General features: G+C 45.9%; 4 protein-coding genes and 2 long non-coding RNA genes across 14 annotated transcripts; 3 read left to right on the forward strand and 3 right to left on the reverse strand.

Moving 5' to 3' along the window:
- Positions 1-19,015: 19,015 nt before the first annotated feature.
- LOC109453154 (uncharacterized) lies at positions 19,016-31,529 on the reverse strand. Of its 2 annotated transcripts, XR_012490112.2 has the most exons (4): positions 22,970-31,529; positions 22,286-22,490; positions 20,504-20,669; positions 19,016-20,337 (listed from the first exon to the last, which is right to left on the reverse strand). It is a non-coding gene; the product is annotated as an uncharacterized LOC109453154 (long non-coding RNA). The 2 variants fall into 2 exon arrangements; XR_016022021.1 differs by having other exon boundaries at positions 22,286-31,529.
- A 448-nt stretch (positions 31,530-31,977) lies between these two features.
- Positions 31,978-91,009, forward strand: ZCCHC14 (zinc finger CCHC-type containing 14). 2 transcript variants are annotated; one of them, XM_019742659.3, is made up of 13 exons: positions 31,978-33,082; positions 57,069-57,192; positions 67,086-67,159; positions 76,571-76,642; positions 79,686-79,795; positions 80,671-80,765; positions 80,845-80,899; positions 81,954-82,233; positions 83,694-83,785; positions 84,140-84,267; positions 85,232-85,372; positions 85,455-86,921; positions 88,136-91,009. In XM_019742659.3, exons 1-13 carry the CDS (start codon positions 32,516-32,518, stop codon positions 88,189-88,191), a joined length of 3,261 nt encoding a protein of 1,086 aa, XP_019598218.1. In that variant the 5' UTR covers positions 31,978-32,515; the 3' UTR covers positions 88,192-91,009. The 2 variants fall into 2 exon arrangements, with proteins under 2 accessions (XP_019598218.1, XP_019598219.1); XM_019742660.3 differs by lacking the exon at positions 76,571-76,642.
- A 2,608-nt stretch (positions 91,010-93,617) lies between these two features.
- MAP1LC3B (microtubule associated protein 1 light chain 3 beta) lies at positions 93,618-103,731 on the reverse strand. The gene is made up of 4 exons (XM_019742661.3): positions 103,503-103,731; positions 98,997-99,052; positions 96,023-96,129; positions 93,618-95,405 (listed from the first exon to the last, which is right to left on the reverse strand). The coding sequence occupies exons 1-4, from the start codon at positions 103,540-103,542 to the stop codon at positions 95,231-95,233; spliced, it is 378 nt and encodes a 125-aa protein (XP_019598220.1). The 5' UTR covers positions 103,543-103,731; the 3' UTR covers positions 93,618-95,230.
- A 4,124-nt stretch (positions 103,732-107,855) lies between these two features.
- LOC148757580 (uncharacterized) lies at positions 107,856-111,325 on the reverse strand. Its single transcript, XR_016022020.1, has 2 exons — positions 110,611-111,325; positions 107,856-110,528 (listed from the first exon to the last, which is right to left on the reverse strand). It is a non-coding gene; the product is annotated as an uncharacterized LOC148757580 (long non-coding RNA).
- Positions 111,326-111,370: 45 nt separating this feature from the next.
- On the forward strand, positions 111,371-145,965 carry FBXO31 (F-box protein 31). 5 transcript variants are annotated; one of them, XM_074314471.2, is made up of 11 exons: positions 111,649-111,783; positions 125,090-125,176; positions 125,331-125,402; positions 129,019-129,202; positions 132,777-132,853; positions 134,958-135,125; positions 135,757-135,831; positions 140,261-140,370; positions 141,087-141,240; positions 142,407-142,798; positions 144,333-145,965. In XM_074314471.2, exons 4-11 carry the CDS (start codon positions 129,091-129,093, stop codon positions 144,553-144,555), a joined length of 1,311 nt encoding a protein of 436 aa, XP_074170572.1. In that variant the 5' UTR covers positions 111,649-111,783; positions 125,090-125,176; positions 125,331-125,402; positions 129,019-129,090; the 3' UTR covers positions 144,556-145,965. The 5 variants fall into 5 exon arrangements, with proteins under 5 accessions (XP_074170570.1, XP_074170571.1, XP_074170572.1 ...); XM_074314472.2 differs by having other exon boundaries at positions 129,019-129,105; XM_074314469.2 differs by lacking the exon at positions 125,090-125,176 and having other exon boundaries at positions 111,371-111,783; positions 129,019-129,105.
- A 141-nt stretch (positions 145,966-146,106) lies between these two features.
- Positions 146,107-169,754, forward strand: C8H16orf95 (chromosome 8 C16orf95 homolog). Of its 3 annotated transcripts, XM_074314475.2 has the most exons (7): positions 154,977-155,573; positions 155,690-156,050; positions 157,529-157,669; positions 163,535-163,681; positions 164,498-164,534; positions 167,361-167,562; positions 169,527-169,754. In XM_074314475.2, the coding sequence occupies exons 2-7, from the start codon at positions 155,970-155,972 to the stop codon at positions 169,537-169,539; spliced, it is 621 nt and encodes a 206-aa protein (XP_074170576.2). In that variant the 5' UTR covers positions 154,977-155,573; positions 155,690-155,969; the 3' UTR covers positions 169,540-169,754. The 3 variants fall into 3 exon arrangements, with proteins under 3 accessions (XP_088656330.1, XP_074170576.2, XP_074170575.2); XM_088800204.1 differs by lacking the exons at positions 154,977-155,573; positions 155,690-156,050 and adding an exon at positions 146,107-154,886; XM_074314474.2 differs by having other exon boundaries at positions 154,977-156,050.
- Positions 169,755-249,978: the final 80,224 nt, after the last annotated feature.

Consider the following 249,978-nt stretch of genomic DNA (forward strand, 5'->3'; position numbering starts at 1 on the left):
ACCTGACACCAGTGGGGAAGGTCAAAAGGCAACTTTGCTGGAAATTGAATGCAGAAACATCCCTCTTCAAACAAACGTGTTGGCCTGGGTCTGACTTGAATCTCAAACTTTCAAAGTGGTGTTGCATCTCCAGGAAAGATGGGGTCGCTGTGGGGGTGCCTGGTGGTTTGGATGTTGGCATGGTGACTTCAAACTTGTAAGAACTCCAAGTTCATCAGCTATAGTTTCACTCAGATGGGTGGGAATGACCTTGACCTGTGTGGTCTGAGGCATGTGAGTGGGTCTCAGGGTGTTTTCCCACAATTGACGAGTACTTTCTCACACGCTAACAACATGTTTTGAAAATGCAGATATTACCCTCCTCCGCCAGAGAGGCTGACTCAGAAACTCTAGGATGAGCTCAGGAAGCTACATTTTAAGAGTGCCATGAGTGCCCAAACCCCCAGGCTAGGACAGCCGGACTCGTGCACCCCAAGACATACAAGATGATACCTTGAAAGTGCAGAAAGAAACGTAGAATTTCGACTTCAATTCATTGCATCCTTTTCAAGTTTCTCTTTTATGTTTGATAATGTGCGTAAAATGATAGCAACAGAGTATGGATGTATGCTTTATAAATGGTACTAGTAATAACTGGCCCTTCCACTGCCTCCCCTGCACAGCCCTGCGCCAAGCCTTTTACAGCGATTCATTCACTTACTCCTCACAACTCTATGTTATTATCCCCTGCTATGAGCTGAATTGTGCCCCCCCACCCAAATCCATGGGTTGAAGCTCTCCCTAATCCTCAATATGGCTGAATTTGCAGTAATGAAATAATAAAGAAGAAATGAGGTCCTATAGGACGAGTGCTCTGACAGAGGAGATACAAGAGAGCTTGCTCTGTCTCTCTCCATCTTATGAGACACAACAAGAAGGAAGCAATCTGCAAGCCAGAAAGAGAGTCTTTCTCAGACACCGAATTAGCTAGAACATTGATCTTAGACTTGTGGCCTCCAGAATTGTGAGACGATTAATGTCTGTTGTTCAAACCACCCAGTCTGTGTCAGTTTGTTGTGGCAGCCATAGGGAACTAATACCCCCGTCATGCACGTGAAGAAATGGAGGTGTGGAGAGGTTAAGGAGTCTGGCCAGGGCAGGACAGCCAGGAGGTAGGGGCTGGGACTTGAATCCAGGTAATTTGGCTGCGGAGCCCAGGCTTTTAATTACATGTATGAGGATTTTTATTATTTTTTTTTTTTACTCATATTGGAATGTTTGAAAAAGTCTGGAAACTACGAGGTTAGAAGAAAAGAGCATGAGAGTCTGTGGCAGACAGAATAACAGCCCCCAGTGATGTCACCATCCTATTCCCTGGGACTTGTGAATATTTACCAAATTTTACTTCACTTGGCAAAAGACACTTTGCAGACATGATTAAGTTAAGGGTGTTGAGATGAGATTATCCTCGATTATTCAAGTGAGCCCTACCCATAGTCCTAAGTGTCCTTATAAGAGGAAGCCAGGAAGTCGGAGAGGAGAGAAGATGCTATGGCCCGGGGTTGGAGGTTGGAGGAAGGGGCCACACACCAAGGAATGTAGCATCTTTAAAAGCTGGAAAAAGCAAGAAAATGAATTCACCTCTAGTACCTCCAGAAGGAAAGCATTCCTGCAGACCATTTTGGACTTCTGAGCTCCAGAACTTGAAGATAATACATTTCTGTTGTTCTAAGTCACTAAGTTTACGGTAATTTGTGACGGCAGCCGTAGAAAACTACACAGAGGAAAAAACTGAGGATTTGAGGGGAGAGGCTTATCAAGGGGAGGATATGGTTGGGGAGAAAGTGATTCTCAGTTTTGAGCTGAAATAAGCTGCCTGTATACGTGCTCCCTTGCAATGTGACTGCAGATTGGGCCAACATACTTCGGGGGAAGTGATGTTGTGTGACTTGTGACCTCAGTCTCAAGAAGAGACATTGAAGTTCCCACTCTCACCTTCTCAGAACGCTGTGAAGATGCCCAATCTGTCAACGGAGAATGAGGCCACATGGAGCAGAGAAGAGGCAGGGATGCTGGGCCAACCACCAGCGCCAGCCACCAGGTATGTGAGAGAGGCCGTCTTGGACCACACAGCCCAGTGAACCACTAGATGACTACAGCCATGTGGGTGATCCCACATGAGACAATGGAAGTACTGTCAGCTGAGCCCCACCCAAACTGCCCTGCTCTTAGATGGTGGTAGAACCAGGTCCCCCCCCTTCAGGAGTGGAGGTGGGGGGATACCCCACAGGTTATCCTCTACCTCTTCTCCCTGTTATCATCCTTGCCTCCTATCAGTTTCAATAACAACATGAGTAAATACTCATTCAGCCTGTTAATCCTCACGACAACGTTCTGAATAGTCATATTATCCCCATTTTACAGATAAAGAAACTGAGGCCCAGATAGAGGTTAATGGACCAAGATCACTCAGCAGGTGAGTGGAGGGAGTGGATTTGAACCCAGATTTATCTGACACCAGAGCCACTGTCATGTGACTTTTGCTAGCCTGCTCCCTTCTTTCACTCAAGATGAGTTTATTGAGTCTTTTACTCCCAATGCTTGGATGGATCAGCTTGGAAAGATGAGCAAAAGTGGTCCCTTTGTAAATAGCTATTCAAATAATGAATCACCAACCATGATGATTCCTGGATTGTGTGTTTGTGTCAGTGATGAATTTGGGGTGAATGTGAGAGTGGTCATTTGTTCTGAGTATAAATTAGGATTGTGTTCAGCTGTAACCAAAACCCTACTCCTGTGGCTTATCCAACTAAGTGTTTACTTTTTCACATCATAAGTCTAAAGACAAAGTACAGGGTTGATGCAGCAACTGCATGATATCACCTTCATGTGTGGCTTTCCCCCTGATGTGGGGTCCAGCTCACCCGCGGCCCAATCCCTGTGACTAAAAAGATGGAGGTTCTGGTTGGCCCAGTCTGGGTCCTGGGCTCCTCTGGGTTTGCTAACAAGCAAAGGGGGAGCTTGTGAGGAGAGGAAAGGTGGGGCAGACTGGATTGCCCAAAATGGCTGCAACAATATCTTTCATTCCACAGGTTCTCTTTACAGTGGGATTTTACCACTCTTCCCAAAAGAAGTGGGCCTAGGTTTCCTGCCCTTGAATGGGAGTGGGCTTATGACAGTGGTCAAAGTGAATCTATGTGACAACTGATGCTAGGTCACAAAAGGTGATGTACCGTCCACCTGGTTCTCTTAAGATGATCACTCTTGGAAGCCAGCCACCATGGAGACATCACATGTAGGTATGTGAGCTGAGGTCTCACCAGACCTAAGAGTAAGAGAATCTTCAGCTGAGTCCAGCTCCCAGCCACTGAGTCATGTTCAGGCTTCGAGCTGCCCCAGCTGAACCCATATAGAGCAGAGATGAGCTGTGTCTGCCAAACCCTGATCAAGTCATAGATTTGTCACCATAATACATGGTTATTTTTCTTTTAGCCACTAAGTTTGTGGTAGTTTGTTAGGCAGCAACAGATAACTCGAACCAGAGGTGATCAGTATAGGAGACAAGATAGGCACTACTCAATCAGATCCTTTCTTCTGGGGAGGTGAGAGGCGAGACAGGTGAAAGAGACCTGAGGAAAGAAAGGTACGGAGCTACCCGACTTGCTAGCATCAGAGCAGGGTCATCGGATCTGGGTGTATCTGTTTCTTGCAAAGATGAAAGACTCTAACCCATCCATTTGGTTGCATGCTAGTTGGGTTAGAAGAGACCCAGAGACAGTATTGCTGGAACCAAAAGAGAAGGAAGCAAGAGATTCACGAGGCTAACGCCGGATCAGCCTTGCTCCCCACCCTTCCATACCTCCTCTCCAACCAGGTGGAACAGCAGTTATGTCTGGGCTCAGACCCACCCACATTTTTGCACCAGCCTTAGCCTTGGGCAGAACCCCTTCCGGGGACAAGTGGCTCTGTGGTGGGTACTGTTCTTGCTAACAGCACCCTGTGTCTCTTGTCTAAGTGATGGCCCTGCTGCTTTGTTTGTCCCCCTGGCTCTTCGATTTGAGCTTTTAATTACTGGACATTACCTTGCTAAACCCTTTTATCATATCTAATTTTTTTTTCTGTAGATTCAAGTTTTTAACGTCACATCATCTGAGAGCAATAATAATTTTGTTTCTTCTTTTCCAAACCTGACATCTTTTATTAGTTGTCTTGTCTTTCTAGTCTGGTAGCTTCTCCAGTACAATGTGGAACAGAAACAAAGATAGAGTTATCCTTGTCTTGTTTCTGATTTTAAAGACACTCCTTCGAATGTGCACCATTAAGAATCATGTTTACTATAGCATTTGGTAGTTGTGCTTTATTGTATTAAGAAAGTTTAATTTTGTTCTTAATTTGTTCAGAGTTTTTATGATAAAAGGATGTTGAGTTTTAGCATGGCTCTTTCTGGACTGTGGATGAGCACATGTTTTTTCTCCTTAAATCTGATAATGTGATGAATGACACATACATTCTCCAATGTTAAGTCACTCTTGTATCCTGGTGTGCATTTGTCATGATGTTACTTTTTCATATCTCAAAGATTGGGTTTGTTACTGTTGTGTGTAAGATTTTTGTGTCTGTTTTCATTTTGACCTATAATTTTCGGTTCTTCCACTTTTCTTGTTAGATTTGGTATCAAGGTGATACCAGCTTCATAGAATGAATTTGCAAATGTTCCTTCCCTTTGTACTCCTTGGGAGAGTTTGTTTAAGACTAGAATGACAGATTTTACATGTTAAATAGAATTCATCTGTAAAACTCACAAAACCTGTTGTTTTCTTTGTGAAAAATTTTAAATTACTATTCAATTTCATTACTGGTTATAGGGCTATTCAGACTTTCTGTTTCTTCTTGAGTCAGTCTCGGTCAATTATGTTTTTTTTCTAAGATTTTTTCCATTTCCCTGAGTTGGAAGAACCCCTGTCTGGACATCCCTAGGATCTATTTCTGCCTTCTAAATCTTAAGCTGATCTCTCTGAATTTACCCTCTAATCTCTTTGGAACCCCAGTCCCGCGTTGCTTCTCTCTGTCTGTGTTGGCATTTATATCAGAGTGATTTGGACTGCAAGTACGTTTGATTGAAAATGGCTCAGACAACTAAGTATTTTTACTAATACAAGTGAGAAGTCCGAGGCAGACAGTTCCATGGCTGGTTCAGGGGCACAGTGATGCCACTGAGGACCCACACTCTTTCTGCTCCCCCATCCTCAGCATACTGGTCTGCTTTTTAGGTCTCTCTCCACATGGTAGTATGATACTACCATAGTATGGAGCTACTGTGGCTCCAGGCATCCTGTGTGTCGGCATCTCATGCGTCACTTTTGATTGTGGAGGAAAGCTTTCCCCAAAACGAACCCCTCCCCCACCCAGCAGACTTCCCCCCAGGTCTTGCTGGCTATAGTGGGACTCCTAGGGAGATTGGGACAGTGAGGATGTGGAGCTTTCATCCTCTATAAGTGGCTATGTGCCCCTGCAGCCAGGAGTGGGAAGGGCCGGTGGGCAGAAAAACACCTCTGCTCCAGCACCTTCAGGCTTAACACCGCCCGCCCCTTTTCCCATTTGACCCTCTCCTGATCTCTCTGGCCGGTTGCTGCCTAGACCAGCTTGACAGAAAGAACTAAAACTTGTATGCGCTGATTAATGTTTAACAACTGGCTCTCAGGATGGGGGAAGCCCTCATTAAAAGGTTTGTTGATTTTCAGTGTCAATATTCCCACTGTGGTTGATTTCAAGCTACCAATTCGATATCACTGAATACAGAGCTGGGAAGAGATGCACACAGCTGGGCCTCACGAGCTGGCACAAGCCAGCTCCAGGGCACCCCTCACTAAAACCCAACTAGAGTCTATGAATTTGAGCTGGGCGGAAGAAGGATGCCCTCCCCTGGTCAGAGGGTAATAATTAAGGCATTAAAGGGCTGACTTGAGACAAATAAGAAGCCATTTGGAATACCTACTATGCGCTAGTCTTGATACCTACTATGTGCATGTCTTGATTCCTTATCACTGTCCATTTTCTCAATGAGGAAACTGAGATTCAGAGAAGTTAAGGCATATAGTGACTGACATAGAGTCAGATCCAAACCCAGGCCTGTCTCATTCATGTCCTTTCACCCAAACAAAGGACCAGATTCAGAATAGATTTGGCTAGCTCTCAATCAAAACTACAATGTGCCCTAAAAGTGGAGCATTATTTATAAGAGCCAAAAAAGTGGGGGGGGGGGGGGGGGAGAACACATATCCATCAACTGATGAATGGACGGACATGATTTATCCAAACAATGGAACGTTATTCAGCCATAAAAAGCAAATCCTGACACACGCTACAATGTGGATGGACCTCAAAAACATTATGCTGATTGAAAGTAGTCAGTCACAAAGGACCAGGTGTTGTATGTTTCCAATTACAGTAAATATCCAGAATGGACAAATCTACAGAGACAGAAAACAGATCAGTTGTTGCCAGGAACTGAAGGGATGAGGGACCACTAAGGGACATGGGGCTTCTTTCTGGAGTGATGAAAACATTCTGGAATTAGATGCTGATGAAGGTTGCTCAACTATGTGAATATCTTAAAAACCACTGAACTGTAAAACAAAAACATGTGAAGGATTTCTTGAAAAGGGATTTTGTTTTGCCCCTCTGTCCCCCAGGCTGTGGCCTTCTATAACTTCTCAGATTCAAAATCTTTCTCATGCCATCTCTGTATTTTGACACGTTCAGTGCTTAACTAGAATGTTTTATTGAAAGGAAAAAAAAAATACAATAAGAATAAATAGAGCTCCCAGGAGTCTTTGGTAACAAATTTTGATGTGCCTGAGTGAGTTCGTACCACATGGCATTCCTTTCTATTAATTATTTTCCCCGGTTTATCTTCCCCTCATCTCTTCTCTAATTTATTACGTTTTAACACAGCTAGCGTAACCGTTTGGGCACCACCTTTCCCACCTGCACGGGACAGAATGTTCAAGGCACGTGGTGTCAGGGATGTTACACAGAACTGGCAGATGTGCCAGGGACCGTAAAAAAGCAAAAAGGAGGAGGTGAAAAGCAGAGTCAACCCAGGCCAGACAGGAAACAGACTTCAGTGAGGGGGGCTTTGCATTGAATAGCGCCCCCCAAATATTCACGTCCACCCAAAACCTTAATGTGACCTTACTCGGAAGCAGGGTCTTCGCAGGTATACAGTTAGGTTAGGAAGAGGTCACATGGGGGTAACGCAGCCCTAAAGTGGGCCCTCTTCTTGTAAAAAGAGGACAGGACCCAGGGAGAGACAGAGGAGAAGACCAGGTGACAACTGAGGCAGAGGTTGGAGTCACGTGCCCATAAGCTGAGGAACGCCAGTGACTGCCAGGAGCCCCCAGGAGCTGGAAGAGGAGGGAAGGACCCTCTCCTGGAGCCTCCGGAAGGAGCCTGGCCCTGCCCACACCTTGATTTCAGACTTCTGGCTTCTAGGACTGGGAGAGAATCGATTTCTGATGTTTTAAGCCCCGTAATTGGTGGTCGGTTGTTATGGCAGGTACAGGACACTCATCCAGAGCTTATGATGGAAAACCAACAAGGTGAGTGTTATGGGCTAAATGTTTCCCCCTAAAATTCATATATCCACACTCTCCCCCTAATGTGACGGTGTCAGCAGGTGGCGTCTTTGGGAGGTGATTAGGATTTGATGAGGCCTAAGGTGGAGCCGTCATGCATGGAATCAGTGCCCTTGTGCGAGTCAGGAAGGAGTTTGCTGCTTTGCTCTGCTTTCTACCATGTGAGGACACAATTAGTCAGCAGTCCACAACCCAGAAGCGGGTCCTCACCAGAGGTGCAACTGTGTGCACCCTGATCTTGGACTTCCAGCCTCTAGAACTGTGAGAAATACATTTCTGCTGCTTATAAGCCTCCTCGTTTCTGGTATTTTGTTATAGCAGCCCTGATTTATGGATGGGGTCAGTACATGAGCTGATCCCCAGCCCTTCCCGCCTAACCCCCATCCCTTTCATCTAGCCATCAACTGCCAAATCGATTTTTAAAACCCGAGTGGTGTGTGGTTAGGAGGAAGTACCTGCCTGCCTCTTGCCTTGCTGACAGATAGGTGGTTTATAAACTCACTGAGACTTGGATATTATTTCAGCTCCAGCTGAATGAACCACTTCCTTCTCCCCACCGAGGACACTTGGTGATAGCATAATGGCTGGCATTTATCGAGTTCTTACTCCAATCCTGGAACTATTCAAGTGAATATATAGGAATATGAACATTCTATATTCTATCGATAATTCTATTAATAAATAGAATAGTTACATTTTATATTTTATTCTCAAGACAATTGTATTTCATTGAATATTAGATCCATTATTGTAAGATACACCATTATGTTGTATGTTATTAAGAACAACAACAACAAAAACCCTGTCAATTCAACTTGGATGCATTAACACATCCTAATTTTAGAGCTGTTACCATGTGAATCTTAGAATCAATGAAATATGATTGATTTTATGGATAAGAAAATTGAGGCTAAGGTCACACAACTATTAAATAGTACAGGCAAGATTAAACCCCTTGGAAATTCTACCCTTGGGCCTGAGCTCTTAATCAGTATACACACGGCCTCTTTCGTTAGGGAATACATGCTAGCAGAAGCTGGCACAGCCATCTTATATCTTAAGATGGAAACCAGCTATCGGGGTTAGCAGAACAACAAGATAAACGTAAGAGCTCCTAGAGTTGCCATGTTGGCCTGCGTTGCTTAGTCTTGGGCAATTGCGAGAGAAAAAAAATAAACTTCTATCTTGTTTAAGCCACTGTTGCTTTGGCCTTTGTTATTGCAGCCAAGATATATTCCTAATACACACCATTATGTGCCCTGGAGGCTCAGTCCCTTCCCCCAAGAGGTGCAAGCTCATTAAATGAGAATGCGTATGAAACACTCAAAGCAATGCTAAGCACAGAGCTGGCCCTAGATAAATCAGTTCCTCACACAAACCTGGGTAACCTAGGCATTAGTTATTCGTATATCTTGGTGTTCTCCTGCTTTCTCCAAATCTTACTCACGTATGGTAGAAGAAACAGCATGGATCTTATTTTGCTGGGTTCCTTTTCCCAACTCCCCATCACTTATGCCTTAACAAATAAGACATTTTCTTGATAGGCAGAGCAATTCACAAGTACGTTGTGGACCTGCTTTTATATCATAGAATGGTTCCCCCGTCATCTAATAGATACATCCCCCTTTCCTTGCTGAACCAAGTCTGGCCATGCTCTGGCAAACTCCCCGTGGTCCTGGCTAGATTGACTGTCTTTTTCCCCACTCTTCACCAGGCCAGAGCGTGGCTCATGACCCAGCCTAACCAGCCAGAGTTCTCCACTCTCTGGCCACAAAGACTGGTTTAGAAGTGGGAGTCTCGCCTAAGCTGAATCAATCTGCATCTTTACTAAGAATCAATATGTGGACGTTGGGAGAGTGAAGATCTATCTCCTCGACTAAGATTTTGAGCTATAGGGATCATGAAATCTATTGCAGTTGCTATGGCTGCCTAATAAATTACCCCAAAACCTAGTGACAGAAAGCAACCATCTACTATTCTTACAGATTCTGTGGTTCAAGACAAGCCACAGTGTGGATGACTTTTCTGCTCTACAATGTCTGGGGCATCAGCTGGGAGACTCAGAAGCTAGAGGCTGCAATTATCTGAAGGCTCAGTCTTGCATGTGCTGGCTGGAGCTGGGCCTCAGTTCCTCTCTACATGGGCCTCTCCCTGTGGTCTTTCTGCCGAGGCTAGCTTGGGCTTCCTTACTGCATGATTGTTGGTTTCCAAAGGCTAGTGTTCTGAAAGAGAGCAAGCCAAGAGGAAGTTATGTGCCTTTTAAGACCCTTGGAGGTTACCTCATGTCACTTCCACCATTTCCTATTGGTTGAAACAGTTACAACAGGCATTCAAGGTGAAGAAAAGAGAACAGAAGCCCTCCCTCATGATGGAACTATGTCAACCTTACATTTTAGAAGAGCATGTGGAATGGGTCATAGGTTGATGTGGCCAACTTTGAAATATACAACCTGCCACAGAAGCCTAGAGCTACCACCATCCTTAGGCACATGGATGAAGAAAGATATCTACAAAATGAGGCCCACACACAGAGAATTGCAGAGCGAAGAGGAAAGATGTCATTTGAGCCCCTGGATCCAGTTGTACCTGAAGCTGCACTCACCTATAGATTTTTCTTTTTCAGTTAGTGAGCCAATAAATGTTATTTTAAATTTAGAGATTTGGGCTACATGTCTGTCATTTGCAGCAAAAAGAGTTCGGAACAATACATGGACCACAAGCTCACCAAGATGTTTGGCTAAGCCAGGACTCTAGCTGGTGCTTTGAAATGACACGTTTCCCTCTGCTCTTGGCTAACCAGAATCCATAAGCCAGCATCCTCAATGTGAATTTGTCACTCTGTTTAGAAGGCAAGAATTGATGACAGTTTTCCGTTTGGCTTGCTTTTAAGCAGCCAAAATGTTCCCTTCTGCCACGAGTGCAATATAAGGTAGCATCTGGGGAGTGCTATCAAAATGACCCAGATCAAGGTGACAGGCAACACAAGGGACAGCTACCCTTATTGTGTGCCGAAGATTGGTGTTTCCACACCTTACCCCTAATGTGTATAGCAACCTTGTATTTCCACGTTACAAAGGAAGAACCTGAGGCAGAGAGAAGCTATGCAACTTGCACAAGCTCCACAACCAGGAAATTGTGAAGCCAGACATGTAGTTCTCTGATAGCAAAACCGAAATTCTTTCATGCCAAGCTAGAGGGGCTGAGAGGAGCACAAGGGAAGGGCTTTCCCTGGGCAATGTGTGAGGAGGGAGGGACGGGTGAGTTGTCTGGTATGGCCACAGCAAGGTGGGGAGGGATTTGTCATGAGAGCAGACGCCCGGGACGTGGGCTTGCTGGTGGTCAGACAGGCAAAGCCTGGCACTCTGACAATGCCATGCCTAGGTGGCCTCTGTGGAAGTGGAGGCCCAGCTGCTTGGAGCATGGTTTCGGTTGCTGGTTAGTGGCTGCACACTGGCTCCTGCTTGCCAGCGTCTCTGGCACTTGGCTGGGTAGACAGAGATGAGTCACACCTCAGTCCTGTCTGAGCTCCCTTCGTCTGCCTGGGGCCCAGGCTGAACCAATCCAATGTAAGCAATGCATGGCCCGAGGGCTCAGGATCTGGGAGGGGAAAGGGCCTCACATGAGATGCTGGACCACTTGCTTGGAGGACCCTAGTGGCTTTGGATTTCTTTGAGGGCCAGGGCTGGTCCCACTGCATCACCTCATACGTCTGAGATCCAGGGCTGGCTGTGGCTCCAATGAGCCCCCTGAGACTGGGCAAGTCCTTTCCCCCTCTGATTTTCAGTTGTTTGGTATATATAGTGGAGCAGATTGATCCCAGCAGCATGTGCCTTTCCCCTCCTTCCAACCCGTCACCCCCGCCCCTCCCACCCCTCCCTGCTTGTTCATCTACCTCTCAGCTCCTAGCAGCACTGTGATGCCCCTGTCTGTCTCGTTATCTGTTATCCTTTCTTTCTTTTCTGCAGACTAGCCCATCTCCTTCCGGTAGTCCCCTTCCTTCAGATGCAACATGGTCAGCAAGAGTCAATTTCTGTTGCTTGCAACCCGCAACCCTAAGCTGAAAGAGTAACTGGGCTGGGTACCACAGCCTGCCGCTTGTGCCCACCTCACACAGCTGCCGATGCTCCAAAGGGGACCTGTGTCCTCACCTCACAGAGCCTGCCATACAAAGAGCTTTTTGCGCTTCCCATGGTGGCCTAGAGCCCACCCAATCTCCAGAGCCAGGCGGGGGCGGGGGGGATCCATTTGGCAGGGGGGGCTTGGGGGTAAGTATGGCTGAGAAGCACCCTTAATAGTCTGGATGGGAGCTTTCCAGAAGCGGGGTGTGGCCTCATGCGTCAGAGCTGCTGGAGAAGGCAAGACAGGATGTGATTAATGTCGGCTGTGGGTGTGACAGCCCACCAGCCTGAGCCTCCATTGTTACAGCAGCACAAATGCGGAGCCCCCCTGCCTCCACCCCTGCTTGTTGCCCACCCAGCCCTGCTCTGTGTTAAATCCCCTCTCCTCCCTTCAAATACAAGTCCACAGTGCCAGGCACTTAAAAATAGCATCCTATCCGAATCCTAGGCATGAGACGGAACTCCAGAAAAGGAGAAAGCTCTCTTGCCTCAAAGCACATGGGCTCTCACATGGTCTGTGCTCGGCGCTGACAAGGGGCTGCTCTCCAGAGCCTTCTGTTCTGCATGGGGAAGGCAAAGCTCATGTGATACAATTCAACAGGGCTGGGCATCATCTTTACCCATCCGGGGCCACTCTGCATTGTGGCCAGGGGCGGGGGCTGACCTAAAGCACAGTATCCCCCCTTCCTTGACAATGAGGGGCACTGGCATGAGATCAGAGGGAGGAAGGAGAGGACGGCTGAGGTACTTATCACCTACCTTCCTCCCTACAAGGTCAGCACTGGCTGGCTGTGACCTTGACCTCTCCACCCAGTCTCCATCCTTCTGGGTCAGTGAACCACCTGATTGTACTTCCTGCCATATATTTTCTTTTGCAGCATTGTTGATAATAGTGAAAAACCGGTAGTAGCTAAAATGTCCAAAAATAGAGGTCGATGAAATTAATGATAAAGAAGGCACCTAAGAAAACTATGTGCTTTTTAAGAAGCATCTTTCAGTATGAGATGCCACGTTTCTTACAGTCTGAGACACCGTTGTTCATTACATGCATCACCCATTTCATAACCCCGTTTTCAGGGGAAAAGAGAGAGAAGAAACAGCTGGCACGTTTCTTTTGACATTGATTCTAAAACACGTCCTTATTTCAGAAACATCAAAGTGTGGGAAAATATGCAAGACGGTAAAATGTAATGATTTGGAAAAAATGTTCTCAATATATTTTTAAGTTTAAAAAATGTGAGTTAAGAAACATCCTGCCTGGTTAAGAAAAACTACCATGTGTATACATATGTAAGCTGTACTCATTGAACAAAGAGTTGAGTCTATGAAATATACATGCACAGAAAAAACGACTCAAAGGAAACCTAACAGGAGGCTAGCAGTATGTATCTCCAGGACATGGGGTTAGGAGAGCTTTTATTATAGTTTTCATCTTTGAATTTTTCTGGATTTTCTGATTTTATAATCCGATGACTTAAATAACAATAGCTACCACTTAGGATCTTTCCACGTGTCGGCACTGAACTGTGCTGAATGCTTTAGAACAATGATTTCATTCAGGTTTCACAACCACCGTTTATAGTACATGGCACAAATGCTTCTTATTGCCATTATGCAGATTGGAAAACTGAGGCTCAGACATACTGAGTCAGTTCCCCAAGGCCACACAGCTATTAAGAGGTAGTGCTGGGATTCAAATCCTGGTCAATCTGACTCCAGAACAGAGGCCCTTAACTGTCATGTTATAGACTCGAACGGCACCCAGTGCTGCTTCTTTATGCAAGAGTCACATCTAAGAGCAATGCCACCTCTTGAAGACCCCAGTCTCTTTGGTTCTGAGCCATCAACATGTTTTGTGACATAAAATGACCACGATTGGGCTGAGAAAGCCGATACTACTAGCCCGGTTGACTCGGCCTCTCTTGGAGGCAATGTCAGCTGAGGCAGGACAAAGAAAATGGATATTCCCGCAGCGCCAGTATGCTTTGGCAAGACCCCTGCACCCCCTTTTGTGGTTTCTTCTTGTTCTGCTGAAAGGAGCTCTGCAGCTTGCTCAAGAGATAAACATTCCTAACATCATTTCTTCTCAGCTGGGCAGAAAAGGGAGCAGCTGGGAGCCCTCCAAGAGGGAGGGGGAGGGGAGCATGTTCATTTTCTGGAACTCAGCTGGGAATCTTTCCTCTAGGAGACCCCAAGAAACCATTCCAAGCAAACAAAAGGGCTGCTGGGGAAACTGGTGACTGGGAGTGCAGAGAGGCCGCTGCAGCCCTGTGAAGAAGGATGGGGTCAGCAAATGTTGCATCACCCATACTGGGCATCACTACCAGTGACCGAGCTCCTCAAGGTACCAGGCTCTTTGTGTCCATTGCAACAACCGGGGGAGAGGAGGCGGATTGTCCCATGGTCCAGATGAGGAAAGCTGAGGCTCAGAGAGGTGAAGTGATGACCTATGGCCAGAACCCCACCTGAGCTCAGAATGATGCTTTCCCAACTGTTTCAACTGGCCTCAGGTCTCAGACACCTTCAAAAACACGGTGAAAGTTATGAGACTCTTTGTTTAAAAAAAAAATGGGCACAGACATTTACATGCAAATGATGTGTATAAATTCAGGCAGCATCAGTCAAGCTCTCCTTGAAGCCTTTGATAAGAATCCCCATCAACTGTCCAAACACATTCACCTCTATCCTCCATCTCTGCATCCAGGTTGTCTCCAGGTGAAGGGGAGGGAGGGATGTTGGTCTCCACTTCCTATGCCAGCCTTGAAGGAGAGAATGACCCAGCCCTGTATTTTCTCTGTAGAGTATTATACACTTATGGCCAGAAATCTATGTATGGTTGGGGGAGCCAGCACAGTCCCCCAACATTTCTGGCTATTTATTGGAAGCTCTAGTCTCACCTCTACCCAATTCTCACACTGCTGAAAAGTGGGCATGACATGGACATGTGAAGGAACTCCTCTGTCCAGTTCTAATAAATCTGTAAAAAACTAAAACTGTACCAAACACCTTTGCTATGCAACAGCTTCTTTGCACCACCAAAAAACGTCTAGAGCTTCATGATTTGTTTACAGTCATCTCCTTACACAGTTCGCGAGTGCATAAAACGTAAAGCTAAAATGTTTTATACATTGTTGTTTGATTTGGTGGTTTTGTTTTGACAGCTCGTAGACATGAATTCTTTAGGGCAGTAGTCCTCCCAAGAATTTTTTATCGTGAATCCCATCAGGCAAAAACTTTCCAGCATGCACCCGCAATATATGTGCATTTTAAAATGTATGTAATTATACACTTGCATCACTGTTCTCATATTTTATGCACAATCATAAAACCCATATCAAAGTGGAAAATTTTAAATGCTAAGTAAAAGATTAAACAATGTTTTTTAATGTCTTGCTAATTGTGACGACTTCCATTATTACTAACCAACATCTCAAGGCAGAAAGATGCCTTTGGGATGAGGATTTTTGTGAACAATCACAGTTTTTAAATATGTGTTTCAAACAGACTTCTTAATAATTTGGAATTTTTGGCTGTCTTCCTTTGAGGTCTGATTAGATGATTGTCTTTGTTTTCACCTTGGTATGGGTCTGATAAAAGAGCTTGGGCCAGGAATAAGACAGTTAACTGCCTCTGCAATTTTCTTGTTCTTTATTTGTGCTTGATTTATTTTAGTATAGTATTTTCTTCAATCCACAGTTTCTTTGCAGGAATCTTGTTATGGCACACGTCTAATTTTGTTAGGACTCGATGAGATAGGTATATAACCCACAAATCCACTTTCCTAAGCCAAAACTTCACAACTCTATGTCTCTATCCTAAGAGCTAACAAACTTGTCGATGGGACTTTGTTGTGAAATTCTCCCTCTTTCCACAGGAGACATGTTGGCAGACGGGTGAGGGGTGACCACTTGCAGCCTGACCACGCCCAAGGGGCCACAGCTACTTCCCCTCTGTGTTATCTCAGGTTCCTTTTCGCATTTCAGTCCTACAGCATCTGTTCAACCAAAGCTCAGTTCAGTAGTCACTCTCTTACCTGCAGGGAATATGTTCCAAGACCCCCAGTCGATGCCTGAAACCATGGATAGTACTGGACCCTATATATAATATGTTTTTCCCTATACATACGTATCTTTTCACCTAAAGGAAGCACTTTACTCAGTCATGGGAAGATACAATGAGAATATGCCACCTACATGTCAGGAAGAAGATCCTCACCAGACACTGAACCTACAAACACCTTGATCTTGGGACTCCCCAGCTTCTGGAACCACGAGAAATGTCTGTTGTTTAAGCTACCCAGTCTGTTATGTTTGTCATAGCAGCCCAAACTGATTGAGGTAGCCCTGTGAGTTTTAGAAGAGTACACCAATGTGGAAGATAGAAAATATTAGGGCATGCACGTGATTTTTGTTTCTAGCTTTCATCTGTCTCCAAAATTTAATAGAAGAGAAAAATATTAAGTAGGCCATTGGTGATACATTGGCCACCATCCTTAGCGTCTGTTGATATTTTGGTCTTGCCTTAGCATAAACCTGCTTTTGGGCTTTTGATGTTGCCAGTGAAGTCTGGGATCAGCAAGGTCGTCTCCCTCCCTTTGTTCGTGGAAGCTTGTTTAACTACGCAGCCGTCGTGGGTAAAAATTCTAAAGAAGAACACTGTAGTGTCCCAAATAATCTGTTCAACCAAAGTTGCATCTGAAGTCCTTAAACCTTTGACCCATACCATCTGGGCATGTGCCCACATGAAAAAACCAAAATAAAAACCTCAGTTCCATTGCTATTTCTTGCCCTAAGCTCTTTGTCTTAGTGAATACTTTGTATATGGCAGAATTATATCTGTTCCTAGCAAATGCTTATTGATTCAAGTTTCTTTTGAGATGAGTCTATCCTCCACAAAACTGGTGCCAAATGTTCTTGCTTAATTCCTTCAGGTGAGAACATGGGAGGTACATAGAATTTTTTAAAATGTACTGCTTGTGTAGGTGTGCTTCTTCTACTAGTACCGGTTTTTCTCATTTATTTATGCATAAAGGCAATTCTTACAAATCAATGATTAAGCACATAAAATTCTAATACTGCTGATAATAATAATAATAATAATAATAATAATAATAATAATAATAAAGGAAGCATTTTATGGCTTCTCTTTGGGTTATCCAAATTGCCAGCATCACTACTCTTGTGCTTCGCGGCCATTATTAAGTAAAATAAGGGTTACCTGAACACAAGCACTGCAGTACCGTAACAGTGGATCTGATAACCTAGACAGCTACTAAGTGACTAACGGGTAACGGGTGGGAAGCATCTGCAGCATGAAGATGCTGGACAAAGGGATGATTCACGTCCCAGGCAAGCTGGAGCAAGACCACGCAAGATTTCATCACACTACTCAGAGAGGTGTGCCATTTAAAACTTCGACTTCCGGTCAAGATGGCAAAGTACATAAATGCTGTGCTTGCCTCCTTCCATGATCACATCAAAATTACAACTACATTATAGAATAACCACCCTTGAGAACCACCTAAATACTACCACGTTTCCCCAAAAATAAGACCTAGCCGGACCATCAGCTCTAATGCATCTTTTGGAGCAAAAATTAATATCAGACCCAGTCTTATTTTAATATAATATAAGACCCAGTCTTTAATATAATATAATATAATATAATATAATATAATATAATATAATACTGGGTCTTATATTAATTTTTGCTCCAAAAGATGCAAATCAATAATTACTTTAAATGTAAATAGATTAAATGCTCTAATCAAAAGACATAGCGTGGCTGAATGGAGAAGAAAACAAGACCATACATAGGCTACCTACAAGAGATACACTTAGGATTGAAAGACACACACAGATTGAAAGTAAAGGGATGGAAGCAGATATTACATGCAAATGTAAATAAAGAAAAAGCTGGGGTTACAGCACTTATATCAGACAAAATAGATTTTAAAACAAACGCTATACCAAGAGACAAAGAAGGACATTTCATATACAATACCAAGATATGGAAGCAACCTAAGTGGCCACTGATAGATGGTTGGATAAAGAAGATGTGGTATATATATATAAAGGAATATTACTCAGCCATAAAAAGGAATGAAATCTTACCTACCATTTGCAACAACATGGATAGACCTAAAAGGTATTACACTAAGTGAAATAAGTCAGACAGAGAAAGACAAATATCATATGATTTCACTTACAGCAGGGGAAAAGTAAAAATAAAAAACAAAAACACATAAAGGAAGTACTGACACATGCTACAACATGGATGAACCTTGAAAACATTATGCTAAGTTAAGAAATCAGTGACAAATGACCACATAACGTACAATTCCATCTATATGAAATGTCCAGAATAGGCAAATCCAACGAGATGGAAATAGATAAGTGGTTGCCTAGGGTTGGGTTGTTGGGGAGAAATGCCTAGTAATGGTAGTGGGTACAAGGCTTCTTTTTGGGGTGATGGAGATGTTCTAAAATTGATTGCAGTGATGGTTGTAAAACTCTTAATTCACTAAAAACTATTGAATTGTACACTTTAAATGGGTAAACTGTATGGTATGTGAATTATACCTCAATAAAGCTGTTGTGAAAATTTGTATTTAAAAACGACAGTCATTAATTTTCATGCATCTGCAGGTACGTGGAGGGTCACCTGACCTAGGCGGGTTCAATAGGGCAGCTCTGAACTCACACATCTGGGGTCCCGCTGGAAGCTGGCTGATCCAGGCTGGGCTCAGCTGGGATGGTTCTATTCCACATCTTGCGTTCTCCTCTCAGAACCAGTGGGCATGCTTCTCTCAGGGTAATGGCAGGGGTACAAGAGAGCAAGCCCAATCACCAAGCCTTTGGACAATCCTGGCCACGTTCGTCCCTCATCTCCTTTGCAGCACAGGTGACACTGATATAATGTTAGCAAATGAGATTTAAGTAGAAATCTACCAGAGGGTTTCTCAGCAAGTGTTTGTTTTTCCTCCTAAAAGGAACACTTACAGGTTTCATCCTTTCTTTCCTTTTTCCTGCATGGAATGCAAGATGTGATGCCTAGCGCTGTGGCAGCCACATTGCTACCATAACGAAAGTCCAAAAGAATCACAGATGTTTTCCTTGACATCACTGAGCATCATTCCTGGAGCAGCACCAGCAACTGCTCATCTCTGGATGTCTTATCATAGGAGAAAAACAGACCCCTGTATGTTTAATGACATTGTTCGGTGTAGCCAAAGATATTTCTCGCCAAAACCCCACAGCAACTAAACAGGAAAGTCTAGTGTCAAATGACGAAGTGAAAACAATTTAATAACAAGTTTGATGTCTTTGATTCAAGGGAAAGCGATCCGTAGATTGGAGGAGTACCATGCCTTACAAGCAGTGGGGTACTCTTCCCGAAGGATTTTGCACAAGAGCAAGTTTTATAGAATGTTAGAAGAGGCAACGCAGAAACGGCATGATTGGCTGAGATGTCGGGGATTTCCTTACTTTCTAAGATAAGCTTGCTGAAGCTGAGTTGAGTTGGAGGATTATGATTCGTGTCTATTAGGTGTCCTTGACAGTTGTTTCCCGTAAGTACAGGCTGGTTTAGGTTTAGATTTGTGACATGGGCTGGGCCACTGGGGCGGGTGGCCTCCATTTTGTGGGGCCCGACATACGAATTCTCATTCTCCTTAGTACACGTGCTCAGTGGACTGTTAGACTCAATGAGAAAGTCATACAGGGCATTTCAATCCAAGTTTCATCAATCATTCACTCGACAAATCTGTGTTGGTTACCTTACATGTACTAGTCACTGTGAACAAACAGACCTGATCCCTCCCTGCCCTCTGAGAGCTGCTCGTTAGCAGGTTACATGGCTAAAGTCATATCTAATGACAGAAGCATGGGTGAATAGTGAATAGAACATGTTACTGCAAAATATTGTCACCTATGCAATACAGAAAAATTTGGTCAAACATCGTTGATCAAAAACCTGAAGATGGGTGCATCCAATCAATTTTCTGCACCAGCTGTCAGCTCCCAGCACGGATGGGTTGACAAGTGGATTGGCTGGCCTGACAGTCCCTTTACCTCTGTGAACTACCGTTTCCTCATCTGCTAATTAAGAAGTTAACCCACCAAACGGCTAAATTCTCTTCCAGCGCCAGTCTTTCCCATTCTGGAATTAACGCTTTGTTACAAGGAAATATTAACAATATTTTGGAAGAAATTCCACTTCACACGCACGTGGGTAGAACCACAATTATACATAACAAACAATAACGGACAGAAAAGATTTCCCACCAATTGGAGCGATTGGCACAGTACCATCATCTTTACAAAAGAAAATGTTTGTTTGGGAGATGCATTGCAGAAACTTTGCTGACAGAGTGAACACTGAGCGAACATTTGATAAGTGCCCATTGGGTATGACGCCTCCAGCGACAAAAAAAGTATCAAACCTGGTCCTGCTCTCAAAGAGCTTAGAATTTAATTAAGCCATAGGTATATGTGTAGCAACAGGATTCGCTTCCGCGGGGACACGCCGGCATGGCCTTATTGTATTTCACAGCCAGGGATGGTCTGATGGTTTCATACAGATGTCCTCGTGGAATGCTAGCCCTGCGTGAAAGAAAAGAAGTCTCGGTGCCAAGAATGAAATGTGTGAAAGAATCACATGTGTGGTACATGGACCAGTGGGTTAAAACAATGTTAGCCACAGAAACCGCTCTTCACACAAAATTTCAAGCTGAAGACAAATACATACTATATATAAAAGCATACTCACCTACATCTATATTAGAGCTGCTCTGGTTAAAATGGGAGGGCAAAGGCCTTCTACCTGGTCAGGACATCCCCGGTGTGATAGGGTCACACAGTGGAGAGGACATGGGCCTGTCCTTGCTGGCTGTCTACCCAGGACAAGTGGTCTCTCTGAGCCTCAGTCTCTTCATCTGTAAAAGGGGAAACAAATGAGATTTTGATGCAAAGTACCCACCCTCCAGGAGGTCTCAACAGGTGCTGTTAGCTGCATGACACCAGGGTCACCTGTGCCATGTTGAAGAAACTCTACAGTGACCGTCCTCACTCACGACTTGTAATCCTGACCCAGACTCTGTCTTCAACCATTCTAGAAGGTCCAGGGCAGCAGGATTTGGGATCCGGAAACCTTTGCTCTAGTCTGAGCTCTGCCAGTTTCTGCTCTCTTTCCCTGAGGCCTGATTGCCTCCTTTGACAGGTGAGGATAATGAGCTGTTGATTTTAAAGCATGTCACAAGGGTTAAATGAAGCATGAAAGTGCTTTGTCCCCTGGTGTTTCTGCCCTTCCTGCTTTTGGTGCCAGAACTTAGCATGGACTTGGAAGGATGTATGCTGCACTGCCAAGCCTTGAGACTAAGCTCTGTCATTTGCTAGCTGTCCGTTCTTTGGCAACTTACTGCTCCGTGCCCCATGCACAGAACCCACTGGACAAATGACAACGGCGGGATGATCTATTGCTATTATTGTTCGCTAACGCTGGAATGGCTTGAGCCAAGCTCAGGACGGGGGTGCCGGTTGGGGGGGTGGAGGGGTGTCTGTGATATAAACACACACATGCACTAAGGAAAGGCGTACCGTACCCATTTGGCGTCAAGAGCTTGTTTAAAGTCCAGGGGAGATGGGACAGTTCTCGCCCTGACCTCGACTGTTCACATAGTACTGAGCCTTTCTTGTGTGGGACCCCGACCTACATCAGAACATGGGGATAAGGATGCTCCTAGAAATCATGACAGCCACTACTTCCTGAGCATCTGCTGAGCACTTGCCAGGCATTATCGCTTCTAACTCTCCAGCCGTCTTGTGAAGTAGATATCTTTATCTCCATTTTGCAGAGAAGCGGAGGCACAGAGAGAAGGGGGTGAATTGAAAATTGGGGGTGAGAGAGTCGGGATTAGGATCTGCTCACTCTGACTTCCGAGCGCCTGCCCTCCATGTCTGTGGTCCACCAGAGAGAAGATGGGCTCGGGAAGGCTCCGGTGGGCAGATCGTGGTGTTGGCTTAGAAAGCATTTGGCAGCAGGTACCGGCGAGTCCAATTAACTTGAACAAATCGGGGTTTATTTTTCTCATGCAATAAGCTTGGTTGAGCAGATGGATGTTGCTAGGCACTGGGTGAGTCTGGGGGAGTCTCTGTGCTTGTCATTGCAAGGTAAAAGGACGGCAGCCGGGGATCCCTAACACCGTGGCCACACTGTTCAAAGAGGCATTGATGGGGAGGGTGAAGAGGTGTGCCTGACATATTTCCCCTTCTATTAGAGAAGCAGAAGCTTTCAGAAAACCCTGCGCAGACTTACTTGGGTCTTACTGGCCAAAACTGGATCACATGGACAGTCTCGGATGCAAGAGAAGTGGGCATGTAAAACTTTTGTTTCCCAACATTTGTAATCCGAGACAACAAGAGAGAACAGGCTGGGAATGGGTTTCAGGTAGTTCACTGAGCAGCTGGCCCCAGAGACTGGATCAGCGCCCTGGGGCTGCAATATCACAGTACCACCAACTGGGGGGTTAAAACAATAGAAATTGATTCTCACAGTTCTGGAGGCTTAAAGCCTGAAGACAAGGTGTTGGCAGGACTGCCTCCCTCTGAAGGCTCCAGGGGAGGATCCTTCCTGCCTCTTCCAGCTCCTGGTGGCCCCGGGTGTCACTTGGCTTGTGGCTGCCTCACTCCAGTCTCTGTCTCCATCTTCACGTGACCTCCATCTCCCTGTGTCATCTCTTCTTAGAAGGACACCAGTCCTATTGGATTAGAAACCATCCTTATGACATCATCTCAATCGTATTACATCCGCAAAGACCCTATTTCCCAATAAATCCACATTCACAGTTTCCGGGAGTTAGGATTTCAACACATCTTTTGGGGGGACACAATGCAACCCACAAGAGACAGCATCAACCCTCTGTCTTCTTCCAGAGGGAAGTTAAAGGGCTCTGCCTGCCCACTTTAGAGGGGTGAAGGTGTCTTCCTCCAAGATCAGACACCTTCCCCCCACCCCATTCACTCCTGTGGCCTTGGGTCACCCTTGCCTGAGCGGGGGCTTTCCCATCCACTTTCTTCCTCAAACCCCCCTCCTCGATGTGAGAGCCCCAAAGCCTGCCAGAGATAAAATGGTTTTCAAACCCTACGCTGCCTTGCTCAGTACCAACCCTTCCTCCCACCTGAAACCTGGCCCTCACCATTCACATGCTCTCTCAATTCTCAGGGCTCCCAGGGTTACCTTTCCAGGTAGAGGCTCAGCTCCTCGCTGGCCCAGCATCGGTAGTGGTGAGCCATCCCCAGGTGATGTTTATATGCAGACAGAGCTGTGAGTCCCTTCTCTGGTCCTCAGTTTTGTGATGGGATGAAGAAATTGCTTGGGAGCCCTGCCCTGGGTTACACAGCTGAACAACCATATCGGGGAGTGGTGTGCCATAAGCGTCACGTCTCTGAGGACCATAATCCCAACTGCTAACATTTATGGAGCACCTGCTACAAGCCAGTTTTCCACACCTACCATCTCTGACTCTATGAGGTAGGAGCTACTGGGAAGTGGAAAGGATTAGGTTGATGCAAAAGTAATTGTGGTTTTCGCCATTATTTTTAACCTTTAGACTGCACTTGCTTTTGCACCAACCTAATAACTTGCCCAAGGCTAAGTGTACCCAGAGCTGTGATGTGTAAAATCCTTTGCTGCTTACTTCTTCTTGGGGTGTGGAGGGAATACAATTTTCTGGGACCTTACCCCAAAGGAGGAATTGTGTTAAAAAGACTTTACCAAGATTCCTTCTAGCCCTTGGAACCTGCAAAACACCAGGATAAGGTGTGGTTAGAACCACCTGGTTCCCTGGTCTGAATAACTGGAAGCCACTGAGGACACCCCACCCCCAGTTCATTTTGGCATCTTTCTGTCTTGCACAGGGATCTCATAGCTCAAAAGGATGACCCCATGAATGGAGGTGCAACAAGAGGAAGAAATGGAATTGCCCAATCCCAAATCCCCGTTTCTCCCCATCATTTTTATCGTCCCCACCCCTAGAACTTCACCAAGAACAGAGGTGTGTTCATTTCTACTGCTATATAACAAGTTAGTACAAACTTTGCGGCCTAAAAAACACCTGTTTATCATCTGACAATCTATAGGCCAGAAATCGGAACAGGCTCAACTGGGTTTTCTGCTCAGGTCTCACAGGTGAAAATGAAGGTGTCGCGTGCGTCTTTGGGAGAATCTGCTTCCAAGCTCATTCAGGTGGTGGCAGAATCCACTTCCTTGAGGCTGTAGGTCTAAGGTCCCATCTATGCTGGCTGTAGGCTGCGGGCACCCTTTGTTCCTGGAAGCCACTCACATTCTTTCCCACATGGCCCTGTCTGTCTTCAAAGCAGCAATGGTGTGTCATGTTCTTCTGACCCTTCTAACATCTCTAAGTCCCCTTCTACCACCAGCCAGAGAAAACTCTTTTAAAATTTTCACCTGATTGCGTCAGCCCACCCAGACAATCTCCACGTCTTAAGGTCACCTGACCTTGGACTTCATATCTGCAAAATTTCATCACGGCAACACCTAGATTAGTGTTTGGATAACCAGAGGCCGGGAATCCTAGGAGACCATCTTTAGAGTTCTGCCTACCCTGGGACGTCTTACAGAAAATTAGTTGCAAAGAGAGCCTCTATTCTGGATCTTTGAGTAGTGAAAGCATCATCTTCCTCCTTCCTGATATGAAATGAGCCCTCTTTTGGCACAGAAGAATTTGTAGGAATTCACCCTTTACACTGAAGGGAAAAACATAACAGAGTCCTGGCTTCCAACAGGAAACCCAAGTATTCATACTGAACAAACCTATTTTCTGTAAGGGTGTGGGATAAGCCGTCCATTAGTTTGGACTTAGAAGAGTTGTCCACGGATTTCTTCTTTCTTTTTTTCTGAACATTTTAAAGTGACAAGCTGTCAGTGCTTTTCAAAACCAATTCTGGGTGAAGTTTAGTGAGTTTTCCAGTATAGTAGACTCTTCGTCACTAGGCAAAGACAATTCCAACAGCAACATAAGATATCTATGGAGGGTCCCCTAGCTCTCAGCATGCAGACCACAGGGGCTCCAGACAGTTCTGCTTTTCTCTCACTGTACTGCGGTGAATAGAGTCCCTCCCAAATTCATGTCCACCTAGAACCTGTGAATATGACCTTATTTGGAAACAGGGTCTCTGCAGATGTAATCAAGATAAATGACTGCATAGTGAATTAGGGTGGGCCTAAATGCAATGACTGGTGTCCGTATGAGAAGAGGGAAGTTTGGACACAGACACAGAGAGAATGACACATGAAGACGGAGACAGAGATGGAAGTGATGCAGCTACGAGATGAAGGAAAGCCAAGGATTGCTGGCAATCACAGGAAGCTGGGAGAGAGGGCTGGAACAGACTCTCCATCACAGCCTCCAGGAGGAACCAACTCTGCTGACACCTTGGTTTCAAACTTCTGGCCACCAGAACCGTGAGACAATAAATTTCTGTTATTTTAAGCCACCACGTTTGTGATAATTTGTTTATTACAGCCCTAGGAAACTAATATGCACACTATGTGGGTGTGTTTTTTAAATTTAATCTCTGGTTGACCACAGGCCTCACCACTCCCTATTTTATTGTACCATCTAGCTTCACTCATTTACTCTCTGCCTGGCTCTTTAAAGCATTTTAATTCGCAACCCCTGGTTTAATTAATACACTTACTAAAACTGGGTTTCAAAAGCAAATACCTAATCTTCTACATAAGAGTGAACTCCAAATGGATCAGAAATCTAAATGTGAAAAAAATGAAACCATATGCATACTACAAGAAAGCATGGGTGAATTTATTTATAACTTGGGTGTAGGGAAAGGTTTCTAACCACAACTCAAAATCCAGATGCAATGAAAGAAGAGATCAATAAATTTAACTACATACAAACAAGAGTAACGCTTTTCAAATTAAAAAGAAAAAAAAAAAACTCCACCAAAAATGAAGTCAAAGGCAACTGACAAACTGGGAGAGAATATTTTCAACACAAATTACAGATAGAGTACTAATATTCCCATATGTAAAGAACTCTTAAAAATTGACAGAAACAAAGACTCAAACCCTGATAGAGAAATGGGCAAAGAACACGAACAGGCAATTCACGTTTTAAAAGACACAAGAATGGCATCCACAGCGGATTCTCCAACCCTGCCAGATTCTCTGAGTTCCCTGTTATGATTTAATAAATGTTTCTGCTCAAACTAGACACAGTAGATTCTGCTGTTTATAATTTATCAGCACAGGCTATCTCCAGATATCAATCCACCTCCAGATAGCAATCCACCTTGAAGCATACATCCCAAAATGATTGACACCAGACTCTGGAGACAGTTTTAAGGGAGGAATTCACGGATGTATTTTCAAGCAATTATAGTTTTATTACTGATGCCTCATGGGGTGAAGGAGAGTGAAGGATTGGGTGAGCTCTGGTATGTTTGTTTAAAAAGACACCTTCCATATTTTAAGAGTTATACTTTGTCACCCAAATAATATGCTACCTGCCTTTGGAATGTGTTTTTAATCCACGTTGAATCTGGGTGTGTCTTGAGACTTCAAACCAAGCCATGAAGACTTGGTTGGGATGGAATTGGGAAGCAATCTAGTTCCTCATCTTTACCCCTTCTCAATCCTTCTCAGAAACCCATGCAGAATTCTACAGGAGGTGGATCTAGTTACAGCCTGGTGCAAAGTCCAGGGTAAGCAGAACTGCCTTTTTGAAACTCCATTAGCAGAGCCCAGAAACAACCTGAATACCCACAATTGGGGATTAATTGAAAATCATGAGACATCCAAACAAGATTCTGGGCTGCCTTTGAAAACCGTGATTTATGAGAGAGTCCATGACATGGACAGACATCTGGGATATGTTAAGTGGAAAAAAATGGATCAGAAAATGTGGAGTACCACCCTATTTTTTGTGGGGTATACCTCACATAGGTATGTATGAACACAAGAGTGTCTAGAAAGATGTATTTTAAAATGTTAACATTGGTTATGACTGAGAAGTGACATTATTTGTGACTTTTACATTGCTTTTTAGTGAGATGTAATCTCTTTATAAGGAGCATGTATTACTTCATAACCAGACAAAACAACACAGTGATACATATACGTATATTTATTTGCTTAAAATACTTCAGAAAGAAAATGTTATGCCAGGGTGGAGGGGGAGAAGTAGATGAAATAGGAACGGCAAAATGTCACTCTTTTGAAGCTGAGCAATACGGATGTGAGGAATTACTACACTATTGCTTGACTTTGGGTGTTTTTGAAAACTTCCATAGTAAAAATGTAAACAAACAAACAAACAAAACAGAAACCCCGAAACAGCAACGAATTAATCGTTGGCTTTCAGAGTATTTCATTACTGTGGTGCAAGCCACATAGAAATGTGAAAAACAAACAAATGTACAACAGAAATAAAGGCTGCAGAATTTCACAATGAGAATCCACGAGCCATTAGCTGTGGGACCTCTTTAAGCCTCGGTTTCCCCATCTGTCACTAGGGAGGATCCTTGCTGGCTGGTAGGCATGTAATTGGATTACATTAACTCTATTATTGTGGTTGCTATTGGTCGATCCAGGGAAGTATGCTAGAAGTCTGAAAGCAAGACGTCCGCCTCCAACAGCAGTTTTCAAACTAGGGTGTGCGGATCACTGCGGAGCTGGCAAACGCAGACTCCAAGACCCACCCCCACTTCCCCAGAGTCTGACACTGTATCTGGGGGTCAGGCCTAGGAACCTGCATCTTAAATAAGAGCCCCGGGGATTCCCACTGGGGAAACACCAAATCTAGCCCCAGGCCAAAGACCCTGGGAAGCAGGTCTGCCTGGAGGAAAGTATGCATCTGTGCAGAAAGAGGACTGGGCACCAGGACACCTGCTCGTTTAAGACTCCAGGCAGACTTTGTCAGCGTTCATGGCTAGGAAAATTGGGCATGTGACAGATGCCTTTGGAGACCCCAGTTTGCAGAAATAGTGAATCAGTGACGTCACCATTGTGCTCTCCTCCCCGAAGTACAGAGTCTGGACAACTGACTTAGGTCAGAATTTGATTCCAACACATGCGGACTGCACGGCCCCGGGACTGCGCCTGACCATTGAGCATCTGTGAAATGGGAACTATGACGGCCGTATTAGGACCAGTCAGTCACACAGGGTTAGGGTGATCGCAGGAGGTTATCAGGAGTTGAAGCACTGAGCAAGGATCCCGTCTGTAAGCTTAGGGACCCACGTCTTAAGGCCTCCACATGAGAAGCTTGGGGTCCCTTTGCTTTCTTAGTCATAGGAAACCAGGGCCTAGACAAAGGAAAACTAAAACTAAAACTCAGTAAGTCCATCCCATGTGAGACCACACACAAGCTGATGACATAACCGCAGGGAAAAATTAAGTGGCAGATCCAGGCAGGGAGCCTGTGTATACACCTCCAGCCCCAACTGTTTTAAGGAACCCTCTTAATCGGCATCTCAATCTACCTTCTGTTTTCATTTGTTTCCCTTATCACAACCTGGCCTCCAGGTTCCTCCTCTCTGCCTGATTCTTTTTTTTTTTTTTTTTTTTTTATCTCTCTGCCTAATTCTGATGAGAAGGGAAGCAGGGCTACATGGCCTGGGGGGAGCTGCACTTGGAGTCCGGGTGGCTAATCTGTCAGCCCGGTCACTGCCTGCTGCTGCAGTGTAATCCGTATCACTAATTCAGACACTAGAAGCAATCCCGGGCACCTCGTATCTCCATTGCAAAATCGTTTGTTTGGAGAATTGGTGATGAACTCTGGTCTCTCTCTTTCTCAAAAATAATATTAATTTGTGCTTGATTCCAGCACTATGGAAAATGCAGACAGACATATTGTTCCATCCTAGGCTCTGAACTCCCTGAGGGCTCCTTGTAGAGAGATTATATCTCACTAAAAAGCAATGTTAACAGTCACAAAGAATCCCACTTCTCAGTCTTAACCAATGTTAACATTTTAAAACATCTTTCTAGACACTCTTGTATTCATATACATTTATGGTTATGCACACATAGAAATGTGAAAAACCTAGTTTTACGAAAATGGTATACTCCACAAAAATAGGACTGTACTCCACCTTTTGTGATCCATTTTTCCCACTGCTCCGTCAGCCCCTGGCTCCAATTAGGCACAAGGCAAATATGGCCTGAAGGACTTAGTGACCTGCTGACCCACTCAGCATCGTGTGGGACTCTCTCTTTATCTGAAGACACAGCCCCACCTCTCTTGTACCTGTAGTGTCATTTTCTCATGGGGAAGAATGCCCCACCCTCTGACTTATCCTACGCCCCCACCTCAGTGTCTTCCCATAGACCCCCAGCCCCTCCACTATGTCAAAGCAGAGGCGGAAGAATGTTGAACCCAGGGGTCACCTTTTGCAGAGAAAGTGAGAAGCTCCAAATAGCTCGGAGATGGAGTTTGTTTTAGGGAAGGAGCCCTGGCTGGGAAGGAGAGCAGGTACAACCTCAGGGCCAGGCCCGAGAGACTATGCTCAGAGGGCCTGGCGGGTCGGTGTCCACCGTCTCCCCTGGGGGACCCTTGGCTGCTTCCCAGGGAAGGGAATAGTATGCAGAAGGGACAGTTCCCGCGGACAGACAGCCGTCCACTTTGGCGTGGGGAGTTCAAGCCACCAGTTCTTTAAAGATGGGGGCTTGGATCTCATTCTCCTTAGAGGCCCCCCAAACCCATACTGAGGTCTGATCCTACAGGGTAGGCATTTAACATCCATTGAATTGCATTAAGTTGAGCTAGACTGAAGTTGAGGGGGACATGATACAGTATGAACGTCCTGGAGCTGCCATAATCATAAGCACAAACTTGGTGGCTTAGCACAGCAGAAATTAATCCTCACACAGTTCTGGAGGCCAGAAGTCCAGTCAAGATGTGGCCAGGGCCGTGCTCCCTCTGGAGGCTCTAGGGCAGGATCCTTCTTGCCTCGTCTAGCTTCTGGTGGCTCCAAGCACCTCTGGCTCCAATCTCTGCCTCCATCTTCACAAGCCTTTTTCTTTGAGTCTCTGCTTGTTCTTTTCTGTCTCTTCTAAGGACACTCTCATTGGATTTAGGGTTTAACGTCATCCATGTTCTCATCTTGATTCTTACCTGAATTATATCTGCAAAGACGATATTTCCAAATAAGGTCTGAGGTTCTGGGTGGACATGACCTTTTGAGAGACACTATTCAACCAGTACAGACGTTAAACAGCAAATAGCACAGCAAAGAAGTTGCAAAAAGGCGGTTGGGAGCTGGGGAACCTTGATCCAGTGAATTCTGTGGCTCAGTTATCCCGGCTATTGAGGGCTCACATTAGCATCTCTGAGCTCCCCTGCCAGCTGGGAGGTGGGGTTCCTGACTCCCTTTTACAGATGAGGAAACTGAGACTCAAAGTGGTTGAGTGAACAGCCAAGGTCCTCCCAGACAGAAAGACCTGGGACTGAGATCCAGGTTGGCTTGGCACCAGAGCTTAGCGGTTTCACCACCAGGTTGGGCTGTATTTGAGGAACCCCCAACGCTGATAAGATCCCAAGATCTTTCCACTCTGAGGAACTTCATTTATCAATAGAAGGCAAAGGTTTTAACTGTATTGATTTTTATGTTCCTTCGGAAAGTGACTACTTCCCTGGAATCACTTGAAAAACTGAGGTCAAAGAGAAAAAAGATTAATTCAATTATTTGTAGATATTACTTTGGACTGGGGAAAATAAGGCAGGAAGACCCAGCTGGATCCAGCCTCACCCCTGCTACCTAAGGGGGTTTAATACCCTTGGGAAACTACCCTGGATTCCTGCTCCTTCCTATACTGGCCTAGAACACCAGGTGGCTCCGGGAAATTTTGTCCAAGGTGTGGGAAGCATCTTTTCTTTTTCCCCCAACTATGGCTCTGCAATGTCTGTTCAACTTGGAAGTGCCAAGGCTGAAAGAAGGATGTCTTGTTAGGAAGTTTCTAGTACTTTGGACCATGTCTTAAAGAAATTCATTTATTCAATTATGTACTTCCCGGAACCAAGTTGTAAGCTCCCTAGGCAGTAAGGACACCACTCTGCTCATGGCTGTCCCCCAGAGCTTAGATCTTGGCACACGCCAGGCCTCCACAGAGTTGCTGAACGAATGAACTAAACAGACACACCCTAGTAGATTACAGGATGTCAAAAGCAGGGCTCTAGGGATAGGGAAGGGGAGGAATAAATTTCTTGCTCCAGGGTCTCAGTTTCCTTATCTGTAGACGGTGGGACCACTGCCTGCAGTTGTATGATTTAAAGGTAGTTGGGTGCCCCAGCTTCTCTCCCACCTTTCTGCAGCCTGTAATCCAGGGCCAACGCAAATGCCAAGGGAAGGGGCGTTTCACCTGCTCCCTGACCCCTGGCCGGTGTATATGCATCCTCTTGGTTCTTGAGCTGTGGTAGTAACCCGCTGAAAAGAGGCTTACTTAAGGGAGAAAGCTTGTTCCCATCACGTCCTCAACGCAGGCCAACCGTCTCAGAAACGCGGGCGCCCGCCCTCTGTGAGCTCACAATCTGCTCACAAGCCCCCGGAGCGGTTATTATTACCCTTATTTTCCGGAGAGGCGCCCAGGGCTCAGAGAGGCTAAGCCACTTGCTCAAGGTCACACCGCTTAGTAGTCAGAGCAGGGATGGGGACTAGGGTCTCCGGAGCCCCACTCCAGCGGCCTTTCTAAGTCACCTCCTATCTCCCTACTGTGATGCTCAGAAATAAAACTGGAAGATCGGACGACTGCCTTTTACCTAAACAATGCTCCATGCAAATCTGTGGGAACAAAAGCAACCAGAAATCCATTCCGGGTTTTCCGCCCCTCCGGCCCTGCTGGCCAATCGACTCCGCGGGCCGCGGAGGGGCGGGAGGGGGCTGTTCCAACGTGATCGACAGCCCGGGTGAGGCGTGGTCGCGGCGGGGGCGAATCGCGATTGGGGACCCGGAACAATCACGGGCCAAGAAGGGGCAGCCCGAGCCAATCAGCAGGGGGGGCGGGCACGGCCGGTCCGACTGTCGCGAGAGGCGGCCACCCCGCCCACTTGAGCCTCGTCCCGGTGCCCGTCAGCAGCGGACGCGGCGGCGCTCGCCAGGATCCGTCCGCGGAGCAGGGAGCCTAGGCGCGAGGCCGCGCGAGTGCCGGCGCAGATCCCTCCGCCGCCCGCCCTCGCGCCGCGCCCCGCTTGTCTCTTCACCGCTGTTCCTGAGGCGTCCGCCCGCGGCCTCCATCCTAGTAACGGCCGGCCGGCCCAGGCGCGGCGGCGGCATGGCCCGGGCGGCTCCGTCGGGGGGCGGCCCGCAGTGACAGACCCTGCGGCGCGGGGGGAGATGGGGGCGGCCGCCTCCCGGGCGACGACGACGACGACGAGGAGCAGCCGCCGCCGCCGCCGCGCACCGGCCGCCGCTGGGGACGGGCGCGGGCCAAGAGCCCGCCCGTGAGCGGGGGGCCCGAGGCCGCTCGCCGCCCCCGGCCGCCCCGGCCGCCCCGGGCCCCCCCGGCGCCCCGCGCGCGCCCGCCTGCCGGCCCCTGGCGGGGGTCTCGCCCGCTCCGCGCGCCCCCGGCCCCGGCCCGGCCCGCGGCGCCCGCCTGCCCTCGCCTGGCCCCGGCCCGCGCGCCCCCGGCCCCGGCGCGCCCCGGCCCCGGTCCGCCGCGCCCTCCGCCCGCGCCCGCCGCGCCCCGCGCCCCCGGCCCCGGGCGGCGGCCCCCGGCCCCGGGCGGCGGCGCGGCGCGGGCGGCAGCATGGTGGAGAAGCGCTGCCCGCTGCAGAGGGACAGCGTGTACCGCTGGTTCTCGGAGCTGCCGTCGCCGCAGCGCGTGGAGTTCCTTTGCGGCCTGCTGGACCTGTGCATCCCACTCGAGCTGCGCTTCCTCGGCTCGTGCCTCGAGGACCTGGCACGCAAGGACTACCACTCGCTGCGCGATTCCGAGATCAAGGCCAACAACCCGGCGGACCTGGGCAGCCTCACCAACCTGACGGACGAGGTGGTGCGCAGCAAGCTGCTTGTGTCGCTGGCGCTGCTGGGCTCCGAGCAGCGCGAGGCGGCGGGCGTGCTGTACCGCACGCTCACGCACATCGACTCCATCATCCACAACTACGGGCTGCAGCTCAACGAGGGCCGCACGGGCGATGAGTTCCTGCTGCTCTTCACCATGGCCTCCAACCACCCGGCCTTCAGCTTCCACCAGAAGCAGGTGCTGCGCCAGGAGCTCACGCAGATCCAGAGTAGCCTGAGCAGCGGCGGCAGCGGAGGCAGCGGGGGCCACGGGGGCAAGAGCGTGCTGCCCACCTGCCCAGCCTGCCACAAGGTGCGTGCCGGTGTATGAGGCGGGCCTGACGCCCCCATCCGTACCCCAAGCCTCCAACCCGTTTCCCCAAACGCCACCGACACCCAAGCCTTCACCCCGGACCTCAAAACCCCACTTGCTCCCCAGGCTTTCACGTAGGGTCCCAAGTCTCCACCCGCACATTAAGCCTTTACTCCAAACCCCCACCCGAACCCCAAACTCCTACCTGTACCCCAAGCTTCCACCTCACAACCCCAACCTCTAACCCCAAGCTTCCACTCCGCACTTGACTCCGTGTCCCAAGTCTCCATCCTGTACCCCCAACCCCCACTCACCCCAAACCCCTGCCCCCACTTCAACTCGCAAATCCCTCGCCCTTGGGGACAGTCGCACTCGCCGCCTCGCGGATGAGGGCCGCGCTTGTGGCGCCCCTACACGGATGAGTCGCTCCTACATGGCCAGAGGTCGCGGTCTTTTTACCTTGTCGGGAAGCCGCATAAGGCTTTTGTCCCCTTAATAGGGTTCTTATGCGACAGATGACAGTTACACATTGTGTCGCCTTGATTTCTCCATATCTGGTGTTTATTACCAGAAAAGGAAGCCGTTATGAGGTGGAGATGAGAAGGCGCTAGAACCTTTGCAGACATTCGAGGGTGTAGTGGGGCGCCCCAGGCCTGGGTGTCTATTTCCCCCGAGTGGGCGGTGTCGCCGCTGGAGAGGTTGGGGGGGGGGCGCGGCGTGTGCACGTGTGTGCGTTCATGTGTGCGCGCGCTTGTATTCGTGTGCTTGTGAGTGTACGTGTATGCGGTGTGTGCACGTACTGGTGAATGCTTATGCATATATGGGAGTATGTGTGTCTCTGTGTATTTTTGAATGCATATGCATGTCTGTGTTTATGAGCCAGGCTGCTGTAACAGACAAAAACAGGATTGGAGCGTTCAATGAATGTGAAACAGTTATTTCTCAAGGTCCGCCTTCCTTTGTGCAAACAAATCCCAGGCAGAGTTGGAGCCGGTCTCCTAAGGAATGCTAGGTTAAGTTAAAGATCTCTGGTCTCCAAATTAAACAGGAAGGGCATCGTGGTCATCCACTTAGAAATGTGAACTTTTGTCTAAATGTTTCAAAACTATGTTAACAAAGTGTTTGGGGCTCAAACTTATTTTTAACGGCCCCCTGGGACCCAATGCCAAAATAAATTGTGCTAGGAGAAAAAAGATTTTTCTTTGACCAAGTGTGTTGTATTTAGATTACACGCTGACTTTCTTTGGGAAGCAAGAGATTTGCAGTCAGGACCAGTAGTTCTAAATATCTTTGACAGTATCTAACATCTTTTACGTTAAAAGTGTGATACTCTCTGGTTTGCTGCTGGTGGTTTTAAGCTGTCTTTCAACCCTGGCTTGTGGCTTTTCTTCTTTAATGTCTTCCTTTAAGAAGTGGTTGTGGTCCCTGCATTGGTTTTAAACTGTGTCCTATCTTTTTTGGTGACATTGACCTCAGAGACTGTGGTTTTCTTTTTAAGTGTGTGTTCAAATCCCACCCATGTTGTGCATTGGGCCGCAAAATGTTATTCCAGTCACAACAAAGGAAAAGTAGGGTCCTAGCTCAGAAATGTGGTTGTCTGTAGGGAGCTCAGTGAGCTTTGGGGGGTCAGTGGGACTTCAGTGCCCCAAGGTCAGTTTCATGTGCTGTTAGTGTTCAGATTAAATGTCACACACTGATAATGTCCAGGGCTGTGACTCGAGTCATGTTCAGCTCTTGAAAGGGGTTCTTTTGTGTGTGGAGATGCATCACTTCATAAAAGCAGAAGATGGTGATCATTATTTCGGTTGGGCAGCAAGCTAAAAGCTGGAACAAAAATATCACTTATAAGAGAGCTTTTCTGTCAAGGCAAAAATCCCTTTGCCGAGATCAAGGGGCTCATCGCCCCAGAGCGCCCAACGTGGGCACCAAATTGACCAGCTGTATGACCTTGGCCAGAGTCCTCCCTCCTCTTGGTGTTTCTCTATTGGAGTAGAGGGCAAGTTACCTGCTTCATGGACTTGGCCTCATGGATTTGTTCGGAGGGTCACATGAGGTCACATATGAAGTGCCCAGCAGATGTGCAGTGAGGGCTTCCTTCTCCGTGGTGTCCTCTCGGGCTTTTTATAGAGGAATGCTAACCAAGTGAGGCACATTGTTAGAGAGTGGAATGCTTATATCTCGAGTGTTTGTGTTTTTGAAATTGATATTGGAGCTGACAATCTTTTTGTTGTTGTTTGTCTTTGGGAAACTGGAGAATTCTGCCTGACCCTTAATAATGAGGTTATAATGAGTAACCTTGGGGCTACTGGCTATATTTTAAAACAACCACGGTATATCTAGTTTTTCCGTACATCCCCTGTGTTTCTGTTAAACTAGTTTCAGTTCCATTCATTTAACTTTTTGTTCCTTTGCTGCTTTAAAATTAAGGCCTGACATTGATAAACCCTTCTGTGGCCTGGTAGTAGGCAAGTCAGATGAAACCTAACGTTTAAGCATTTTGCCACCTTAGTTTCTCCGAATCTAACATTTAGTGTAATCCTGAGAACGCAGCCCAATTAAAACTCTGAACGCAGCCCAATTAAAACTCTGTTTGCATTTCTTTGGTAAGCTGTTGTATTTTCTTTTAAACTCTGAGCCTATACACTTTGTGTTTATCTTTTAGAGATAAAGATGTTGACTGCTTCATTCTTTATCCTATTTAAAGTGACACTTCTTTTAACTGTATTTTCTGATATAGGTGTTATTTGCATTTGCTTTGTTATTTTAAAATTCTTATTGCTCTGAGGACTTGCAGAAGAAGTTTGAGAGTGTGAGGAATGTAAAATAGATATGTTTACTTTCAGAAAGGAAAGTATTCATAGTGGTAAAGTTGGTGGTCCGATGCTGTAGCTTTCTTCTGCTCCGTAGCTGACAATCTGTAGGTGTGCGGTTCCTTAGGCGTGATGGGAAATAGTGATAAGGGTTGGTTTGGACTTACACTACCTCTATCTTTCCATTTTATTTAAATATAAAGCCATAGTTTTGGGGGGGAAAGTTTATCATTTGCAGTCTTTATGCAAGTGATAATGTGCTATGGTGTATGCTTAGTTTTTAAAAGTAACAGCTGCATTGAGCTTTAACCCTTATATGGCAAAATGTACCCCTTTAAAGTGTGCAGTTAACTGGTGTTCAGTGTATATACAGAATTGTGCCCTCCCACCCTTGTGTATCAGAATCCTCCCAGTAGGGATCACAGTGGAACTACTTCATGAGGTTGATGTTTTTTTTCCTTAAGGGGGTGCTGAAACCGAATTTAAAGTACTCAGTGCAGGTGGTGGTCTTCCTTTGGGTGTGTGTTCTGTGGTACAGTTCTGGAACTGTCTATATGGTTTCCACCATGAGTGCTCCAGGGAAAGCGTGGTAGACAGTTTGGGTATATACACAGATGCAGTGAGTAAAACCTGCTAATAATCTTTTGCTGAAGGCAAGTAATAGCTTGCTTTATGTCATTGCTTTTTGTAAGCTGTTGGGAATCCTGGCAGTGCAAAGGTGAAACATTGTCCTGTGGTTATCATCTGAGGTGTAATGGACTCCTTCTGGTTTCTCCTTTAACCCTAAATTCTTTGCTTAGCTGAAGACAGTCTAGGTCCCACAAGAGGGGACTTTGTCTGGAGCAGCTGTTGTTATTGCTAAGGGTTAAAGGAATGGCTTGAACCTAAAGGCAGGATCCTGGCTCCACCTTTAACACTTGTTCTTCTGGGCAGCTGAGGACGGCCCAGCCCATGAACCAAAAAATCCCTGAAGTCTCTAAGTCTAGCTGTCCTTGCTTGCGTTACTTGTTTATCACATTACAGAGAAAATATCCTAAAACATTGGATGGGGGCAGCTTTTATAGGTGGAAAAGACTGTCCTCTTCTTATAGTGAAGTACATGACAGAGGAATTGAGACATCCTGGGATGCACTTTTAATTGCTTTCTTGGTGGTGGTTTAGTCATTGAAAGTGAACACCTCGTCATATCTTCTGGAGCTGCAGGGGTGCTGCTGTTCTCCTGTCCAGCGGCTTGGGTTATGTGGCACTTTAATTACTGTCCATTTTCCTCACGTTCAGTGAAGGCTGTTTACTTTCACCAGAGCTAGTTCATATTTGCTTTATTCAGCCCAACAACATTTGCGTTTCCGTGTATATTGTGTTCTGGAGTATAGCTATAGAAACTAGAAGATTTATGTTACGTTAGGGTATAATGTGTAATGTGGTAGTATTTATTTTCTTAGGCTTCATTTTACCCATCTTCTCCTCAGTCTTGTATGCTTCATTTACCTTCCTTTTGGATTGAGGACATTTTGGATTAAGCTATATATTTTCCCAACAGATGAACATATGAGTTACGACTTCAAAGGCAAGACAGTGGAAGGCACTGGTGCTGGTGCGTTTGTTGTTAAATTGGCGACTGCTCACCTCCTTAGAGACTTAGTTAATCAAAAGAAAACTTTTTATGTCTAGGAAAAATAGTTTCTACTTAAGTTTTCTTTTTCTTTTGCTTTTTTTCTTTGTTGTTGTTGTTTTTGCCTTGGATGGATTAGATTTAGAAAAAGATCGTTTGGATATTTCTGTCTTTTTGAGAAGTCCCCAGTCAGGACACTTGTTATCTTCCTTAGTTGAAGTAAGAACTGTTGCCGTAGACTCACTAATTAGTTTACAGATTATTGAAGGGTTTCTGATTTTTTACTTTAGGCTTTATATATACAGTTTAGAAATTGTTTTAACAGGTGTAATTTTTCTCCAGTCTCTGTGATGTTTGTGTGTGGAGAGACTTAACACATTATAGAAACATTTCCTATCAAAAGTGAAAAGCAGTAATCAAGAACTAGTAAAAACGGTTAAATCCTAAGCAGTTTTTTTGTTGTTCTTGCTGTTCTGGGTTGAGGCCTGAAGTTATTTGGAGTAAAGAGAAGACAAAGGCAAGACCGAATATCTTTCAAATAATTGATATTCTAACAGCTATTTATAATATGTGATGAGGGCATACTAAAGCATGACTGGACTTAAAATGAGTCCACAAAGGACTTAAAGAGAACTGTGACAGTGTCACTAAAGCAGAGAGGAGCACTTTGGGTATTTTCAGTAATAGAGTTGGCTGTCGGGTGTTTGAGATTTTAGGTGATGTTTTGTAGGTTCATAGAAAAATCATTAGCTCTTGAAATATCTTATCTGTACCTGTTCCATCCTTAGTTTCTCCAGTCTTGTTTCGGAGGCAGAAGTTTCCTTTCTGTAGAAGACTTGTCCCTCTGTCTGTGTTTTGGTCACATCTCTCTGTTTCCTCAGAGACATTGTTAGGTTAGGTGGCTGAACTTGGCCGGTTCCTGCCCTCCCACCTCCCCCACACCAATCTTTGCCCTCCACTATTTTTCCTCTGGGCGCATAGATACATTCATGGTGCTCTTATTTGTCTTTTAAATAACAAAATCCGTCCTTTAATGCTGTCTCCCTCTCTTAACCACTCTTCTCTTCGTCCCTGCATTCCCAAGTCCCCTCCCCTCCCCAACCAACCAACAGAAAAACCTTGCTATCCCTTCTTTCTAGGGATAGTCCATTTTTAACAGTTCGGTGTGTGTCCTTCTGACATTTTAGTGCATGTATAAACATTTATACTCTTTTAAAACATTCTATTACATATTTAAATACAAACAGGACATTCCATATATGCTGTTCTACACACACACACACACACCCCCGCCCAGTAATGGAGACTGCAGCCAGGCTCCTCGGAATTGATGACACTGCCCCACCTCCGCCCTCCGCCCCCTTCAGGAGATCCCTCAGCCTCCTGAACCTGGCTTCTGCCCCCAACATCTTCCACTAAAAAAAAAATTTATTAAAGGGAACTCAATCTCTTAAATTAAAAAAAAATTTAATAGACTATATAATCAGTGGTAAAGAATCGAAAAAATGCAAAAGGATATTTGATAAAGTCACTCCCATTCCCCACACAATCAGAGAAAAGGACACAGGACATTTTAAGGTGTGGGCAACATTCTATTCTTTACCTGGCTTTTGATATCTTTTATTCCACATTTAAAACAAAAAATCCCCACAAAGTTTCTTAACCTTTCCGCCTCCAGTTCTGTTCCTCTCTGTTGCTTGTAGAAACTTCCGGAGAGACTCTGTATTTACAAATAGGTAACTGGTGTCTTACTCCCCACAAGGTCTGTCCTTTCTCTTGGCAGTCTTTCCGGATGAGCTTTCCCTGTCAGCCTGTAGAGCTTCTTCACTCCAGCTTATGGCTGCCCTGTCCGAATGTGTTATTTAATCAGTCCCATTCGATGGACATTTTGTCCTATCTTACCTTACAAACAAGTGAGTGTCATTGACATGTATGTGTCATCTACATATGACAAACAGCACGCAGTGCCTTTCACAGTTCCACGGAGTATCTGTAGGCTAGAAACCTGGAAGTGGGATTGGTGGGGGGTCAAATGCTCTGTACTTCTGTAATTATTTTAGATAGTCCTGAGGTCCGTCTTTTGGGATTCCCGCAGCAAAGTGCGTGCCTGTTTGTATACCGCAACTAGTGTGGGGAGTTGGTTAGCCCTCCAGCCCATCGTTGCCATGAGGTTAGATGAGAAACACATCTCAGCATGTGTCATTTTATTTTGCAGGCCTCTTCTGAGTGAGGTTGAACATCTTTTCAAGTGAACCATTTTATTTATTCTTGGCAAACTCTCCATATCCTTTGCCCATGTCTGTTGAGTTGTTGATCTTTATTATTTTTTAGGAGCTCTTTAAGTTTCAAGGGAATTGTCCTTTTGTCTTTCGGAGAAGTTGCAAATACTTGTTTTCCAGTTGTTGTTTCTTTCCCTTGCCTTTTGACTTTGCCACGCAGTTTATAAAATTAAATTTTTTAAAAACAATTTTTCAATTACAGTTGACATTCGATATTATTTTATATTAGTTTCAGGTGTACAACGTAGTGGTTAGACATTTATATAACCCATGCAGTTTTTTTTTTTTTAGCCATGTTTTTCAGCTTTGTGTAGCTTCTGGATTTTGAGTCATAATTAGAAATGCATTATGCATTGTACATATTATTACACATACGCGTTATACGTTATATAGACATTCCCTGTTGTTTCTTCTGGTACTGGTGTGGTTTCTCATTTTACATTTAGCAGATCCATCTGGAATTTATTTGGTGTAAGGTACAAAGCTAGTTTTATATTTTCCAGATGACAACCCAATTGTCCCCGTGCCATTTGTTGAATAATCCATCTTTTCCCTCCCAGATTTGAAATGGTGTCTTTTATTATTTGCTGCATTTCCTGTATGTATTTAGGTTTACTTCTAGACTATATTTAGTTTCATTGATGTTTTTATCTGGATGACTTATCCATCGGTGCCATTGGATACTTTTCAGTCCTTGCCTTTTTTTAAATCTCTCGTTTGTTTTGTGGGCTCCCCACACAGTGGAATCCCACAGTGGAAGCATAGAGGGTGTTTTTAAAAACAAACAAACAAACAAACATATATTATGACTGCTGAGGTGCCTCCCACACATGCTGGCTTCAAGGAGTCGGGGCATGGCCGGGGCAGGCCTCTGAGAGTCTCGTTGCCTCCATAAGTTCTCTGGCAGCACTGATTTTCCTCTTGGTTCTCTGTATCCTGGTTTTCAGTTTCTCTTCTGCTTTCCTGCCCTTTTGATGATGGTATTCCTCAGACTCCTCTCCTTTCCCTTCTCTTTTTGTTTTCTAATTCATGACATTTTTAGCTTTGATTTTCCACTCTCTCTGATGAATCCAAATCCGTATGCCCAGCTTGACTGCGCTCCAGCGTGGAGGTCCAGGTAGCTCACTCTGCCCCAAAGCAAGTTACTCTCTTCCCATCCTGGACCGCTCCTCTGCCCTTGTCTCCGGTGCCCCAGCCGGAAGCCCACGCCTTTCAGATAGTCTTCCTACCTTCTCATCTCTCCAGCCAGCTTGTTTTCAGGTCCTAACCATCCTTATAGATTTGTTCTCCAGCAACACGGCCACAGCCCAGGTCACTGTTCCCCGTCTGGCTGTCTGTCTCTCTCTTCCTCTCCTTCAACCTTTCCCCACCACACTTGGTGTGATGGTCACATATATGGCACACTTCTGTGTTGGCGGACTTAGATTTGGGGCAGTTTGCCAGGGCGCCAGGGAATAGATGAAATTAGTCTTCAGGGAACAAGCACAGCCCTAGCCTCCTGCGACTCCACTCCTCCCCTGACTCAAGAATGCGTGCTGGAATGCAAGTGAGGTGATGATCTTCTTTTAGAGTCAAGCTGATGTCATTGTTTAGAGTCAACAAGAGACAACTTTATAGCTGCTCTATTTTGTTTTTAATTAAATTATTCAGAAACTTTCGTACCTCAACTCTTTTTGTAGAAATCAGTGTGCCCAACTTCTGACCTTGACCTGGGTCTAGCCTACTATAACAGCTACTCTCTCTGGCCCCACACTTAGCCTCCAGCAACGGTTCCCGTGGTGTCGCTGGAATGATGTTGGTAAGATGCCTATAGGATTCTTACTCCCTGGCATACAGTTCTTAGCATGGTATGCTGCGGTGTTTGTGATCTATCCATAGCCTGTCTGGACTCACTCTGTCTGTACTTGCAGTTCCTCATATTCTCTGTGTTTTCTCTTTCCCTGGAGCCTTTGCAGATGCCTTTTTCTAAGGAGGGACACCTGGTACCTGGGGCAGCCCAGCCCCCACTTCTTGCCTCACACATACCAGGACTTCTGTTGCCTCCTTCTGTCCTAGACCTTAGCATACTGTATTCTACTAGGTTTCTTTAATTTTCCATCACCAGACTGATTTACTAGAGGACAGAGATTGTCTTTCTCTTTTAATCCCAGAGCCCAGTGGCCCCTGCCACCCAATAGGGCTGTGTCCTGAGCATCTGTGAACACCTAGTGGGAGGGGGGAAGTGTTGGATGTTTCTGAAAGGCCACCCTAGTGAGAACATTTTCTTCTCTTAGCGCTTTGCTTTTCTGTGGCCTTATTACTGATACCTGTTACCAACTCAGACACTTCCTTAATTGCCTTTATCTAATGGCTCCATATTTCTCTTGTGCATTACATAGCTGTAGATGCTAGTGAATTTTAACCTCTGTATTCTACTTCTTATTTTTTAAAAGTTGGCATGCAAAAGCTTTCATTGGGAGAAATTCTCCGAATATGATAGTTTGGGTTTATATTACCCTATGACAAAACCAAGTTTTACGGATAAGTACACCGAGAGCTGGGAAGGTGTGAGTAGTCTTCTGAGGCTCGGTAGGAGCTGCGCATGGGGATGAGTTTATCTCCTCGGAGTAAGGAGTAAGTAAGGAGTAATACCTGTAGTTCTAAAAGTAGTACTGTTTCGATTATTTTCCTTTAATACTTACGAAATTGTAAATCATGGTAAACCTAGATATTTTAGTTTGCTATAGAATGGCAATAAATTGAATGACTGTTAATCATCCCAATTAAAGTTTAGTTTGTATTTCTTTTACACTTCAAACAGTGACATCAGATTAATTATAAGAAGGGAGCATTGTAGAGTTATTTCCTAATTATGTGAGACTTACATAAAAGCTTCACTAGATTTACTAGAAAGAAATATCCTCAGGTTTCTTACTGATTCACAGTGAATCTAATTAAAACGTGTATGTGGGAACTATTTGTAGAAATGTTATAGTCTTGACTAAAAAAATAGCTTTGAAAAAAGAAGAGAACTAATTTGTGGGGGAAGAGAAACTATCCCCTTCTCCCATCTCTTTTGGGCATTTTAATAAGATGTAAAAGCTTGGGAATAATGCTAACAACCTAGCTATAATAAAGTTAATAAAATTGATGAGATACTTTGCACATACTGAGGATTGGAGTTGTGTGGGAAGCACTGTGTGACGTGTGTGCTCTACTTGGACAGTTAAATACTGGAATACTATTCTGAACTTACGCTTTACCTGTGGGAGATGGATTCTTCTTCTGACTCCAGCTTCCTAGTAAAGTGTTTTCTTGTACGGATACTGTGGCAAAGTGTGGTATTTCTGAGAACATTCATTTGTGAGGGATTTTTTTATTTTTATTTTAAAGACTAGGTATGAACCTCATGAACCGGTATACTGTTACTATTTATATTGGGGGGGCTAATTTACCAATCAAAATAATTTTTTTATTTCAGCGTTATTAATAAAGAGACAAAGTAAAAAACAGATAGTCAAAAGAGGGAAGGATGCCAGTGACAACATTTCAGATATTTACTATGTGCAAGGCACTGTTCTAAGTGCTTCCAGTGTATTTATTTAATCCTCATAACAACTCAGTGAGTTAGGTTCTATTTTTGTCCCCATTTTAACAGTGACAAAACAGAGATAGAAAGGTTAAGTATAAGTAATTTGCCAAAGGTGACATTTGTAAGTGGCTATTTTTATTATGTGAAGCCAAAATTATGTTAAAAATTTTTTTTCCTACATCATCAAGAGTGAGAGGAAAAACCTGAAGACGGTGAAATGAGAAGAAAAAGGGAGGCCTAAATTCTGTGTAACTGGTAGAAGTAGGAAGTATGACGTCATTCATAGCTTTTGTTTGAACGGCCAGTGCCCAGCCTCCACTAGGCCTCCTGCCGATTTTCTTGTTTGGAATCTACTGTCTCTATAATTCACCTCCCCACCCATTCTCGTCCACCCCCCAAATTCATTTTGATTCATTCAGTAACCTTCAGTTGATTATCTTCAGTACTAAGCTCAGTATATACATACATATTTTTAATTTGAAGGTAAAACTTAGATTTTATGAAATGCACATATTTTAAGTGTATTACTTGAGTTTTGATAAATGCAGAAACTGTGTAACGAAACCCCTGTCAAGATACAGAACATTACTATTACCCCAGAAATAGCCTCATGCCATTTTTTGGTCAGTTCCCACCTTCACCACCTCCAAACCCCCCTCCAGCACCCCACCCCTGCTTTTTTTCTTTTCTTTTTTTTCCTATTCTAGTTTTTCTCCACCATTGATGAATTTTGCATATTCTAGAGCTTCATTTAAGTGGCATCATAGCATTCCATCTTAGCTATTGGCTTGCCTTGTTGCATTATTTTTAGTTGTCTAGGGATTACAGTATAGATTCTTAATTTTTCAGTCTATCTCGATGGAGTTAATACTGTACTGCTTCACCTAAAATGTAAAAATCTTGCAATTGTATTGGAACTGTTTACCTTGTCTGTCCTTCATGCTATGGTTACCATGTGTGTCACTTCTGCATATGCTATACACCCCATGATATATCATTTTTTGTTTGAATGCGTTTTTTAAAATTAAGAAGAAAATATAGTCTTTTACATTTACCCACATATTTACCATTTCTGATATTATACTTTTCATTCCTTACCGAAGACCCAGTTTGTTAGTATACACCTTCAGTCTGGAAAACTTTTCTTCAGCATTTTTTTGGAATGTGGGTCTGCTGGCAAGAAATTCTCTTAAGTTTTCTTTTATCCAAAAATGTTTTGCTTTGCTTGTATTGTTAAAGGGTCTTTTCACTGGATGTAGGAGTCTTTGTTGACAGGTTTTTTTTCTTGTGGTGTTTAAAGAAGTTGAGATAATATCTTCTGGCCATCATTCATTTTGCTGTTCTGCTGTATCCAACATGCTGTTTTTCTCTGGCTGGTTTGAAGATTGTCTCTGTGTTTTCATATTGGAGCAGCTTGACTATAATGTGTCCCAAGTGTTGTTTCCTTGAATTTATCTTGTTTGGTGTTCTCTGAACGGATTTTTAAATTTATGTCTTCTATCAAATTTGGGAAAATTTCAGCCATAATTTCTCCGTACTTTTTCCTGTCTCAGTATCTCTTTCTGAGACTCTAGCTGCAGGTATGTTAAACCTTTTGATATTACTCTACAGGCCCCAAAAGCATTGTTCATTTTTTTTTCAAATCTTTCTCTGTTTTTCAGATTGGACACTTTCTGTTGATCTGTCTTGAAATTGACTGTCTTCTGTTAATTCCATACTGCTGTTAAGCTCATCCAGTGGATTTTTTAGCTCAGAAAAAGCATTTTTTCATTGTAGAATTTCCATTTAAAAAAAATTTTATTAAGACCCCCCCCCTTTTTTTTTTTTAAAGCAGTTTTAGGTTTACAGAAAGATTGAACGTGAAAGTCACCCAGAGTCCACAGTTTACATTAGGCCTCACTCTTGGTGTTGTACACTCTAGCTTCGGACACATGTGTTAGGACATATATCCACCATTGTGGTATCGTACAGAGTATTTTCACTGTCTTTAAAATCCTCTGTGCTCTGCTTATTCATCCTGCCCCTAACCCCTGGCAACCACTGACCTTTTAATGTCTCCATAGTGTTGTCTTTCCCAGAATGTCACATAGTTGGAATCATACAGCGTGTAGCCTTTTACATTGGCTTCTTTCACTTCGTAATATGCATTTAAGCTTTCTCCATGTCTTGTCATGGCTTGACAGCTCATTTCTTTTTGTCACTGAATAATATTTCCATTGTCTGGATATGCACAGTTTATTATCCATTCACCTACTGAAGGACATCTTGGTTGCTTTCTGACTTTTCGTTTTTAAATCGTTTCCCTCCTGAGCTATCTTTCCGGTTTGTACGTCGTGAGCATATTTTCCTTTGCGTTCTTGAGGCTCCTAACAGCCACTTACTGCTACTTCCTCTGATTTCAGTATGTGACTCATCTTGTGCTTGGTCTCCTTTTTCTCTTTGTAGGGGTCATGTTTTTGTTTGTTTGCATGTCTAGTAATTATGGATTGCTTCTTGAATGATGTGAATGAGACATTGTAGAAACTCTGGAGTTTGTTCTTTCCTCCTGAAGAGTATTGATGTTGTTTTGTTTGTTTAGCGGGCAATTTGGCTGGACCAAACTCTGGAATTCTTTTCCCTGTGTATGCTCAGCAGCTGCAGTCTCTGTTCAGTTGTTTGGTCTTAGCGTGGCTTCTTGGAACCTGTCCCATGCATGCCCAGTCCAGGGCTCACCCGGAGAGGTGGATGCAGACTTGGGTGTTCCCCTTCGGAGGTGCTCCCCTTCCTGGGACATCCCCCTCACTTTCCAGCTGCTGTGGTCTCCCAGAGTTCTGATCTCTGGTTTTTCAAGTCAGTAAGACTGGGGTTCTGTCTGAGCTTCAGCTGTTCTTTTTCTGATGAGGATGGCCTGCAGGACATGAGACTTACCTGGGGCAAATCTCTTTTTCTAAGTGTAGACCTCCCTCGCGTTTCTGCCTGCTTTTTGGCTGTGTTCAGTTTATTGTTTTTTATTCTTTGTCCAGATTTTATGGTTACCTGCATGAAGATTGGTCTGACTATTCAGCCATTGTTGAAAATAGAAACACCTGCTTTTTATAATCCAAGTGTTATGGTGAATATGGGGCATGTGTTCTAGGAAGGAAGTGGAGCTGTGAAGGAGGGTTTTACACTATGACATTTTCCTTTATAAAGAACAAGTTTCCGGGCAGCCTGTTGGCTCGGTTGGTTAGAGCTCAGTGCTCATAACACCAAGGTCGCCGGTTTGATTCCCACATGGGCCAGTGAGCTACACCCTCCACAACTAGATTGAAAACAACGACTTGACTTGGGGCTGATGGGTCCTGGAGAAACACACTCTTCCCCAATATTCCCCAATTAAAAAAAAAAAATTTTTTTTAAAGAGTAAGGTCCTGTGCAGGGAGAAAAATGAGCTGCCTTGGAGCCTTGAAGAGGGTCGTTTGAAGAATGCAAGTGAGATGTGATTTAAATGTTCTGGCACTTAGTAGCTGCTAAATAACTGAAAGGAGAACCTGGTGTGTGGATGAACTTAGCAGGAGAAGTGTGAAAGGCAGGTTCGGCTCTTTTTTACTTGTAGTCAGTGGAATTCATTTGAGCAAATACCATTTACCTGTTGGATGCAGGGTCTGGTTAGATCTGCTGTAGGAGGTAAATCTTGAATTTCTTGACTGAAAATCTTTTCTGTTCATTCCAGTGGAGCCCTTTCTGGCCTGATCTTTCTGGGCATGGCCAGCTGTGAAAAAGACGTGGGCTCCGACTCAGAGCAACTGTGCCTCGTTCGTGATAACTGCCCAGTCAAGACTCATTCTATAGAAATAACACCCAAGGGCCTGTTTTACTGATACTTTCTAGACCTTTGATGCTTCCTGCTCATTTCTAGCTCATTTCAGTGCCTGATCTTACCCTCCTGGATGCCTGCGAGGTCTGTAACTGAACTTATATTGTGGATAGTATCCCATGGGGATCATGAAGCAACCATTTTAATGTGCTAACTGCTCTGAATGGTTCATCTCTGGCAGTTGAATATTATATGGGAAGCCAAAATGGTCATTATAACACAGTTTACTTATGATTAGACATTGATCCAGTTTCTCAAAGAAAAACCCAAATTTAAAAATACTTCTGGCCAAAATGTGCACAATAATAATATTGTAAATAATGTGTGCTTAATGTCAAAAGTCCAGGAGGAAGAAGTAACCTGCACGAATGCTGCACCTGCTGTCCTTTTGGATGTGATGTCCATGGGGTGAAATTGCCCCTGAAATTGTGTGTGGAGGAGTAACTGTGCCTCTGCAACTGAACTTATTTTCACCGTTAACCATTTTTGATATTATAATTTAAGTTTTTCTTGAAGGGGCAGGGACTGTCTTCCTGATTGTGTTGTTTTTATATTCAGACAGTGTTGCCTTCAGAGTTTAAGATTGGGTTGTTTGTTCCCACATGGCTGTGCCTTTTAAACTTCTGCTTTTCAAACTGCTTCTTCATGTTCTCTTGCTGTCACTTGTGGCTCCTTACTGCTGACATTCTCCAGCAACCATTGATTTCTTTAGGCTCCCCTTCCCCGTCCATTAAATTTGCTGCCTGTTATTTGCTGTTCTAGAATACCCCTAAGCCTGTTGAAATTGTGTTTACATAAAGCTCTGAAGGAGAGGTCAGGTAGTGTGGCTGTTCAGACAAAGTCTTTCTTGCCACCCCCACTCCTCAGTTGTGTCACTGACCTAGATAACTGTGGCTGTTTATTGAGCACCTGCTTATGTGACAGGCTCCGCAAGAGTCACTTTCCAGGGACTAGATACTTTGATCCTGTAACAACCCGAAGAAGTTGACTAAGTTGCTATTTTAACCCCATTGTATAGGTTTGCGTAGTTCAGGAAGTATTGTCTTTAGTCAGCCCAGGCCTCTTGCTTCGAATCCAGGCTGTTCTGCACTCAGTTTCCGGAGCAGTGATTCTGGATCCCTTCAGAGCTGTTTGTACCAGGGCATGCCCCCCCCCTTCACTCCCTGCTTCCAGGTTTTGGTTTAATTAGCCTGTTGTGGGGTGTCCTGGAATCTGAATTTCTAAAGGCTTCTCAGGTTTGCACAGTTAGGGCTGGGCACTCCAGGTAGAAGCTGCACGACTCTGCAAGCTGCTTGTGGAAGACCTTTGCTTTACAGTCACATTGCTGGAACTCATCTAGTTAAGCCCTGAGATTTGCGGAGATTTTTGAGTAGTAATCTTTTTTTCTCTTTTCTTTTTTTAATGAGTAGAGCTCTAGGGTAAGAAATATTAAAAGGAATGTTTTCATGTGGAAAACGGTTTTTGGTTAGCATTGGCTTTCAGTTGGCCTAAGTCAGCAAATAGCTTTCACTATTAAACTCTCTATTTTCTTGTTCTGGTTTTTAGAGACAAGTAATTACTATTTTAGTAAAATGCTTACAAATCAGTCTTCTTTTTTATTTTATGTATTTTTTTCCATTGACTTAAAAGTAGTTAACAGATGTTATTCTTTCTCGTGCCGATGAGACGGGTTGCTTGGAAAACAGATTGAACAATAAACGACCGTAGTCACTTTGGAGTTCAGTTTTGCACTTGAGGGTACCTGACCCTGCTGCCCCATTGGCACTCAGAAGCTTCAGCCAAGAAGGTCTTTCTGCCCAACTCTTCTTGTGCCTACAAGGCCCTTCCTGCAGGGCTTGGCTGGCTCCTTCTCCAGTTAGGCCTCAGCTCCACTATTGTTTCTGGACCCCCAGGAATCGTGCCCCTGCCCCACCCCGCACTTTCTTTGACACTGTCTTGTTTGTTCTCCCACGAGGCCGGCTGGCCGGCATCTCTCCCACCTTGTGGAGGCGGCTCAGCACCTCCGACAGCTCCACAGCACCCAGCCCCGCAAGGAGCTGGTGGACAGGCAGTCATCACCGGGCCGGTTCCGTTTCACAGCCGTTTCACGGGCTGCTCCTCCTGTCTGACATTTTTTTGTTTATATCTTGTAGGAAGGTACTTACATTTAGACTCAATTAAAAGTCTTTAACTTTTTTTTTTTTTTTTTTTTTTTTTGGCTTTTAATTCTAATAGTGACGTTCCTTGTAGAAAGTTGGAAAACAGAAAACAAATTTTTTTTAAATCGCTCAGAGATGATAAATACTGTTATGGTGCATCATCTTTCTTTTTTTCAATACCTGTTTGTGTATACACACAATTGACATATTGTAAATTCTACCTTGTTTCAAGACAGAGTCAGAAACGGAGAGCAGAGGGATAGTTATCAGAGGGGTGGGTGGGGTAGACGGGGTGAAAATGGTCAAGGGCAGTATAGTCAGTGATATTGTGGGAAGTTTGCACGGTGACAGATGGGTACTAGACTTAGTGTGGTGATCAGATTGTTAGGTATAAAAATGTCAAAACACTATGTTGTACACCTGAAACAACTGATATAATATTGTTTCAGGTGGAATACAACTGATATAATATTGTATAGCAATTACACTTAAATGTTTTAAAATAAATGACCCAGAAAATAAATTCTACCTTGTTTCATTGATGTAAGTGTGAGCATTCCCCATGCCTTATGTTTTCTGAAATTATTTTTCAAAGACTGCATAATATTTAATCATGTGGATATACATTTACTTAAAGATTAATCTTGCTGGATATTTATGTCGTTCATATTTAGTTTTTGCTCTTCTAAAGCAAAGATGAAGCTCCTTGCGCACAAACCTTTGTATCACCGACGGTATTCTTAGGGTAGAGTCCTCCCAACATGACCAGTGTGTCCAGAGGTACAGATGTCATGAATATTTATTGCATGTGCCCAGTTGCTGTCCACACAGTTGCACTGATTAGCATTTGCTAGTTGGGGGTGAGATCGATCTCCTTGTAACATTATGTCTAACCGTAGTTCAAATCAAATAATCTTACAGCTATTTCATGCTACTTTGAGAATAGGTGGTCGCTTGTCTTGGTGGGGTCCATTTTTAAGTGGAGTGTCTATTTAGGGGAGAAGGTAGCAATCCCCCCCCTCCCCGGTTGCAGGGAAGGGGACATGGAAACTGGTGGCTGTCTGGAGCTCGTCCCCAGGCATGTGTCCCCAGTGCATTTTTGTATGTGCGCCACAGCAGGGCAGTGACAGTTGAGTCAACACAGACCCTTCTCCCAGGGAGATTCAGCCTCACAGAAGAGACTCTCTGCCAGGACCTCATGAGTGTGTGTCCAGTCCAGGGGTTGTCGCAGAGCTTGTCTCCATTAGGGCACTTGAGCCTGTTTAATTGCCATCCCAATGAGACTGGGAGCACCATAGTAATAATAGCAGCTAACATGTTATTGGATACTTATGGTTTTTCCAGCTCACTAACCACTTTAAATGCATTTTATTTAATTCTCACAAAAACCCTATGAGGTAGGTACCATTATTCCCACTTTGCAGCCTGTGCGAGCTGAAGTCTTGGCCGCAGTTACGCAGCTGCAGGGGCTGTGCTGCCGCTGGAACCAGAGCTGTCGCCACTGCAACCCGGCTGTGCCCTCCTCCTGGGATTTAATCTACACCATCCTAAACCTCTGCAGCTATAGGACTGCTTCCTCCTGACCAGCTGACCTTGGGGAAGTTCTTGATGAGTGTCAGTCGTTCTTATTGTTAAAGTAGAGGTAACGATTCCTGCAAGGATTAAATACAGGGATTCATGTGTATAGAAGCATAATGGAACTGTGCATACGTGGTTATAATACTAGTAGTTTTCATTGTTTTATTTTCCATGGCTTCTTACAGACTGTTCGTATCTTAGACTTTCAGTGTGCACCTTGCTTTTTAAACTTCACGCATATCTGAACGGTCTTTTCATGTCAAAATCTAGCATTCTCACTCCATTTTGTGTACACCTGCCTAGTATTCCAAGCGTAGATGTGTCATTTTATTTAACGAGTTCCATATTAATGGCACTTAATTGTTTCCAGTCTCTTGCTGGTCCATATACCACTATAGTGGAAACCTTGTATAGGTGCTGTTCGGAATGTTTTGGGGTATATCTGAAGGTAGAGTTTGGAACTTTTAACTTCATGCCTGAGGGGAAGGCGTGCCATTATCTTTTTGTCGTAGTTCCGAGTGATCCTGACAGAGGGCCTCAGCACGGAGAACCATCGCCTAGCAAGTGGGCTGTCCTGCTGCCTGCGGCCTCCCCTTCAGTTGCTTATGACCAGTGATTCATTTAATTACAGCACAGCTAGGACATTGAAGCTCTGGTTTCTCAAGATATTAACCATTGCTTTACTGTTGTTGTTTTTTTAAAAATTCCTCTGCATCATTAGATGTGGAACATTTGAGAGCGTGCTGCGTGCCTTGCCCTCTTCTGGGCTTTACATACGTGAGGGCACGTATGTGAAGGGTAAGTTTTGGGGCCCATCTTTAAGAACTTAGTGAGTAGGGAAAATAAATCTGCTTGCACTTGCAGTTAGAGTTCAGCACTGCATTTGTTTTACAGGGATTACGTCGCGGGGATGACGTGATGAGGGAAGGCCTCCTACAGGCTTTCTCTGATTCGGGCTGGATTTTAGGAGGTTCTGGTTAGAAAGGAGGTTGCTCTTGTCTGAAAAGTCCTACGACTTACAGTAGAGAAAATGAATGAGGGCAGCGTTTCTCAATTTCGGGGCTGTCAAGGTTTTGGCCAGAGACTTCTTTGTCTTGAGGCCTGTCCAACTGACAACAATCAGATGTCTCCATATTGCAGTGGCTGAGGCATCTTAGGTCTCCTTTGTGCTCATCACTACTTCAGATTACGTGACACCCGCTTGCCAAGTGTGTCAAAGAAGCACGTTTGTCTTTGAAAACAGACTTGGATAACTTTTTAGTGCAATTGGCTTTATTTGCAACCCCTGTTTATTTTATGCATTTAATACATTTTTCCGGGCAGGGTCATTAGGCTTCATCAGACAGCTCCAAGTGTTGTGTTTTGTTCTTGTTTTCTTCACAAGGAAAGTCAAAACCCCTGATTTGGTGCACACTGCCATTTTCTGAGCCGTTTCAAATGCCTGTTAGTGGCATGAAGTGAGGCTTTTGGAAACCCAGGCCTCCATTTGGTTTATCTGTTGCAGTCAGCGTTTTGGGGTTCTTCTGCAGTCCAAGTACATGTTAGCATGTCCCATTCGGATGACTTTGAGGGGTCTTCAATGAAATAGATTTTTAATAATTAAAACTCTCTTCTAAAAACTGTGGTTCTGGTCCATGAATATTAAAAGGGATTTTTAAACACAAAGCTTTAAAGCAGCCAGTGTAGAGTTAGGTTTCTTTCATGGACTAAGGAAAACCGTTAAAGAAAAGTGTAAATATCTGAGGAAGGGAATCAGCAGGGGTCATGCTGTCCAACAGGTGTCCTCTAGGCTGATGCTCCATATGGTTTGTCATCTTTGCATCTTATCCTTGGGTGGGGTCTTTGAGTTGATCTGATTTAATTGTCTACATAGCTCTGGATTCCTTTTTACATCCCCCCTAAAAGAAGGTTGTTTGGCCTGTGAAGGTTCTGATCATGGAGAGCTCCTTTATCTTGACATACTCCTGCAACAGCGGCACCCCAAGGAGCTGGTTACAAATGCAGGGGCTCAGCCCTGCCCACCCCCAACCCCCTCAAGACCTTCTGAATCAGAACCATCATTTCAACAAGATCTGGAGGCATTTGGCACATTAAAGTGGAAGCAGAGGCCAAGTCTCTATTTACGCAGCTGTGACAAGGAGAGGGTTAACTCTGAGCCAGGCGTGCGCTGTGAGGCTAGGTGCTGGGACGTGAGCCCGTTGCTGTCTCCCTAGGTGTGTGGCAAAGTCAGACCACAATCACTTCCCTGGCAGAACCACAGAATGGAGTGTGTGCCTCGTGACTGGTAGCTCGCTTCAGAGTCAGATTTCATTCATGGCTAGAGCTTTGCAAGTTCTGTGTTAGATCTGGTGAAACACTGTGATGATTGCATAGTACATAATTTAGACTGCAGATATTTTACTTTGAAATAGAGGTGCTTTTTTTTGTTGTTAGGTCAATCCTGAATTTATTAAAATCCAGTCATACATTTTACACACTTATTAAGTACCTGTTTTGTGCCAGGCACTGTTTGAAGTGCAGAGGATACAGCAGTGAACAAAACAGACAAAAAGTCCTTGCTTCACTGAGCTTCAAGAAGTCCTTGCTAAGGGTCGGCCGGATGGCTCAGTTGGTTAGAGCGTGAGCTCTCAACAACAAGGTTGCTGGTTCAATTCCCACTATGGGATGGGGGACTGCGCCCCCTGCAATTAAGATTGAAAATGGTGACTGGACTTGCAGCTGAGCTGTGCTCTCCACAACTATGTTGAAAGACAATGTCTTGGAGCTGATGGGCCCTGGAGAGACACACTGTGTCCCAATATTCCCCAGTTAAAAAAAAAAAAAGTCCTTGCTAAGAAGGTGACATTGGTGATGGCAGTGAGGGGACCATTCCAGGCAGAAGGCGAAGCAGAACCCGGCTGCTGAGCCCACCCTGGGCGGCTGCACTAGACTGAGCAGAGGGGAGAAGCAGGAGATGTCAGACTACGATCCAGGCCCTGGTGGCTCATCCAAGAGGCTGGCTGTCAAGATGCAAGGGAGCATGCTGGGTGTTCATTTAGAAAGAAAGCAAGGAGCTTGCATGAAAAGGACGTGGACGTGAAGGGAACACGTCCCTCAAGGTGGAGTCGGGCTCTGTTGTCGGAGAGCATTTTCTCAGTGCCTTCCTCACGGTAGCAGAAGGCGACATTTGGAACTGATCAAGTCTCCATTCTCGTGCACACCGAGCTGGTGACTGGAGCTCCGCTGTGAGCGTGAGTCAGAGAGCATCTGAGTTGAACTGCGTAGGTCACATGGGCAAATTAACTTAACCAAAAATAACCCGAAAAACAGCATTTCTGGGAAATGCAAGTGAAGGCAGCTTTCAATGTAAACAAAGGAGCAAAGTAAAGATAAAGGCTTGGTTGGAAAAAGTGAACATTTGGAAAACTAAAAAGAAATCCTTTGGGGGAAAATACTGAGGAAAACAAATATTTCTATTGTAGCAGTTACAGTATGAAAGTTTTCTTTCATTTATTTATGTCGTGCAATGCATATGTTTCGATAGGGTAACGCAGAGATTCCTCCTTCCTCTTGGTAGCATGGCAACTAGACCTACACCCTTTAGCTTTTCCTGTTAATCGACGGAAGGAGCTTCCTGTACTCTCTGGGTTTCCTCTTGGTCTTTGCTGAGAATTCACAAGATGGTGGCTGCAGTCAAAAACCTGGACTTGGTGCCGTCGGCGATTCACCGCCTGGCTGCACTTAGTCACCTGGGGAGCTGAACGCACACAACAAAAAACCACAACCAGTGTCCCAGCCCCACTCTGGAAATTCTGATTGAATTGGGGCGTGTGGGACTTGGCGTTGGCATATGTTCCTCCAGTGCCTTGAGGGTTCCACGTGCAGCCACGGTTGAGAACCATCCTTTCAGTCCAGCTCTCAAGCTGTGTTCTCCTGGCCGTAGCACTAAACATTGTGACTGTAGTGCATTCTCCACTCAGCCTTCGCTCCCTCTCCCGTCCTCCCGCAGCCTGAGAGTGTAGAGGCTGGTTTTCTGTTTTTGGCTGTTTGGCATGTTTTAGGCTGAGCAAATGGTTGTGTGTGTGCGCGCTTGGGGCAGGAGAGGTTTGTTACTAGTCCAGACAACCCAGCTGCTTCTTAGGACCAGCACTTAGAATTACTTTCCAGGGTAGCTGTGAGAACATGGGGGTGCCTAAGAATCAGGCCAAATGGGATGGAAATTGCTGTGGTTTTGTGTATTATGTAGTTACAGATGTTAACCTCCTGAGTTGTTTCCCATGGTAATATTTACTTGGAACTGAAAATCTTGCTTTTTGAGTAATTACTTGTACTTATTAGTTCTATTATTTAATAGGAAAAGAAGTTCATTTCTGTAGTACTCTGACCATTTGGATAATGAAAGAAATTTTACCAAATCTAAGGGAAATAATCCAATTTAGTTCGATTATAAATATAAGTAACTAAAAATTTCAACTGTCTTGATAGCATCTTTGTAATGTTATCAAAAGATTTGACTTTTTGAAGGAGTACTGGATGGGCAGGGTTATTTCCTTGAGTTTTATTCACTTCCAGATTACCTAGACTTGTGATAAGTTCCTTTTCACGGACGGTGTCTCTTGGTACAGGACCTGTCAGTCCTGTGCTGTGTGTGCCCAGTGACACTTGTCCCCACAAAGCCGGGGAAGCCTTCCTGCTCCAGTGGCTTTGACAAAGGTGGGAGTAGAGAGAGCTTGTTGTGTGTAGGGCGTGCGGTCTGACTGGGTGCAGTTCTCTGAAGGACTGGGCGTTGCTGTCTGTTTAATGTGGCCCATGCTAGCAGGCGTGGCGGCGGCCTCCATCCTTTCCTCCTCTCTGCCTCTGCCTCAGTGCCCCCCGGGCCAGACCTTTATGCGGGCCATGGGGTCTGTGCTTGCAATGCACTTACAGGTTCTTTGGGTCAGCTCCCACCTACTTGCAGGTAATGAAGTAAACTAATGAGAATGAAGGCCAGAGAACTTAGAGGGACACATGTGCCTCAAGTAGAGCCTGTTTCAGAATCAGGACTGAAAGTCATGCTTCTTTTTCCCCAAATGGTTCCCCTTTATTGTTTGTGTAACAGTGGAAGCGCATGCCTCTTTTGATAAACTTTAAAATTTTAATTGTCTTCTACTGTTCTTTGAAATTTTGACAGACATTGAATTGTGACTTTGATAAGTTACAGCATTGGTCATTTTTTTTTTTTTCTTTTAAATCCTGCAAATCAAATGTATTTTGGCTGTAAAATTTTCAAATACAAAATTATTATTAAGGGGAAACAAATAAAAGTTATTGCATTCTCCCCACCCTACCCAAGAGTCTCCTCTCCACTCCTGAGGTCACTACAGTTGAGAGTTTGCCATGTCCTTCCCGGCCCGTTTCCATTAATTTATGCACAAACACATTGATTTTAAACCAAAGAAAAGGAGGCAGTGATAGAACGATACTCTATGACTTGTTTTTAATCTTCCTGTATGTAGAACAGCTTTCATGGTTGTTTTATGACTGTCATAGCCCATCTGTGGATGCACTGTCGTTTATTTAGTTGGGTCTTTATTTGTAGCTATTTAAGATGTTTTCAGCTTTTCACTATCACAGACGTGCTACAGCGAGCATTCCCCCCCCCCCACACACACACACATAAAAACATGTTTTTCACATGTTTACTTTGTATGATGAATTCCTAGAAATGGAATTGTAATACAGTTTCAGAATATGCTTTTATAAAATGTACCCCCTACTAAGTCCAGTTGTACTCCATGTTTCACTATTGATTTTAGAGCATTTCATGATTTATTCAAGGTCTGTAGAAGGACAGTGTTAAGTCCTGCTGTGTAATTAATTGTATAGGTACTGTCTCAGTTATAGATATATATATAATTCATGGCAACTTGGCTGACATAATTTTATCTAGACGAGTGAACCACAGACACGAGACAAATTCCCATATTTTCTTAAAGTTATCTGAGCTGTTTTTAAATTGCAGTGGTGAGTGATGGATTGGTGAACTTTTCGTGTTTCATAGGAAGTGCTTATTATTGCACGAGTCATGTTTTATAGAAAAAATTGAAACTATAGTAAACATAAATGACTTTTAAATAACAATGGAAATCATTCCACGTGAACCAAACGGAAGAAAATAACGACGATTATGTTTCTGTTCCTTCAGGTCACTCCGAGAACTGAGACCCCCGTCAGCAGTGTCAGTAATAGTTTGGAGAATGCACTACGTACATCAGCACATTCCACTGAGGAGTCGCTGCCCAAGAGGACTGTAGGAAAACACTCCAAAGGTGAGTCTGTCCCCGCAGCGTTGCAAGGAGGGAGACGCACTCGAGTGTAGAGGGGCGATTTTGCAATGATGTTTGGTTACATGCTTTCAGATCTTTCATAAACGCTAGTCATAGTAAGGTGTATTATTTTTCTAATTCTCTAATGCGTGAATGTATCTTGGCTGTAAAAAATCTCAACTGCTGTTTATTAAGGGGGAATAAATGAAAGTGGTTGTTATACCCTCCTCCCTGTCCCACGCTAAAATAAGCCCTGAATTCTAGATCTAGCAGCACTCTCCTGGAGAACATTGTGCAATAATGGGATGGTCTTCATCTGCACTAACTCGGTTGCCAGCGGCCACACGTGCCCTTGGAGCACTCGAAATGTGGCTCATATAACTAAGGCCCTGACAATTTATTTTTATTTCACTGCGATTGCAGTAGCTCAGTGTGGACTGTGCAGCTCTGAATGTGGCGGGGGCGTGTTGCAGACGAAGCTGCGCGCTCCTTGGTTCTCGTGTGCCTGACCTTGTGTAGCTCGCTGGACAGTCAGCTTGCTCTACAGTTGGGGGACTTTGTGGAGGTGTGGCAGACCTTCCAGCAGGAAAGTAAGGTGATGTGTAGGGCTAGGTGGGGTTGGCAGCAAACCCCACGTCTGCAGAGTCAGCAGGGGGCCAGGATGACCCCACCTCAGACGGTTCGTGAGACCCTGGAGTATTCGAGGCTGGTGGGTCCCTCACTCAGCTGGCCTGTGTTCCCCACCTTGTTTGTGTCTCATCTAGAACTGAGCCGCACTAAGGAGGGAGCCACTCCTGCTTGTTTTGTGTGTTTTCCCTTCTCTGTTGTCTCCGTCTCAGACACAGTGTTTCGTACCTCACAGATGCTTAATAAACACTTTGGTTTTAAAATAAAGCCCCATTCTGACGAAACCATAGAGAGTCAGCTATCCCTGACTTGGGTCAGATGCTGGATATATCTCTGTCCTGGTAATGGCTGCACGCATGTTTATGTATACGTCACCATGTTAGGGTGTTAAAGCAGCAAATCCTCATAGCAGCCCTGGGATGCAGTTAGCTTGTTTTATATAATCTGCTCCAGGGACTGTCATGCTGAGGACGCAGGGCCTCTCCTCCCGGGATGGGTGGCTGTCACTCAATCACAGGGACTTTCTCTCCCTAAAACGGCTCTTTTCCTTTTTCCTTCTCCATGTCACCCCGGGAGCAGTGCCTCTGATGGGGTGTTGCTCCCTTTGTGCCAAGACCATCCAACATGGAACCTGTGCCCTGTACTCCCCTAATCTGAAGGGCTGGCCTCTTCTTCACCAGTGCTTTTTCCTCGAGACAGTTATCCAGACCCCTTGCTCGTGTTTTCTTTTGTTTTTAATACAATTGCAGAACATGTGGCTATTGCCTCCGTCATTCTCTTGTCTGTGTGTGTTGGTGCCAGAGAGGCACCAGTGAGCCAGCGTCAGCATCACCTGTGCCAAACGTCATTAATTATCTACAGGATTCTCATCCAGTGGTCACAGGGAATAACAGTTTCTTCCGTCCAGAAATTGGCAAGCAAGTTAACTTGGTTTTATTAGTCACTTCTCGTAATTCTCTGTTGGGCCTCGGTGGTTAGTCCTCAGAAAGACTAAAGTCGCTCTTGAGTGTTATCACTATAAAGTTTTCTCACTGTCTTTTCTGTAGCCTACCTGTGTTTTGGAAATCTAAACTGATAAAATGTATTCATAAAGAGGTCAGACTTCTGCATTTCTTTTGTATAAAAGCTCAGGGAACAGCAGTGAGGACCGTCTGAACCCCTGACTGCTCTGGTCAGGCTGGGTTCCAAGACCAACCCCATAACCTTCCTGAGAGCTCTGGGTGCTCAGTTATACCTGTTTAATTCTAAGCATAATCCCATGAAGAGATAATTACCTCATCTTACAGACAGGAGAACTGAGTCACAGGTAAATAATTTATATCTAAGCTAAGCTGGGATGCCAGCCCGGAGCTAATGCTCTTAACCACTTGTGTTAGGCTGAAGAGTGTAGAAGAAGATCAAAGCGAAAGCATCGCCTTTTTTTTCTGTACTATTATGAAGATTTTCAAGTCTAGGAGTAGAGAGAACAGTACAGTGCTGCCCGCATCTGGCTTCAGCAACACATAATCGACCCACCGTGTATTCTTCGGGGCCCTGAGTTGCCCAGGCGTGTCGTGTAGGACCATCCTGCACCCTGGGAGAGCTCCGCATCTTCCCCAGCGCAACCACTCAGTGGTTATTGAAACTTCAGGAGGTGGTTATAATGTACATGGTGAGGTCGAAATTACTTTTAATAATACTCTAAGTGAAAGAAGTTCTGTAACTTAGTTCCCTGGACTTTGGGTAGTTATCTTTAAAAATTATCCTTTTGTGAGACAGTGAAAGAGTTGCATCGAAGTTAATTAAACTGCAGATCACCTACCAGAAGTTCTAAAACTTTTTGGTCTCAGGACCCCTTTGCATTTTTTCCCCCCCCTTTTTCCGCCTCCCCACCCCACACTCCGGTTCAAGCTGTTGTTTCTCAGTCTAGTTGTGTAGGACACAGCTCCCTGGCCCAGGCTGGTATTATGAGCCTTGCGCTCCCCTCATCTGAGGCAGTCGGTCGGCAGCTCTTGCCAGCTGTTGGCCACTCACCCTGGCTGCCGGCCGCTCACGCTGGCCACCGGCCGCTCATGGCAGCACACGGTCGCCCACGGGCAGCACACGGCAGCATGTGGGAATCGAACCAGCGACCTCCACTCGAGCCACTGGGCCTGTCCCCCCACTTTGCATTCTTAAAAATTGATTTCAAAGAGCTTTAGTTTATGTCGATTTTTATCTATAGATATTTACCATGTTGTAAATTAAAGCTTTTTTTTTAACCTAAATTAATGTTTTTTGTTGTGTGCCGCTAAGGTTTTTGTGTTTGTCATGTAGCATTATGATGACTAAAGATAATTAATTAAAAGACTGAACCCCCAAAGTCTTGTACTTTTGGTAAAACAAAACCCAACCCAAAGAATTAGAATATGAATTCTAGTAAGACAAGAATTAGAAAAAAATCTAAGTTCTAAACTACCAGTAGTATGTTGTTTTTCTTGGGTTGGATTGGGGATTCTAATGTAACGTGCATTTGGAATTGAGAAGGCTTGATAATTTAAACTATTGGCCCTTTATTCAACATTTTATTATGAAGAATTTCAAACGCATAGAATAGTTCAAAGAATTTTACAGTGAATACCTACCACCTAGATTCCACAATTCCATTTTACTTTACTTGCTTCTCCCTTATCTGCCCGTCTCTCCACCCATCAAGACATTGCATTTTTTAAGAGGGGAGGGGGCTCGAGAAGAGGGTAAGTGGGGTCTAATATATGGGGATGGAAAGAGAACTGACTTTGGGTGGTGAACACACAATGTGAGGTATAGACAATGTATTATAGAATTGTACACCTGAAATCTCTGTAACTTGACTAACAATTGTCACCCCAATAAACTTTAAAAAAACAAAACAAAACAAAAAAACAAAAACAAAAAAGACATTGCATTTTTTGATGTGTTTCACAGTAAGTTGTTAACCATTGGTGTAGTTCTCCAGACTTGCTGTATTTGTCACACGTGATCATATATGTGCCGCTCGCCCACAGCCCCACTCCAGGAAGAGGCGTGGCTTCTCCGTGGCACCTTAGCCTCTGCACCCTGACTTCATTCAGCACCCTCCTCTCTGGTCACGAATGACTCTTTGGGTGACAAGTCAGCTGGCTTTTCACCTATCATTTGTGATCACTCCACCCCAAACTCTGCCTTCCCTTGTTTTTTTTCTGTTTTTAAATTGTGGGACATCAGATAATATACACAAGCGTTGGTGTTCCACGGGCCTGCTGAGAACACGCTGGCCTGGTTTTCCTCCTGCCTTTCCGTCCACTTCTGTTTCCTTTGTGATTCCCTCTTTTTCTGCCCCTTAAATGTCAGTGCTCTCCAGGCTCCTTCCTGGTCCCCCACTTAACAACGTCTACGCGTTCTTCTTTGAGCCTGTGCTGAAGCCACTGTTGATCTGTTGATGACTTCAGATCTGTCTGACCTCAGAGTCCAGCTAGGACTCTTCTCCTGGACCCCAAATACCTGTGAACCTACTGGTCATTGAGTATTTATACCTAGATGGCTCACTGGTACCTCAGTCAGTTATACTTAGAATGCAACCGTTACTTTTGTTGCTGCCCCCAAAATGGGTTTCCAGTATCCGTGATTGATACCAGCATTTGGGCACTTGGAACAAAACCTGGAGGTCCATGACAGCTCCCTCTCCCTCTCAAGGGGTCTCAGCCCTCACAGTCCTGGTAGGTTTGGCCTTGGAGGGCCATCGTGTTTCTTCTTCCTATCACTGGGCCACCATCCTGGATCAAGACCTCCATCTTCTCTGCCGCCTGTGGGTTCTCTTCTGTGGCGCGTTTTCTGAGCGGGGACGTGTCCAGCACGTTGGATCATGGTTCCCCTGCTTAGGAAGCCTCTCGGCACCACCGATGATGGCAGCAGCTGGTGGCATGCAGCACTGACCACCACCAGGGGCTGCCCTGTAGTTTGCATGTGTTCACATAGCTGATGCCACAATCACATGAAGTGGGAACAATTATTCCTTTGGTTCCGGGATTAAATAACTGCCCAAGGTCACTGAGCTGTGGAAAGTGTCACATTTCAAACTGAGCCTGTCTGACTGCAAATCCCATGGGTTTACCTTGACTTATGGGGAAGCCCCAGTTTCCTTATATGCGCATTCATTGTGGGGTTGGTAGGCCGGCCAGTCTGTGCCCTTGCCTCCTTGTGACCTTTCCTCCTCTCTGCTTGGATCTCCTGTTACTCCTCTCTGAGTTCCTGGCTCCCACCCCAACTAAACTTAAACACTATGCGCTGTCATACCTGGGTCTGGATTACTGTGTCCCTCTGCCCAGATGGGCCCTGCCCTTTGAGGTCTAACTCAAGCGTTACTACTTTGAACTCTATAATTTTTATATCATTTAGGGCTGGTACTGTGCTAGGTCATACTAACGCGTGGGGAAAAAATGTCTCAATACGTAAATAAGTAAAATCCCTTAGGTCCCTAAATTCAAGTGTCTTATCACTAACCACTCACATGGAATATGTGTGTATTCATTTCCTGTTTTTGCTACTTTGGAAATAATGATTTATCAGCTTTGTGTTTTCTCGATCATGCACTGCTTTTGTTTCTATTTCTGGAGAACTCACAAATTAATGCAGGATAGCTAGATGATTTTTAAAAAATCAAAGAAAAATATAGCGTTTTTAAATATAACATGATATATGTCCTAAAAAAATGTTGAAAAGCAGGATCAGTTTAATCAGTGTAGTAGTGAATATTCACATTTTAACAGCAGCTGAAAGAAGCAATCCTTGTAAAAATTATCCCAATTAACACAAACAACTAAATGAAAGTGAGAAAGTAAGTTGGTATTTTAGGAACATTATTATTCAGCTGAGACTTTTAAGAATTCAGTTTTTTAATTTTTTTAATTTTTAAATGAAAACTAGATTTCAGTAGTAAGATTTTAAATTAGGAAGCATCTTTAAATGCTATCCTGGTTCAGTTTCTTTATTTCAAGTATGAAGACTTTGAGTTCTGTTGTGTAGAACTTAGGAGATGGAGGTGTTTGTGCTAGGAGATGATTTCTTTTCATCTTTTCTCTCAGCCATAAATAATATGCTCTTTACTATGATTTCTTTGAGCACAGTTTTGGTAATTTTTGAAGTTGTTTCTTGTTATTGAGCATAATAGAATTAAACTATTTAATAAAGATACATTGAAGTCAAGTAAAAGACATATTTGACAGAAAACTACCAACCATCCAATTTTTTTCCCAGAAGACTGCAGAAAGGGAAAACGTCTCAGAAGAGTAGCTCATTTTTGGAACATATTAAAGCCATAATCTATAGGTGCCTTACAATTACAGATGTGACAGCTGGATCTTGTAAATCATTTGAAGATGCTTGGCTGCAAAGATGGTCCTTAGGCTGTGGCAGTTTTAACCAGGAGCTCCCTGGACTGAAATGAATATGTTCCTGGTCCTGGCTTTGGCACCTGCTGGCTGTGGGGCTTCTGGGTCTGTCATCATCCTCAGTCATCTGTGACTTTTTGCCAGCCCCTACCCCCACGTAGTTGCCCTGTCCTGCTTCAGGCCTTTTGGACACTTGCTGGGGGTTTTATTACAACACATTTTGTACTTTCTCATCTAACAAATTTCCCTCCCCCTTGTTTCAGTTACATTAGTGTATTGGTTTTTAAATTAGGTATTGATTCAATTATAAAAATGGAAGTTTAATGCAATTATACATTTTATTGAAGGCTCTGTAATCTAACTTACAAGATTTGAGAATTTCTAGTGTGCATCTTGAATGAGAAAAGAAGAAAAGTTTGAACAAATGCAGTTTTAAAAGGAAAAAGCACATAGTCCTTTTCTTTCTCATCTCAACATGAGAGAACAGGCTGGGCTAGTAGCCTCGTGTCCCTTTGTCCCAGCTCCATCTGTCCTACACAGACGTGTCAATACACAGTCTAGACCCTAACCCCATTTATCCTCATTCCCCAGGTTTCTCGCAGATAGGAGCTCTCGTCTTTCCCAGTCCGCCTTTTAGAGCCCTGTTGCTGGCCAGGACTCGCTCATCGCTAGCCCAGCAGAAGTGTGTCCTTTGAGTCTTCCCAGTTGATGCAGATCCTGTCTTTGTGGCCACCTTTTACTCTGTTCTGTCCCTTCAGGTGGTAGATTGATATCTAGCCCCTCAAATGTACACACGTTTGCTTGCACTCTTCAGAAAGTAGAGAAACTTTCTGTATGACAGTTAGATGACACAGTCTGCAGGATTGATACAGGGAGGTAAGAGGGAAAGGAGAGGTCACTTTATCTGCCAGTAGACTTAAATGGATAGATACTTGTATGCATTTAGACATATACTTTAAAATTAGGAAACCACGTTACAGAAATTTGGGGGTGGGGGAACTACCCATAATTCCACCACCAAACACAATTCACATAATTGCTGTCATTTTTGATAATTTATTTTTAGTCTGTTTTTAATTGACATTCTAAACAACAATAAGCATGTTACAATTTATAATTTCAGTTGATACTACAGGCGTTTTTTTTTATGGTTTTGTTTTTATAAGCGTGGTCTTTAATACAGCTCCAAAGTTGAGAGCGTGCTTAAACATCTTTGAAGCCTAATTAAACAGCCCATGACCCTACCCCCCCCACAGTAGCCATTTCCACTACTGATGTCTGCTACAGAAAATCATTCCGCAGATGCCTTTCCATTCCAGCAGGCTCCCCCTCACCCGTCTTCAGAGCCCTGTACGACGACAGGATGACAGGTGTTGTTTTCAGGGAGGGCAGTGTGGAGAGAACTTCACTGTGAGGAAAACAGCAGAACTTTTAAACCATCTATTTGGTCTGGTGCTGACCTGGCTGTGAAAGCCGCTGCAGCAGCTGCCTGCACATGGGCTGGTGGCGCTGACGGATGGAGCTGACACAATGCACCATGTCCGTTGGTCTGACGATTCTGACGAGGCCTCACAAACATTTCAGCCCTGGAGTTCAAAATGCCTCTTTGACTTCAAAACAGCTGAATAATGTTCATCTGCTCTTCACATTTTCCTGTCCAGATATGAGTCATTTCCCGCTTTCAGTCCAGATGAAGTTTTTTCTTTTTCTTTTTTTCCCGTAAATCCTCGTATAATTCCGTCCTGGGACATGTAGGTACACATTGGTGTTCTGTGGTCAGGGAAAATGCTGACTGCATTTTTCTGTACTCATTGACTTTATATGTTCTATTGTTTAAAAAAGTAAAAGATTTGGATTAGAGTGTCATTGTGGGTAGACTTTTAAAACTACTGGTTGGGAAAACATCAAAGCTGTTTATTTGCTGACCATCTGCCTAAAGGAAGTCAGACAGGAACAGTGAGTAGTTTCACTCAGTGAAAATAGGGAGGTGTACAACCTCCAAATGTAGTGTTGTCTTTGTTTTGCCAGAAAGGAAACAAACATTCTTAGTTTTTTAGAGTAATTCCTTCCTGTAAGGTGCTATTTTTAAGCTTAAAATACTCTAAACCGAATGGATTCTAGTTATCTCCCAAGATGCATGTTGACCCTGATATATATAACTTGACAACATTAGGGAGGCTTACGGGAAAATAATTTAGGAGGTGAAGGGTGTTTTCCCCATCAGACCACATAACCTGTGTGTGTCCAAGAACATACCCGTCCAGCTTGTTCACTGCCGTATTCCCAGTCCCTACAATAAGGCCTGGTCCACAGCCGGGCTCCGCAAAGGTTTTTCTGCAAAGATCCAGATAGTAAATATTTTTGGCTTTGGGGGGCATACGGCAGCTCTGCTGTCTTGGGGTGGAAAACAGCCATTGGCGATATGTAAGCAAATAGTGTGGCTATGTGCCGATAAAATCATTCAAACCAAAGGGCGCAGAGCAGGCAGCCTGGAGTTTGCCAGGCCCTGCCTTAGAACAGCGCTGTCCCGTGGAACTGAGTGATGACTGAATGCTCTGTGTCTGTGCTGTACAGTATGGTAGCCACTGCCCACGTGTCGAGCACTTAGAATGTGGTCAGTGCAACTGAGAATTAGATTTTTAATTTCATTCCATCGTAATGAATACAAATTTCAGTGGTCCCATGTGGTTAGTGGCTGCAGTATTGGGTGATGGAAGCTTTGAACCACCCCCAAAGCGGGTTGTACAGAGCGACTTGTTTTCTCTGGGATGTTCATACATCTTAGGGGAGAAAAGATTTCTGTGGCCAAAAAGAAAACAAAAAAGGAGGAGGACTTGTTAATAAACAGAGTATTCGTGTGGGACTTCTCAGAGCCTTGAATATGCTAACGTACATGGACAGTTTCCAAGAAGGAATTTCTTGGATTTTTCCTCTAAACTTGATGACCATGAAGCTTTTTTGGGGGTGACACTGAACATCTTACAGAACTGGTGTTCCTTGGAGGAGACTTTTGGGAACACTGGTGTGGCAGACCGGGAGATGGGGGGGCTACTGGAATTGTAACATAATAGTTTTGATCAGTTATGTTGACTATTTCATATAGGACGGGGAGGTTGAAAGATCTATAGAAATCCTCATGGTACACTGCCAAATGACCTCCAGAAATAGTAAAAAGTAATGGAAGGTTGCGTAGTCTGATGTATCATTTTATTTTTGAGGAGCAAAAATGCACCCACGTTTGTGAAAAGGGTGGTATGAAGAAACGGATGACTTTAGGACGCTCTCGAATGGTGGTTTGTCTTTTTTGGTCATTGTCTGTCTGTGTGGCCATCTCGGTAATCCTCATCGTGTTCTTTGGTGGCAGCCTTGGGAATCTTCCCGTCTGTTCTGTGAGTGCTGCTTGCTGACCTCCAGCCTTGCCCTGTCAGAGAAGGAGACGGTGCTCTGTTGACGAGAAGATCCCGTGAGAGCCTCCGTGTCTGAGACAGTCACAATTGGAAATGTGGAGCGTTAGTTTTTCAGAAATTGGAACCGATCATAACTAACCTTCAGTTATAATTAGAATTCGTACTCTTCGTGCATTCAAATAAATTTATGTTCTCTTTTCAAGCCCTGTTCTCTTCCTTTTTCTAGGATCTGTACTTATTTGTTTACCTGCTTTTCCTGCTTTACTTTTAAATTCACCTTCCATTCCTGAGCATGACAGCTTTTTATCTTCCTCTTCAGTTTCTCATTCCAGGCAAACACACCACAGAAGAGACTGAGCAGCCCTGGGTGTTGAAAGCCTTCTTTTGAAAATTGCTAAAATATCAACTGCTAACTGCTAACTAAGTAATAATATGTACTTCAAGGTTATATTTCATTTTTTTAATTTCGTTTGTTGTTGTTTTTGTACTTTTACAGTGAGTGTTGAAAAGATAGACCTGAAGGGATTATCACATAAAAAAAATGAAAGAAATGTTGAATGTTCCTTTGAGGTAAGATGCTAAATTTTTGTTTCCCCTTTTCTCCTCTAAGGGATAGAAAGGAAACATTTACCATGAATAGATACATTTATTTATCTAAATAAAGATGGGCCTTTTTGCAAAGCACTGTTCCTTCTGTGGAAGATAGGAAGCTGGGACTGGGAACATGGGTGGGCCATATCCAGGACAGGGCTTGTTGGACTTCTGGCCTTTGGGGTGTTCACCCCCTAACCTCAGTGGCCTCCCCAAGGGAGAGGGGCCCAGGCTCTGGAATAGCCTGGAGTTAATAGTCCATTTCCATCCCTGTTAGCCGTGTGACCAAGGCCAACGCTGAACTTCTCTGTGCCCCACCAACTCCAGTCAGTCAGTAAAGGGGGAGGGGGCTAAGGGAGAATTAAATGAGGCAGTGCCTTCCAAACACAGGATCTGGAGTTAGGAAAGGCCTGCAAACTCAAGCTGTTCTTCTTCTGTACCCACTAGATGACAAAAGCTCCTTAGTCTGTATGGTGAACGTTCTCTAGACTGACATGCGCAGCTGCTGGTAGTTGGTCACCTAAGTTGGCTAACGTGGAGAACTGTGACAATTGAGGCACACGGTGTGTTAGGATGACAGACTCTCAATAACAGTGGCTTACCAGCACCGGCATATACAGGGAGGCAGCCTGGTGCTGGTGTGGCAGCTGTGCTCCCTGAAACCCTTATGGTCCAGGCTCCCTCCAGCTGCCTGCTTTGATGTCCCTACAAGGTGAACCTTAGCCTAATGGCCCCAGCGGGCAGCTAGGGCTCCTGTCCTCACATTGTCATTCCAAGTAGCAAGACACAGGATGAAACGGATGGGACAGGGTTTGTCTTTCTTTTAAGGAACATTCCTAAGAACAGCCACTAGACTCTTCTTCTGTTTTGTTGACCAGAACCTAGTGTTTTGGTCCCACTTAGCTGTGGGATTGGCTGAGAAGTGTATTCTGCATGGCCACGTCCCCAGGGTTCTGTTACTTGCCCAGCATGTTGTGTGAGGTTCTCTGACCACGTGCCTGAAAACTGATTGATAAGGAAAATCTGTGTCATGCATTATTGGGGAATGTTCTCAGGAATAAAAGCTTCTGGTTGGTATCTAGTATGTATACTATGTGCAGATTACTGGTTTTTCAAAGAGTATATATAGCTACATCAAAATACTTTTTCCACTGAAAGGATGAAATCTTCATTTGATTTGGGAGGTACAGCATCATGAGAATCAGTTGTTACGCGATAGATGTCTTTTCAAAATGTACAGGAAAGACTTGCATTAGGTTTTGGAGGTTGTTAAATTTGCCACTAGCAGCCAAGCCTCAGCAACCAGAGAATCTGGGAGCACACCGTCTTCCAGGCCTAGTTGGGGTCGGAGCCCAGCAAGTCCCTGGAATCCCGGGCGTGTTGCTCCCTCCCCTCCACTCTCTGCTTCTTGCTGGCAGGTGTCCCCTGCGGGACTGCCCATTTGGGAAACTGCTGACTGGGCAGCGTTTCTGAGGCAGTCGGCCCCATTCACCGCCCCCCGATCATCTGGGCTTTGATTCACCTTCACCCCCATCCTCAGTCCTGTTCCTTGTGGCCAGGAATTGGGTTTGTGCCGCATGAAATGAAGAAACTGTATACAGTACGACTGCCTACAGCCTCTTGCCAAAGACATGAGCTTTGGCAAACTAGACACTGGCCTCGCCTGCCTCTCCCCGGAGGAGGGACTCGTGCTCAGGAGGTGCAGGCAGCAGCCGGCTGGCAGCCACAGGGACCTGGTGCCCCGCGCCCTCTGCACAGCTCCAGGAGGAGCCGGGAGCCGAGGCCGCCCCGCCGGTCGCAGCTCGGGGGCTGCTGCACTAGTCTAGGGACTTTGCTTAGTGTGCACATGACGAGTGTCGCACGGGGTTAGATGTTCAGTTTAAGATGTTTCTAACCCCGAGGGATGAAACTGAAGTGTTTTAGTCCTTAAAGAGAAAGCTCTGGTTGTCTGCAAAGCTGGCTTTTCCTGATCTGATAACCGATAAAAGTATGCTCGTGTTTAGGAAGGTGGTCACTCTTCACTACCCAGCAACCAGCTGTTCTATAGGGACACCAGCTTGATGTGCCCTAAGGAATGTATCGTCCAAACTGCATTTGTTGGATGGTATTCAAAGCACAAAAGAAAGATAAAATCAACATTAAAAAAAATCATCTTATTTACAAAACACGTCGTTTATTTGTGCAGCTGTAACTGTGTGCTTGTGTGCTGGCGGTACACTCTTCTGCTCTGAAATAAGCGGCTACTTGCTTATTATTCACACGTAGGAAAAGAACCTCCTTATGGTGAGGGAGCTCCTGGCATTTTGCAGTCACTCTGGCTCCTGTGTTTCCTCGAAAATAAGACCTAGCCAGACAATCAGCTCTAATGCATCTTTTGGAGCAAAAATTAATATAAGACCCGGTTTTATTTTACTATAAGACCAGGTATAGTATAATATAATACAATACAATATAATATAATATAATATATAATATAAAATATACCAGGTCTTATATTAATTTTTGCTCCAAAAAGACACATTAGAGCTGATTGTCCAGCTAGGTCTTATTTTCAGGGAAGCAGGGTAGCTGTTACCAGATCCGACAGCTCTGCAAAGAGGGAGAACTGCTGGGCCGCAGGCCAAGACGATGACTTAACATATCTTTAAACTTAGGAACTTTCCATCATCTTAATGACCCACCCCCCCAAAAAAAAAGTCCCAATAGTTTTTTCCTGTTTTAGAAATCAACAAGTTGATTCTCAAATGTAGGTGGAAAGAACTACAGTGTAGTCAAAATGATTTGGAGAAGAAGAAAAGAGTTGGAAGACACTACCTGGTTTCAAGACTTGCAGTTAAACTACGGGAATCCTGACACCTTGGCGTTGCTGAAAGGGTAGAGGAGGCATCGATCAGAACAAAACAGAGCCGAGAGTTAGACTCACATATAAATGGTCCATTGATTTTGACAAAGGTTCAAAGGCAGTTCAATGAAGAAAGGATATTTTTCCAACAAATGCTTCTGGAACAGACATCCATACACAAAAGAAATGAACCTTGACCAATCTCACCTCTTACACAGAAATTAACTCAACATTGATGACAGACCTAAATGTAGAACCTAAAATTATAAAACTCCCAGAAGAAAGCATAGGATAAAACTTCATGGGCCCAGCCCGGTGGCTCAGGTGGTTAGAGCTCCATGCTCCTAACTCCGAAGGCTCCCGGTTCGATTCCCACATGGGCCAGTGGGCTCTCAACCACAAGGTTGCCAGTTCAATTCCTCGAGTCCCGCAAGGGATGGTGGGCTCCGCCCCCTGCAACTAAGATTGAACACGGCACCTTGAGCTGAGCTACCGCTGAGCTCCTGGATGGCTCAGTTGGTTGGAGTGCGTCCTCTCAATCACAAGGTTGCCGGTTCGACTCCCACAAGGGATGGTGGGCTGTGCCGCCTGCAACTAGAAAACGGCAACTGGACCTGGAGCTGAGCTGCGCCCTCCACAACTAAGACAGAAAGGACAACAACTTGACTTGGGGAAAAAAAACAAAAACAAAAAAAACTTCGTCACAAAGGCAAAGACTTTCTGGATGCAGTACCAAAAATGCCCATAAAAGACAAATAAATTAGACTTCATCAAAATTTAAAACTTGCTCTTTGAAAGGCACTGTTAAGAAAATAGACAAGCTGTACACCTGAAATTAATATAAAATAATATTGAATGTCAAATAAAGTGTAAAAAAATTTTTTAAAAATTAAAGACAAGGCAAAGACTAGGAGAAAATAGTGGCAAATTATATATCTGATAAAGGTTTATATTCAAAATACTGGGGTGCCAAAAAGATGTATATAAGTGGACCCTTTGGTCAACGTTGCCCAAGCAGTAGTTTGCCATAATCAGAAGTGTCTGGATGCTGATGGTAACCACTTTGAGCACCTCTTGTAATTGCAGACGTCAAATGTGACTTGTATTCATCTTTTGTCATCAGTATATATTGAGTATTACAATTTTAATACAATTTTCTTTTCTTAGAATGTGTATACACTTTTTTGGCACCCTCTGTATATATAATGAACTCAAACTCAATAATAAGATAACAGTCCAATAAAAATTGAATCAAAGATTTGAACAGATACTTTACCAAGGGAGACGTATGGGTGGCAAAGAGCACATGTGAACAGATGTTCAGCATCATTAGTCATTAGGAAAACACCAATTAAAACCACAGTGAGATAACACTAGATGCCTATTAGAATGGCTAAACTTGAAAAGACTGACCGTATCAAGTGTTGCGTTGCCAGGTATGTGGAGGCACTGGAACTCTCCTGCACTGGGAATGTAAAGTGGTGCAAGTACTGTGGAAAACAGTTTGGTAGTTTTTTAAAAAAGTTAAACATATCCCTAAAATATGACCCATCACATTCACTCCAAAGGAAATGAGAGCATATGTTCATACAAAGATTTCTACATGAATATTCATAACAGCTTTATTTGTAACACCCCAAATATCCGTCTGCAGGAGAATGGATAAACAGACTACATGGTATCATATCCATACAGTAGAACACCACTCAAAGTGAAAAGGAGGGAGCTATTGATACACTCAGCAATATGGATGAAACACAAATAATTATGCTGTGAGAAAGAAAGCAGACCTCCACACCAAAACATGAGTATGAGTCCGTTTACATAAAATCCTAGAAAAATGCAAACACAGAACGCAGATCAGTGGCTCCCTGGGGAGCGGCAGGAGGAAACTTCCAGGGGTGATGGGTATGTTCATTGTGTTGATTGGAGTGATGACACCATCATCGGTATATACATATGTTGAAACATCAAATTGTGCTCTTTAAATAGGTGTGTTTCGTTGTCAGTTACAACTGAATACAACTTTAAAAAAAAATTAACCTGCTAATTAAACTTCTCCTTTTGTCCACAGAACCCTAACTAATGAAGATTAAATACATTGTCCTTTAAATAGGTTGTCCTTTGTATATGGAAATAGGTATTATACTGTGACCAGAAAAATAAATCTTACTAGGAGTGTCTGCCATTCCTCCATGAGATGTGACAGTCTTTTGCTGACACTGTAAGAGGACTCACAGACACCCTTTTTCCTGAAAGCCTTCACTTATTCAGGGAGAAATCAATGACTCTCTGTGCCACCAATTTTCTCAGCCTTATTTATCTATAGTTTTAATTTTTATGTATCATTGTTTTCCAGGATACAAGTGAAAGTTTGCTCTTTTATATAGCAAGACATAACCGGATTAAGATGATTCCAAGACATACAAATGTACCACAGATAGGAGTTTTTGAGTTTCCTATTCTTTTCCATGGAGTTGGGGTTTTTTGCTGAAGTTGTAATTGCTAGTTACTAGTTACTGAGGAAACCAAATCAGTATACAGGAAGCAAGTGACAGAATCTTTTCAAATATAAAATTAGTGTGTGACTATGTACATGTGAAATGTGTCCAGATTTTACCAGCTTTTCCAAATTCACTGTTGAGAAACTGGAATAACTAAAACTTTTTTTTTTTTTAAATAAAAATTTTCTTATTACAGATGAAGGACAGGGAGAAAAAAAACAAAACATCAAAAGACAGACTACCCAAACCCTTGAAACACCTATTCGATTCTAGTTTTATTGACTTAAAAAGAACCATAGAACACTACTAATAAAAAACACCCCACTCTTTTTATGACATTCTTCCTTAAGAATCCAGACATTACATTTATTTTAGTGCTATGTCTTTAAAAGTTTTTTTTAAATCTTAAAACAGTCTTAACTGCTCTGAATATTTTATCACTATTAGCAAAGGATGAGTCTTGGCATCTTTTTTTTAAATGTAGTTTTTGTTTTCATCAGCTGTACATGTACAGAGTTTAGAGTCCAGTAATTCTGCATGCGTTGCCGGAAGTCATAGGGAGCTGCTTCTTTTGATATATGCCTCAGTGGTTGTATAATTAGTGTGACTATGTGAAGGTTGTTGGTACTGGGAGCCATATGGTGTATGCCTAGTACTTTTCCTTTCCAACATTTGGTTTTCCCTAGAGTTAAGTATCTCTTCTTGTTTGTTTGCTCAGGGACTAGTCCTTAGGAAAACAGCTTCACCCCTTAGGTTTTCCCTGGGTGTCTAAGGCTCCCCTCATTGAGTTCAGACGTGTCTGGGCTCCTTTCGTTTTGGTCTTTGGAGACGTGGCTCTGCTCTGACCTGGAGGTGAGGTCTTCAGCCCAGTACACAGCTCTCATCGTGGGGTCCCCTTTCATCATCACCCAGAAGTCCCTTCCTCCCTTTCCTGTTGTTGGGTCTTGGGTCGTCTTCAGTCTTAAGTTAGTCCAGGTTTTAGTGGTCACTTCTTAGGGTACTTGGGAGGTACCGTTTATGAGACCTTTCGTGTCCGGAAGTGTCTATCCGTCCACACTGACGTGGCCGAGAAGACAATTCTAGAGTGGACATCTTGTTCCTTAGGAATTTGAAAGCACTGCTCATTGACTGTCTTGCAGTATTGCTGCTGGGAAGCAGGAATCTGTTTGGTTTCTGAGCCTGTCCTGTGGCCTGTTTTTACACTCTGGCAGTTTTCAAGATTTTCTTAGTCCCAAGTGTTTGCACGTTTCTCAGAGATGTGCTTGTTGTAGGTCTGTGTTCATCACGTGCTGAGACCCAAGGGGCCCTTTTAATCTAAAATTTGGTGACCTTTTCTGGAATCATTCCTCTTGATTTCCTCTGCTCCATTTTTCTGTGTTTATTTGTTTGTTTTGGATGTCCCATTGTCTGCATGTTGGACCTCAAGACTGGTCCTTTGTTTTATTTTCTTCCTGTTTTCCTTCCCTTTGAATTTTTTTTTAATCTGCTTTATGGAAGATTACCTCATCCTCCATCTCATCAATTGAAGTTTTCACTTCTGCTATCCTATTTTTAATTTCAAGGAACACTTGTTCTGTGACAGTTCTTTTTCTATGGCATCCTGTCCTTGGCTATGCTTTCTTCTCTTACTTCACTGAGAATATTAATGACAGTGGTAGTTTTTTAAAACAGTTTTCTTCTCTGCACATGGCGTGTGCTTCCTCCAGGCTACGTTGTTCTGTGTGGCTGCGGTGCCTGTCTCCGTGGTTGGCCTGGGGTGCCTTAGGGGCCCGGCAGTAGGTCTGGTGACGCGGGGTCTCCTGCTTACCTTAGAGGTAAGGCGTGAGCGCTGGGCAGGGGCCCCTGGCTGGGCCAGTTCCTGTGCAGAGTGGAGAAAATGCTGCGCCACATGCTCCAGAGTGTGAGGCTGTGGAAAAACACGAATGTTGGGAACTGAGGTGAAAAGTGAGTCAGAGGAATAAGACTCTGAGTGTGAAGAAATCATAAGTGTGCGTGTATGTATTTTGTGCATATTCTGCTTTTTCTGCATGCTTTAGATATGTTAAAATCTGTCTCAATAGGGCCAAGTAGCTCTTTGAGTAAGTGATAGGAAAATACTGTGCCATAATTTGATTGGCAGTGTATTTTCTTGGTGGTACATAAAATAATGGGGTAGCTTACAATTGATGCTGCCTTGGATTAGACGGGACACGTGTCTGTCTAGCATTTGGCATGATGTGAGTCTGTTCTCTTATATCGGGAACAGACACCCTAGGATAGTTGTGTCTATTTAAAGTATGTAATTGTTGGGGACACAGATCGTCTTATTTCAACATGGATGGCCTGTCCGTGCTACCCTTAGTATTCAGTTGTGGGATTACATGTCTTACTGGGGTTAGGATGCGTTCATGCGATGTGAGTGTGGACGGAAAGAGAAAAGAGGCGAACTAGAAACAGATGGTTGTAGTGCAAGAGTTGTAAAGAAAAGAGAAGTTTTCCACAACAATCATAGATGTTACGGGTGTTTTATGTGGGTAGCAGCTTGCCCCCTACCCCCGAACTTCTTTTTAATTTTGTATGATTTGATTATTTCAGACAGAAAAACAGCTTGGGTGTTTTCATTTTAGTGTAGGTAGAGTTTAAATGACAAGGCACATTTCATTCAGAGAATGCCAGTGCTTGCCTTGCTGGTGAATTCCTGTAGGTGTTGGGAATTCAAAGATAAAGAAGTGGGTCCCTTTCCTCAGTTAGCTTGTCTTTTATGGGAGCTCGATGAAACATACACCTTAGTAATTTTTGTGTGGTGTGACAACTGGAATAGAAAGGGACTCGTGAATTTCAGCCGATGAGGGGAGATGACAGCCTGGCCAAGCCAAGGGAGACCATTAGCACACACGATTGGGGGAGAGGGGCAGAGGTGTTTTTCATATCTCCAAGCCCTGTTTGCTCTAAATCAGTGTTTAAAATACACACACACACACACATAATTTTAAAAAAATTATTATTTTTGGTAATAAAATAAATTTGGCCATTTAATTACCTGATTTGAAATCCTCCCATGGCCTCTTCTGGGTTTTAGGGTAAAGTTCCTGTTTCATGGTTTATCCTTGTTGTTCTGGCCCCTGCCTACCTCTCATTTTTTCCATCCCCTCTGTCTGTCTCGTTCCTTTAACAGACTTCTCACTTGCCCTTCCCAATTCAGCTCAGGCTTTTCTTCTGCAGAAAAGCCCTCTGATGTGCATAGATAGGTGCCGTCCCCACCTCCCCTCATTGTCCATTTAGCACCTTAGGTGGAAACATTGTGAAACACTGGGAGAAAACTGATGAAGGAGGCAGCTGTCTCCCACAGGGAGCTTACAGTCCATTTGGGGAGACTGACATTTATGAAGTGATGGAATAAAACTACCCACCGTCACATGTGCAGGCAGGGAAACCAGATGAAGGTACAGTCAGGTATTCGGCATGTCAGGCATTGTAGAACTTCTTCCAGAAAGCCCTCTGATGCTTTCTCCCCAAATTCTTCCTGCACCCTCAGTGGAATATTTTCTCCACTGTTCAGTACTGCTGCCATGGCCTGTTGTCATGGATTTACTCCTGTGGGGCCCCCAGTTGTGTCAGATTCCTGAGGGCAGGGACACACCAGGCAATTCCTGTGTGGATGCATGGCCTGATAATCTGGTAACTTCTCGATTCCACATCCGAAGTCATGTCCACTGACCTAAGAAGAGGAGGTCCACTTAAGGGTAATGTCCACCGCTATCACGAGCAGTCGTAATTGTCAGTGACTTGCTTGGACCTTGAGGAGCCAGCCTTCGACTCCATGCTTGAGTAATTTGGTGATATGTGAATAATTGCACAAAACACGAAGTTAAGCTTTAATGGACCTGAGTGAATGCTCTTTCTCTAACAAGTCAAGGGATGTGTAAATGCTCCATTTAGAAGGTGCACGATACACTAGGGCTCATCATGCTCACAGCACCTGTGCCAGCGAAGAATGCCTGGACAGGTGTGCTGTGAATTACAGATGTGGTGTCTGTTTTTAAGGGTTGTTTGTTTGTTTTTAAGGTCTTGTGGTCTGACTCTTCAGTAACATCAGTAACCAAATCTTCCTCTGAAGTGACTGAATTTATTTCAAAGGTAAGGTGATTAAAGGCTCTTACAAAAACGAGAGGGCTCCCGCTCCCCTGTGGTTGATAACACTGCAGAGCCATTGCAGTAGATGGCTTCCTGCAGCGAGCATCCTAAGTATAGCACCTGTGCACAGGAAGTCCAGGTGTGTGGCAAGAAGCACATGGTCTTCCACGCCACAGTCTGTACCCCTTTCTGGTTGTTGAGAAGGGGATAAGGCAGAAGATGCAACTTCACCAATGACCGAGGGGGTTTGTTTCCTCTTCAGCAGAGGTGGAGAGTGGCCCAGTGGTCAGAGACTTCACGTAGTCCCACCTTTATGTGTTTTACACATTGGCTTTTTCTGTTCGTTTTTAAACTGATTCAACAAATACCGTTTGAACAAAATGTTCCGCTACTGAATAAATGCCTCTTTATCTACATATACCTGTATACATGCATGCATACGTACATACATACCTACATGTATCTAAAGTGTCTCCATAGTGAGTCTGACATTTTCATTATAAAAATCAAGGATATAAGCCTGTAGGAGAAACTCCCATTGATGGATCCTATTTTATAAGCTTGGGCAGGAAGTTGTTTGATTCTGCTTATCCTTTCGGCCTGTCAGGCCAAAGGCTAGCGACCAGATATCACTAGAGGACAGCACAGTGCCATGCTCTGTCAGATTACTAATCCTCCCTGGAGTTCCCTTTTCCTCTGTAATACTATTTAGAACACTCAGTTTCCTCTCTGTGTCTTGCCTCATTTTGTAACCAAAAAAAAACACCAAATAGTTTCTCTGGACTCGCTGGTGCTGGTGGGAACTTTGACCTCGCATGGTCTTACGTCTGGGTGTTTATAGTGGCCAATATTCACCCGGCTTCAGGTTCTCTGGCATTCCTGGATATCTGGTTTACTGTCTTTTATTTTTGGAAAATTCTTGTTCGTTACCCCCTCAAATATTTCTTCTGCTCTGCTCGCTCTCACTTCTCCTGGGACTTCACTTACATGTACTTGGACCTTTGATATTCCACAGCTCTCGGGTGCTCATTTTGTTTTTCTTACTCTTTTCACTCTGTATTTCAGTTTGGATAATTTCTATTGCCCTGTCTTCCAGTTTACTGATGTTTCTCCTCAACTCTGCCCAGGCTGTTGATAAGTGTTGAATTTGCTGAATTCGTCATCTCTGGTACCACGGTTTTCTTGTGCTTTTTTTCCCCCCTAGCTTTTCCATTTGACATGTCTTTTAATAAAGTTTCCACCTCTCTGCTGAAATTTCCCATTTGTTCATGCATTTTTTAAAAATTAAATTCTTTAGTATGTTAAGTTGTGGTTATTTTAAAGTTCCTGTCTGATAGTTCCAGCATCTGGGTTAGTTTTGAGTCTGGTTCTGATGATTATCTTGATGATAGTTTATTCTCCCTTCTTCTTCTTCTTCTTCTTCTTCTTCTTCTTCTTCTTCTTCTTCTTCTTCTTCTTCTTCTTCTTCTTCTTCTTTTTCTTCCTCTTCCTCTTCCTCTTCCTCTTCCTCTTCCTCCTCCTCCTCCTCCTCCTCCTCCTCCTCCCCTTCCCCTTCCCCTTCCCCTTCCCCTTCCCCTTCCCCTTCCCCTTCCCCTTCCCCTTCCCCTTCCCCTTCCCCTTCCCCTTCCCCTTCCCCTTCTTCTTCTTCTTCTTCTTCTTCTTCTTCTTCTTCTTCTTCTTCTTCTTCTTCTTCTTCATTTTGGGTATGTCTTGCAATTTTTGATTATGAGACATCACGTTTAGAAAATATGGAGACTGAGGGAAACAGTATTATGCCTGGAAATGTGCATGCTGCTCTGTCAGACCATCAAGTTGATCTAGTCAGGAGTTGAACTGGGTTTGGGTTTTGTTGCTATGGTTACCTTCAGCGCACCACAGGCTTCATGTTCCTCTAGTAAAGAGCTGGTACTTTGAGCCCTGAGTGGAGCCTAGAGTGTAGGTTCTTCTCAGTGGTCTTGCTTCACTCTCAGCTTTCAGCAGTCCTGTGTGCCTGTGGCACAGAGGGGGTCTCCCTACCCTGTTGACCGCTCATACACACCCTGCCCCGGGAGATAGCTGTTACTTGTTGCCTGGTGATGGACTTAAGGTTGGAGTGGGGGCGATTTTCCATCCTCCTGCTCCAGCCTCACGCCCAGGTACAAGGCCGTTGGTGTGGGCCTTTCTCAGGATCCCTGCCCCTTCCTTTCCCAGCAGCAGCTGACCTCTGCTTTGTGCTGGTTCAGGATCCTCAACTCAAGGGCTTCTTGCTCATTCCGCGGGGCCATAGGGGTTTTGCTTGTACCTTCCCAAGAGACAGGGCATCTCTACCCATGGCCTAGTGACAGGAAGACTTCCTATCCCACCCGCAGAGGCAGGCAAGTATTGCTTCTGCCTCATCCCCAGAACAGTGGGGTCTTTGCTTGGGCTCTGGGAGCAAGAGCTATGTTGTCCCTCCTTCAACTGCTTACGGGCTTTTGTCTTAGATTGAGCAAAGTCTCCAGGGAAAGGCACAGGGTTTCCTCCCTGGCCCCCAGGGGCAGCCACCTGTGGAGGCTCTCTCCAGTCTCCTGCCTGTGGAAGAGAGCTTAGGAATGAGGGCACAGCCCCTTGTGTGTGGGGCTCTTGGCTGTCTGATACCTCGCCCCACTCAGCCTGTGGGAATGTGTCCATCTTGGCTCATCTCTTCTACCTGCTTGTGTGACAGCCACCTGCTCATGCCGTGTCATAGCTCAGACAGTTCACATGTCCTATCTCTTGGAGGGGCAGGTCCCTCTTGAAATTCAGTTCAGATGGTGGGCTTGCAACTCAGCTCTCTGGTGGGCTCAAGGAAAGGTACAGTTGTGTAGATTATCAAGCTTTTTCTTTATGTTATGGTGGGAGCGTGATGTTCTTTTATGGCTTTCTGCACCCAGAGTGGGTGTAGAACCCCAAAGTAGCCAATAGAACGGGACTTCGTAGCATACCTGCTGATGTCACCATTTAGGACCTGCCCAAGTTTTTTTTGAGGAGTTATGGTTTTGTAAAATGATTTTTGACATAACTGCTTATGCTTTTTCATTCCTTTCAGTTATCTCAGCTATATCCTGAAGAAAATTTGGAGAAATTCATTCCTTGCTTAGCTGGCCCAGATTCGTTTTATGTAGAGAGAAACCACATGGATCTGGAAGCGGACCTGAGGTAATGCCCTTCACCCACCCATGGGCCACCGGGAGCAGCCAGGCCAGTGGCACTGTGGTGACCCAGGGCCTTTGGCGGTGTGGGGCGGGGCCCGCAGTGTGGGTGTGGCTGACAGTGTGGGCGGGGCTGGCAGTGTGGGAGGGGCCAGAAATGAGCTGCTCTGTCATCCCAGGAGCTCTTGAGGGTGACTCGTTGCTCTCCAGGGATTGAGTCTCTTCTTTGCCTCTGGGGGTTTTAATAATCAGTTTTGGAGAATTTGAAGTCTCTTAATAACCTGTGTGTGATTTTGAGGCTATAAATAAAGGAATTTCAAAGTATATGCCACCATTTAATGTAATTTTGACAGTCTTAAGAAATAAAATCTGATTACTGTTTCTGCTCTATGAAACTGTTCCTGCGTAAAACTAGGGCCTATAAAAAGTGTCTTAGGCCAAGTGTCTCTGGACCCTGGATCCCGTCCGGGCACACTGGTTTTGTAAATGTGCGGGGAGTGGTAGGCCTGCTGCCTGGGCTCCAGGACTGGCACTGACATCTTGGCGCCCGAGACGTGGTTGCAGCACAGTGGCTGCTGGTTCCCGATGGCTGTGATGGCGCTGGCTGCACTCACGTTGTGGCTTACTGCCCGTCTGGTGGGCCTGAGAGACGTGATTCATATAACGCGAATCAGTGTAAATAAGGGAAGGGAGAGGAGGAAGCGGTATGAATCATGACGAGGTTTCAATTGAGTTAAAGCAGGAGGAATATAGGTCAAGGTACTTCTGTTTACTTTTTTCTCTAACATATGTTTCTCGTAATTGCAAATTAAAATTTCTCTCCCAATCGATTTTTGTAATGTCATTTTTATGCCAATAAAACCACTTTCTTTACTTTTTTAGGTATTTGGCTTCATTACCTTCTCACATATTGAAGAATGACCATGTTAAGAAGTTTTTCAGCACTTCATCTCCCACCCAACAGCTTCAAAGTCCAAGTGAGTTTATAAAATGTGATTAAATAAAAATAAAAATATTTTTATTGTCTGTAAATTTTATATGTATTTTAATTTACAGGTCCTGGCAACCCTTCCCTTTCTAAAGTCGGTACCATGATGGGCGTGTCTGGAAGGTAAGACTTCTGTCATGTAACCAGCAAGTTTCAAATCAGCATTGTACAGAGGCTACTTTTGTAAATGTGCAAATAATTGTTTCTAGAGTTAAGTCATTCTTGATCTTAGTCTTGAATAATGTTGGGAGAAGAAGTAGATAGAGATACTCCAAGATTCCTGGGAGGGTAGTGGGGGAGTGGTTCTCTGAGCCACTGGAATTGGAATTCCCCAGGGCCCCTATTGCACATGCCAGTGTCTGGGCCCTGCACATTCTAAGAAACCGGAATTTCTGAGAATCTCCATTTTTACAAGCTCACAGCGGGTGATAAGGCCCACAAAGTGCTAGAGTGCTGCTTGAGGGGTCTTCTATTCTCAGGAGACTCGACGGCAATTGTAGGGGTGCTCAGGTGATAAATAGGCTGACTGGCTCATTGACAGCTCACATTAAAATGGGCTAACGTCACAGAGAGCGTTGGGTGAAGTTCTAGGCAGGTAATGGGTCTTTGAAAGTTCTGGCTTCCCTCTGTACTATGTTCCCCTTGGCCTGGTATGTAGTGAGCACCGTATGTGTGTTTGCAGTTTAGGGTGGAAGGGGCAAGAAGAGAAAGTAGAATGCTTTTTGCTCCTTTCAGCTTCCAGGATTTGCTTTTCCAAAAAAATGAATTTGAATATTAAAGATTTAGAAGTCAGTTTTAGTTTATGATTATCAGTATCACCCTGTGGTACAAGTAATAGAAAGAAACTAAGCAGCTCAGCCGGAGGTCTGGTGATAACACACACACGTATGTACACAAACATACTTTCAAGCCGTGCATACAAATGCGCACACATGTACACGTTCTCAAGCACATACAAGTAGATACCTATGCATGCACACATGTACACATATGTACCTACAGACTTTGAACTTCAGTGGTGGTTTGGGGGGGTCGGGGGGGGGCAGAAGGGGCTCTGAGGTGAGCAGTGGATGTGACCGCAGATGTGGGCCAGGATGTGGAAGCTGGTGCACACCTCTCACATGATCTTCAGTGGAGGCTGAGGTCTTTTGAAACCCCCTGCCCGCTGTCCTCGCAGGCCCGTGTGCGGCGTGGCCGGCATCCCGTCCTCTCAGAGCGGCACTCAGCACCACGTGCAGCACGCGGCTGGCGCGGCCGCCTTGCCCCACTGCTCCCACGGCGGGGGCGGGGGCTCGGCACTGGCCTACCGGACCCAGATGGATACCGCGCCTGCCATCTTAATGCCTTCCAGTCTGCAGACCCCTCAGACCCAGGAGCAGAATGGGATTTTAGATTGGCTGCGGAAACTGCGTTTGCACAAGTACTACCCCGTCTTTAAACAGCTCACGATGGAGAAGGTATGTTGGCTCCTAAACAGGCAAATGTAGAATCTGCCTGTTTTCTGAGGTAACCTGCCTTTCTTCTGACCTCATTCCTAGAGGAACTGAGTTGGGTTTCTAAACTGCATGGGATGTGGAAATCACACAGCCTGCTACTTAACACACACAGGTGCTTGCCACGGGAGGGTGGCAGTGGGTTGGAATTTGAAGGCCGCCTGCAGCTGAAGCAGAAACTGGGACAGAATTGGTTACAAACAGCTTTTGTAGATAGTTTGAGGTCGTTGTAGATTAGGTCCTTCATGTGATGTGAAGGATGTTATGTCTCCAGCCGTCCCACAATAGGGAGAAGTAGTGAATTGTGGTGCCTGCACGCCCCACCTGTCTTAGATGTCCTGCAGGGTAGGCCAGAGCATGTGCGGAGCTCATCTCAGGAAGGCCAGGTCTGCAAGGGGCCCAAACACTGCCCTGAGGAAGTGGCTCTCCAATGATCTGACTTGATTTAGGGTCAAATAGCTAAAGGAATAGATGGGTTTTATGTTTTTCAAGCAGTCCACATAGAAATTATTTTTTACAATAGAAAGTTCTGATGAGGAACTTTTTTTCACTTAAAAAAATTCTGAAATTTCTTAAGTCTTGGTATCACTAATGAGACTAGAGCTGTACACAGTGTTTGACCTCTGAGCGCCCCCTGCTGGATAAAATGACTTGGTGGCTTTTATCTAGGTAAAAATGGCGTTTGTCCAGAAATCTGCAATTGAACCTAGAAATCCAGCTTTTACTACATGCTAAAAAACAGATTTCAAGTATATTTGTAATACTCTCGGTTTAGGATTCATAGATCTTAAAAACAACAGATTTTACTAACCTTGGTTGTGATCAGTTTAAAAAGTTTTAATCTGATGTTTGAGTTGAAATGATTAAAATCACGAATGGACGTGGACTGTTGTGAGAACCAGAGAACCGTGTAAGACCGGTGGTTAGTTAGCCATTCAGTTCGAATGGCGTCTACTCTCCTGAATCACTTGCTACCCAACAAAGTTGCACTTGTCCCTAGAACAATGGTGATTTTCAAGATAAAAAAAGAGCTGTTAAAAGAAACTGTCCTCCTGTCTGCAGGAGAATAGATGCTTGCATTTTAGGGGGGCGTTCCAGGGAGGGAGGGTGCACTGACACACATTGCATCTCTGTTCTCACCTGCCTGCACAGCGCGGGCTTTCCAGGACCTAGTCTTAACCAAACCGTCATGAGGTTCCTGTGCCCCTTAAACGCAAAATGAGCATCTAGTATTTTGAATTATGGACACCAAAACATTTAGCAAGTAAATGTTTTAGTGTTCCAAGTCCTTTATTATCTAGTTAAGTTTAATTATCTGTTCACATATTCTAGAGATAGAATACATTTGTTAAACTCCAAGTTCTTTTGTTTTCAGAATCCTACTTGACTCTCATTAATTTTGTTATTTGTTTCTTCTATGGAAGTTTCTGAGTCTTACCGAAGAAGATCTAAATAAATTTGAATCCCTCACCATGGGAGCAAAGAAAAAACTCAAGACTCAGCTGGAGCTGGAGAAGTAAGTGTGAAGTGGTTGGTGAAATGTCTGTTCATTTTTAGTTTCTGACCTGCTGAACAGGTAGATGCTAGGACCTACATTTTGTTATATGTCAGTTATTGGATTACTTTTGATTGCTTATCAAATCTTAATTACTGCTTTTAAAATTCTACAAATGTGACTAGTTGACTAGGAAAGGCCCTTTGTAGTGAATCTGACAAGTAAGAATGTGTTATTTTCCACTGTGGAGATTATTTTGATGAAAGTCACCTTTGTATGGCCTAGATGTACTTAAGCAGAGTTTGTGAAACATTAGAAGGTTTTTCCGCAGAAGAATTTAAAACTCACTTGTTTGCATGCTTTCTTATTGCACAGGGAGAAGTCAGAGAAACGGTGCCTGAACCCCTCAGCCCCACCCCCGGTCACCAGCAGCGGAGTGGCCCGCGTGCCCCCCACCAGCCACGTGGGGCCCGTGCAGACAGTGCGAGGCACCCACGCGGCAGGTGGGTGAGGGCTGGGTTCGCCCTGACGTGTGGATTGCACTCTGTTCCTTTTGATAATAATTAGGCCTCAGAACACACCCTTTGCCATCTACATTTTTTAGTACTCACCATTACTGTTCATTGTTTTAGATTTTATAGTCTCTACTATAGGAAAATGGAAGGTCATTTGTCTTAGAAGCTGGAGACTGGTGACTGGCCTGAAGTTGTTTGGGCGAAAGAATTAGATCCAGTAACTACTATGGTGAGAGGGAAAGAGCGGGAAATTCACAAAATAGATAAAAACATCTCTGTTTCCCAAGATGGGACACAGAGGTCATGTTTAGGTCATTTCTCAGCAGGTTGGTCTTGCAGTTCTCCTCAGTGCCTAACCACCAGCCTTCCTGCTCTGGAGACTTGAAGTTTCAGTGATCTGATTTTTCAACCACCATTCCCCTTCTCCCCACCTCTCCCTCTCTCTCCTGGGAAAAGGTTGAGGACTCCTGTAACAGTTGTTCTGTTGTTTTCTTTATATAGTAGAAATATCAAGAGTAACACTGAATGAGGAAGGAAAAAATGCCAGTGTGTCTTTGAAGTGGTTATTTGGCTAAAAAGGTTATACGTCCCTTGGCCTCACAAAACAGAGTGTTTGTGGGTGATTCCTTTTGTAGCAGTGTGCTGGGTTTGGGAACCCTTTTTTCTCACTCTCCAGTGTTTCCGTAGGGAGGCATTAGAGCAACTGGCTGAGAGCATTGCTGTGTCTGCATCTGCCACATAACTAGCTGTGTGACCTTGGGCCATTTGTTCTCTAAGAATCGCAGAGCCCTGTCTGAATGTGGAAATAATCACACCTGCCTCCTTGGGGCTGATTTAAAGAAGTCTGTGTGTGATAGATGTGCACTGAGGTGGGTGAAGCGGGACCCCTGTCTGAGTCCTGCGTGGACTTGGGTGCCACCTTTGGACTATATCACCTGTCCCTTCTCCGCAGCACTGCGAGTGGAAGTGGAGCAGCCCCCTCACCAGGCAGCCCGGGAAGGCAGCTCCTCCGAATGCTCCAGCTCCTCGCCCAGCCCCATGGGGGTGCAGGCCCGAGAAGAGAGTTCAGACAGCGCTGAGGAGAACGACAGACGTAAGGATGTCCAGTGTGGCTGGCGTGTGCTGCCTCTGCCCTGCCCTGTGGACGGTGCTGACCACTCTGTTTCCGTCTCTAGGTGTGGAGATGCACTTGGAGGGCTCCGATAAGGAGAAGCCTGTCATGCTACTGAATCACTTCACATCAAGTTCGGCCAGGCCTACGGCCCAGGTTCTCCCTGTGCAGAATGAGGCGGGCTCCAGTCCCTCCGGCCACCATCCGCTGCCTCCGCAGATGATGCCCGCAGCCTCGCACATGGCTCCCATCCGAATGCTGAATTCCGTGCACAAATCAGAACGGGGAGGCACAGACATGAAACTCCTCTCGTCTTCTATGCATTCACTGCTGTCTCTAGAAGAAAGGAATAAAGTCTCTGGACCAAGAAGCGGCATCAAAGTGGACAAGAGCTTCGGCAGTGCCATGATGGACGTGTTACCCACGTCAGCCCCCCATCCGCCCATGCAGGTCCTCTCTGGCCTTGCCGAGAGCAGCTCCGTGTCACCCAGCGTCTCCTTTGGTCCTCGCACCAAAGTCGTCCATGCGGCCACACTGGACAGGGTGATGAAGCCGGCCCCGCAGCCAGCCCTGGTGGTCGAGACAAGCACGGCTGCTGTGGGGACATCCAGCACGGTCTTCCACGTGGCTCGGCCACCCATCAAACTTCTGGTGTCTTCATCTGTCCCTGCGGATTCTGCCATTTCTGGGCAAACTTCTTGTTCTAATAACGTGCAGATCAGCGTGCCCCCTGCAATAATAAACCCCCGGACTGCTCTGTACACAGCCACCACCAAAGCTGCCTTCTCTGCGATGAGCAGTGTGCCCGTGGGCCCCCTGCAGGGCAGCTTCTGTGCAAACAGCAACACTGCCTCCTCCAGTAGCCACCCTGCCCCATCTTTCCCAAACATGGCCAGTGTGCCCAGCTGCCCGGCCCCCAGCTCCAGCCCTGCGCTCTCTTCCGTCCCCGAGAGCAGTTTCTACAGCAGCAGCGGCAGCGGGGGCAGCGGCTCCCCTGGGAACATTCCTGCCTCTGCTCAGAGCCACCACCACCACCACCACCACCAGCAGCCGCCGGCGCCCCAGCAGCCCTCGCCCGGCCCGCCGCCCGGCTGTGTCGTGTGCACGTCGTGCGGATGCAGCGGGAGCTGCGGCTCCGGCGGCCTGACCGTCAGCTACGCCAACTACTTCCAGCACCCGTTCTCGGGGCCGTCCGTCTTCCCCTTCCCCTTCCTGCCCTTCAGCCCAGTGTGCGGCAGCGGCTACGTGGGCACCCAGCAGTACGGCAGCAGCGCTTTCCCGGTCGTGCACTCGCCCTACGGCGGCAGCGTGCCCGCCGAGCCCGTGCTGGGCGGCCAGTCCGCGTTTGCTGTCCCGCCCGTGCAGAGCTTCATGGCGGGGGCGGCCGGCGTGTACCAGGCCCAGGGCTTGGTGGGCAGCAGCAACGGTTCCAGTCACAAAAAGAGCGGCAATCTCTCGTGTTACAACTGTGGGGCCACCGGTCACCGCGCTCAGGACTGCAAGCAGCCGTCCATGGACTTCAATAGGCAAGGTAAAGGCGGGCCGCGGCCGGCGAGACTCCGGAGGCAGACGGGCTACACTGCTTAGCAGTGCAGCGCTGCCCAGAGGGGCGCGGGCACAGGGTCACTGTGTGTGCGAATCATAGTAAACGTTCTTTTTAAAGCAAAAAGTCATTTTTCAAATGCTCTTTGAAAAGGCGGGAAATTCTTAATAGGCCGTGAAGCCCCAGAAGGAGGGCTGGTTTGATTCTGAGACTGTTTTCATGATGTCAGCCTGCTCCTCATTCTAGAACATGACGAACTGGCCATGGGGAGGGGCGATTGGCCCCTGGCTCCTTGGGCTGGTGCTTCTTGCAGTGTGACTGGGGAGCAAGTCTGGGTGATTTAGTGACACCCCCAACCTTTAATGACGGCCTAGGGCGTAGCACATGAGTTGAAAAGCTGCAGATGGAACTCAGTGGCCCCACTTCTGCTCTACCCCCAGGGTGGCCCTGGCTGCTGGTGTGCGTGCGTGGGTGCATGTCATCCTCACTGCGCTGCCATCTTCCGTCCCCCCCTTCCTTCCACTTGTTCTTTTTTGTCTCCTTTAGTCAAATTCAAGTGTATGTCTGATGTATGTATTACAACAGGTTTGTTCTTGCTATTGGTTTCGGAAAGATGATTAAACTGGGCATTGGGAAAATTGGTCCCAGCTCCATGACTACTCACTGTGCAGCCTTGAAAAGTCCCTTGATCTCTGTAGACTTGAGGGTTGCTCCAGACCTGGGATTCCCAGACCTGCCTGTGCATCTTAGTCACCTGGAGAGCTTGAAAGACAAGCCACTCGGACTCTGTAGGTGTGGTGGCAGGTGGAGGCGACTGGGCGCTGTGGCCCCCCATTTGTAAAGGTGATGCTGCATCTCCTGAAGCAGCGAGCACAGAGCCTGTGTGGGACTCTTGTGCCAGGGAAGGGTGCATACCCTGGACAGCCCACCAGTTGGGGTCCCAGCGGGAGAGCTAAAGAATAAAGGAATGGCTTGGTAACTCTTCAGTCATTCACCCCTTGTCTGACTTTATAAGCTAGTGAACTAAAATAGCCTCCAGTTTTGGGGGTGGGAGAGGGGTTGGCAGTGGTTAGAACAGGTGTTCTTGAGTTTCCAGCACCTGAATCTTGACCAGTGACTCTGGAAATAACTTTGGACAGATCGGTTGTTTGTGGTAATTCTACAGTGATTCAAATTTGATCTTTTTTTTTCCCTCTCTCTAGGTACTTTTAGGTTGAAATATGCCCCTCCAGCAGAGAGTCTGGACTCCACAGACTGATATTTTTCTCTGGCAACAGAACACTATTAAGCCATGGAGACATAAGGAAAACTAAATACAAAACTGAGAAGTCTAGTTGCTGTTGAGCTTAATATTTTTAATCCAAAGGTGCTTTACTTTACTAGACTGGATAGAAAAACCTAGCATAGGAGTGCATCAAACTCAAGTTTTATTGCCAAAATTCTAGATTGGAGCTTGATGTCAGGACTTGCCTAGTGGGTATCTCCACAGCGGGTGAAATTGGCCACCTCCACCCGTGGCTGCAATGCGGAGACCTCCCGTCCCCAGAAGAGCATTGCTGTAATTGGTCCTCCTAGGCTCACACGTAATTCCAGGGCAGCTACGCGAGATCGGAATCGAGAACTGAAGGTTGGAGTTCTCCAAGTGGAGGTCCACCAGTCGGACTCTTGACACCCCTGGGTGAGGGAAAATGTCACCTTTGTTTTTGTTTTGTTCTGTTCTGTTCTGTTCTGTTCTGTTCTGTTCCTAAAGTGGTAGGGCACTAATTTCTGGGCTTTTTAAGGATTGCACTACAGAAGAATGTAAACTGATGTCAATCTCTGCAGTTCTGGGAGACAAACTCCCTGAGACCAGTCAGTGCAAGACACTCAGAGAATCCGTTTCTAAAGAGTTGGCACCAGCAGGCTCCATGACTCAGTCCACAACAGAGATTTTAGTATTTACTTCCCTCCGTAAAACACTTGTAGCAGTTTCAGGTTTTTAATTTTTTTCTGCGCATAAAACTAAACTACACTATTAAATAGAAGTAGTTACTCGCAACAACTTAATTTCTAAGGGTCCAAGTCCCAGAGAATCCCTAGTTGTCGGAATGTTGAGAATATCTTCCTTCCCAGCCCTTCCATAGCTTTGAGCCCTGTCACCTTCCAGCAGGAAGGAGCTCTTGCAGAGACGGTGACAGCACGGCCTTTGTGAGTTGGCTCTGATGGAAATTACCCATCCTTAGCAAAGTTTGCAGTTTTTTGTTCTCTTGGTTTTTTTTAAATCTCACACAGACTTCCCAAGGACCCCAAGGCTTATGCTAACGATTCATACTTGAGACACACATTTCAACAATAATACAGTCTACTTTATGAGCAAAAGATTTGAAATTTCTCCTGTCAACTTCTTTTGCTATGTATTAATACCTAGTTATATTAAAAATTACCTGGAAAACTACAATAGAAAGTGGTTAAGACTCTGAAAGAGACCACACCAACAGGACAGAACTACAGGATTTGCAGAAGTCCAGTTTTATCAAGGTGGGAAATAAAGTCCTCTCCACGCATCTCTCAATTTCACCCCAGTGCAATGAGAGCTTTTTGGTTTGAAATTTAGGGACTTAAATCCTCAAGGCTAAAGGGAATTTTCTGCTCAAATACTATTATTTTAAATGCTAAAGCCTTCAGTATTAAAATATTGATTGGTAAGGTCTTGCCCAGGGATTTTCCAGTTGAGTATTTATTTAAGAAAAGAAAATCACAATATTCAGATCATTCTTCAGATGGGACAATCAGCCTCAGGCAAAATTGGTGTAAATCAAAAGAATACCCTAGAATTTGAGGCATTGTGATGTGAGACTTCAAATTTTGACATCAGTTTCCTGGCTTTATGGAAACTGAAGCAGAAAGTTGTTACATTTTTTTATGAAAGGCTTTTAGTAGAGTTTTTAGAGTTTTATTTTAGTAGAGTTTTATTTCTATGCAATGCAGAATTGACAGACTCTGTATTCTTATCTCTCTTCCTGGTACACAGTATTATATACAGTTTTTAAGAAACAGTTATGCTTACAACAGCTTTTTGGGGGGAATGTTACATTGATCTCTTAAATTATAAACACTACAAAAATGTCAAAATAATGGGAACTGACACAACTTTGCCTTAAAGAGTACTAGACTGGGACTTGTCACACTATGTTAAAGGAAGACTTAAGAGTGTTCATTGATGTTTACGATTTTAATATTTCTGAAGGCCGTTACAGTGGCCTGGATATGTGCTGGAAGCCAAACTTTTAAATTTTTTGGTTTTTTAAACAAAGAAATATTTTAAATAAATCCTATTTCAACACAGTGAAATTGTTGAAAACTGTCTCATAACAAAAGAAAAAAGTCATATTTAGGTTTTTTGTTTTAATGGTCAGTATTGGGGAATGAAAGTGTCTGCTGTTACCCTTATAACTATTTTGATAAATATTAGAGGTTAGTATTAAATACAACAAAAAATTAAAACAGAAACTTCAGTTTGAAGTATGACATTCAAATTGAGGTAAATACGTTTAGACATTGCGTGGCTGTGTTCCCGTCATCAAAGGTCTTAGAAAAATTCCCGGTTTCTTTGAAAGTGCATGTGTGGTGTGACATCTCCAATGAGGTCACTCCAAGTTGAGAATTGTAAAACGTGAATCTGAGCTACACAGGACACAGAGCTGCCAATCCATGAGCTCTCTTCCCAAGTGAACTGCATACTCAGACTTGGGAATGTTTGCTGGCAGTATGATCTCTGATCAGTTTCTCTCCGAAAGCAACCAAAGTCAGTAAACCTAAAGAGCATTTTGCATTTCCTCAGAAGACGTCCTCATCAGTTAGAAACACAAATCAGACTGACCCCTTCAACTACTTAGTCGTTTCCCTGAAATCGTGGGCTGTGGCAACCAGGTAGGTGTGGCACCAGCCACTTTGTTCTGTGTAGTCTGTCATATATTAAAGTTTCTAACCCCATCCTCTTATCTCCAAGAATGGGGAAAGTAGAATGTACAGATGGAAGTAGAATATGATGTTGGGATGAAACAATTATTTAATTTTTTTTTTTTTTTTTTTTTTTTTTTAAAGCAAAACACTAAAATTTCTACCTTATTTTCTAATTTTTATTTCATGGTTATATTGAAAATTGAAAGTGTTTAAACGTTAAAACTCCTAATTGCTAAAGAGCATGGAGAAAAAGGGAGCTTACTTAGCACTTCTAATAAAAACAAAGACAAATTTTATTTTTTTGAAAGCAGATATGTGATTGGGTATTTAAAAAACCAGCATCATCTATAATCTCCAAAAGATTACAGGAGTCAGCTTGTTAATATAGTAGTTAGTAGACTGAGTATTTTAATTCACTATTTAGAATTCTATAGGTCCTTTATCGCAAGAAGTCAACATGTTAATTTACACTACACGTTATGTATCGCAAGAAGTCAACATAGTTAATTTACACTACACGTTATGTATGGAGGCGCAGTAGTAGTGGTAGTAACTTCACCTAACGTCACACTGCTGTGACGTGTTTCCTGTTTGAGCACAGGCTGACCGAGGCTTGCACTCGCCCACTCACTCCAGTGTTTGCAGTGAGCACTTGCTGAGAGGGAACTGGGTTGCACCCTCCTCACTCCCTATCATTTTGTCACTCTTCCTGCTTCTGTGGTGGTTTATTTGATGCCTTGCTACTTTTCCATACTGATAACTGATGGCGTTACATGTATAAGTCTTAAAGGTTGTAAGGGAAATCGTGTCCCTGCTCAGCTCGACCACCCGTCCCAGAGGATGGGCCTGTGGAACCTGATCGTGTCGGCCATCCTTTCCAAAGTGCAGATGACTCCCAAAGAATGAGTCAGGTGACATTTAAAGCCATGGGTTCTGAGAGGCTCAATTGAAAAGTCCCAAGGTTCTAAAGGAAAGTGAGTATCTTTCATCAACATTCACAAAACTACATACTGTGCTGGTTGAGGCCAAAGGTCAATGTTACTACACTGTTGAGGGAGGGGCGCGCCTTTGCAGGTGGGTCCTCAGTCCCGGGTATTGTAACAAGCCCCTCACATGCATAAGTTCTTACATGCACAAAGACACAGGCTTTGGTACTGAAACTGAAGACCTTGTATACGCAAGAATCTTCACAGCTTCTATTGGACATATTTTCTTTTTAGGAATGAAGGAAAATTCTCCCATTTTTGAGCCATTCTTTTATGTCAATTCTACAAAATTGCATGTAACTTTATAAATATTTTTAAAAGATATAGTTTTGTAAATATTTAATATTCTGCTAATTTGATTTTGAATTGTAAATGTCAAGTATTCTGTTTTTGGGGTTTTTATGTTTTATTATACTTTGTTAAAAAGGAAAAATTGTACATTTTTAGAATGTTTTTATGAGTAAATTTAATGTACTGAAAATAAAAATTAAAAAAAAAAAGAAGCCGTGTTTCATTTTATTAGGTCGTTTCAAAATATGAAGCGCACGTCTTTTCAAAAAAACCCACAATTCTTGATCTCCAAACTAGGGAGTCAATCCTTTCTGCTTTCTTCCCAGCTTTACAAAAGGGATACTTGTCCTTAAATCCGTTTTCTATCATGTTTTTCCCAGGTTTTTAAAAAATGTCCCTGGTATGAAGAGAAATGTGAATTCTTGATTTGGGCATTTAAAGATATTCCAGCTGTAGTTTCCATGTACGAACAAGGTAGGTGTTAACAGGTCTAAGCATCTTTTGAACGTTTCCAAATGCGTGGTGAATGTGGCATGAATGTGTTGTCATCTAAAGTTCCGTCCTCTCTGGATTTGGGAGGGTGGCAGTCTAATGAGCATGCCTCAACCCACTGTTGTTAACAGAGCCAGGCACCAGAGGGAGGGTCCTGATGCCTTTTCCCTGTAGAGGTCCCCAAGATGTGGTCTTTTCAGGCCTGTGGTTACCCAGAGGAAAACATGCATGCGCACATGGTTCTAGGTATGCCAGGTATGGTAGGGCCCATCGGATAAATGACATCAGGAGACAGCTGGCAACCCGACAAGGAGGGCCTCTCTGGTTACATCCAGGGCCACCGTGGCGGTTGTCTCGAGAGAACCATACAGGCCAGGCCTCTGAAGATGGGGGACGTACACATCTGCTGAAAAAGGAATCAGGGAAGCAGAGCATTTCCTCAGCTTGCTCCCTATAGTCTTTCAGAAATGTTTCAGTGCCTACTTCAATTTGAGTTGGGTCCAGAGTTTTCGAATGAGGAACACTGGCCACTATGTGGCTTGTGTGTGTACTGTTATCTTTACCTGTGAGGCAGCTCTAGTCACCGGACTAGGTACCATAAGCCACATAATGTCTTCTTGGCCACACAACACACATACCTTTGTGTTTTACTTTGGTGTTCCTTTAGAGATTTTCAAATGTTTATTCCTACAAAACACCTAGGTCCCACATCCATCCTCACATTTTGTGGCCTGTCTATAAGTTCTCAAGAGAAGTTTCATAAGGACAAGACCAGGTGGCCAGACCTTGACCAATGTGAGGAAGGCAGGCAAAGACCTTCGGAGGTGGGTGTCCCTCCACCTGGCTGCTCCCCCAGCACAGGGAAACCAGCCGGAATGCTCCTCGTTAGGAAGGATGTTACTTGGCTTTGGGTAGTACAGACAGTATGCAGGATTGCAAGTCTCAAATACTGATCCATTAAATTGAGCGTGGATGAGTTTTTAGTTGTGCCTTTATTCACCTTAGTTCATTAAAAATGTACTTGTTTTAAAGATCCTATATAGAATGACGACCATAATGTGGGTATGTCACCCCCTCAGCATGGTATTTTTGTTTTTTTAAAAAGCAGAATCTCTTATAGGAATCTTATTGATCACACAGTAGTTACAAGTGTCAGATATAATGACGTATACAATCTAAACAAGACAGGCTGATTAAGAATGTACATAATGTAAAAATACACATATTAAAAGTTCGGCATGTGGACAGATGCATGCAGCGGGAGGAGTGGGTGATGGGAGGTTGGTGGTCGAGGGCCCCCTTAGCCCTCCATTACAGTAAATAACTTCCACTAACCGGTAACAGGTGTCCACACACATCTAATGTAGAAGGGCAAATCATGAGCTGCTACATGTAGTCCAAAGTGGTCTGTGATCTTCACGAAAGTGGTCTGTGATACCTTCATGAAACTAGTAACTAGTGAACCTCATGCAGGTAGTAAGAAGCACTGGTTATTTGTTCTAGTTAGACTTGGGAAATGTGGAACTTTTGATATACCTGTGAAGAGAGTATGTCTCCTTTTACTATGTTTTCTTCACAACTGACATGCACTTAAAGTGGGGGGATTTCGATGGTGGTTTGACCTACCAGCGATAACTGAAATACTCTTAAAATAAATGTGGTTAACTTTTTAATAATATATTTTAGCTACATACTTAAAACATGGATCACCTATAGCTTTAAGCCAAAAGGCAGAGGAAGTGCATCTGAATTTTAATGCTTTTAGTTTCAGGATTCTGTAGTTTCTACTGTCCTAAAGAATGAAACTGATACAACTGTTTATTTACCAAAGCAGGCACTGGTTTGTGCTCTTAGATCAGAGAATATCCAAAACAGAAGAAATGTCACTCTTTTTTTCTTTGGACCTTTTGAGATACCAAAATTATAAATTATTCAAGGTTCCTATTGAGCAGTGGTGTTTTTCTTTGTGTTTCTATCTAGAGAATAAACCAAATAAAAACTTCCTCATGCTGCAAGAGCGTTGACTTGGGGTATACTTAGAAATCAGGAAACTTGAACAGCAGTTCAGTTTTCTTATACAGCCCCACTTACCCTGCTTTTTGCCAACTATTATGGCAAATGCATTTTGGGGGTGGAGGAGGCTATGCTTGATCCTCTTACGGAAATTTCCCTAGTTGAGTAGAAACCCTCTATAAAAAGTTGGCAGGTTCTGTAAACCTAGAGAAGAGACTTCAAATCTCTGAATGCTCAAATTGCAAGTTCCTATTGGGGACAGAGCATAAAATAACTTGAAGGTCTATTTTATTGGTAACTTAGAATGCAAAGTATTTTATTTTTAAACTTCTAAATTTGAAAACAAGACAGCCTAGGTTAAATAATAATAAGTTTTCCAAAGCTGAATGTGCTCATTTGGAGCTCATTTTTCTGCTTGAAGTACAAAAACAACTTTCTAAAACTCCTAGGCAGGAACACTATCGTTTTGATGATCTGTGATTAGATGAACTGATCGATCTCAGTTGGTAACATCCCTTTTTTCCCCCTTGTTAAGGGTTTAAAAATTTTTAGAACAGATGCATTTTTCTAGTCTTACACCGACAATTTCATTCCAAAGGTCTCCTGAGAGGCGTATACCATATACAGGAATCCGTCTTCGTCCTTCTCACTTTCGTACACTTCCGAAATGGGCGTGGAAACGCTCACCATGCTGTGTCCATTCACTAACAGGAAGAAGGCTTGATTAGCATTGAGCTGTAAGCGCCTTCTGTTGAAAGAAAACAATGTGAAGAAATATTGATGACATCAACAAGTAGGGAGCATGTGTAAAAATACAACCCACCCTGATCAGTTTAAAAGTATGAAGATTTTGTAAATGCTGCTTCTGGCAAAATAAAGTGCATACATTACTGATGATAACTAATATTTCTTCCCACAAAGCACGGGGCATTTTCTATGATTATATTCATGATCAATATTAGTGATAATCCTTGATAACTTATTCTTACTACCTCCCTGTAGCCAGTTTTAAACTAGTATGCTGTGCAAGAGCCATTAGCATCTAATGTAAGAAAAAAAACAGTTCAAAATACAAATTACAAACTAAGATCTAAGCTGGTGCAATTGACTACCATTCTGCCAAGTCTACATTCTTTTTTTCTTTTTTTTTTTAATCTGCTATATGAAACATAACTTTTCTGATTAATGGACAACATCTACACTGGATGTTATGATGAAAGAATCAGAAGAGACATGAGATCAAGCAGGTAAGAAATACATCCTATAGTTTTATTAAGCTTGCATAGATTTTAAGCAGAACTAAAGGTTTATCTGTAAGTCTGATCATGAGAAGTTCCCAAAGGAAAAAAAAAGGTGATTAAATACCTAATTATCTTGATGAGTTCACTCATGTTGACATGATCAGGTACAAGAAACTTGGTTTTATCCAGGACAGGAAGCTGCTTCTCACCCTTGTATCGTTCTATTATCACCTAGAAAAGCCAGAAAAGTGATTTAAAAATAGCCATAACAATGAAAAATAGATAAAATACTTCCTATGTTGTAAATGGCACGTGCCAAAATGAGGTTTAAAATAGCACTTTTGTTAGTTTCCTCATACCTCTCCTGTGAAGAGTGATCATTTATTAGCTTTGACTTTATCCCTTACAAAATATACACAAAAGACAAAGTGGCTGCCTCCAGGGAGGTGAGCAGGGTGGCTGCAGGGTGGAGAAAGAAACAACTATGTACTTTTTTGTTACTTGGAACCATGAAAATATACTACGTAGTCAGAAAAAGACCCTAAAAGAACAGAAGCTGGGCAGCAGCTTAAATTGTAATGATCTCAGTCTCTATATCAATCCTAATACCACTATTTAATGTGACATGACAGGAACCTTCATCAAAGTGTAAGACTTTAATTACGGTAATGGACTTAATGGCTTTTTATACTAGAGCCATGTTTCTCTATTTGACATGAAAAAAATCCTAAGTAAATATCTGACAAGTAGAGACCATGATTAGCTGGTTCTGGAGACAAATATGACACAGAAAGACTTGAAGATTCTTCCGTTTTGATAAAATATTCTTGCTATTTCTTTAACGAGTTTTAAAGTCAAGAACTTTGAACCATGCAGACAACAAAAACAGTTCCACATCATAAATGGGAATCTATTAGCTCCTTGCCATACTTCCTTTCTGTAGAGAAAAAATGTTTTGTATTCTAGTTCTAAGTCACTATAAAAGCTCTGCCCATAGACTGGTGGCTGCCTTTGAGCCTCATTTATCATCTATTTCCTGAGCACCAGACATCCTTCTCCATGTACAGCAACTCTCCCGTCACAACGAGATGATGAGGGATAGGAATGGAAACTCTTTACATGATGTTTCTTTAGAAGAGGGAAAAATGCGTATCTGGATGGGACCTACGTGAGGTTCTAGGTAAGGCCAAGCCAGGCTGTCATCACCTTCCTTGTTACAATGGAACACGTCATCCACAAGGAAGTATCAGTGGGTAGACTACACTTGCCTGGGTTTAAGTGGTAGCAGAAATTAGAGGCAATACAGCAATCATAGATTCTTGGCCCAGGAGGAGGCAGAAGTAGAGTGAGAAGAAAACTAAAGACCTTAGAACCTTTCTGTTAAAGGAACACAACACAGCAGCCTAGAAAGTGCAGGATAAGATGGCCTTGGATACCTGCTCCCAGTTGCTGAGTGTGGTCTGCTTCGGGGGGGGTTGCTGTTCTCAACTGTACAATCACCTATAAATGACTGGTTTCTTTTTCATTTTTACTTTAATTCTTCTCATTTGGGAGAGATGTGTAAGTCATGGGACAAGGCATTTGGCTAGATCTGAAAAGTACCTTCTCGAACATTTCACTTAGATGGTAGGGCTATGCACAGGAGCGAAGGCAAAAACAGCCACTGGGGGAAGGAGACCAGAGGGCCAGGGAGCTGCCTGTGCCTTATCAGTCAGTCAGTCAGTCTGTCCATCTGTCCGTCCGTCTGTCCATCCTATTCTCAATGTGAGGGCCTGTGACAGTCTGCTTCTCAAACTTGTTCAGGGTGTCACAAGCACATATGTGGAAGTACAAATGTGTGATTTCTGCAAAAAACGGAAACTACTAGCAGAAAAGGTTTCTTAACGTACATAAGTCATAGTGACATTTCAAAAGGAGGCTGTGGAACATATCCTGGCAGACTGTTGGGCTATTTGTTTCTAATGGCTAGCCCCTGTTAGCAAAGAGACAGCAGGTCCTCTAAAGTGAAGAAAAACCTTAAAATTAAGGAAATTCCCCAGAAGGTTGACACCAAGCCATATGTTGACCCTAAGTGCAAGGACAGATTGTGAAATTTCAAACCAGTCCAAGGAAAACAATATGTCTTGTACTGTAGAATCCTAGTTGTGAAAATGCTGAGCAGACCTGTCTTACTCTGTTTTCTGTGCAGCTTACAGCCCTAACCCATGGATCTTTTCTCTCCTTTCCCCTCACTTCAGTATGAGATGACCAATCAGAAAGCCAAACATGTAAGCTTCCACAGAATTGAGCAGTGGAGTCTCCTTATAAGTGGTCTGTAGAATTTGTAGGAGGTAACAACCTTGTACCCAGAATTGTGCAAATCTTTCCAACAACCACATGGGATGGGATTCTCTTCCCATTTTACAGATGAGGATGTGAAAGCTCCTCGTAGAATTTTAGTAACTAGCCCAAGATCACTTAGTAACCTTGAACTTAGGGCCTGAATTCGGCCTCCGCCCCAAATCAAAAGTTCTTTTGACCATCTCTCTCTAGACTTAGTGCCTCAGCAGAAACTATTAAAGGTCCACCACCAAAGGATTCCAGGCAGAGGACACTGTTGGCAGGACACAGCAACAACCATCTGAGGCCTGCTCCATCTCCTGCAAAGAAGCGAAATGTAAGGGACTCTCTGGGGCATCAAAAGGCAGGCAGCCTGGAATGTCCTGAGAGCCACTCATTTTCCCACAGCAGTAGCCTTTGCTTTCTTTAGAAGAGGGTGGATATTTTCTTCCACCGATAAAATACTAACAGTTCTAACCCTTCTATCCCTGCCCCCATAAATGCATTTGATTTCTGAGGTAACATTAAAGTAGCAAACTCAAACTGAGGAGCTAGGATACGATTAAAAAACTAGATCAAGATGTCGCAATTCATGAAAAAAAAAAAAAGATGTTGCAATTCTAGGTCATGAAACTGACACATAATTTCATGTCTGAAGAATCCTGTAGAAACCCCTGTCAGGTAGCTGTACACAGCAGCACTGCATTACAGTTGTACTTAAGCCGTGCTCTCTTCTTCGTATATTAACCACAGAAACCAAGGTACCGAAGATTACCCACCGGGATTTTGGTTGGATGCTGCTCTCGGATAAGTCGGACATCTTCCACTCTTTGTTCTGCAATGAAAGGAAGAGACATAGGCATTGTTAAGGACCCAAATGCAGCTTCTTGCCTGCAGTTTTGCTGGTGACTCCCATATCTGAATTCACCTTTCCTTAGCTGTAGCAGAAGAAAGCAGTAAACACATCTTTCCCAGAACTGAGAGAAACCAAGAACTAACACTTCAAATCTGGCAAAAGTTGGTATGTAAAGCCAAAGGCAATTATATGGAAACCAACATGCAATTACATGGCTCCATCAGGTGATATGACATAAGACCAGGGATACAGAATTCCTAGTTTCAAGGGCTTGGGAACCCAAGTTTGTAGTCCTATGTAATCAGCAGATGAACTGCATGGCATTACCAATGTCCTCCAAGGACTCCTACTGCCCATCAACTTTTGTGAATTTTCCACAGTGTAACTTGGTATAGAAATCCATTATAAACCATAGGTTCTTCAATGCAATTTTCTCTTATTACTTACAGCTGTTTAATGATATAGTGCTTAAAAGAAACTGCCCAAGAAAAAGGTATATGGAAAAAAGAATACCCTATTTGAGTTTTAACTAGTTTTGCTCAGTGCCCAAAACAAAAGTTTAAAAGACAAAATCTACTGTTTATATATATTTTCAACAGTTGTACTAGGCAATGTGGGGGAATACAGGGGAAAAAAAAAGCCAAGTCCAATTCTCAATAAGGTGACACTATAATTGGAGGGACATGTCACATATAAAAGAATACATGAACATATATGATTAAGATGACATTAATTAAAATCTTCCAAAAAATTAACAAAATCCCCTTGATTTACTATGATAGGATTCATTGTCATGGTGTTTGCAAATAAATGATCAATGTCATGAACTTCCTGAGAAAGTGCTTACACTGGTGGCTCCAGAAAAAAGATGCCATGCCCTATATAAATATGGATTTATTCTAACATCATTGCCAATTTAGTTTGGATTTTTAAAAAAAAACCAAACATTTTATTTCTTCATAAAAGTATGGAAATAATTTCTATATTCAAATATGAACATGTAAGTTTTATTTCTATTTTCCCATCCAACATTTCTAAATCAGCTTCTAAGATAAATTACTAAATAGAAACATATTTACTATAGACAAAGATGATTGCAAACTCATGGATATCTACCAGTGCACATTTCTATTCAAGACATGTGGATAAAGATAAATTTAGCTATTGTTAATAGTAAACTTAACCTAGCGGTTTTCACCTGTGATATTGTGATTTACAAGAAATATGTATTTGGTGCTCAGAGAGCTCCCAAAACCCTTGGAATTTCCTAAGTTATATGAGTTATAAAGATGTCATTATTCATAACAAGTCCCTTTCAATGACACCTGAGTTTATGTTAATGAAGTGATTTGGGGAAAGCATCACAGGGTGGGGGCTGGTGGCCAGGGGAACCAACCACTAGAGGGTTGGAACTTTCAGCCCCTGACCACCAAAGAGAGAGGGGCTGGAGGTTGAATTACAACGATGGCCAATGCTTTAATTAGTCATGGCTATGTAATGAAGCTTCCATACACACCCAAAAGGACGGAGTTTGAGAGCTTCCAGGTGGCACACACCAAACATGGAGACAGAAGCTCCTGTGCTTGGGACTCTTCAAGACCTCACCCTATGTATATCTAGGCCTGTTCATTTGTATCCTTTTAATATCCCTTGTAATTATCCAATAACCTAGTAAGTAAACGGTTTTCCTGAGTTCTGTGAGCCACTTTAGCAATTCAATCAAACAGGAGTGGGTTGTGAGAACATGATTTATAGCCAGTCAGAAACATAGGTAACAACCTACAATTGCAATTAGTGGTTGAATTGATAGAGGGGGAGGGGCACTTCTGTGGGACTGACCCCTTAACCTGTTGGATCTGAGGGTATCACCAGGTAGACAGTGCTAGAACGGAATTAAATTGTAGGACACCCAGCTGAACTGCTCGATGTGTGGAAAATCCACACGTCGCGTCAGAAGTGAAGCAGTGTTTAGTGGAGTACTGTGAGTGGAGGAGACATTAGGAGGAGTTTTTCCGTTACATCATCCTTTGAACCCTTCTCTATTTCTGAGGATGTCAACTCCTATGTATTCTGGACCAACACATAAACTTCCCCCAAAGCATGCAGACCCTTTCATTATTCATGGAGGAGCTTCAGACCTAAGTCTACCACCGAATCTCAGCAAACTGTGTCTGGGAAACTGTTATTAAATAAACTGGGCAACCTCAGAAGAAAATGGAGTGAAATTATTACATTTGAGAAGACTAAACCCAAAATTGTTTGCTCAAACACAACTTTTGAAGTTCATTATATTTTTCAAAACATCTGCAAGAATACACTACGCCGCCTGAACTCAGAGTGTTGATCTACTGCCTGTAGTTGGAAATGATGGCTACCTACCGGAGGATGGAGGAATTCACGTCAGAAGGTTAGAAGCACAAGTCCATCCTCTGCCACTAGGTGGACCATGATCTTCACCTCGCTGGACTCCACCCAGTTTCCTCCGCTACAGAAGGAAGGGGTTGTTTTCCATAGGCCCTAAGATCCATTTATTTCAACCCTCTCGATCCTGGTAGAAGACATCAGCAGAGCTATACTCAATTTTAAATTGAATCTAAACTCACTTGGAAAGAGGAAGAAGTGCTCAAGCTAACCGGGACTGGTCGTCGGTTCTATAAAGAGGTTCTCACCAAAGAATTGATTTCCCTCATTCAGTGCTGCAAATCTCTGAAAACTGTCCGTGCTGTTACCATAATCAGGAGCAACGAAAGGCAGGAGCCATTAAAAGATATTTGATACTTTTCTGCAAAATGACTATTAAAGCGATCTTTAAAGGGGGGAGGGGATAGAAGTGAGCTAAGGGGAAAGCCTAAATGCAATGTATATGAGATATGCTAATGGCAGGGAAAAAAAGCATTCCTGTTTGTTTACCCCCAGGGCCACAGGTTCCCAGTGAATTCCTTCTAATTCATTAGAACATATGTTCTCAAAATAACGTAAATATACTTTAAGCCAAGGAAGGGAACTATAGTTTTGGTCATAAGAAAATGGGCATCTTTCCCACAGAAACGTCCCCAGTGAACTTTCAAATGGCAGACTCAGTGAGGGCAGAAGCCAGACACAGCAAATCTGCTTCAAACGCTGCTTTCAGGGTTGCCCAAAAGCTCAACAACATTAAGAGTTTACTAAGGTCACGAAAGAGAAAATTTCTAACCAAAAAGGATGTCTAAGTCTTGTGAACCAACCAACTCGCAAGAGGCTGTTTGCAGAGATACGCTCCGCAGGCCAACGTGAATTTCCCTTACTGAAGCGTCTCAGGCCCCAGAAACCCCAGTCCTTCACAAGAATGGGATCTAAAACACCTTATCCAAGCTCAAATGAATCCTCACTTCTTTCTAGACTCCAGGAAACGAGACCAAAGTATCACTCCTGGAAGATCACAGCGATTACCACAGGAAAAACCATGTGCCCTGGAAGGAACCTGGTACTTCCCTGCCCCACCTGTACGCCCTGAGCTTCTATAAACAAGTCCTACAAACAGGCGTCCACAGAGGCCACGTTGTTGCTGCAGAATTTGCTTGCTTCGGAGGAGCACCAATCACTGCTGTCTCATCATTATTGTGGAGGAGTAAATATTGTGATAATGTTACTTTCAGTTTCAACCCAACGCCAATAAAGCTAAATCGGGTTTCTCGTCTACAGTGGGAGCGAACTGATTTACTGCTGGTGTGAAAGTTAAGAATGTCCTCGCCCGCCAAGAGGAAAAGCCACCCACCCCAGCTCTCCTGCTACAAACAGGATCAAGATGTCCCCTCCCTGCCGGGTCTACGCTGGTCGGTGCAGGGGGGTAGAAACAGTGCGGATTCAGGGGCTCACTCTTCCTCTCAATTGAGGCACTGACGTTTCTTAAGGGCCCCGGTGCGACCGGGACGACTTACCTGGAGATGATTCACTTGCATCCTAGAGCCACCACTTCAAAGGACCTGTCACAGCCCGGCGTCCGGACCAGCCTCCCCACGAGTCCGACACTTCTTACGTGGGTCTGCGCTTTTGGGAGGGACAGTCACCCCCCTCCCCAGACTGGAGAGCTGACGAGGGGTCAAAGGTGATTCAGCACCTCCGCGCCATCGAACGCGACCTCGCGGAACCAGGTGTGAGCGACCCAGGCCCTGTTTTCGGCCTCCCGCTGCCCCGGGCCCTTCCCGAAAACCCGCGGCCCGTCAGTCGCCCGCTTAGGTCCTCAGCTCCGCGGTCCCTCGGACCCCGAGCCCTCAGCCCTCGTCCTCTCAGCCCCCGAGCCTCAGCGCTCAGCTCTCGGGCCCGGCCCCTTAACCCTGCGACCCGTCAAACTTCAGCCGGGCCCGGCGCCTGGGCCCCGCCGCCCCAGCCCCTTAGTCTTCCTGGGCCCGGCCACCCCCCCATCAGCCCCGGCCCCGCCGGCGGCACCCACCGAAGGTGCGGCGCTGCTTAAAGGTTTTCTCCGACGGCATGGCGCGGGAGGCTGGGCCGCGAGGCGGAGGGTCCCGGCTTCTTCAGGAGGCGGCGGCTACGGACCCGACCGTGGCGACAGCGACTTCCCTTGTGTCTCCTCAGCCCGCAGCCGCGTCAAGTGATCGGCGCACCGCCCCAGGAGGCGGGGCCACGGGCGGGCCGACGCCGCCGCCATAGCGTGCGTGGCGGAAGCGGGCGCCCACGCAGAGCCGGAGGCGGGGTGTGGCCAGAGGCGCGTGCGCAGCAGGGAACACCCCATGCGCATGCACGCGCGGCCGGGGCGGGCGCCCCAGTTGACTGTCTGGGATGGGGATGCTTCCGTGCGGCCTGCGGTAAGGAGCGCGGGCCGGGGCACCGGGCAGTCTCCGCTGCCCCTCGTCCCCGCGGAGACGCGTAGGTGCGACCCCCGGGGTCCCTGCCGCGTGGTGCCGTCCCGCAAAGCCAGCTGCTCTGCGTTAACGCACTAGTTTCCAGCGCCCTGTGCTCGTGGCCCGTAATATTTCTACGTGAAAATAGTGGTTTTGTGCGCCTATCTCACGAGTATCACCGATCTAGGAAATGTTTTTTGTTTTCGTTGGCTTTCCAGATCAAGCACATTGAATTTTTTTTTTTTTTTAAACTAGGAAAAGAACTGCAACTGCGTTGTGTCAGGGTATGTTTAATAGGATGTATCCCTGGAGAAAGTCTAAGGATAATTGTTTCTGTCTTCAGGACTTCGTATTGGGTGAATTCCTCTTTTGACACGATGCTACAGATTAGGTGACTTCTGGATGGCACCTCGAGCTTTGATGGTTTATGTGCACCTGCACGTGACTAGTGGGCCTGCCCAACTTCATTGGTCTGCTGGTTTCATTTAGGGAGAGTTCTCCAGTCTCTCAAATACTGAATCTTACTCCTATTCATACCCCTCAGTCTTTCAACCACTAACTAGCTGAGCAACCTTGAAGAAATAACCATTTTTCTGAGTCTCAGACTCATCTGTAAAAGGACGATAATATTTTAGAACTCCAAGTGTTTTGTGAGGAGCAAATGAAAGTGGCCTGTAAAAAAAAAAAAAAAAAAAAAAAATGGAAAGACAGTGGCCTGTAGAATCTAGATCACTATGCAGTTATCAGTTTAGCTATTGCCCATCTCAGTGTCTGATGAACATACATTTGTATGAAGAGCACTTGATTGTTTGGCTGTTTTTCCTCTTTAATATCTAATAGTTTCAAAGATTTCCAGGCTTTTTTCCCTTTTGAGTTTGTAAAAGCCTTTCTTATGTGCCTGTTTGATAGAGTAATTGAATTGTGCTAATATACATTATTATATAAACATACAAAACGTTTTAACACATTTCTCAAAGCGGTTTTAATAACAGCGGGGATTTCTTTTTTTTATAGAGAAGCAAGTATGTTGTAGATACTTGTATAATTATTCCCCACCACCAAAACAATGTTAGTTGTAGATCTTAATTCTGCCACTGTTCACAAAAGAACAGTGCATTTGTGCATGCTCTTTTTGTCCCAGGTTTTTTTTTCCTGTCACAGTTCTTTACCTTTAAAATCTGATAGTATACCGTTTATAAAGAAGAGCACTTAGACATTCTATCTGGTTTTCAAAGTTTCAAACAAAAAGGTTTTAAACTCCAAGTGCTTTGTACTTGGTTGTTTTGTACTTACTCTGTGAAAATTGAAAAAAAAAAAAAATCCAGTAAGTGCTTATTATGTACCTAGCTTCTGCCAAACACAAAACAATCAGGTCTGAAGGCAAGAGAGTGGATTATGTTGCTTGTTTTTCTGGGTTTTTATGATATTAAGTATTGGCAGGTGAGTGCTATCTTGGCTTAAGTGCTACTTTGTAAGAAATGGACTTTTCCTTCTCTTGCTGGACAACTGTTCCAAATGCAAGAAGAGGGGGAAAAATCAATTATCTGGCATATGGAGGTTGGGGGAGGGGAAGGAGAGTGTCATATTTTCCTGGTCCCGTAGGCATCTATAAACCTTTACCAAATTACCCCAGCCCTTGGGTTCACTGCCATAGCCTCAAGGGATTAGCCTCAAGGGCTGTGCTAGTGACACACAGGGTTATTCTTTGTGATTGTCAAGTACTGAAGTCCACATTTACAGTGGCTGTTAGAGTCCTACTCCTAGCCTTGAATTCCTACTTGATTCTAAAACAACATATCCCTACGTTTCTCAGAAAATCATCAATACAGTTGGTGTATAAAGGTGTCTCGTAAGCATAATCTCCATTTAAGACTAGCAAATTCAAATAAATAATATATAAATTATATTTAAAATGTATGACTTTGCATTCATATACAAATACACATAAATGAAGAAGTAACTTCATTTAACTTTTGAAAGCAAGTGTGCTTGAGTGGATGTGAAATTTTTCATGTGCCCCTAGATTGCAGCTTAATAGAAGTTTGATGTAGTGAACAATATTTAGAGTAGTAAATTAATATTATTCATGAGTTACTTTAAGCTAGTTAATGTAAGCATAGTATGATTTACTTTTAGATGAGTAACATAAATATTTCTTGAAATAATTCATATAAAATAGGAAAGCAAGAACACACCTTTCGTTTTAGTGTTTTCTCCAGGAATCTCATGGTGCTTTTGAACTATCGAATAATCATTCTAGAAAGCCAAGCAGTGTCAGTTTTAAATAACTGTCATCCTATTCCTTTTTTCATAACATGAAAAGACCATAAATGACCATTCTCGTGGGGGAAATAATGTAACTGCTAAAAATTGAATGATGCCCCAGCATTAGTGATGTAACAGCTGTAAATCATGCTGTCTAGCTACTTCTAAGAATCTGTTAAATGGGGCATGAAACATGAACCTGCAGTCCAGAACACATTAGTGTTACGTTTGCCACACTCAACATGGAGGGCAAGCCACACTGAGAATTAGTTCGTCTCCTCAGGCCAGCCTGGCCTGTCCCACCTCGCCTCTTTCTAATTGGAAGAACTATTCCACCCTCGAGGTTCTCTGGGCTACTATTGGCCAGTTGTCCAATCAGTTGTGTGTCATCTTTTTGCTCTTTAGAACAAGTAAATAAACAAGTATTGCTCAAGAGGAGTGCAGGAGCTATTCTCAGAAAGGATTCAGTCAGGAGGATTTTTTAGTTGACATGCAATAGATGTAGCCTGTGGGAGTGTCTTCCTGGTTCCCCTGAGGTTTTGCCAAGAGAGGCACGGTGTTGCGTTGGAGTGCTTCCACTCCCGGTGACGCTCTGCCTCTGGGCTACAACTTCAGAAATCAGCAAACTAGTGCATAAATCACGGATACAACCTAACATTATTTAAGTGAGTGAATAACATCTAATGGAACTGGCTGACATTCCACAGTTTTTGTTTGTTTGTTTGCTTGTTTACTTTTAAACAAATTTCAAAGGATTGCTGTTTTTCCAGCTTTTGCCCATATCCGGGACTGTTAAGGGTTGCAACTGTTCAGACTCGTTTTAAACCATGAACCTTTTGTTTAGCCTTTTATTATTTTCCCTTTTTTCCATTCACCTTGACTGTTTCTGCTGAGCAGTAGGTAAGATGCCACTTTTCACATCTGGATTCTGAGTACCAGCATGGGTAAAGTTAACACAGTTTGCTTAAGTCCAAGAAACAGTACTTTCAGTGACTTTCAAGGCAACCAATTGAAAAACGCCCTGCCCTGTATTCTGCTTATTTCCTTAGATGTTATCAGTGCTTACTAACAAAGAGTTCATTATTGTAGTGTCATAGTGTTAAAACAAATGATCTCTTCTGTCTAGTTTTTCCTCATTTTCGCATGAATGCACCCTCCTTAGTGTCCTTTGTAAAGGATGCAGTTCTATCTATATAAGGGATTGTAAATTTGTTCAAGGACATATAAAGCTTTCAGGGTTCAACATGCCATCGTTCTCAGTTATATGCAGTCGTTCCCTTTTGGTTCCTTTCCACCGACATAGATCACCCAAGCTCTCACAGCCATCCTGTTCTTTCTCTTTGGATGGTCTGCACTAACTCAATCCTTCAACATTTTGGAGAGTTATTGTACACAGCCTTCCTGCTGTCAAGAATATGTGGATCTATCTTTTAACTGTATAGTTGCATAATTCAAATTATGAACAAAGAATAGTTTAACCATTTTTCTAAAGATGTAAATTTAACCAAATTATTTTGTACATTTTAATATACTCTAAGCTCCTCTAGGAGAAAATTATATTTTAGTAATAAGGCCTAGGAGGGAGTAGATAGACTTTTAAAAATAACTGACCAAAATGTAACAGTGGCATGGATCATGCTTTAGAATCTATGGATCAACACAGAACGTAGCACTTAGGCTAGTCAGGTATTCTGTAAATATTTATTGTATTAGTTGATGCATTTCTGCTTGTTGAGATACTTCCTAGCTTGGATGGTGATGGTGGTAACCCACCAGTCTTCTCTAAATCTGTTTGGTTTACGTTCCTCCCTGTTTCTCCTTTTAGTCGGTTTGTTTGTTGTTTTTTTCGTTCAACAAACATTTAGTCAGTAAACATTCACTGATTACATGAAGTGTTAGTATATATATCATGTGACGGGGTTACATCTAGTAAAGCTGGTGCCAAAGGAAGTCACGTGTTTACAATAAAACAATATGATGGTGCTGTAATAAAGGGGCCACCCTTCCTAGAAGGGGGTGCCATTTGAGGACAAGGAGGAAGGGGGCTGGTTTTGATGGCACAGACTGGGGCGATGGGGCTTCCTGGCAGAGGAGACGGCTTGAGCAAAGTGAGATGTAGACAAGGCATGGTGAGTTTTGGCTAAAGAATTTGATGGCTCCCATTGAAAGATGTGTGTGGAGAAGGAGAGGAGGCCAGGCTGGAGGTTAGGACCAGATTGTGAGCTACTTTAATGTGATAAGGAGTCCATGGGGCCATTAAGTACTTTTAATAGAGAAGTGATGGGATGAGTCTGCTTTTGTTTATGTTACTACAGAGGGTGCCAAAAAAATGTACATATATTTTAAGAAAGGAAAACTGTATGAAAATTGTAATACTCAATACATACCGATATCAGAAGATGAATACAAGTCACGTTTGATTTCTGCAATGACAGGAGGTGCTCAAAGTGGTTCCCATCAGCGTCCAGACACTTCTGATGACGGCATAGCGCTTCAGCAACAACTACTGCTTCAGCAGCATTGACCAAAGTGTTCATTTGTATACAGTTTTTTTGGCACCCTTGGTATTTGAAGGAAGACAGTTCTGATAACTGTGGAGGATGGATTGAAAAACCTAGATGCAGGGAGGTCAGTTTGGTGTTGTCTTTCAATTGTGTGGACCTGAGATGGTCAAAATTTGAACTGAGGCATTATTTTGCACTTTGCACTTTCCCATTTATGGGATTCTGTGGACCAGGGTAGGCAGCCCCCTTTTCTGCCTAGAGATTTCCTCATGGTGGTAGTGGATAGCCAGGAATTTGTGGAGGCTAGGCCCAGGGGAACTGGCAGGGTCACTATTTTCTACTTGATTAGCAAAACCCACACTTGACCAGAAACACTGGAGTGGCCCCTCGATTCTTAGCTTCCATTTAGACTGTGGGAAATTCCTCCAGCACTTTTCAGGGCATAGAAGTAGGTCTTGACTAGAAAAGAGTTGGGCCCACCCAATTGTAGAGCTGCTTCTTTAACACCCCTGGCCCTTCTCTCTGGAAACAACTAATAAGTTTCTTGTTCTGAGTTATTTAAGGTTACACCACTGTCACGAGGTGGCTTTACAGATTCTCTAGAACACACGTGCCCTGGAGCACAGTAAACAAGGTAACTAGGGTACAACAATGTTCCCGGAGAGTGGGCTGTTCTCAGTGCGGTGTCCAGGTTCTTGGCGCTTCGAGCAAAGAACTGAATGAGACACAGAAATAAAGCGGTGAAAGAGTAGTTTGTTAGAAGAGACAGTACACTTCAAAGAAATAGAAGTGGACCTGAGCAGTAGAGAATGGCTCAAGGGCCCAAGGTGACATTATTAGGAGAAAAAGTGCACTCCAAAGAGTTTGGAGCGGGCCGAGCAACAGAAGAGGCTCAAAGGGCCCAGACTGGCAAGGACATTTTTCTCTAGAATGGGCTGTTCCTTTCTGGGCATGGGACCACTTGATTGACACCTGTGATTGACAGGAGGCTATTACCTCATCTTTTTAGACTGTGCAGGTGTGAGTGGCCCGTTTAATCTAGTTGGGTATTTTGTACTCATTTGTTTACAATGAAAAGGAGAATTTTGGACAGAGAGGGGAGGTCTTTTGGGCGGTAATGCAGAGACCCGATGCCTATATCTAACTGCCTGCCTGGTTTTCCCCTTTAGAGACGTGATCCCTATAAAATCTCTATGGGAAATTGAGGGACAGGAGGTCTGTGTTTCTGTATCTGCTTCCTGCTGGGCAGGGGCGTAGAGCTGTCCCTACCTATTGGGGGACTCACGGAACTCTTGCCCTATCTGACCTCAGATGAGAGGACAGGGTCTCGAGATCCGAGACCCGCCTGGCTTCTTTGGTTGGGGCTGGCAATCTTGCTGGGGTGTCCTCTGTATCCCCAAGTCCCCGGAATGAGGAAAAATAGCTTTTAATTAATAAATCCGTTAGCTCTGTAGAGCCTGTGGCCATTCAACCAGTCATTCAGGTGGCATCAGTTGTCCAGGAGCTGGGCCCAGAATGGGTTGGAAAGAACATTAGGCTTCAGTGATTACAATCAGCAAATACACTGGCCTGGGGGGTCCGGAATGGCCTGGGGGATGTTGGGAAGTCACAGGCTTTGGAGAGACATTCTGTGATGCAGGCGAGGAGCAATCTTTAGTGTAGGATTCAGAAACTGATCAGAAGAGTAATCAAAGCCAGGGGCTAAGGAGCTAAAAAACTAGGGAAAGGGAGACTTAACATTTCTATAGTGAGGGAGGCTTAAAACTTTTGTAGTGAGGGAGCTCTTCCTTATCAACAAGATCACGGCAGATGACAGGATTCATCACCTCGCACGATCTCCCCTTTTCACTGCAAGGGCAGAAATGAGTGAATGTCACTTTTAAGGTAAAAGCAAGCTGATAGGCACACTTCAGGGTTCTGTTTGGCTCACCTACGTAGTTTAGAGGGCTGTAACCGTTTGCTTCGCTCCACCCACCTAAACAATGGCTTCTCTGCGAAGCAGTCCCGCGGCTCGGCCCTGGAGCCTTCCTCCGAGGGTTCACGGAGGGTGTCCTTGGGAAATCCAAGGGGCCGGTCCTTGCGGCCGTCCTCAGGGGGATGTCCTGGGAGAGGTTCTGGGGGGCTGTCCTCGGGGCCGTCCTTGGCGGGGATGTTCCTCAGAGATGGTCCTGGAGTGGTTCATGGGGAAGGTCCTCCGGCAAGTCCTGGGCTGCGAGTGGTTTCCAGGGAGGTTCTGGGGGGTGGTCCTTCGGGCCTTCCTGGGAGAGGTTTGGGTGGGGGTGTCCTTAGGAGCCATCCGCGGGGCAGCAGACGCACCCGAAGGAGTCCCAGGGTGGGGGGCGACTGCCATGAGCCCCATCCTCTGGACGGTGGTGAGTTCCGCCCTCACACGCCGCACGGAGTCGTTTTGTTGCCCACACACACCTCCTCAGTTGGGAAGGAGCGGCAGTCCAGTGTTTGTGACATTCTTTTCCCGTGTTCGGTCTGGAAGCGGGACTGGAAGCCCTCAGATCTCAGGCGGGCGGAGACCAGGGCCGCCCAGGGATTTCCCCGGCTGGCGGAGAGGGTCCTGCTGATCCCCTCTCCCCAGAGGGCGGGTCTTCCCAGGACGAGACCTCCGCACCTTCCTCCGGGTGGGCGGGGCCGGGCCGGGCCGGCGGCGTGGGGGCGTGGCTCGGCCCTGGTGGGGCGGGGCTGGCTCACGGCTGCGCTTGCGCAAGCCGCGGCGGCGCGGCGGCTGTCACTCGGGCTGGCATGGCGGTGTGCGCTCGCCTCTGCGGCGTGGGCCCGTCGCGGGGATGCCGGCGCCGCCAGCAGCGCCGGGGCCCAGCCGAGACGGCGGCGGCCGACAGCGAGCCGGACACGGACCCAGAGGAGGAGTGCATCGAGGCGGGTGCGGTGGCGCTGTGCGGGGCGGAGGGCGGCCGGGGCGCGGGCCCCTCGCCGCCCCCGCGCTGCTCGCTGCTGGAGCTGCCGCCCGAGCTGCTGGTGGAGATCTTCGCCTCGCTGCCCGGCACCGACCTGCCCAGCCTGGCCCAGGTCTGCACCAAGTTCCGGCGCATCCTGCTCACCGACACCATCTGGAGACGACGTTGCCGCGAGGGTGAGTGCGCCGTAGTGGGGGTCCGGGCATGGGAGGGGGCACTGGCCTGGAGGGGCTTTGGACGGTGGTCGGGGCAGTGGGGGTCCCGGCCTCGGAGGCGGTCGGAGGTCTGCAAGGGCCCTGGACAGGGACCTGCCATAGGTCGGGTGCCCAATGGGCAGGGTCCTGGCTGGGCGGGTGTTTCTGGCCTGAAAAGGGACTCGTGGTCTCAGGTCCCCATGGCCCCTGGACGGGGACTTGCCACAGATCAGGGACTCCAGGGGGCGGACCCAGCTGGGCGGGGGTCCCCGCCACAGATTCGGGGCGCGGCGTCCGGGCGAGGTGGAGTTTCTGGTGGGCATTGGGGTGCTCAGAGAGGGGTGAGGGGTCCCCCAGCTGCGGGGACAGGATGCCTCGAAGCCAAGGGGAGTGATTCGAACTGGGGCGGGGTGCCCCTTTGGGTGCGAGACCCTGGAGGTTTAGGTCGGAGACTTAGCTGACCTCTGTGGGCGCCCACCCCCTTCCCAGCCCTGGGGATGAGGCTTTGGGGAAGCTGAGGAGAGCAATGAGGGTGAGCTTGAGTAGTTAGGGAGCAGAGGGGGCCGAGTGTTTGGAGGGTCTCTTGAGGGGAGGACCAGATCTGTGGACAGTTGGGTGGAGCAGGGCAGTGCTGCAGGCGTTGCTGTCACCCTCAGGGATGCTGGTGGCAGTAGTGAGGGCAGTGAGTAGTTTTGTAACAAATCCCTGGAGGAGTTATTTACTTAATCCCGAGTGCAAGCCTCTCTGGTTTAAACGTTGACAGATCTCTGATGTGCAATAAGCTCTCATAGTTTGGTAAACAGGATAGGTAAGAAACAAATCTGAACAACGCAGAACAGCAGAAGGATGAAAGTAAGAATCATCAGAGAGCCCTACAATCAAAGATAAGCCACCCTTAAAATTTTAGGAAACATCTCTCCATACACACATGTAGAGTCATGGACACGTTTTTACTTAAATGGGATCATACCATATATATTCTTTTAGAGACAGTTTAATATAAAAGAGTTTCATACTACTCCACAGCATACATATGCCACAGACTAGTCCCTTACTGGTCGATTTTTAAGTTTGCAATTCTTTCTTGTCATAAACAGTGCTATCAAGACTGCCTTTGTGCATTTCGTAGGACTTTATGAGACTTAAATGTACCTTTTAGAACTTCTAAGATTACCATCTTAGTGTGCACTTCCCGAGGTGGGGTTGTGCACGTTGATAACACCTTAGATACCCATTGCCAAGTTGTTGGAATTTGTACCCCAGTCCTCCCCAACCAGGGGATCAGCCAGTCATCTCTGCTGTAAAGCTCAATGGCCAGTACTTTGGATTTGTAGACAGCAGGGCAGGCTCTGTGTATCTGCTGAGATTGTGGACGTGCTGCTTCACTTCCCAAGTGTTAGTGGGAAGGGCTGTCCCACAGGGTTAAATGAGATGATGCGTCTAAGCCCTCATCCTTTAAATGGTAGGTGTTTAGTTATCATGCTTCTTTGCCATTTTTATATCACCTGTTGGGAATTCCCTATTTGTGTGTGTGTGTGTGTGTGTGTGTGTGTGTGTGTGTGTGTGTCTTTTCCTCTTAGGGAGTCTATTTTTGTCTTACAAATTTTAGGCACTTTTTAAATATTAACAGTATTAACTTTTTGTCATTTTTGTGGCAAATAAATTTCTTTTGACTTTTTTAAAACATTTTATTGGGGAAGGGGAACAGGACTTTATTGGGGAACAGTATGTATTTCCAGGACTTTACTGGGGAACAGTGTGTTTTTCCCTGGACCCATCAGCTCCAAGTCAAATTGTCCTTTCAATCTTACTGAGGAGGGCGTAGCTCAGCTCCAAGTTCAGTTGCTGTTGTTCAATCTGCAGGGGGTGCAGCCCACCTTCCCTTGCGGGACTCGAACTGGCAACCTTGTGGTTGAGTGCTCCAACCAACTGAGGCATCCAGCCGCCTGGGAACTCAGTGGCAGCTCAGTGGCAGCTCATTTGTCTTCATTCTAATTGCGAAAGGTGCAGCCCCCTGGCTTATATGGGAATCGAGCTGGCAACCCTGTTGCCCAGACCTCAAGCTCTAGTCAACTGAGCCACCCATCCGCCCCTCTTTTGACATTTTAAAATAGAGGCAAAGAAAGTTCCAGTTTCTCTGTGATTTCCCTTTGCTTTGTTTTGCATTTTGTACACCTGTAAGACCCAGGTTGATCACAGATGTTCCATTGTGCTTTGAGGAGTTTCTCCATCAGTCAGCCAAACCTGTGTGGCGGTCTCTGGGGAACTGTAAGGTCTATAGCTAGCTCAGCTCTAGGAGTGGAGGGTAACAGAAGACTTTTGTGTAAACAGAAAACGCAAAGGCATGCCACAGAGTAAAATTAACTGGAATTACAGCTCAGGGTAAATTCTGAGAATTTCTAACGGAAATATAAAAAGTCCCGATGAAGATGTAGAGAGTTGAGAAGCAGACGTGGAAGACTCTTCAGTCCTTTTCCCGCTGCTACATTTCTCTGTTCAGCTTTTCTGGGACAATAGACACCATGGCGGTGGAATCCAGGCATCTTGTTTACCGAGGTGGCCTAACCTGCTAGGGGAATTTTCATTTTGAGAAATTAAAAAAATGAAAGATAAATATAATAAAACTAGGCATATTCCTAATAAATACCCCCAATAAATAACTGTTAAGTCTTGTCATATTTGCTTTTGGTTCTTCTACTGGTTTTTAAAGAAAACATCTCAGCTAACACTCAAGTCCCTTCTGATCGTCACTCTCCTTCCCACTCCAAGAAGCAGCCGCTGTCGTGGATTTAGTTTACTTGTATATACATATACCTGTATACATCCCCCAATATATAGCATTGTTTGGTGGTGATTTGATTTTTCGAAATATATCATACTGTAAGTATTGTGCATCTGCTTTGCCCCTGTCAACTCGTGTTTTTAAGTTCTGTCCATGTCAATAAAGTCTGGTTCAGTCTTTTAAAATGTTACATGGTGGGTCATAATTTGAAGGCCACACTTTTGTTCTTTTGCTTATTTTTATTTTTTTCATTATACCCAGTGTGAAAGTGAACAATCTGATGTGTGTTTCCTTGGATGCAGATAGTTTGAACATTTCTCCAAGGAATAATCCAGGAATGGTGTTGCTGTGCAGTAGGCTTGGAGATTTGCAGTTTTACTAGATGCTGCCCTGTTCTTTCTCAGAGTGATTTTATCTGTTTACACACCTGTCGCTAGGGCATAAATAGGCAACACACAAAAGATGAAATACAAATGCTCAGTATGCATCATCACAGTGCAGCTGCCTTTTGTGGTCCAAGGAAATTTAAGTTATCTTATTTAATCCAGTATCTGCTAAATTCTCTCTAATGTGAACGATCCATCTTTAAAAACCTGTGCCAGTCTGGGTGAGAGGCAGCATCTAATTTTAATTTGCATATGCCTGATACCCAGTGAATTTGCACATTTTAAAAATATAGTTATTGGCAATTTGGATTTCTTTTATTTGCTTATCCCTAATCTTTGCTCTTTTTTTTCTATTATTTTTTTCTTACTGATTTGTAGGTTTTGTTAACTTAATCTGGATAGATTTCTGTTTAATATATTACAAAACAGTTTGTAGTCTATAGTCATTTGAGTCATTGCTTTTGTTTTTGATAATGACTTTGAGTGTCCTTTTTTTTAATGGTCCCAAATTTTATTTTTATTAAAAAAATTTTTTTTTCAGTTACAGTTGACATTCAGTATTTTTTTTTGTATTAGTTCCAGGTGTACAGCATAGTGGTTAGACATTTGTATAATTTACGCAGTGATCCCCTCCATTAGTCTAGTACCCACCTGGCACTATACATAGTTGTTACAGCATTACTGACTATATTCTCTATGCTGTGCTTTACATCCCCATGACTATTTCTTAAACCCTTCACCTTTTTCACCTACCCCCAATCCTCCTTCCCTCTGGCAAGTTTATTCCCTGTATCTATGGGTGTGTTACTGTTTTGTTTGTTTATTTTGTTCTGTAGATTCCACATATAAGTGAGATCATGTGGTGTTTATCTTTCTCAGTCTGATTTATTTCACTTAGCATAATACCCTCCAGGTCCATCCATGTTGTCACAAGTGGTAAGAATTTTTATGGCTGAGTAATAGTAGTCCATTGTATAGTCCATTGTATATATGTACTGTATCTTCTTTATCTAATCACTTATAGTCATTTGCTTTTTTTTTTTTTTTTTTTTTTTTTTTAACAGGACTTTATTGGGGAACAGCATGTACTTCCAGGACTTTTTTCCAAGTCAAGTTGTTGTCCTTTCAGTCTTAGTTGTGGAGGGTGCAGCTCAGCTCCAGGTCCAGTTGCCAGTTGCAGGGGGCGCTGCCCACCTTCCCTTGCGGGAGTCGAACCGGCAACCTTGTGGTTGAGAGGATGCGCTCCAACCAACTGAGCCATCCGGGAGCTCAGCGGCAGCTCAGCTCAAGGTGCCGTGTTCAATCTTAGTTGCAGGGAGTGGAGCCCACCATCCCTTACGGGACTCGAGGAATTGAACTGGCAACCTTGTGGTTGAGAGCCCACTGGCCAATGTGGGAATCGAACCGGCAGCCTTCGGAGTTAGGAGCATTGAGCTCCAACTGCCTGAGCCACTGGGCCGGCCCCCGTTTTTTTGTGTGTTTTTTTAACTAAAGTTTATTGGGGTGACAATTGTTAGTAAAGTTACGTAAATTTCAGGTGTGCAATTCTATATTACATCCTCTATAAATCACATTGGGTGTTCACCACCCAGAGTCAGTTCTCCTTCCGTCACCATAAAGGGAATCATTTGCTTTTTAACTTCATTTGCAGTAACTTTAGTGAGTTACAGCATTAATCAAAGTTATACATTTTTAACTTGGGTTTAAGTAATCATCCCACGGTTATGAAGATGGTCAACAGGTAGGTCTTCAGTTTCACTAGTTCATTCTTGTAGCTTTAATTTCCAGCTCATCTCCCATGTGGTATTCATAGGTGTCTTGTAGAGTTAGTGTAATTGTGATTGGATTATATGTAAGAATAGTTGTTTATGAGACAAGTCTAGTCCTATTTCTCTGAGCCCTAAAACTTCATCTTTTCTGAACATTTGATTATAATGGATGTTAATAAGGCCAAATTCAAGTCCATGTACGTAAAAACCAAAGCCCTCCCAGCCTTGGTGAGCAGGAGGCAGGATCTCAGGCTGATTGAGGAGGTGGGTCATCCTACCTATCAGTTTTCCTGGAACAGAGCTTCCAGTTTCGGCCCTGACATGAGTATAATGGTGGCTTCAGTTTTTCAGTGTTTTGGGAGGGTGAGTGAGACTAGTAAATTTGCATGTTTACTTTCTGTATTTTGATAATTGGATTTTTCCAGAACAAAAAAGCCACGGAAAAATGGGAGTGGGAAAGAGGATACCATACACCTGTGTTACTGCTTCAGAGAATTTTGGGCCATGATTGATTTTCAGGGTGCAGACAAGACATTCATGTTTAAGAGCGCTTCTTAAAATGATAGGATGATTGGGGGGCAAGGGGGAGGTACACTAGAAATTTAAAATGTGGTTGCTTCTCATAATGTTTGGTGAGAAGCTCACAATTTCCAGTGTCCTGGCAATAATAAATTAGTAGTAATTGGTTATTTTTATAGAACTTTGGCCTTTCTAGCCCCGTACATGGTGGAGCTGTGGGATTAAATATTTTCTAGTGGTATTTCTCTGGGCAGGTGAAAAGAAGTTGCTACTGAGAAGCCAAATACGTGTTCCTGGTTTTGGTGCAAGTATATAACAAATAGGTGATATTTTCCCCTCCTACAAGAAACCAAACCAAATCCAGACTCACGGGTAGGGGCGGGTAGAGGGAGGGTAAATACTTTTTGATGCATCATTCCTTTGGCTACAGTCCTCCTGCAGTTCCTTGCATGTGGGGCTATAAATAAGTCATCATTTCTCAGAGTACCCAGGGTGGAAGCCAAGTATGTCGTTTTGCCTTTGACCCTGACGGGGCTTTTTTGGTTAATACCTCGCCATTTAGTTGGTGAATTTTCAAATGCCAGCCAATTTTAACACTGTTCATTTATGCGATACATCGTGAAATCTAAGTAAGGCTAACGAGTTGAGAAAATTAACTGTAGTTCTAAATCAGAATGTTCAATTGATAACAGAAGATAAATTTAAAAACAAAGGAAATATTCATATGTATATTTTTCCATTCCACACGAACTCTAAATATTTAGTCACAAAGATTTTATATCATTCAGCTCTTTGCCTGCCAGGGTCAGGTTTTGAATGAATAGTATATTATTTTGCCATGTCTTTCCTTGATGGTGTTTTAATGACATGTGGAATAATATTTGTGTAATATTTTGATCAGTTGTAAGTCTAAAGTGGGTTTAAATTCCATTACAATTAGAAATATCTTTTTCCCATAATGTGCAATCTTTATGACAGAAATGGGAAATTAAAAACCAATATTTTGATGGAATCTAAAGAAAAGAATAAATGAATGAACTAATCAGAAACAGTCTCAGAGACATAGAGGAAAAACTGAGGGTTGCTAGATGGGGGCGGGGGCTAAGGATGAGGGGGAAGGTGAGGGGATTAGAAAGCACAATCGGTAACCACAAGATTGCCACAGGGATACAAAAGTCAATTTAAGGAATGTAATCAATAATGTTGTAAAGATTGTGTAGGGTATCCAACGGACACTTGTCTCATTACGGAGACCACCTCAGGAATGATGTAGATGCCTGATCACTACACTGTACACCAGAAGCTGAAGCTGAACAGTAATGAATGTCAACTATAATTTTATATAGTTGCAAGAAGTGGAGTACAGCATTAGGGATAGAGACAGTGGAAATGTAATGGCTGTGTGCGATGTCAGAGGGGTAGTGGATGGGGGAGGGGGGTTATCACTGTGTGAGGGATATAAATGATAAATGTCTTAACTATTACATTGTTTTGTACACCTGAAACTAATTAAAAAAAAAACAGTATCTTGTTTTCACATGCAGAAGAAAATGGTATCTCTGTTCTGTTTGATATGCTGATGCAAAATATGAGAAATATGGCTTTTGGTAAATATGGCTGAAATTGGAAGGGCCATTTCGGGAAGAGGTGAAATGGGCAAGCTGTTGTTTGTAAGGTTAGCTTGAGGAAAATTTTTTGATTCCTGTTAAGCAGATGTTTCTTTTTCTTTCTTTCTTTCTTTTTTTTTTAAGGCAGATGTTTCTTGAGCCCACCAGTTTTGGTGGTGGGATAGGCGGGTCAGCAATTGGATAAACAAGCTGACCAGGTCAGAGAAACACATGTGTCAACCAGGAGAACAGGAAGCCAGTCCATTTCCTGGACATACAACAGAATCTCAAAACTGTAGGGAAAATCTTTATTCTTTTTTTCTGCTTTGCTAATTGAAAGGACTACAGTTCTCTGTATTTTTGCAGGTTGAATCTCATACGTTGCTTTATACAAAAACATAGTCCTTTCAACTAGAAAAGGATAAAGGAAAACGATGCCTTTTAGGGGAACATTTTTAAGACTTCCCTTTTTTTTTTTTTTAAACCTTAAAAAAGTGAGCTGGAAAGTGAATCTGTTACCCAGAAAGCATTGAGTAAAGATTTCCCCCTGGCCCTATTTAACTGGGCAGACACTGGTGCTTTGCCAAAAAGAATTGAATGGTTGTTAGAGGTCCAGGCACTGCCATTTTTTCTGTTTCCACTGTATTTATAAAGTGGTTATGTAATGCATTTGAGGATCTGGGTTTGTCTCTCTGGTGGGCATGCAAATACAAAGACATCTTTTGGCCTTTGGAGAGGAATAAGTGTCCCCCCCAAAAACCAGGCCCTTTCAGGAGATCACTTGGGTTTCAAACTCATGAGTCAGCATCTTTTGCAGTGATGCCATCACTGCCCACCCAGTGGCGATGGAGAGTAACACTGGGATCACCAGGCCTGCTTGTCTAGTATTAGTGGGGGAATAGGGAAGTGTCTGGGATGTTAGAAAAGGACCAGAGTGAAATGATTGCAAAGTCGGACTCACGGGCCTTATCTCCTGGTCTTACAACGGGTGCTGAGACAGAGCGGGTGTGCTTGCACTCAAGAACAGGTGTCTGGGATAGCAGCGGGGTTTTAGATGGAGTGGGTCTCCCTTGGCCAGGGGGTTCCTTCGTGGGAGCCGGATGGGGGTTAGAGTTCTCTAGCTGGAAGAACAATGCTTCTCAAGCTTCCTGTTGGCACCTAGACTGTTTGTCTTTGCAGGGATGGAACTGGTTGGGAATGTCACATTGATGATGTAGGTGGTTTCACCTATCCTCGGGAACATTTTTAGCATCCTAAGTGTTCTAGGTATTTACAGGAGACGCCTATGGGCTGTGTCCAGGTTTTGGTGTTTTACATTGTTTCCCATCCTACGATGAGCAGGCTGCAGAGTGTTTTTTTAGATTTGCCACATTATTATTATTATTATTATTATTATTATTTTAAAGGCATTTGATGCACTTAAAGTAATAACTGAGTAAAGCAGCCACTGGAGAACACACAGGGATTTGAAATCAGGGCTCTGTTGTTACGCAGTGTTTTTGGATATTCCCTCAGAGCAGCTGTGTCAGGAAACGTGGGGGGGGTATGGTGGAACTGGATGCCTGACTCCTCCCCCCAGCCTGGTGGCGGTCCCCTCCCACCAGCTCCCTGTCCCACTGCCCTTGACTTCTTTTTTAGCAGGAAGTAAAAGCTTTAACCGTATTCCACTAAGGGTTATAGTTATCCCCTAATTTAATGCAAACAAAAATGCAGTCTTTCCAATCAATACCACCTTCTAGTTTTATTTAGAAAACTGAGTTTACAGCAGATAGGAAACAAGCTAGCCGCGTTTCTTCAGTCCACACTCCACCCCTTCTCCCTGGCTCCCTCCTGCTTGCCAGGTGCCAGGTTTGGGTTGCGCCCTCCTCTCCTCCTGCCTCTGTCTTACCTGGTGGTTCAGTGGCCTCCTCACTGCCCCCCCCCCCCCCCCCCCACGTTTCCTGGTGCATCTCCGCTGGCTCCACTCACAGGTTAATAGTCCGCCCTACAGGCCCTGTCCGGGCTGCTCTTCTTCCTACGACTCTTCAGTGCTTCTGTGTGGCCTGTGGACTCCTGCCTCTGACATTCAGGTCCCTCCAGGACCAGAAGAGAACCTCCCTTTCCAAACTTACCTTGTGTGCCCCGCAGCTTGCTTCAGGTAGTGCCTTAGCACCATGCCTTTCCAACGTGGCAGCGCTCCTTCCTAAGCGCTGTTTCTCGGGACACGGAGACTAAATCCCCTCTAATTGCAGTTTCCAATATCGAAGCAGTACCCAGAGTAATGACCTTCATTTCTGTGTCCCCTTCTGTTTCGATGCAAAGTGTGTGCAGATCTCAGTCTCACTGGCAAAGGTACCATCTCCATTACCCCGTGGTCTCTTCTGGGGAAGGAGCCCCAGGAAGCAGAGCTGAGCCTGTTGGGTGTGCTCTCCTGTGGGGGTGAGAGAGTAGAACAGAGAAAACTGTTCACCCGTTCCCATGCATAGAGACTGAGCAGCTTCTGTGCATTTTCAGAAATGGTGCTGTGGGGACAGAGAAGTTTTGCCAAGTCCCATCACACAGGACTGGCCTCGTTGACAGGAAATGAGTGATGAGAGGTTGGCAGCCCCTGGCAATCAGATGCAGCTTCAGTGTTGACTTGACTCAGGCCAAACTACTGAGCTGTTGTTTTCCTCTCGGCAAAACATCTTTTAAATCGCCTTTTGGAAAATTTTCTGATTGGAATATTTGAAGTGGCAATTTAATTTTTTAATTGTAGTAACATATACAAAAAATTTACCATTTTCACCATTTTTAGGTGTATAGTCAAGTGGCTTTAAGTACATTTACATTGTTAGGCAACCATTACCGTGGTCCGTCTCCATAGCGCTTTTCATCTTCCCAAACTGAAACTCTGTCCCCATTAAACACTAACTCGCCGTTTTCCCTTCCCCAATCCCTGGCAAGCCCCATTCTCTTTTCTGTCTCTATGAATTAGACTCCTCTAGGGGCCTTATGTAAATGGAATCATACAGTATTTGTCCTTTGTGTCTGGCTTATCTCACTCAGCATAATATTCTCAAGGTTCGTCCATGTTGTAGCATGTGTCAGGATTTCCTGCCTTTTAAAGACTGAATAATATTCCATTGTATGGATGGATCGTGTTTTGCTTATACATTTGTCCATCAGTGGACACTTGGGTTGCTTCCACCTTTTGGCTGCTGTGAGTAATGCCGCCATGAACATGGGTGTACAAATATCTCTTCAAGTCCCAGCATTCAATTCTTTTGGGTGTATACCCAGAAGTAGAATAATGGCTGGACCATATGGTAATTCTGTGTTTAATTTTTTGAGGAACTGACAGACTGTTTTCCAGAGTGTGACCATTTAATGTTATTAATTTCCTCAAGTCCAGTTCACCCATTTTTTCCTCAGCCTTCCCAACTTTTTAATACTTTGTTACCATCTTTGGAGTGGGCATTTTCAAAAAAGAATTTCATAAATTACCTATGTACTAGATTAGCAAGGAAACTTTTTGAATTGACAGCCTGCAACACCAAATCCCATACTTAAAGAGCAGCCAGAGGCAGCATGGTTTGGTGTGCTAACTTTTAATCATCTCAGATTGGGTCTGTGCCGAAGGATGGAGTTAACACTTGTTAGTTTTTCTGAAAGGAAGGACACACGGTGTTGGCAAGTACACTGGCCTTAAAGCTATTTTCAGGGCATTTTCCCTTGATGACTTATGGGAAGGTTTATAGAACAATCAGAGGATGTCGAATTGTTCTTGGCCGCTCTTAAAAAAGAAAAAAAAAAAAAAAAAAAAAAAAGATTTTTCCATCATGTGGAAAAATACCAGGCATCTCTTATAGGAACAGTTTCGTCAGAATGACATTATTCTACTTTGGTGAATTTATTGTGATCTTTTGGGAACGTGAAGAAAAGCCCACTAAGGATTGCCGTGTTCATTAGCACTAGCTCCATCATAACTCTGCTTTTCTTCTGATTGTTAATGGCATTTTTGTGGGCGTTTTACCTGGTTGTGCAAGTTCACCTTCTCCATGACATTAGCAATACCATTTGTTGACAGAGTATACAGAGATTTACGTCATCCTAGCCAAAAACCTTGGAACCACTCAGAAATCCAGGTGATTAATGAGAGGCAGCGGGTGTTTCCAGCAGGTCAGAGTATGCATTGGACTGAGGCACAGAAATCGTAAACCAAGTCACCAGACTTCAACAGTCTGAGCATGGAGGGATGCCCAGGGAACAATCTCGATGCCTTGCAAGAGGCCTGGCTTTGGACTGCAGGTGCCATCAGCACCTGGAGCGCAAATGAATGCGTTTTCAGGTCTTGCCCTGTAGGTAACCATTGCCCTGCAGTACTAACACATGCTACAACTGTGTGCATTTCAAAGGAGAAGACCCCACACCCACCCCCCGCCCCGCCAGCAAACTGCCATGTCACCAAGGAAGAAGGAGGCTCCTCCATGGCTGCTTCATGCACTGGCGGCACGCTGGAACCGAGAAAAGGAGCTGGCCTTTCAGAACCACACAGAAAACAAACCAAAGCACCCCGCTTACCACACGGAAGCAATTTTGAAGTTCATCGTTTGTACAAAAGAAGAACAAAGTGTGTTGATGGGGAGCTGGACAGAGTAGTGACAACGACTGGTGGTGTTTGGGGAGCCACTTGGCCATCACAGAGCCACAGGAAAGTGTGAAGAGCGTTTAACAGAGAGCAGAGCTTGTCTCAGTGAGAGCGGGGTAGACCCGTTGTTCCAGTTTGTTCTGTCGACCAGGGGTGGTCTGCAGGGATTTGACAAACTGGTCTCCCACATGGCTGGTAACTCATGTTTCATGCCCTCATTATGTTCCCCGCCCCAGATTCACAAACAGCATATTCGTGATCGTCGTTCCTCACACGTTCTTGTAACTTGCGTAATTCTTTGGAATGGAGTCCACATTATTCTTGACAGAAGGATAAAACAGATGTGTTTTGTTTTTGTTTTTTTCCCTGAGAAAGAGTAAGGCCGTGGTTTTAGGTCTTTCACGTCACGTCTGTTCATCAACAGTGGCAGTAGGGAAAAGCAGGGGCCCCTGGGCAGGCCTGATCTGAGGGGTTTGCAGAGGACTAACCACTGCACCTCAGAGCTTCTCCCGCCTGTGTGCATGTTGAGCTTTTACTTTGTCAAAATCCTAACAGTACGGAAGCATTTGGGTTAGTATCATCCATTCTATTGCAAGGACCAGACCTCAGGAGGGTTTAGGCACAATCAGAGTAATGAGATGAGGTGGACAGTGCTTTGCAGCTCCTGGCCAGATCACATCAATCCCTGTGTCAGATGACTGCTGAGTCACCAACCTCACCGAGCCTCAGCTTCCCTCCCTGCAATGGGGGCAGATGACTGGTCTTAGAGGTGGTGGTTGTCAGGATTTTGTTACAGGCTACCCTGTGAAGCCCCAGTTGCACCTGGTATGAGCACCGTGAATGAGAGTCTTGGTGGTTATTCCTGTGAGGTGCTAGGGGCCCCCTGTTGTCTTTCTCATCAAATTTGCTGAGCATGTCCCTTGTGCCAAGGCTGTGCTCACCACGGTGAGGCATTCCCATCCAGTCTTTGTTTCTGGGCCCCCCGTCCCAAGCCCATGTTCCTTTATGCAAGTCAGCCACCTCTCTGCCCCTGCTTTCTCGTCATTAAAACGGAGATGACGGGAGCACCTCTCTCATGAGCTGCTGGCAGGGTGGAGTGCTGTGGGGCCCGGCAGGAGCTGGCGTGGTGCCCAGCACACACAAAGGCTGGTACGAGTCAGGTCTTGTCATTATTAGCCTTGGCTAACGAGCAATGCTGTATTAGTGTGGATTAGTTCAATGACGGTGCTTCCTGTAGAAACCTCACAGACCTGAACAGAAGGACCCGAGGTTTGGGTTGGGACGTGCTAGGGCGATGATTTTGAAAAGTGGAGCTGCTGTGGGGTATGGAGTAGGGACAGGGAGGAGAAAGTAGGAGGGCGTGCTGTCAGCCAGGCAAGGGGGGAGGACAGGGAGGCTGGGGGGGTATCAAGGACCCCCTTTCCCTGGCTGCTGGGCTAGGCTAGCCCTGTGCAAAAGGACACAGAGTGGCCAGCTCCTCCTTCCAGTGTCTCACCTGGGTCTTCAGCGAAAGGACCTGTGTCTTTCTTTCATAGAATTAGTAGCATGGTGAGCCATACTGCGGGTTAAGGAGGTCTTTGTGGAACCTGGTACCAATGACAATCTCATTTCCATAGGAACGTGCATCCTTTGCAGACCGCTGAGTTTTTACCACACTGTATTCATAAGCTGAGGACTGTCTGCATGTGGGTTTGTGTGATCAGGTTAGCAAGACTAGGCCAAGGCTTAGGCCTCCTCCCTCCGTCCCTCCCTACATCCCTCCCTCCCTTTTCCCCTCCCTCTTTCCCTTCCCTCAGTCTGTTTCTGTTGCTTTGTGATTTCTTGACTCTAATGTCCAGCAAATGCTTCTTGTTACAGAGTATGGCGTTTGTGAAAACTTGCGGAAGCTGGAGATCACGGGCGTGTCTTGTCGAGACGTCTATGCGAAGCGTAAGTTAGTCTACTTTAATCGTCCATCATTAACTTTGCTCCAGAAGCAGGCAGTGAGTATCAACAGTGGATAATACATTTGACCCAAAGCCCACTGTTCCATTCTCAGACACCTTCTTAACGTCACAATTGGCATTACAGACAGCGCTGGTAGTAAGAGTATTAAAGTTGGGGAGGAGACCTCTCCCTTTCTGGGTATGTCAGCATGCCTATTTTTCAGCCCATCACTGGATTTAGGCACCAAGGACCTTTAGATTTGAGAAACATGGCTGCACAGGGAACAACTGTGGGGTGCTTCCAGGGGCGTCCCTTTCTCTGGACTGCGGGCCCGTAGTCTGATTGGCTCTTTGCACGGCTGATCGGAAATGGGAAATGAAGCCTTGAGGCCCCGTTGGCTCCCTCAGCTAATGTGGCTGCCTGTGGGCCCACTCCTTTCTCTGGCCCCACACCGGGCTCAAGCCCTTTGTCTCCATCTTCCCTTCAGTTTCCTGCAGGTGTGTCCACTCCCCCAGGCCCCCATTTCTTGTTCTTCACTCCTTTGCTTTCCAGAGTTACCAGCAACTGTTGCTCAGCATTTCCCCAGCCCCAAGCTGGCCTTTCCTCCGCGTCCCTTCATACGAGGCTGTGAAGGCTCCCGTTAACGCTGATGGTGCCCGCCCAGTTCTCCATTGAAAACTTAGGCAGGTGAAGCTCCTTGCTAAGCACCTTACCCAGGAACTGAGGGCCCCGCTTCTCCATGGAACCAACGGTGCTTCAGGATTAAGAAGTAGGCAGGTAGCAGGGCTTTCCTGTGGGCCAGGCTGCCACACGTGCCCTGGAGTGCTGGAAGCTTCCTTTCAGATCTGGGGGCTAGTTGGCGTCACTTCCTGTGTTCCCTCTTTTCTGTGGATTTGTCCCTCTCAGAGTTCCCTTCTGAGGTGCCCGGCCTTCCCTTGGCCGTGCTCCCTGCACAGGCAGAGCATGGTGTTTCCGCAGAGCGGCCGGCTCTGCAGGAAGATACAGGTGGTGTTCAGTCCCTGCATCCAGGCTCATTCATTGTCTCGTGATTTCCTCGTCCCACCAGAGACCTCTCCATGCTATGATCCTGTGGAGACTGGGGTTGTTGGATGGGTTAGCGTTTCTGGGTTAGGATTGGCTCACACTTGGGGAGATCTCATATCAACAGGCTCTAAGTTCTTTCCTGAGGAGCCAGGTGCCATCAACATACACAATTCCGGGTAGCTTGGCTGTGCCCTCCAAGCTGTCACCCCCTCCCACCTGCCTCCGGGAGCCTTGGAGTGGCTGTTGGGACCCCTCTGCCCTGCCACGTCTCCCAGCTGCAGTTCTGCCAACTCCTGGCATCCCCTTTACTCCCCCTCTCCTGCGGGCCTCCGGCCACACCCTTGCCCTCAGCCACCCTTTTCAGCCCGGCTGCTGCCTTCTGCACTGCCGTCTCCGGCCCTGGACCCCAGTGCAAAGCTGATCTGCTCAAGACCTCCCTACTCCTCCTTCCCCATGCACGTTCAGATTTTGGTTTCTTCTCTAGCCTCTGCTCCACTTCCCTTTCTGGGTGTGTCTCTCCAGGGGAAGTGGGTCTGGAGGCCCCAATAGTCATGTCTCATCAAAGTGTAACTCCTTCCTGTCTTCCTTTCAGTGGAGATCAAAGCCTCGGTGTTTTCTGCAAAGTGCAGAGTTCCAGAGGCAGGAAACTAGTTCTTCCCCCCGTTCCCCTCCTACCCTGTTATCTGTCATTTAGTACCCCATCCTGGGGGAGCCCACACGGCCCTGGCTCCACCTTTGGTTCCTCTGTTGTTTGCCCAGAGCTCAGTGTCTTAAATCAGCCAGAGCATGGAGTCGGAGGAATTCACTCTTGCTATCGGCATTGGTGTTAGAGTCAGAACCAAACTCTCACTGTAACAATCACTGTGTATGTACACATAAGAAAGATTTCCTGGTTTTTGTGGATGGCCAGCTGGCTTCTACCAGTATCTAATAAGACAAATTCTTATCTCTTAATTGTTTTTTTGATGTGTTAGGCCTTTTGATATTATCTGAAAGCAACATGAAGGCAGCTTTCTCTTTAATAAGAGTTGTAAGCACTCAAAATAACGTCTTGGAGGGAGGCAGGTACTCGTGCCTGCTAGGCATTAGGAGCTGTGATACCCAGAGGAAAGCACCTCTGGGAAAAAGGCCCCCGTGGAGCTCGTCTCAGCCATGGGCGGAGGCGGTTGCTGGGCCGTGGGGGCAGCTGTCCTGTAGAGGGGACATCTGGACCCAGGTGGGCAGGCAGGTAGTGTTTGTACATGCAGACCTAGGGAGAAGTCCCAAGACTGAAAATCTACTTCCCTAAGTGGACGGCAGGGAAAAGAGCGAAGGAAGAGGCTGGCCACTCCAGTCTGGTAGTTGGTGGAGTTTACCAAGGGGAACATACATACAAGGCATGTCTTGGTGGCTGTAAGATGAAACGGTCCCCGTGATGCGTGGCAGGCACCAAAGAACTATACAGGCTAAAGTGGGGGGAACAGTCATGGGTCCAAGTGCGTGAATGCTACCAGCTATGGAAATTACATGCTTGAGCAGGTCAAGACAACCTGTTCCAGGAACCAGCACGTAGCAGGAGTCAAAGGAGGGGTGCGGGTTTATGTCTGAACGACCATCAGTTACGATCAGATGGTCTCTAAGTGGGCTTTGCAGAAAGCAACCTCCATTCTGGCTCGGGACCAGCTTGCAGGACAGACAGCAGTCACGTCAAGGAACAGTCTCCTCCACACGTGGGTAGTGACTGCCAGGGAGCAGGAGATGGTGTGGCGAGAAATAAGTCTGGAGGTGGGCAAGGGAGAGGGGACAAGGACCATGGAGTGTCGAGAGTGTGGTCACGTGGACAAAGGAGGCTATCTGGAGATTTCTTTTGACTGCTAATTTTGACCCCTTGAAAATGGTTGGGAAACCCAGAGAATAATTCATATTATCTGTTATTTGTATCCCAGAGTGTTTAATTTGCCCCAGCCAAAGCAGGTTTCACAGGGCAATGATTTTGTGAATTTGCTTTGAGGCCTTATGCAGGAGAAAATTACTTAGCTTCCGGAATAAGTGGTAGAAGAAAGTAAACCTTAGCTCCCGGCACAGGTGGGAGAGTGAGAGTGGCCAGCCTCGATTCAGAAGTGAAGGGTCTGAGTTAGGATCTGGCAGACATCATCCTTAGTCAAAAACAAAACAAACAAACAAAGGAAAACACCAGACATGCACCGGGCAAGCTGGATATCTTAGTTGGGGCAAAGGGGTCCCTAAACCGTGACCCCCAAATATCCACGAATTGCGACCTCTGCTCTCCCACCTCAGTGAGCTCTGTTGATGTGGCATTCAAGGGAGTCGAGTGAGCACAGTGTCCGGAGCTTGCCCGCCATCATGAGTTTCTGATGTGAATCCATTGAGTAAAAAGAAGAGATGTCCCAACATTTTCTTTCCAGCCAGGCCTCTCATCTTTGGCGAGTGCTTGCCTCCCAAGGTACCCGGGGTTGAGTAGGTAAGGGACGTGTGTGATGGCGGTGAGGGAGAGGGTGCTGAGTCATATGAAAACTGTTTATACCGTCGTGAAAGCGGAATCATCCTTAGCCCTTTCCCTACTGTGTCTGTTCAGGTATAAACCCTCGCGTGAAGTCGGGACGTTTCATGAAAATTCTTCCCGATTACGAGCACATGGAGTACAGAGATGTGTACACCTGCCGTACGTACCTCCTGCTGCTTTGGCGTTGGCTTTGGCGGGGGAGCACGGCGAGCAGCTGCATGGAGAGGGACCCCTCATTCAGCACGTGGGTGCTTTGGTACGAAGTGCGAGCTCATCTCCTTGGCTTTTTGAGCTGTCTTTTCACCTTTCCACAGTGTTCTCTGTGGCTCGGCAATAGCCAGGATCACAACTGAGTGGTGGTCTGGGCAGCTGTACACAGGGGCCAGGTTTCCGCAGCATCTTGGGTTTTGGGGTCGTCCCAGCGAGATCACTTTGTTGGTGTACGTTTTAACACTTATCGTTTATTGAGGCTGAGAAGAGAGAGTAGAAAGAAGCCTTAAAACCTTTCTATTGCAAGTGGTTTATTTCTAGGCTTCGTTAGTCAATCACGTTTTGACAGCATACATGAATTTTAAAACACGACATGCACATATACCTGCACTAGACAAAAGTATGTAGAAACAGGTGACTATTTAGAACCTGATTCCTCTTTTGATTGGCTCTGGAAATTTTCCGAAGCCGTGTTCCACACTGATTAAGGCTATCTCCGCTTTTTATTAGGTTGAGCTGAGAGGGAGAGTGTGAATTATAGTTGTCAAGAAAGGTGTTAGAAACATCTCCTTATGCTGAAAGCCGTTTGTATGTTTGTGGAAGCACAGGGACACCCCCACTACTTGCTACTACTCCCGCCCCACTGAGCATGCCCTGTGTCAGCATCACCTGTGTGGAGCAGACCCACTTCTGAGTCTTATAAGTGCACAATTTCTAACGAAACCTACTTGGAACAGAAGGAATAGTCATTTATGGAATTTCTCCTATCCCCTGCCAGGCTCTGGACATGTGGGCAGTATGTTCGCTGGTACTGGTTTGCTTAGGGGGCCATCCTGGAGTCAGTGCGGAGATGCTAGGACTTGTCAGCGTGCTTTGGGGTGGTGTCTCAGCACTGTGCACGACGCTAACACCACCCCCAGTGCTTGTGTCATTAGGCCCAGAGAGGAACTGCTCAAGTGAAGACTGGTGGTGAGGGAGTCTTGTCAGGAGTATGTGTGAGCAGTCAGGAGGGGCTGGGGGCGCTGTGGTTGGGCGCCAAGGGGGTGGGGCGGGCCACGTCTGAAGGCATGAATTCTGTTTTCCAAACCCTCTTGGAAGTAGTCTGTCTAGAACATTTTGTCAAAGACTGACTCACCCTCCCTGCTTAGCAGTCAGTGAGAAAAGGAACCTTCTTCCAGGCCTGTGGGAGAGGCTATGACGTAGTGCTTACTGATGAGAACAGTTGATCCATCGCCATGGCTATGCTGATGGAAAGAGCCTGGCGTGGGCTTTAAAATACAAATGGACAAGCACTTAAAGGCTCATTACTTCATGCATCTGTCACGGGATTCTTCTAGAATAACAATCTGTCTGAATTTATATGTGAGATCAAGAAATTCTGACCTACCTCTGGGAGGCTCCATGGCTGGGCCTGGAGTTATGTTGGGGGTGTGTTCTTTTTATCCCCAAGGGGTGGTCAGAAGTTTTGTAGCTTATAAGGAAGAGTCATGAGTCCAGGCTTTTCACCACGCGTCCAGGAGGTGACTTCCGGAGCATCTGGACTTTTTAGCCACATGTTGTGATGTCTCCCAGCTGCTGGTAGCTGACAGCGTAGAACAGGCTTGTTCTAATTGGAGACTGCCATCCCCTGTAAGGTTTGAGTGTAGTTATAAAAATACAGTAGTCATTATAGAAAACTTAGAAGATCCAAAAAATGCAATGGAAGTAACCACGTGTAAGCATTGGTTGCATTTTTCTGTGGACATATTTCAACTGTGAGTGTTCTGTGACCTCCATGCCTATCAGGAGAAAAGTTCACATGCATGAAAAAAGGAAAGTCATTTCAACCCTAATTTGAAACCTCTGCCCAGGTGTACAGTATTCCAGGGCTCCTAGTGTGTTCTAATGGAGGGCAGCTCAGAATTTTTTCTCTAACGGTAGCCGTCAGCCCTTCCAGAAAAGTCTGCGATGATGAATGGCTTGTGAGGTGCTTGGCACTGTTTCTGTGTCCCTCATCCACTCGCACTCTTCCTGGAGCTGTTGAGAACTTGTGTTCTCCTGGTCTCTTGAAACCCTCTGGGCCGTGTTTTGTTGGACCAGAAAGGGCCACCAATCTTGAGGACAGGATGCTGTCCCCGAGAGCAGCAAGTCAGCCTCATCTAAGACTACAGATTCTGACTGGTAGGAGCTTTGTGGCCTCAGATGAGCTGCTTTTGTTGTCACGTTTGTTTATTAATATTTTTCTCAACAGCAGGCCATATGTTGTCTGATATTCTTGATAACCTGTGTCTGTCCGACATTGTGAGCATCATGGGGGATGCATGTCCTTATGACGTATCTAACACATGTCCTTGTGTGCGAATTGGTGGCGGCTGTCAGAGCGCACTTTGAACTTACAAATAGCTCTTTGTGTAACCCGAGGGCTCTGGGTTTTGAGGTCCTAACCTAGGATTCTGGCAGCACTCCAGGTTCCTCTAGTAGCTACGAGGGATTTGGTAGCACATTGCTCACCACATGGTGAGGAGATGGGTAGGCCACTTCTGACCAATGACCCAGCTCAAGGCCGTCAGGCAGGAGGAAATTCCCCCTCATTCCTGGGAGGCTTGGCCTTTTATTTTATTCAGGACGAGCCCATGTTTTGGTTAGAGTTCAAAGTTTGAAAAAAACATGACTCAGCTCTCGCAGCCAGGCAGGAGGAGTTCCCTCTTTCTGGTGGGGAGGTCAGCTTTCTATTCGGGCCTTCATCTGATTGGATGAGGCCCATCACAGGGGGCAGGGCAATCTGTTTCACTCAGTTCACTGACTGAAATGTTCGTCTCCTGCAGAAATCCTCACAGACACCCAGAATCGTAGTTGTCAAATGATCTGACCAAATTTGGCCAGAATCATGTTTGACCAAATGTCTGGGCACCCCCTGGCCCAGTCCAGTTGGCATATAAAATTAACCAGCACATACTCCCTGCAGAGAGACCCCAGGCCCTGCACCTGGCAGTCAGGGGCCTCCAGGAGTCTGTCGCCCATTCATCATCCATCCACTCATTTGTTCACAAATACATGTGCAAAGGAGATCAAGTGAAGGAGATTTTCCAAAATGTTTACCATCTCTGTGTCGTGGGACTTCAGGTTGGCACTGGCTTTCCTTTTCTCCAGCTGTCTTCAATGAATATGTATGCATTACTTTTGAAATAAAGTGCAGAAGCGTGGTTTTCTTAAAAAAAGGAAGATGACCCAACTTCTTAATCTACAGTCCCACGACGGTTTGGACTCTGCCCCCACCTGGTAAAGAATGCCGCGTCTCCTCGGCTGTGTAAGCGGGCGGGAGGCTCCTCACTTTCCAGGGGCGCTCAGTCTGTCTTGCAAGACAGCAGTCCCTTGTCATTGGAGCTGCTCGTGTAGAAGCTGGGGTTCAAAATGACCCAGTTGTCTGTTTTATGATGTTTTTCCAAGACATTTTCATCTTAGAATTCTTTCGAAACTGGTAGGTAAGATTTGCTTACGTCCACATTTGTTTACAAGGCTCTGTCACAAACCTTCGTAATGTCTTCATAATTCTCCCTCCTCGTACCCTTTCCTCTGATTTACTATAAAGTGAAGGCTGGTTGCCTCTAAAAGGAAGACCTGCTCTTTCTCTCTTCCTGTAGTGCTCCACCGATACAGACACATTTTGGGGTTGTGGCAGCCCGATATCGGACCTTACGGAGGACTGCTGAATGTGGTGGTAAGTCCAAGGGCACTGCGCGTGGATTCCTGTGAAGTCAGTACTGCTGCCCTGCGGACGGAACTTAGTGCCTTTTCTGCTGGGGGCACGTCAGCTGTTTTCTCTCTGACATGAATCACAAGGAACTTCTCCTCGGGTTACCTTTTTCGGCCCTCACTGGTTCTCTGCAGAGCAGCTGTCTCCCCACCGAGGCTTGCATGTGCTCTGAACAGCACCACTCAGGCAGAAGCCCCAGGGCCGGGTGTATGCAGTTATACTGTTATGCTGAGCTCTGTGCAGCTGCCTGGACCCCAGGGTCGCTGTACGGATGCTGCAGTGAACACAAAGTCAGTGCCCCCTGGGGAGCACTGGCGTCCTGATCCTGCCTCTCTCTCGCTGGCACCCTCCCGAAGCCCGAGTCCAGGGGACCAGCACATCCTGTAACGGTGGTGGGTCTGCTTGGCCGTGGCCGCTGGGGCCCCTGGACAGCCTCCGTGTGGCTTTTCCGAGCCTGGTCCAGAAGGGCTACCTGGTGACTGGTTACTCTGTCACTCCGTGTATTTTGCTCACCAGGTGGGGATTGGGGCAGGGATAAATACTGCTTTGTAGTGTTCATATTTGGGGGAAACATTCATTAAGAAACATGCTTTACATATGTTGAATATCACTGGGGAAAAGCCTTGCTTTTAGAACATTCTCTCAGGGACAAGCCAGACAGTTCCCAGCGTGGGCAGATTTCTTTCCTTTTAGTTAGGGAGGGTGATAATTGTTTTTCTTACTGGCAGTGAGTAATAGAGTAAAAGAAAAAAAAAAAAAATCCAGCTTCTGAAAGCAGGAGATAATTAGAGGAAAATGGAGCCCATGACTGAACAACGGCAACTGGCTCTTATCTCAGACCAATTAGCCACAGAAATGATTAAATTCTGCCTTCCTCTGTCGCTGAGCTAGAAGCTGTGGATCCAGGCTCTCCTGAGAAGGCAGGAGCGGCTGCTGGGTCATCCCAAATGGGGCTTCCGAGGCCGTCCCTGTCCCGCCACTGAGGACATGTGTGCCCTCGTGCTGAGCGCCAGTGTGTGGGAACCGCGTTGCCCTTTGATCTGAGCTCCATCACTTTCTGTCACTCACCGGCTCACACACACACAGGAATAGCAGGAGTGATGGCGTGAACTCCTACGGATGCCGCCACCTGGATTCAGCAGTTACCGATCATGCGCCAAGTTTGGGGCATCTGTCTCCCCCCCTTGGCATTTTCTTTTCAGGCATTTTAAAGGAAATCCCAGGCCTGTGGCATTTCATGTTTGTACTTCAGTGTGGATTTCTAAAAACGTGGGTGTTTTCCTATATATCCACCACGTGCTTATCATACTTTACAAAAGTGCTAGTAATCCCTTGATATGACTGACCTGAGACCCAGTCTATATGTAAGGTTCCCTGATTGTCCTCAAAACTGCTTTTGACAGCTGGTTCGTTCAAATCATGACCTAAACCGGGTCCTCACGTTGCATTCACTTGTTTTGCCTCATGAGTCTCTCCTGCTGAAAGCAGCACCCCCATGTTTTCTCAGGTCAGTTGCCCTATTGGGTGTCCAACTTTCCGGATTATTCTGCTTGCTCTCTCATGTCATTTAGGTTATCCTACACCCCCATTTGAAAGCTGGAAGTTCTCTGAAACGCTTTCTTGGATTCAGGTCTAACTACTTTTTTTCTATATGAAAAAATTAATTTTTTCAGCTTTATTAGGTATAATTGACAAATAAAATTGTAAGATATATAAAGTGCACACCGTGGTGATTTGGTATAGTACACACTGCGAAAAGATTCCCACATCTAGTTAATTAACATATCCATCATCTCACATTTTTATCCTTTTTTTTTTTTATGAGAATGTTTACGTTCTAATAGCAAATTTCAGTGATACAGGTATTACAGTGTTATCCACTCTAGTCACCATGTTTTCCTTTCTAGTTTACAAGTGCTTGGAGGGCAGGGCTGTGCTTGTCCCCATGTGCTAGATCGGGCATCACAGTGTCCCCTGGCCCTGAGGTTCTGCGTGGGACTGGAGCGTGGAGACGTGGGTGGTCACTGTGGACCAACATGTGGACGTGTGCCCTTTCTCCTTGCTGCAGGTGGACGGCTTGTTCATTATCGGTTGGATGTACCTACCTCCCCACGATCCTCACGTGGATGACCCCATGCGATTCAAACCCTTGTTTCGAATCCACCTGATGGAGAGGAAGTCTGCCACGGTGGAGTGCATGTATGGCCACAGAGGGCCGCACAATGGCCACGTCCAGGTGAGTGTGCTGAGGGCCGCCTTGGACACAGCCGCGGTGTGCAGCCGAGAGGCGAGATGTCCTCCGCTCTTCCCACTCCTGGTGCCAGCCGAATTCCTAGCTACAAGCCTGTGCTTATACAGATCAGGGGAAACGGGAGGAAACGGGGACTCCACCCCCACTTCTTCTATGTATTGTTAATGCTATGGTGCTGTAATGTGACTCCCCAAAGGATCACTTGCTGGAACCCTCCGCCGGTTCTTTGTCTAGTTAAAAGCATTTGTTCTTTCAATCCCAATTCCCCACTGTTCCTTTTTCAAAACCTCCTTGTAAGATCAGCTTGGAATAAGACACGGTGATATTGTTCTGGCAAGTGTGTTAGCTAACACTGAAACGACAGCCCCATTTTGCTGCTCTGAGAATCCCCCTGGGAAAGTGCAAACACCTCTCTTGGATGCGCCCCTCCTCTGAGAAGGGAGTATGTGTTCAGAGTGGTTCTGAGCTCCCTTCTGCGGACTGCCATGATTTGGTGGCATCTCAGGCTTCTGTAGATGAGCAGGTACATCAGTGAGTAGGAGCTCATTGTCTGGGGCGGGGGGGGGGGTGTCATGACTGACTCATTCCCCTCCTTCCTTTGTCATGAACACTCAAGATTGTGAAGAAGGACGAGTTCTCCACCAAGTGCAACCAGACGGACCATCACAGAATGTCTGGTGGGAGGCAAGAGGTAAGCCGTGCCCCTTCTGTGCATGTAGAGCAGACATGAGGTTGCATGGTTTGACATTGCTGGCGTGCTACCAACAAGAGGGCCCTCTCCTTTTTCATTGTCCTGTTGTTGGCACAGAAAATGTGTCTGACCATTTTGTCAGAAATGTGAATGTGTGAATTCACACATTCAGAAATGTCAGAAATGCCTTGTGTGAATGTGTGGATGTGAGCATGAGTTTTTGTTTCCTGCCACCCCTCAGAATGAATGACCAAAAGGAAATCATTTTCTCTAGTTAGTTCTCCTTTGCCCCTTTGGGGAGATCACCTGTGTGCTGTACAGGTTTCTTGGAAGGGAGTTGCAGGGAGACCAGAGAGCTGTACTCGGACCTGGTGGTTGAGATTCCCAGACCAGGCCGCACAGTGGATCAGCCACACCCAGGAATTTCTTTGTGCTTCCTTTTGTTTGCACGAGTATAATTTTACTTGTCTTTGAGTTTTAGTTTTTTTGAGGACCTAAGTCATATTGTCATTTCAAAATATTCTTAAGAAAAACTTGAGCTTTTAAAATATAGAACACTTGGGGGTGGCCAGATGGCTCAGTTGTTTGGAGCGCAGTGCTTGTGGCACTGGGGTCGCTGGTTCGGGTCCTGCATGGGCCGATGGGCAGCACCCTCCACAACTAGATTGAAAACAACCCCTTGGCTTGGTGCTGAGCTGCGTCCCCTCCCCCACCCCCACAACTAGATTGGAAGAAAACCCACAACGACTTGACATCCTGGAAGGGCATGCTGTTTCCTAGTATTCCCCTGTTAAAAAAGGAAGAAAAATAACAATAATAATAATAATAAAATAAAATGTAGAACACTCATGACAGCTTCTGTGTATTTGTTGGGTGTGCATTTCTCAGCCTGTTTCTGAGTCTTTGATGGCTCCGGCTAGCTCATGACCCGTTTTAGCATCCTGCTCATGAAGGAACCAGTGAGTCGTCCTCCCCCAGCCCTTCATCAACACCAGAAGCCAGCCCTGCAGAGCCATTTGTTAATAAATGATATCCATAGGGCTTGCCAGCCCTCCCACTTCCTTGCATGCAAACTCTAGTCCCAGGATTTCTGCCAACGTTGCACACCTACAAAGGCCAAGTCCAGGCTGTCCTATGGTGTGACCTGGTACCTCAGGGCTGCAGGGTCCTCAGCCCGAGCCTCAATGGCACCGCCCATGTGACCCTCCCATATGCTCCAAAAATTGCAGCAGCATCTTCTGGGTCCCTCTGAACAGCCCTCGGGCTGCCCCAGACTCTGACCCCCATGCAGACGCGGCTTGGCTTGTCTTCACAGATGACGGCTCTAGCCTAGCCACCACCCTCCTTCCTTGTCCCTGCCTGTCCTGGCCCCCCCCGCCCAACCTGAGGCTTCTAGAAATGTGGGGGATGCAAGGAGGAACAAAAATGGGGAATAATCACCCATTACTGAAATGAGACCTTATCATCATTAGATACAAAACCATCAGAATCTGGAGGAAAGAGTGCTGATACGGCCCCACCAAGGAGCCGTCTCCGTGCCCGTTCTCCAGCCTCCCTTTATGTTTTTTAGGCATTTCTGATGTAATTACAATCTCACTCGATCTAAGTTGGATTTTTTTGTAGCATAACTGTTATGCCACAGCTATTTTCCAATCTCATTAGAACCCTTTACAAGCTCCATCATCTTGCTGCAGTGTAATCAGATGTAACCATTCTGTAGTTGGACATAGGGTTTGCGCTCAGATGTTCAGGTTTCCCCTATTACCCTCCTGACCAGGTGCTTGAGTGACTTACCCTCTGGGAGCCTCAGTCCTTATCTGTGAAATGGGGCCATACTATTACCTGCGGACCCCAAGTGACTTTGGAGGATTGAGTAGGACCCCACATGTGAATGATTTAGCACCAGGCCTGGCTGGAGCTTCCCAGGACGAGGCCAAGTGTTATCACTGTAACCCCACTCTGAACTCGGTGCAAAAACCTAACCTGGAGTTTGGATCACTCAGAAATGGAATTGCCGGGTAAAAGACCCTGAAGAGGTTCCAAATTCTTGTTACATGTTGTCAAGTTTGCTGGGCCCCGGGTACACCCTACCAGGGCAGGTGAGCCCTGCCTCCCAAATCCCTGCCAGCCCTGGTGTTAGCTCTGATTCTGGCACTTACTAGGTGGGTGACTGGGGAAAGGTTTCTCTACATTTACAAGCCCCAAACCTCTGTAGAACAGGACAATGTTAGCACGCATCTGTCTCCTAGACTTTTGTGCTGATGAAAATGATGATTGTATAGTGCCAGCATGGTGAGCCAGCCCTGGATAAATGTTAGTTATTCCTGTCTTTCATGTTCTAGGCCCCTGTGTTTTTCCTTGTGTGTACATATCTTATAAGATTATTTCATAATGAACATATGTATCTCAAAGTTCTTGGTTCTGAGTAATTGGGTCTGGTTGGTATTTCTAATGACTTTGACCTTTTCATGCAAAGTAAATAAGATTATGACTGTTCACAAGCCATCTTCTTCCTGGTATTTAGCTCAAGTCTGATTATTCACCATGGCAACATTGAAATCCTTGTTCATTACATTCACTTCCATTTTTATGTTATTTATCTGTTTGGTTTTTTTAGGGCCTTTCCTCCACAGGTTCAGCCATTTAAATGGAAGGTTTTGACTTCCGTGAACTCGTAATTTGTCAGTTTTTTTCTTTTATGGTTATCGTTTTCGGTCCTACAAAATTTTGCCAAGTTTCAAAGAGTCTCTCTCTCTCTTTGAAGTGTGATGGCTTCACATGATGTTTAGGTCTGTGACCCATCTTGAATTACATCTTATGTGTGGTGTGAGATAGGGATCGTGTTTCTTTTTCTTCATATGGATGTATAGTTGTTCAAGCACCATTTGTGGAAAAGACTTTCCTTTCCCCATAGGGTGGGTTAGGGACCTTTGTTGAGAATCAGCTGACCAGGTAAATGTGGGTCTGTTTCCAGGCTCCCTGTTTAGTTGCGTTGATATATTTGTTCATCCTTATGCTCATATCACCGTCTTGATTACTGTAGCTTTACAGTAAGTCATAACGTGAGTGAGTGTGCGTCCTCCAGCTTTGTCCTTTTGCAAGATTGCTTTGAATATTCTAGATTACTTTCATTTCCCTATGAATTTCAAAATCAGCTTGTTGATTTCTATAGAAAATCTAGCCTGGTGGGATTATGACTGACATTGAACCTGTAGATCAATTTGGAGTGTTATTGACTTAACACTGAATCTTCCAGTCCATAGACACCCCTGACTATTATTAGGCCTCTTGACTTCCTTTCAGCAGAGTCTTGGGGTTTCCAGAGTGGAGGGCTCACACATATTTCGTAATATTTATTCCCAGCTCCTGTGGTTTTTAAATTTTTTTTATTTTTTGAGGCTGTTGCAAATAGGATTTAATATTTTTATTTTCCAATTTTGTGCTGCTAGTGTATAAAAATTCAGTTGATTTTATATATTGACTTTGTAGTTCTAATAGTTGTTTAGTTCAGTCACTAGTGATTTCTGTTCTTGGCGGGAGTTTGGGCATATTAAAGCAGTTGACAGATTGTAGATCTTTTTTTATTTTTGGTAAATTGCTTTTGCTTTAATTTGTAGAGCTAATTCTAGATAATCATTAGAAACACTATGTATGTTAAGCTAGAAATGCAGAACTGTGGATTAATTAAGTTAAATGTGCAGAATCAAGTTATTAGCACTAAATATCCATCACATTGTTTGATTCCATAATGAATTATTGAGCTTTGGGGACACAATATTTATAAAATATCTCCCCTTTCACGCATTATTTACTGAGTATACAAGGTAACTATGAGGCACAATTGCGAAAGGAGAATCCACCCACAGCCTCGCCATCCTGGCTACACCGATGGTGTTCCTCATTGGTAGCCAGAAAGCAGCTCTGGCCAACTTGACCAGCGTGAGGTTTAACTAGAGCCTTGCTGTGTTCCTGCTCCCCCAGAAGCCTGAGAACCAGCCTCAGAGGCTGAGCAGTGTCGAATCAGCTCAGCGTAGACAGAAGTGAGGCTCCTGTGGCTGCTCCCTGGGCGCTCTGGACATGGTGTGTGGCCCCAGCCTCACCTGAAGGGATCCTATGTCCCTGCCGCTTCCCCTGAAGTCTGGGCCCATGTGCTCTGGGAAAGCAGGGACGAGAGCCCCTCACTTTCTGTTGGTGGCGCTCCTCAACAGAAAGGGAGGTCAGGTGCTGGGAGACCAAATGCCGGGCAGCTCCCCATTCTCCAGCCTAGCCCTGCTTCCAGACCCCCACCCAGGTGGGTTTCTTTAGTGTAGGTGTGCCCAGGGCATCGTCTACAGCTGTAACAATGCTGCTTTGTCCACTCAGCATCACTGTCAGCAGTCTCTCCATACCTGTGTCATGGTGGTTTTCATGACCTGTGTTCTCTTGGAAGGAATTCCGAACGTGGCTGAGGGAAGAATGGGGACGGACGCTGGAGGACATTTTCCATGAGCATATGCAGGAGCTCATCTTGATGAAATTCATCTACACCAGTCAGTATGAGTAAGTGCAGCCCCCCTCTGTGGGTACTGTGAGCACAGTCACAGTCCCATTCTCTGTGGGTACTGTGAGCACAGTCCCTCTGGATGCTATGAGCACAGGTCTTTGGTACTATGAGTACAGTCCCTCTCTGTGGTAGTACTGTAACTCAGTATCTCCCTCTCTGGGTACTGTGAACACAGTCCCCATCCCTACCTCCCCGCCACCCCCTCGTATGTTTTCTGTCTGATTTGCCATCATCATCTACCAGCATCATGCTCCAGTGGGCCTGGTGTGTGTGCCATATCCTCGGGGTTGTTGTCCCATGTCCACCCTGGGAGGTCTGCTTTCTCACCCCTCTGCCTGTCCCTGCCGCCCCTGTTTAGCCCCTTTGCCATGTCCTCTGTGCAGCCTCCGGTTCCTGTCCCAGGATAACAGAATAGGAGTGTCATTCCCTTTACTCCACTGAGAGCTCCCCTCCAGCCACCTTGGGGTGCCCAGCAGAGACCCATGAGCCCCTGTTAAACCCTGTTGGAATGAGAGAAGGTGTAAGGGTACCGTGCACACATGGGTGGGGGTGAGCCTGGCTCAGGACCATGGAGTGTCCCTGCTCCCCACTGGCCTGGCCATGCTAGGCCGCCCTGCCTGCCCTCCATGCAGAGCAGGGAGGAGTGTGGGCTCTGCACTGCTGCCCTCCGTGCGGCTCTGCCGTGCTCTCATGCTGCCCACTCCCCCCACAGCAACTGCCTGACCTACCGCCGCATCTACCTCCCGCCGAGCCACCCGGATGACCTCATCAGGCCGGGCCTCTTCAAGGGCACCTATGGCAGCCACGGCCTGGAGATTGTCATGCTCAGCTTCCATGGGAAGTGTGCCAGGGCCACAAAGATCACGGTGAGTCCAAGGTCCGCCTGGCAGGTCCAGCCCTACATGGACTCGGCAGGTTGGCCATGGAGCAGTCTGTCTCGGGCTGCACCCTGGCTGCCTGTAGTAGGCCCAGACCCACAGCACAGCTCCACTGGGCCCCACCTGGACCTGCCGAACCAGGAGTCACAGGGGATGTTGAGTATGTCTGAAGTGGTGTCACCACACAGCTCTCAGTCCTGGCAGCACACTGAATTCCCCAGGAAGGTTGAAAACTCACTGATTCCCCCGGCCCCACCCTACAGATTCTGATTTAATGGGGGTGTGGCTGGTCTGGGGCTCCACAAGCTCCCCAGTTAACCCCGTGGCTGCCACATTGGAGATCCCCCACATTAGCACACAGGCCCCACTGCCTGTCCTGGCCTCTGGCTCCTAAAAGCGGTTGGAGGGCTGCTGAACTGAGTGCGGGTCCTGAACAAGTAGGCCCCGCATTGCCCTCTCCAGGGGCCACTGTTCACGCTGTGCTCACCTGTCCTTTGCATAGGTGTTGGGGTGAGTTTCTGGCAGAGGCACTAAAGCGTCCTGAAGAAGCAGTGCCACTTCCTAGTCCTCACAAAGCATTACTCTTGTACCTCAGTCCGCCAGGGTCCCTTTGCTTTTGGGAAAGCTCCTTGTAAACGAGAGCCCAGAAGCAGGGCTGAGTTTCTGGTCTGGGGATTTTGGCGTGTACCTTGGCTCTGGAGAACCGCACGCCTGGGAGACTGGTCTGGCATTCAGGCTTTGGAGCGTCTGCGTTCTGGGCAGACAGACCTGGGCTGGCATCACAGGCCTGCCGCCTGTGCCTGACCCTGGGAGGGTGCGAACTTCTCTCAACCCCAGCTCTTCAACTGTCACACAGGCTAGTGCCCACTCGAGGTCTTTGCAGATGAGCTGCCATGCTGGGTGCCTGCAGGCCCTCACCAGGTCACTCGTGGGTGCAGCGGTTCCCTGTCCTCAAAGATCCCTACACAGATGGGGCCTCCTGCTCTAGGCACCAATTGTTTAAGGCCTTCTAAACTCTTACTTCACAAGGAGTTAGCACTAAGTCACTGGGAGAGCGGGAGCAAGTTCTCTGGCCGCAGTTGGGATCTAGGCTGGGAACTGCGCAGAGCATTTTCCTGTGGATCTCACCCTGCCGACTGCTGCACGCTCCTCAGGGTGACCCCAACATCCCGGCCGGGCAGCAGACGGTGGAGATCGACCTCATGCACCGTATCCAGCTGCCAGACGTTGAGAACCTCCGAAACTTCAATGAGCTCTCACGCATTGTCCTGGAGGTTCGCGAGCAGGTGCGCCTGGAGCAGCAGCAGCAGCAGGAAGACAGGCCCGAGGATGGCGAGGGCCATGGCAGGCATAGCCCCCGTGAGCCCCAGCATGCCCCTGCCCAGCCCAGCGCGGGGCCACCTGCCGAGAAGGGCAGGGAGCCCGGGGACGGAGGGGCCATGGCTGCAGAGGAGCAGCCTGCCCAGAGCGGGCAGGGGCAGCCATTCGTGTTGCCAGTGGGCGTGAGCTCGAGGAACGAGGACTACCCCCGCACCTGCAGGATGTGGTAAGGACTTGAGAGTAGGGGAACACTGAGCTTCAGGGCGGGCCCTGCCTCCACACGCTGCGTAGAGACAGGGCTGGGGTGGGATCGGGTCTGACAGGCCAGCATGGGGGCTTGCTGCAGCAGCGTGGGGCCTCTGACGGCTTGGTCCAAGCGCCAGCTCAGACCTGAGTGGATGGTACTGTGTTCTGGGCTGCACAGGCAGTTCTCACTGCCTAGGGGAGCCTCAGATGGAGTGTTAGCACTACCAGGCATGAAGAGTCTTCCCAGATAGTTACTAAGGTCAAAGGGAGACAGGCAGGACGCCAGGCAGCACTGAAGCAGACAGCAAGGCGAGGACTGTCCCCTGCCCACACCTGTCCCTGTAGAAAGCCTGCTTGGAGTTCACCTGCGTGTCCTCGCAGGTAAGGCCTGTCGTGGGTGCTCCGTCCATATTCTAGTGAACGTAGTTCTGCTGTCGGTCCTACGATTTCACTCTTCCTCCTTTCCTTCCTTTCTCCTTTCTGTTATTTATTTATTTATTTTTTTGCCCTCCTCTGCTACTTTGGGCCAGGACCTCACTGGCCGCCAAAGTGAATCCCAGCCCAGCCAGCATGTGGAAAGGGACTGGCATTGCCGCTTCCCTCCCTGCAGAGGTCAGGGTCCCTGATCTGGGATAAGGCCTCCTCCAGGCTGCCAGCCCCTTGCCTCACTTACAGTTCTTACAGTTTTGTCTCAGGCCACTGCCTTCAGCCACTCAGGCCTACCCCTGCCATCCAGGCAATTCCTTGGTAGATGAATTACAAGACCCTCGCCCCAGTTGCCTATACTCTAGGGCTACTTAAGTTTAACTAAACTTCGGTCTGGCCCCCTGGCAGAGCTGCGGGATGGCCATCCACTCTCATGCCGGATACCGGGCTCCGTGGCTTGGGAGGGGCATTCTGCGTTCCTTCCCTGTCTGGTTTATGTGTCTGCAAGGACGTGGCCTCAGCGCCTGGGCAGGAGACATGTGCTGTGTGCTTTCTAAGCCCAGTGGACATTCTTTACCTCCCTGTGACTGTGGTGCTGCTTTCCCCACCCAGGAAACCCTGGGAGCCACCGGCCTCCTGCTCAGGGCTGCTCTCCCCGCTGCCGCCCAGCAGAGCCTCTGTGTGGCTGGCAGAGGGGGCGGTCTCGGGTGCCATCCCACGTGCTGGGAGATTTAGGCCAGCCCCTGACTTCCTGTCAGTCCTCTGAAGCACCAAGTTCTTTGGAAGAAAGACGAAAATGTATTTCAGCCTGATGGCGATCTGGAAGCTTGGCCATAAGGGGTATTTGAAAGTTCTGCCTTCCAGTTCATGTCAGTTGCACACTGATTAACTTTTTATTGATTATATTTGAGTTGTTCTATGCCTGCTGATTCTTAGCGTCTTGCTGGCAAATAACGAAAGTGGCTCGCATGGAGTGCAGGGTGTTCTAGAACACTCCAGGATGACAGGGTCCTTGATTTGGGCCAGAACATGCACATCGCGGCCCCGCTCATGCCTTGCTCCCTCCTGCTTCCCCTTTCTTTGTGCAGTTTCTACGGCACGGGCCTCATCGCTGGCCACGGCTTCACCAGCCCCGAGCGCACCCCCGGGGTCTTCATCCTGTTCGACCAGGACCGCTTCGGGTTCATCTGGCTGGAGCTGAAATCCTTCAGCCTGTACAGCAGGGTCCAGGCCAGCTTCCGGAACGCAGATGCACCATCCCCACAGGCCTTCGAGGAGATGCTCAAGAACATTCAGTCCCTGACCTCCTGATGGCCCCCTTCCCTGCCGGGGGTGGTGGCTCCGGACCCCTCAGCCTGGGAAGAGCAGCAGCATGCACTTTGGAGATGCGACCTTCTGACCAGAACACCCACCTTCTCGTAGGCGTCTCGACCCAGCCACCTGAGACACTGTCTATAGAGTGCGCGACATATGCCTGTGTAGTTGTCAGTAGCTAATGGGAAAGCTGAGCTGAGCATGTGTTTGAAACACAAAAGAACCAGAACTGATTTAGAGGACAGGCTGCAGGGGTGTGTAAATAATTGAATTGGAGAAATTGGGTTTGTCTTTGGCCCACGAGCAGTGTTCTAGGAGAAAAAAAATCCGCCTTCAGGGAAGTTCATGATGTAACAGAGTCTCTTGCCGTGGGCCGATCTAAGGAGTCGAGTGTGTGGGGTGCCAGCTCTACCATCTGCTGTGCAGGAAGTAAGTGCAAGTGGCGTGGACCCGTGAGGGCCTTGGTGAAGTGAACTTGTCTGCGGCCTGGGCAGGTGCGCAGGGTTAGTATGTGTGGAAAGAGAGCCCCAGGGAGTCTGGAGTGTCTGGCTTGGGACCCAGGGCTGAATTCCTGTTTATCAACTGACTCACTTGGATTTTGGATGGAAGCGCTTCACCCCATCTCTGTTTAGGAACCAGGGTTAGCGATACTGGTCACTAGAGATGTCACTGCAGGCCTGTGAACTGCCCCCCCGGCCCTGGTCCCTCAGCAGCACCCATGTGCTTTCCCTGGCCTCTCCAGCTTTACAGCCTTTACTCCCGCCAGTTCCAGCCAGCCGTGGTTGCATACATGCAGCCCCCTCCTCCTGCGCAGCACATGCTCTGGTGTCGGAATCCCAATTAGAGCGCCGGAAATGGCTGCACACAGTGACCTTGCAGCCCCTTTGCGGGCGAGAGGACAGCTTTCCAGAAAAGTCACACCATACTGATAGGGGTGCACTTTGGAGACCAGACCTCTCGGGGATCCTTTCACATGGAGACCCCGTGCATGGACCCCTCTGCTAGCATGCCCGTATCGGGTTGGCTCCTGCCTTTGGGGATGCCCTCTGAAGTCCCTGCTGATCTGTGTCTCCTGAACAGCAGAGCCCTAAATGTGTGCAAGCCTCCGAGAATGTTCCAGCTCTCCCTGCAACCCACGGAGAGCCATCTCCACACCACCTGCCCAGAAGTGCACTTCATGGGGGGCAGGGCAGACTTTGTCCCCCACTCCGTTGCTTGTCCTTGTTGGGTGGACTGTGCCGAGCCCTCACTCTGGGGGCGAGGGACCCCAGGGAAGGGGGCAGCCTTGTGGTGCCTTCATGTAGGAGACCAACCTGAGCTGTCCCATGAAATGTGTACTCTGTTTTCCCAATTTCTCCCTGACTGACCTTTTTTTTTTAAATAAAAAATCTCATTGCCATAGCTTCAGTACGTTTGGCAACTTTGATCTTCCTTTGCTTCCTAGTAGCATAGAATTGACAAGCTTTGGGGTACAGCCCCTAAATGGCAAACTGGCCCTCCAGGAGGTTGTATGAAGCTCTCCTGAGGCAAGTGGAGAAGGTGGGGTCCCTACTGGGTAGCAGCAGAGTTCAGCCGCCTGGTATTGTCAGTTGAATCCTGTCAGAGATGCACGCTCATGGCTTACCTTCCAGATCCTTCTAGCAGGTCCTGCAGTCAAGTTGAGGCATGGTCCCAGTTTTCTCGTCTTTGGTAAGACAGCCTAAAAGCATTGTCACCCCTCCCCTTTCTTGCAGTGTGACTTTTTCATGCCAGATGTGGCCAGGCCTGAACAGTGATACTATGGCCATGAAGATTGGAGGAAAATGAAAATGAAGGCCCACTGGGCGTGCAAGCTGTTAAGTTCCACTGCTGAAATAAAGTCCGCCTGCTTTTCCCAGAGCCTGAGGCTTGCTCTAAGGGATTCCATCTCCATCTGAGGCCTCCCAAGCATTGTGAACTGTAAACAGATCAAAGATAAGCACTTCCAATTAAAACCCAATCTCAGATCTGAAGGATGTAACCTGCTTTTGGTGTTTGGGTCTATACGTGGTTTCCACTACTGGTCACTGAAATAACCATGGGCTGTTGGCTGTGTTTACGGTGGCCCTGTCCCTGGTGTGAGGTGGGACCCCAGGGCCTGTGGGGTCTGTCCAGCTGGCAGTGGCCCACAGTGAGGCCAGCAGCAGTGACAGACAAGGGCTTGTCCTCTGCCCAGCCGGTCGTCCAGGGTACGTTGTTTTCCCATTCTGATGTGTCCTCAGCCAGCTCTCAGTTTCCAGTCCAGCAGGTGAGTGTGCAGGGACGCAAGACCAGCAGGCTTCCCTTGGTCAAGGGAATGGTCAGGCAGCTCATCAGGGGAACTTGCAACCAGTTCATTCCTTGCAGGTCCAGTAAGGAACCAGAACGACCCACTTTAGGGACCGGCTACACCCATGTGGTGCTTGATTTGGGGAAGTGGACAGGTGGACCTAGGAGGGTCTTGAGACATTTTTCCATCGTTGGCACCTCCTTCACTTTGCCACCTTGCTGCCGTGAGGGTGGGTAAGTGCGTTGTGTGGCCTGGAAGGAACCTCAGCTGCATCTCTACATGAGGGACTTGCTCTGCTCTCTGCTACCTAACTGAAGAGGATATGATTGATTGGCGTCTTCAGACACGCATCATTGGAGATTCTTCTATATTGGGGCTGAATGCTCATCGCGTGAGGCTGTTGCAGATGGCCTTGTTTTTTTCAGCTGTGTGACACGGGCCTGGCAGTATATCTGGTTATATCTGCCCATCCAGCTCAGAGTTCCAGTGTCTACTGCGTGTGAGCAGGTTTGGAGCTCTTGTGGAGGTGGGAGAGTTTCCAACTCCCTCATTCCTTGGTCCAGACTGGGACCTCCCTTCCTGACCACACCCCAGGTCCCTCTGTCTGGTGTCGGGCTCACTGTGTCTGGAGCTCATCGCCATACCTGGCCTGCTTCTCCCCTCCCACACCCTCTTGTCCCAATATCAGGCAGCTCAGGACCAGACAAGTCCTGGCCAACGTGGAGGGCGGGGAGCGCACACGGTGGCCTAATGAGCTAGATGCACTCGGGCCTGTGTTCCTGCTTCGTGCAGAACTAGCCCAAGAGGCCAGGTTGCCGTGCCGGGCTTTCTCTTTACCGAGAACGTGGGAGTTCACTGCTGTGGCCCAGATAGCCAGATCCCCTCCCTTAGCCAGCTGAGCCTCTCCGCCCTGACAATGCTTCAGGGCTGGTTTTGAGTTTGTGGGTTGGCCAGGTTTTCTTGCACTGCCACTGTGAGGTTGCTTTTTCGTGCCCATGAGCAGTGACGGAGAGGAACAGAAAACCTACCTGCTCATTCCCCTCTTTACTTGCTGAACGTTGTCCCAGGAATCTTGGAATTTCCTGAGTTCCTTGTGATCACGGTGTCTGGCGTGTAGACTCCCAGCAGCCGATGGGAAGACTCAGAGCTTGGAGACAGAAGCCATGTTTTTTGGGAACCCTTTGTGCACTACCTTCATGTTCCATCTGTTCAGGCTGCTGTGGGAATGCCTTCATGTTACCCTCACCTACTTGAGAAAATGCCCCAATTCATAATTCAGTCTGTCCCGGTGTTAACATAGGCTAACCTCTCTGTCTTTATTTTTTGGAGAAGATCTGGAATGTAATTTGGCAACGTGCTCTCAGAAGTATTTAGAGAGTAGAAGAAAGCCACAATGCCATCGGTTTGCCCAATACTGTGACTGGGTATGAGACGTGCCTGCTTCCGGGGGTGTGAGTGACTGGCAGCCGTGGGGCAGGAAGGCATCCGTCTTCTGGGTCCTCTGCTCCCAGGAAGACCAGGCAGAACACATGGAGAAGTCAGCACCTTTTGCTGTGTTAGCCTCATTTTACTTTGCGTTATTACCTGAGATCAGATAGGCTACTTGGAGCAGGAAAACATTGATGCTATTTGGTCCTGGAATCCTTGATGGTAAAGACGACAGTTGAGATGAGAAGAGTTGCCGTCACTGTCAGGCACCCACTTGGGCTTGCCGGGTGGGGCTCTGGGATGGGGGCAGGGGAGGATGCACCTGTGGGCGGGAGCCTAGGCTGCAATGTCACCAGGGCAGGATGACCGCGTGGGATTGTTACTCCATAAATCAGTGTTTGGAATCTTGTGTGCTTTGTAAGTGGGTCGTTTGGGATGTGATTCAGATGGAGGCTAAGCAACATGGGCTGTGGGTGTGGGAGGGGACGATGGTGGGAGAGGGCTGGATCTTGGAGGCTGCCCTTCTCATACCTGGTCTTGACACAGTTTTGATTTTCCCAGTCATGGGATGGAATGGCGACCCACCCCTGGGAACCCAGACAAGGGGAGATCTCTGGACCCCTCCCTTTGACCTCAGCTGACATGTGTGTCCCCATCCTGGACGAGGCAGCCCTGAAGGAGCTGGGCCACGGTGGGTTTTCTGAGGCTAAAGTCAGTATGAGTTTGCCTTTTCTGAGAACAGAATAGGATCAGCATAGACTGGGCGGGGCTGTGCTCTGTGGCTGGGCAGACAGCCAAGGAGCTCACTTAGTTTTTGTGTGTTTTTTTTCCCCCTGTTTACAAAAGTAATGTTCTTGTTTTAAAAATTTGAATGTTTAACACAGAAAGTAAATACCTCATGTTCCTCTCCAGCCTGCCAGGAGAGCTGAGAGGGGTCCTGGCCAGGTCCCCTCCTCCATGTGGGGGCCCTTAGGCCCTGCTGTCCCTAAAGGCACTGCAGTAGCAACTCGCTGGATGAGGCCATGTGTGGTCCTTTCTCCCTGCAGTCGGCTGTGTTGGTGGGGCCTCCCCTCGGCCCCCTGGAGCGGGGTCTCTGTGTAGCCCGTCCTCTAGTGGGGACCTGGGGTTACTGCAACATGTGTGGCACCAGCCAGCAAGGTGGAAACAACAAAGAAACGCATGCCACTTGGGTCACCTTTTCAGAGCTTGCCCCCATTTTGACTCGAAAACCCGTGAGTGATAGAAGGACGCCTTCTGGCTCCTTCCCAGGACATGTTTTTCAGAAATGGCGCATCTGCAGAGAACAAACAGTCTGCTCAGGTTCCCACAGCCACCCACACCAGGGCCCTGTGCCAATACCCAGCTTTGTTCTGCCTGGCCCTGGGGTGGACAGCTGCTTCTCAGGGAGCAGAATCTGGGAAAGGGTCAATGGACCACCTGGGACCCGTGTGGGGGCACCTCAGTGAGGCCTGAGCAGCAGAACAAGGGCCCCTGATGGCTCTGCTCCCCTGATGGGCGTGACAGGGCCTGTGGCCCAGGCCATGCACAGACCAAGGTCTGTGCAGGGAAGCCAGTGCCATGTGACCCAGCGCTCCTGTCTCCAGCCCTGCTACTTGTTTGGAGTGGGGCTTCTGTACCAGGCACTGTCTCCATGTTTGGAGCCATCCTGTGTGTTGTAAGGCGCCAAACAGCTCCCCTGGCCTCCCCCATGGTGACAATCCAAAATGCCTCCAGACATGGCTAGTATCCTCAGGGGAAAGTCACCCAGTGGAGAATCACTTGGGCAGTACCTGCACCTCCTTGCCCCAGATGGTGCCAAGCATTGGAGACATGATGAACAAGCAGCAAGGTCCCAGACCTACAGGCCTGCACAGGTCACAGCACGGGATGTCCTATAAATGGGCTGAGGGAGCCTCCACTTGGCCCTCAGAGTGACGCCTCAGGGTGCGGTGTATCCCCAGTGCACGGGGAGGTCAAGGCCGAGATGGAAGCAGGTGCAGTTGGACTTGTGCCTGACTTGGCTTGAGTGATGCCTGGCCCAGAGCCTGCAGGGTCAGGACGGCAGGTGGGGTGCTGTGTCCTCACCTCCCTTCCTCTCTATCTGGAGGGACATCACTCCTAGAACCTGAGCAGAGGCCGAGGGGAGGGGTCTCCGAGATGGTCCAGAGCTGTGGCTCCTCCCCAGCCCTGGGGTCACCTTCCCTAGCATATTTCCCCTGGCTCCTGGTGGTGGCTGTTGTGTCAGCAGCAGCACTGTCTGCCAGGGGGGCTCAGGGAGCTTATCAGAAGGGAGATGCTCCCCCAGCCCCCACATGCTGAACCATGACCTCTGGGGGGAGGGTCTGAGCACGTATAACTTCCCAAGCCTCCCGAAAGATTCGGGTGCTGCAGCATAGTAGATCTTCGTAGCTGTCGTCTGCTGCATAACAAATATCCTCTCTTAGGCGGAGGATTCCAGAGAAAATACTTAAGGAATGTGATTTTAAATAGCTAGCTTTCTTTTGCACTTCAGCAAGAAACGGTTGAGCTGTCCTTTTTCCCCCCTTGGTTAGGGTTTTGAGATATAATTTATGTACAGTCTACTTTTAGTGTGTGTACATTTCTTTGAGTTGACCAATACATACAGCTGTGTACAAGAACCACGATCGAGATATAGAATGTTCCATCACCCTTGTAATCTCTGGTGTTGCCCCTTCATAGCCAGGCCCCCATCCCCCATCACTGGTAACCACCAATCTGTTCTCCATCCTTATAGTTTTTCCTTTTCCAGAATGTCAAATAAACAGAATCAGACAGCATGTAGCTTTTTAAGTCTGGCTTCTTCCATTCAGCACAAAGTTCCTCAGCCTTTTTTATTCATTACTGTCTCCCTTCAAGGAGCCTTTTTTGACACTTTTTTTTCCTAATCCTTCCCATTAAATTTTAAACCACAGATGTACTGTTCACTATGCATTTGCGTGGGGCTATGTGCGTGTGCACATGTGTGCTTGTATTCACACAGGCATACATCATGTGGCCTCCTTCAGGCATGTAAGGACCAGGGCCCTCCCTTTGAGACCCGGGGGAAGCTCCTGGAGACTTCTGAGCAATGGTTCTGGTCACCATGTTGAGAAGGGACTGGCGGTGAGGAAGGTGGTGGGAGATGTCCCCTGGGAGGCTGCCCTGGGGATTCCAGTAAGGGCTGACATGGCCTGGACCCTGGGAAGTGCCCGGACTCCAGGTGAGGAGTTGTGGACTGCTGGACTGAGTGGGGAAATGAGAGAGACATAAGCTGTTTCTGCTCTTGCCTTTGTGTACCACCGGCCCAAACACAGTCTCAGAGATGCCACCTGCTAGTGGCTTGGCCCTGGAGCCCACCTCAGAGAGTCATGGTAACCACTCTGGACAACAGGTGCCTGGACACTAGCTCACGGTGGCTGCCATCCAACCTGGGAGCCCGGGCGGCAAAGGAGGATTTGCTGAGCCCTGCAGTGGATGAGCGGGCCGCCCTTGTGCAGTCCTTCAGCAAGTGGCTGCTGAGCCACTGTGGACAGGGCCGGAGACTGGAGAGGACCTGGACCCAAATCCCGTCCTCTCCTCAGGCTCCCTCCAGGATCCAGGACAGGAACAGAGGCTGCCTGAGCCCTGTGGGTGGCCCTCATCACCACGGAGCTTCCCTCTGTTCTCAACGTTCCACAGTTCTATCGGAAGGCACGCTTCCATGGGGCACCATGGGTGAGTGAGACACTTCTCGGAACCCTTCTTCTCCTAGAGGATGGTGGGTGATCTCAGGGAAAGCACTAGGACGTGGGTCCTTGGTGCTCGGGGTGGGGCTGATGGTGGCCGAGGCATTTGTAAATGAACATACTCCTAGAGCCTGGCTGTCTGGTTCAGGCTGTGCCCTTTGCGCAGCTCTCTGATGACAGTAAGGGCCAGAGCTTCCAGGGGGCATGAGCCTGTCCTCTAGGTGGTACTGTGCTCCCCAGCAGATCGTTGGAGGATGCAGTGAAGGAGAAGTCAGGGGAGACCAAGATGCTAAAATGACACAACTTATCAAAGAGAGAACACTAGAGTGTCGCAGACAGAAAGGCGAGGAAAATAGGGGCGACCATGAAGCCTGTGATGCCAGGAAGAAAGGGTAAGGGCTTGGGGCAGCAGAGTCGCACAGGGATGATGCCCACCAGTGGGGACCGGGCATGTACTGCGGGGCCCCAGTATGGGTGAGTGAGCGTCCTGTGTGCAGGGGCTGCTCACAGAGCACTGATGCAAGTCGGCAGCACCTGGTGTGACCTTGACCCAAACCACTGTGCGACCTGGGCAGAGAAGGCTTGCTTAACTCCTGAGGGACCCAGAAGTCCCCCGATGAGAGACATGAGATTTAAAAAATTGTAGTTCTTAGATGTTATTTAAAAATCCTGTTTTAACTTAACCCACAGGATTTAGATTTGTAGAATTCCTTTTCTATGTCTGTCACGGTCAATTAGGTTGAGTGCAGGCTCAATGCAAGGCCCCCTCATGCTCTCATCCAGGCCCCTTGGTTGGTGAACACTGCATAACTGCACCACGACTCGGGGACTTAGAGTCCTTGCTGTGCTCCCCCTTTCTTACCTGGGAGCTTTGGAAACAAAAGCTTGGCAGAGAAACGTTCAGCAGCCACAGGCTTCTCCCGTCCCATGTCCCTTCCCTGAGACAGTGGCAATGAGCCAACCCCTGCTTGAAGTGGGAAGAGAAAGGGAAATATAGGGGGAAAAATAAGATTCTGCCATACTCAAGAAGTGGCGTTTGACGCACATGTGACACGCACTCCCTGTCTGGCTCTTTTCAGTACCTTTCACACTCTGTCTTACGTGATCTTCTCAAACTTCCTGTGGGATTGATTCTATGGTTATCACTAATTGACTAATGAAACTGAGGCTTGGGAAATCAGGTGACTTGCCTGATATAGTAAGAGGCAGGGTGTGGATTGGGTTCAGGTCCTTGTTACTTGGGGCAGGATGGGCAGCGTGCTCTTTCGATCGCCAACTGGTGTGGTGGTAGATTTGCTTTCCTGGCTTTGAACGTTGTACAGGTGGAATCCCAGGCATGCTTTGGAGTCTGGCTTCTTTATCTATTTGCTGTGGGCTGCAATTGTGTGTTCTTTTTCACTGTCACATAATGTTCTTCTTCATGAGTATGGCATACATTCTTTTTAAAAATCTTTTCTCCTATGGATGGACATTTGGGTCATTTCCAGTTTGGAACTGTTAACAGAAGATTGCTGTGGATGTTTTTGTCCATGTCATCTTGTGGACATAAGCTTTCATTTCTCTTGGGTGTATACCCGGGCAAGGAACTGCTTGGTCATTGGGTATTCATGTTTACGTTTTGTAAATACTGCCAGTTTGCCAACATGGTTGTATCTATTTCATGAGCAATGTATAGAGGTTCCAGCTGCCACATCCTCAAAAATTTGGTATTGTCAATCTATTCCTGGTGGGGATGAGGACAGTGATAAGCTATTCTTGACATGAAAAGGTAAGACAGTGTCTCAGTGGTAAGGGCCATGGCTTCCAGGGGGCATGTGCCTGTCCTCTATGCTAGATCAATGTTCCAGTGAGCTCAGGAGGATGGAAACAGCATGGAAGCCAAGAACGCTCCAAGGCGGGCAGAAACAAGACAGCTATAAATAAAATGCCAGGGTAATGAGGAGCTTCCTGGGTAATTTTGTCATTAGCTATTAAGAGACCAGTGATTACACACACACACACACACACACACACACACACACACACACACACATGCAGGCGGTGATGTTTGAGATATGTAGCAGCTAATCTGGTAGGGGCATTCCCTAATCAGCACGGGTGCTGGCCAGGAGAGCATGCGTGTACTAGCTGGAAGCTCAGCCCTGCTCATAGGTCATGCATGACCTTAACGGTTATAGTGGTATCCAAGAAAGCTGAGTAATGTCTGGGAGCACCGTTTGCTCCATGGCTAGAATGCAGCATTTTGGGGGCCTTGCGTATCATGGTTTGGGCAAATATCGAGAGTATTGAAATAAGCATGAAAATACTGAAGTGGGAAAAAACTCGTTTCCAAGAAATTACAAATTGGAGTTTGTGATAAACTAAAGGAACATATAGAGGTAGAAAGCATTTGGTTTTATGAAAATGTGAAGACATGCATCCTGTTTTCCGTTCAGCAGCTGCCCGGAGCACACGTGTGCAGGGGAGGAGGGTGGAGGAAGGGGAGACTAAGGCAAACAGGCCAGAAGGTTCAGAAGAGCATCGGGACGCTCGGGATTGAGAGCTGTTTTGAATTCCATGGCAGTTTAAACCCCAGGTTGCTCAAGACACACTCATTTCCCTAAAAGTCACGATTTGAGCCCACTTATGAGACTCAGCAAGTGAAACGCGAGACGCACAGTTAAACCTGAATTTCAAGAAAACGAACGACTTTAAAAGTACATCCCAAGTCCTGCGTGGGAGACACTCATGCCGAGATGCTCCGTGGCCCCCTGAAACCAGCCCTTGGCCGGCGTCCACACGCCCCCGCAAGGACGCTGGGGTGCGGGTCCCACATGCTTCTCTCTTTCCAGGGAACAGCCCCCCAGGCTGGGTCGCCCCGCGTACTCGCAGGCCTCTCCGTCGGAATGGTGAGTGGGCTTTCCCGGTCAGGGTAAGTGGGCTTCCCAGGCCGACGCCAACCCGGGCGAGGCCGCAGGGGGGGATGGGCGATGGCCACTGAGCCGGTGGCACCTACGCTCGACCCCAGGACCACTAGCCCCGCTAACCAGGCAACCGCGAGGCCCTTGCCTCCAGCGGCCAATCAACCTCCATAAGTGTACGTGCCTGGAAGGCAGCGCCTGGTTGGCTGGACGCAGACCAATCAGCGGGGCGGGGCGGGGCACACGGAGAGGCGGTCGGGCCGGAAGGGCGGGCCTCGGAGCGGCCGGCGGACGGAAGAGGAGGCCCCCGGAGCGTGTGTTTGTGTGTGTGCTGGCCCGCGGGGTAAGTGACTCGTGTGGGAAGCAGCCTCGGCTTTCGTCACCACATCACAATGAGCATCACCTCCTCCATCATCACGACCGTGTCTGAGTCGCGGCAGGAACTTCCGGAAGCTCTCGGATGTCCGTTGGGTCAGTCAGCGCGCACTCACACCCCGAGCGCGTCTGGACGGGCCAGTGCGTCCCTGAGTCCTGCACGCTGAGCCACGGACACCACGCCTGGAGGAGCCCCCACGTCCCAGTCACCTGGGGTGGCCCCAGAGCCCCCGAGTCACCCTATCCCAGCAGTAGCTTGTATCACATAAGCACGACAGAGGCCACATTTATGCACAAAACGTAAGCACAAAAGGGCAATTTTGTTTCACTGTGAAGGTCCGGGGTGGGTCTTCGGCCATGGATGTATCCAGATGTTGAAGGACTGTGGTCAAGGTCTGTTTGTCTCCGTCTCTCAGCTGTGATGTCCTGTGTGCTGGCTTCCCTCCTGGAGGCAAGAGGACCACCAAGAACTCTAAAGGCTTAACAACGTCAACCGAGAAGTAGATGCGCTTTACTTAACAATTTTAGCACAAAGCCCCAGAATGAGTTTCACTGGACTGACTTAGTTTATGACACAGTTTTGAGCCAATCTCAGAGGAGCCGGGCCTCACTTTCTGCCTGGGAGTGGGGGAGGTTCCAGCCCCCTTGAACTACATGGACTGAGATGGGTATGCGCCCCGCCCCAAGGAAACAGCAATGCTGTCATTGCCAGCAAGAGGCGTGGGGCTTGGATGCTGTGCAGGCAACATCCCATATCCTGTTTTCAAGCATCCGATGGTGAGTTGCTATCGATGACCTGAAGCTATTGCTGTAATGAAAGAGCAATAATAAAGGTTGTGATAATGACACACAGAAACACTTGCATCACTTGTACCATGTTACAAAGCACTGACACATTCCGTGTATGCCCACTGGAGACTCCGGAGGACCAACATTCTAGCAATTTGTTGTGGGGAGGATGAAGAAGACTAACGCAGATTCTGTCATCCCAGAGACAAGCATCCAGGTTTTTTTGCTGGAAAGAATTGCATTAAATGTACAGTTTTGACAATGTTTTCCAAGTAAGCTCAGGCGTGTCTGATAAAGCATCACAGGAGTTGTGGTTGGCAGCTCCATGTCTTGGAAAGTTCTCACTAGGTTGGAATGTTTCTGTCTTTCCCAAAGGGCCTAGCACAATTTGAGCTGGAGTGTAGCTGAAGCACAGGTATTGTGGAATGTAGAATCCCACAATAGCCCCGCATCTGGGAGCCTCTAGACATTAGCACATGAGCCCAAATCTACTTCTCTTGTCACCTCCAATCCCCATCTCGGGCTTAGATGATCCCTTCCACCCCTGGGGTTTAATGATATGAGCCAGTTCCAAGAAGGCTGGCCCAGGCCCACACCCTAGCGCTCCTGTCCCCAATTTACACAAAACCTGGAACTTTCTAAGCCTTCCTATTCTTTTCTAGGAAGAACACATTTCAAACCTTTGGGAAAGAAGTGTGCCTCACAGATCTTTCAGTAAGGAGAGCAAACCCTCAGCTAGTTGACCCCAACCCGACACACCCCTGTGGGGTGTGGAGAGCAGACAATGGGGGTCCAGAGGCAACGTCTCATGAGAGGATGTGTCAGACATGGGAGTCTGGTTGGAGGGGCCATCACCGAGTCTCCAGAACCTCTACGTAGGGTCACCCACCGCCTTCTCCCAGCCCCCAGTTCCTCACAACACTTAGAGACAGGGATGCAGGAGGCCTGGGAGAAGCAGCACTGCCCCGTAGTGTACCTGCTCTGGGCATCAGCTCCTTCATCTGCCTCTGAAAAGGATAACTTCCCCTCTTCTTCCTGCCTGTGGGTGTGGTGAGGATCACATGGAAGGATGTGGAAGTCTTTGCAAATGGAAAGCACTAGATGCAGAGTGACGCATAACCACAAAAAGAGCAATCATCTCCTCACTGGAGTTGGTTGTACGCCCCCATGTTCAGACGGGGAACCTGAGACTTGCTCATGGTGACATGGCAGTAAGTGGTCCTGAATCCCAGCACACCTGGTCTGCAGGCTCTGGCAGTCCCCCTCTAAATGACTTTAGAGGGCCAGCCGTGGTGGCCTGCCTCTTTCTGAGCTGCAGTGGGAGCTGAGGCCCCACCCCTGGCCCTGGACACCGTGCCTCAACCCTGGCTCCCTCTGAGCATTGATGTACTCTTCCAGAGAGTTCCTTGGCTCATGTTACAAATGCAGCATCACATTCAATTCTGTCTTTTCTGGCTCTTGCTCAGATGTGTCCTGCTCCCAGTGCTATTCATGGAGAGCCCATGTGCTGTGAGTGCCAGGCCAGATTCAGGGGCCACCTGCCAATGCCCAGGACTGAGGCGGCACTACCTTACTGGGTGCCTCAATCCCTGAGACCCCAAAAGAAGGTAGGTGACTTGAACCCAGGGGTTCTTCACCTGGGTTCAGGATGAACTTCAGGGGACGAGCAACCCTTCAGAGTCATAGTATTATATGAATAATATTTTAAAATTTATGGAAGACAGTTTATGTTTTTTTTAACCAGATTCTTTTAAAAACCAGATTTGTGGTGTTTTGATTGACATGATAAACTGCACATATGTAAAGTGTACAGTTTGCTAAGTCTTGACATATGCGTACAGCTGTGAAACCACCACCACCACGTTGAGGTAATGTATGTATACACAACCCTAAGAGTTTCCTTAGGCCCTTTTGTAACTCCCGTCTAATGCTCCCTGCCCTGCCGTCCCCAGGCAACTACTGATATGTTTCTGTCACTACAGATGAGTTCACATTTTCTAAAATTTTATATAAGTGGAATCATATAGTATATACTTTTTTTTTTTTTTTTTTTTTTAGTATGTCCTTTTTTTTGTCTGGCTTCTTTCACTCAGCATGGTTGTTTTTTGAGATTCGTTCTCATAGTTGTGTATATCTATAGTTCCTTCATTTTTACTGCTGAGTAGTATTCCCATTATATGGATAGACCACAATTTATCCATTTGTCCAGGGAAGCACATTTAGATTGCTCCTAGAAGTTTTGTCTAATACCGATAAAGCTGCTATGAACATTTGTGTACAAGTCTTTGTATGACCATGCCTTCATTTTGCTTGGCAAATACCTAGGAATGGAATTGCTAGATCATAGGGTAGGTGTATATTTAACTTTTTAAGAAACTATCACCTGGTTTTTCAAAGTGGTTGTGTTATGTTACATTCCCACCAGTGGTATATAAAGTTCCAGTTCTTCCATATCCTTGCTAACGCTTGGTTTGGTCAGTCTTTTTAATTTAGCATCCTAATAGGTGTCTCATTGTGGTTTTAATTAATAATTCTATTACGACAAATGGTGTTGAGCATCTCTTCATATATTTTTGCCATCTGCATATCTTGTTTGACAATATAAGTTTTCAAATATTTTGCCCATTTAGAGAAATTGGGTTGTTTGTTTTCATTACTGAGTTTTGAGAATTTCTTTATATATTCTAAGTACAGGTTCTTTATCAGATACTGAATTTGCACCTATTTTCTCCATGTCTTTGGTTTGTCTTTTTTCTCTTTGATCAGTATCTTTCAAAGAGCAGAGGTTTTAAGTTTTGAGGCAGTTTAATTTATTAGTTTGACCTTTTCTAGTTCTTTGGTAGGTGTACCCACCCCCACTACAGCAATGGATCATGCTTTTTAAGCATTTCTAAGAAATTTTTGCCTAACCCGAGGTCAGAAAGGTTTCTCTCATGTTTTCTCCTATAAGTTTTATGGTTTACAATTCATGTTTAATTCTGTGGTCCATTTTAAGTTGATTTTTATATATGGCATTGAAGTTCATTTTTTTTTTTTTTTGTATATAGATGTCCAGTTGCTGTAACATCATATGTCATAAAGACCATCCTTTCCCTACTGACTTGCTTTTGCATGTGTGTCAAAAATCAGTTCTCTATATATGTGTGAGTCTATTTCTGGGCTCTATTCCTCTGAGCTACATAATTGTGTATTTTCATGCCAATACCACGTACTCTGTCTGGATTACTTTGACTTTATAAAAAGTTTGGAAATCAAATAGTGTTAGTTCTTCAACGTTGTTTTTCTTTTTCAAAGTTGGTTATTCTAGGTTCTTTGCATTTCCATGTGAATTTTCTAATCAGTTTGTCAATTTCGACAAAACTGTCCTCTTGGGATTTTGACTGGAATTATGTGTAGAGATCAATTTGAAGACAATTGTCCTAACAATATTGAGTCTTTTGATCCATGAACATGGTAATCTGTATATTTTTAAAGATCTCCCTTCATACTTCTCAGTAATATTTTGCAGTTTTTAGGGTACAGGTGTTGCACATATTTTGTCAGATCTATCCGTAAGTATTTCCCATTTTTGATGACATTGTTTTTAAAATTCAGTTTGTGATTGCTCATTGCTAGTATGTAGAAATAGCATTGAGTTTTGTATTTTGATCTTGTTTTTCACAATTTTGCTACACTCATTTATTCTAGTAACTTTCGTTGTAGATTCCATCAGATTAGCTACATAACAATCATGTCATCCGCAGATAAGAGATGGTCGTATTTCTTCCTTTCCAATCTGGATGCCTTTTATTGATTTTTCTTGCCTGGTATACTGGCTAGAACTCCTAGTACACCGTTGACTAGAGTAGGGAGACAAGACATCCTTGCCTTTTTCCTGACTTAGAGGGATAATATTCAGAAGTCCGCTCTGAAGTACGATGTTAGCTGTAAATTTAGATACCCTTTGTCAGGCTGAGGCCGTTCCCTTCATAGTCCTAGTTTGCTGATAGCATTTATCAGAAATGAATGTTGGGTTTTCCCTGTAGCTGTTAAGATCATCATATGGTTTTCTTTTTTTGTTTGTGAATACGATGAATTGCATTGATTGGTTTTCAAAAGTTACCCCAGTCACTCCTAGGATTAACCTGATTGAATCAGGTTGCTTATCCTTCTGATATATTTGATTAGAATTTGTACATCTGTATTCATGAGGGATGTCGGTCTGTACTTCTCTCGTAATGCCTTTGGTTGTTTTTGTATTAGGTAATGCTGCCCTTGTAGAATGAGTTGGGACGTATTCCTTCTCTTTCAATTTTCTGGAAGACGGTGTAGAATTGGTAATAATTCTTCTTTGAGCGTTTGGTAGAATTTGCCAGTGAAGCCACATGGGCCTGGAGCTTCCTTTATGGCAAGGTTTTTAACTATAAATATAATTTCTTTCATAGATACAGTGGTATTTAGGTTATCTATTTCTTCTTGAGTGAACTTTGTGAGTTTGTGTTTTTCAAGGAATGTGTTGCATCATTGTTGTTGAATTTATTGGTATAATGTTGTTCATAATATTCTCGTATTAGCCTGTTAATAGTTGTTGAATCTGTAGCGATGCCATCTTTCTCATTTCTTGTTTTTGAATAAACTTTTGAAGGGGTAAGTAGCTTCAAGATAACTAGGTCATATTGTTCTAGGCAGTGGTCTTAGCCTCAATCTCTTGCTGGTCAGGGTAGGAATTATCACATCCATTTAGCAGATGGGCAAACTGAGGTCGTAAGAGGGACAGGGCCTTGTCCAAGGTCAGTCCACAGCAGACAGGGATTAGAATCCAGGTCTCTGGCTTTGAGTCCAGGACTCTCCCCACTGAGCTGTTCTGCTACACACCGGGAAGGAGGTGGCCCTGGGCAGGATGGAAGGAATAGAGAAGTCACGGTGTCACTCATGTCTGACTAAGGCAGCTATCTAGTCTCCTGGTTGGTCTCCTTGCCTCCATCCTCTCTCACTTTGTTCATTTTCTGCTCCTCAGCCTCATGAGTTTTAGCACTGTGGGTCTGGTCCTGTCATTCCCCCGGGGCTCCCCATTTACCTCAGAGTATCGACCACACTCCCTGACACAACCCCTGCGGTCCTTCCTGATCTTGCACCTTCTTGGCTCCCTAACCCCCTTTCCACTTGCCCCACGGGCTCCTGTTCCATCCGAAAGAAGGTGTCAGGTGGCAAGTAACAGAAAACTGACTGACAGTGGCTGCAAACAGCGTGTTTGGTAGAGAGGATTCTTCCAGGATTGTTTTTAGGCTTAATGGTGTCTTCAAAGACCCAGATTCTTTTTATCCTTCTGTTCAGAGTGTTGGCACTGTCACCTCTAGTGTTTCTAGATGGTGGCCGCCAGTTTTTCTTACACTGAGATGCACATGGCAGAAAGTGAGCATATTCAGAGGCCCTCCTTTCTTCAGGAGGACATAGAAAGTTTTCTCTTCCGTCCCCTCTTTCTTATCAGAGATTCCCAGAAACCCCAGTCAACTCCTCTTTCATCTCTTTGACTTTACCCCATACCTGTTCCTGGCTAGGTCCTCACTGACTTGGTGTAGACCCTTTGGGACTGGGCTCTTTGCCCCATGAGCAAGATTGTTTTGTTTTGTTTTTAATAAGAGAGAGGAAATGATTGCTGCCTAGCCAACCCGTCAGTTCTGCTGCGTGAAGTGAGCTCTGTTACCCACACTCTTGTGGGCTCTCACACAGGCACGTGCTGTTCTCCTGCCTTCTAGCACCTGGCTCAGTGGCGCCTTCTCAGAAAGCCTCTGGGTTGGAAGCTCCTTCTGCTCCTCGGCATCCTGACATTTATTCTCCCTCGTGGACAGTGCTGTGTGTGGACCCTCCCCCCCCACAATCCCATCCTCCCTGTGGGCAGGATGGGGTCTTACTTACTTGTAGCTCAGTGCTTGCCACGGAGCACACACTCAGCCAGTACTTGGTGGACTGGATAAAACTGACCAGAGTGTCCTCATCCTGTGGGCAAGAGGTGTCCCTGCCATGGTGGCAAGAGGTGCAGAGGTAGGGGCTGGTCCCGAGTGCCAGGCCCTGTTGCGTCTCCTCCCTTGCGTGAGCCCTCAGATCCCTCAGCCCTTCCCCTGCAGAGCCCTCTGTCCTCACAGCACACCTCCCACAGGTAGTCTGGTTTTCCCGGGAGCCTGGGGACGTCAGCAGGGTCCCTCCAAAGCGGTTTCTGTTATCTTACAGAATGTGCGACATGAGCCCATAGTCGGCAATTCCAGCAATACAAAGGGGTGAACAATACACTGTGCTGAACATAGTTGTCCCTTCTGACCCCTCTCCTTTGCCCAGCCCCGACTCCAAGGCTTCCTCTGTGTGTCTTGTAGATTTTCTCTGTGTGTGTGTCCTTTCACTAGTGATGTATCACAAGACACCCAAATGCCTGGCTTAAAGCAACAGTCACTGTCGTTACTTGAGGGCAGCTCGGCCGGGCAGCTCAGCCCCACGTGTCTTGGGGCTGGTGGGCTTGCCCCGGCACGCTCTTCTTGTGGCAGTGACAGAGGAGTGAGAGCAGCTGGAAATCTGCGAAGCCCCTTTGGCCCAGGCTCAGATCTGGCTGCTGTTTCTTCCTCCTCATTCTTTTGGTCAAACCAGTGCCTGGTCTAAGCAAAGTTCCAGGGTGGGGGTCTACCCAGTCCCTGTACTGGAAGGAACTGCAGAACCGCATGGCAGAGGGTGAGGCCACAGGGAGGGATTAGGAATTGGACATAACCCACCACAACTCACGTACTAGCAACACTGCATACGTATTCTTTTAAACAATGCAAATGGTAGCGTGCTGTGCTTATACTGCCGCATTGCCCACTTAACATCGTGTCAGGACAGACTGGTCCACCCTGTTCTTGCCAAAGGCCACCGCATTCCCTCTTGTCCCCTCGTTCTGTCATTTGTTGCCCTTTACTTGCAGGCATTCAGGCTGTTGGTCACGACAGTCAGTGCTGCAACGCATGTTCTTGTGCGGACATTGTTTTGCAAATAACACGAGTCATCCAGGGATATAGTCCAGGGGTGGATTGCTGGGTCAGAGATTGTCCATTTGAAACTCTGATCAATGTTGTCAAAATGCCAGCAGAGCCCTCTTTATAGCTGAGAATGCTGAGGCTTAGCGGGGCTAAATGTTGTGCCCCAGGGCTGCTCCTGGAGGCCACCAGGTTCAGGACAGACCCAGGTCCCCCGGCTGCAGCCTGCGTGTCCTGCCCCGGTGCCACATAGTGTCCTACTGCAGAGGTGCAGGCGGTGGTGGGTAGGAGGGCAGGGGGAACATGGAGGTGCTGGTACCTCCTGCCCCAGGAATGTCATGAAGGGGAGCCCGTGCTCCCTCAGCCAGGCCGTGGTGTGTGCTGGGGGAGGGATGTAGACAGGAGCTCTCCAGGCTCTGTCCCTGAGGCCAGGGGTGTCTGGGGCGTGGCTCCATCCCCCTTTGGCCTTTGTTTTCCCTTCCTCTCTGTCAGATCCAAAAGAGGATTCGGCTTTGTATCCCCAAAGTCATCAAAGCATGCCCCTGCACATGCCACTGCTTTGGGGGCCGCCTCCCGATGCCCAGGGATCGGGCCATGATGCCCTACTGGGTGCCCCAGGTCCTGCGGTCTCACCATAAGGTAAGAGGGAGGCTCGCACAGCAGTGAGGCCTGAGAGTAAGGGGGGCTTTCCGAGGGAGCAGGAGAAGAGGGGGGCGGGTGCTGGCTTCTTTCCGCAGAGGCTTCCATTGCTGTCCTGTCGGGGAGGGGTCCTCTGAAAGCCACGGCCAGGGCGGCAGAGCGCAGAGGCTGTGCGTGGGATGGGGCCAGGTCGCTGTCCTGGCGGGGGTTGGGAAGGAGGGTACAGTGCTCTCTGAAGAGGGTGCTGCTTTCTTGCCCGCCACCTCTCTTACCACCTTCTCCTCTTCCTCCTCCTCCTTCGACTACTTTCTTCTCTTGACCACCTCAGTTGCTCGCCTCCCTGCCTGCTTCTTCCGACCCCCTCGTCCCTCACCCCCTCCAGCTCTACCAGCCGGGCTGAGCCTCCTATCCTCATCGCCCCAGCCGGGCAGACCTGGGGTTGGGAATGGGAGGGAGGGTGCCCAGGAAGGACCATTGCTGAGTTTCTGTTCTAGCTCTTTGCTCTGGGTCCCAGGGCAGAGACTGCACGATGGCCAGGCCCAGCCCTCCTCAGCCCAGGGCACCTTTTCTCCCAGGAGTGTCCTGGGTGGTGGTTAGAGGCTTCCTTTCTGCATTAGCTCACATTCCTGTTGCCTGTTTACTGTCACCAAGTAGCACAATGTCCCCAGAATTCAGACCCCGAGGCCTTTTAAAAGGAGACCAGGGCTGGCCTTGTGCACGGACTGTGGGCCCTTAGGAGGTTTTCAGGCCAAAGTACTGGCTCTCCCCCTGCTAGTGACAGGGGCTGACACATTTGTCCACATGCTTTTCTTTTAGATGGCGAGAAGGCAACAGAGTTTTACAGGCATCCAAGGTAATTCAGTGTACACATGTCTCATCCCCTCTGTCTCCCCGGGAAGGCAGGGTCTCATGCCCATCATGATGGGGATGGGGAGACTGCTCTCATCCCAGACGCCTGTAACACAAAGAATGCCACAGACAGGCACACATAGCACTTCTCCCGCCTTTGCTCTCCCCAGGCATCACTAATCACCCACCGTCTTTTCCCAATGAAGCCAGCAAAGCCTCAGACTTTACCAGTCTACTAGCATTGGCTCTCAAGACGAAACCAATTTGTAAGTCAGAGTTAGGGGGTATCTAAAGGGTTTTTCTTTAAGCTCTAAGCTTCTATAATTCGTGACACAGGGTGTGTGTGTTGTATACACATGTATTTATGACATAGTATCTATATTATATTCATGACATAGTACATATGCCTACATTATATATTCATGACACATCATGTTTGTGACACCATATTTATGCATCTGTTTCTTACATAGTATCTTCACAGATTCATGTTTGTGACCTAGCATAGATATACTCATATGTTCATGACATAGTCCACACATGCTCCTATGTTTGTGATGTAGTGTAAGCTCACGACAAAGTATATTCATATATTTATACATTTGTGACCCAGTATATATACAGTTATACACTCACGCCATACTCTACTAGGAGGTGGCGTCTACACCCTGACCATTACTTTCTTTTCTCTAAAAGGAGTGGGTTGGACTTGCTCTGGAAGGCGCTTCCCGGAGCTGCCGGCCAACACAGCTGCTCTCTGTGTTGCATGTGAGCAAAGGAGTGGACATGGTCTGTGGGCTTGTATCATGTCCTCCCCTGGGCGTGCTGTCGCCAGACGGGGTGCTGGCGTACCCCTTCATGGAATCTGTAAACATTGGAGGGAACGGACAGGTCCCCAGAGGTCGGATGACAGACGCCAGGGATCCTGTGACGGGCAAGCGTGGTGCGCGGCCCGCTCAGAGCCCAGGGTCGCCAAGCTGGCTGGGAGCATGCTTGGGAAACGTGCCCCCCACCTGGCATGCTCACCTTCTCACACGGCGAAGGATTCATATTTTTTCCTGATTCTAAAAGCAATACCATGAGGAGGAGTGTAAATTGTCACAGCTTTTGTGGAGGGGGAGGACGCAATTTGAAGGCGTCTCTCAGCTTCCGTAATGCGTGGAGCCCTTAATCCAGGAAGCCCACATCTGGGTAAGATGTATAGACACCCCGACATACAGGCTTGTCTGCAGCAGCGATTTCCTTGGCAAAATACTTGGAAGCGGCATAAGCGTCTCTCAATGGGAGCCTGGACATCAGGGAGGTGTACTTGCCACCCGGATGCCACAGTTGTTAGGAATAATGCAACGGTTCCCCATATTGCGACAGGAAAACAAAAACAAGTCTCTGTAGCCCACAGGATAGGACTCCATCAATGTCAACTTATTTTTTCTTATTTATTTATTTATTTACTTATTTACCTATTTATTTATTTATTTATTTATTTCCACTAGTGTCAATTGAAAAAGCGAAAGCCCTGTTAGGATGTAGGTAAGGGCTGGGTGGGGTGCGTCTGAGCTGCCAGTCACTGGGAACCCGTGTGGGCGAGGAAGAGGGTAGGTAAGGGCCCTGCAAAGATTGACTGGGGGGAGATATATCATGAATAAAACAGAAGGCATTACATCGACGCGAGTTTCAGATAAAAGAGCTAAAGATCACTTTATTTACAAAAGCAACCTCTGCGCCAGTAGGACAAGAACAGTAGGAGAAACTGCCCTTCCAACCATACAACCACACATTTCTGCGTTTGTTTTTATTGGCAGTTTTTGGCTTTAAGAAAAGCTAAAAGCTCCCTTAGTTTATTGTCGAATCATATACACCAGTAAAACCAGTATGGATTTTTACTCCAGCCATTGTTTTATAGTTCAGGCAATTTGTATTAATGTTTCAAGCCTCAAACATCTTCAAGCCAGTGGTGTTCACAGGACAGGATTGAGAGCGCAGTCTCACTGTGCCAGAATTAGCACGTGTCTCTTCTCGAGCGTCATACAGAGGAACTTAAAATGTGGTTTTCTAGCCCTCACATCCAGCTGATTTCTAGTTTAAAGTGAAAAATCCATATTTTTCATCTTGTATTTCCCTTGTAAAGAGGGGGCTCGTATGCTTTTGCTGTAGAATTTCTTGTAAGGAAAGTATAGTTTATATTAATGGTGTATACCTTTATGTCAGTATAATTAGAGTGTACATTTTACAGTGGTAGCATATTAATAGCATAATTGAGAAAATGAGATATAGTGTCAGGAGGGCACATGTCGACCAAAGCAGGTCTGGAGAGAAAGCTGGCGAGTGACACGGGGATGGGAACACTGGAATTCCATTGGTGGTCGTGGTGGTGGTTCACTTTTTATTATGGAACATTTCACATGCTCAGATCAATCCCGTGTTCCCATCACTTGGCTCCTAGCATCAGCTCCTCGCCAACCTGGTTTCATCTGAACTTCACCTACTCCATCTCCCTGCTCCAAAAAAGAAAAAGGAAAAGATTAGTGTGAAGCAAATCCCAGCTAAATGCCCCGTCCTTTCATCCGTAAACATTTCAGTGTGCGGCTCTAAAAGATAAAGACTCAAAACACAGCCACGACGCCCCATGCTCACCCTGGATGTCAGGAAACAGTTTCTTCACCTCCGTGAACATGGCTGAGCGTCCACACCCTAGGGACCGTGACCAGCCTTGCTGGGACGCTGGGCTTCCCACCCTGGGTTCTGGAGGGTTCTCTCGTGTGCAGTACACAAACTCAGGACAAGCCTGTCCCCAGACCCGGCCTGGGCCTGACTCGCTTTCTCCGCCTAGAAACCTCCTGGGACTCAAGCGCCTGTTATAACTGTTGGCGGATCTGTGACAGACGCCTCCTCTTCAAGTGGCAGCAGCTCCAGCCCCGTCATCAGGAAAGGCAACTGGCCCTGGGGAGTGGAGTGAGCCCCCAGGTCCTCCTCCTGCCCCTCAGCCTCCTGACCCTCCTCCAGGCTATCCTGAGGGTCATGGCCGTCATTCGGTGAGCAGGCTCGGGGTGTGGGCAGAGGTGGCCCTGGGCCCATCTTACTCCCTGGGCTGCTTCACCCTGGGGTTGTCAAGGATGTGGAAGAACTTGGTTGCGGTTCAACAAAAGGGTAAGACATGGGTGTGGCCATGGTGGCTATTATGTGGTTATCGCTGTCCAGAGTCTTGCTCATACCCAGCGCAGGTATCTTCTTACTCCAGCAAGGTGAAGGGAAGAGCAATGCAGATGTGTCAGAGCTGATGGGGGAAGCAGGGCGTCTGAGGGTCACCTTCCTTTCTTTTTTCACCTCTTCCTGGTCCCCAAGTTCTAAAATTGCCCTGCTCCCAAAAGACCACCTATTCCAGTTCCCATAAATTTCTGTCGTATCAGGGTTGAAAGTGGATCTTCAAGTCACCTCGCCCGGCCAGCCCGCTAGGATTTGAGCACACCTGGGAGGTGGGGACGTGCTGCCTCTCCCCCAGTCCTGCCCCAGCCATCGAGGTTCCATACCAAGCCCTTACGGAGCCTGGACCCCACCAGCCCGGCCCAGGTTTCTCTCTCGGAACCCGGCTCAGTCCCTCCCACAGGAAGCCTCCAGGGCGACTCCTGGGTTCAAGACAGGGCCTCCCTTTACCAGGCTGCTTCCTTTAGTCTCTTCTACAAAAGCCTTCCTCCTCCTCTTCCAAACTCCCCTCCCCACCCCGCCCACAGCTTGCTTGTGCTGTAGGTCTTATGGTCGTTCTTCCCCAACCATTACCTCTATCCAGCCCTGTTTCTTTTCATCGCTCCTCTGTATAAATACATGTAAACACACACAAATATATGCAAACAGAAGACATGCAAATGCATATTAATATGCAAATGCACGCAATTCTAATTTTACATATATTGACTTGTTTTAACTGTCTCCTCCATGTAATTGTAAGAGGAATATTCTAGAAAATGTGCTTTCCCCCAGTTTTCTAGTTGGTTACAGCAGGTTAGCTTTGTCTTGGTCATGCGGTCATGGGCAGAAGTGGAAATCCCTCTCCCTGTGGTCCTGCTTGTCTGTTCTAGTGTTGGACTCCCTGTCATGCATATCTGCTTACGAGTGACCTGGGTTGCTACCTCTTCCGGGTGTGTGCTCCCAGGAAGGGGGCCGGGAAGGGGGTCTGTCAGCGTGGTATGTGAGGAGGGCAGCATCATGAGATTTTCCTTCTTTGCTTTTCCTGAAGATTCCTCTTTGTTTTTCTGTTTGCCAACTTGAAGTCAAATTTAGTTGGACTCCCCTGTACTCGCTCTGGAAAGAGTAAAGAAAGACACTTGACTGTTAAGTAGCATATGGTCAGGGAAGGCCTAAAGTAAACTTGCTGATGCTTTTATAGGCGGTGTTTGCTTCTGAGTCAGGCTCTTAGGGCAGAGAGGTGCAGGCACCCACCAGCTGGTTAGCAGAGATATCTTGCTTGGCCAGGGTGTAGGTGGGATGCCCTGTGAGCTACCCCAAGCTACACCACAGCTTATCTGAGGAGAAGCCACCAGCTGCCCATTGGTTGGCCTGGCAGAGACTTGCTAGAGCTGCGGAGGCCTCAGGAGCCCAGAACCTTTCCAACAGGGAGCCCCGAAGAGCAGTGAGTAAGTCAGGCGTTGGCCTTCTTGATCGGACCTGCGATAGCCTTCATTTCATTCGACTCCTTTCCCAGTTCTGCAAAGCTGGGACTCTCCTCCTCATTCTAGAAGGAGAAAGCGGGTGAGGTGATGACCTGAGGTCCCAGAGCTGGAAAGTGAGCCAGCTAAGACTGCATCGTGTCGCCTCACTGCAGCCCTCTCCTGCCTGGGCTCCTCAGGACGGAGTGCACGGGGGACCTGGATGACATCCCCTCTGCTGTGGGGGTATCCCCTACTCTCCTCCCCGTGGAGTGCTCCCCAATAGGCCCTGCAAGGGCCGTGTGGGCTTAGCTTGGGGATAGCTCCTAGTAACTGCCTTTCTCTTTGCTTTCCAGCAGTTTTTTTTAGTTTGAAGTTAGAATCTTCAGCTACTGTCAGGAACACCAACAAAAATGCCAGTTATAATCAAGGTCTTCAATGAAAGTCATCAAATCAAGCCAAAAGAGTCAAGCCAAATTACTGATCATCGGGTGATTCTTAGTGGGAGCAGAGTTGCTGTGAATGCGGGTGAGATTCTCTGATGAAAGTGGTCAATAAATGTTATTTGTGAAGTTCTCTGTAAAGTGGCCCCTTTTTTGTGCATAATGATTTTCCTTTGTGAAGGTGTTGTTCTCTACCTCTGTGTCCCTGTGGGATGGGGGCCATCTCCAAGCTTTTCTTCCTTCTGCCAAGGACAGCAGACTCACTAGACGAGGGTCCCGAAATGGTTTTAGAATCTGTTTCAGGTAGATCTCACTTTAAATTGCATACAATTGTATGTGAATTGAGTTTTTTAAACTGAGCTACCATTCACATATCATAAAACTCACTTTTTTTTAAACCTAATTTTTTTATTCCAATTTTGTGCTCTGCCTCATTCTGTTAGGTGTCAAAGCCCCATTTCTTCCTTACTTTCACAAATATTTTGTTATAAAAGTAATGTTCGTAATAGAAATATCCCTGAAAATACACATAAGACAAAAAGTAGAAAATATAAGTCGGTCAGAATCCCTTTACCCAGCGATAACCTCTGTAACAACAAATCAAATTACAATCATATGACGGCATATCATGGGGTTAATGAACGGTCACACTAATCAGGTGAGAAGCCACGACACCACATTGTTAAGCTTACAAAAGGATTATAAAACACGTGGGGTAATATTAGCCCACTTTTCTACATATCTCAATGCATAGAATGAAGATTGATAAGATGCACACAAAATCCACCTTTTCGAAGTATATGATTGAGTGTTTTTAGTATATTTACAAGGTTGTGCAGTCATCACTACGATCTAATTCTATGAGTTTCTGTTTCTCATTTGTCTTGTTCTTTAGTTGTTTTTGGGTTATATACCACATATCAGTGAAATCACATGGTTCTCTGCTTTTTCTGTCTGACTTATTTCGCTCAGCATTACACTCTCAAGATCCATCCATGTTGTTACAAATGTTCCTACATCATCTTTTCTTACTGCCGAATAGTATTGCATTGTGTATATATACCACAACTTCTTTATCCATTCATCTATCGAAGGACGATCTAATTCTAGACCTTTTTCATCACCCCCAAAAGAGCTACCTACTAAGTAGTCACAGCTCTTTCCCTTGTCCCCCAGCCCCTGGAAAGCACTAACCTACTTTCTGACTTTCCCTATTCTGGATATTTCGTGTAAACGTAATCATATAATATGGGGGTCTTTTGTGTCTAGCTTCTTTCGCTTAGCTTAACATTTTCAAGGTTCACCGGCATTGTAGCAGATATCAGCGCTTCATTCCTTTTTACGGCTGAATAAATAATCTTCCCTTATCTGACTAGACCACATCTTGTTGAGTCATTCATCAGTTGGTGGATCCTTGGGTTGTTGCCACTTTTTGGCTGCTATGAACATTTGTGTACAAGTTTTTTTGTGTGTGTGAACATTCATTTCTCTTGGTTATGTACCTAGGGATGCTGGGTTATATGGTAACTCTGTTTAATGTTTTGAGGAGCAGTCTCAGTTTTTCACAGTGGAAAACGGCACCATTTTGTATTTTCTATTCCTGTCAGCAAGGCATGAGGTTTGGATTTCTCCACATCCTCACCAACACTTGTTATCCACTGTTTTGATTCTAGCCATCCTTGTGGGTGTGAAGTGGCATCTCATTGTGGTTTTGATTTGCATTTCGCCGATGCCTAATGATGGTGAGCATCTTTTCAGGTGCTTTTGGCCATTTGTATGCCTTCTTTGGAGAAATGTCTCTTTAAACCCATTGCATATATTTTAATTGCATTATCTATTTTTTATTGTTGTTGAGTTTGTGTTCTGTATATATTCTGGACACTAGATCCTTATCAGATGTATCATTTGAAAATATTTTCTCCTATTCTGTGGGTTGCCTTTTCACTTCCTTTATTTAAAAATTTTTAAAAATGTTTATTTTTTTCAATTACAGTTGACATTCAGTTTATATGAGTTTCAGTTGTACAGCATAATGGTTAGACAGTTATATAACTTATGCAGCAATCCCCTCAATAAGTCTAGTACCCACCTGTCACCATAGAAATAGTTATTACGATGTCATTGACTATACTTCTTGTGCTGTACTTTACATCTCAACCTTTTTATTGATGATGTTCTTTGACGTACAAAAGTTTCCAATTTTGATGAAATCCAATTTTCTATATTTTCTTGGTTGCTTGTGCTTTCGGTCTTATGGTCATTTCTAAGAAGCCATTGCCTAATCCAAATTCACAAAGATTTACCTATGTTTTCTCTTAAGAGATTTACAGTTGAACTCTTGCATGTAGCGTTTTGATCTATTTTAAGTTCATTTTGTAATGTTTGTATATGGTGTTAGGTAGGGGTCCAGGTTCCTTCTTTTGCTTGTGAATGTCCAGTTGTCCCACATAACATTCTTCACACAATAAAATTATAGAAATGGAGAACAGATTGATGGTTGTCACGGGTTCAGGAAGGGGTAAGGTGGGAGGGAAGTGGGTGTGACTACACAAGGGCAATGTGAGGCATCCTTGCGATGGAAATATGCTGTGGTTGTGATATCGTACCCTAGTTTTTACCCAGAGGCAAGCTGTTACCCAGGGGCAACTGGATGAAGGGCAACATGGGATTTTTATCATTTCTTATAAGCACATGTGGATCTACAATGATCTCAAAATAAAATTAATTAGAAATGCAGTACAATTTGCTTTGGGAGATTTTGAGAATATGGAAAAGTACCAAGTAGAAAATAGAAAACACTCAAATCCCCCACACTTCCGTAACCTCTGTCGCTGCCCTGGCAGGAAGGAATGGACCTATTCCCACAGGAACCAGACTCTGGTGCGCATGAGCAGGGGTGTCCACTTTAGAGACGGGAAGAAGAAAGAGATGGGATTCTAGTCTGAAGAGAACTGGGTGCCTCAGACATACAGGACGAAGACGGCTGTGGTCACTGGGCCAGTGGCTGGCCCTATGGGGCATTTCAGGCACAGCCTTCCCTCTGCGCTGGCCACCGTGGAGGCTTCCCTGGGGGAGGCATAGCTGTGTTCTCCTGGGGCACATCTTCAGTGGCCCAAGGGCTACATTAAGCATCATTCATTCAATCAGCAAATATTGGTGCCTACTATGTGCCAGGCATTGGGGAGATTGTGTAAGAAGATGCGCCTGACCCCCACGTTGCCCTTGGGCTGATGGAATCTTGTAACACAGGGGTACAGTTGACGTTATGGGTGACGTATACGTGAGCATGGGGGTTGGGCACAGGGGATATTGTGCATGTCACGACTTTCCTACATTCCCATGTTGCCCCAAGGACCAGCAGTCCCTGACTGGGGTGATCTCTGGCTGTGGGAGCCTGTTCAGGGGACAGGCTGATGTGTTGGGGAGTGACACCCTCAGAAGCAGCCCTCTGTCACCGGAGGCTGGGAGGTGTGGACAAACACCCATCCTCTTCCCCCTCTGAGCTGTGTTCTCTGCTGTCTCCTGGAGGTCCCAGCAGGACTGAGCCGATTCCCACAGTGGTCACCTTCCTGGTAATGCCATTTGTCCTGGCTATTTTCCTTCCCCATGTTACTTCCCCACTTCCTCCCTGGACTACTTCCCAATAGAACACTTGCACTCCATCCTTGCCTCAGGCTGTGTCTTGGGGGAACCTAAGATAAGACAAGTCATGCTAACTGGGACTTGAGGGTCAGGGAAGGTTCCTGGGGGCAAGGCCGTCTGAGCTGAGACTCAACGAGTCTGGTTATCTTAGAAGGAGGGGTGAGGACAGACTATCCGAGGAGGCATGCAGTGTGAAGGCCGGCAGGTGGCAGTCTGGTGTGTACCACCCACTGAGGGAGCTCATGCTTGGGATGGGACAGTGACAGAAGATGGAGCAGGTGCCAGACGGTGGGAGGCCTTGGGAGGTTTTCAGACCATGAGTGCATCAGACTTGTGTTTGGGAAAAGCTACTACGGCTGAAGCAATTGGAATGGAATGGAGGGCGAAATGAATATAGGAGAGCCACTTGGAGGCTGCAGCAGAAAACCTGGCCGGGGCCAGCACTGTGAGCGATGATGGTACCTGGACCGGGATGGCAGCAGCCATGGTTTTCTTCCAGGTATGGAGGAGTATTTGGCCCCGTCATTCAGAAATCTGTGCAGATATGGTCCAGCGGAATGACATAGCCACTTGTCGTTAATGCAGTGACAGCTTTGCTGCCGTGGCCCAAGCTGGATGTGCTGTGTGTGGCTATCAGACCTGAGCCCAGGCACTCCCCGCCTGCCTGTGTTTTCCTGAAGCTGACACGAAGCGCCACAAGAGGGCGCTGTCTGAAAGCCTCCGGTCCGGCGCCGTCTCAGAGAAGCCAGAGAAGGTCAGGATTGGAAGCTGCTCTCGCCCAGCTTGGCCCTGATCTTTCCTGTCGCCTCCTGGGCTGCTGACTGCTTTCTCCAGGTGAGGCCCCGAAGTCTGCAGATCTTCCGGGCAGATGGAGGGGTTTGGGGAAAGACGTTCCCGTGATCCGTGGCACCTCAGACTCAAGTCAGGGAGCACAAACGCCTTCCCGCTCCCTCCTCTTTTCTCCTCTTCCTCCCCTTCCCATCCCTCTATTTCCATACCATTTACTGAGCAATTACTTACAGTACAGCCCCATCCAGTAGAACTTTCCATGATGGAATGTTCTAGATCTGCTCTGTACAGGAGCCACAGCCACATGTGACTACTGAGCATTTGAAATGGGGCCACTTGCGAGGAGGTTGCTGCATCTGGGGCTCATTTGCCTTGGGGAAACAATGTGTTTGGTTGTCTGAGAAGAAGCCTGTCTGCTGCCTACTCAGGGACCGAGGACAGCACACCGTTGGAGGAAATCCATCCTTAGAAAAAATTGTGCTGGAAAAGGTGGCCAAGCCGCTGCCACAGGTGAAAGCAGGTGCATTGAGAAGCACCTCAACACCCATCACTGGGGACATCTGTCCACCTCTGCCAAGACGCTGGCTGTCCCCTCCCTGCCCCACACAGGGGCCCTGGCCCGGGCATCTGTCCCAGCGTGGTGGTGAGTGATGAGAGGACAGCAGGCGAAATTTCCAGTATTGCGGAGAAGCGCGTGGAACCAGGGGAACAAGGATGAGACACGTCTTTGGGGCAGGGCCTTCTGAGGCTTCCTGGTAGTTGGCACTTGACACAGAGAACAAAAGCATGCAGCAGGCAGGGGAGAATGTTCCGGGCAGAGGGAAGAACATTCCTTGGGGTGAGGGCAGCGTACAGGATCCTTTTGGGGCTAACAGGGGTTTAAAATGTCTGTCAAATGAAGGCCCCCAAACTACTGATAGAATTGGATTCCTAGGACTGGAAAGGACCCTGCTGGAGGCCAGAGAATCTCTTTCAGCCTCTTGCCAGAGAAATTCCCTAAATTCCCCTTCTAGGAGAAGTCCTTCACAGCCAGTTGAGAGCTGGTCCCTTCACTGTAAACCCATTTCCCTTGGCTACCACCACAACAGTGAGCCTCTTCCTGCCAGAAGCGATTCCCATATTTGACGAGTTTCTCTTAGGCCCTGGATGAAGCAGACCCCACTGTTTGTTTTGAATGTGGGGTGACTGGCTTTCCTGTCCCGTGAGTGCTTGGCTCGTCGTCTGTGATGAGAAGCCGGCCGCAACTGTCAGCTCGGCCCCAGACAACTGCTGCACGGAGCAGCTGCGAGCTCTCTGCCGGTGCGGTTAGCCCGGAGATCACAGAGGTTAATGGCGCTTTCATACTTGACAGCAACCAAGTGCTCCCCAGCCAAGAAATGCAACAGCCTGAAAGGACAGCAGCCTCGCATCTCAGTTGCCACTGAATCTACTGTGAGTTCAGCCTAACATAGGCTCCAAGTGCTTCTGCTCGACGTTTGACCAAGGAAGTGTCCAGATTTTGGAAACCCAGGGTGGAGAACTAGTAGCATCCAAACTATGAAAGGCTGGGACCATCAGGGTCCCTTAAGCAACAGTGTTAATGGTTGAGAGTTTTCTTCCCCCACAGAACTCAACAATTGATCTTCTTCGTTATTCATTACTTGTTCTGCCCTCAGGTGTCAGAGATGAGGACCTGGACTTCTTTGGGGGCCATCATCCTGCTGACCACAGCTCCCTTGAAGTAGCCTTCTCCAACGTCCAGAACAGTACACTCACTCACACAAATCTTCTGGAAGGTTCTTATGCTCTAAGCCAGAGCCTTGTCTGTGGCTGCACCTCTGTGAGGGAGGCTGGGAGTGCAGATGTTGTGTTGGGCAGTGATGACTCTGGGCTCCTTTACTACAGAGGATGGGGGAGAGGATGCTGGGAAGACGGTTAGCAGTCTCTGTCAACTTTAATCTTGACAGCAGCCCAACGAAGCAGCCATTTCATCATTTCACCATTTCAAAGATGGGGAAACCGAGCCTCAGAGAGGTTAAGTAACTTGTTTATAGTCACACAGCAGATCAGAAGCAGAGCCGAGGTTCGGTTATAGCCACATCACCTCCCACTGGTTTCATGCATACACCAACTTCAAGAGGAAGCGATTGACATTAGGTCCCTTTCAGACGAGACGCCTCAAGCTCAGAGAGATTGAGTAACTTGTTTTCGGTCACACAGCTATAAGTGGTGGAGCTGGGATTCAAAATCATGCATTCTGACCCCAGTTCCTTAACATGACCATGCTGGTCCCAATTCTAACAAGTCCCTGTCCGTGAGCTTTACTGCCAGTAATAAACCCAGTTCACAGACACTGAACATCTAATAGCACTGTCCTGTGCTGTTGCCTGGGGCAGCTGCGAGGGCATCTTCACTCGTGTAACCCTCCTTGCCTGGCATCCCACGTGTTGTCTTTGCATCTCCATCATAGACTTAGGACATGCCACAGTTATCTCTGTTCACAATTTGCTGGGTGAACAGATCTCCACCTACCAGACTAAGTTCGCTAAGCTTGCATGCACCTTGTACGCCTAATGCTCGACACAGAGCTTGTTACAGGTGGGTACTCAGTAGCTGTTGGTTGAATGAATCATGAGTGAATGAATGCATTTTAGAGCTCCAGCTAGCTATGTGCTGGGAAACATCCCAGTCTTATCTGTGGAAACGACCTGTTGGTTGGGCCTGGTACCCAGGAGCTGTGCACTTGTATGGCTTTGGGAGGTCAGTTTGCATTTGAAGGGATGTGGGAGGGGTCTTGTGGGGGACAGGTGCCCCTCCTTCCTCCATAACCCCGTCCTATACCTGCTGCAGCCTCCTGGCACTCGCTGGGTCTCACGCCCTGTCCAGCTTCCTAGTACCGATGGGCCGGCCTGGAATAGCTGTGCCCCATTGGCTTGGCCAAACCACTGTGTAGTCACCAGCAGTCTGCCCAGTGCAGCCCCAGTCCTTGGTGGGCTCCCTGCCTTGCTTCACCTTCAAAGAACTCTCTGGTTACATGTGTGCTGAGATGGGGGCTGGGAGCGGCCATGGGGACACCTAGTCCAACCACCTCATTCGTAGATGGGGATGCTGAGGCCCAGAGAGGCCAGGCCATGTCCAAAGCCACACAGCAAGCTAGTGGCAGATGCAAGACTCACACTCAGCTCTCCTGCATCCCCTCCAGATCACCTTTCACTCAGTGACCTCCCATCTGTAGGTGCCTCCTCTCCACTCTGGGTGAGCTCCCCATGAGACTGTGTCCTCGATCCTTTGCAAGCTTCCCCATTACAGGAATGGCCAATGGGTTTTATTTCACGTACTGCCTGGGCACTGTGGCAAAGACCCGAGCTCCTGTGGGTCCTAGAGGAGAGAGCTCTGCAGTTGATTAATGATGTCTGCCACAGGCCTGGGCTGGGACGTGTGGTGAGTGCCATGGATTTTTCATTGCTGTCCTAACAGCTCTCACTGCTTGGCACACAGTAAGTATTTCATAAGCACTTGTTGATTTTGGGTATCCATGGTTTTCTCTGGTGGGTGACCGATTTAGGGGTCTGGGAGCCCAGCAGAGTGATTGGAAACTTCCTGTTTTCACTTTTGTTATTCCAAGAGAGTAGTCCTGTTCAGGACACTGCTTTTATGTTAAAACAACAAACCCCAGGGTTGATCCATGAGCAGTGGAAGGTGGTGGCATTCCGGAGGAGGCCAAGTCTGGCATTCCAGAATTCGGGGAATTTTGTTGTCTCAGCATCAGCAAGAGCAAGTGTATCCTTTCCAGACATCCCACATTTGAAGGGGAGTGGGGGCATTCCAGAGATTGCAGTACACTGAGCTCCCTGGTCTCAGGTGGGGAGTGGGGGTGGGCTGGGGATTGGGTGCCCTTGGCCAACTTGGTTTGCCCCCCACATTGCCAATAGCGGGGGGCTTGATGGGGGGTCGGTGGCTCTGGGGCTTAGCCAGGGTTGGACAGTTCATCTATGAAGTGATTATAACCCCATTATCTTGCTTGTGTGCGCTTCACTGGCAGCAGCCAGCCTCTGGATCCTCCTCTCTGTCCCAGCAATGCCCTCTCCTCCCTTTCCTTTCCCTCCCCTCCCCTTCCTTTCCTCTTCCTTCCAGAAATCATTTTTCATATAAAAATTGGTGTATGATTCTAAAATATTTTAAAAGGCAAAGATTAAAAACAATGAAACCTCAGCGCATCATCACTCTTCTTTTTCCGCATTTCTTGGAAACTCATAGTTGATCTAGAGACTTGACAGATTGGAGGGTAACACTTTTTGCAAGATTACTTCCTCGGCAGGGCTGTGTGCTACCCGTGGCATTGTAGCAGGAGGTTCCCAGTCGTGATGGTCCCACACTTCAAATGCTACAACGGACCCGTAAGTCCAGGGGGGTCAGTATGACCCCAGTGAACCCTCACCTAATGGCTTCAGCATCCCTTTGTTAATTCATGGGTACCGGGGGACTTCAATATATGGATTTAAAAAAATATATATTATGTGCTTTCATCCCTGGGACCTCATTTAATTCTCACAACAAGCTTGGAAACAGATTATAATTGTCCTCCTTTTGCAGACAAGGAAACCGCTGCCCAGAAAGGGTCTGTTGTGGCTGCACAGGGCCACACAGGGTCACCCAGGGTCACACAGGAGCACACAGAACCAGGATCTGTCCCAGGACTGTTTATTTTTAATGCTGACACTTCCCAGCCTGTATCTCAGCTTCCTCTTTCTAGAATTCCATAGAACATTCATTACCTGAGCTGCTCTTGCAGGGTTCCATTGTCAGATATGTTTGGGGCTTGCATTTATATGTGTGTCTGAAGTGACCCCCCTTCCCCCCCGCCACACACAAGGTGTTTCCACGCATGCTAGATGTGCTTACAAATCAGGTCTGTTATTTCAGTGAAGGAATGCATTCTCCACTCTGTGCTGCATGTAACTCTGTACAGACACAGGTGTAGCAGATGTTTTTTTTTTTTTTTTTAATTATATAGCTAACATACAATATTGTATTAGTTTCAGGTGTACACAATAGTTATTCAACAACATTCATATACCTAAAGAAGTGATCACCATAAGTCCAGTAACCATCTGACATCGTACCACATCATCACAATATTATTGACTATATTTCTTATGCTGTACATTACATCCCCATGACTTACTTGTTTTATACCTGGAAATTTAAACCTCTTATTCCCCTTCACCTTTTTCCCCCTTTGAAAAATTTTTCAACTAGAGTTGACATTCAATATTATTTATGTTAATTTCAGGTGTACAGCATAGTGGTTAGACATGTACATAATTTAAGAAGTGATCCCCCTGACTACTAGTTCTCACCTGGCGCTATACGTAGTTATTACCATATTTTTGACTATATTCCCAGTTTTTTTTTACATTCTCGTGACTATTTTGTAACTATCAATTTGTACTTCATCCCTTCACTTTTCTTCATTCTGCCCACAACCCCCTCCCCTCTATCCCTTCCCCTTTTTTCACCCATACCCCTCACCCCCATCTGGCAACCACTAATATGTTCTCTGTATCTATGAGTTTCTGTTTTGTTTTGTTCTTTAGATTCCACATACTGTGTTTCCCTGAAAATAAGACTGGGTCTTATATTAATTTTTGCTCCAAAAGAGGCATTCGGGCTTATGTTCAAGGGTTGTCATCCTGAAAAATAATACTAGGACTTATTTTCCAGTTAGGTCTTATTTTTGGGGAAACACAGTATAATCAAAATCACATTGCAGCTGTCTTTCTCTGACACTCCACTCAGCACAACACCCTCCAGGTCCATCCATGCCGCCGCAGATGGCAAGAGCCCATTCCTTTCAATGGCCAAGCAATATTCCATTGTATATATGTACCACCTTCTCTTTATCCATTCTTCCATCAATGGACACCCAGGCTGCCTCCATATCTTGGCCATTGTAAACAATGCTGCAGTGAACATATGGATGCACACATCCCCTTGAAGTAGCGTTTGGGTTTTTTACCCTGAAGTGGGTAATAAAACCCAAACGCTACTGGGTCCTTCCTTGACTTTTGTTATAGCCTTTGTTTTAAAGTCTATTTTGTCTGGTATAAGTATTGCTACTCCAGATTTTTTCATTTCCATTTTCATGAAATATCTTTTTCCATTTCTTTACTTTCCTTCTGTGTGTGTCTTTTCATCTAATGTGATTCTCTTGTAAGCAGCATATGTAAGGGTTTTGTTTTCTTATTCATTTAGCCCTCCTATGTCTTTTGAGTGGAGCATTTAATCTATTTACATCAAAAGCAATTGTTGATAGATATGTAGTCTTAAAGAAGTCCCTCTAACGTTCCTTGTAATACTGGTTTGGTAGTGATGAGCTCCTTTAGCTTTTTCTTTTCTGGAAAGCTCTTTATCTGTCCTTCAATTCTAAATGATAGCTTTGCTGGGTAGAGTACCCTTGATTGTAGGTCCTAACTCTTCATTTGAATATTTCATCCCAATCCCTTCTGTCCTGCAGTTTCTGTTGAGAAGTCATCTGACAGTCTTGTGGGAGATCCCTTATAAGTTACTAGTTACCTTTCTCTTGCTTAGCCGCAAGAGAAAGGATTCTTGCGGCTTTAGGATTCTCTCTTTGTCTTTAACCTTTGCCATTCTAGTTATATAGTGTGTTTTGGTACAGGCCTCTTTGGGTTCATCTTGTTTGGGACTCTCTCTGCTTCCTGGGCTTGTATGTGTATTTCATTCACCTGGTTAGAGAAGTTTTCCATCATTATTTCTTCAAATAGGTTTTCAATCCCTTGCTTTTTCTCTTCTCCCTCTGGTACTCCTATGATGTGAATGTTGTTACACTTGAGGTTGTCTCAGAGGTCTCTTAAACTCTCCTCATTTTTTTGAATTCCTTTTTCTTTTTGCTGTTCTGATTGGGTGTTTTCTGCTACCTTGTCTCCCAAATCACTGATTTGATCCTCTGCTTCATCTAGTCTGCTAGTGATTCCTTCTAGTGCATTCTTCATTTCAGTTACTGTATTCTTCACTTCTCACTAGTTCTTTTTTTTATGGTTTCTATGTCCTTCTTTTTTTATTTTATTTTATTTCCCTCTTAAAACTGCTTTCGCTGCATCCCAAAAATTTTGGTAGGATGTATTTTCATTGTCATTTGTTTCTATGTATCTTTTGATCTCTCCTCTAATTTCTTCTTTGACCCAGTCCTTCTTTAAAAGTATGTTGTTTAGTCTCCATGTATTTGTGTTTTTTCCCGCTTTCTTTTTACAGTTGATATCCAATTTCAAAGCCTTGTGATCAGAGAATATGCATGGTATGATTTCAATCTTCTTAAATTTGTTGAGACTGATTTTATGTCCCAATATATGGTCTATCCTTGAGAATGTTCCATGTACACTAGAAAAGAATGTATAGTCTGATGTTTTAGGATGAAGTGCTCTATAAATGTCAATTATGTCCATTTCATCTAATGTGTCATTTAGGGCTACTATTTCGTTATTTATTTTCTGTTTGGATGATCTATCCATAGCTGTCAATGATGTATTTAAGTCCCCTAGTATAATTGTGTTTTGGTCAATTTCTCCCTTTAGTTCTGTTAGTAGTTGCTTGGTGTATTTCGGTGCTCCCTGATTGGGGGCATAAATATTGATGACTGTTATGTCTTCTTGTTGTACAGTCCCCTTCACCATTATGAAATGTCCATCTTTGTCTCTTGTTATCTTTTTCACCTTGAAGTCTGTTTCATCTGATATCATTATGGCTACACCTGATTTTCTCTGGGTACCATTTGCTTGGAGTGTCAATTTCCACCCTTTCACTTTGAGTCTATGCTTGTCCTTGTAGCTGAGATGTGTCTCTTGGAGACAGCATATGGTTGGGTCTATGTCCTTCTTTATGCTTCCTATCTCTTTGTTGAAGTTCTTTGAGCATCCTTATAACCATTGTTTTGAACTCTGTATCTGGTAGGTTGCTTGCCTCCATTTCATTTAGTTCTTTTTCTGGAGTTTTCTCCTGTTCTTTCATTTGGGGTGTAGTTCTTTGTCTCCTCATTTTGGCTGCCTCTCTGTTTGTTTCTATGTATTAGGTATGCTATGTCTCCCAGTCTTGGCCAGGTGACCTTATGTAATAAGTGCCCTGTGGGGCCCTGGCACAGTCTCCCTGGTCACCGGAGCCAGGTGCTCCAGGAATATCCCTTGTGTGTGCCCTCTTGTTATAGTTGATCCTTGATTGCTATTGGCATGTTAGTGGGTGCGACTGGCTGATTGGCTGTGGGTTTTGGCCACGTCCACAGCTCACAGGCTGTTGTGTGTGGGGTTTACCCCACTGAGTGGGATTCACCCAGTGGGCTTTGGTGTCTTTTGAGACCGCCTTTTGGTTGTGCCACTTGTGGCTAATTGGGCAGTGCCCTGCTGTGGTCTGAAGCTAACCTCTAAGTATGTTGGTTCTGGGGCCTCTTGTGAGGGGCTCCAGTGCAGTCCCAGGTCATCCACTGCCTGTGACTGGCTGGGGACCAACTGGTAGGAGCAACAAAGCAAACTGCAGTTGTTTGTTGCCTGTGCTAAAGTTGGAGGCACTTGGGAGAGTCCGTGCTGTGAACCTAGGATGGTTGTTACTAATACAGGCCTGGGGTAGCTCTGCAAAATGCCAGGACACCCCGAGGCCTGCTGCCACCTGCTGGTTCCCTTAAGTTTCAGCCCCTGATAAAGCCTTGTGCGGTACACAAGTTGAGTGAGGCAGGGTCTGAGGGAGTCACTAGAGTGGGAAGAGTTGTGGTCAACAGGTTACTGTAGACTCTGGTGCCATTGCTGAGCCTGGAGGCACTCAGCAAGTCTCAGAGCACATTGAGGCCATCTGACACTCACCTGGGTCCTGCATACTTCGATAGTTTTTCAAGAAAAAATGCAATGCGGGCAGGGCTGGCTGTTCTCGGAGAAAGTGCCTGACTGAAGACTGCTGGGTAAGTTGGGTGGGGCAAGGTCTCAGGGAGTCAGCGTGCGGAATGCACCAGACCAATCAAATTCAGATTTGGCTGTGAGGGGGAGGGCTCAACACAGGAAAGATGGTGCCCACCTGCCCGCCTGCCAGCGCAACGGGAAGAGAACCTCCCATAGGGAATTGTCAATTATCCTCTCGCTACAAAGCCACACACCTCAGGCTGCTCTCTGTATGCCTCTGACACCCCGAGTTACTGTCCCTCCGCTGGAGCCCAAGGTGAGTGCCTTCAAACGAGTCTGTGTGTGGGCCATTTAAGAGGATGGCTGGTTTTCTCGCAGCCTTCCGTCCCACCTGGATGTTCAGAATCCCCCTTGTTTTCCACAGCCAGTTGTTTTGGGGGCTCCTCTTTCTGGCAGCAGTACTCTGGGCTGGGGAGGCCGGTGTGAGGCTGGGGGGGTCTCTTGCTCCTCTGGAGGTAACCTCTGTGGCTGAGACATCCCTCCCAGTTCTCAACCACCACACGGAGGTTTGGCGCCAGCCTGTTTTGCATTTCCACTGCTCCTACCAGTCTCCATGTGGCTTCTTTATATCCTTACTGTGTTTCCCCAAAAATAAGGCTGGGTCTTATATTAATATTTGCTCCAAAAGACGCAGTAGTGCTTATGTTCAGGGGACGTCATCCTGAAAAATCATGCTAGGGCTTATTTTCCAGTTAGGTATTACTTTCAGGGAAACACGGTCGTTCTAAAACTTCTGTTCAGCCAGACTTCAGATGGTTCTCCAGGTTGACTGTTCTATAATTTAGTTGTAATTTTACTATGTTCATGGAGGAAGCAGGCACCGTGTTTATCTAGTCGGCCATTTTGGATCTCCTTCGTAACAGATGTTTTTAAGAGTGCCACTGTGTGTGTGTGCAAACACAACCGTCACACCCATTCCCCACACCTGCACTTCTCTTTGGAGTCTGCTAGCCTGAGAGGTAAGATACGCTGCTGCTGTGTTGTTTTCGTTAGCATTGCTTAATTAAGATGTGAGCAGCTTTTCCCACTTTCGCTGGCATTTGCGCTGCCTCTGCTGTGAATGGTGTGTCTGGAGCCTTCGCCCATCCCTTCCACTGTCTCACGTGGTTCCAGTTGAGGACAGCTGACAATGCCAGTCAACCGATTAAAAAGCCAAACAAAAGAGTGATAAATCTTTAACTGGAATTCCCTTGGACCCCAGTGTGCTATAAGAGGGTGTTTCTATTTTGGGGTGTGATCTGATGGGGGCTGAGGTCATAGACATGGGCATGTGTGAAGCATGGAAAGTCAACAAGGCATGAAAAACATCACACTCTGAACTCTGTGGCCTGTGAGTCATTAATGTTTAGGAATTGGGGAAGTGATGACCAAACCCTCGTGTACCTCTGATTTTCATCAGTTGACAAAAGTGAGGGCTGAAATGTGCCATTTCATCGACAATGGTTCCTTCTCCTGCAGGTCTGACTCTAGAACATTGAAAGACAACACAAATATGTAGGCAAATAGTCTGTCTGGTGGTGACGTCGCTAGGAAGAAAGGTGAAGGAAGCAGAGTAAAGGGGTAGTCGGTGATGGCGTGGGGTAGGTCTCTCTGAAGGGGGTACCCTGGACTTGAAAGAGGGGGCGGGTTTATGGTGGAGAATGCTGGGCAGAGAGGCAGCAGGTGCAAAGGCCCCAAGGACAGACACATGGTGTGTGATGACTGGCAGGAGTCTATTGCGGCTGGAGTGGAGAGAGCAGTGGACGGTGGTCAGAAATGGAGGCCTGAGGGGGCGGGGGGGTCAGCTCACACCGGGTCATGAGGCCTCCCTATCATCGGAGGTTGTTGGGATTTATTTTGACTTGGGGAAGCCTTTGGGAGCTCCTGGCAGGCTTGGAGTCTAACATGCGCCCTCTGGTGGCTGTGCTGAGAATTGGCCGCAGAGGCCTGTGATCCTTGTGTATTTTGAGGATGGGGACGACAGGATTTGCTGATGGATTGTCTGGGTGTGGGAGCAGGAGAGAAGGCACCTGGGAACGTGAAGTTCCATTAACTGAGCCGGGAAAGGTGGGGGAGAGGGGTCCTTTGGGGGGGCCGTACTGAACAGCCATATGGAGATGTGCCCATGGCTGGTAGAACTTTGAGTCTAAGTGGAAGGGAGAGGTTGGTGCTAGAGGTGTAAATCCGAGTCACCAGCTGGCTTGTTTTTAGGGGCCACAGGCTGGATGCGATCACCTGGGGAGTGGGAGAAGACAGAGAATGGGGGAGAAGGGGGCTGCCGTGGGGCGTGCTGCTGGCATGCTCCAGGTTATCTAGTAGCACACCAGCAAATGGGACGTTCTCTGCCACCAGCAGTTCTGGATGACAGAGAGAGAACGCATGCTGTGCAGAGAAACCCATTTCCTTAGAACTGAAAGACTGTGACCTGGTTACTAATGATACTTTGTGTTCCTACACAACTGAGTATGTGCCATAGCAATAAAAATAGTTTCTGGTGTCACACAGGCCTGGTGACTCTTCACTTCCTGACCCCCTAGCTGTGTGTCCTTGGGTTGGTCGCCTCCCTGAGCTCGTTTTCCACATCTGAGAAATGGGGGTGGTGATGTTACCTCCTGCATTGGGTTTCTGCGGGGATTCAGTGAGATAATGCGAGTCAAGCACTTTGCAAGCGCCTGGAGGGCAGAAAGTGCCAGTAACTCGTGGTCCCCTCCACCCTCCCCCACTTCCTTTCTCTCCTTCTCTTCCCTCCGCTCCCTCTTCCTCGTCCATTTCCTTCCCTTCCTCCTCCTCCTCTTGCCATTTCCTTCTCCTTCATCCGCGCCCCTCCCTCCTCTTCTCCTCTGACTTGTTTCCTGGTCATCTTTCTGGCATCAGTGACCATGTGCTGTAAGTGCTCTCTGCAGCCCAGGAGGCCCAGCTTTGGGTGCAGCCCAGGAAGACCTTCCCTGAGCTGAATTGCCAGGGTGCCTGCATCCCTGACAGTTTCCTGACAGTATAAGTTGCCTGTCTGCCTGCCCCTGGGGCTCAGGGCACTGGCCTTACATTTTCAGTTTATTCCGCACTTCTTGTTGGTGTCTGGGCAGGGGTGATATTTTATTAGGGTTTGGGAGCACCGGGTGCGAGCAGAGGGAACACTCAGCAGTCAGCCTCCCTCTGTCCCCAGCCACCTTCCCAGGGTGTGTCCTCCATTGGAGGGAGCCAGCAGCTCTTCTTGGCGTGGCCCACCTGGAGTGCAAAGGCGTTAGACACCAGCTGTCAGCCTTCTCCCAAGGCATGTAGGACGAGGGACAATAACTGAAGGTCGAGTGCCGGCGGAGACACCTTTGTGTCCGAGCAGGTCCTCTTGTGGGCCTGTCCTTGGCTCTTACACATCCTCCTCCATCCTCGGATGTCTAACAGAAGTGGAACGTGAGCCACATGTAACAAAGTTTTCCAGAGGCGCATTGAGAAAAGGAAAAAGAATAAGTGAAATGAGTTACAATAATGTGTTGCATTTAGCTCAATTCGTATAAAACATCATTCCCACATGTGGCACTGACTGTGTTCTGAGGGCTCCCTGGCCACAATGGCTGCCCTATGGAACAGTGCTGCCCCCTGTGGGTGGGGAGAGGATGCTCAGGGGCTGGACAGTCTGAACATCCTCAGTTCAAGCCCAGGCTTTATCTCTCACTAGTAGTGTGGCCCTGGGCAAGTTTCCCAAGTGTCTTGACATCCGGTTCCCCAGTGGTAAGATGGGCCTACGACTAGTTATGTCACACGGTTTGGGAAAGGACTAGGTAATGTGATGTGTATAAAGTATCTGGGGTATAAGAGATAGTAAACCTGCTGGCTCCTCCTGTGCTTCCTGGTCATTTCAAATGTGGACTCTGAGCAGGATGTTCTGGTTTGAATCCGGGTTCCACAGCTTACTGCGTGTTCAACCTGTGCCTTAGTTTCCTTATCTATAAAATGCAGATAATAACGGCTCCTGCCTAAGGTTGCTGTGACGATTAAATAAGTTAATAATTATAAAGTAGTTTCAACAGTACCTGCAGGCAAGTGCTAAGGAAATGGTTGTTGAGTAAAAGCAAGTAACTGTCATGATAAAAACACTCAACAAACTAGGACTACAAGAAAACTATCTCAATCTAGTAAAAGCCTTGTATGAAAAACCCACCATGAATGTCGTACTCCGTGGTGAAAGACTAAAAGCTTTTCTGCTAAGATCAGGAGCAAGGCAAAGATGCTTTCACCACTTCTGTTCAACGGAGTGTTCAAGTGGAAGTGCTGGCCAGAGCAATAAAGCAAGAAAGATAAATTAAAGGCATCCAAATTGGAAAGGAAGAAGTAAAGTTATCTCTATTCACAGATGATATGATGTTATATGTAGAAAAATCATAAAGATTTCACAAAAATGAGTTAGAACTAATGAATGAATTCAAAGTAGCAGGACGCAAAGCCAACACAGAAAAGTCGTTTGCATTTCTGTACACAGACAGTGAACAATCCAAAGAGGAAATTAAGAAAACAATTCCATTTACACTAGCATTGAAAAATAAAATCCTTAGGAATAAACCTAACCAAGGAGGTGACAGACATGTATGCTGAAAACTACAAATCATTGCTGAAAGAAATTAAAGAAGTAAATGGAAAAGATGTCCCATGTTCGTGGATTGGAAGACTTAATATTGTTAAGATGTTAACAGTCTTACTGCTCAAAGTGATCTGCACATTCAATATAATCCCTGTCAAGATTCCAATAATGTCTTTTGCAGAAATAGAAAAACCCACCCTAAAATTCATGTGGAATCTCAAGGGGTGCCCAATAGCTAAAACAATCTTGAAAAAGAAAAACGCTGAAGGTGTCATACATTCTGATTTCAAAACTTACTATAAAGCTACAGTGATAAAAATAGTGTGCTACTGGCATGTATACCTCAAAGGTAGATATACAGATATATAGACCAAAGGAATAGACTAGAGGGCCCAGAAATAAATCCTCGCATATATGGTTAAACTATTTTTGACAAAGGTGTCAAGATCATTCAATGGGAAAAGGACAGTCTTTTCAACAAACGATGCTGGAAAAACTCTATATCCACAAAGAATGAATGAAGTTGGGCCCTTACGTAACACCAGAAATAAAAATTAACACAAAATGAATCAAAGATCTAAACGGTAGAGTTAAAACTATAACACTCTTACAAGAAAACATTGGGGAAAAACTTCATGACACTGGATTTGGCAACAATTTCTTGGTTATGACACTAAAGACAACAAAAGAAAAAAATAGGTAAATTGGACTTCATGAAACTTAAGTATTTATTGTTCAAAAGAGTAAAAAGGCAACCCACAGAATGGGAGAAAATACTTGCAAATCACGTATCTGATAAGAGATTGATATTCATGGTATACAAAGAGAACTCCTAAAACTCAACAAGAAAAAAAATGAACAACTGATTCAAAAGTGAGCAAAGGACTGGAATAGACACTTCTCCAAAGAAGATATACACATGGCCAATAAGCATACGAAAAGATGCTCAACATCCCTAATCATCAGGGAAATGCAAATCAAATCCACAATGAGATACCTCACACTCACTATGATGGCTACTACCAAAAAACAAAACAAGACAAAACAAAAACACAACAACAACCAAAACCAGAAAATAACAGGTGTTGGTGAGGATGTGGAGAAATTGGTACCCTTGTGCACTATTGGAGGGAATGTAAAATCGTGCAGCCGCTGTGGAAAACAGTTTGGCAGTTCCTCAAAAAAATTAAAAATAGAATTACCATATTGGTAATTCCACTTCTGGGTATATACTCAAAAGTATTGAAAGCAGAGCCTCAAAGAGATACTTGTACAGCTATGTGCATAGCAGAGTTATTCACAATGGCTAAAATGTGGAAGAAACCCAAACGTCCACGGACAGATGAATGGAGAGACAAAATGTGGTCTAGACATACAATGGGATAATGTTCAGCCTTAAAAAGGAAGGAAATTCTGCTGCAACATGGATGAACCCTGAGGACATTATGCTAAGTGAAATACTCCAGGCACAAAAAGACTAATCCTGTATGATTCCACTTACCTTGGGTTTCTAGAGTAGTCCAGTGTGTAGAGACAGGAAGTAGAACGGTGGTCGCCAGGGCCTTGGGGAGGGTGAGGAACTGGGAGTAAATGTTTAGTAGGGACAGAGCTTCAGTGGGGGAAGATGTGAAGGTTCCGGAGATGGATGGGGGTGACAGTAGCACATCAGGCCTGTACTTAATGCCACCAAACTGTACACTTCCATGGTTAAGGTGGTAAATTTTATGTTTGTGTATTTTACTACAGTAAAAAAAGTGAAAACAAATCACTGAATCATTGGTAGTTGTCACTGGTGCCTTGTCCTCAGCTCCCCGAGTGTCACGCTGTATGTCTCGTGAGGCCGTGGGGACCCGAGGAGTGGTGTCCAAGACACAGCATGTTGCTGGAGTCAGCTACTCTGTGGGACAGGGGGATTCTGTTGGCTTGCGCTATATGTTTTACGAGGTGCCTACTATGTGCTAGGGGACATGGCAGCCCCTAGTGTGGCTCTGACACCCAGTGTGAGGCCTCTTAATTGGCTTCAATCGGAGCCGCCGTCTTCCTGAGTCACTTAACGACCCTGGGTAACGAGCTGTCTCACTCTCAATATTTGTTTAATGCTTTATTCATGGGCACAAAACAGTGGTAACATTAATTTCAGGGGAGCTTTAATGATGTATGTGTTTGGTGAAGTCCCCAGCTTCTGACCCTTAGGTGCTAGATCTGTTTGGGGCCATGTGAAATGTTTTGCATCACTTGCAAGAAAGAAAACAGAAGTGCTGTTTTTCCTCAGGAAAAGAAGAGGTATTTTACAGCCAAACCTTATTCTACTGTGGAATATTTGTCAAGGACCGTGGAAAGCAAGCACGTGGACATTTGTAAAACTTCTTCTAAAGGAAGGAGGTGGGGACTTGTCACAAGCAGGACAGTGATTGGTTCCTCTATTTGCTGATCTGTCCATCCACCCACCTACCCACCCATCTTTCTTCCATCCATCTATCCATCTACCCATCTATCCATCCACTCATCCCTCCCTCCAGCCTCCCATAAAAACCATCTATTCATCCTTCATTCCATCTACCCACCCACCCACCCACCCACCCACCCATCACAGGCTGAGGCCCACTCTATTCTGCCAGCCCTGGGGTCAATATGTGTGTCCAGCCAGCTGGGCCTGGCCAGTGACTTCACCTTTCTGAACTCCTGTTTCTTCACCTGCCCAATGCGGCCATATTGGTGACATGCTAAGCCCAAGGCCTGACTTAGTGTGAGCAAATGTTCCATCCATGGAGCCACAGACATCGTTAGGAATGATAATATACTCTGCAATAGATACTGTGATCCCCTCACTTTGCAGAGGAGGAAACTGAGGTAGCGCAGCCCAGCACTGTTGCCTCCAGAACACAGATGTGAAATGCATAGGAGCCTGGCTGGGCTGGACCCCAGCTCCTTGTTACCTGAGCCACTGTGACTTTTTCTAGATCTCTGGGGTCCCTCAGGGCTCAGGTTCAAGGGTTTCCTTGGGAGGAAGCCAGAGGCTGTAATTTTCGACTTCTGGAAACAGTGAAAAGATTAAAAACAAAAAGATTTTTCACTTCATCATTTATTTCCTATAAATAGCTACTTTCTTTCCCACTCCCCTTACACCATTCTGAACAAGTTTGGTTGGGGTTTCCAGGCTTCTTTCTTATTTCTGTTCTCCCAGGTGAGAGAGAAGCTGATTACGACCTGGTCTGGCACAGATGGCTCCTGTTTGTGTAGTCCCAAATTCTTCCTTCTTAAATAAAATTTAAGACCATCTGCAACGACCTGCAGGGCTGACCTCTGGCTCTGATTCTTGGTTGAGTTTCTGAAATGCCTATATGAGGCCCGAGCCCGCTAATGCGCTGAAATAATTACCCTTGGCAGGAGGGAGGTGTTAATGCCTTAGGTGTTTGCCTGCCAGTTGTCTTGCAACTAGTGAGAAATAGTGTCAACCTTTCCATTCATTCGCTATCAAGTTGCAGCCTTCCCATCTTTTTCAGGAGTTTCCAGCTCTGCTGTGAGTACTCACTGATGGCAGCCACTTGATGATGTAGCAGAGGAAGATGTGGGTGCCGCCATCTGTGGGCTTCCGGGTGGTAACCTTGGCAACAGACCTCAGATACATTGTGGCAGCCAGCCTCCATGCTGCCCAATGGTCCCACCTACTAGAATTCACATCCTTGGATAGTCTCCTCCCTCATTGCACCAGGGTTGGTCTGTGTGACCAATAGAATCTGCAGAAGTGACACTATGCCACTTTTAAGGTTAGGTTATAAAAGACAATGCAGTTTCCATGTTGGCATTTCTGTCTCTCTCTCTGCTTCTCTGTCTTTCTCTTTTCGATCCTTTGCTCTGGGGAAGCCAGCTGCCATGTCGTGAGCAGTCCTATGGAGAGGTCACACGGGAAGGAACTGAAACCTCAACAGCCATGTGGGCGAACGTGGAAGGAGATTCTTTGACCCTAGGAGAGCCTTCAGATGACTGCGCCCTGGCTGTCAATTCGCATGATTTTTCCTGCAGGAAAATGACTTGGGTTGAGTGACAGCTGGAGATGTCCCCTGACTTACCGCCCACCCAGTGGATGGGGAAATGATCACTTACGCGCTCCGGAATGTAAGAAGACGCTTACAGGAAATGCGCTCCAGAGCCTTCTTTGCCACCGTTATTAATGCCTATATCAGAATGTTTTGCTGTTCTGTGATGGGAAAGGAGGAGGGAAGTGGACTGGTAGTTTCTGAGTGCCAACAATAATGATAGTTACTATTCACTGTTTCCTACCTGCCATCTGCTCTGCAGACTTTTTACATACATGATCTCACCTTTAACAGGTGAGGGAACTGAGGTGCAGGGAGGTGCCGTGACTTTGCCCCAAGGTCACACAGCTACACAGCAAGTGAGCCTGGGCTCAACCCAGGGTTGTCCCAGGGGTGTTGCAAAGGGGTGAATAATGAATGGAACAAACACAGAAGGTACAGAATCTCAGCGTTTGAAGGCATGAGGTTCTATAGACTGTGACCATGTTTTTGGAAAATGTAAAATTGAGACATATAGACTAGCAAAATATTTTTCCCAGATGTGTGAACTTACAAGAAAAAAATCTTAGATGTTCAAATTGAATCATATGTAGTCATGCATTTAATACATTGCCTGCTTTGGAAAGAAGAGAATTCCATGAAGGAAAACCAAAAATTATGCAGAAAGATTTACACCTACCCATGTTAGTCAATACCATATCTGAATATTGGAAATTGGGATGAGCCTGGAAAATTGGGCACATATGGTTGTCATGGCTACATATTTCAGGTGAGCTCTGGGAATGGAAGTTTTGGTCACCCCTTCCTCCAGGTAATGGAGCAAGCTGGATTTCAGCTCCTGGGTGTTCCTGTGTCAATCAGACTATTTTTTAAAAAGATTTTGATTAAAATATAGCTAACATACAATGTTATATTAGTTTCAACATTTATAGACGTAAAGAAGTGATCACCATGATCACCATGATAAATCCAGCAACCATCTGACACCGTACCACACTATCACAATATTATTGACTATATTCCCCATGCTGTACATTACATCCCCGTGACTGATTTGTTTTATACCTGGAAATTTGAACCTCTTATTCCCCTTTACTTTTCCCCCACCTCTTTTTAAATTTTTCCATTACAGTTGACATTCAATATTATTTTATATTAATTTCAGGTGTACAGCATAGTGGTTAGATATTTATGTAATTTAAGAAATGATCCCCCTGACTAGTCTAGTACCCACCTGGCACTATACATAGTTATTGACATATCATTGACTATATTCCTTATGCTTTACTTTACATCCCCGTGACTATTTTTTAACTATCAATTTGTACTTCTTAATCCCTTCACCTTTTTCACCCTGTCCCCCAACCCACCTCCCATCTATTACCCCAATAAATCTAGTACCCATCTGACACCATACATGGTTATTACAATATTATTGACTGTATTCCTTATGCTATATCCTACATCCCCATGATTACTTTGTAACAACCAATTTGTACTTCTTAATTCCTTCACTTTTTTCACCATTTCCAACCCCACCTGTCTGGCAACCATCAAAATGTTCTCTGTATCTATGAGTTTGTTTCTGTTTTGTTTGTTTGTTTATTTTGTTCTTTAGATTCCACATATAAGCAAAATCACATTGCATCTGTCTTTTTCTATCTGACATGCTTCGTTCAGCACAATACCCTCCAGGTCCATCTGTGCTGCCACAGAACCCATTCCCTTCCATGGCTGAGCAATACTCCACTGTATACATGTACCACCTCCTCTTTATCCATTCTTCCATCAATGGACACCCAGGCTGCCTTCACATCTTGGCCAATTGTAAACAATGCTGCAATGAACATATGGATGCACAGGTCTCCTCGAAGTACCATTTTGAGTTTCTGTGGAAATGGGATTACTGGGTCCTTCTTTTGTTTCTTGTCATAGCCTTTGTTTTAAAGTCTATTTTGTCTGGTATAAGTATTGCTACCCCAGATTTTTTTGTTTGCTTGTTTCCTTTTTCATGAAATATCTTTTTCCATGCCTTTATTTTCAGTCTCTGTGTGTCTTTTGATCTGAAGTGAGTCTATTGACAGCAGAATCTGTAAGGGTTTTGTTTCTTTGTAATACTGATTTGGTGGTGAAGAAGTCCTTTTTATTGTCTGGGAAGCTCTTCAGCTGTCCTTTGATTCCAAATGATAGCTTTGCTGGGTAGAGTAATCTTCATTGTAGGTCCTTTCTTTTCATCATGTTGAACATTTTGTGCCAATCCTTTCTGGCCTGCAAAGTTTCTGTTGAGAAATCAGCTGAAAGTCTTAAGGAGCTCTTTTGTAGGTAACTAATTGCATTTCTCTTGCTGCTTTTAAGAGTCTCTTTTTGTCTTTAATCTTTGGCATTTTAATTATGATGTGTCTTGTTGTGGGCCTCTTTGGGTTCATCTTGTTTGGGACTCTGTGCTTCCTAGACTTGTAGGTCTATTTCCTTCGCCAGGTTAGGGAAGTTTTCAGTCATTATGTCCTCAGGTAGATTTTCAATGCCTTGGTTTTCCTTCTCCTTCTGGTACCCCTTTGATGTGAATGTTGGTACACAGAGTGTTGTCCCAGAGGCCCCTTAAATTCTCCTCATTTTTTTGGATTCTTTTTTCTTTTTGCTTTCTGATTGGGTGTTTTCTGCTAATTTTATCTTCTAAATCGCTGATTCCATCCTCTGTTTCATCTAATCTACTGTTGATTCTCTCTAATGTATTTTTCTTTTCAGGTAGTGTAGTCTTTATTTTGGACAGCTTCTTTTTTATGTTTTCTGTCTCCATTTTTGTTTCCTGCCTTTTTATTGAAGTTCTCCCTGAGATCATTGAACATTCTTATAACCTGTGTTTGGAACTCTGAATCTCGTAGATTGCTTGTCTCCATTTTGTTTAGTTCTTTCCCTGGAGCTTTGTTCTGTTATTTTATTTGGAAAATATTTATCTCCTCATTTTGGGTACCTCCCTGTGTTGGTTTCTATGTAGAGTTGCTATGCTTTCCAGTCTTAGCAGAGTGGCCTTATGTAGTAGGTGTCCTGTGGGGCCCAGTGGCTCAGTCTCCCTGGTCACCAGAGCTGGGTGCTCCAGGTGTGTTCCTTGCGTGGGTTGTGTGTGTCCCCTCCTGTTGTAGTTGTGACTTGATTGCTGATTGCACATCTGTGGGAGGGATTGACCCTCAGGCTGCTGGTTGTGAGGACTGGCTGTGACTACAGTGGAGGAGTTGTTGTGTAGGGGCTGACCCTACAGAGCAGGGTTTGCTCTAGCAGGGCTCTGGTGACTGCCCAGTCTGCTTTTTGAGTGTGTCCTCCTTGGAGGTGGCTGGGTGATGCTCTGGCCCAGTCCAAAGCTGGCCATTGGGCCTGCCAGCCCTGAGGGTTACTGGGAGGGGACCTGTTGTAGGCCAAGTTCAGCTGCAGTCTGTGCCTTGCCTGGGGCCACCTGGCATGACCCACAAAGCAATCCAAAGATGGCAGCCACCCGGAATGTGCTTGGAGGTGCTTTGAGAGGCCAAATTGCAAATAAAGGCTGGCTGTTGCTAGTACTGAGCTTAGGGCTGCTCAGCCAGAGGTATGGGACATGCCAAAGCCAGATGCTGCTTGTTTGGGTTTTGTGAACTTTTGAGAGATTTTAGGAAAGTCTGCAGCATGAGCCAAGGCAGGCTGTTTCTACAGAAAAGCCACTGGAAGTGGGTTGGGTGTGCCTGCAAGTTGGGTGGGGCATGGTCTCAGGGAATCAGTGGGGTGGGGCAGATGGAAAGTGATAACCTGTTTAATGGAGACTCAGATATGGCGTCTGCCTGCGTCTGCACACAGGATGGGGAAGGCTCAACAAAGAAACAATAGCTTCCACCAACTCCTCCATCCAGAAGAAAGCTGCCTCTTCAGCCCTTACCCTGAAGCTAGACAATTCAGTTCCTCACTGTATGTCCCTGGTGCCCTTTGAGCTGCGGCCCCAGTGCTGGAGCTCAGAGCGGGTGAATCCGTCAGTGAGTAAGTCCATGTGCAGACCCCTTAAGAGGAGCGGCTAGGAGTACAGTGGCCCTCAGTCTCACTCAGCCACAATCTCTGCTTGTTTTCACAGCTGGAAGTTATGGGGACTTCTTGGCACTGAAACCCTGGGTTGGGGAGGGTCTGGGACCCCTGGCTCCTCAGGGAGGGGTCCTCTGCAGCCGAGGTAGCCCTTCCAGTTTTTAATGGTCACACATCAGTGTGGGACCAGCCTGTTCCACGTCTCTGTCCCTCTTACCAGTCTCATGGTGGCTTCTTCTGTATGTCTGTAGTTGTAAGGCTTTGGTTCAACTAGACTTCAGGCGATTTTCAATAATGGTTGTCCTGTGGTTTAGTTGTAATTGATGTGGTCCTGAGAGGAGGTGAGCACAATGTTTACCTACTCCTCCATCTTGACCAGGAAAAATCAACTCAATCAGACTATTTTTTAAAGTAAAGTTTTATTTTGTAATAACTTTAGATTTATTGAAAAGTTACAATGATGGTACAGAGTTTTCCTAGATATCTGGCACCCAAGTTTCCACTAATATAGCTTATATGATCATGGCATTTGCCAAAACTAAGAAAGCAATATGGTGCTATTAATTAAACTCAAGTCGATATTCGGATTTTATCAGTTTTTCCACTGATGTCCTTTTTTCTATCATGGGGTTCAATTCAGGACTCAATAGTCCATTTCTCACACTCTTTTTGAGTCATCCTGAATTTGCTCTTAAAGCCTTTTACTGTAGAGCTGAAGTTTTGCTGACTAGTCAGGAATCCTTTCAGCACATCACTTGACAGGTGGCAACCAAATTACTTCTTGTGGCTTAAGCCCATTTCCTCCAGTGGTGTGGAGGTCTCAGTGGGTAGATACATTTCATCTTCTGGGCCAGCTCTAATCTATTGAGTCTGCCTGGAACAGTGTGTCAAGAAGAAGGACGAGATCACTTTTGAGCTCCGTGATCAACTAGCAATGTCTGTGCTGGGTGTGGGAGTAGAGAGGAGTGATGTGTGCTAAGTGTCTGCCATCTGGCACCAGAATGTTTCACATTTGAGCATTCTGTCCCCATGTTCAGGAAGGGAACCTATATTTGAGTGTTGGATATGAAATCGGGTGTTTCCACCATCATAGCCACAATTAGCCATAAGGTGGTAGTGATGAAGATATAAAAATAAGGGGGTACCATTTATTGAATGTTTCCTATGTCCCAGGCACTGTATGTGCCACATGAATATCGTACTTATTCCTTGTAACAACTTGTGAGGTAGGGCACGACTGTCATTCTCATTTTACAGATGACAAAACGTAACACAGGTAAGCTAAAGGACTTTGTCTTGTTCCCTCGGCTGGTAAGTTTCCTTGCAGAGGAGACATTGTTCTCCAGACAAGGCAGGCTTTGCCAAGCCCTGGCTGCTTAGAGGTCCTCTGCCTCATGCCGTACGTCACACCCTTCTTCGCCTAATATGTTGGTCATCACCTAACAAGTGATCCATGTTGGGCTCCGCTAATCACAGAATCCCATGGGATTTATTCACAGGGCTTTGGGGCAAGAGCAGGATTGAGGGCAACTTCACAGAAGTGACAGGTAGGGAGGGCCAAGCATCTGCAAACCCAGGAGAATGTCTGTCGAATTCAGTTCAGAAACTATTTCTTTAAGTGGATAATGTTTATCTGTGCCAGTGATGCAAATTAAAATTTGATTTCAAAGAAAAAAATTGCCATACCCCGAAAGGAACCCCTTCACTTATTGAAAGAATAGATTCCGCCCCCCCTTTTGGTAGGTAAAGTTCTCAGTAATTTGGGCCTTTCTGACCTGTGAAACCCTGTCTCCCCCAGTCCTTTCCCTGCCCCACACCCAAGCCAGCCTGGTCCACTAGTTTTTATTTCCATCCTCCTTTCCTTTGCTCTGCTCACTCTCTCTTCCAGGAGAGCCCTCCCTGCCTCCATTGCTCTGCCTCAGAGTCTTGTGGATGCTGCTTTTCTTGTGGATGCTGCTCCTTGGGCCCTGTCTCATCCTTCCTGGTACCTGTCTTCCCACTGCCTCTAACCTGGACACCTCTGGAGGGTGGCAGGGTGCCTCTGTGTTCTCAGTGTTTAGCCCAGTGTTTGGGGTAGAGGTGGTGCAGGAAGGTTCATACATGAATCAGTATCTTTTGCAAAATGAGCAGGTCTGTAGCCAAGGGGAATCTTATATCCTTTAGCTACTTCTTCAGAATTGCAGGTGCTCCTGAGGCCATCAATATCTGTGGCCAGAGCAATGATAAAAACATCTCGTGCTGGTCATAGTCTTGCAGCACCAAAGTGTGGAACAGACACCATCTTGTTCTACCCTCACTGTAATCCTCTGGGGTGGATGGTTTATCTCATTTGTGTAGAGGAGGTTATGGAAACTGAAGTTATTCGCCCAGGGACCCAGAGCCATCAGAAATGTACTCAAACATGGCAGTGCCCAGAGTGCAGGCTCCCAGCCTGGAAGGATCACTGGGGCCGAAGAGGATGGTGGGGCCAGGACTGTAGGGTCTGGGGCAACCTCCTGCCTACACCACCTCACTTTGTCTCCCCTCTTCCTGTCCGGGGTTAGCAGCCCAAGCTGCTGTGTGCTCATGTCCTCTATGCCTTTTACCTTTGGGCAGCCACATGGAGCTAGCATACTCCTTACGATGCTATTATGAAGACAAAATAAAAATCAGTTGCCTAAAGCTTTGCAGAAATCTTCAAAGGTAGTAAAACTATCCCACCCAATATCAATTGCTATAAACGTTATAAAGAGATAAACAAACTTTTGGGAAATTGTTAAATTTGGTAAATTCTGCAAGTTAGTCGGTCACTGAGCAAACTGATTCTTTTGGGGAAGGGGCATGAGGCCAACTAACGTACCCCAAGGAGGGCTGCTGCTAAACCCACTCAGGGGGTGACTGGGACTCGCTACTGGGGAGAATTCCTGACGAACCTAGAAATTGTCCACTGTAGACATCAGAAGGGAGTGTTTATCCACTGGCTCTGATCTCCCATTGGTGAAGGGCAGACCCACAGGGTGATATGTCTTTGGCCTTTTTATGATGGATTGGGCTTCTAGAAGCTTCCCACGAGGCAGTGGCAGAGAAGCTGGGCAGAAAACATGACATGCACACGCAGTGCAACAGGCCTAGGTGCTCTGGCTGCATCTGTGCCCAGCTGGTTGCTGCAGAAGTCGCTGGAGCAAAATGGTGGGTTGAGAAGATAGCACATGGGGCATGAAACGTTTAACATGCCAGCCTCAAAGATCCAGCAATTCTTCCCCAGACATGCCCTGGGCTTTCCCATTGCCTCCTTTTCTCAAGCAGTTGGTTCCTCTTTCTAAGTTGGGTCATGTTTCTCCCCAGCAAAATGGAAAGTGTGTAATTCCTTTGACTGACATCCCGTTGAAAGACCTTTCCATGGGCCTTATTTGTTGCTCTTAGCCTAGGATTCAGGCACAAAGCCTAATGGAAATTGTGATTCCATCAGGCTTTATTTGATTTATAGTAATATTATCGAATATTGGATTTATGAGAGTCACAGTAATAGTTACCTGGCAAGGGCAGGTTGGAGAATATTTGCTGGCTGGTTTGCCGTAAAATCTGTGTTTGGTTTATGCATTTATCGCAAACCAGCCAGACTTCTTAGGGCCTTAGGGTCAGACAGAGAAGTACAAATGCTCATCACAAGATAAATGTGCATTACAGATGTTGGGGGATTAAAACATTCCTTTTCTCAACATAAGCTGTTTGTGGTTCTCTTCGCCCCTTTCTCTAGGTAAGTTTATTTTTCCTGACTGCCATTACTAACTAAACTCTGTCTGCCTCACTTACAAGCTCCTGGGAGGGCGACTGAGTTTTCAGAGGTGGAATTCATTATATTACAGACCAGGACTTGAAGATACAAAGCTAGTTGGCTCTTCACCCACTTTCTCATGAGCCCCGTATAGGAAATCTACATTCAGCTTTTTGGGGTTCTCTGCTTTGGGAGAAATCCCAACTCTGTTGTATGGTGAGTGGGATGTATGCGACTGAACACCCATTCATTCATTCAACGCTTATATCCCAAGCTCTTACTGTATGTCAGGGCGGAGCTTGATGTATGTATTCCCATTGATTAGTGATCTTCGTAACCCTGTGAGGCAGGTAGTTTCTTCATTTTACAAATGTGGTTGGTTTGGTCAAAGAGATGGAGTAAACATTTTTTCCATCTCCTATTTTTGTGCTATTTTTCTCATACATTTTACTTCTACATATATTATAAACTCCACACTACATTATATTTTTATTAAACAATTAATGATATTTTATTGGCTGTCCTAAGGTTTAGAATATGGATCTTTAATTTTTTCAGTCTACCTCCAAATACTATATCTTCATGTGTCGTGTAAGAACTTTGTTACAGTCTGCTCCCAATTTTCACCATCTTTTGGGCAATTGTTGTCATAACATTACTTTTACATAGGCTAGAAATCCACAATCTTTTGCTTCTATTTTTTGCTTTAAACAATAAATATTTTAGAGTGATAAAAAAGTTCTTTTATACTTAACCTTCATTTAAAGAACTTCCAGAGCTCTTCATTTTCTTGTGTAGATCCAAGTTTCTGTCTTGTTTCATATTCCTTCTACCTAAAAAAGCTTACTTTAATATCTTATAGCACAGGTCTACTGGTATGTAATTACCTCAGCTTTTGTTTTTCTGAAAATTAAAAAAAAAAAATTGCTTTTATTTATGAAGGTATTTTTTCCCTGGGAGTAGAATTCTGTATTGACAGTTACTTTTTTCTCAGCATTTTAAAGATGACATTTCATTGTCCTCTGGATTATATAGTTTCTGACGAGAAGTCTGCTGTCATTCTTATATTTGTGCCTTCATTTCTTTGCCTGCCTTGATTTTCTCTTTCCCTTTTTCCATATTTTGAATACGATATGTTAAAAAAAAAATAATCCTGCTTGGATTATGTGGATTATCCTGCTGTGATCTTTTTGGATTTGTGACTTGATACCTTTCATTGGTTTCATAAAATTCTCAGCCATTAACGCTTCACATATGTCTTCTACATTGTTGTCTCTCTTTCCTTTGGGATTTCAGTTACATGTATATAGATTACATTGTCTCAAGTATTTTTCAAACTTCCCATTGCTGTCCTTATCGTCTGTCCTCCTTTCCTCTCTCCTCCTCTTTCTACCCTTCTTCCTCCTCCTTTCCCTTCCCCTTCTCCAAATTCTGAAAGCCTAATTTGCATCAAGGGGACAAATCCCATCTACAGGCCCTGGCAGTGTGGGGAAGGGAGTGCCTGAGGAAAGGAAGACTTCTTCCCCCATCACCTGATACAGTAAGTAGGTCTTCTGTCACCTGTGATTCACAGTGTGGTCCATGGACCGTAGCAGCGCTATTCTTGTTTGCTTCTTAGACACACGGCCTTACCCCAGGCCCGTTGTATCGGAATCTGCAAATTAACGCCTCCCAGGTAATTAGTGTGCCCATTGCAGTTTGAGATCACTGTCTGCATGATCAATGAGAAAAAGTTGGGGCAGCAAAAGCATGAGATGTGTACAGTAAGCAGCATTTGGTGCAGTCTGGAGCCGTCAGGTGGAAGGTACAGACGGTTCACAGGAGACTGCAGAGACCTGGCTTGAGCTGGGAGTAGCTCCATGCCCAGTGAGGCTGTGACCTAGAAGAGGGCCCTGTCCCATTTCTCCCTTAGGTTTGGGGTTGTCTGTTCAGTTTTTGATAGTGTCCTCTGAAAAACTTTAAAATTTTAATCAAGTCCAATTCATCTTTGTTGTTGTTGTTATTGTTGCTTGTGCTTTTGATGTCATATCTAAGAATCCATTGGAAATTTCAATGTCATGAAGATTCATCCCTGTATTTTCTTTTAAGAGCTTAAAGTTTTAGCTTTTACATTTACCTGCTTGATCCATTTGGAGTTAATTTTTGTGTATGGTGTGAGGTAGGGGTCCAATTTCATCCTTTTGCGTGTGAGCAAGCTTTGGTTTCCTTGTTTAATGGATCTCCAACTATTGTGTAGAAAACAGACTATAGGGGCAAGAAGGAAGCAGGGAGACTAACTTCCCACTGTTCTGTGATAATCTGCCTCTAAGCAAAGGTATGTTAGAATGCCAACTCTTAAGGTTAGAGCAAATGATTAAGAAAGTACCACTTGACAACCATCATGGTAATAATTGATTTAGGCAAGAATCATTAGTGGATGCTAAAACTAACCTGGTTTCTTGAATAACAGAATAGTTACATGGTCTCAGAGAACCTCCCTACAGGAAACTAATGACAAAGGGTAGAGGGTGAGCATTACAGTGAAGAACCCTGGCAGACACCACCCAAGTCAATAGTAAGGTCATCATGAGTGGACACAGATTTCATGGGCCTTCTGATACGACACGCTGACGAGGACCCAGTATCACGCTCCGGAGTTGCTGCTCAGAATGCACACCCGGAATCAAATCATGACTTAACATCAGATGAAGTCAACCCAAAAGACATTCTACACAATCACTGGCCCCCAAAAGACCAGAAAGACTGAGGAGTGTTCCTGATGAGAGGAGACTAAAGAGACGGGACAATGGAATGCCCTGCGTGGTCTGGGATTTTCTTTGGTGTAAAGGGCATTATCAGGACAGTTGGTGAAATCCGAGCAAGGTCTGTAGGTTAGATGGTGACATTGTATCAAAGGGACTTTCCTGATTTTGAGGTTCTGTACTAAGTACTGTCACTGAGAAAGAGAGCATCCTCGTTTTAAGGAGATGCACATGGAAGCATTTAGGGGCTTAGAGATCATCCTATCTGTGTGGTGACTTACTCTGAAATGGCTCCGAGAACAAATGTACAGAGAGGAAATGACAAGGAAGTTGTGGGGAAATGTCCACACTGGTGGTGTCCAGGTTACGGGTGTATGGGACTATTTTGTACTATTTTGAACTTTAATACAAGTCTCAAATTATGTCAAAATATGTCTAAAAAAAAAAAAAAAAGAATCTTTCCCCTTTAACACAACATACTTGAGAACCACAGCAAGTGTCACAACCGGGTGTTTGATGCCTTGGTCGCCACCCTGCTACCTGGCTGCCAGGCCTTGTCCATCGTCTCTCCCACCCCAGCATCCTGGCACAGCCATCAGAGCAGTTTTAACACCAACCAACCACCAACATCTGCCTGTGGGCTTCATCTCGGCCCCATTTTGGGCTTGCTTCCTTTTCTCTGAGCTGCTAATAAAAACAGCCACTACCGTTGCGTATATCCTGGGGTCAGGTAGTTTTTAATCTTCATGTCAACCCTACTCTTATCTCTGTTTTACAGATGAGAAAACTGAGGCTCATAGGGATGAAATAAGAGCCAAGTTTTGAAAGCAGGTCTGTCCAGCTCCGCTCTGGCGCTGTCTGCCTCCCCCTCCCCTGAATCTTGTTCTCTTGTTCATTTGTTATCATGCATCTTCCCTGCATCAGCTCTTGAGGGTAGGGCCCTTGTTCTGTTCACTGATGTGTCTCAAGTACCTGGCTCAGTGCCCACCCCATGGCAGGAGCTTAGTCAATATCTTCTGGATGAAAGGCCATCACAAGGCTTAGCATACTTAATAGGTGGGTGTTGGGGTTGAACCTTGGCTCACATTCTGATTCTGCTACTGAGAAGCTGTGTGACCTTGGATAAGTTAATGAACCTCTCTGGAACACAATTTCCAAATCTATAAAATGCATATTCTACTCCTATTTCATAGGGATTATGGTGAAGATCTAATGACACGTGCACATAAAGTGCTCATTGCAGAATCGGGCATTGCATAGATGCTGAGTCCATATTTTCTGAATGAATGAATGAATGAATGAAAGAAAGTTTTAAGTGGCCTCCATCTGTGGGGGACCCCAGCTCCTCCTGTAACTGTTTATTGGAAGTTGCATAGAGGGACTTACCTGGAAATTTAACTTACTATAACCAACAACATGGGACTATTAGCTATGTATTTATTTGTGTGTTTCTGGTGTCTCCCATTCCTGTGTAAGCCCTGGGCATATGTAGATGCTGCTGGCTTCATTCAGGCCACCGGCACACCCGCAGCTGTGGCTCACGGCAGGCAGGCCTACTTGCTGGTTGACTCATCATTCTGCTTAATGACATCTTTACTGGGGCTTGCCCCTGTGCCACGTCCTATCCTGGGCGCTGAACACGTGCCTGTCCTCATTTTGTCTGCCTCATGCCTCCAGTTTCTTCCCCTGGGCCCTCAACCTGGCTCATGGATGGGACTCTCTTGGCCCGGTTTTCTTGCTCCCAGAACCTGCTTTGGGTTGCTCGCTTGGCTTGGGAGGTCCTGTGCCCACTGGCCCAGGGGCCCGTTTGGTACCCAACCTTTGAAACATGCTGTCAGGCAGCCCTGGAAGCCCCATGTTGTCGCAGCTCCTGCAGCAGCTAAGCGAGCCCGGGGAGGACAGTCCAGCCTCCTTTTCCATAAGCACCTTGTGTCTGTATGTATTTCCTCTCCTAATTGGGACTGAAGAGGCTAAACTGCTCAGGAGGACTCAAGGATGGCCTGCTCACTGGACAGCATCACGCCGGACGCCACTGTCCTGCACCTGGTGGCCAGAAGGTGGCGCTGTCCCACATTTTATGGGCGCGTGAGGACGGAGAGCAGAGAAATCCGTTTTATCCCCCAAATGCTACTTTAAGATCAAGCCAAAAATCATGGGCATTTGGACCAGTTTTTTTTTTTTTTTTTTTTTTTTTAAAGATTTTTTATTGGGGGCGGGGAACAGGACTTTATTGGGGAACAATGTGTACTTCCAGGAATTTTTTCCAAGTCAAGTTGTTGTCCTTTCAACCTTAGTTGTAGAGGGCACAGCTCAGCTCCAGGTCCAGTTGCCGTTGCTAGTTGCAGGGGGCGCAGCCCACCATCCCTTGCGGGACTCCAGGAGTTGAACTGGCAACCTTGTGGTTGAGAGCCCACTGGCCCATGTGGGAATCGAACCGGCAGCCTTCGGAGTTAGGAGCATGGAGCTCTAACCGCCTGAGCCACCGGGCCAGCCCTGGACCAGTTTTATGGAAGAAAAAATCCTGAAAATAAAATGATGGGTTAAAGCTCCTATTCAGGTTCTGTATCTGAGTTTTGAGTTCGGCTCACATGAGGACCTATCCTAGAGGTTAGAAGAGATTTCTTTTTCTTTTCTTCTTCTTCTTTTTTTTTTTTTTTCAGCTCTGCCTAGAAATCCTGCAGGAAAAACTGGTGTGGCCGAGGACCCAGTACTGTTTTTCCAAGTGACTGAGAGGGGGACTCTGGGCTGTGCCCCTGGCTTGGTGTCCCTGGGCAAGTTACAAGAGCACTCTGAGCCCTGGTTCCCTCATCTGAGAAGCGGAGATAAGAGTCCAGACGCCAGGGGCTTGTGGAGACGCTATCAGATGAATAGAAAGTGCTTAGCCCTGGGCCTGCTATGTAGAAAGAGCTTTCTGTGCCTGGGCTGGCAGCCCTCTACTTTTACTGAGGGAGCTTAGTGGAGAATGCAAACCCTCCAGGGAAGTCATTTTTATAGAGCACCTACTGTGCGCAGGGAGCTGGGCGTGCAAAGAGGAATATCCCCAGCCCTGCGTCTTGGATCTCAGCGAGAAACTGTGTGATAGCCTTTCTGGAGATTCTGGCCCAAGTGCTCTGAGGGGAACACAGACAGAAAGGGATGTGTTCTGCTGGGCGTGTTGGTGTTGGCATAATGGAGGAGGTGACAATTAGGACTTCTTCAGGAGAGGACACAAGGGAAGTACCTTTTGAGCAGAGGGCACAGCCTAGGCAAAGATGTGGAGATGGGAAAGCTTCAGGTGTGGTGGAGGGTGTGCCAGGGGTGCCCCGGGGGTCTGTGTGAGTGTGGATTCACTCCAGGCCCGTTGGTTTGGGTGGGGCCTTCTGCAGAGACTTTTGAACCAGGGCAAAGAAATCCCGTAGCGCTGAGGACAAAACCAAAATGCTTCAGTGTTTGCGTTCCTGAAACTCGATAAGAAGTGCACCGTGGAGGCTCCCAGTGGTTTTCCTCAGAGCCCAGAGATTTCAGCCTATTCACATTTCTCTGACCTCGTGCTCTTTCCTTGCTGTCTCCCTTCCTTCCCAAGGCTTGGAGCCTCTCCCTTTCTCTCCTAACACGCTCTCTAGCTCCTCACTCCGGCCAAAGCCTTGACACGTCAGCCTTTGCATTTTGACTCCCACGCCTACAGAAAAGTTTGTAGGCCGTGGCAGAAGGTGGGGGTCCCGAAGGCCTCGTCTTTCAGCCTCCCCTGCTCTTTCTTCACCCTCCTCGGTCCCCACCTGACCAGGTGAAGTTTGTCCAAGCTCTTTTTGAATCTCCAGGGTTTCATCTGGAGGATTGTCTACATTTCTAAGACTGTTGCCTGAACTCGGTAAACAAATGTAGGAAACGCGGGTCCCTGTGACTTACGGTTATTCTGTCGTTTCCCCCCAGAATGTGGTCAGCCAACAGCGGTTGCTGTTCTAAGCGGCTCTTTCACTCTAAACACTCCAGACTCGGAGCCCTTCCTGAGTTGATTCTCTGCGCGCTGGCCTTTGGCTTTTGGTCGAGGGGCCAGTGTCAGCTGCAGCCAGGTTTAATTTACATGATTTACTGTGATGGGGGCAATGCCAGGGGTGTTTGGGCTCCAGCCTGGGGATGTCATGGCTGCCAGTCTGTGTGCAGATGGGGACAGGAAGGATCCCGCTGATGGAAGCATCCTTGAATGTAAATGTTTCGAGGGGAAGAAAGGGGCTCAGCAACGGTCCTGAATCATAGAACCATCTCACTGGAGCACTAGGGGAGGAGGCAGAGCCCAGCGTCGGCCCCGCAGAACAACATTTGGGTTTTCACACTCGACACTGAGAAGCCATTAAATGGAAAGGAAACCTGCACCCCTTCCCTCGGCAGTCACGCCAGCCGCCGTCCCCAGGCACTTCACAGTGCAGCTTTTGTTCAGGGGTCCGGAGTGTAAAATTGGAGTGGCAGATTGTTGGTGCGTACATTTCGAATTTCCTGGCTTTCATCAGCTGCGCCACTCAAATGACAATATTTAATCCCAAATGTTTCCTTCCCTTCCCCCATCCCTCCTGTTTCATAAATGAGGGGGCTTCCCTCCCTTATTTGCAAAGTAGACTTCATTTCCATTTCTTCAACCGTAATGAAAGTGTATTTATGATTTTTCTCTCATGTATTACACAAATTACACAAAAACCCTTCTGAACATATTAAGGGGCCTTTCTTAGGAGAACTTGACTTCCTGTGTTTCAGTTTCACGTAAGTATCTTTTTGCTGATTTCTTCATCCCCACTGACCATTTTATAAGGAAGAGTCATACACATTTCACTTCCAGGGGTCAGATCTCGTAGCAACAATGCCACACCATTTTATTCTACTGGCTGGGGTTACATCTCCCGTTGTTTTGAGCCAGGTTGTTTTTCTGTTATTTCTGTTTTTCTGTTATTTTTATTGTAGTCATTTTATTAAAGAATGATCTGTCTTAGATGGGAGAATCAGCTACCTGAGATGTAAGGTGAGAGGTTTCTTCTGTTGCTTGGTAACTATGTGGAAGCAATTGCTTAGCAAGACAGCCCTTGTGAGACAAGAAGAAATTGTAATAGCATCATGCCTGGGTTTTCTAACCAATAGATATCCACATATGTATAAAAATCACTGTTTACGTTTTGCATAGTGCACTAGCATGTCCCAAGTGACATTTCATATAAAGAAAGCAGCATGCGGTCCTGAGATAGACTCTCCATTCTGGGAAGGAGCAAGTGTGACACCCGTTTGTGTCTCAACTGTGGCTTTCTGGTCTGTGCAGCACTGATATCTGAGTGGCGTCTGATACCTGAACAGGTTCTGATACACGAACAGGTTTAGATTCTGAGAAGATTCTGATACCTGAGCAAGTCTGATACCTGAGTAGGATCTGATACTCGGCTGAGACCCCATGGGCTGTGCGATGGTCAGTTTTATGCATGGACTTGGCCAGGCTGTAGTACCCAATTACTCAATCAAACATGAGTCTAGGTGTTGCCAAGAAGGTTTCTGGTAGTTGTGGCTAACCTCTACAGCTAGTAGACTTTGAGGAAAGAAGATGATCCTGGATAGTCAGGGTGGGCCTCATCGAATCAGGTGAAGGGCTCAAGAGCAAAAACAGAGGTTTCCCTGAGATGAAGAAATTCCGCCTCAGGGCTGCAGTGTCAGCTCCTGCTGGAGGTTCCTGCCTGCTGCAGCCCTGCACGCCTTGGACTTGCCGGGCCCCACAGTCATGTGAGACAATTCCTTAAGACACATTTCTTTATGTGTCTATGTATCTCCTCTCGGTTCTGTTCTCCTGGGCAGCCCTGACTAATACTGTAGGTGTTTCAGGCTTGAACTATGTAAGAGGATGGCAGTCTCAGGCCACCGAGGGTCTACAGGAATCAGACATGTGCTTCTCTGTGCGTCTCTAGGACCTTCTAGGAATCTTGAATTGTTGCCCAACCGTGAGTGTATGTGGGGGGCGGGACAGTGACGTATGACACGGACACACGGGACCTGTGTCCCTGCACATGAGCTCCACCGGCAGGCATGCCCACTTCAGTGCAAACCAGCTACCACACTGCCTGGATGGCCACGGCAGAGGGTCCTGGAAGAAAGCACCACAGGCTGTGGACTTCCGGGGTGGACCATGGCTATTTGTTATATACAAGGTCTAAAATACATACTGATGAGCCCAAAATACATATTAGAGGTGATGCAGGGGAGGCTCTCAGAAAAGTTCCCCCACTTTGAGACACTCTGTTAGGACATACGCTTTCATTCTTAAGATGCCAAGTTCCAGCTCTGTGATCATTTGGAGTTGGGCTCAAGCCCCAGCTCTGCCATGTGCAAGCTGTGTGGCTTTAGGGACATTCCTTAACCTCTCTGAGCCTGGTATGAAGAAGGGAGGGAAGGAGCTCGAGCTGTCTCGTAGTCTTGCTGTAATAATGCTCAGGTTGAAGGATGTAAGAACTGTCTGCGGTGCACTCCCCAGCCTGTAGGAAGCCCTCAAATGACATTTCTGTATTGTCAGGACCAGGGTAAGGACAGTGAGACGTCCAGCTATACAATTTAAGGTGGCGCCCACCCTCAGATGCCAACTCTGCATTTGTGCAAGTTGAAGAGTGAGCATCACCTTAACTTGTGCTCCCTGGGCACCTCGCTCCCTTCACCCTAGTCCTGGCTCTCACTTTACCCTTAAAAATGCCAGACCTGCTGTGCCAGGGAAGGGGATCACCCATCTTACTGAGACTACAAACCCGCCCAAGCCCCCCGGGTCATGTGAGCTCTTGGAAGGCAGTGACTGTCCCTTACTCATCTCGTACTACTGCATACAGCACCCTGCACACAGTAGGTGCTACATAAATGCGTACCAATGTGGATTGGATGAAGGGGAAGAGGGAGAATCCAATCTTTGATGTGGTTTCCCGTAAGTGAGGCTGTCTGCTCCAGCTGCCACCAGAAGGTGTTCCTTATGAGACCGAGGACTGAAACACAATTTTTATCCTGTTAAGTGGAGAGCTTTGTCAAAGGAGGAAAGCCATATCCCACTGAGGGTGAGAGCTGTTTCAGGATTGCTCTAAAACTAGATTTGGACCAAAGGTCAGAATCGTATGAGTCCATGTATATGAAATATCCAGAATATATAAACTATAGAGTCAGAGAGCCAGGGTTTCTGGGGGTGAAGGGAGGGGAATGGGGAGTGACTGCTATTGGATACAGTGTTTCCTTTTGGGGTGATGAAAATGTCTTGGAGCTAGACAGAGATGATCCTTGCACAATCTTAAAAATATACTAAATACCACTGAATTATACACTTTACAAATGCTTGAAGCAGTAAATTTTCTGTTATGTATATTTCAGTCCGCTCACGGCCTTGAAGGTGGGGTTGAACGACTAACCTACGGCAATGTCACAGCTTTACTTCTGTGTCTTCTTCAGGCTCATTTAGAGCAACTATTATTTCCTCCCTTGTAAAGCCTCCCAGACGCCTACAAAAGCCTGGACCAGATGGCAGAATTCACCAAAGATACCAAGTCTCCAGCAAGGGGGTGCGTTTGGGGCATGGAGGCGGCAGATAAAGACCTGGCACGTCTGGGAAAGTTGTCCTGCAACGTAGAGTTTGGGAGGAGGGGAACAGGGAGATTCTTCCAAGATTCAGCCTGAGTATTCATGCCAGGGCAAGACTATAGAATCGGTCCCCACAAGACAATCCCTACAGCCCAGGAACTGTGGGTTCCAGGGAGAACCGGGCAATTCATGGATGTCGGGGACAGAGGGCCTGGCAGCTCTGATCAGCTGAGCCAATGTGACGCGTGAGCATAAGGCATGAGTGTGTGTGGAGTGAGTGTTAGGTGGGTTTCCAGGTCCACGATGCCTACGAAACAATGGTCTTGATGGTTGGTTCTCCAGTTGTTGGAACATCTGTTCAGCTTTTGACTAAAAGCCAGTGGGGGATCCCCTTGCCTGATCCCCAAAGATGGTTTTTACTTACTACTCAGGAAAACGATTGCGAGAGCTCTAAAACAAACAAACAAAACCCGATTTCAAACATGATTGGTATCCGGGGGAGGTTGCTTTCCCAGCCTGCATTTTGGTATTAATTTATGTTAGAAGTGCCTTGGCTGCTAGGTGTGCGTCTGTGTGTGTGTGTATAAGAAAAGACACACTGGGAAGAAAGTATGTCATATTCTTCTGAAACCAATTACCTGCCTTAGTTTCCTCAATGTATCTTGAGGATGGCACTACCTTGGGGCACATCTGTCACTTCTACAGTCTCCTTTGAAGAGGCTTTGGAAGAATGAAAGGGAATTGGGCCACCCCCCAAGCCTTGTTCCCCTGGTGGCTCCATGCCAGGGCTGTCCTCACCTGCATTAATTTGAGTGTTTTATTATTAACTCAAAGTGATATGGGTTAATACAAATACAGAGGCAAAAGCTGGGAGTTCTCTTGATTTCTAGCTTCGGCCCCTTTATTATTATCCACTAATAACAAACTATTCTGATAGTTCCATTGGTTCTCACTCCTGGAGGCGGGGAGTCCATGCTGTACAACCTTCTCTTCTGAATTTTTTAACTTTAATTTCAAGTTATGGTCACCAAAGACTCTTTTTCTAATGATTCCTGAATTCTTGTGATTCAATAGGGGGTATTAGTCATACATGAGTTTCTTTTTATGTTTGTTTGTTTTTTTTTTTTGGAAGGTGGGAAAGGGGAAGGTCTTTATTACTTTATAGATTACACAAGCCAGATAAGAATATACTTCCAGGGTTAAAGATTTGAATGATTCTGACGTTCAGAGTAAGAGGTTTTGTCTCTTTCTTCCCCAGCTGATTTCCTCTACCCTAAATGATTAGATGACTCCTTCCTAGTTCCTCCTGGGCGCTGAGATATGTATATGGATAGTAAGACTTTGGTCATTGAATGCCGCATTAATGGAATAATGCCGTGTATATTCATTGGTTCAACTAATATTTCTGAGCACCTTCTGTATGCCAGGTGTGATGCTGGGAGCTGCAGACTCAGTAATGAGCAAAATGGCCACCACCATCACCCAGCTCATAGGCTGCAGGAATACTGTGCGGGGACTTAATTTCCCCCTCCTATTTAACCAAACAGCTGGGCGGTCTCTCCATGGCCATCCTTATATGTCTGCTCTATTCTTTTCAGTGTTTAGAGGTAACAGACATCAAATTGATTTCCAATAGATTTGCCATTATATAAAAAAAAATGAAGCAATGAAAGTCTTTACACCTCTTTGAGCACCTGGGTGTTTTACACGATTATATAAGATTCTTTGGGTGGTGAGTCTTGGATGGAAGACACTCCCATTTGAATACTGTGTTACAGTTTCCCAAACAGAGTCTTCAAGTACAAGGTCTCATGGAGTCTTCACTACCAACCTAGGAAGCAGGTACTGATATTGCTACTATTTTACAGATGAGAAAACCAAGGCTCAGGGAAGTCAAGAAGTCAGGCCAGGGTCACACACCTCAGAAGCATCCAGGCAGAGCCTTGAATTCAGGGTTTGTGATGCTTATGTGAGGACCTTCTATTTCAACCATGTCTGGAATTTGGCTTCTCTGCCTCAAGGTTTGATCTCTGCTTCCCGAGTATCTCCGGGAGTCGTCATGAATCTGAAGAGCAAGCATGCCCACAGCTCCACCCTTGACAGAAATCTGGCCTTTCCATGTCTGATGGTCGATTTCATACCTGGAATAGAGCATTTTCCTATTCTGGGGGTGCTACGCCATGACTCTTTAGGAAGGTTATGATATCATAGTATGAACAATTTCCAAATGTCCCATGTCAACGTCTCCCACAGCCCTGACACCTGGAGAAGTGAAAACCGTTCCAGAGGAAGAAAGATACCCTTTGAATCATGTTGTCAGGCACATGCCACTCTGTTTGAATTATTTTTCTTGAAGGCGAACACTTTTCAATAGTCCAAAGCCGGAGTCTGTCACTTGCGAGAGCACTTGATGTGTTGCTGTTTTAAAAATTAAGTATGTGGAGTTTGTAGAATGGACACGGCCTTTCAGTTTTTTAATTTAAGGTTTAAAAAGTGCTTTCATGCTATAATCCCCGGGGGATGGGAAAGGCTGTTTGTTCTGCCCTGGGCCTCCAGGAAATCTGGCCCAGACCACCTACGGGAAATTAGCCTGAGACCTCAGCTTAGCTGGGAGGCGACAGCAACCGCTCTTCTCTGCACTGCAGTCCAGTGCGAGGTTCTCACTACATAATCTAATCTTTCAAGGCTGTTTTCCCCTGGAGAGGCAGGGAGCTGAGTAACTAAACAGACAAAATGCTTGCTAATCCCTCTTTCCTGAGGCCGAAGGTTTAACTCCTTGCCTTCTGTTTTAAGGCAGTGAGCTCAAAGTGGACTGTTGAGGTCAACATCAGAATTTTATAAAAAGCACTTGGTTTTGTACTCTGTGCCAGTGGAATAATCATAGCTGACACTACTCAATGTCCTTGGTTCTTCTAAATGCCTGGCATGACTCTACGTGCTTCAAATAGAATAATGTGGTTATGCCTGCCCTAGGAGGTGGATACTATTATTGCACACAGAAATGTTAAGTTACTTGCCCAATGTCACACAGTGTGGAGGGAAGCAGAGGCTGGGATTCAAACCCAGGTTGGCTGCTTCTGAGTCCCTGCTCTTGACCCCTGTGCTCCTCATTAAAGAGGAAGGGCTCAGAATGACTCTGAACTGCCTGCCTAGTCAATTTTATTTCATTCATTCATTCATTCATTCATTCACTCATTCACTCGCTCCATTTGCATTCAGCACCTGCAATGTGTGAATGCCAAGGTGATTTAGTTAGTGGCACTCATTGTCCTCCCAGGAGCTGGCAGCCAGACATGGGAATGAATAATCTAGAAATAAATGTGATGCAGAGAGCTGAGGGCAACACTAGCTGTGCAAGGGCCCGAGGGGGCCAGCAGAGTGAGGGGAGCATTTAACTCGGAAGCAGGAAAAAGAGAAGATTTCCCCAGGGGTGAGGAGGAGAAGGAGGACGGGGCATTTGCCAGGAAGGGGTGACGATGATGTGCGCTGAGGAGGGAGAAAGTGGTACATGCAATGCCTTCTGGGAAACTCTCTGGGGTGGGGCGGTTAGTGTGGATGACTGTGAGAAGGAGCCTGGACTTAGTTGTCTTGGCTTGGGCAGGGTCTAAGTCAGCATCTCTCGATTTTTCAGGCAGGCCAGGTGAATAATTCCGTTAGGCCTGGTTGCTTAGCACCTTAGGAACCAGTGTTACCAGGTAGGGTATGGTGCAGAGGGGCCCCTGCTAAAACCATACGATGTAGCACTTGGTTTCTGCAAAACCAGCAGCTCTTACCTGCTTTTATCAAAATGTTCACAGAGTGCCCCTGACAAAGGCCTCTTGAGGGCTCAAGTGCTGCTGCTGTGGGGCTCAGCCAACTTCATCCCCCTCCCCTCAGGAGACCTAGGGACGCTAAGTAAAGCCCGCCCCCTAGGACACAGGTCAGGGGCAGGTTCTTGACCCTCATCCATCACAAGGTGACTAGTGGCTGGTGCAGGATGTGACCAGGTTCCAGCTGGTTCCATCCCAGTGACGGCAGACAAACCATCCTTGCATTTTGCTCTGCAACCCCAGCCCAGGGCAGCACATGGGGGGACCTCAATGGAATGCCCCTCTCTCCAAGCCTGGGCTGGGATGTTTCCTCTGGCTTGACAGAGCCAATGCTGGAAGTGCCACTCAGCCAGCTGGGTTCAGAGGGCCTCTGCAATTGGGGAACACAAAGATATTTGGAGCTGGAAATTGCTGTCCACTGTTTTGAAAGGTGCAAAATGTTTAAATAATTACTTCCAAACGTGGGGACCTCCTTCGTCCCCTTCACCTGAACTCTGAGTCAGCTTCCTCTTGTCAAACTCCCGTTAGTCTCTCCATCTCCTCCGCTCCATTTCCTTTGCCCTTTTGCAGCCCTCCTCGGCTTCCCCCCTCCTATCTGGAGCTTGGAGTGAGTTCTAAGGGCGCCTCATTAACGACTTAGATTTCTCCTGACTACTTCTTTCTTTGCTTGTTTGTTTTCGAGCATATCTCTTAAATAACCACATAGAGAGGGGGCCCTGTTTGTTTTTCTTGCTTTGTGTCTCCCCGCCAATCAGTTATTCACCAAACAAAGGCTGTGTGATCCCCCCACCTCTCCCTGCCCTGCCAGGACTAAAGGGAAGTGAGAGCTCCCCGCCTCCTGTTCGCCACCCCCAGGAAGAGGACTCCAGCACACACACCTGTTCTGGGGAAAATGGCCCTTGGAAGGGCTGTTTGCCAGGTGATGTTGCAAATAGAAACAGTTTCCCTTTCTGTGCCAGAATGACTCCCATTTCATAGGTTAGCAACCCAAGGTCACACAGTACATTCTGCACATAGATATGAATCCATGGTCTGTCTGAACAAGAAGCACTGTCCTGTTGACATAGGTGAGCCACATGTGTAATTAAAAATTTTCCAATGGCTATATTATAAAACAAGTGAAATTAATTTTAATAATATACGTCAGCTCAATATATCCAAAATATTATCCTTTCAACATGTAATCAACATTAACAATATTAGCGTGATGGACTGAATGTATGCTCCCCACCCTCCCTTCATATGTTGAAGCCCTAACCCCTGCTGTGATGGTATTTGGAGGCGGGTCTTTCAGAGGCAATTAGGGTTAGCTGAGGCCCTGGGGGGCATGATGGAATTAGTGTCCTTATACAAAGAGGAAGAGACCAGAGTCTCTCTCCACTGCGGGAGGACACGGTAAGTAGTTGGCAAACACCGCTAACTGGGGTTCCCCGATTCAAACGCTGGTTGTTCGATATTTGCCTGCATACCACTGTGTCCTTGCAGAGCTGCATGAACTGAGCCTGTCGATTTTGAGGAGAGAAAGCTGGAGCAGTGTGACAAGTTCAAGTTACACTTAACGCCTGTCTATGACTCTGTCAATGTATTTTTATAATCGAGGAGGTGGAGTTTACTTCAGGCTCTTCCCTGGTCAAAGACAAAGGAAAAAAGTGGTCGTAGAAACCCTCATCTCTTACTTCTACTTGCTCAAAGTGACCCTGTTATTTTTCCTCTAGAACTTTATTATGTCTTTTAATAGCAAAAAATATTATATTGGAACAACGGGGAAATATTGAAAGCATATCGTAAAAATGCGAAGTTGTCCTCAGAGGCAAATTTGCACACATGTGGATTAGTAGTTTGTATAAAATGTATAATGGAACTATGCTGTTTCGATGCTAATGAAATACATCAGCCACTGAAGAACTTTTTTTTAGAAAACAACTTAGTCCTTTAGGTGAACTCACTTTACCTCAGTTTATAAATTTGGAAAGCAGGAAAGTGGGAAAAATGTATGAAGGTGAAAAAAAGGGTTAAGACATACTGCTTATTCCAGTGATGTAATGCCACTGAGTTTTAACATCATCTTTGGAACAGGAGATTTCGTTTTCTTTCTGTTCATTCATTAATTTGTTCAACAAATATTTGAGTCAGAACCTGAGCTAGGAACTGGGGAAACCACGGAGAATAAGACCAATGTAGACCAATGTAGTGCCTGCCCGTACAGGCTCCGAGTCCAGTGGGGGAGACAAATAAATACTGTAGAACCACAGCGTGGTTAGAATTACAAGGAGACGTGCAGGTGGATGGGAGTTTGTTCAAAGGGGGCCTAAGCCAGTGGGGGCTGGGGTGTTTGGCCGAGGGAGGTCGGCCCTGGGAGTTGATGCTTATGCTGAGACCAGAAGAAGGAAGGAGTTGGCCAGGTGAAGAACAGACGGGGGCAAGGTTGTCACCAGCACAGGGAATAGTCTGTGCAAAGGCCCCAAGGCTGGAAGGAGCTTGGGGAGTTTGACCCAAGTCTGTTCCCTGACAGAGGAGACTCTCTGTGGGAGACCCCAGTTGTAGAAAGGGGCCTTGGGGGTGTCTCCATCCTCACCCAACTGTCCAGCGGGCAGGCACGGCACCCACAATTGCCCATGTTGTTAGAAGCCAAGGGAGAGTTTCCGTCCCAGGAAGCAGACCTGGAATTGGGGTCTTGGGAGAATCCTGAGAGTTTCGTGGAGAGAGGGAGTCTTCCCATTCCTCTCTGTAAACACCGCAGACTTCAGGCAGAGTTCTTCCTCCTTCGGCAATGCCCCCAGCTCTTCATGTCTGTTGCACTTTGCAGCTTCTGCTACATAGATTTAACAGTGATCGTGGCACAGTCTGTTTCTTTTCTACCCTGTATCCACCCCTCCTTTTCCTTTCTACCAGAGCTCTGACTCAGGCCAGGACACCCAGCCCCGGCGCCATCTGCGTCAGGCGGGGGTCGGCAAACTACGACCTGAGGGCCACCACATCGCTGTGTAAATAAAGTGTTAGTGGAACACAGCCATACTCATACGTTGATGGATTGTCTGTGACTACTGTCACATTACAACAACAGAGTCGAGTAGTTTCAACAGATACTGTCTGGCTTGCGAGGCCTAAGATATTTACTACCTGGTCTTCTAGGAAAAAGTTTGCCAAATTGGGTCTAAGTCAGGCCTTCATTCCTCAGCTTCCATGACAACTGGTGGGGGGACCTCAGTTGTGAAATGTCAAGCGAGTTATGCAACTTCTCTGAGCCTCAGTTCCTGATCTATAAGCACTTCAGGTACATTATTTCATTTGGTCTTCACAAGAGCCCATGAGGTCCATTCTACCGGTATCGTGAAACTACGGAAAAGGAGGAACAGAGAGGTCTAAGATCACACAGCTTGAAAATGGTGGAGCAGAGACTGGAATCCTGCCTGGCTCCCGCGTCTAGGTCTTAACCTCAGACCCCTGGAGTTGAGGGCTGGTGGGAATGGGCTAGCGGAAGGTGTCTATGGGATTTCTATGTCTCTCTGATCCTAATTCAATTGGAGAATGAGCTTGTCCATGCCCTATTCCGGCCCCCTTCACAGGTAGCTTAGAGGAGAGGGTAAACATGTGGGCTTGGAGTCCAACTGCCTGGGTTGCAATCCCAGTTCTCCTGCTTACTGAGCCTCAGCCTTTCCATCTGTCTAGTGGGAAAGCTCATAGGGCTTCTGGAAGGATTCTGTAGTGAATATGGGTAAGTGCCTACTACATAGTAAGTGCTCAAACTGGCCATTAGCATTCACTCAAAGCCAGCGTTTGCCAAAAGGAAACACACAGGCTTCCACTCAACCATTTGGTGCATCAATTATTAAAAAAGAGTTGGGAGGAGGAAGTAAAAACTGTTGCGTGGGATCCAATCTGGGGATAGACCCTTTGTACATGAGTCCGGTTTTGTTCAGTCTTGATGAGAGAGGTGCTTTGTTATTTCCGTGTTTCGGTGATGAAAATGAGGCTGGGAGAGGCGCGTGCCCTAGCTCACAGCCCCGCGCTGGTGAGCGGCAGGCAGGCACTCTGTGTGCAGCCCTTTGCTGCTCCTCTGTGCCCAGACCTGTGTCAGCAGGTGCTACGGCCAGTCCCAGCCCCACTAGCCAATGGCCAACACCTCAGAATCCAGTGATTTTTAACTCTGCTAAGAAGCGGAAAGCCAGGCCCAAGGAACTCTCCCAGGACCACAGGGGGCGTTTAAACTGGGCCTGGACTCGTGCTCAGGGAGGCCCGGTTTACAGTCTAAGGCCAAGGTTACTAGCTCAGACCTCATTTTCTTGGCCTATGAATTTCTACTGAGTCAGTTAAAAAACAAATGGATCTATTTAAGTAAAAATGCTTAGAGGCAGGGAATTTAATTACTCAATAATTTTTTTCCTTTTCTTTTTTTTAACTATTGAAATTAATTAAAAAATAATTTTGAACTTGTATGGCTGACACTCTGCCAGGAACATGTCATGCAAAAAATTATTCGTTTTTACATCATGTATTCATAAATCCTGACTGGTCATCTGTTTCCATAAGAGCATTTGGAGCCCACCTTCAGGGACTTTTTTTTTTTTGCCAAGCAAATTAAGATTTGAAAGTTTTCCTTGGGAAAGAAAATCCTGATGTGTATGTGTGTGTGTGTATATATATATATATATATATATATATATATATATATATACATGGATATGTACATATACACACAGACACATATACCCACACATATATGTGTGTGTCTGTGTGTATATATGTAGTATGTATATATGAAAGTATATGTGTATATATAAATATATGTGTATGAATATATATGCAAATTATCTTGATGTAATTTTTAAGCTCGCTTGTAGTGAATGATCAGAAATAGCTAAATGTCAAAGACAGTAATACTGTTTTAAATACTGACTTTTTAATCATAACCTCCAATTGACATCAGAACTGATTTGAACTTTTGGGTCATTTCTTTGTTGAGAACTTTTCCCCACCTACTGTATAAGACGTATGTACTCATTAAAGAAATGGACCTCCATGTCTTTCGCTGCCAAATACAACCCCATTCAACGTGATGTATTTCTTTCCAGTATATATATATATATATATATATATATATATATAATATATATATATATATATATATATATATATATATATTTTATGTGCCCAAGTTAGTATGTGTAAGTACAATTTTGTATTCTACTTTTTTCACTTGAAATTATATCGTAAGCATTTCCCACCGCCTTCAAATAAATTATATTTGGTGGTTGCATAGTATTTCGTCCGCTGGATACTGAAGTGAATTAGGCACATTTCTAGATTTGAACCTTGAGGCTGTTTCTAACATTTTATATTAAATAAATATTAATAAAACAGCCGTGAACAGCACTATTAGCGATTTTGCCCCTGAGCACCCGTCAAAGCAGCCTCCACCTGTTACTCTGTCACGCCGTCCTGGGTGTTTCCTTTATCACACCCTTTCATGCACAACAGCTTCTCCTGCTTACTTGTCTGCACTCCCTCTAGAATGAAAGTGTTGGGGAGCAGATGCTGTCTGCTGGGCCTGTTGGGGTGTCCCCACCACCGTGGCAGTCTCAGTCACAGCCAGTCGCCTGCCTCATGTGGGGCATGAGACTCAAGCCTGGACTCTGAGTCCCCCATGGCCTGGGCAGGAGTCCACCTCGGGCATGTGGGAACTCTGTGCTCAATTTTCTGTAAACTCAGAGTGCTCTAAAAAATAGTCTATTAATTAAAAAAAAAAAAAGTCTTTCCAGGTCTGTTCAGGATCTTAACCAAACAAGAGCTGGTTCAGATCTCAAACAAAGAGGGCATTAACAAGAGAAAAGCTTATCTAAAATATTTGCGACAGATAGGCCCAGGGGAAGCTGAACGAATGTGTAGAACTCTCAGCCCTCCTAAAATACATGGCAGTGCGCCCTGTTCGCAGCTCCAGTGCGAGGAGAGGGAACCCCAAGGGGCGTCCAGAGCAGCCGCAGTTCGCCTCATTGAACTTGACTATTTAAATGTTTGTCCTCTTCCCCTGTCCCTCGGTTTCATAGATTCCTGCCTTTATGCAGCTCGGCTGGGCTTGTTTCTCTCTTGTTTCCCGTGTATATGAAATGCTTTGCACCAAAGGAAAATTATACAGTGTAAACATTTATTCAGAAAAATGGTTTGCAGTGTTACCTCCCTGGAGTGCTTGGCCAAGAATGAAAGCCTGGTACATGCGCCTGCCGGCCGAGGACAGGAAATGGAATCCTTTGCTCAATATATTTCCAGCTTTTATGAGGCAGCTTTAGTGGAGACGTGTCAACTTCTCGCCTGAAGTACAGGCTGCAAAGGGCCCTACCCGCAAAGCCAGACAAACACCCGGGCATGGAGAAGGGCTGAGAAAATTGGCGCAGGGGTCTTGGCGACGAACTGATGCTCTTGGTAACTTTCATTTGAGCTTCAGATGGGGCCCAGAATTCCGAGGGTCCGAAAGGGTCGGGGGTCGCTCTTGTCCTGGCCCGCAAGACCACCAATGCTGACAATGTCACCTTTGGACACACAGCCACATGTCGCCCCTCCCCCTCACTCTGGCACATCTTTTCTCTGCTTTATTTTCTCCAAATACAAGTGTGGCTTGAATTGTGTCCTCTGAAAAGATAGGTCAAGTTCTAACCCCAGGTGCCTGTGAATGTGACCTTATTTGGAAATAGGGTCTTTGCAGATGATCAAGTTAAGATGATGTCATTAGGGTGGGCCCTATGCAATGACTGGTGTCCTTATAAGAGAAGGGGTCACAGAGACACAGAAGGCCATGTGGTGATGGAGGCAGAGGTGGGAGAGATGCATCTAAGCCAAGGAATGCCAAGGACTGCTGGCAACATAAGAAGCTGAGAAAAAGGCACAGGACGGATTTCCCCCATAAGTGTGAGAGGGCACGTGGCCCTACCAACACCTTTATTTTGGACTTCTGGCCTTCGGAACCACAAGAGAATAGATTTCTATATTTTAAGTCCCCAGTTTGTGCAACTTTGTTACAGCAGCGGCAGGGTACGCATACACACTGAATAATGTATGACTGATGTTCAGGGCCGGCCTCCTCACCCCGTTGCTGGGTGAACAGGGCTTGTGTCCACTCCAGTCCTTGCTGGACCCCATGTGTGGGCGTAGAGCTATTTGTTGAGTGAGTGAATTCTCAGGGATGGTCAGTACAATCATTTGTGGAGCAATCTGGGGAGTCCTCCTGAAGCTGGTTTGGGGCAGTCTTGAAGCCACACTGAGAGGAGACTGCCTGCTCCACTCCCTTCACCAGAATGCAGCCCTCATACCCTCTGCCCCCAGCTCCTCAGCACAGAACGCAGAGCCTCACCTCACCTGTGAGAATACAGGGAGGGGGTGGCTCTTTTTTCTTTCCTTTTTCTTTTTCTTTTTAATTTTTCCCCTTTCCTGGTCCACACTCGTCATTCTGGATTATGCATTTTTGCCTGAGAAGCCCCAGAGAGAGAAGAGGAAGGGGAGACACACGGGAGGAAGGAGGTGATGGAAAGAGTTTTGTGATGCATCAGAGGAAAAAAATATTTCACAACAAAGGCACCAAGATCCGAGGGGGCGTGCCTCTTTTTTTTCACCCACAAAGGTGAAGATGCTCACCTCACACTCAGTACCGACCAGACTGCGAGCTCTCTGTGGGCAGGAGGGACTTCCCTACTCACAGGGTGTCTCGTGCTGGACAGAGCCACCACCTCGGAAACAGATGTGCAGCGTCTCCTCCTCCTGCATCCCATGGAAGATGGAGAAACGTGTGCTCTGGGAAGCTGGGAACACCCCAGAACCCTGGGGAGAGTGTGACATGCCGGGACCCTGGAGAGCTTGACCCTTATAACATGCTGGACATGGTCAGCTTTACAAAGTAAAATCCTGGTCTTTCTAGGAGGTCGTGACCTCCAGTCTTTACCCTACCTGGTTTGGAGGCCTCTCCCAGAAACTCCTGCCAAGTGCAGGGTTTGGGGACAGCCAGGGAGTAGGCCCTGCTTATTTTCTCTCCTGCAGCCCTGAGTTGGAGTGGGAAGGAGGCACAGCGCTGCTGGGTTCGAAAGGCAGAAATGCAAGATGGGATCCCTCGGGGCTCAGGCAAGCGGCAGAGTCGCATGGAATTGGAACTGGGACCCAGGAGACCCATTTTATTAATCAGTCATTTAATTAAAACTTTTTATTAAATAGTTTTTGCATAATCTGCTTGTCCAACATATATTTATTGAGCACCTACTATGTGCCAGGCATCATCTTTAGGACTGAGGATTGAAAGAACTGAGAGCTGCGCCCGCGTGGGGCTGACGTTCTCGCGATTAATAACGGCTCATACTGAGATGGCCTTACGTCTGTGTTCACTCATTTATCCTCACACAGTTTGGTAAATGCCAGAAGGGGATGAGAGAAGCACTGGCATTGGTCAGAGGGAAGGAGGGCACTTTCTGGCTCAGCACAAGCTGAGGTGGGTTGTGGGCAAGCAGCTGGGGGCCCCCCAGAACCTCTTGACCATCAGAGCAACAGGGAAGGAGCATGTGCTTTGAACTGACACCCCACAGCTCCTGTCCTGTCCTTCCCCCCAACGTGGAGCTAGCTGCAGCTAGACCATGCATCGTTTTGTTTCTAACTCTGTTTGCCTTATGTGCTCATGGCTTTTTAAATTATGGTTTAATGAAAAGAGAGGCATGACTGAGCCCTGGGAATGGGGCCTGCTCAGTTCAGTCTCTGCTGGACTCCTCTCTGAGTGATGGAGTTCCAGCTGTGTGCTCAGCTCACTCCAGATTTGTGTCCTCAAGCACGGGACACTACCCACCCCCCTCTTTGTTATCTTGCCTGTTTCTCTAAATGTCTGGGTTCAGATCCCCTGTTCACCTTGTGGATGGGAGGGCAATTTGCTTAGCTTTCATGTATCTCAGCTTGGCTTACTCATCTGAAACTGGAGGGAATGGTGCTGACTGGTGCCTGGCCCCTAGAGGGCGCTCCGCAGAAGCTTAGCACCCTTGGTCAAGTAGCGCAGGATCGAGGGCTGCTTGGGGCTTTGTTCCCCCCAATCAAAGGGTGCCGCCGTCACGACGTGTTCCTCCTGGGAATTCATGGAGGCCTGAAATTCCCCTTAGCACAGTGTAGTGTGAAGACTGAAAGGGGAAATAAGGGAAATTGAACGGAGAAGTCGAGACCATCCCAAAACGAGGGTGGCCCCTGGCAGTGTGATGCATGGATGCACAAATGAGGATTAAGTGTCCCAGTCTAAATGAAACTCCGTGGATGTGTCGCTGTTTGCCTTCTGTCAATGCGGTTGATTGTATCAACAAACAGCAAGCAATTAACCGGCTCATTTTCTGCTCAAGGCTGGTTTAGCCATCTCCCACCGCTCTGATGGAGGAGCCTCCGTTGCCTTATTTCTGAAAAACGAATAAGAAAGCAGTGGTTGGAGTTGCTTTTCCTCTTGGGATTTTCAAATAAAATCAGAGCCTAATCCCTCGTCTAATACCAATTTAGTAAGGGCTGGGTTAGAACGTAGTCAACTCCATTTATGAACACCGGTTAATATTTCTTTATAGAAAGCTATACTATTTTCAGAAGCATTTCAGACAAACATCCTAAGAAGACTTAGCGGACTCAAAATGTTTACCTTGGACCCGAATCTTATTTCTAATTAACCGAGTCTTCAACAGTCCATCAGAGAATGCAGTTACTTGCCAAATTTCACACCTAAGGGGAAAAAATATTCCCAATAAAATTTTTCCTTAAAAAAAAAATCCACTCGCTTTTACCACTAAGACGTTCTCAACATATTTAAATCAATCCCTCTCCACGAACACACAGAAAACGAATGTTCTAGATCCCAAGCCTGTCTTTGTGGGTCCCAGATTTCAGGGAAGCCATTTAATTCGACATTAAGTTTTCATCAGACACTAAAAGCAGGGATGCCGCAAGGACAGAGGGGGCTGAATGTGTGGGCGCAGCAAGTCCAAGTTTTCCAGGCTGCAGACCCACATTCCTGTGATACCACACATTCTGGGAAAGTTTAAATGATCGTATTGTTCTAATTCACCTTACAGAAGCAACTGCTTATGGAAACTAAAGCTTTCCCTCCCTCTGTTCAGAAAGAGACTGGTTTCACGGACAGGCGATGGGTTTTTCTCTCGCTTCAGCATCCAGCAGCTTAGAGTTTATTTCAAGGTACTGGGTTGGACATAAGAGTTTTGTCCTCAGTTGTGAGCTTCCTGGGGTAGGATTTCCAGCTCCGCAGGGGTTGAAACTTTCTCTGTTTTGTTTACTGCCCTGCATCGTGCTGGGCACCTAGGAGGCTCTTGTTGACTATTTATTGAATAAAAAAAGTCCATTGACTAGGTGTCACCGTTTGTTTTACCAATAGTTTTCTGAATTTTAGATTCTTGGAATTTTAGCTCATCTGTTTTACCCCAACAAAGATACCTGGACACACACACACACACACACACACACACACACCCCTTATCAATTGTCACAGATCAGTAAGTAAATACTTAGCCCTTTTCAAAAAATTACCTTTTAGGTTGGCCTGAAAGTGCAAAAACAAAACAAATAAAAAACTTGTGTTTGTGAATTAAATTCTCAAGTTTGTCTCACGTGGTTTGGTGGAACCAGGCATGTTTGTGAAGAAGGAAGTTGATATTTTAGGACGAGTTTGGATCTTGACTTCACTACTTTCAAGCTGTGTGGCCTTAGAAAAGTCAGTCACCCTCTCTGGGCCGCAGTTGCCTTATCTTTGACATAGTGGGACCGGAGTTCATACACTCAGCAGTCCCACCAGTTCTGGCATCCTAGGAGGAGAATGGATCCTAGGTTCAAGAGTCAGAATTACCAATGTGTTTTACTGCTTCTGTGTGGCAATCAGTAATAAGAGCAGAACAAGAGGTCTACAATGACAGAAACACAACGTTTTCTTTGTGTTTCTGAAAGGTGGTTGACCAGTAACATATTGGCTTTCTTTTGCTGGCATTTTTGGGGAAAGTTCTTTTTATGTTTACTTTTGCATTTCCCTTGCAATCAGCTATCTGTCATCAAGTAATTTTGTTACTCATTTTGGTTTGAAGTCTGAGAGAGCCAGTATTTATTTATTTGAGTATTTATTTTTTACCCCCTTTTGGAAGAACTTTGAAATGACTTACTTAAACATAAAATACAAAGCACAAAAATCATTAATCCAGAGTAAAAGGAAAGGGTGAAGAGAATAAAGGTGCCGAGATAGATGGAAATTATATAAACACATCCAGACAGAGGGAGACTACAGCAGCTAAATTCACAACTTAGCTCTGAGCTTCCTAGCAGCCAAGGCAAAGAGGAAAACTAAGAGAGTGTTGTTACAGGTGTTCAATGCAGAGAAGCAGAGTCAAGGCGTGACAGTCCTAGGTTGCATCATCAAGGAGATCCTTTAAAAGTTCCTGGAATATTTTTATTTATTTTTTTTAAGGAGGGCGCATGTCAAGGTGGCCCATGTGGGGATCGAACCTGCAACCTTGGTGTTATCAGCACCATGCTTTAACCAACTGAGCTAACCGGCCACCCCCCTGGAATGTTCTTGATCCCAGTCTGAAAGGAAGATTTCGTGAGTGTGAAATCTTTGGCTGAAGTTCAAATTAAAGAGGCTGCTAGTTATTGACCTTCAGTTCCAGGTGGTCAAACAATGTTGAAGTTTGCTGGCAAAAGTGTAGATAGTATTTGTTCCAGGAAGTAAGGACTGATAGAAATAAGTAAATTATTATTTACTTGTCACTCTGCAACAAGCAGAAGCTGCAAAAATTACTTATTATTACTGAGAGAGATATGAGAAAAAAGAACCTAAAAACCACTGAATAAAGAGATCTGGATTTGAATTTCAGCTCTGTCAATAATCTCTGTATCCCACAGCCTCTCTGGGCCTCAGTTTCCTCATCTGTAAAATAGGAGATTTAAACTAGTCTCCTTTGAGATCTCGAGTATGATGGTTCCACTCGGACTCTAGTGTGTATCAGGAGGGAGCAATTATTTTGTCTTCCACAGTCAGACCTGTTTAGGGCTCAGCCCTTGTGTATCAGAAGTCACCTTGAGACCTTCACGTTCCATTCCCGAGAAAGGAAAATGGCCCCTTTCTAATTCTTGAAAGAGAAAATATCTTTTCTCGTCGTGCGGAATTTTTCCAACCGAAGCACATTTCTGGGATCATACACATCTGGCTGCAGGTGAAACCCGCCCAGTGTGGACAACGGGCCTGCACGCCGGCAGCTTTCTTGGGTTCCAGCAGAGCTATCCCAGGGCCGAAACGCTGCAGAGATGTTTTTCCAAGAAATTGTCCCCGGGCAAAAACGTTGCCCCTTTCACTGGGGGAAAAATGGTTTCAAATATTGGCTTTTGTTTTTATGGAAAATGGTGAAAAATTTGAGGGAAAACCACAAAAACCCTTTGCTTTTATTGAAACCGCAGAAATTGATTAAATTTTTCTAAAAACCCCAGTTTTTTGCTGAGGGCTGAACTTTTTTCCTTGAAAGGCTCTACTTTACTTTTCTCTTTTTGAAATGTCTCCTGAGAGCTTCATGAAAGGTCTTTCTGTTAGCTTGGCCGAGCCAAGCCCAGGCGTTCCGAGGCTCCACACAGAAGCATAATTTTTGAGCCCAAACACTGCCTTTTGGGGGATGTCTTCTTGCTCCGATCTCCAGACACTGGCTTAACTCTTCCCAAGTTCCCAGGGGGGCACGGTGCCCATGAAGCTGGTGAACAGTCCCAGGCAGACCCCTGGGCACTCAATACAATCATTGAACCTGACTTGACTTCCCGGCTCGTCTCTGCATTCCCGCCGCTTCCTGCACAAACGGAAAACTATGTGCGTAGATGCTGCCTTTGCCAATGGGGGCCTCGAAAGCTGACTTCATGAATTAATTGGTCCCCCACCTGGTGGCTGGCGAGGGCTGTCCCTGGGCAGGAGACAAGCTGTCTGTCCCAGCTGAAGTCTGTCTTTCGCTCTGCCCACAGCGGACACGCTGCCAGCTGGGCCAGGGTACTGCTATCTTCACACTGCATTTAGTTTCTCTTAGCAAAAGCAGCTGGGGAATTCTCCTGTGCCACGAAGAGGCAGTTGGTTTCTGGCCACAGAACAGACTTGTCTTAATGCAAGTTGGAAGGTGCAGGAAACAGAGGCCGCCTGGAGGCATTTTTTGCTCGCCCCCCCCCCCCCCCCAACTCAGCTCAGCGGTATGCATGCTGACCTGGTGTGCTGAAGGGTCCGCTTCTGGCCGAGAGGTTTTGGCCTGTACAGGGTTCCACCTCCCTTGTCTCTATGTGCTGGCATGCTCTCTCCACGGAAGGGACATTCCATTCCTGGAGCTAGACTGTCAGGTTCCAATCCCACTTGCTCGCCGCTGCCTCCTGGCAGGTTCATTTGCCCTTTGGGCCTTGGCTTCTCCATCTGTCAAGTGGAGACAATGACAGCACCAGCCACATAGATGTGTTAGGAGGGTTAAACAGAGCCGTGCCTGGCTGCAGTAAGTGCTACAAACTACAATGGAAATAGTATAGAAAGTATTCTTCCTACCCTCCCTGCTGCATCCCAGTCTGATTTCATTTTACCAATGAAAAGGGTGCAACATGACAAAACTCAAGACAGATTTCAGGAAATGATTATCAGGAATCTCCCGTCATCCTAATGCAATGCCGATTTTTGGCTTGCATTTTTCACTTTTCTGCTACTACTGTGTTCAGTGTCAGCCGGGCCCCATTGCCGCGTGCTCCCCAGGCATGGGCCCTCTCAGTAGGCCCAGCTCTGGGGACGTGAACCCCCTTTTCAGATGAGGGACTTGAGGGTTGGAGAGATGAGCCCACCTAGGTCAAGAAGCAGAAGCTGCAAGAGTTTGAGCCCTGACTTCAAAATCTCTAAGCTCATTCAAAATCCTATACTCCTTCTGGTTCCTGTATATGAGTTTTATTTTTTATTGATGTATCCAATGCCTATTAGTTTCAGGTATACATCATAGTGATTTAATATTTGTATAGATTACAAAATGATCCCCGTGATAAATCTAGTTACCATCTGTCATCATACAACATTATTACAATATTATTCCCTGCATTCCCTATGCTGCACATTAGATCCCTGTGACTTATGGATTTTATAACTGGAAGTCTGTACCTCTTGATCCTGTCTGTGAGTTTTAAACCAAGAGAGTTGCATTATGTTAAAAAAAAAAAAAAAAAAACTAGAGAAAGAAAAAGGAGATTTCAGTCTGAAGCATTGTTCTGTTCTGTCTTCTTAGTAGGTGAAACCAGTGGAAGGTTCAATCCCTGTCTGTCTAAGAAAAGGTCTCCCAACCTCACAGACGTACTGAGGGGATGGAGTGAAAGGCCCACCCTAGTTGGGTGGGTTCCCTTCCCTTTCCTGCCAAGCATGTGACACAGTGTGTGACAGCCTGGGGAATCAGAATCCCAGAGCCAAAATCCCAAGTCATTCTGAAGTCCAGAAAAAGGACTCTGGAATGTTTCCCTTCTATTCTTCACTGAGGTCACGGTCACCCTGAAAAAACCCTCAGAGACGGGGGTCTCCTCCCGAAAGCTCACCCCTTCCCCGTTCTATTCTGGATTGTTATGATTCAAAACACAGGCTGTCCATTTGTCTCTGGGTAAGCAGAGTGTGTTGTTAGCAGGCAAACACTGCTTCCCTGGCCATTGACCTGTAATTTCATTAGCTTTACATTTAACGTAAATATTGTATGATTGTGGGCTCCGGAGCAGCTAGGAACAAGTCTTCCCTTTGCTCGCTTATCTGATTATCTTGTAAGAAAATACCTCATTGTTCATAGTCAAGAATAACAAGTTTCCCCACGTCCAGTCCCCTCAACTCTTCATTTTTCTTCATTCCTTCTGTCCTGTTTAGCATCGTTTAATTACAGAAACATGTCTGTAAGCGATTTGCACATCTGATAATCAGATTTTCTCTTGTTCCCAATTCTTTCTCCATCTGCTCCCACCCCCACCCCATGCTGCCACATCTGGAACAGTCCCCTGCCACTCCATGCCCAACTGACTGCTGAACTATTTCCAAATCACATCTCTCTTTTCCGGTCCTGGCTGCCTGACATGCTCAGTCATAAAATACTGCGATCCTCCGTGCTGGTCGTCGCTAATGCCTCTCGATGGCAGATGACAACTGTGGAGCAGAGTGGTCTTATTTCTTCCCTTCCAGTTTGGTCATTTTAAAATATAATTTTCAAAAGGTAAAATCATGTCTCTCACTCCAGTATGCAATGAACACATAGAAGAGATTTTATAATAAGGTGGTAGGATGTGAAAGTCGGTCCAAAGGAGAATGGGAAGGGCAGACATGTCTGTATGCATTTAGGGAAACTGAAATGAATTTCTCAGAGGCACACGCCCCGTTTAAATCGGTAGGGCAAGAGATGTGTGCTGGAAATCATCTTTTCTGCAGGGCGGACAAATTATATCTCTACAGGACAATTTCTATGCACTTCTGTGGGCAAGAATCGTTTGCGTTACCCTGGGTTCTATGATACACCGTTGTTAAATAGCCACCTGAAGACAAAGGTAGCACCAAGGGGTTTGCCAGACAATTCCCTGGATCCCAGGGAAGTGTCCATTGATTTTGCAATTCAATCAGTCAATTGCATTGATTCCAGTGATATCCGGTCACCCTTTTTACCTCCTTTGAAGTGTTTCACACTTTTTCTTCACAGTCACTTTCTATTTAAATCTACTCTGAATATTCGCATGGAAAGAGTGCAATAGCCAAACCTCATTTTAGGAGAAACTTAGGAGGACACAGTCAGGCAAGGGGTGAGGGGGAATCACTAGTTCAAGGGAAATCTTCTAAAAATGACCCTTTAGTCCAGGAAATTCTTGGCTCAGTGACCTTCCATGGCTCCCTATCGCTCGTGGGATAATTTCCAGATACTCCCACGTGGCATTTAAGCTTTTCCACAACCTGGCCATGGTATATGTTTAAGTCTCCAAAAACATTTGTTAAAATAATACATGGCTCTGGCAAAAAATTCAGAGATTACAAAACCATATAGTATGAAGACTAAAAGCTTCCTGCATCTCTCAAATCTTTAGCGTGGACACGAGAAGAAAGAATAACGGGTTGACAGTCATTGGTTCCTGACTGAGGGTTAACTTGAAGTTTGTTTGAAAACCACTTAAGCATTTTATCAAAAATGTCAGTTTCTTCCCAGAAGGAGGTTGTAAATGACATCATGGTAAGAAGGCTTTGTCCACGACCAGGTTTAGGGCAATTTTTCATTATCATCTCTCTAGAAATTTCCTTGACATCTTAAATCATATTTATATTTATATCTATGCCTATATAGTTGTAAACAGAAAGGGTATCATTTTCTACCCGTAGCACTTGTTTTCAATACCCTTTGTTTCTACATTAACCTGTGTCCCAGATATTGTTAGGTATGGAATATATTTAACGTGGGTTAGAGCTCTTTCTGTGTCAGCAGAGACATAGCTATTCACTCTGGCTTATGATACAGAATATCCCATTGTCTAGATGCACTATAATTTAGTCAACCACTAAAAATTCTTGAAGTTTACTTTCCTACTACATGGCCTCTCTCCCTGTCTCTCCTATGGGCCAGATTAATTCAGTCTCTTTGCTTCAAGATATCTTACCCATTCCTGCTCATATGTCTTCCCATGCAGTGTAGTAACATTCCAAATACAGGCAACAACCAAGAAGAAGAGAATGAGCAGTCTGGGTGTGGCATTCGTCTGGAAGATTGACGAATACCCATCCCACCCCATGTACCTAAGACACCTTACAAGGCCTAGTTCAGTTTGATCTTCCTTAGGAAGCCATCCTTGAGGATAGTTATTAAAGTATGATTTTCAAAAAAGTTAAAACCATGTCCAGTAGCTATTGGAACAGCTCATTAGTCAGAGGGACAGGAAGAAGGCAAAGCTGGTTCAAAGACCCTTAGAGGAACAGGGATTTATAACAAGGGTGCCAAAAAAATGTATACAACTGGACACTTTGCTCAAGCAGTCGTTCGCCGTCATCAGAAGTGTCTGGATGCTGATGGTAACAACTTTGAGCACCTCTTGTAATTGCAGAAGTCAAATGTGACTTGTATCCATCTTTTGTTATTCGTATATATTGAGTATTACAATTTTAATAGTTTTTTCCTGTCTTAAAATGTGTATACATTGTTTTGGCACCTTCTGTATATTTCAGCAGGAAAGGCTTTTTTTTTTTTAAACTGTGAGAATAAGATTGCTAAGAATAGCTACAAATCTAGTTAACGTCCTATAAGGTAATAAAGGATAACCTTTAGGGTTGTATTTTCTAACAAACTCATTGGCATTGGATGAATTTCTGTTTTCATTTCTATCAGTGTCTTTCAAGTTAGGCTCTACCTTTAAAGACATGTAGAATACCTGAATAAACAGAGAGCCAAACAAAACAGTGTACAGGAAACCTCTGGGTCGGCCAGCCGGACAGTGGTCAGCACCACCTAAAAGGACACTTAGCATTCCTTTTGCCTGTTTCCAGCCTTTGGATAATTTTTATCAATGAATTAATCTACAGGAGTGTTGCCCAAAGTGTGTTCCGTGGAGCCCTAGATTCAGGATGTTGGGGGGAAAACAGGAATGAAAGGATTTTCGTGGTTAAATCTATCTGGGACACACTTGTCCTCTTGTGGAGCTTCGCCTTGTGTGTTTGGGAAGAAACTGGCTTAATTTTGTTTAAGTTGCTTTCTTTTAATCTATTTGCCCACAGAATCATTTATCATGTGGAGAAGTAATCTGTTTCTTGAGTAAGTTCTTGAATGCCACTCCCTCTGCCCCCCATTGCTCCCCATTACACTTGCTCTCCCGACATGTTGTTCCCTCTCCCCCTAGGTGAAATCTTGGGCAAGTACCTACCTTTTCTGGTCACTTTTAAATAAAAAATAGTCCTTTTTTTTTTTTTTTTTTTTTTTTACAGGCTATAAAAGTCCAGTCCAGGATGATGCCTAAACTCCAAACCATAATCCAATTTGAGACTTCTTCCTCCCCCAGGTCAGCATGTGGGAGGAAGGGGAGTTAAGGCTCCGGAATGTTCTCACTTCACTGGTCTACAATTGGGATCTACTGCTGCAGCTTGTGGAATAAGGCAGATTCCAAATGCTGAACTGTGTGGGGTCTTTGAAGACCCTCCTTTGGCCCAGGTCACTGGGGGTCCTTCACCTGGCGTTCTCTCATCACAGGCTGTGTCTTTTGATGAAGGGACCTCATTAAGAAAACAGCAACCTAGCCTGTCTGGGCTTCCTTTGCAGGGCATACTGTAGGAGGCAAGAGCCTGCGGTGGTGAAAAGTTGGGGTCTCGGGAGGCCCATCGTTGGTTGAAATCTGGCTGTATCACCTCCTGGCAGTATGATCGTGACCAAGGGGCCCCACTTCTCTGTGCCTGTGTCTCTTCATCAATAAAATGGGCAAGATAATAGTACTTGCTGCGGGGGACATGCCACTAACCGAGTGAACCCTTGCCAAGAGCCTGGAGCAGCTCCGGACCCACGTACACTCTGCGTGAATCGTTCTTGTACCATCTGTTATCACAGAGTCCTTCTTCTGAAGGACTGACTCAAAGATGAAGATTGAAGTTATGTCTTAGGAGACAAAGTGCAAGGGGGGAGGTCACTGATTTATTGTGATCATTTGCCCAGCATCCCTCCTTGGCCTATTTCTGTGGTTGAGGCCTCCCCGCCATGGCAGCCTGCTGTCCCACAGTCTGTGTGCTGAGTCTTGTGTTTCCCTGTGGCGTGGCGACAGGATATTAGTCATCTGGTAGGGATGTGGCTAAATATAAGGTAAATATTTTCCTCCGTGCTGGTGAGTTTCCCAGGGCCGAGGATGGGAAAGCTGGAGGAGGGGCTGAGAGTCAAGAGGGGTTTTGGGTCCTCCAGAATGGAGTTCTGGGTAGAGGAGGGAAGGTATGCTTGGGAAGAGCCAAGGGATGGAGAATGGAAACTTAGGAGGTTAATAGAGATAGGACTCAGGTGGCCCCTAGACCAAGCTCCTCATAGCCTCCCAGTGGCTCACCTGAAACCAAACTGTGCTCCATCCAGGTACCTATCACACGTGACCTGTTTCTCTGCCTAAAGTTCATTAAATTCCTGTCTGCCTCCTTTATCCGGATAGCGACATCACAAGGTCAAAGACCACGTCTCTTTCACTCATGATGTTTTCTCCTGACCTAGCACATGCCTACACACAGTAGGTGCTCAGCGGTATTTGTTGATGTTGGAATGGCTTCTAGGAGGAGAAAGAGGAGCAGGGTGGTGACTTCTGTGATCTCTGGCCATGAGGACTTGGGTTAGAGGATGGACATTTGACTACAGGCTGGCCAGTCAAATTCTCTCACATAGAAATTTGGAATTTGGAAACACTGCTCTCTGGGAATGGCTTGAAGAATGGATTTATCACTTGGGAGCTGCAGAACACTGATATTTTTCCAAGTCCACAGAGAACCAGAGAAAGTGCGTCTGGAACTGGGGAGAGGGGAACACAAAAACACGAGAAACATACATGAGGAATCTAGTGGTGGAAGGCGAGGGAGAGAGGGAGAGACTGTGTCTGCCTTGATTTCTGAAGGCTGTAGCTCCTGGCTTAGCCCTCTGCAAGCCGAGTGTCTCATGAGCCACCCATGTTGCTTTATAACAAATCCCTCTCTTTGGCTCAAGCTTATTCAAGTCAGTTTCTGTTCCCTCAACTCCCAGGGGCTTTACCAAGATCCATTTGCTCCCTAAAACCAGATAATGGGGGAACAGGCAAAAAGGGAGGCCAAAACCCCACAGAGCTTCACATGTAGGATGTAGGATGAGACTTCTTCAGTCCCAAGGGGAAATTCCTCTTTCCTCTCCCACTGCATGACAGCCAACAGTGAAAGGGGGCTGCTTTCTCCTGAAAACACATGCCCTGGACTCCAGAAAGGGATTTGCAGAACTCCATAAAGAGACAGAGAAGCCTAAATGGGCAGAGCCTTGCCACACATTCCTCCCAGGAATGCTAGGGACTCCATGGGGCTGAGTAGACCTCCTTCATGGTCCCACCGGAGCCAGGATGCCAGGCTGGCCCCACGAGCTTTTATTGGCGCTAACTTTCCATTTAGTCCCATGTGACTGCTCCAAGCTTCCCTCCAGGATGGTGCTGGCTCCCCCACAACATTTACACCCTATAAACCACCACCGTGACCCAACTGGGGCTGCTTATGTGAGGCGATGCACGGCCCCTGGTAACGGAGAGTAAATAACTCAGCAGTGTTTCCTTGTGCTTTTCCAGCGTTCATTCGGTCTCAGAAGAAATAAAACAACTAACTTAATGGTGTTCTTTAATCTTCTGCACCAGTGGCTTTCTTTATAAGGTGTTATACAGAGTCCGTGTAAATCCAAACTCTGCAATGGGGTCAGTGTTTCTTAACAGGTGCTGGGTGGGTTTGGGGTAAGATGTGCTCACCCCCCACCCCGAACCTCCTGAAAAAATACAGAAGCAGGGGTTTACTTTCCAACACAGCTCTCGTTTACAAGCCAGATAGCTGCTCATGGCCAGCTGCTGGGACTGTTTGTTCCCCCACACCCTATTCCCACCCCAGCTCGATTGAAATTAAGTAAAAATGGGGACTTATTGAGAGGACGAAATCCAAGCCTTGGGGAAGGCAGGAGTGGACCTGGGTCTCTGTGTCAGCTCAGCCAGGGGAGCACGAGAAATGTCTGTTTCTCTCACATCCATTTCTTTCTGCCTGTCATCCTTTTCCCTCAGTCTCCAAAACAGCTTCTTCCACACGGAGGCAGAAGGGACAGCATCTGAGCTGTTCAATTCACCTCATGGTTCATGATGGCTCCACATGAGAGGGACTGCTCCTGCTCCTTCTCCCAATGACTGTGAAAAACCTCAGGGAAGCACTTTGATTCGCTCATAGGTTCTCCCTGGGGCCAATCAGCTCTGTCTGTGGAGGTGGAGTCACAGATGAATACGGCTTCCCTCCCTAGAAGAAAGCGTTGGAGAGGGGAGAGAGAAGTGGTTTATATGAGGAGGCGGGGTCATGCCAGGATAAAGGGAGGGATGCCAGGATGAAAAGACTAGAGACTCCACTGCATGCCCCTAGCATGGTCTCGCTACTACCTGGATCCTGGGGCCCGAAGGGAGCCTGGAGCCCACAGCACCTCTGTCTGGCCCCTCAGTGGCTCAGGGACCCCAGTGTCCTTGGCAATGAGGGCATGGACAGAAGGACCAAGGGTGATAAAGACCTTGTCCCCACCCTTGGACCCTGTTACTGCCCAACTCTCCCCACAATCCAAAGGATTATCCGAGCTTGGGCTCCTCTGATTCTTGCCTGTGAAAGGGCACAGGAGCCTATAAGGCTGTTCCTTGGCCTGATGTTCTTGTCACCAGGTCCTGGTGGACGTGTCACGCTTGTTGCCCACTGAACCCTCTGTGTGGTCTCTTTGGTATTTATACTGCCAGTTCACACACCTTTATCTGCAGTGCCCAAATCTCAAAAGATCGAAACACTGAAACATTTTTCCTCAGTTTGCTGAAAACTACAGTAAGTCCTTACTTAATGTCCTCACTAGGTTCTTTGACTTTACGTGAAACAAGGTACAAGGAAACCAGTTTTACCCTAGGCTAATTGATATAAACAAGAGTTGAATTCCTGTTTAAATTCTCCTCAACATTATAATGAAATGACATTGAACAAAATGATGTTATTCAAAGACCTGCTGTAACTGGGTGGCAACATTTGACCTGAACTGATGAGCTTATTTCGGTCTTTGTTTATCCCACTTAGTGGGGGGATGTTTGTCTGTTTTGCTGCAAAGGTATCAACATGCTTGACTGCAGGTGCAGCCCAGCCCCTGCCGGAGTGTTGAGACAATACACGGTATATACCTCGTTACCTTTCTAAAATCCTCAAAAGTCTGAACTCAGAATCACATTTGGCCCCTGAGGTTTCAGACAATGGACTGTGGACCGCTGATATTCCTGCATCCTTGGCATAGTGCTAAAAACCTTCCATGGGGTAAAAATTGGCCAGTTCTCCTCGGGTGGTTGTGACACTAAATGCACTGAGATGGAGAAAGCCTGGAACTGAGGGCTTGGGGCAGAGTAATCCTCTCATAAATGTTAGCTTTTAGCATGACGTGCTTTGGGTTGTCAAATCTTTGCAGCAGCCCTCTGAGGCTTGAGTTTTCTCACCACCCCATTTTACAGATACAAAAGCTAAGGCCAGGAGAGGTGAAGTAACTTGCCTAAGGTCACAAAGGTAGCACGGCCATGACTGGTTGATCCCAGATCAAAACACTTCTCCTTGCTATGCTGTCTGCCATGCAATGTCCGGGGTCTTCTAATCCGTGCTGTCCCATTGGGCTTCGTCCCTACCCGCTCCACGTTGCCGAGTAGGAGCTGGCATTTCTTGTGCCAGCGCTGTTCTCAGCAATCCTGACATGTTATCTCACCCAGTTTTCACTGCTACCCTAGGAAGTGGGTGATCTGGTTATCCCCAGTGAACAGCAAGGAAACTGAGGCACAGAGCGGGCAGGTAACTTGCCCTGGGTCACACAAGCAGAAAATGAGAAAGCCTTGATGAGAGGCCTTCCGTTTTGCCCCAGGGTCTGTGAGCTCATCCTTTTTCCTGAGTTGCCTCAGAGTGTAGGATGAAACACCTGTATAAATAAGCTTTTCCCTCCTATTTCCCTACAGTGTTTCAGCCTCCAACATGCTTTCACGCAGAAAGCCCATGGGAAGGCATTATTCTGTGTTAGGGAAAGTGACTAGCAAAAGGGCACACTGGGAGTGTGGGGTGTGCACCACATCCCCATGCTTCTGGGGCTCATGGACTCAAGCTGAAGGGCGCAAAGAATGAAGGCTGCTGAAAGCTTCCTGTGATTACAACCACCATATGTTTCTGCTATCTCAGCCCCTGCTTGGTGGAGAGAGGTTGGTCTTATGCTGAGCAGGGCATGGAACGATGCCTAACACATTACCACAAGCCACTGGTTTATCAGCACTGAGTGTCAACACAGCTAATATCACAAAACGAGAGACAAGAGACTCCTGATGGAAGAGTGTGCCATCGCTCATAGGCAATCTTGCCCAAAACATCACAACTGAACTTCATTGGGCCTCCAGATCTAACCACCAATTTACAGGAAACACAAAGGACAGAGAAGAACAGGTCATACCACACCACGAGGCTGGAGCCAGCCAAGCCCAGACCGTGGGAAACCCTACAGGACAAACAACGTGGGTGCTTCAAGCAGTTTCTCTTTCTCGATTATTCTCTTACTCCCTCCATACAAATGTGTGTACCCAGGGCCAGTTACCTAGATGCTCTGTGCCTCAGTTTCCCTGCTTTTAAGTGGTGATAACCATATCACCCACTTCACATACGTGTGTGTGTATATATATATATGTACACACACACACACACATATGCATACATACATACGTATATATACATGTATACATATATACCCATGTGTGTATATTTATAGAGAGAGCAAGAATGAATAATCTGTATAATAAAAAGATTTAAAAGTCATATCAAAAGATTTGTGGCCCTTATTTGGATTATGAGTCAAACAAACCGTTAAAAATGATTTATAACATTATGAGACGTTAGAACTATAAGCAGACTAGATATTTGATGACATTAAGCAATTGTTCTTTTTCAGGTGTGATAATAGCACTAAATTCTGGATAGATAGGGGAGAGAGGAAACAAGATTGGACAGGAGTTGATCATTTTTGAAGCTGGAAGTTGGGCAACGGGTACATTGGGGTTAATTGCACAAATCTTTCTATTTTTGCACATTTGAATTTTTCCATAACAGAAAGTAAAGAAAGAATATATTTACTTGCCTAAAGCAGTACCACTTTTGGAAACAATTCAAGCAATATAAAAGCTAAATAAAACATAAAGGTTTCTCGTTCTTCCAACTTGTTCCCCATCCAGGTAACCACGGGCTAAGAGTTTGATGGATATCCTTCTAGATTTTCCAATGTTTCTATAAACAATCACATATATTTATACTTTTTTACACAAATGGGATTAGGTTATACACACAGGTCTGCAACCTGCTTTTTTCACTCAACAATATATCACGGCCAATTTTTCATGTTATAGCTCCGTTTCTTTCTTTTTAACTACACAGTATTCCTTTGTATGGATGTACCATAATTTATTTAACCATTCCCTTTGGGTAAACTTTTAGGTTGATTTGAGTCTTTTGCCATTACAAGTCGTGCTTCAGTGAATATCCTTGCACATATATCTTGGTGCATTTGTTCAAAGATTTATGTAGGATGAATTCCTAGAAGGAGAATTGCTGGGCTACAACGTGTGCTGCCAGAATGCCCTCCCCCAAAATTGTTCTCTGCCAACAGGAATGAAGTGACCTGCGTCCCTGCTTTGCCTCAAAAAAAAAAAAAAAAAATACTATTGATTTTTTTTTCTCACTGATTTTTCCCACTACATGCATTTTGGAGGAATTTGGAAACTACAGAAAAATGAAAGAAGAAAGTAACCTCAACAATCTTTCCACACTCGGTCCCTCTTGCCATTTATTTAGATTGTTTCCAAGTTTTTGCTATTGAAAGTCAGGCAGTGTACATCACTGTGTATAAATCTTTACCCACGTCTTGCTCATTTCCTTAGGAGATATTCCGACGGCAGGAGTTATCGAGTAAAACCTTGTGGCTAATTTTAGAATTCTTGCACTATGTTGCCAAAACAAATACGAGAATGTCTGTATTAATTCTGACTACCACCAGCCATGTAATGGAGGTCCTGTCTCAAGATACCTTGTCCAGCATTGAGTATTACCATTAGAGGGCTATCTTTTTCTGTATGGCTCATTTGCAGGAAAAAGTTAGATTGTGCTCTTGACTTTTTCTCCTTTTGACTTGTGATGCTCAGTTAGGGTTATAGATTAATCACTAATGTGGTCAGTGACCGGCTACCTGGGCTCACTTCCTGGCTATGCTTAACAGCTCACCTTTTTTGAGCCCTGGTTTCTCCTCTGCAAAATGGGGATATCACTGTATCTATTAGGAAATGAGATAACCCACAGGAAGTGCTGGGCACAGCTTCCGAGCACGGAGTGGGTGCTGAGCTGTGACAACAATGATGCTGTCAGCAAGAAGAACATGAGCTTGGACCTTTGGAGTGTAGGATATAGCTGAGAAGATGAGACTTAAACAAGAGAGATTAGATTGAGACAGGACCTCAGGTACCAGTGAAGAGGAGGGAGAGCCCCCTGAGGGCTTCCTGGCAGAGGTGGCAATTGAGCAGAACCTTGAAGGACAAACACAGGGAAGCAGAAGAACAGAGCCAGGCAGGATGGGGGGGTGGTATGATGTGCTTCTCTCCCCTTCTCCACCATGTCACTGCTTACACTGGGCATCCATCACCCTAATGAGGTCCAAGGGGAGATCTGGATGGAGAGAGGAACCACTGCACAACAGGAATAAAAATACTTGGCCCTCTGGTGGGATGAATTCAGTCTCACTGGGCAGTTTTGTTTTGAATAATTAACTAACATAGCTGGGGAGATTTCATAACAAAGCCAGAAAAATATGGAAAAGTACTTTGCCGCAGGAAAAAAAGTGAGATTTTTTTTTTCTAGTTTCATTAACACTGACAGGAATACAGCTCATAAATGTTCTACAATGTCCCTGTTTCTCAGAGGAAGCTTGCAGAGTGAGTGTGTAAAACATGAAGAGCGGGCAGTGAGAAAACCCGCGTGTGGCTCTTCCACGCAGGCCGGATCGGGGTCCAGGATCAACACTGCCATCCTGAGAAGTCTCCCAGCAGCTAAATATACCCGTGGAGCTTGTCACATGGCCAGCGGCTTTCCCAGGAGAAGGTACCCAGGCTGGGCAGCACCAGCACTCTGCCAGGGAGGGAGACGGCACCCGGGATAGCAGTGGGCTCGCTGGTTCTGACGGCACAGGGCTGCACAGCGAGACCACAAGGCTCTGATGGGCAGACCGGCAAGATGGACAAAGTGATGAGCAGTAATCATGAGACATGCAGATGCTTTTAGGACACATGAAGCAATTCGGCGAAGGGTGGGAGAGAGTGAGAGGCGCGTGTGGGTTCTTTTGTAAATTAGGATGGTTTAGGGGGTCAGAGGACCAGCCAAGCTGGTCTTGAGTAGTTAGTGTGGTTTTGGATGAATTTCTTAACCTCTCGGAGTCTGTAAAATGGGTATTATAGTGCTCACCCCACAGTGATGATAAACAAGGGACCTCATGTCAGGTAATGTTCCGGGCATCTAGTGCTATGTAACAAACCATCCCCAAACATAGGGGCTTCAGCTAATAGCCTTTTATTGAGCCCCGTGACTGTGGGCCAGCTCAGGCTCAGCTGGGCAGTTCTTCCACGGTCTCACGGGCGTCTCTCATGCGACTGTCCTGAGGTGACAGCAAGGGCTGTGGCCAGATAAGCAGTGTGGCTCCTTGGCGTGGCCTCTCCCCACGTGGCATCTCATTCTCCAGGGCCTCTTCACATGGCTGTTCTTTCCTCCGAGAGATTCAGGGCTCCAAGCACCAGGTCTTCCTAATACCCATGCTTGGGCCACCCACATGTCACTTCCTCTACTTTCTGTTAGCCCAGCAATCCCAGTCCCAGGGAAGGAGTCAAGGGAACCGGACACACACTCCAGCTCTCATGGGAGGGGTGGCTCGTGTGTACAGGGTGGGGAGGAATTGTGTGGGGGTGCTTTGGAGATCACCTTGCACAGGTGCTTCTTACTGGGGCTGCCACACAGGTACAGGCATTGGGAACGGGACTGTGGTTCAGTATTGAAATGTTGCCGTACTAATTCATAAATAAGCACGTCCCAGAGGCGCCAGTGCCCTCCCATTGCCCCTGCCATGCCCCCAGCACCCCCGCCCAACTACCTAGTGATCCAGAGACTAAAGAGTAACATTGGCGTAGTGGGGGCTTCTGAGACCTGTTCCACTGTGTTCTTATCAGCCCAGGCCTGCGGCTTTCTGGTTGCTAAAAAACTTTTTTTTTTTTAAATGTTAGAACCATGGACTTTATTATAAACATAGAGTTCTTCCTGTAGGTTTCTTGCATGTAAAGTTCACATGATTACATACAGTGCAAACACTTTTATAAACCCTAGCTCCTCCCATAGACCCTCCCAACTGATTGTTTTTTCTTTTTTCTTTTTTTTTTCTGGTTGCTAAACATTTTGAATATCACTTTGCAGGGCATACTCTTTAGTAAGTGCTCAGTAAATGGGAACGTCTTTCATTATAACCAGAGTTGTTTTGTTGATGTTTTACAATGGGGGGCGGGGCAGAGGGGGTGTGTGTCCACAGATCGTGCTTTTGAAAAAACAAGGTCATGCTAGCAGCCTCCAGAGAGTTAGCGTGATTCAGCTTTCCTTTTGGAAAAAGCCGCAGTGATAAAATAGGAAAATCAGCAATGCTTCCTACTGGATTTGGTTTTACTGGATCAAGGTGATTTGGGCTTCCTACTGCACATGGAGAGCGGGCAGGACAGTATCAACACAGAAGGGACGTCTGTCCTGAGGCAGTCCCTCGGTTTCCCCTCCCCGACGCTGTGTTCCTGGGCGAGCTGGCCCAGACCTGGGCCTCCTCCCAGCCCTTCCAGCCCGTTTCCTGAGCTTGCTGACAGAGCCGTCTGCACAGTGCCCCGGCGCACATTCCAGGCAGTCTTGACTGGGAGGCCGTTTCTCCCTGCCCAATTTCAACAAACACAGACAGACCACCACAATCCGGCTCTCGACGTGGGGCTGGCACCGCAGCCCTTGGCGATGGGGAGCGTGAATTGCTTGTGGCTAGGGCAGCAGATGTGGGCCTTCCAAGCAATGACAGCTCCATGGGCAAGATGAGGCAGCCTGGGGAGCGGCTGGACCGCCAGGGGCTGCAGGTCTTGGGGCCAAGACTGCAGGCCTCTGCAAGTGCAGAGTGGGTGGGGGGGAGAGGGGGGGTTCCTCCTCCCTGGCGAGGTTGAAGTCGTTATGTCGGGGAACTCATTGGAATGTCGCAGCGCTCTCTGTGATTCCCATGGCGGTGGCCCAAAAGCAACCTCCAGGCAGATGGGAAAATCTGACTTTTTGTATGAACATGAAAAATTCTTTGAAGACTGGACATCTCTGTGTCCTGTTTGGAAGAGTAGGATGCCTGGGGAAATTGAAACACCTGTTCCATTAGGACATCAAGTCTGAAGCAGAGAAGGACTGATTTTGGGTCTTCCTTGGAAAGTGCACAGGAATGAAATCGTTGAGAGAAAATTTCCTGTGGAGAATGGCTAATGCCTGGGCTATGTCACCGAAGAGCTCACTTTTAAAAAATTTTTATAAAGAAGATCACCTTATGGTTTTGGGAGAGTGATCATGCGTTGGTGTTTAGGGGGAGTTTGCATCATTTGTTTAATCCAAGTCTCCGCAACTGTGGCAGACATTGCTGATTGATCTTAAGAGTTCCCTCCCACTGATCTTATATTTAGCTGCAGAATCCTTCTTAACACAGCTCTCCATTTCCAATCAGTAACCTTGAGTGGAAACCCCTTTGCCATCTCTGGACTCCAGGCTCCCACATTCATTACAATGTGTGGAACATTTTAAACATCACAATGTCTTCTAATGACAAAACATGCCTGAAGAGAGCTATACCATTTATACAGCCTCATGCTGTACCCATTTTACTCACAAGAAAAATAATGAATGAGACGGCCAGAGTCTCTCAGCCAGTTAGTACCGTGTTTCCCCGAAAATAAGACCCATCCCGACAATCAGCTCTAATGCGTCTTTTGGAGCAAAAATTATTATAAGACCTGGTCTTATTTTACTATAAGTGAAACTGCTATGTTCTTATTTTACTTGTAGTAAAATAAGACTGGGTCTATATAATAATAATATAATATAATATAATATAATATAATATAATATAATATAATATAATATAATATATAATTAATTTAATATAATACCGGGTCTTATATTAATTTTTGCTCCAAAAGACGCATTAGAGCTGATTGTCGGGCTAGGTCTTATTTTGGGGGAAACACGGTAGTTCTGGGACCTGGGTCCTCACTTTCCTACTCCATGATTTAGTTTGTCACTGAGGACATCCTCTCTAGACCATATTCCAGTTGTCTCATAATTACTTGTATGTTAAAGGCAGTGGGTTTTTTTGGTTTTCATTATATTTTATTGGCTTTAATATATTATAAAGTAAATTAATTGGTTTTTAAGGCATTTGAATTCTTGTAAAATTATAGCATAGTACTGTTTGTTTTTTTGTTGTGGTTATTTTTATTAGAAATGAAGGCGCTAGAAAATTCAGCACCTCCCCGTTTGCCCTCCTCAACATATACAATTCCAGATTTTTAACTTTGGAGCAACAGAGTTATATCAACCATTGCCTAAAATTTCACGCTCACTTTGTAGACGTGGATTTTAACTTATGCTAGAAGCCAAGTGATAAATACTGGAGGAGGAATGTCATTGACATTGATCAGTGGGCGTCATTCTCTTGCTGAATCACTATGGGAGAAAGTTGCAGCATCAAAATGTGCAGGATCTCTACATATACGTCCCTGTACTTTGTTATTACTGAGATGCGGTGGGATACTGACCCACAATCTGTAATCCTAATTAGTGCTCCTTCCATAAACCTAAAAAAATTTTTAAGTGTCTTGTTATAGCCCTAAAGTGGATATACACCTTTAAGAACATAGCAGTTTCTCACCAAAACACCGTAGGAATAAAGGGCTTTCTTTAGACTATTCTCCGTTCTCTGAAGTTATTTCATTTCTAGAGGAATATGCGTAGAGAGGCTTCTATTTTACTCTGGGAAATGCAAATAATTCACTTTTTAAAAATTTGAGGTAAAATTTACATACACTGAAATGCCAGATCTTAAGGGTTTTCATAATTATATACACCTGTGTTATTATCACCCTGATTAAGACAGAACATGCCCTTCACTCAAAAAAGCTCCCCCAACCAATCCCCACTCCCCTTCCCTATGAGCGACCTTCACTGATTTCTTTTTTTTTGATAATTAAAAAAATTTTCAATTACAGATGACATACAATATTATGTATTAGTTTCAAGTATACAACGAGTGATTAGACCTTTACGAGTATATAACTTACAAAGTGATGACCCCAGGAAAGCTAGTACCCCTCTGAAACCATCCATAGTTATTACCACACTATTGACTATATTCTCTATGCTGCATTCTACATCCCCATGACTATTCTGTAACTGCCAATTTGTACTTCTTCATTCGTCTTCTTTTTCACCTACCCCCAACCCCCCTCCCATCTTACAACCATCAAAATTTTCCCATTATCTATGAGTTTGTTTCTGTTTTGTTTATTTGTTTATTTTGTTCTTTAGATCCCACATACAAGTGAAATCATATGGCATTTGTCTTTCTGTGTCTAACTCCACTCGGCACACTACCCTCTAGAAGCATCCATGTTGCAGGTGGCAAGATTTCATTCATGCTTTTTTATGCTGAGTAACATTCCACTGTAAGTGTGTACCACCTCTTCTTTATCCATTTGTCCATTGATGGACACCAAGGTTTCCTCCACATCTTGGCTATTGTGAATAATGCTGCAATGAACAGTGGATGCACATGTCCCTTTGAAATACTGTTGTGGGTTTCTTTGGATAAATACCCTGCAGTGGTATTACTGGATCCTTCTTTGTCTCTTGTTATAACCTTCATTTTAAAGTCTGTTTTGTCTGATACAAGTATTGCTATCCCAGCTTTTTAGTTTTGTTTCCATTTTCATGAAATATCTTTTTCCATCACTTTACTTTCAGTCTGTGTGTGTCTTTTGATGTCAAGTGAAAGTGAGTCTCTTGTAGGCATCATATGTAAGGGTCTTGTTTCTTATCCATTCTTGTTTTTTTAATCTATGTTTTTCATCCAAATATGCCATTATCCATATTTTTTTATTTTTTTCTTCTTCTTAAAGTATTACATTTCTGGTAATACTGGTTGGTGCTGATGAATTCTTTTAACTTTTTCTTGTCTGGGAAGCGCTTTCTCTCTCCTTTAATTCTAAATGATAGCTTTGCTGGGTAGAGTAATCTTGGTTGTAGGTCCTTGCTTTTCATCACTTTGAATATTTATTTTGTGCCAATCCCTTCTGGCCTGCAAAGTTTCTGTTGAGAAATCAGCTGACAGTTTTATGGGGGCTCCCTTGTAGCTAGCTAACTGCTTTTTCTCTTGCTGCTTTTAAGATTCTCTCTTTGTTTTTAACCTTTGGCATTTTAATTATGATGTATCTTGGTGTGGGCCTCTTTGGGTTTATCTTGTTTGGGACTCTCTACTTCTTGGGGTTGTATTCTATTTCCTTTACCAGGTTAGGGAACTTTTCTGTCATTATTTCTTCAAATAGGTTTTCAATTCCTTGCTCTCTCTCTTCTCCTTCTGGTACTCCTATGATGTGATTTGTGTTACACTTGATGTTATCCTAGAGGCCCCTTAAACTGGCCTCATTTTTTGGATTCCTTTTTCTGTTTTGATTGGGTGTTTTCTGCTACCTTATCTTCTAAGTCGCTGATTTGATCCTCTGCTTCATTTAATCTACTGTTGATTTCCTTTAATGTATTCTTTATTTTAGTCATTGTAGTCTTCATTTCTAACTGGTATTTTTTTAATGTTTTCTGTATCAATTTTTGTTTTCTATCTCTTTGTTGAAGTTCTCACTGAGATCGTTGAGCATCCTTATAACCAGTGTTTTGAACTCAGTGTCTGGTAGATTGCTTGTCTCCATTTTGTTTAGTTCTTTTTGTGGAGCTCTGTTCTGTTCATTTATTTGGGACATGTTTCTTTGTCTCCCCATTTTGGCTGCCTGCCTGTGTTTGTTACTACGTATCAGGTAGGGCTGCTATGTCTCCCAGTCTTAGTAGAGTGGCCTTATGTAGTAAGTGTCCTGTAGGGCCCAGTGGCACAGTCTCCATCGTCATCAGAGCCAGGTGCTACATGGGTCCCTTGTGGGGGTTGTGTGTGCCCTCCTGTTGTAGTTGAGCCTGGGTCGCTGTTTGTACATCAATGGAAGGGATTCATCCTCACGTTGATTTGTTGTGAGGACTGGCCATGACTACAGTGGAGGAGCTGACCCTATGGAACAGGATTTGCTCTAGTGGGGCCCTCATGCCTGCCCAGTCTGCTCTCTAGGTGTGTTGTCCTCAAAGGTGGTCAGGTGGTTCTCCAGTTCTCTCTGAAGCCGGCCACTTCAGCTTGTGCCTTGCTCTGGGCCACCTTGCATAAGCCACAGAGCAATCCTCAGATGTCCACCACCCACACTGGGCTTGGAGGTGCCTCAAGAGGCCAAGCTGTGAAATAAGGCCAGCTTCCCCTAGTGCCGGGCTTGGGGCTGTTCAACAAGAGGTATGGGCCATGCTGGAGACAGATGCTGCATATATGGGGTTTGGAAACTTTGAGAGATTTTAGGAAAGTCTGCAGCATGAGCCAAGACATGCCATTTGTATGGAAAATCCACTGGAAGTGGTTTGGTGGGTCCACAAATTGGGTGGGGTGGAGTTCTCAGGGAATCACAAGGGTGGGGCAACTGGTGTTGGCCAGGTTGATGCAGACTCAGATATAGCAGCCAAAAAGATGGGGGAGGGCTCAACAAAGAAACAGTGACTTCTACCAGCACTTCGGTCTGAGAGAAAACTGTCGCTCCAGTCTTCACGCTGAAGTCAGACAATTCAGTTCCTCCCTGTATGTCCTGATGCCTTTTGATATGCTGCCCCAGTGCTGGACCTCAGGGCGAGTAAGTCCATCAGGTAGTAAGTCCATCCACAGGCCCTTTAAGAGGAGCGCCTGTGAATCCAGCCATCCTCCGTCTCTCTCAGCCACAATCACCGCTAGTTTTCATAGCCAGAAGTTGTGGGAACTTCTCTTCCTGGTACTGGAACCTTGGGCTGGGGAGCGTGGTGTAGGGCTCGGACCCCTTGCTCCTCTGGGGGGACCTCTGCAGCCGACATCTCTTCCAGTTTTTAACTGCCACACATGGGTGGAACCAGTCAGTTCTGCATCTCTGCCCCTCCTACCAGTCTTGAGGTTGCTTCTTCTGTATATCCTTAGTTGTAGGGCTTCTGTTCAGCTGGACTTCACATGATTCTCAGTGGTGGTGGTTCTGTAGTTTAGTTGGAATTTTGATATGGTCGTGAGAGGAGGCAAGCACAGCGTTTATCTACTCTGCCAACTTGACTGGAAATCCTCAGTATTTTACTCATTTTAATAACAGTTTGTGGTCCCTACCCACTCTTGGTCGGGACCTCAGGTCTGTGATGGAAGGATGTTTGTTGAGAGCACCCATCTCCCTGATTTTCAGCTCCTTGTCACTGGCTTGCATCTTATTTCTGAGTAAAATATTGTAACTTGTGTTCTTAGGCAGTCCGTCTCCTTCAATACTGGGCCTGTCTGTTCAGAACTTTGGCAAGAGGAAGGTTAGCATGCAGCTGACAACCACAGACACTTTTGGTGTTCACTAATTTTCTCTTGTGGGATTTAAAAATTATAGAAATAATGGTGTGCTATCCCCATAGCTCCAAGAATCGGGGAAACTTAGGAAAAAAGTTTGGGTAATGCTTGTTCTTAGGGGTTCCCTAGATGTAGGCACACCTCTGACTCAACAGTATGCATGGCTTAAGGAATAAATTGTGTGCATTTGTGTTTATGTAAAACAATCAAAAGTGCAGTGTTCTAGCTGTCTTTAAAACATACCCAGTGAAGTGATAACAGGGCAGCTGCCATCTACTGTCCCCTCGAGCCTCATTCCTTTTTTGCAGAGAGAACATGGAGGAGTGGGAAGATCCCTGGAAGTGGACACAGGCTGACTCAGGTTTAAATCCTGCCTTTGCTGCGGAGCAGCTGGGTGGCCTTGGGAATGACGTCTCTGAGCCTCAGTTTTCAGATCTTTGTGATGGAACGATAATGTGGGTTAAATGAGATAACAGCTACAAAAATGTCCATCATAGTGTTGAATAGAGCTGTTATTAACAGAAGGCTGATAGGGTCCTCCTGAAAAGGGAACATATTAAGCGTTTCCCTTTATGTGTGAGGAGCTTCCATTGGAGCTTTGAGTTGAGAAGGTACTAAAATGCTCAGAGCACCTTGAGTTTTAGGCTCTGTTTCCATGAGAAACCAAATGCCATGAATGGTGAGCAGTTACGCTATTTCTCACCATTTCTTTCAAAGGAAAGTAGAAGTGGTTTTTGTCCAAAGAAGGCTATTGTCTTCATCTGCTATTGCGTGCATGCTTCACTGCTGTGATCTGACTGCTGTCAGCTTTGTTTATAACAGTTAAAAAAATGGTTCTATTTTAGCTGAATTACCACTTTGGTTAAGAGCAATAGCTATGAAGGCCAAATACTTCAGGTTAGACTTGTCAGCTCTGCTCCTCACAGGGCAAGGCACCTGTTCAGTCTGAGCCTCAGTTTTCTTATCTGTAAAATGGGGATAAAAATACCTCCCTCAGAGGACTGTCTTGAGAAATAGTGGGGTCATGTATGTGCTCACAGTATTGAGTGACAGTAGATTTTAGGTCACTTTACCCATCAACAAGCCAGCTTTTCCATAAAGGGGAAGTAACATTTTGATGAAGTTTTAACAAAACATGTAAGGGAACTTGGATGAGAACCTCCTGGGGAGTAAGCTCTTTTAGGTATTGATTGTTTGGATGGACAAATTCCCTCTGGAGAAGAAATTTCCAGCCTCTCTAATGCCACCTGGGGGCTGCAACTGAGGATGAAAAGTAGAGAGGGTGTTTTGAATGGACTGATGAGAGCAATAGCTAACATTTGCTGAGCAGTTTCTAGGAACACTTTATTTATAATACCGTGCTGAATCCTAACAATGACCACAGGAGTTGTGACTCTAGGAACAACACTCCTAGTCTCTCTGCTTTACTGCCATCTATTTTGTAGGGAGACTGCCCAACCTGCATTTGTTTTAAATTGGCTGAGGATGAAGGGTAGGACCACTATGCATAATTGCTCAGGTTGTGCACTGCACAAACCCAAAGGCTCCATTCACTTCACAGATATAGATATGGAAGCTTATTATGACATTTCCAACAGAGGGTAGTTAAGTGACTTGTTCCAACAAAAAGTATATTATAACCATTTTCTGACAGATTGAAGAAGGGGTACATTTTTCTAATTCACACCAAAGTTTGGTATGGGCTAGCTGTGGCACAATTATGGGATGGAGTCACTGCCTACTTCAGTGAGGGAATCTATTCTAATGGGGAAACTGGGATCGTCATATTATCTCTATGTCTGGTAGCCATGTACCTAAAATCAAATATGGCCTTGCTAGCAGGCATCCACAAGAGGCCGAGAGTCTGGTGGTGAAGAGTAGGGATCAGAGCCAGTTGGGCTGGGTTCATATTCTAGCTCTGCCACCTACTAGCTGTGTGTCTCTCGGCAACTTGCTTAACCTCTCTGTGGCTCAGTTTCCACATCCGTATTTTATATTCAAATAGTATTTTACTATTTTGGTGACAATGACTGTACCTGTCTCACAAAACTGTGGTGTTTAAATGACTAAGTGCCTAGAACAGCACCTGGACTGCAGTAGGTGTTAGCTGTTTTTATTAAAGGGGCCGAAGGCCTTTCTCACAGGTGAATGGTCTTGAAATGTGAACTGCCCTCAGTTTTCATCGATTCACCATCACTCAGCTGCATCCGGTCACTTGTAAGTTCCTGCATTTTCATGGAGGAGGTGGGTTTACAGTTGGGGAAGGAGACTAAGATATTTTAGCTCACGCTCTTTGTGCAAAAGAGGACAAATTCCATACAATTTTGGCCCTACCATCACTACTTAACAGCGTGAACTGCACATGTTTACCACCTACATTTTGCTGTAACTTTGTAGATGGAATTCATAAAGGTTTTATATATTCTATCATGACCCTTAAGTTTGCAGTATTTAAAAATAGAGTGTAAAAGATACACAGTGCAGGCTATAAAACACCCTCAAATGGCACTAACATGGGAACTAACCCATTCATTTGGGTTTCAGCTAAGTTTATCTTGTATTTTATTTTTTAATATCCAAAGAGCTGCAGGAATAGGTTTTTGAGTAGTCAGGCCAGGGCTCTGTACCATATGGGCACTTGTGAGCGCTGGCAGAGCCTTCGGAATTTGAGCCTGATTGAAATGTTTTTCCAACTACAAAAAGCAGTTTTCTCCAGTAAGGGTGGGGAGAGGATTTATTCACTCCTATCCTCTCCAACATGGATCCTTCACATTCCATTAGACTCAACACTCTCATATTGATGCTTGTATGATGGAACCATTGGAAAATAGTCAATATGTTTATGTTTCTAGACTTAAAAAAAAGTGTTTGCCCTGATATTTTCCATCAGTCTGTGATGAAAGGAGCCATCAAACTCAACATCTCTGGGACCTTGCAGAACCCCTGCGACCTAGTAGGTCTTAACAGACTCTATGAAATATAGATTAATATATTTCCACCATTGCAT

Source organism: Rhinolophus sinicus, chromosome 8 (assembly GCF_057876585.1).
Source record: "Rhinolophus sinicus isolate RSI-liver-muscle chromosome 8, RSI-T2T, whole genome shotgun sequence".
NCBI lineage: Eukaryota > Metazoa > Chordata > Mammalia > Chiroptera > Rhinolophidae > Rhinolophus > Rhinolophus sinicus.

Coding starts and splice junctions, on each gene's coding strand:
- ZCCHC14 (XM_019742659.3), top strand. CDS start 32,516: ATGGTGGAGAAGCGCTGCCCGCTGCAGAGGGACAGCGTGTACCGCTGG. Junction 33,083..57,068: donor CCTGCCCAGCCTGCCACAAG/GTGCGTGCCGGT, acceptor CTGTTCCTTCAG/GTCACTCCGAGAACTGAGAC. Junction 83,786..84,139: donor ACTCAGCTGGAGCTGGAGAA/GTAAGTGTGAAG, acceptor CTTATTGCACAG/GGAGAAGTCAGAGAAACGGT.
- MAP1LC3B (XM_019742661.3), bottom strand. CDS start 103,542: ATGCCGTCGGAGAAAACCTTTAAGCAGCGCCGCACCTTCG. Junction 99,053..103,502: donor TAAGCAGCGCCGCACCTTCG/GTGGGTGCCGCC, acceptor CTTTCATTGCAG/AACAAAGAGTGGAAGATGTC. Junction 96,130..98,996: donor AGCATCCAACCAAAATCCCG/GTGGGTAATCTT, acceptor TGGCTTTTCTAG/GTGATAATAGAACGATACAA.
- FBXO31 (XM_074314469.2), top strand. CDS start 111,435: ATGGCGGTGTGCGCTCGCCTCTGCGGCGTGGGCCCGTCGCGGGGATGC. Junction 129,106..132,776: donor CAGAGATGTGTACACCTGCC/GTACGTACCTCC, acceptor CTCTTCCTGTAG/TGCTCCACCGATACAGACAC. Junction 142,799..144,332: donor CCCCGCACCTGCAGGATGTG/GTAAGGACTTGA, acceptor TTCTTTGTGCAG/TTTCTACGGCACGGGCCTCA.
- C8H16orf95 (XM_088800204.1), top strand. CDS start 154,734: ATGCTCCGTGGCCCCCTGAAACCAGCCCTTGGCCGGCGTCCACACGCC. Junction 157,670..163,534: donor CCCTGAGACCCCAAAAGAAG/GTAGGTGACTTG, acceptor CCTCTCTGTCAG/ATCCAAAAGAGGATTCGGCT. Junction 164,535..167,360: donor GAGTTTTACAGGCATCCAAG/GTAATTCAGTGT, acceptor TTCTCCGCCTAG/AAACCTCCTGGGACTCAAGC.